This window comes from Gavia stellata, chromosome 9 (assembly GCF_030936135.1).
Source record: "Gavia stellata isolate bGavSte3 chromosome 9, bGavSte3.hap2, whole genome shotgun sequence".
NCBI classification, from domain to species: Eukaryota; Metazoa; Chordata; class Aves; order Gaviiformes; family Gaviidae; genus Gavia; species Gavia stellata.
The window spans coordinates 29712134-29999646 of NC_082602.1; the positions used below are offsets into that span (position 1 = coordinate 29712134).

The 287513-nt window shown below is 43.7% G+C and overlaps 4 protein-coding genes across 9 annotated transcripts; all 4 read left to right on the top strand.

Moving 5' to 3' along the window:
- The first annotated feature begins 47841 nt into the window (after positions 1-47841).
- DUSP5 (dual specificity phosphatase 5) lies at positions 47842-57201 on the top strand. Its single transcript, XM_059821116.1, has 4 exons — positions 47842-48235; positions 52539-52681; positions 54129-54348; positions 56520-57201. The coding sequence occupies exons 1-4, from the start codon at positions 47842-47844 to the stop codon at positions 56918-56920; spliced, it is 1158 nt and encodes a 385-aa protein (XP_059677099.1). The 3' UTR covers positions 56921-57201.
- A 14705-nt stretch (positions 57202-71906) lies between these two features.
- SMC3 (structural maintenance of chromosomes 3) lies at positions 71907-99129 on the top strand. Its single transcript, XM_059821556.1, has 29 exons — positions 71907-71921; positions 76127-76202; positions 77785-77823; positions 78654-78721; positions 79096-79167; positions 79354-79433; positions 80001-80079; positions 81449-81566; positions 82145-82320; positions 82506-82586; positions 82825-82989; positions 83532-83653; positions 84081-84294; positions 85916-86019; positions 86237-86336; positions 86764-86924; positions 88261-88402; positions 89657-89807; positions 90805-90957; positions 93348-93499; positions 93734-93892; positions 94611-94718; positions 95121-95229; positions 95877-96124; positions 96241-96453; positions 97174-97365; positions 97531-97708; positions 98281-98387; positions 98699-99129. Exons 1-29 carry the CDS (start codon positions 71907-71909, stop codon positions 98768-98770), a joined length of 3654 nt encoding a protein of 1217 aa, XP_059677539.1. The 3' UTR covers positions 98771-99129.
- Positions 99130-128547: 29418 nt separating this feature from the next.
- Positions 128548-237754, top strand: RBM20 (RNA binding motif protein 20). Of its 4 annotated transcripts, XM_059821025.1 has the most exons (15): positions 128548-128678; positions 209013-210210; positions 211868-211929; positions 212086-212177; positions 212522-212619; positions 216931-217074; positions 218448-218579; positions 220460-220539; positions 220697-220699; positions 221365-222049; positions 224009-224107; positions 225556-226225; positions 228668-228787; positions 229553-229674; positions 233682-237754. In XM_059821025.1, the coding sequence occupies exons 1-15, from the start codon at positions 128548-128550 to the stop codon at positions 233790-233792; spliced, it is 3747 nt and encodes a 1248-aa protein (XP_059677008.1). In that variant the 3' UTR covers positions 233793-237754. The 4 variants fall into 4 exon arrangements, with proteins under 4 accessions (XP_059677008.1, XP_059677009.1, XP_059677011.1 ...); XM_059821026.1 differs by lacking the exons at positions 128548-128678; positions 220697-220699 and adding an exon at positions 152874-152942; XM_059821028.1 differs by lacking the exons at positions 128548-128678; positions 220697-220699 and adding an exon at positions 152874-152942 and having other exon boundaries at positions 212522-212613.
- Positions 237755-248628: 10874 nt separating this feature from the next.
- On the top strand, positions 248629-268426 carry PDCD4 (programmed cell death 4). 3 transcript variants are annotated; one of them, XM_059821075.1, is made up of 12 exons: positions 248629-248666; positions 254378-254474; positions 257835-258131; positions 258691-258785; positions 260516-260629; positions 260901-261122; positions 261393-261490; positions 263013-263127; positions 263944-264051; positions 265123-265233; positions 266219-266358; positions 267700-268426. In XM_059821075.1, the coding sequence occupies exons 2-12, from the start codon at positions 254435-254437 to the stop codon at positions 267758-267760; spliced, it is 1401 nt and encodes a 466-aa protein (XP_059677058.1). In that variant the 5' UTR covers positions 248629-248666; positions 254378-254434; the 3' UTR covers positions 267761-268426. The 3 variants fall into 3 exon arrangements, with proteins under 3 accessions (XP_059677058.1, XP_009808695.1, XP_059677060.1); XM_009810393.2 differs by lacking the exon at positions 248629-248666 and adding an exon at positions 253065-253191; XM_059821077.1 differs by lacking the exon at positions 248629-248666 and adding an exon at positions 253065-253191 and having other exon boundaries at positions 257838-258131.
- Positions 268427-287513: the final 19087 nt, after the last annotated feature.

Below are 287513 nucleotides of genomic sequence, written 5' to 3' on the forward strand. Positions count from 1 at the left end.
TTCCAGCTTCTGTTTGAAAGTCTGGGTGACCTTTACCACTCCTGCTATGCCTGTGCAAGCAAAGCTCCCCACTCGGAACTTTCTTTGGTTCACACACCACTAGTAAGAGGGAAGATGTAGGTAAAGCATCAAGAAATGGGTGCAAAGGAGAAAGGGTCTGTGGCTCTGCCACCAAGTTCTTGTGCAATCTTGTGCAAATAATTTCTCACATCTGTGCATCCATTTCCAATCTGTGATGTGAAAATAGCAGTACTTCATCTCGCCCATGCATTGTTGTCCTAAATTATAAAATCTTCCAAGGAAAAACTGCCTATTCCCAGGTTAATATACAGAGCCTAACCCCATAGGGCACTTTTTCTCCTACCTGTTTCCTCATGTTGTGTCTGGGCTTTGCAATGACTGTCATGTAGGGTAAACCGTGACATCTTTGGGTTACGTGCATTTGTGTCCAGCCTCGAAACGTTATTTCATTCCCTGAGGTGTGTGCTGTTATCAGGCGAATGAAATGTCCCAGTCCCCTGGTAATTATTCATTAGGTAAGATTTAATGTGTGTGTGCGTGCAGGGCTGGCAGCTACAAGTGGATCCCACAGGAAAGGTCTGTGAACCAAGTTTATGTCAGCTTTAGGGTAGGGATGGGTGAGTGACTGGAGTAAAAATAAGAGAACAGTAAGATTGGTAGCAGTTTTTCCCAAAACTTAACACAAAACCTTTTCTTTTTATCCCGAGGCCAAACTTCCCATTCAGATCAGAAGGCTATGAGACTTGGGGTGGATTTGCACCCACATCTAGAACACATCACAGATCTGCACTGAGGCAAAGCAATGTTTGGGGCCCAAATCCAGCTGCCACCTGTGACTGTTCATTCTACCCATACTTCCCTGAGGTCTGAAAAATGTTTTTAGCTTCTTGTGTTTCTTACACACTTGTTCCCTGTTTGGTACCAGGATTATGGTTTTCCTGTTCAGAAGACTGCCTCTGCAATATTTCCTGGCTGAGTAAGGGTGGCAGCCTTGGTCACACCAGTTTTGACCAGAGAGCATGTGGAAGTCCAGGTGAGTATGGGCGCAAGCTAAGGAACAGCACGCAAACACATCGTGGACATTATACCAAAGAAATCAAATGAGTGGGAAGATATTATTTGGCTGACAGTTAAGAGTGGGGGATTGATGAGACACACAAATCTCAGACAAAACCCTGTTCCTCTGGGAGACCAGACCTAAGACTGGACTGGTTGATGTCCAGCTGTCCTAAGCTGGTTGATGTGTGAACTTGAAACTGGTGGGATAGGCTGGACTTCAAGGCTTATTTAAAATGAGTCAGATACAGTAGAGGTGTGGAAAAGAGCTGCTTGGGAGTTGTGGGGAGCAAACCTTTTCTTGGAGGCTCCAGCGGCAGGGACTTAACAAAGGGGAAGAGCACTGGTGACATTACGGCTCTCAGGGCTCTGGAAATTCTGCCTGTTTGGCTTTTCTTGGTTTCCACCATCTTCTGTTCTCTCTGTCTCTGTTGTTCACTCACATAATTACATAAGATATCACCAGCTAAAACTGCATCAGCCTCCTTAATAGATGGCTCATTATCTAGGGAGGGAAACAGAAAGGGCAAAAGCTTTTATGTGCCAACAGCACTGCTGAGATGTTCGTGTGCATTACAAGAGAAGGAAAGGGCGTAACCCGTCTGTCCTAATTTATAGCCAGATAGGCTGAAAGAGTCAAGGTGTAATGAAGGTCAGTGTGGCTGGGAATGGGGTGGAGGCAGTGCAAGGTTACTCTCTTGACATAAAAGCAATTAATTCTCCAACAAAGTCCCTCTCTCATGCAGCAGAACAGAGTGAGGCAGTTCTCTGTATTTAAAAGTACTCCCACGGCTTTGATCTTTTCCTCATTTCTGGAAATGTAAGCTTGCAAAGAGGGTCTGGCCTTGGCTGGTATGATATATCGGGCCATGTGGTGATGGCCTTGCAAAGTGGCGTAGGCAGGCCTGCTGTTCTCCATACTGCGTCATTCTGGAAAAGTCTCCTAATATTCTGGTTTGGTTACTGCAGTAATGGCAACACACTGCTGCATTGCTCAGGTACCCTGCCAGCTCGGAAATGCTGTCACATCACTCCTTCTCGTAACAATGGGGTTTTGTCCAGTTTCGGCTACACAGAGGATATTTAACTGTGACTGAAAATGAAAAAGCAAATGAGAGAGAACAAGGTCTCCTATCAAAACTCCACCTCCAAGGACCTTAAAATGTGGAAGTATGCAACCATACTAGCTTGAAAGCAGCCCTTTAGCCCTGCATACTCTTCAGTGTCAGATCTATCCTATTCTAATCAGTATATTGTGGTAACCAACTGTAGAGAGGTTTTTCTTTTATTGATATTTAAAATAAACACTTGTTTTGAACTCAGGACAGAGCTGTACTGGCACCAGGTATCAGGCCTGGTTTCAGTAGAGCTTGTGGCAGATATGTACTGATCTAGCCATATGGTGGTGGGTTTCGTGCTGCTGCCTATGCTGGCAGGAGACCAAAACGTTGCTGTGGGCTCCCCCAGCCATAAAAATCCATGAAGTTTTGCAGCTGTGGTTTCATTTCATTTCACTGTCTGACTAACCTTCTTCTTACTTGATTCTCTCTTATTTCCTCTATACATTTCCCGCACAGAAAGTCTAAGATTCCAAGTTGCATTTTGAGAAAGTTTTAAAATTAACTTCTCCATTTATGTGAGACGACCCTGGGTTTTGGTAATAAAATGTGCCGGGGGCAGGGGGAGAGGGAAAGAGAAGACTTATCAGTAGGGGCTGAGTGCTGATGACTTTAACAAAGTCACGGTGTAATATGCTGTTCTGCTGATGTCTGCCTTCTTTAATTACCTTCTGAATCCCAAGAAGCTGATCTGTGCCTCACCAGCTCATTATGTCCCCCAGGTTTGCTCTCCCCAACAAATAGGTGCTTTCCCTGCGGTCTCTGGAGGCTCTTTGTTGCTGCTCTGATACATTAGATGTGTTTGTTTTGCACATTGAAGTCTGTGTTTTCCGCACTGCTTGTGTTTTCCAATTCCTTGGAGCAGTGAGGATGCTGCTGAATTGTCAGAACCGAGGAAGGATGCTGACTTGAGGTTACTGTCAATGGCCTCATTATGTTAACAAGGGATATTTTAAGAAATACAAAAGATGTGGCATTTACTTTCTTGGGAGAGGGACGGGAGAGAGAGAGTATGTGTGTGGATGAATGGACTTACACTGCAGGTACCCCCCACTGTTCAGTTAGAAATGACTGACCGTGTCTCTCCACATCGTTGGCTAGCCAGAGCAATGATGGCTTCTGATTTGTATTCCCGGGCTGCTCACAGTGTGCTTGGCTCACCCATACACGCGAGGCAATGTGACCCTTCCTCCTGAAGAGCTCCTCATCTCTGTCCTGGGGCATCTGGGTACCTGAAACGGGCAGCCTTAACAGAGACAGCAATGGGACATGCAGCATCACAGCATCTTCACACAGATGTAAGTCAGCCCTGCTGTGGTCTTGTTCCCTCCTTTGAGCCAGCACTAGCACTGGTGTGGCCAGAAAGCAAGTCAGGTTGGGAAACTGAGCTGGGAGAGAAGTAATGCTATGAGAAAAAAGTAATTAATTTCCTATACACTTGCCTTCTGGAGGAACATGGCTGAGTGTGGCCAGGGCTAAGGAGAAGATGGCACCCTAGTCTTCTCTGCTCGGATGGGCTCTCTCCCTCCAGATATCCTTGAGGGAGGATATCAAAGAAGAGGATATTGCCTGCAAATCTTCTGTCTTAAATGAAATGGAGACCTGTGCACAGCCCACACCTCTGAATCAAAGGGAGCAAGTTCATTCCCTTCCTCCCTGTTGTCAGGCCGTTGGGAGGTAGTTGGCATATCCCTTATCAAAGGAAATGTGGTCCTTTCCTTAAGCTTGTCTGCTCAGTGATGTTGTGTAAATACAGATCAATAAGGTGACACAAATCCTATCCTATTACCAGTATTCAACAGCAAATGAAGCACCCTTAAGCTTAGCATATTATCATTTTATGCATTTACAATTAAAGACTTCGATAAGATTAATTACTTTCAAGGTGACTCTTTACAATTGTCTCCTTATAATGGAGTTTGTAACCAGTCCAGTGCGGCTTTGTCACTAGGAGAAATCGCAAGCAATTTAACAGTTGGATAGAAAACGTTTATTTAACAGGCCTTGTGCTTCTTCTGTTATATTTCCCTTAAGAGAAAAACAACTCCCTAGCAAAGAGCACAACCAACACTGACAGCGAACTTAATAGAGAACTGTCTACAACTGGGGTTTTTACTTTATTTTTGTTGCTCCAAGTATAAATATTTTAAGCACCCTGTTCTTCCAAAGCCCCTGAGTAGATGAAATGTGGCACTATTACAACAGAAAAGAGCCGTACATGATGGATGGAGTGACCAAATTCCAGTACCTACCTCGACAGCTTTTTTCCATACAAAATGCTGAGAGAAGGGGGAGGAAAGGACACTCTAAATTCTACCACAAAACATCAGCTGCATATTTATTTATTTATTTGTTACTCTGCCTTATGCCCAGCTGCAAGAGACCAACTGGGTCCAACAAAAGTGCTGGCCCCTCAACTGATGGAGGGACTGCAAAGCAAAACCCAGCATGCCAGAAAGAACAGGGTACAAAGTTGGGTGGGATTTCCCTGCGGGAGATGTCACTGCCTGAGAAAGAGCCCTGTGACTCCTGCTCAGGCAAAGTGCTGATGTTAGTATGAGAAGACGTGGATGTGCTCTCTGGTCTGTATATCACCTGTATACCTCAACCACAGCTTGGCCAGAATTGCTACCTGAGTTTTATGGCTGTGCCTGGCCTTACAATGTATGGACCAAGAAGCATTATGTTTAGAGGTACATGCTAATTTATCCTACATGGGACAATAGTTTCTGGTTTTCTTTCCCAAGGCAGCATGCAGGGAAGTTGATTAGTACTCACTGTAACACCACTCACTGTGCTTGGGGGTTAAAGCACACACAATAAAAAGCCCTTAGCTACACCCTCCAAAAACAACAACAAAAAGCTGAGATTTCAGGGTGGGTTGTTTTTGATGGGTGGCCTGTTTCTGAATTTTGAGGCTTCCTACTGGCCACATTTTTCAGTCCTGTGAACTAGAAACCTGTGCTTTTACTTTTGGTATTAACTCTTGAGGGTCTGACTCCCAAGTGGTGCTCTGACTCCCAAGAGGATGGGCTTCTCGGGAAAACACCTTATATCACAAGATCTGTGGTAGAAACCTTGTTTAAGCTACTGAATTGTAATGCAAAAAAACCACAGGAGTTAGGTGGGGAATGTGCAACGCCCCCACAATCCTTTCCCATTTTCTAGCGAGCTCTCGTTTGCTCCCTAGTTACAAGATCACGAAGCAGTTGTCTTCTCATTTCTGAAATATCAGCAAACCCTCCTCCAAAAAACTGAAAATGTTTTGAATAATAAAATGAAGGGTGAAATTTTTCAAGCTTGGCTGGGGGAGCAGAACAACTTATCCCCACTACGATGAAAAGTGGCTGGATCTCTACATAGCCTGGGCAGCCCTGCTTGGGACATCATAGCTGGGACTTTTCAGTCTGTCACATGCCAAGAAGTGACAGCAGCAGAGGACCTCTGCTGTGAACGCTGTCCATGCACAGGCAGAGAAGGATCTGTTTCAAAAACAAAGAGCTCCTGAGCTGGTCTTCTGTGGGTGTCTGACTGCAGTTTGTTCAGATGTAAGTCAATCACCTTAGTTAACAGCTCTACCCGAGAGGCAGCTGTAGGACTGATCCATAATAGGACTTCGTAATGCATTGGCAGCATTGTTTTACTGCAGGTTTTATTACACACGGAGTACTCACATCACATCGTCTTCCCATAGCATGAGGTGTTTGTCTCCTCGGTGAAGATTAGCACAACGCTGTACCACGAAGTCTAGTATAGCTGAGTAAGTGGTTTAGTGTAATTCTCCTGAGAAGGATTGCGGTCCTGAAGGGATTCCTGGGAAGGCTCTATGCTTGTACCAGGCTTTTAGATGACTTTCAATCATATTTTTGAGGGGGCTTTTTGGAGTTTGTGCAGCTTTTCTGTGATGCAGTCTGTCGCCATGACATCTGGGCAGTGGGTGGGTCAGCAAAGACGAATGTAGACCTTAAAGACAATTGGTATTGCCGTGTGAAGAAGACTCCACTGAGTCATCAGATGATGAAAGTATGACTGACAAGTGGGTACCCCAGTACAGAATTCAAACAGGGTCCTGCCTGGACAGTTGTGTTTGCTGTTGATGTCTGGCATATATAGATGTTGGTCCTCAACATAGTCTTGTTTTGCATTAAGGCACCTTCAGAACAGCAAATCACGTTCAGCATCGCTCCAGGCGTGCTCTGAAGTAGCAGGGTAAGAGTGCTGCCGCTGCACTGTCCAGGCACTTGGAAATCTGTTTCCTGGTCTTTAGAATAAAGAGCAAACGGGAGCTCCTCAAAGTCACAGAAATTTGAATCCTCTATCTTCTCTTCTTATTTTGTTATTAGCCACTTGGTGAAATTTTCTGGTCTGGGTTATGTAGGAAATTTGGTCCCAGTTCACACATCTCAAGTGCAGAAGAGACCTTTGAATTAAAGTTATTAAACAAAGTTTTCCAGGAAAAGAAAGAAAGCAGTATCACTCTGTCTTAGAGTGACGGTTCTAGACTAAGAAGGTCATACACAGTAACGAAACAGAAATGATGGTAGCTGCAATGGGAGCCTTGATGGTGAGGGAGATTTTAAGCAGTCCAGATATAAAGCATATCCTTGGGGCCCTGGCAAGGATGCAAACTTCTCTCCCACATAATCTCGGTCACTCTTGAAAAGCCAAGTTCTGGAATTTTAAAAGGCAAACATATTACAGCAACAGCAACAACAAACATGAAAATCAGATGTTAAATGATTACTAATGATCTTATCAATGTGTTGTATAATTGGGAGGGAGAGGAGGGAGAAAAAAGCACTCAACATTCTCCAGGTTTATTTTTTAATTATTCAACGATTATCGATGTGACTAAAGCAAATTAACACTAGGGTTTTGCAGAGAGGTTTCAACTTTATAATGGAGTAGGCATTGTGGTGTTTGGGGGAGGAGGGCAAATGGTCTCCTGCAGTACAAAATAAGCCAAAGTAAGAATCAAGTACCAAGATCTGTGGAAAGATAGGGTGTTTGCCTGGACAGCTAATTTTAGCATTTCCCCTCCTCTCGCCCACCCGTCCCACCCCGAACCCAAATGCCTGGAGGCACCTAAAGCAGATTGAAATGTGTATTGATGGGCATCCCAGCATGCTACCCGTGGGGTGGTCGCTCGCCCAGGCTGTCCCACTAGCAGTGCTCCACTGCAGGTGTGTCCTGTGTGCTCTGCCAGGGCAAGCAGGGATGTGACAACCATGTGAACGTGTTGCAGAGGCTGCATACGTTCAGCTCTCCAGTTCAGAAATAACCCAGAGAGGTGATCGATTGGGAGGCAGAATTGCTCTGGCAGCCCAGCTGAGCTACAGGGTATTTGTGGGCAGCAGAGCTGCAGCAGGGAAATGGGGGCAAGTTTGTGCTTCCCCGGTGCAAAACAGCTGGGGCACAAATCCCAGCTGTGTGTGTGCGGCACCCCTTTCGCTACTGGAGCAAGCTGTGAAAAACATTGGGCCTGGTCGGTTATTTAACTATCAGTCATGAACTTTATCCTTGTCCTTTCTGAAAAACTCTGTATTACTGTTGCATTGGGAACTGTGAAAAATGCAGGTCCCCTTTTCTCACAGCATTGCAAGTCTCCCTGTGGATCGTCTTGTCAGATTATTTAACCCTGCTCCCGAGTGTGAAGACTTTCAGGTCTTTTCCCCATTGACTCTGCTCTTTGGCAGTCTTAGAAGTGAAAAAGGGGTTCTTTTGTGGTGAAAATTTGAAGGTTGGCAAAGGTCCCTAAAGTCAAATAGCGAGAGAATCACTGACTTACAGGGAAAGCCACATGCAGCAACTAAATGCACGTGTTTAGGCAGCAATTTAAGTAGTTTTTTAGAAATCAGGTTGCTTTGCTATGTTGCCTGTGCTCTTCTAGGTCTGGCTGGTTTTCTTCTGTTAAGAACAAAACACACCTTGTTTACTGCAGAAAACAAAGGTTCGTTTGGGATCGTTACGGCTGGTGTTGTGTCCAGGCTGCTGTTTGCCACCGTTTCCTTTGGAGATGAAGCTGGTTTGAGAAGGGTCCCCCCACCCCAAGCCCTGCTCTCCTTCCTGCCCACCCGCTACTGCGTGCTGTCCCCCCCGCACAGGGCAGCCGTGGGTGGCCTGTCCTGCGACCCCAACCACTGAAATCACTGGAGAGGTTTTTTAGGAGGTTACAAAGAGTGGTTCACAGAGCATCCTGGTGAAAGAAATAACCTAGCAAGTCAAAACAGATCATTTTCTGCTGGATTAATGAGCTGAAGCACGTCTTAGGAGCCCCAAAGCCAACACAAAGGAAGCAATGGGAACTTATCCCTGGAGCAGGGATGGGGACAGGGATGAGCAGAGATTGGAGGAGGAAGAGCATTTCCCGCTTTCAGTCGCAGCAGCTCCACCATGACATGTCATTTCACCCTTTGTTGTGCTGTTGGGGTTGAAAATAGCCCTCCTGAAAAAAACAGGCTGTGGTTTGCTTAGGATGGATTTTTGTGTGTGTGAACCTGGGTTAGCTCCAGAGCACAGCCCCACCACTGCTTGCACTGGTCCCAGAAGAGGAAGTGATTTGGGGATGGGGGAAGCAAAGGGGGAGGGAGGGAGCTGGCAAGGGGGGCGCTGAGCCACTGGGAGAGGGAGGGGAATTCCTCAAACCCCCCGATCAGTCAATCGTGACATCAGCCGTGTCATACAGACCACTTTCCTGCCGCAGAAGTGTGCAGCCTGCCCTGCCCTGCTCTCGCCAGGGCCGTACGTGGTTTCTCTCCAAAGCCGCGCAGTCTGACACAGTCAGCGTGCTCTCTCGGACCAGTCATGCTGCTCTGGCCCCGCTGCAGGATGCTGTGATCGGGAGCCCTCTGCGCACGCCTGTCTGATGGTTCTCCCCTGCTGTTGCCGTGAAAAAAACAACGTAGGTGCTGATGTGAGCAGGGCTGCAAAACCCAGCGTAAGACTTCCTCTGGAAAGTGGAGGCAATCACCTCCTCCTCCACCTCCGGTGACAAGTGCAGTGACGTGAGCCAAGCCTCCTCCCCGCTCACACAAAGGGGGACTGACCTTTGGGACCAGTGGTAGGGTCTCCTTCAGCTGATTAAGCTGAGACTTTCTGGAGGTTGTGCTTTAGTCAGTCTCAAGTGGTAAAGCTTGAGAGGAAACATTGGGTGATGCGTTAAAGGATACACCTTACAGGAGGTCAGACTAAATGATCTGGTAGTCCACTGGCCTTCATCTGTAATGTGAGAGCAAGTTCAGTTTTCATTTCACTGCTAGTTCCCATAACAAACTGTCCCCAGAATGTTTCTATCACAGCCCTCATTGCAGTCCAGGCCTTGATGCAATTGAACTTTGAAGAGATTTGGCCCTGCTTGTAATGGGGCTTATTTTGCTATTAAAGTAATTTTAATTCCTAATTTGTGATTCTTGTTACTGCTGCCAGTCCCTGGTCTTCTGTACATCAATGCCATACCTGAACAGTGGCTAATCTGAATGTGTTTAGTTTTGCCTTGCACCTGTGAGATAGTGGAGTCCTTTTCACCCCATTTGATAGCTTGGGAAATGGAGGCACAGACAGAGCATTTTAGAAATAAATTGGGCATTTACTAGAGCCCTGGGTTTAGATCCCTGCTTGACCACGGACATGCTTTGTCACCTCGTTTATGTGCGTGTGTTTGGTTTTTAATTTGGTCTTGAGTGGCTACATACAGTTTAAGGTACTAGACTCTCACTGACTTAATCTAAGGACCTAGACAGTTTTTAGTGGTATATGGGCACTTTGGACAAAGCATCAGATACCTTTTTTGTTCTTAGGGGAAAAAAATGAGGTCAGAAACCAAACTTGCTCAGGAAATTTGTGGTCAAAGCAGGAGAGAGGGCCCAGGTTGCCTGACCTCTAACCATTTAACCTTTCTTCCCCTCCCCCAAACCTGTCTGAGAGAGCCTGCGTGGAAGGATGCCTGTTTAGATACAGTGCAGACCTTTAGTCTTCTCTCCTCACAGATGTAAACTTCTAGGAGCACCGTATACGTTTGACAGGAAAGTCACGTCATTTAACATACTCACTCTGTCGACGTAGAGAAAACGTCGGGACCAGGACTGAACGTGTGGGTATGGGAAGAGAAATCCCATCTGTGCAGTGGAGCAGGAGCTCGATTTTGGTTATGATTTCTCCCTACCAGATGGTCCGGGTAATTACATAACGTATCAAGCCAAGTAATCCCGCTTTGTGTAATATGTAAATTCATTTACAACCATCTCTTAAGGCAAAGAAGATACACACTGTGTGTCCTCCTTTAACCGTACTTCTTTTAAGAGTGCAATCAGCAAGCTGTTAATTAGCCAGTTAGCGTAACAGCCTTAGAGGAGGCTGTGCCGGTTTTCCTGCTCCCCAGACCATGCGTCCCACTCCTGGGAACCGCTGAGCTCTTATGTCAGGATGAGACAAGAAGGTAAGGTGAAAAAGAGTGAGGTCAACCAAGCTCCGCTTCCCTGCAAACAGACATCTTTTAAGTTATGAAGGCAAAACCCCGGGGAAGGGAGGACTCGACGAGAGAGGGGCAACAGGTGGAGGAAACATGAAACATATCCCAGCAAATCCATTATAGACAAGAATTAGCACTTCATCTGCAGCACATGACGTCGTATCTCTGTTCCAGCTGCTGAGGCTTTGAACCGTCTTGTGAAACTTGTTCAAAACCCTGGAGGAGGATTTAGCTCCGAAAGCTCTCCAACCTGTTTCAGCAGGGGTTTGTGGGCAGTTAACAGTTACTGGCGGGACAAGGCTGATGACCTAATGCCTGTGCTGGCGTGAAGGAGACAGGCTGAAGTTGTGATTTAGGCCTCTTTTTAGGAACTGTTAGCAAGGGGGAACCTGTTTGCCTTTTTCCATGTAAAATACAAAGCAACGATGCAAACCAACACACACATGCACACACGTGGGTGATTGACTTGTTTGGCTTTTGGTGCCTTATCCCGGGCACCTGCTTGCATAGCTGTGACATCCAGAGGTGCCTTTGGGATTTCACATACTGTGAAGAAATGTCATGTACTGTATGGCATCCTCGAAAATCCCTGTGCTAAGCAGAGCAAATGCAAAGCTAGAGAGCAGGTAGTGTTGGAAATGAAGAGGGGGGAGGGAAGGGAAGGGAAGGGAAGGGAAGGGAAGGGAAGGGAAGGGAAGGGAAGGGAAGGGAAGGGAAGGGAAGGGAAGGGAAGGGAAGGGAAGGGAAGGGAAGGGAAGGGAAGGGAAGGGAAGGGAAGGGAAGGGCTTTTGGATGCCACTCAAGATAAGATGGCTGGATAGAGACACCATGGGAGTATTTCAGAAGAGGGAGAGCAGAGCTGGTGAGAGCCCAGTAATGCTGTGTAAGGAAGCCAGTGCTGTTTGTGAGCTTGGGGAAGGAAGTATAAGGTGTAAGGTCTTGAGCCCAGTGTCTTTGCCTTGTGGAATAGAGTTTCCCTTCCTTAGTGGTACAATACCCTCCTTCCCACCCAGTCCCCAGCCTTTAGGTAGTGCCTGTGCAATTGAGTGATCTTTGCAGGGAGAATTATAGGTGGTCTCATCTGATACATGCAAAGCAAAGGCGAGGCATGTCCTAAAGATAAGGAGCTGTCTGGCCACGTTCAGGTTTGACATCTCCCATGAACCCAAACGCTTCATGTTGAAGTGAAATGGGAGCTCACAGGTAGGTTGCTGCGAGAGAGGAGAGAGAGGAAGCCCCAGTGACCAGCTCTGGGAGGGAAGGGTCCGGGTAAGCCTGCGAGCACCGTGCATGGATAATTAGCAGAGCGGTATGATGCTCCGTACCGCCTGCCGTGAAGTCAGAAAACCCCAGAGGATTGCCAGCTGCTGGGAAACATACTCGCAGTGACCCTGGAGTCAGCCAGCCTGCGAATAAAATCTCCAGCTAGTCATCCTTCACTGACAGAACTCGGTATGCATATCGTTGGAGGATTCCTGCTTTCATAGATCATCTCAGATCTCAGTTGCTTAATCATGTTTGATTTCCTGGGCTGAGGTGCAACTTAATTTCCTAGAATATGTGACCGGTAGCTATTCTTGATGTGTTTTGCTACCTCGGTTTCTTCTGATGGGATGCTTTAGAGTAGGGATAAAAAGAAACCAGATTCCATTCCATTGACATCTGCTTTTTTTTTAAACAGCAATAAATTTAATTGCAATATAATTTAAATTCGCTTGTTAGAGAATTATTTTTTTTTTAAATTGGGAGAATTAAATATTTTGTTTTAGTAACTGGAAACATGAAGAGATAAATCACTCACATTAAAAATACATCAATGCAGGACAAAAGTTTTAAAGCTAAGAGAAAATTAATCTAAATGAGAATGTTGAAACGTAACACTTACTTAAACTTCACTGATACTGACACAGTCTTTCTTTTGGGAATTTTTTTTTTCCCACAAAAAATAATTTGGCAGGTTTCAAAGTATGTATTCTCCCTTATTTAAGAAAATCAGGAAGGGGTGAGAAGAGTGGAGAAATGTTGAATCAACAGCAGTTCTTCATTCCAATTTCACTCTTGTCCCCTGCATCCCTACCCTGGATTGAACCAAAATCCCAATTATTTGTAGTGGAGATTCTTGTTGGAGGCAGATGAGGGTTTATCCTTCCCAGCAGCAACCTATTCCAAAATTACATTGAAACCTGAGCAGAGGAAACAATCTCTAGTTTCAGCAATGGTCTCCCTTTGCAGGGCAGAGAGAAGAGGTAATGAGCACGGCTCAGAAACAGGCTGGTGTAGGTGAGAGAAGGGCCCCTTTGTGTCTCAAATGGACTTGAGCTCCTCTGAAAATCTGTTTGCATCCTTCAGTGGGAGCTGCCAGCTGCTAAAGTAATTTTTGAAAAGCCATCCTAAGGTGCCAAAACTGCATTTTAACATCTCTAATAGAAGTGACTTCTTTTCACGTGTGCTGATTTTGCATGATGAACAAAGCCATGAATGGACATCACCTGGGCTTCTGTAGTGGTGAGGGGGTCCTTATATCAGCATGTTTGTCACAGGACAGAGCAGGGCGTAAGCAGTGAAGCTCCTCAGGGTCTGGGTAAAGAATAGCAGTCAAAGGGTTTGTCATGCCCTCTTTGATAGCCATTGCCTTGTCAGGGCCTGTGCGTCTGATGGAGACACAGGGTGACTGGCTAGGCTTAAAACCTAAGGAGACAGAACAGCCAAGGGGCAAGGGATGGCTTACCAACAAGTCTCCAAATGCCTCCAAAGAGGGAACATGTGTCCTCTCTCTCTCTCTGTCCAAGCAGGCTCCTTGCTTTAACAGCCCCATGCAGCGGCAGCTCAGCCAGAGCCACTCACCCTCAGAGAGGGTCCATCCTTGGCTGCTCAGGATGCTTCCAGGTCTGTGCAGACAAGAGACTGAGCAGTCTTGGTCCCCTCTGCAAGCTGTGCTCCAGGGGCAAGAGGGGAATCATGCCTTGGGCAGACAACCAAGCAGTACAGCCTGTGTCATGAAATGGACATCACTACTTGCTGGAGATTCGCAATGTGGTATTCCCTGGGGCTGGAGAGCAGCACAGGCGTTGGATCCATGACTCGTTCTCTGTGTTGTATCTTCTCTGCCTGTTGCACCTTCACTTGTCTCATTCTTTTCCTCCCCATCCATAAAGCTCAACCCTATACCTATGGGTGCCCCAACTTTGTCTACTGCCACAACAGTATGAGCATGGGGATCAAGCCAGAGCCTTCATGCTAGTACAAGGAGAAGCCCCATTCTTCTGGGTCTAGATGATTCAGCTGGTGATGTGTCCCCTAGCCGTGCAGAGCAGCAGATAGAGCAGCTAAGCCAGTCTCAGCTCCGGTGAGCTGAGATTGACTTAGCATACTCTGCCTCCTCATAGCAATATTGGAAAGAAAACATTTAATTGAAGAAAACGTCTACCATCTAAATAACAGCTCCTCTGGGCTAGTTTAATTTGTGTTGTAGCTGTGTGTTTATTTAACATGTGACTTAGTGCTACAGCATTCACTGCGCATGGGTATTGCCACAGCAACAGCAGTAGCACATGCCATGTTTTCTGCCTTTTGAAATGCAAAGCCTTGTCTCACAGAAGCTCAGACATGCCCTGGCTGATGGGAACTGCATCCTTTTGCATGATGGTTTAAAAATAACACTTGCACACACAGAGCAGGCTCAGCAGCAAGACACGCTTTCCCTTGTTTCTGCAGTTTCCCGAGAGCACAGCCAGATGTTTTTAGCCCATGTTAGGGATGTCCCAGGGAAGGGAGAGGTGGAAGGGGTAGCAGAGGTAGGGCTGATCGCAGGAGGTGGAGGGAGAAATGACTAAGCAGCTCTCAATTGTAGGAGGTGGCTCCAGTATCAATTTATTATTGCACATTTGATCGTCTGCCGCAGATTTCTGTATCATTCTGGTGCTGAGTGATTGTATCTCCACTCACTAAAAAAAGGCAGCAGGTGCTTATGCTGATTTGAAACCTGACTCAATGTTTTTAAAGCCTGTCCAAAGTCAGAAGAAACGAAAGATGGTTACCTGCATCTGAATCATGTATTGCCGTGTTTACAACAGGCAGGGCTCTTCTCTTGTGGGGGATGCCTAGGGCCATCTATAATTTCAGACACTGGTGACTTGATCTGACTCTTTCAGTCATGATGGTAGGAAATTGGTAGGTCATTTTAGAGCTTGACCTTCATGAGCATCACTATCAGAGACCTCATTTGCAGTCATCCTAGACAAACATGATCAGTATTCAGTGGTATATGTGGTAACACAGAATTTGCTGTGCACAGCCTTAGCAAAAACTGGTTTGAGAAGCATCGATCTACAGCATGTTCCCTCCTGCTTTGTGTGCCTGGTGCGAGACATTACTGGCCATGGTCCTCCCTTGACTTCCTTGGGGGGGTCTTTTCCACAGTTTACCGGATTTGAGAACACAAAAGGACAAAGAAGTATTTCTCCTGGTCTGTCTGCTCACCCTGTTCTATATTTAAGCTCAATTCTCTTGTAAGGGGCTTGTCAGGGCCATCCTGGCTTGTAGCACAACCAAAGGAGCCCTGGGGAGCCACTGTCATCTTGGGCCCAAGTCAATCCTGGAGCCATTTCTCACCTTGCTGCTGAGATATGCCACACAGCTCTTGGCTGTATGAAGGTTTTGGTGTGTCACTTGTTGGCTTATAGCAGAACTGGCAAAGGTAAGGAGAGTCCTCAGAGCAGCTTCTGTACAAAGGGCCAAGTAGGCAAGGTCCGGCCAGCTAGGTTGGGGCTCCAGGACCTGTCACATCTGGGGTGGCACAGGGACGACAATGAGGGAGCAGTCATTATACTAGGGAGAATCAGATGAAAATATCAGGTAGCAGTTTTCAGAACAATAAAAGATGCTTTTTCACACAATTTGTCTTGCACACAGTGGTGAATGAAAAATCCACTGAGAGCTATTAAATACAGAGATAGTATCTTTGGTCCAGGAAGTCTCTGGTATTTCTGGGGAAGTGTCACTACAGGCTTTCCTGGCAGTTATATCTTCCCTAGGCATCTGTTACGGTCCGCTGTCGGAGACAGGATGCCTGGCTACGATGACCAGACAGGTTGGCTGCCCTAGGAACAGCCCATTCCTGACACAGGTACAACACCCTGCTTCAAAAATTGGTCTTCCCATAGCTCATTTGCAGTTCCCTGCTGGGATGGAAGTTTTCAGTGCAGAATTTTGCTTGGTGGTGGCAAGGAAGCCCATCCCTCACTGAAATCTTCATGCTGTTGGAGTGGGATGGTTGGGGCTTGGGAAAATCTTGCTGGACCACAGTGTGGACTATTTCTGTGTGACCTGGTCCAGAGTAGGTACTAGCCAACTAGCCTGGCCCATCATGTGTGAATGGAGCAATGTTTTGCTAACGTGTCGCTTTTCATATGTTCACATAGCCCTGGAGTCTTCAGACAATGTAAGAAAAAGGCCCTGCCCGTTTTGTCAAGGGCTGCACAAGGTTCTCCAGGGCAGTGTTTGGAAATTTGCAAGATTTTCTAGCAAAACTTGTAGGTTGCTCAAAATGGCAACTCGTCACTTGTACCATCAGTGCTACATGTTACCAATACAGATTGGTTTTCAAAATGAGACTGGTGAAGGAATTCAGAGAACTTCAAATGGGTCATCTTAGCTGTCCTCCAACTTTTCTGCCCTTATGTTATGGAAAAGCGTGTACAGGAAGGAGGAGAAGGTGTAAGAGAAAACAATATGCCGGGTTTAATGGTTCTGCATATCAAACTTGTGTCCAAGATATGATGATACTCGTCAGCTGCTAGTGTCCATGTCTGGCACTCTCGAAGTGCTGCTGGATCAAGCTCCAGCCTTTCACCACCAACCTTCAGAGTCTGTTCTTTGGAAGCTGCAGGTTTTCTTGCTGATCAAGAAAATATTTCCTTTTTCATTAAAGGAACAGGTATTAGTGTGGCAGGAGGTTGTGATAGTGCCACAACAGAGTTAGAGGGGATTTCCCATGGGGACTTGTGTTCCCTGAAGAATCCTTGAAATTTATGGTAGTACCTGTGGGCTAAGGAACACGAAGTCTCCGGGGTCCGGCCCTCCTTGGTGTCTCGATGTAGGAGGTGTAAACAGCACGACTTGTGCAGAGATGCTGTGGAGCTCTCTCACCTGCGCAGGGCTTCATTTCTCTGCTGTGGCCGTGATCTCAGAGGCAAATCCTGACCAGTCGCACAAAAAATAACCAACTGCTTTGGGAATGTCTGGGGTGAACTCTCATTCTTGGGGGGAAAGTATTATTTCTACTCTCTCCCATCATACAGGCATCAGAGGTGAGTCAGCCTCACAGCAGATGAGTTGTGCAGCCATAAAAATGTAAGCAATATGGTTTTCATTACAGATGAATACTTTTCCCCAGGGAGCAACATTAGTGCTTTAAAGAACTGAGAACTCTTCTTGATGATACTTTATTTTGATTTCTGCTCCAGGCTCTCAAAGCTGCCGCTCAAGACTGTTCCTTACTTCATGAAAATTTTATTTCTGGAGCAGCAACAGGACAATAACTAATTCCACAGGTAATCTAGAAATAATTTCCCTTTTACAAGAGGACAAACGAGGAAAGAGTCAATTGCTTGGGAAACTGTGTGCCCTACAGTGTAAACCCAAACTCTCCTGCGCCATCATGGTTTTGGATTCAGAGGGGACAGTTTGGTGAACAGAAACACGAATTTGGCGCCTGTACCACATCCCTTCTAACAAGATCATTTCTCCTGGACTTCTCTGACATCTCTGTTCTTCACAGGCTCTCAAGATTGAGTTGACATCCCAAGCCTCCCTCACAAATCCCCTGCAGTTTGGGACTCCGAAACTATGGGCTTATGAAGAGGAAATGAGCTGCTTCACTGCCAACAGCAGCTTCTGGTGTTGCCCGAGGAGCAGCAGCAGGAGAAGAACTAGCACCGATGAACCGCCACTGATTTTAGACCAGCACCTACACAAGGTCCTGCATACATTACTCTGCCACTCACAAAACTGCAGTGGTGTCAGTAAAGCAGTGGATGTTTAAGACAGGTGACATGATAACCCGTGAACCAAGGCAGTATTCTGCTGCAAGTGACATCTGCTGACAGCCTTAACTGGCAGCCAGGCTGCATCTCAAGTCATTTAGATCTGATTTTCTGGCAGGGTGGAAAAGGTAAACTTTGTTTTCTTTAAAGCGAAAAGGGGTTTTTTCCTTTTTTTTTTTTAATATTTAATTTGACAAGGGAAAAATAAGCTCTACATAGCCAGTGGAAAACCTGCTTTAAATGTCAAAGCATCTCCAAACATGAAGTGAACACCTAAAAGCCAAAATGCGTGCTGATGCTCTTTTTCCAGTACACTTGGCCATCAAGCTGACCAGCATCAATTCATTGACATTCAGCACTCCCAGATATCTCAGAGCTGTTTACAAGTGCCCACGGACGTCCGTTTGATTGACTAGTGAACTGCAGCCAAGCCAGAGAAACTCTGTTGAGTACGAACTGTCCCTTTCTCCTGCTCAGGGCTCCTCCTAAGAGAATTAGTCTCTAAAATGTTGACTTTCTAAAAACAGAGGGGAGAGGGAGAGGGCTTTGGGGGGCAATGAATTAACAGGAAGCCAGTTTTGGTTGTTTCTGTGCAGCTTGATTTAACTTTTCACCATCATTGCTTACACAGGGCCATGGAGCAGATTTCCGGGTGAGCTGAGCATGGATGAGCTGATGGATCATTACTGACAAATGCCTTGTGTAAACATGATGGCTGATCAGCACAGGGACATGTGAATGAAGGAGGGAGCTGAGAGGGGGTTGCTTTGGGCAGTCGAGTCCTCCCTTCCCCCTAATTCCTGCAAGGGTTTAGGAAATGGGCAGAGTTAAGGTGAGTGTGGCATAGAGGGGTGGCATTGGCAGACGCGTGGGTTCGTGCTGGTGGTAGCAGCATAACCCAGACTGGTGAGTGGGGTGTTCATCCCTTTCCCTCAGCAAGCAGTGGGGCTGGTTCCTCTGACCAGTAAACCATGGTGGGCTGTCTGGGCACACACGCTGCAGCCAGTCCTATCATACCTGGCCTCCCTCCATCCACAGGTACCTGGTGTATCACAACAAGCCCCAGCCCTGTCCCTTCAAAGCCCAACTGGGTGGCTACGGAGGATAGAGAGGAGCAGGTCTCCTTCTCCTTCCCCCCATAAGTCAAACACTTTCTGAATGTGCCACTGAACAGGAAACCTGGCTTTGTCTTTGCAAATGCTGCTGTGCTAGATTATGCCTCTGAGCCCTCCTGCTGTCTGCTCCCCATGCCCTGAGTGCTCTGGGGTGGAAATGCAGGAGCAGCTCAAGCTGCAGCCACAAGCAGCCTGGTGAGACCTCAGCAAACTCCCCCTGATTATTTACAGGGCAAACAAGAGGCTCCTTAGGCCTCTATGCATAAGGTGAACGTAAAGTCATTTAATATACACCTGTTGCTGTGTTTAATGCTGCTTTAAGAGAGTCCTTATCCGCTGTGAAGATGGAAACGAGCATTTGCTCTCAGCTTGTCACAGCAGCTTCTGCGTGGAGTCAGCTCTTCTCCAGCACTGGGAATGCAGGCAGGGCATGGCGAGGAGCCACGCTGGCTTCCCGGCCAAGGATGGGGGGGGAGAAGGAGGACCAGGTGAGGAAGGGGTGAAGAAGGGCAGGCTCAGAGTCCTGCCAACACAGCAGGAGTCAGTCTGGTTGCCACAGGACTCGTGCTCACCAGGAAGATTTTGGCCTAACAGTGCACTTTTTGTTGCAGAAAGGTGATGGCTTTACTTTGCTGAGGAAAGAAACAGGTTTGCTCAGGTCCCTTCTGCCCCTGGCTCTCCCTCCTTCAGTGACACTGGAAAAGATGAAGCAGTTGGCTACTGAAGAGGCTACCAGGTAATTTCAGTCTCTGGCAGGTTGGCTCTCCCACATTGCGTAAGTTCCCTGGGAACGTCACGCATCAGGAATATCAGAGGAACAAAATACACAAAGCTGGTTAAAAATGCTGCTGCTGCGTGGGCAGCGGTCAAAGCCCACTGCTTTGGTCACAGCGATCTTCCCTGTGACTCCTTCCTGTGCTGCTTTCTTTACGACATCAAACACAGACTGCTCAGCCTTGTTTTTGAGGCACATCCCCACCCTCCCTCATCTCTCCCTCCTGCCTGGGCTGTCAGCTCCTACCTTCCTTGACTGGTGATCCCATTACTCAGTTGTTAAGTCCTTAAACTAGCAGTACATGACCTCTCGCCCAAGGTGCCTCTAATGCTCTGCAACTAGTCTAGCGATTCTTACTGCCTCCTGGTACTTCCTGGGGCATCTGTTTGTCTGTCTGTCTGCATCCATCTGTTGTCTTTTGTCCTAAATCGTAAGGTTACTGAGACAGGGGCTTTCTCTTTCTTCTGCACCTGGAAAGCCCTGAGGACAGAGGGTCCCCAGCTGGATTCAGGCCCTACGTCTGGTAACAGGTGATTTATATTTCATGGCATCAGAGTCAGTTGGCTTCTTGGGGAGGTCACCTCCCTGCAGTAAAGGCCAAGTCCTCGTTACCTCACAGCAAATAATCAGACAAGTAAACGAATCTGAAATTTCAGCTTCTAATCAGAGGATTTCTTGAGGGAGGATAGCCCTGGTTTCTCATGGCCAGAGGTTTTCTTCTCTCCTTCCTAAAAAAAGAGACAAAAATATTGTCTTAAAGGTAGATGGGTGATAACAACAGTGACAAAAAAAAAAATATCTTGTGCCTTATTTCTCCCATCTATATGGAGCAAAAAAAGGGAATCCCTTTGAAGGAGCCCAGGTGAAGAGCGAGGACAGCAGTCCCACGGAGACAGCAGTGCTACGCCATTGGTGTCAGTGGCTCAGGGAATCACCTAAACTCAGAGCACGAAGCTCAGCTCCACAGCGGGTCTTTCACTCCCACCAGGTGAGAGCAAGCTGAGCAATGTGGCTGCAGCATTGACCTCCTCTGCTCCCCCTTTTCATCTGCCCAGGCTGCTCCCCGCTAGCAAACACCCAACCAAAGGCCCAGCACCACAACTGCTGACGTTTACCTGCTCTCGACCTTCCACCATGTCAGCCCTTCTGCACGGCAGGCATGTCGGTGTGCCCAGCTCACGTGAGTCACCCCCATCACAGCTGTGATCTCAGGGTGCCCATGGGTCCCAGTGGGGAAAGCAGGCTGCTGTCTGCAGAGGTGACATTGCTAGAAGGGTGCTAGCCTGGTTTCAGTGTCCTGGTTTTATTTGTTTGTCCAGTGGTTCCACCCTGAGCCCCACCTCGATAGTGGTTAGCGTGGCATTAATTACTAACCATCCCGGTGGGGATTGCGTTAAGCCAAACGACTTACAGATTAGACCGGTGTGGGTCACTCTGCCAGGGCAAGTGAGCCGTGGTTAGTAGGACGCTGTGACACACTGCTCCAAGCAGCGGCCGGCAGGACTTGGTGTGGCTGCGGGTGCTGAGCTGTGCCAGGGCAGTGCTGGCAAAGCCGGGGCACGGCCGGAGAGCCTGGCTGAGCGCCGGGTACGTGTGCCACTCGCACGGGCTGCAGCAAGCAGTACCAGCACAGGCTGTTATAAAATAACTCCCTGGGATGTACTTGTTTAAACAAGCCTCAAGGGCATGGCTTTCCTAGAAGCTTCTAAACAAAACTGATCTCCCCTTGCCAAGACAGCCTAACTATGTAACGGTGATGTTTTTGAGGCTAAAGCCCAGGACGGGGGTTCACGCAATGTAGGTACCATCCCTGCCACTGCCGCTTTCTGCGCAACCTCAGGCAAACCCCTTAGCCTCTCCGTGCATCAGCCTCCACATGGACACCGTTGGGACTGGTTATGAGGGGGTCAGGAGGCTGGGGAGCCTCTGGGGTTCCCCGAGGGGAAGGTGCCCCATGTGTACTCAGAGGGGTAGCTAGTAGGTGGTCCTTATCTGTTTCCTGGCTCATTTTCTTCTTCGAAATACCAAATCCGTGTGCCCGGGTTGTTGCAGCTGGATGCAGCGCTGCCCATGTGTGAGCTGTGCATCCCTTTCTCGGGGCTTGCCAGCCCACAGCCCTTCCCCTGACGGGGAGATCACCGGTAAAGCCAAGAGAGTGGCTGACTTCACAGCCCAGCACAGGGCAACTGCAAAGCTCTTTCTGTTCTTTTGAAAGCTAATGTAAAAAATGATGATAAGCCAAATCTAGGTCTATGCAGCAATTATGTGGGATTCCAGACCGTGCACCTGTAGCGTAATACATAACAGAGCCAGATAACTACCTCGTCTAATGATTGCTCTGAACAGCGTACAAATCACATTACGTGGGGTGAGCTGAAAGCCATTTTTCAGTCAAAGCTGATGAGCTTGCAAAGACTTTCTTGCCCAGCTCTCTCTGACTGCAGGTTTGTCCTCTTCTCCTTGGAATCCTTCCTGTTATTTTTCTACCTTCCTGTCGCAGGATGCAACATTCATTACAATAATAGATCAAACTTTGAGTGGAAAAACTCTGCTTTACAGTTGTCTTCAAGATTTCCCAGTTTCATTCCTGTTTACTGATCTGCAGCCCTGACCTCTCAGCTCACCCTGCCAGGTACAACGTTGTAATAACATAGCAAAAACAAACCCAGCGGGCCTGTATGCATACCCATAATTAGCAGGTAGAGTGTTTTCACAGGATACTTTGACGGGCATAAGATGGAACATGAAGCTTTTAATCTACCCAGCAGTTTTAAATCATCTTGTGTCTAGGCCTTAACATAATTAGTTTTTTATACAGAGGGATATGAAATTATCTTATTCAGTGAGCTCATGGTCACTAAGAATAACCAAGGCAGACCCCCGCATGTCACGCTGGCCCGCTTGGGCAGACACAGGCGTTTTATGCAATGCGGGTGGTCAGACACCGGGACAGGGTCCTGGAGAGATTGTGCAATTGCCATCATTGAGGATACTCAAAACTTAACTGGAGAAGGCCCCAAAATGCAAAATTATCCCTGTTTTGAGAGGGGTATGAGACCTTGAGAGACCTTCTGAGATGCTGTGTGCTCTGTGAGAGCTCTCGTAGCATCACCAGAGTTTCCAGGAAGACTCCCTGCAGAAACCTTTCCCGGGGAAGACTTGCCACCCTGACAGTGACTGAGCTGGAGGGAAGCAGCTGAGTGCTGCATGAGGACGTATGCAAGGCATCGGGTATTCATGCAGTTTGCTGATACGCACACAGAGCAGAACTGGGGAGGGAACATTGCTCTTCTGCTTTCCGTCACTCTTTGCAGTCATAGTTAATACATATTTAGAGGACTATTTCCAAAAGCATCTTAAAAACAAAGTCCTGAAGTCCTCAGTACTTAAGATGCATCTAAAACACAAACGTGGCACCTAGTAATGAAATTTTTCTCACCCAGTATTAATCACCCAAACACGAGGTGTAAATTACTTGTATAATTCTTCCTACAGTTAAAGGAGAGAAGTGCCTGTAAAAGTCAGTTCCCCTTATCCTCTTAGCTGCCATCTTAAGATGGGATAAGTCATTCTCTGGAGGTACCTTTGCTTAGGGCCTTAGATAACTGGGAGAGACCAAACTCATAAATATCAAACAGGCACGGCCAGAAGAGGAATCCCACCCTAATGGTGTAGCTTCTCTGGGAACTTAACCCAAGCTTAAAATTTCTGTACCAATTTCTTAACCTGAAATAGTCAGGTGCTTTAGAAACCCTGACTAGGCAGCCTGCTCTGGCTCTCTGCACCTAAATGCTTTTGAACCTGGTCAGAGGTGGTCCCAGCAAGTGCTCCGGATTCTCTAGTGAGATACACGGGAGGAAGTTTTGAGGCAAAAAAGCAACATCAGTGCAAATTTGTTTGGAGAGGTTTTTGTTGACTGGATTTCTGTGTGGTTTTTACTTGTTTGCTTCCTGTTACTCTTATGTTATCAGCATGGAAATATTAAATTATGTGACCAATGTAGCCAGTGAGACTAGCCACAACTATTATATAACGTCTGGTTGCAGTAAACTTCTCAACGATTGTTTCTTTGATTGCAGTGCAAACATATCCTGTGTACAATATGTGGGTCACCGGGTAGAGTTATGTCATGACTCAGGATGAGCCAAGACCATAAGCAACTGTTAATGAGGGGTGAGATTTTCATTAGTTTCTCTGCATTGACCTCTTTCAGTTCCTACCGGTAGCGGTAGCGGCTGAAGAGAGAGGCCCTCGGGAAGGGAAATCTCAGATGCTTTATGGTTATCAGCACTCGCTCATGTCAGAAGGTGGGGTCAGGTGTGAGAGGGGTGTTTATCACAGCAGAGGCTGGGCAGCATCTCACGGGCGGGAGGGGTGGTCCTGCACTCGCACAAAAGGTTCGCCCTCGTGCTCTTGCCTCCCTGCATCCCGCATCGCACCAGCCCAGGGCCTGCAGGGATATAGGTGCAGGACAAAACCAAAAAATCTCTCAAGGGTGGTTAGATATAAGCACGGTGTCTCTGGCTCAGGAAACCCTTTGGCCACAGAAGGGGAGGGCGTGCTGGGGAAGCTTCACTGCCTCTTCAACCTCACACTTTTCCCTTAGGCATCTGCTGTGGGCAACCGCTGGAGACAGGATACGGGGTTAGAGGGATCTTTGGTCTCTCCCAGGGTGGTTGTTTTCATGTTGTATTCTGTTAGAGAGTCTGAGGCTCCTTTTGTATTAAAAATAAAAACCTAGAACTCACATATTTCCTTATGGAAAAAAATAGCTATCTTGGGATCCTGCTTATATAACTGGAAATACTTTTGTTCTCTACCCCACCAAAAGAAAAGCAAAAGGCTTTTATGTCGTATAAGATATTAATGAACAGGGTTTCCTCTGAACAGAGGATGTCTGGAGCACTGTTAAAATCTGTGCTGAGGAGAGGTTCGGTCCCTTGCTCTGGGGACGAGTGATCTTATGCAGTCTTTCTGAGCCATTACAAAACCACATCACTCTGATTTTAGTAACAACTTTTACCGACTTATCCGCTGGCTGTACCTATTGTATTTTTACAGAAAAAAGCACCCAGCTCTCAAAGGAGGAGAATTAAGAGACTTTACAACATTTTAAAGGGAGGGACATCAAATTGTGCTCCCAGTTCCACCTTTCATTTGAAAAGGGAAAGCAGCAGAGCCGTTTCCAGGAACCACAGCCCAGCCCCATTAGAGAGGAGGTAGCATGAGACAATTTAACCCATCTAAAAAGGAAAACTAGGCAAAAGTGACAGAAAAAGAGAGGTAAAAAGTGACTTGCTGACAGGGAGATAAAAATTATACCAAGTCACAAGCAGATTCAGGAGCAAAGCACTGGTCTCCTGATAGCCAGTCCACCCTCTCTGCAAATATTACTCATCAGGTAACAAAACTATTCTCATAAATCATTGCCTTGTAAGAAATTTTAGAAAGCTTACAGCGGTGATGGAGTGATTGACTGGATTTTGAGCTTGCCTGCTCAATCCTGGGAAGGCCCCATGCAACAGAAAGAGAGGGAATCAGTATCCAAACACCTGAAATGCCCTGCAAGTAAACAGAGTGTGAAAGGTGGACAGTGCACTGGTTCTGGGGTTTTTTTTTTAGAATCTAAGAGATTTTCAAGAGTTCCTCTGCAACTGAGAAACAGAAGTGGTTTGGATTTTCCTATTTTGAAGCCTTCCTGTCTATACTCTAATTTAGGATGTAAATAAGGGATTTTTAAAGAGAGCACACCAAAAAGAACCTAACAACAACCGATCTCTGGTGTGTCTAATGCTGGAACAACCCCAGATGATGCCGCAGATGAAATAGGAGCTTTCCATCTGTACGGTTTCACTGCCGTACATATGTATTTCTGGTAGGTAGCTGCCTGGTTTACCGGTGTGGCTCATGTACTGCTGGTGGGAACAGGAGCTGGCAGGGGCATGTAGGGCACATCTTTGTCCATCTGCTTTAGCGTGTGGGCCAAGAGGAGCTCGGGTCACTCTGCTCTGCTGTGCAGGGGATGGCTCCATATTTTCACTGCGCTGGGGCTGGGGGGAAGCAGCTAGCTGTTAAATCAGTGCAGCTGCAAAACTGCCCCTGAGGTGTCTGTCTCCTCCGTCAGCAGCCTCTTGGGTGGGAAGGACAGTCTGTGCTCAGCTCAGGGCTGGCTGGGGCCGTGGGAGGGCAGATCGCCTGGCTGAGCATGTTCTGCTAGAGGTGGATGTTAACCAGAGTTTACTGAAGGGTGAACTAGAGCTATTCCGAGTAGCCTGGGAATCCTGGAGTGCATAGCCCCATCTTGGGAAAGATGCTGGATCCGTCCTATGTAGGCATTACAAACTACCATTAGCTTTATCACCCCAAAATGCTTCACCATAGTATGCAAAGTTGACTTGGCAATAGCCCAGTATATTTTCCACATTCACGTGTAACTACTACACCTTCCCTTTGGATTGTCCACTGCTGCACATAAGATTCCTGTTGATTATCTTAGGGTATAGATGCCTTGAGACAGAAATGGTCTTTTGGGTCTGTGTTTATCCAGTATCTGGCTTCCTGCCAGTCTGGCCAAAGGCAAGAGTCCCTTAGTACCTCCACATCACAGAGAAAGATTAATCATAACAATCCTCAGCCCCTTGCATGTCTAGGTGATGAATCCTTCCCACACCTCTGTAGGACCAGTGCATACAGGAGACCCATCAGCAGGATATGACTTTACAGTGCCCCAGTACAAAAAATCTACAGACGTTTTTCATGCACATTAAGCATCAGGCATCATATGCCACTTTTGAAGTGCAGTAAGCTGACTCCTATGCTGTGCTGAAGCTTTCCAGAAGAAACACTTTGCCAATGTAGAGTGGTTTGTGCTCTGAGCATCACTGGCCCCTTTGTACAAATGGGGAAATGGAGATGCAGGGTGGGGAGAAGACTATAACCAGCAAGCAAGAGAGGAAAAAAAATTCACTGTTTGGGCCTTTATGCTCCATTCAGATCATGCTGGCCGCCCTGCAGCTCGCCATCATGGTATCCTAAGTCCTGGAAGCCTCCCAAGTATAGTTTTGCACGCTGCCTTGAGCTGGGTGTAATGCAACCCTCATCTGCTGCTGCAAGTGAGCTGGGTAGCAGGATGTGTCCTCCTGGAGGTGTCAGGACTGACTCCCCTGCAGCTGCATTGCCCCAGCTGATAAGACCATACTGGCAGCAGAGGTGTCAATGGAAAATTTGAGGACTCAAGGAAAGAGAGAGAAGGCTTGTTGTTGGAAAAGCCTCACACATGGACTGACTTTCTCGTAGGAGGGAGTCCTTGATGTGGGTGTTGCAGAGGAGCTGTGTCTGTTTTATGTTGCTTGAGTCACGAGGGATCAGTGCTTGCAGGAATAAACGTGCCAGTAGTAGCATGAGTGGGTGGGAGACAAAAAATATTTGGGGTTGGTGCCTTCCACCTCCTGCTCTGGCCCAGCCCCGTCGCCTCTCCCTGTTCTTCCCAACCACAGCAAAGGCTGCTTGGCTGCTGCCGAGGGGGAGCAGTTGGAGGCTTTACCTCAACACATTGCTCATGTGCAAATTAAGCAGCAGCATAAACAGGGAGGCGGCAGTAAATGTGCTTTATCTGCTGGGACAGAGTCCCACCAAACGGAGTGGGAGCCGGGTGATAAATGCTCGGTGCTTGAGTCGGCTCTCAGGCAACTCCTGCCAAGGGACTCAGCCTGGAATGTGCAACTTGCCAGTTTGGGTTAATGGAGTTGGTGTAATATCAGCCTTATGCCTGGTTATGGTCCTCCCGTTTACTATTTCCTACACCTTCTCCTGGGGTGTGTCTGGACCAAGACAAGCAGCACTGACCACCGTAAGGACTTAGCTTAGAGGGATGTTGATGCATGAAGCCTTTGGTCATCTTGCAGGTCCTTAGAGTGGCTTAATAAATTTCTGGGCCTATTTTTTTGCCATTTTGCTCCAGTTCACCTACAACCACTTCTCTCTTCCAGGATCTGGGGATTTCCTTAGCACAGGGAGCAGGACCCATCGGGGGAAGTCACCAGATGTTGTGTTACGGGATGTGGGTAGGAGCCGTGTCCAAATCAGTGCAGCTGCAGTAGCTCCCTGTCCACCCCAGTGAGGAGTGGCTTCTATCTTTGTATAAGGATGTGGGTGTCACTGGGAAATCAAAGGTCATCCCCTATTTTAGGAGGTGGAGGCTTGAATGGAGGAAGGAGAAGCTTACAGCCAACACCTGACTCTGCCTGTGTTTAATTATCTAATGTGTCAATGCACAAATATCAGCTCTGCTGACCTCAAACATGCAAAAATCCTGAGTCAACCCACTTCCCCTTGTCCCCCAGTGTGGCATTTCCATGCAAAGAGAATAGACTGGGGTTCTTGTTTCCTTCTTATGTCAAAGCCTTCAGGGGACATGGTTTGCATTCGTCTTTAATCAAAGCAGTTGACTTGAGGTAACCTGTAGGACCACAGGAGCTGGGCTTGGAGAGCACCTCACAAGCTAATCAAAAACTCCGGGTCAGGCCCTGCCAGCTGGGCCACTGGGATTTTGTGGTTAAATACAGGGTCCCGGAACCCCAGAGCAACAAGAGGACTGGGGGTAAAGCAGTTACCCTCTCATTGAGAGGGTTGGGCACGGGGGTTCAATATGGCTCTGAAGAACTCACTGGTAAGTCTGCAGCCTCTTCCACTTCATGGTCTGGTCGCTGCTTTCCTGAGGAGGATGGATGAGATAATACCCGTGGGTATGATGTCAGGAAGGCATCTGGATTTGGATGTGTTGGGGTTTTTTTCTAAGCAAGGATTCCTAGCACTTAGGAATGGCTGGTCCTGGTCAGAAACTTTTCTCAAATGATCCGAAGACCCCTTTGATAAATGACCAGCAGAAGTTGACTGTAATGTGGAACAATTCTCTATAAAGCAATCACCTTCACAGGGAGCACCTTAAATATTTAAAACAGATATCTTGTGCTTTACAGGGATTCCAGACAGGCAAGTGTTAGATGAGAGGTTATAGCATGTGTGGTGCTCCATTGCCCAGGTGGCAGAGGGACTTGGGTTTGCTCTGGGGTGTTGTCACAGACGCTGAGGGTTTCCACCCATACTCCACTGTGGGGATTTCTCTTACGAGTTTTTTGTAAGCATAACTTTATTTTTACATTTCCTTTTGTAGGATTGGTTAAACTCCATTTTTGCTCACACCAGTATTATCTGATGTGGCCCCATGGCAGTTAACATCTGCTCTTTGGGACTTTTAAAATAAATATTGCATTAATTTACCCCCCAGCCCCTCAATGTTTCCATGTATATTAGCACCTCCAGGCTGGTTTAACAACGTGTTTTACCTGCAAATTCCAGTTTAGTTTGAATTTTGCAGCTGACACTAAGCCATATTGCTTGTGATTTCAGAAAGAGCCCTGAGCAGTTTGAATGAGAGGGAAGCTGTCAAGATACAGCCTTTGTGCTCAGTGCTTTTACAGCTCTGCTCTGTGTTAACCTGTCTGCACTTGGACTGGGAGCCTCTTTTTATTTCCCGCACCCTTTCATTGTAGGATCCCTCGTAATGCTGACGGATCAATAGGGCCTTTGTACCCTTCCACCTTCCCCAGGTGCTCTCCTTTATTTAATGCCAGCTAAAATGTTTCAAACAAAGCACAGAGACTCTGGCTGCTTGCACTGGTTGGGTAGGTGCTATGAATTAGTTGTCAGGTTTTAATCCAGTAAAGCCTAGTTAACACTGTCCTTGTGCAGTAAGCTGATTATGATAAATAGGCATGCTGTGTCTTAACAGACGCCTGAAATCAGATCAACCAAATGCAGTTAGACTGGCCAGGCGACTTTTTTTTTTTCTTCCCCCCCCCCCCCCCCCCTTTTAACTCCCCCAGTGGTAACACTGCCTTGGCTTTGCAGCAAGGTCTGCTTAGGATGGCAATTGGCTGCTGTCCACCCGCCGAGGTCACCGAGATTAGAGGAGCTTCTGCAGGAATGCTGCGAGCTCACGTGAACCCTTGGCAGCTGCTGGCTCCCTCGCCCTTCGGCAGCAGGAGGCCGGGAGGAGGGTGGGGGACAGTGGCGTGAGGTGCATGAATCTGGGATGAGGTAGCTGCAGTGAACTCAGATTCATTCCTGCCGCCCCCATCGGCAATATGCCCTCTGCCCCTGTGCATGAGACAGGGGACAAGTGGTGTGCTTTGCCCTCCATCTTCCTGGTTTGCAAGTGTAGGGAAGCCTCTGGCTTCCTAGAAGGTAAAATGTCCTGGTGCACCAAGGGTCACGCTCTTGGGTTTCGCCACTGGCGCTGGGAATGTCTGCGTGCCACTGTCCCGTTGCACAGGGACGGGTCGGGACATGAAAGCTGCCCCCGTGAACAGGGAGACTCAGTGGGGTTTGGGAGTCCAGGCCTTGAGGGGGACCTCTGAATCCAGCAAGGAGCTTTCTGGTTTAGGGCATCCCGTTCCCCCTGGCCTTTGCAGCTCATCAGTGTGAGAGTGTTTTCCGCAGTTCCTCAGGGGTGATCCAGGACACCCCAGGCCTGCGGGGAAGGTTTCCAGTCCCGAGCAGGGCTCCTGAGTGAGTATTTCAGCATTTCATGTCTGAATACAGGCTCTGTTGAGCGGTGGAGAGAATAAAGCTCCCATTTAGAATATTGCTGCTGCCTAAGAGGCTTTAGGGATTGTTAAAACTCTTGTCTCTCAGGAAACAGTCTGGCTTCCTCTGTTGCCAATTAGAGCCACGGGGCAGTGCCGAGGCCCGGGGTGAGTGTCTGCAGCTCGCCAACCTCGCTGCCCACCTTCTGGGCCATGCATGGGGGTAACGCAGGAGCAGGGAAAGGGGTAAAGCCCCCGCCACAGGGAGAAGCTGCCAAAGCCCACCGGCGGCCGTGGAGCCATTGGGATGTGGAGGAAGGACCGGGCATCATTCAGCTCAGCACTGGCCTGAATTAAAGCTTCCCACGCACACACAAACGAGGGCTGAAACATCATCCCGCTTTTTAGATCTGTTTGCTTCAGGGGTATTAAACCAGCCTTGAAAGAGGAAACGGACATCGGCTGGCCAGGGGGAGAAAGCAGACCGTGTCCCTCCTGCAGTGCCCCGTCTGCGGGGGGGTCTGCCCCCGTGCACTCCTTCCATCAGCACCACGAAGAACGGGGCCCTTGGGGTGGTTTGGGCAGAAATGAGACCGACTCATGTTTGGGTTTTGGGCTGCTGGCAGTGCTGCGGTGAGAGGGTGGCCGTAACCTCTCAGCGTGAAAGAGCGCCGAGGACTCGCCAAACAGGAAACGTATAATAAATTCAATCTTCTGCGAGTCTCCAGGGGAAACCTCCTCTGAAGTGGTTGTAATCCTGCTCTGGGTTATTGCACAGCGTGTTGCTGGCTGTGCTCCTGCTGAGGGTGAGGAGGGAGCCAGGCGGCTGCGTGCTGCACGGCTGGCTGTGCGACTGCAGGACAGCTCCCGGAGCCAGAGCTGAGTGGAAAGCAGAATATCTTCAGGTGGTGGGCAGGGTTTGGGGGAGAACCACCGCTCCGTGTGCCCCATCCATCCTGCCCAGGCACCCTGGCATCACGTGCGCACGGAGGGGGCAGCGTGGGGTGCCCCTCCAAGCCCCGTGCTCGGCAGGCTGTGAGCTGCAGCTGTGGATTCACTTCCTCCCACTGTAAAGCAAATGGTGGGGTTCGGTTTCCGGAGCCTTTCGCTACCCAAACCCTGCGGTGTTTGCACAGCGCTAACCTAAATTAGCGTTCAGCTCTCCCAGAGTGCCTCTGAGCACATTATGAGTTTGTAGACCCAACTGCCTGGAAACCAGGTACCCTCAGGATCTTGTTGACTTTGCTTTGTTGTTCATTTTGGATGCCAAGTTTGAAAGGCAACCTGGGGCTTTGTACTTATTTCCAGCTTCTGCTGACCTACCACATTCCTCCAGTTCCAAGAGCCCGTGTTTCAGTCATCTCAATCTGCCAGTCTCCAGGTGACAGACTTGTCCCCTGCCAGACTGCCCCTCACTCTGCCAAGGCAGCCCTTCCTCTGCAGCCATCATATCTGCTTTCAGGGTCAAGTCCTCAGTTCACCTCCCCTGGGTCCTATTCGGCTAGTAAGTGTTGACTCATCTGTGGTTTCGCTCCCCTGATTTCATTCTTTACGAAATCAGGGCACGCAGAAGGCTAGACCACCCGGGAGATGGGCAGGCTGCCCTTACTGGTCCAAGTGCTGCCCTGGAGAGCTGTCAGTGCAATGCAAAGGGGCTCAAAACATCTCATTTCTGCACACAGCTTTGTGAAGGAGAGCTCCCTGGGGGGACATGGCTTTTATGGTGTACCATCTGCCCTGTCCTCTGTGCTTTAGTGAGGAGGGGGAAAGATAGGGAGAGATCCCACAGATCAGGGAAGGTCCTGAGGTGTCAAAGAGAGAGATGTGCATTAAACTTTGTAGCGCCTGAGCGATGGTCAACTGACAGCATAGCCTTGATGAGTTGGGGAAAGACAAGCAAGACGTTTCTCTGAGTTCCAACACCCTTGGGCAGGCTGGTCATAGGGCAGCAGAAGGGGGGTCCCGTGGGAGATACCTAATGCCAGACGCCAGGGCTCTGCCTTGTCTAGGGCTCCTGTGTATAAGGAACATCCTCTCACGCCATGAAGCTGGTGAAGTCCAGATGGGGCTTCACAAGGTCTTCAGTGGAAGAGGACTCAAAAAGCCCTCAGAGACAATCTGGCCTAAAGCAACATCACTTCTTGCCCTTGTTTTTAGGTACGTCCGTGGAGGATCAGTGGGCAGGGGAGGGAACCGACAGTGGAGAGTCACACGTGCAACTGAAAAACACAAGTCTCGGCAGAGCCTGATACAGGAATTACTGAAAGGGAACGTAAGGCCTACTTGGGTTTTGGGTTCCTCGGTGCTGTGTTTCTTTGGCTAATTAATTGCCCTAATGAGGGCGAGGCTTTTATCAGATCCAGGAGGGGGTCCATCTCGGGGAGAGTGGGAGAGAAAATGAACGATAGATTAACATATAAAGTGAGAGGTAAAGTTTCCTGTTGACCACAAGCGAATTCAATCAGACTATGTCCTTTCCTTGTCACTTTGATGTTGAGAGCTGTCTGCTTGCTGCAGAGCCGCTGGGAGCATTGCTGAAAGCCGGGGAGGGGACCAGCGTGGATGGCTCCAGCCCATGCTCACCGGGAATGCTGCATCTGCACCAGCGATGTTATCACATCTCTTCTCACTGGAAACAGGAGCAAAATCACAGGAGCTGAGGGGCTGGTGGTCCCCGCTAATAAACAGGCATGAGGAATATTTCTAGGCCTGAGCTGTGAAAGCAAAACTGGTGAGGCCCAGGCTCGTCTTCTGTGTGCGTGTGTCCTGTATGTGCACACAACCAGAGCCCGACCCCCCAGGTCACTTCCCGGCACGCGCTGTGACTCCCTGGCCAAGGGAGAGCAAGAACCAATTCTCCTTCTACCCTCAGAGTTATAAAGCCCAGTTATGAATGGTGACAGAAGATGCAAGCTCTTCCCTGTTTCTTATATAGCTTTTTTTAATAAAATGCTATCTGGCTGTCTGACTGCAGATCTGCATAGCGCCAAGAGATACAGCGGGGGGTGTCGAATGCTCCCAAACCTGCTGATGTTGTTGGTGCTGCAGGTGTGCTGCTCCTTAGTGGGTCGGGGCAGAAAATGTAGGTGGCCGGTGGGTGTATAATGAAACCCCTGCACCCTCGCGCCGCTGTGGGATTGCATCACGCTTGAAATCAGACAAACAAATTGTCGGGCCAGGGAGCCCAGCGGTTCTGCCTGCTGACTAATCTCCCCTCCCCACGCCTCTGGCTCCTGAGCCCTGCCGTGGGCTTTTGGCACGGATGAGCCCTGTGATTTGGTTTGGTAGGAACTCCCAGTGGCTTGAATGGCAGGGGGAAACCCAAAGCTGGGGACCCTTTGCCAAAGCTTTACGGCCACGGTGTTTCGAGCAGAGTGTAGCAGCAGCGAGCAACTCTCTAGAGCATGTGATGGTATAGAATAAAAGCGTGGGTGGCAGGGGATGTTAACGTGCTGGCAGTAATTCCCAGCTCTGTGACAATGAACCACTGATACCATCACACATGCTGGGCCAGATCCGGCATTCCTCCTCTTGCCTGAGACCCTGATGAAAGCAGTGGGAATTGCCATCTGAGATAATGATTGCAGGATCAGGCGCATTGATGACACCCTGCTTTTCTTATCTTGTTATCTCTGGCACTGCCACTCGCTCTCCATGTCTTTTTCCACTACTTGTGATGTTTCATTCTGTGCTCACAAAGTGTAAGGAGAGCCCACTGGAGAGCTCTAAAATGCACATGATCCCTGGAAACTCCCTGAGCTTATAGGGAAAAACACTCTTCTGCTTTGTTTCCAGCAATTAAATTGCATCAGAAGATGCCCAAATCCATGTAATATCTTGCTGCTGTTACCCTGGGCGAGCAATTGCTGGATGGTCTATAGTTAGGAGCAGCCAAGGAGGTGGGCTGTGCAGTAGTGCATAGGAAGGGCGTCCAGGGAAGCCTCTGCAGAGAGATGTGCTAGAGATCACCTTTGTTTGGAGACCACCTTTGTTAACGCCTTTGAACCGCGCCCATGGGACCCCACCAAGGACAGATCCTCCATTGTTCAGACATGCTGAGGCTGGAAACATTTTTCAAGTCTATTGGGTCAGCTGTGTGTGAGCCTCATCCTTTGAGGTGACAGTGGCCATACTGAGGTGGATCCTGACTGTGTGGTGGCTTCAGGGACCACCATTCCCACCATGAGGGTTGGGGAGGACGGCTCCCTCCTAGAAGAGGGCTAGAGGCACTGTCCCAGTTTGCCATCGGTGCAGACCCTGGCTGGGGGATCAGGAGCTGTGGGATCCCTGCTTCCAGCCCCACACATGATCACACCAGGCAGCTCCACTCCCCCTTCTCTCTCTGCAGGAGAGCATCTTTTTCCTTCTCTATTTCCCTTCTGTAAGCACTTTGATCTCTGTGTGGATTTAGTGCAAAAGCCGGGTGTTCCCGTACACCTTTTTTTTCACTTGCCGTTGCAAGTATCAGTTGCTTTGATGCCATGTTACGAGTTTGTCTTAAAAATATGGATTTAGTTTAGGGCTGGTGCTGCAAGCATGCAGGAAGATGTCCTTGTCAGGTTTTAAACACTTATAGCTGTAAAATAGCTGCTTTTGCAGGAGAGCACTCCCACTTACCCATTAAAGGATGCTCTCTCCTGCCTACTCATTTCACAGCGATAAAAGGGCCAGTCTGAACTATTAGAAACACGGCTTATTTGTAGCTACAATACAGGGAGTTGCTAAGAGGTTTCAACCAGTGTGTCTGAATATGGGGCAGCCATGTGATCCCTGTGTCTTCACATCACGTATGCGGTTTCATCGTTTTTCAGGCGTGACAATCTGATCCAGCGATTCCCGAGCCAAACCCCATAACTCCTGCTTGACTAGAGCATTTATTGATTTGAAGACATCAAGAGAGAGAAACTCCATCACTTCCTTTGGTAGTTTGTTCAAGTGGTTAATCATCCTCACTACTAAAAATATGAGTCTCATTTCTCACATGAACTTGGTTGACTTTTGCTTCCCGTCGCTGCCTTTTGGTGCCGGTCTCATTCACTGTGTCCAGCGGAAGCGGGCCAGATGACTGAGAGCATTTCAAGTTCAAATTCTAGTAATCCTGCAAAATTTTCTATAGGACTGCAACTTATTTTCTCCAGGGAAGAAGTGATGGACAAAATACTCTGCAGCAGCTGGTGAGAAATAACCCTTCTGACTTGAAAGAATTGACCTCCACACTCTCCTCCCTCTCTGCCTCCAATTCTGTCACAATTTTTTTTCTGCAGCTAATTAAAAGGGAATCCCCTGCTGGAAGAAAAAACAGAAATAGAAAAATCCCTTTTCAGGAATAGGCACTATGTAGCTCATCAAGCTGGGATTGCATTGTTAGGAGGAACCTTTCATAAATCAGGCCCGCAGCAACCCACAGCAAGAGTATCTTTTTTAGTTCTGCAGAATAAGCTGGCTGACAGCTTGCTGTGTAGATGCAATCCAGTCCTCATGCGTGATAGCGAAAGAAAATGCCTCAATATGAGTTTAATTACAGGGTTTTTAATAAATCCTTCGCGATGCACATTTCAGCCAAAACAACCTTGCAATTAATCACGTAGACAGAAGCCTGCTGTGACTGAAATCTGACATCAGATCTGTCTCTACTTCCATATCCTTTCTTGAACTCTGATCTAAAAAGAGAATTAAAAAGTTTAAGGAGCTGAAATAGAGAATTCCCATATCTGGATGTTTTTGCAGTGTGGTAATGAGGCTGAAGTTATGAGCTGGAGCTATTAGCATTTAACAGCAAGGAAATAGCAACACAATTGCTGCTTGCTGATGGGCTTCATCTCCCACTGACCTGTGCTCACTGGAGAATTAATGGGATGGTATTTGACATGACAGCAATGCACTCGTAATGTCTCGTAATCCCAAATGTCAGGGTCAAAACTCATGTCAGTCATTCCTCTGGTTTGTCTCTAATGTATCCAGCTGACATGGGTGCCTGAACTGCCTGGAAGGGAGGGAGGGAATCATTTGCAGCAAAGTATTTAATGAGTGGCCACCACAAGGCAGGGGTTATTTCTGGCTGTGTGACCACCTCCTCCTGCACTGAGCTCAGCATGTCACATCACCTCCTGCCTCCCCAGTCCATGTCTGCGTGGTAGCCAACGTGACAGACACTCACTGTAGGTTCTCCCAGGGTGTCCAAAATGACCCGATTTAGGCTGACAGCTACAATACACAGCAATAAATGTATTGTAATGATGCTGTCAGTCGTGACTGGACTGGCAAAATGCCTTCTACCCAAGTACTGAATGTGCAGACAAAGAATGGAAGCTGCATAAATGGATAAAATTGCCTGCTGTGAAGAATGGTGGGTGCTAAATCCCGGCCCCAATTAAGTGCTTTGGGGTTGGGGTTTGGGGTGGGGGGTTTTTTGTTTTGGTTGTGGGAGGTTTTTTGCATGTCTCTGTGCTTGTGTCTAGATACAGCAGCCTGGAGGATGTCGGGATCAACCTGCCCAAGTCATTATCTGGTGAGCTAGAAAACTGCCCCATTTACGGCTGGAGGAAGGCATTTTTCACCACAGTTTCAGGGCTCGCTCCAGGTCAGATGCCTGTGTGGTCCCCATCACTGCCTGCCCTGAGCTCTTCCCTCTCTAAGATGTACGAACTGATCTGTGGCTCCATGTTCCAACCTTCCCTCAGACAATGGCACAACTTTTCCTCTATCCTCTTAATTTCACCCCCCTTCAGCTTTTTTAACTCAGAGGTGGTGGAACAAGGGATCCTTTCCACCGTCCGGGAGGGCAGTCGAAGAGTCTTGCTGCTGTCACTGACTGGCGCAACTTGTCCTGGGAGAGACAGTCCTATGTTTGGTCACAGGTATCTGATGGCTTTGGACATGGGATCCCTCCTATCTCTCTGCAGGTCCTACCCTGTGTTCAGAGGGATGTTTGAATGTCCCCCGTAATTCCGTTCTTGGTTATCTTGCTGCACGGTGGGAGACAGGAGTTTCTGGACTCTTTTGGAGTGCAGAAACCATTTGGAAAGAACAACACACCGTACGTCGTCCTCTGAAACAGGCAGAGCATTGCCAGCATCAGAGGGCTGGAGGATCGCAGGTGGCTTTTCCAAATATCAGGCCCCATCACGTGCGTTAGGGTGGATGTGCAACGCAGGAGGCTTTAACTTAAATGTCAAGTGAAACACGAAATGAGTATGTTCACGTCTGGCTGCAGAGTATCTGGAGCGCTTCTCTTGTTGATTTATGCCATGGGAAACGGAGAGGATTGGAGCGATAAGGCCCCGATGTCTCCCACTTCCACGCTGTCCCAGAGTGCTTCCTGCTGAAGGCAGGCAGCCCCAAACCCCCTCCCTGATCACCCCATTGCATCAAAATCCAAAGTGTCTCAGACAAGGAGAGCAGGCTTTGGCTGCCTCCAGCCCCTTCCTGGTTTCCAGCTCTTTCACAGGGTAAATCGAGCCTTTGTCCTGCCCAGCATCATGAGGCCGGGCTTCCCACAGGCAGGGACAAAGCCCTCTTGTTAAGGAATAAGGCTGTGGGGAGGAGGCTGAGCCTGGCAACACCTTCCAGCACCAGCCCCTGGGGCCTGGTGCAAATGTGAGTGTTAATGAAGGAAGGATGCCTACCTGCTGCTCCTTCGGGGGAGTGGTTGCCCCCTGGTATAGGCACCATCTCTCTCTTGCAGGTTTCTGTCCCCGCAGCAAAAGCAGCAGAAGCAGACACATCTACCTCTCACCTGGCATTTTTTTTTTTTACAACCTGGGTATTATCTTAAAATAGAGCCACCTACGCCACGCCGGAGTGGATGGCCAGCACTCAGTAGACACACCGTTTCATCCCTCTGGGCTTAAAGCTGCAGCGTGGAAAGGGCAAAGAATGTCCAAAGTGTGAGATGGTCAAGTTGAGCCCTCTGGAAATTAAAGTCTAAGCTGTGTCAATCAGAGTAAAATCCCACAGTGAAACGTCTTTCGTGTCCCAAACTTACTGTAGGTCTGCCCTAGGCAGGGAGGACTCATACGTCTGCTCATGGCCCCTGCAAGGAGCTCTGTGCGGCTCCAGGCCACCTTGAGGAGAAGGCTTGGGCAGGCAGTGGGAAAGGGGAGCAGATACTTAACTGCCTCAGGGAACAACGTTGGGGTATTGCCAAAATGTGCAAATACTCTCCTGTGGTCTCCCTGCTGCAGTGAGGGTGGTTTCTCCCCTCTTTAAACACGTCAGTAGAAAATGCATGGGCAGTCTTGTCACGCTGACCTTGTGACAAGGTAGAGTCACCATATGGTTCCACCATATGCGAAATACATGCCGAGCTGTGACTCTCCAGGCCTGTCTCATCCTGCTGCTGCGTTTCTGTGGCTATGACTTTCCTCTCCCTTTGCCTTCCCACCACAAGAAGGGAGAGGATGGAGGGAACCCCTGGGAAGCTCCGTTCCTTCCACATCCCTGGCTGCCTTCCCTCCCTGCCTCTGGAGGTTTGTGTTCAGGGGCGTCACACCGTGCGTGTGCTTCTTGGTGGGACACCTGTATGATCTGATGGTATTTCTGGCTAGCTAGCAGCACACGATGCACGGAGGGTGCTGCTGCGATCCATGTGGTATAGGTATAGAAAAGAGAGTCCCTGTCATCATGTATCGTAGCTCATTGCAGTGCCAGGCACCGCCCCAGGAGCAGGCTAGCAATATCACAAATGTGTTTTTTCCCAGAAAAGCTTTAGTTTTTCTTCATGGGTAGTCAGTTCCTGGGGTTGTTAAGATAAGAAAAGGAGCAGCAGCTTCAGCAGCCTGTTGTCTGTAGGCTCAGGTGGTACAATGGGAACACCACCACCGCGCAGTGACCAGTTTCTCTCGGACTGACCTCCCTTGGTGGAACCCGCAAAGCTGTTTCATGTACCTCTAAGCCCCATGGGTTCAGGTGCCCAAGATCTTTCCAAATCACTCCAAATAAATATTTTTTCCCCTTCCCAGTAGAGAAGAGATGTATTGTAAACAACCGAAAACTGTCAGTGATTCAACCAGTGGAATATATGTCATATGTCCCGATTCCCAAAGTAGTACCGCTAAGGTTTGGGTGGTGGCGTGTCCCAGTGACCAGCCTTCCCAAATGGGAAGCTGCCCCTTGAACCACACTTCCCAGAGCGCTGCCTCTCGGGGGGGTCCCAAGAGGTCCCGAGGGTGCAGGAAAGGGAATGTGCCTGTCTGTACCACGCTCCTGGAGGAGGAGAGCGGTGGGAACGAGAACTGAGCATCAGTCATGGAAGGTCACTTCACCACCCCCTCCCAAACTGGGCTTCCAGTATCACCACGAGCAATGCTGAACAAATGTTCTGGGAAGTGACAAATTTTTTCCCAGCTCAGCCCCATTCCCTTCCCACCACTTTTTCCCTGTGAGTCGACTTCTGCTTACACAGATGCTTCCAGACCAGCCTGAATGCCCTCTGCGTTGCACGCTGATGGGATGGTGAGTTTGTGCTGATGAACACTTTCTTCCCCTGGATTTCTACATTTTCCTGCATGTAGGCAGAGAGCAGCATGATGCTGTGTGACTGAAGTCCCTTCTCACAGTTCATGAATAATAAAGACTGCCAAAGCTCACAGCCCGAAAACCATGTTTTGTAAGGCCTCCAGCACACATTCACACAGCAAACATCTGCAGTGGTGTGAAATGTGACGGCCCCGTGCTGATCTTCAGCCAGAGGTTACACTCCCCACCCCAGAGCTGGAGGAGGGCATGGTGCAGGATGGTCCAGCCCCTCCAGTGCAATGACCTCTGGCTCAGCTGGGACCTTTCTGCAGATAACCTAGCAAAGGAAAGCGAAGTGGAGCCCTCGGGGTGCAGGAGGGATGAAGTGAGCAGCAGTTTATAGGGTTAGTGTTTTCCTCCGGCTCTGGAGGACTGGCTGTTACTCGCTTTATCAGGACTGGAGGATGGGACTATCTGGTAGCCATAGGCTATAAGGTAGCCCCAGAGATCCTTCACTGTGAGCAGTCCCTGTCGGAAGGGGCATTTCCCAGGAGGAACTTGAGAAGGGCTAGAGGAAGGGCCTGGCTTTGAATTTTTTTTTCTTTTTAATTAAAAAAGACGGTCTTAATAAACCTGGAAATCCCCCTTTTAAATTTTATATACCAGCCTCTTCCAGGCCCCCAAGCCCTCGGGGAGGAAGTCATAGGAAGTGAGATTAAATGTACTTGAAGTTGAGGGACCAGGGAGATGGGGACCCAAGGCCTGTCTGCACTTGCGTAAGCCAAAGCATCAACTGAAGGAGCTCATTTGAAAGCAAGCCCGTATAGGAACAGCCTCTTTTTCAGAGGAGACCACCCTTTCCCAGGAACGTGAGCTAAATAAAAGACGACTTTGTCCGTACCTACAAGGACTTGCTGGGGGTGCAGCTTGCAAACCGAGCAGTGAGGCGGTTTCTGTTGCAAGAGTTCCTGTGCAACAGGCCGTTTGCCATATCTGCGGAGGAAATCAGCTATGTCGCCCCACGGGCTCTTTTCTGCCAGTCGGAAACTGTGGCAAAGACTCGTACTGTGAGCAGCAGCATTGTATTGGGAAGAGTTTTCTATACAAAGTTGGCTTAAGAGAAGCCAAGGTGCTGCACTGGTTCAGCTGTGTGTTTGATAATACCAGTACAAATCATCACTCAGGTCCTGCTGGTCTCAGATCATGCCCTTCCTACAGGACAAAGGTGAGGAAATGCATGGCAGGTATCATCCAATTTTTTTAACTCTCCTGTTTTTAAATGAACGGCATTTTTGTTAGTATTTACTTCCACATTTACTTCAGCTTAAATATAGCTATGTATTTTATGGGGTTAGCATATGATGCCCTCTCACTTTGCCTGTGAAATACAGGGGTGGAACATAGTCCTACTGGCACGGAACAGTTTGGTGCACAGTATGAAAACTCTAACGGGCTGAAAGTGATGGGGAAGTTTTATTTTATAAAGATGCTCAAGCAGGCTATGCCATCAAAAGGATACAAAGTCGAAGCCACATCCTGCCGACTTGGCTAATCCATAAAAGAGCTTTCAGTGTTTTCCCTTGGAGTAACAGCTTTAAATTTTAATAAGCTGTAGTGTACTTTCACCGGATGTCATAAGCTGATACAAAGTTTAAATGGGGTTAAGTAAGTAGGAGCCTAGGAGAAATGAACATAAAAGACGTGAATTATTTCCTCTCTTTTACAAGTTTATTTCACTAGGTTTATTTGGGGAGAAAAATATTTAATTCAAATTATTTTTTTCTTCTCTGGACAATTCAGATGTCAGGGGAGGGAGACAACACTTGAAGTAACCATAGAGCAACTTCAGCAGAAAGGACACTCAGTAAAAAGAAAGACATTAATCAAGTTATTAATTCAGGTTACTTACTTTGTCATTTCATAGATTTTAGAATAGTTACCAAGTCACAGACTTGTGTGCCTGAATGTGATCCACACAAGCTTATAAAACAAGGATTTATAGGAAGGCGCCTTGAAAGGTCATCCAGCCCACCCCTACCCCCGGGCAGGATCGACTCTGCGTAAGTCTTTCCAGACAGACTTTTGTTCAGCCTATTCTTGGAGCCCTCAGCGGTGGAGAACCGCAGCCTGCCGCGGCGAGCGACCCCAGCGCCAGCACTCTCTGCCGCCGAGAAGCTTCCCTCCACCTACAGCAGATGTGCCTTCCTTCACTTTAAGCCCATGACCCCTTGTGTTACCCCCAGTGAAAGAGGAGGTCTGGTTTATCTCCTTCCTCTTCGCAGCTCTGGGTGGCATGTTTGCAGGCTGCTGGCACCGCAGCCTCCCCCAGCCCGCCGGCTCCGGCTGTTTCCTCTTTCCCCACCAGCCAGCCCTGCAGCTGCCTTCTAGATACCCTGCAGCAGACCCAAGTACCATCCAGAAATACCATCTAGGGTGATATCCAGAGGGTAGACCGAAGCCTAGATCTATTTTTTGTCTGTTTTCTCTTTGCAAAGGTGTGATAAAGAGCTTTTCGGGCATGGGATGTGCAAAGCCGTGCTAGTACTGGAGTAAGAGAAGGAGTTTGTACTCTGCATCATGACCCACCGGTCGCCCTACCTGTGCTGTGCCTGGGGACACCAGAAAACAAGCAGGGGCTGTGGGGTGGGGTTTTTTTCTGCTACTGGCAATGCTATAGAAAACAGAGGTGTGATTTTTTTATTATTTTGTTTGCTTATATCTGTGTAGCCCGCTGAAATGGCTCCAAAACATTCTCAGCTAAAAGCATGAGCTGCTCCATTTTGAGCTTTAAAACTCATTTCTGTACCCAGGAGCTGTACTCATTCTCGGTGATGTGGTCATAGTAATACTCACTGTGCAGTGGATTATATTTATGTGATTATACCCTCTAGGGAACAACGTGGTGCTGAAGAAATGAGTCAGTCAGAAGGACCAAGCCAGAGGGAATCAGATTCAGCAATGATAAGGTTTGCTTCCAAAAGATCTGGGCCAAAGTAACCAGCATTTCTCCAAGATATGCTTGTCCTAATAGTCAATTAAACGGCATGTGTAAGAATATTTTATGATGTCATTTGATGGCTCCCAACAGCCTAAAGAAGCAGTAACCACACACAAGGACTAGGATTTGCAGCATGAGAGGCTGGTTGGGTACCGATGGGCAGGAATAGGCGGGAGACGTGAGTGAAAACCCAGCCAGGCTGACGATGGCTGTGTTAGTAGGGAGAGATCTGCTGGTGCGGAATAGGAGCAGGTTCCTGGGAAATACATCCGGAAAAAGGGAAGAGGCAGGACAAGAAGGCAAGAAATGCGTGTGGGGAAACAGCGGCAGGAAGAGGAAAGAACAAATGAGAACTGGCAAGTTGATAAAAGAACAAAAGGGCTTTGTCTCACATGAAAGGCAGCTAACTACACAAAACGTTTTCCCATGTAAACAATTGCTGCAGCTACCCCAGGGATAGTATGTGTTTGCAAATGGGAAGATGGGTTCTTTACATTCATAACCGGGTCTGGCAAGTGCTCCATCAATATGGCTCGTCATGCTCTGGGCCATGTCAGGCAAGCGGAGAAATTGAAATTTGATTGTGCAGATAGCTGGAATCCCTGTTTTAAAAATTGCCTGTCCATCTGTACGCGGGAGTAAGTAATCAGCTAGTGGAACAGAAAGAACAGCAGCTTCTAAAAGGAGACAGGAGGTTTGGTTTATTCCTCTTTCACTCCTGACAGCAGCTGTTGACAGCAGCTTGCAGCAGTCAGTGGAGTCACGTAGGCATGAGTCAGGTAAAAATCAGACGTAACTCTGAGGTTCCCTTTCAGCCCGATTTTCAGAAGTGCTGAGCGCAGGCAACTACCATTCAAGTCCACACACCATTTAGCTTAATCCTGTTTCACAGCAGCAGAGCTGGGAATATAAACCAGGTCTGAGAGGCACTGGGGCCACAGTAAACCAAAATTTGGTTGGTTCTTCCTAATTGTATAGGTTGTGGCATGCATTTTTTCCTAATTCTTTGGGAATAGTCACTTATGAATATGGATTTGTTACAGAAAGTAGATTTACAGTGAAAAATGTATGAACTCTTTTTTATCAAAAATGCCCAAGCAGTTACTAATCTCTTTATTAGTTTTCTGGGGGAAGAAAAAAGATTCCAGCTCAACATCAAATCACATTTATGGGGCCATAAAGTGAGGGGGGTGGTTGTCCTGCCGCAGAGTCTGTATCTGGTAGTGCTTTTCACCCTCTAGAATCAGCTTTTGGCAACAGGTTATTCTGCTGCGACTGAGAGAAATTCATAACGAGGCTAATGTTCATGACCTGATCTGTTTTGTTAGACTTTGTCTCAAGAGTGACCAAGTCATGACACTGATGAGGTCTCAGCTTGACAATCTCCTGTTGTCACTTCTGGGCTGTCCTTAGCCCTGGGTATAAATTTACCTGTCTTCCAGCTCTCCATTTACCAGCAAAAACTTACCTCACTGGCTTGTGCTGTAAGTGTTTTGACATCAGCCACTCCAAAATTAGAAACTGATGTTATGGAAAACCTAATAACATTAAAAAAATGTGAACCCATCTTCTCTCCTGTCTTGTGCTATGCTTTGTTCATCTGAGGAATTCCTTGCATTTCACAACCTACCGGAGGATGCGGGTTCAGGATTGTGCCCCAGCAGGGATACGACGTAGCTCAAGCCCCAGACTAGGACTCCACGGCATTTAAGTTACTCTCTATATACCACCTCCTTGACCCATCTCCTGTGTGACCCTTGATCTGCCTTCCCCTCCGTCTCCTCTCCAGCAGCCAGAGCTCGATGGCTTTCTCCCACCTTTGGTGTTGCTGAGGTTTGGGGTTAACTCTTTGGGGTGACAAGCACACATGTAGCACCCAGCACAAGGCACCCCTTGTCTCAGCTCAGGCAACTCCAGCCCTAGAAACTTGGCTGATGCCGTCTCTTTTGCTTCCGAAGAAATGGCGTTCATTTATTCACCTGAGTGCTTTTTTAAAGCTCCTTTTGAATTTTGTTCTCTCCAAAAGGCAGCATTTTGCTCTTTAGCAATGCCCTCTGGGTGCTACCCCAGGGATGCTACGCCCTGGGAGCTTTTACCTGGGGTGGGGGGTCCAGCTGTTGCCCCCAGGAGCTGGGGCCACCCCTCCCCAGCTGCAGCGAGAAAGTTTCCCTTTGCAGCACTGAGAACAGGCAGAAACAAAGAGCCCGGAGGAGGTGGGGAGGGGAGAAGGGAAGAATGAGCTAGGTTAGGGGAAATACAGCCTGGAAGAAAAGGAAAGGACCAGCTGATCTGAAAGCCCCGATAAAAGCCGGAGACAAAGGACGAAAGAGCCTGGGAGATTATCAAGGGGAAGCGGGAGGAGGAGCAGAAAGATGCAGCAGAACCTAAGTGGGAATGATGTAAAGTGCTGCGGGGAGGGGAGTTTCCTACCTACAGCAGAGGGTGGTTTAAGTTACTCAACCACCTCCATTTACAGGAATCCAGCCCCTTTCTCCCTTCTGGCTGGGACCATCTGACAAACGAAGGAGCTGCTCCAGCGGGGAAAAGTATCCATGTCCATCCCACAGCCCTAACAGCATCAGCCCCGATTGCTCATCTATTTCCAAGTACAACCGAGTCATTTCGCTGGTGGGCAGAGAAGTCAGGGACACGCTGCGTCCAGCACCCTGCAGCGGAGGAAGCATCAGTACTGCCGTTCTTAGCCTTGTTATTTTCTTCTAATAAAAAGGTAGTCATGACTCACTCCATTAAGAAACAAAAGCAAAGCTGTAATCTACTGAAAGGCAGTTGTTTGGATGCTCAGCATTAGGTGTGTAAAAGGAGGAAGGTCAGCTGCAGGTCAGGTCTGGTGATATACACACACCCTGCCGCCAGTACAGGCCAAACTTCAGGTATTCCCCAGAAAGTTTATTTTCTGGGCTGCTATGGTTTGCCCCCTCCTTCAGACTAGCACTGCAGCCAGGAGGGGGGGGGGGGGGGAAAGCTCTCTTTCCCACCCCTCCACACTTCACTTGGGTTTCCTGAGAGGAAATGATGCTCTCGTGTGACTGCGCTGGCCCCCTCCTTCCTCCCAGGAGGGAGCAGCACGCTAGCATCTGCTCGCAGCCCCTCTTCCCCTCCCTGTGCCACACTGGGACCAGTTCTCCAGCTGGGCTGTTACTGGGGGCCAAGCCCCGAGGGAGCCAGGCTGCTTCTCCGGGAGGAAGAAGCAGCTCCTGAAGCTGGGGGCTGGGAGGCAGGAAAGGCAGGTTGTGTTCAGGCAGTGCCGGAGGTTTCCTGTGTGAGGGGGAATAAGTTACTGCATCCCTGCCCGTGCTGGATTCCCCACCTAGTGAAAAACGAAGGGGAGGAATCGGTCTGCCTGTGGGATGATGTGAAGGTTTTCGGAATGGCTGTGGCGATGCTTCTCATGGTGGGGATCCGGTTCTGGCAGGGACCACGCTGGCACGTGGGGATGTGTAACCCAGCCATGCAGCTCCGGCCATGCAGCTCCGACCGGAGGCGATGCCCAGCTGCCTCCCAGGGTGGGTGCAGAAGAAGGGAAGGAGCCGGGCTGCCGTGACGGCAGTGGCCAGGTGAAGACAACACCCACGCTAAGACGCTCTATGAACATCTGCCCCTACCCACAAGCTATTTCTATTTTTGTCCTGTCTCATACCCAGACTGACTCAGAGGAGGGGAGCGAGGGGGGGTCAGGTTAGAAGGAGCCAACCCCAGGGGCTGCAGGGGGTTTGAAAGAGGAAGAGGAGGAGGAGGTGCTTCGAAACTAGGAGTTGCTGTTCTTTCAATCAGCTTGAACATTTTCCTCGCACAGCCTCTTTCATGCTTCTCTGTTTCAGCTGCAGGCAATTTGAGGCAGGGATGGCACTTCCTGCCTGCTATTGAGGTGAACATACTTCAGGGCACCATCAGATTAAATGACACCCTGCTCTTAGAGAGCTCCACTGTAATCTGCCCGGGCTGTAATGAGCTTGGCTGGAACTCATCCTTTTGCCTAACTTCTTCCAGGGATTTCCACTTGTCTTTTTGGTCGCTTTGCAAAACTTATCTACAAGGAAAGGGCAAGTGCCAAATTTCCTAATTCCTGTGCGTCTTAGTGTCGTGACTTCCGGACAGAGGCGCAGCCTGAGGTCTGTAGTATAAGTCTCGCAGCCTGGAAATTTGCCACAAGGAAAGGGACCCAAGACCCCCCAAACAGCCATGCCAGCAATTTTTCTGTTGCAGGTGGCCCTCCCATCCCCGACCCTGCCCTCCAGACCGTTCATTAATCCTGCAGAAGTGGCACATCTTGCTTTGTCCCAAGCTGTTACTCCGTGTTTCCTCCTTTGCTGCCAGGCTGTAAAGCTTGGGCCAGGTAACCACATCCTTGGGGATGTTCCCCAGGCAGTCCACGCTCATCGCTTGGCCACCCGCCGGAGCTGCCCCGATGCAAACCGCAGGCCAGGCAGGGACCCAGCTCTTTCCGAGGGGGTCTGGGAGCCGGCAGCTCCCATCCCCTGGGCAGCAGTACCCTCGCAGGCAGGTGCAGGCAGGCCTGCCTGTACTCAGGCTTTGCTGGGGGTGAGGACATGCACAGTGAGGGGACAATAAGGGGAACTGAAACCCCCGTTGCAGCCTGGTGTGAGAAACCTGCCCCAGCGCTGCGCTGCCCTTCCTCCTCCTCCTCCTCCTCCTCCTCCTCCTCCTCCTCCTCCTCCGGCACGCTTCCCCGCTCTCCTGGCTGACTGGGGAGGGGGAGCGGTGATGCTGGGATGAGCCTCAGGCTGATGACTGGAGAATTTTTGCGGCGTTTTTCAGCTTCCTCTGCCTCCGAGCCTGACTAACGCTGCCTGCGCGGCCGCGGCCCCCGCCCGCTGCCGGGGAGGGAGGGGATCCCCCGCCAGGGGGCGGCGCGCCGGGCGGCGCGGGGCGGGGGATGCCCATGTTTGGAAGGCGGGCGCGTCACTCCCCTTATTTGGGCAGTGTCGTCAGGGCCCGGCCTCCCATTCATATAAATGCCCGGTGGCGGCGGCCGGGATTCCCTGCCCGGGCTCGGCGCGGTGCCTCCCTCCCTCTCTCTCTCCCTCTCCTCCGGCCCGTCGCCGCTGGCCGAGCCCCTGCGGCCCCGCGCTGCTCCCGCGCTAGCGCCGGGACGTCCCAGCAGGCACCCTCCCGCCGCTCTCCCCGCTCCTGCCCCGGCTGCGGCGGGGCGCGACCCACGGCCGGCATGAAAGTCACGTCCCTCGACTGCCGGCAGCTGAGGAAGCTCCTGCGGAAGGAGCCCTCCCGCTGCCTGGTGCTGGACTGCCGGCCCTACCTGTCCTACTCGGCCTCCTGCCTCCGCGGCTCGCTCAACGTCAACCTCAACTCGGTGGTGATGCGGCGGGCCCGCGGCGGGGCCGTGCCGCTCCACTTCGTGGTGCCCGACGCGGCGGCCCGCGCCCGGCTGCTGCCGGGGGGCGAGGGGGCGGCGGGGACCGCCCGCCTGGCAGCCGTGGTGGTGCTGGACCAGGGCACGGGGCACTGGCAGAAGCTGAAGAAGGACAGCACGGCCCAGATCGTCCTCAACGCCCTGCTCTCCAGCCTGCCGGAGGCCGGGGCCAGGGTCTGCTTCCTGAAAGGTGAGGGGGGGGGGCGGGGAAAGGGGGGGCCGGGGCCGGGGGGAGCGGCGCGATCGACCCTTAAGGCCCCCCCGGGTGGCGGCGGCCCCGCGGTGCTCACTCCCCTCCCCTCTCCTCCGCCACCACCGCCCCGCGGGTAACCTGATTTTTGGTGGAGGGCAGGGAGGTAACGCCGGGATTTCCTTTCTTTTCCGCCCACTGGAAATAAATCCCAGACAGACTCTGCGGGCTGAGCCCAATTGCCTTTCCGCTCATCCCCGCCGCGGGTTTAAGAGGCTGATGAAAAGCAAAGAATCTTAGGGAAGAAGGGCGAAAGTTGCAGATTATCAAAGGGAGAGGGGGACGAGAGAGATCGGGACTGCGTGGAGAGTAAAATCAGGGGAGCCAAGGCCGCCGCTTCTCGCTCTCCGCCCGGTGCACGGGGCGGCCCGTGCTGGGCGCCCGAACCCGGGGATCGGTCCCGCTTCCTCCACCCGGGGCGGAGGGGTTTACCTCCCCGTCGGGCTGGCAGGGGAAACCCACAGCCGAAACTCCGGGGTTTGTCGGGGGACAGAAATACCTCCTCCCCCACGTGTATTATAGCCCTTTGATTGCGGTTCTTTGTTTTCCTTCCGTGTAACCCGGGGATAATAAAACGATAAAAAAATACCAGCCTGCCCTTTCTCTGCCCTCCCATCCCTGCTTCCCCTCCACTTCTCCTGGCAGCGCCTTTGTCCTTTTGCCCCCTCTGTTTTCTCAGCCCCCCGTGCCTCACCCCGGAGGGGGGTAGGACCCGCCCGTAGCACCGCACACCCGGCTGCGCGGCCGCGGGGCTCCCCGGAGCGGGGCCACGCCGAAGTAGGAGTTTCCAAACAACCCTCCTTGCCATATCCTGAGGCCATGGGGAGGTCATAAATGGAGGAGAAGACCGGGCGATGTTTCTTGAATAAACTCTCCTCCTGTGTCCTCACCGGCCGGGGTTATTCCACTTTTATTAAGCCTTTTATCACACTAGTTTTTTGTCCTGATGTGCCCAGTTTGTGCCTCCTATAACGAACAGGGCCCGGAGGGGATCCCCGCCGGGGTAGAGGCACCTCCAGCCTGGGTATTGCCCGCTAGCAGGGAGGAGGGAGACTCCCAGGGCGGTTCGCCACCACCCTGGCTCTGTGGGGGCACTGCCAGCCTGCCCTGGGGTCTGACAGGTGCCCCAGGAGCACCAACTCCGCTGCTGCAGGGCAGGGATACTTGCATTGTGCTGGTCCAGGCAAATCCTCAGGGACCCCATTAAACTAGAGATGAAGAAGCATCTCCAGGGTCACCCTGGGAAGTCTGTGGCAGACCAGGGGCTGAATTAAGCTCTGCTGACTCTCAGCCTGCTTGTTTAGCCACAAGATTGTCCTTCCCTCCTCATGTACCAGCCCCACGCTTTGAAGTGGTGACTGTGGCTGTGGGCAGTTTATCTGGGGTGGGGTTTTGATGTAGGCTCTGCTTTGTACCTTGTGTGTGTTGCAATGCCTTTCTTGAGAGCCTGTCGATTTCAGGCTGAAAGATTTCCCCCTTAGTGGATGAGAAAGCTTCCCCCTTCTCATGCTGCCGTCCCCCTTGGCTTTGCTGGAAGTGCTCTGGGTTGCAGGTTCTGGCCTGTGAAGGCTGCTGATCCCTTGCAGATCCGGTGTGGCCCGAGGAACCAGTGAGTCAGTGGGCAGCGCTGCTGATTCACCAGGGCCATGGACCCCCAGGAAGCTGTTGCGGTCCGGGGGAAGATCTCTAAGACAGTGGGGATGTAAATCATCCTGAAGCACTGGGCACTGCTCAGAAGAAAGGGTCCCTTGGGGGTCTGTAGTACCAACCTTGCAAATAATGGGCTGTAAAACCACCAGAAAAAAAACCTCCTTGAGGTTCCCCTCTTATACTCCTGTTCTCCCTAGGTGTGGGGGACCTGGGAGGAGGTGTTGGCTACTTAAGGGCTAAGGTGGTCTCATCTCAGAAGTCGCAGTGATGAGAACATATGAGCAGGTCACCCCTTCCAGGTCACCAAGCGTCCTGGGGATCTGGCCCGGGCAGGGCAGCTAGAGCAGAGCAACTGCAGGCCAAGTTGCCTGCCACCCCATTCCTTCCCTCACTTTCTGGCTTCTAGGGGTTGAGTGTGTCATATCTTTCGCCTGTGTAGGTGCAGTTTCATTCTGGGTGAGCTCAGCCCCAGCAGGGTGAGAGGGGTTCTGTGGTGGGGGAAAAAGAGCTTGCAGAAAGATAAAGTAACGGATCCTCCCTCAGTACTGGCAACGATTCTATTTATTGATTAAAACCGAAGCACAGCCCCGCTCCAGCTCGCTGTGATGAGCAATCTCTTATTTGCAGAAATGACCTCAGGGAAGCTAGGTTGAGTGGGGAGGGGGAAGAGAGAGATTGCTGGAGGGCGGGATGAGAAGATGACTCACTGTAAGAATGGCCTGCAAATATCCTGATCCCCAAGGCTTGTAATTAACCATTCAGCAGCTGCCATGTGTTAGCTGCCCCAGAGACACAAGACATGCGTGTCTGTTCGAACACACACGATCGGGTAGATTTCTGTGTTCATTCAAGAGTAAAAACAACACAGGGCATAAATGGGGATAATGGCTATTTATATAAACTGGACATATTCTTCCTATGCAATGGCAGTGATTGGGGGGCAAGGGGGAGATAAGGTCAACTATGTAAAACAAGAGAATTAAAGTCTACCCCATGAAGGGCAGTTGGAGATCAGAAGAGCAGAGGAGTCTGGAGAGCTGCTTCTGTTTGTTGGCTTTTCACACTGCAGGTTGTTAGGGATATCATTTTATTAACCCAGTTGTTGTGGGTATCATTTTATCACCCCCCCCTTTATGGTCTCCATGGTCACTTGGCTGTTTGACCCACTGCCTCGTGCTGTGAGCTCTGGGGTGAACTGGCTGAATGTGGCTGGGGCCCAGGGAGTAGGAGGAAAGGTGCAGGTGCTGCGTGCCAGTTGACTGCAAAGTCACCCTCCTGCCCTCCGTCATGGAAAACAGACTTTCATCACGTTCAGTAGGCTTTGGACTGTGCCGGCCGCTTGCAACACGAGGACCCCATGGCAGGACTGAGTGGGCGACATTAGTACGTCATGAATTTGAGCACACATCTGCTCAAACATTGCAAACAAATGAGACGACGGCTGAAATGTCAGAGGTAGCTGTACCGGGCAGCCCTGGCAGCGAGGGCGGCAGGAGCCCTGCAGCCGCTCAGATCTTCAGCGCTTCCTTTGTTTCGAAACCCTTCCTTGCGCAGGGACACCCACACCAGCACTGCTTGTCAGGGCGAAACGGTTGCAGGTGAATGAATGGCATGAGAGGGTTTGTTTTCTGAGCCTCGTTTACTTCGGTGCCACACTCTGAAGGATTATTGAACCTAGCTGTTTGAGGGCTTTTGCCGTTGATTTTTGCTCTGAAAAAGCACAGGTGGCAGACACGTGGCACACCACTGACATTTCCAGGCTGCTTCTGCTACCTGACTTATTCACATCCATTTTGGAGATTGTGTGCTTCCGTACAGCATATTCCCAGCCTGGAAACAGGCAATGATTTAGCTGACGACAAACTTCGAGTAACAATGTAATAATAGGATTAATTCCTTTTCATTAGCAGTGCACTGAATGAAACAAATGCAGTACTTAACCATGCAGAACAGCTCATGTGGGGCTATTCAGTTGTCAAATGCTGTCACAGGATTTCATTAAGTTTTATAGCTGTTATTTAATAGATTGGTTTCAGAGGGACTGTCTTCATTACCTCGCTGTCTTGTGCATTGTGGTGATTGATGATACAGTTGCAAGCATCCCCCTCTTGTGTTTATGTCCATTCAAAAATGCAAATAAAACATTTCTTACGTTGTCACAGCATATATAGTAATAGATTTACAGAGGATGACTCCTGAGTACAGAAATCTCCATCTCGAACGCTGGGAATAGTGCTCATATATAAAACCTGGGGGAGGGAGTTTAGTCCCTGCTGTACTTGAGTTAATGGTTGCTAGACTCAACACAATTACATTCGCTAACAGTTTTAATCTGGATTCACCGGCTTTTGGCAAGTTAATAATTGTCAGCGGTATCAGAGGTTTTTCTTCAGGTGCCTGAAGCCTTTTAAACAAACCCACTTCCCCAGGGGAGCACTATCCCTCATTAACCCCCCAGGGCCCATCACCGTGCACTATCCCACTGCATCGCAAGTGCCTGAGCTTCAATTCTCCTCCACTTTAATTAAGCCAGTTTTTGGAAACAAACATTTATGTTTCTTTTCTTTTTCTTTCCTTTTTTACTGTTCCCTAGGGGGATACGAAACTTTTAACTCGCAATATCCTGAGTGCTGCGTGGATGGAAAACTCATTTCCCCGGAGAGGACCGAGGCGGAGAGAAACCTCACCAGCCACTGTGAGAAGCAGAGTGCCAACCACAAACCCGCTTACGACCAGGTGTGTGTCATGGCTGCGGCGGGTGGCCTTCCCCTTGGGTCTTCTCCCTCCCGTCAGCGGGCTCTGTTGGGGGCTGGCTGAGTGCCGAGGGCCCTCATGGTGGCACGGGCTGTCAATAAGTTGTCGCAGCCCAGGCTGGCAGCCCGTGTGTCGAATAAGATGCTCTGCATGTGCTGCTGGTCAGCATCGCCTCTGCCTGGCTTCAAAATTTGGCAGCAGAAGGAGGAAAAAAAAACCTGTCTAGCCCCAAAACTGTATTTGCAACCTGTCTTTATCACACAGCATGAGCTGTGAGCAGCTCATGCCTCCCCAGGAGACTTAAAATGGGCAGGAGAGGCTGCCAGGAGTGTCATTTTTCTGGCAGAGGAAGGAGCACACTTTGGCCATGCCTCCTCTGAGACCCCAGAAGGGCTCTGGCACTGGCAGAGGAGGGCCGGGGCTGTGGGGCCGCTTCTGAGAAGAGGCAGTGGCTCTTGAGAGCCACTCTTGGCCAAGGGGGAGTGGGTTTTCTACGGGGAAGTCGTTGCACCCGCCCAGCCCGGGGAATACGTGTGCTCCGAGATGTCACCCTGCGGTCAGGCTGCTTCCGCTGGGGGATGCATTTCCTGGTGCTGGGGGAGCCCCCGGGGCACCTCCTGCCCCAGGCTCCGTCCCGTCACCCCAGGCAGGCGGTTCCGGCTGTCCCTGGTGCGTGGGACCTGCTGGGTGGGCAGCTCGGCGGGGTGGAAAGCCAGTTTCTCGCAGCTAGATGCCAGCAACAGCTCTTGTGCATCATGGAAAGTTACCTGCGATCTCCGAAACCCTTGTGTCAGGCGGTGGCTTTTTTCTTTCGCGGTCTCGTCGCCCAGACTTTGCTTGCGCTGAGGAAGGAGTAACCAAGATGACGTCTCGGGGCGGGTGACGTGGCAGGTGCTGTGCCCCAGAGGGGGACGGGGCTGCCCCTCCCCAAGCCCCACAGGGCTGTTGTGGACAGGGACCCTTGCTCACATTTTTTTGCTTTGCTTCACCTTTGGAGGTGTGAGCAGAGGGGGTGAGCCCTGGGCTGAACTAGAGCAGCCTCTTCCTCATTACTCTTCTTCCTCCCTGCTCGGACATGGCTCCCCACTTTGCCCGTGTTTCAATAAAAACCTCAGGGGGAACGGGTCTCACATACAAAAGCACTTCAGGTGCGTCCCAAGGGGCAGTGCTTTAAAGAAAGCCGGAAACATCCTGCATGCAAGTGGGCTGGATCTGACTTTGTACCTCGCAGATGTGGACAAGAAAATGAAAACCTTTTTCCTGCGTGGGCTTTGCCATCACAGTGATTCACTGGCCAGCAGCACTGTGGTCCAAAACCATCAGCGAGGGAGGGAGCGGGCACCCACGCAGGCTCCCTTGCCTTTCTCTCTCTGGTCTCAAGACTCAAATACCCTTGAAGAATTACACATTCCTGCTCCTTCTCTTCCAGGGCGGTCCAGTCGAAATCCTGCCTTTTCTCTACCTTGGTAGTGCCTACCACGCTTCCAAGTGTGAGTTTCTCGCCAACCTGCACATCACAGCCCTGCTCAATGTCTCCAGGAAAAGCTCAGAGTCCTTCAAAGACCAGTATTGCTACAAGTGGATCCCGGTGGAGGACAGTCACACAGCGGACATCAGCTCACACTTCCAGGAAGCCATCGACTTCATTGGTAGGTCCAAATTAACAGATTTCCAGATCTTCATATATTTTAAATTCATTTATTTTAACATGTTGGTGGGAAGGACACATCATTTTCTGTATGTTCCCAGATGTCACAGCAAAAGTTTAAGCTCCCTCCCTTCCTCAGCATCTGTCCTGGCAGAGGGATTTTGGTGAGGAGGGAAGGAAGGACATTCGGAGCAAGGCCTCTCTCCTTCCCTCCGGCTCTCCCGGCTGGGGGGCCGAGGAAGGGCAATGCCTCTTCTTGACTGCCATCAGGCAGACAGGCGAGTGAGCTGGTTAGCTTTGTTTTCTTTTCAAAGCAAGCGTAGGTGTAACTTCAGCATGACAGGAAGCAAAGAAGTATGGTTGAATAACACCAAAGTTTATTGATTTTTGTAAAGGAAAAACACATATTGGTTCCTTGGACTTGGATGCCAGACCCTGGAAAAGCCAGATAAAGCAGAATCAGCTTATGACCTTGCTGTGCTGGGATACCTCAAACCCAGGTCTTAGAAATCCAGCATCTCTCCTTATCACAGAGCTGTTTCCATTTCTCCTTTTGATCGTGTTGGTACTTCACCCTTTAATCGAATACCTCAATGCAAAAAAAGTGAGGAGGCCTTCAGAAAACTTTGGGCCGTCCCCTCCCAAATCTTCCTGCCTTAAGCTGGGTAGGTGAGCGGCGCAGCGTGGTGCTGTGCCAGGTAGCGCAAGGGAGAGGCTCCTCCCTGAGAGGCACAGGGTGGTTTAGTGGGGTGGAGCTGCCTCACAGCCTGGGTGGAGATGGTGTTGCAATCTGTGCTGTTGCTGTCCAGGAACATCCGAGAGAGAGACAGAATAAAACCCCAGTTACAGACTCGCTGGACTCATTGCTCAGTTGAGTTAGTCCTTTGACAGTGCAGGCAGAATTACAAAAACCTGATCTGAGGGTGCCTTCTCACCCCTTCCCCTTCCTGGTAAGGGACTTCTCACACCTTTCAGGGAAATGCTAATTCATGGCACTCTTCTGTCCCATCCCCAACCCCTTCTGATAGTTGTTGAGTCACTTGGAAATGTCCCAGATTTTGAGGATGACTTTAGTTTTCACTTTTAAAATTGGGCATGTGGTGCAGATGCTGGGGATGACTCAAATCCATGTCTTATTTTGTGCAGTAGTTAAATATAACTGGTTGTGGTGGCACCAGTCCCCCAGCAGACAATCGAAGACAGGCAAATGATAACTTGCTCAGCTCTGCGTTGTTTCAGTGCCATGCACTGAGCACTACACTCAGCACAGTTCTCCATAAATTGGAACTTGAACATATTGCTCAAGGCAACAGAGCAGAGAACGTCTATTTTTGAACTGTATTTTTGTGTTGAAAGTGCTTATTTTAAGCACATTCTCTTTAATCTAATAACAATAATTGTGTTGTGTGAGTAACCACAGTGGTTCCTGTTGTGTGAAATGGGTGCTTTGCATAAGCCTTTTATATCCTGACTTAAGTCCAAGCATCCTTTAACCAGGCTGTAATTAGCAACTGCCTACCAGTCCTTGTGCGCTTTTGTGGTGAGCCCCAGGGAGTGAGCTCAGCCTCTCCACCCAAGGGTACCCACCAAGGGCTCAGCTCCTGGTACCACTGCTTGCTGCTAATCGGCCAAGCAGGGAGTTAGCTTTTCTTTAAAGAAAAGTCCTGTTTTTCTAGCAAAGCTGGTGAGAGGAAGGCAGCCCTGCAGTCCTTGCCTTTGAGAGACCTGATGGTGGGAGGGCTAGCCAGGCTGGGCTTGGGTTGGCCCTTTGAGCTGCAAGCAGAGAAATGCAGGTACAGCAGACACAAGCATTGCCCAGATACCGGATCTCTGTCTCACAATGCTCTGCAAAGTGAATTGTTCCAAAAGAGAAATAGGCATGTGGGAAGGAGACAGGGAAGGACTTCCCTAAAAAAGGCAGGAAGAACCGAATCAGGATCCACAGATCCTGAAACAAAGTGTCATCTGCAGCTCAGCTCCACCTGAGGCTGCATTTTGTCCCCCTTCTCTTTTAATCTCCGTGTTACCCTTAGAACCCAACAGAAGAGCAAGCCTCTCCTTGCTGGTGGGCTGGCTGTGTGCCATGCTCCACCTCCACTGCTGGGTGTGTGTCACAGTGTCCTCTCCATCCCCAATGACAACTGACATCTGCAGTGACTTTTTTTCCCCTAGATTATGTCAGACGAACGGGGGGCAAGATCCTGGTGCACTGTGAAGCGGGGATTTCACGCTCTCCCACCATCTGCATGGCGTATCTCATGAAGACAAAGAAGCTCCGTCTGGAGGAAGCCTTCGATTATATCAAGCAGCGCCGGAGCCTGATCTCGCCAAACTTTGGTTTCATGGGCCAGTTGCTGCAATATGAGTCTGAGATCTTGTCTTCCACTCCCAGCACCCCCGTCGCCTCATGCAAAAGAGAAGCTGCATCTTTCTTTGCAGAAGAACTGACGTTAGGCAAAAACTTTGAAGGCTCATGTTTCGCCTTTCCTACCTCAGTGTTGAGTTCTGTGCCCATCCACTCTCCCGTCCACCAACTGAAACTCAGCCCGATGACGGCATCTTCGTCCTGCTGAACACACCGGGGAGACCGGAGCTGGCGTGGTCCTCTGATCTGGACTGTGACCCTAACAAGAACATTTCATGAACGTGCAATAGAGAAACCTCATTGACTTAGTCTGAGATGGAGTAGTTGTCGTGGGTCATACTTCCCGTATGCTGTGACTGTAAGATGCAAGTGCTCTAAGTGCAGCAGGTTTTCTGAACTTTTATTGTCCTTTTTTTTAAAAAAAGAAAAAGTGCTTTTTTAGGTTTTTATTCACAGAGTGTGCACCCACTACTGTATTTCCAGATTCTTGGGGAGCAATGAGAAATCCATTTAGTATGTTCTCAGTTCCCATCTCCTTCCCTTATTTTTGAAAAGACCCTTATTTAAAGTTTCAAGCAATAAACAGCAGCAGCGGGGAAGAAAGCAAAATGAAAAGCACCACCTTTGCAACAGCAGAGGTGGTGGGGGTGAATATTCGTTATGCTTTTTCTCTGGCTTTCCTCCTGCCCTCTCTTGTGTCGTGTTTCAGGGAGCAAAGGGCTGGGGCGTGGGAGTGAGCTGCTTTCCCAGGACATTGTTGCACAACCAGGCGAAAAATCCTCTCTCCTGCTCCAGCCTCTGAAGTGTCAGGTATTGACCACAGTGTAACTGGATACCAAACCAGTCCCTGGATCCATTCAGGTGTGGCATTTCCTGTACTTCTGCATTTGCCTTTGTACTGGATGTGCTTTAAACTAAAGCAGGGGGCTTAACCGAAGCTATCAGGCTACCCTGCTGAGCTATTATCCTCCCATCTGTTATTTAAGAACAGCCCTAGAATACTTGAATGTCTCAACAATCCTCATCCGAGTTACTTCCCATCAGATGACACTGTAACTGCTGGATTTTACACCAAAAAAACCTGACAAGCTGGGCTCCAAGCCACCTCTTCCTCCATCCCTCCCAAGTGTTCCCAGTGTGTATCGTGTGTGATCAAGTGGTCTTGTTCAGTGTTACGTGGCTTGCTTAGTGTGTGTGGTCACCTTCTAGCCAGCCTTCCTCTGTGAAAACTGGTCACATTGGTTTCTGTGTTTGCAGGGTGTTCAGAAGGAGCGGCTCTCTTTGTCTGTTGACCTTTTTATTTTTTTATATGTAATATGTATGGGAAATGGCAATAATTTCTAGAAGATCTCGTGAATGTGAAAGAAAACCTGCAATGGTTTTCATGGAGTATAAAAAATAATAAAGAAAAAAAAAATGCCAGGAAAAGAAAGCTGTTTGTTGTACTTGGAGCGAGCTGCAAAAGTGCTTTGGGAGAGCTTGGTGGCAGGAGAAGTCACCTGAGAAAAATGCCATGGCCCAAAAGTAGTATGAGGGAAGAAGGCTCTGTGCTGAAAGCCTCCAAGGTACATCTCTACAGAGGGGAGAAGGTGAGGGGGAGGATTGTTTTAAACAGAGTGACATGAGTCACAACGGCGTCACTTCCCAGCGGCCGGGCAGGCACTTCTGTTTTGATTCATGCGTGTTTTATATAAGATTTGCCATCTTGCTGAATATGAAAATCCGAAGTAGGCATGGCCCCCACTTCCTTCCCGAGCACACACCACAGGATGCTGCATGCCCTGGTGCCACAGGCCACCCGCGAGCCTCACGCCAGGGACCAGGGCATGTGGGTAATGCTCATCTTTTCACTTTTTAAATGAAAAAAAACCTAACTAGAAGTGCCAGCATCTCTGAGCCACTTCATCCCCCTTTTCAGCTAGAAGTCTTTAGGCTCTTTCTGGCTCATCACTGCAGCACGCTTATTTGCATTTCCAAGTTATTGAGTTGAAAAAATTCTGGTAGATGTCTGAGTTACAAAGCATCTATGCCCTGTGGGGTTCAGCCATTTGTAACTTCTTACCCCCAGGGAAGCAAATCTGACAGGTGATAAGCTATCATTGGAGATGAGCCTTTGATTTCCTCCCTGTGTCAGGGGGACATGGCAGCAGCCCTGCCAGGGCTCTGGGAAACCAGAATATGGGAACTAGCAGCTGGGGATGTCAGGCAGGTGATCTAATAAGAGCAGATCAATTAATTTTCCTAAGAGATCTACCTGCTCTGGAATGTGCTTTCTGAAAATGCATGGCCACTTGCAGTGAAAAAGCCTCTTGGCCCCCACAAGCTCCCCCGAGCAGAAAGGCTGGTAGGCTTAGCAAAAGGGGCTGCATCTTGACCATGGAAACCTACAACCTTGACAGAAACAGAGCAGCCAACAGCTCTCATCAAAGCAGCATAAAACCCCTTCTGGGGGAACAACCAGCTTTGTTTCTCAAGGATGAGGAAGCTGAAACCCTCTGCAGAGCTAATGATGTTTGCCATGGGAACCTGCAGAGCACGAGGCAGTGGGCTGAAGGGGTTAACGGAGGGACTGCTGGCCTTGGCAGATTTGACCACAGCAGCTGGAAAAAATCCCAAGCCAGGCGGAGGAGCCAGGTATTTAGCAGAAAGGGAAGGCAGCTGCTCTGGCTTTGGAGAGGGGCTCTGATCCTGGACACAGTGTGTTGGTGGACAGTGTTGGCAGGGGGAGATGCTGGGCTGGGATTCAGCAAGGATGGAGGGTCAGAGCACTGCAGGAGCCTGAAAAGCAGTTGTTGTCATGCCTGGGCACAGGAGCCTGAGGTTTGTGCTCCTGCCCAAGGCATCAGCACCGTTCCCCTCTGCCTGGCTGGTCCCAACCCACACCTCCTCCCTGCAGGCTGAAGGAAGCCCCAGCATCCAGGGCAAAGCAGGATGTAAATGCTGCCTCCCAGAGGGATGTGCTCCCATACTTGTGCTAGTGCCTGCTTTGCTGTTTCAGTGCCGATGTAAGACCTCTGCCCCCAGCTCAGCTCCTCCCTTGGCCAGCTTGGCAAATCCCACCTTTCTGAGGGGACACCACAGCCATCTGACTGCAGGGCTCTGGCTGGGGTGGGAGTAGGTGCTCTCCTCCCTCCCTGGCCATGCTGCTCCCATGGGCAGGGAGAAGCTGAGGACTCAAGCACCAATGTGTGAAGGTGAGTGTGACAAATCGGGATGGCACCTACTTGGGAGATGGGATGTGTGAGCTTGAGCCCGCGTGGGCAGGGCAGGAATCCTGGTTCTCTGCTTCCGGACACAAGCACACAACAGCTACCTCCATCCTTAGGGGAAGGAACAGCTCTGACAGTGTTTTGTGGCTTGTGTGCTGAGCAAATTCACCAGATTTGGTAGGATGGAAGATTTAGGGGGCTTTTATAGCCCAGATGGGTTTGGTTTTGTGTAGCTCACTCCTAGGGATGGAAGTTCAGATCAGGCAGGTGCGTGGATAATGTCAGAGCTGAAGGATGGGGGCTGATAGTGATGGGGGCTGAACTGGCTGGTTCGATGTGCCTGTGTCCATCTGCCAGCTAAACTTGGTGGAGGAGTAGGGATCTCAAAAACAAAGTTCTGATGGAAAGTAGAAACCTACGTAGCTGTAACAGCAAGGGGAAGGCTATAGCAGGGTGCTTTCAGACATCAGAAAATGCAAGTGAGGGAAAGATGCCAGGAATGCTGTACTCTTAGCCAAAACTCTGATTAGAGCTTATCCATTATGATACCTGAATCCAAAGAAGATGAGAGGAAATGTCACAGAAAAGAGGACTTTTCAAGTTCTGCTGCCCATGGAAGTGCTGGTTCAGGGCTGCCCTGGAGCATGAGCATCTCTCTTCATTGACGCTCCTGATGGTGTACCCTTATGTCCTGGACTCCTTGTCGTCACCTGGGAGCTGTTTCAGATCCTGGTGTGGGACTGATGAGGGCTTGTCCCACGTAGCTTTTGGTCCCTTGCTTTTAGGCTTACAAAGAGCAGTCATGTTGCATGTTGTGAGTGCTGTTGCTCAGCCCCTGTCTCTGCTTTGCACAGGCTGCCTTTCATTTCTGCCTCCAAGACAAAAAAACTCTTCCAAAAACTGCCACAAAAAAATACATGTCTTTACATGGTTGCAAATCAGACTGCGAAGAGATCTGGGGTGGGGGTGGATGGGTGGGTGTTGTCCTTAAGTGTCCCTATGTGTTCTTTTAGTCCATACATTTGCTGGTGTGATTTGCAGCCTATGCTGGTTACAAAGGCTTCATCCTGACCAGTAAAACCCAGGTAAAATTCACCTGCTCCATGGGGAGTTTATACTGAGGTGCCCACCCCTGGTCCCTGAGCAACACAAGGTAGGTAGCTCTTCTTAGCTTCTTGCCTGCTGGTGGCAAGCTTCTTTCTTCAGGAGACAAGCATGAATGAACAAAGTATTCCGCAGGCGTTGTTATTTATATGCTAAAAACAACACTTGCCTTGCTGGGAAGTCAAAGGACCAAATGTGCCTATAACATGGCAAAAGTAAGTGAGGTTCCAGGCATGGTGAATTTGACCCTCCATCTCCACTTTTCACGGCTTTATGCTAATTGGAGAGGATACACGCTGCCACCTAACTCTCTGGGGAGAAAAGGCAGGAACCAATTTGTAGAGCCACATAAATACGGAAGTAGGATTTTTTTTGGCGTGGGAGGTGTTACCAGTACCACACATTACGGTTCCTTGGCTTTATCACATCGTAGGCTTTTACCGAGACATGAGTAAGTTCTCTAAATAAGGACTATGAAAATAGCTTGTGAAATAGGTTGAGTCATCGGAGAAAATCAAATGAAGTTCTGACACCAGCGCCTCAGTTGTAAAGTCCTACTTTGTTTTACTGTTGCATTATAAACTATGGGGTCATTTCAATCTGTTTATTTCAGCTTCAAAATTCAAAATACTCTGACACCTAAGTAAGGCTTACCAAACGGGTTCATTTTTCTATTAGCAGCGGTGCTGCATCCCTACGCATCCTGCCCATGAACACTTGCAGAGAATGTAAAGGTTACCAAGAGAAATGGCTTCTGTGGTTATAGCTGAAATGCTCAGCACTTCTTCCACCTTTGGCTAGTTATTAAAGAGGATTTATGGCCCCTAGATATTCCTTTCAAGTACTAGCCTACCCCATGGAAGTTATTTGTAGCTCCTGGAAATCCTAGCAGGACCTGTTGTGCTAGGAGCTGTACAAATGCCAAACAAAACCAGAAAGCCAGTAACTCAAAACCAAGAGTGACCATGGTAGACAGAAAGGGAGAAAGAAGCACAAAGCCCCAAAGGGACAGCGTTGCCCTAGGACTCTCCTATTTCTGTCAGGGATTTTTTTCATACGCCAGAATAGGACCTATGCTAGGGACACCATGGGTGGAAAGCACCTCTAGGAGACAAGCACGCATGGGATCCATGGGACCCGTTGGACGTGCTGTATGTGAGCAGAAGTGGGAAACACCTGTAGTGTAAATCCTACAGCTACATGACACAGGGGTCCCCACCCCAGCCCAGGCTCGCTGCGGACACAACTAGGATTTCAGGACAGGCAGCACATAAAGCTGTCTGATCTGCTGGGACTGTTAGATGTTCAGAATTGGCAGGCAAACTGATAAAGACCTCAAACCCCTTTGGCATAACCATTTTTCCAGACTTGGTTTTACTGAGCTACTCACGTTAGTAAAGTTACTCATATGAGTAAGCATTCATTGGACCAGGCTTAGGTCTCCCAAGTGAAACAATAATGTATTTTTTCATGGTCTCTCTCCCGGTTGTTTTGTTTTTTTTTTTTTTTTTAAATGAATAGTGGTTTATTTCTGTCACACAGATACTCCATTTCTGAGACTCCTTTGTAAAGCAGACAGAGTTTGATAGTGAGTCATCTCTTGTTAGTAAATTGCCCATACATTGTGAGCTGCCTCCAGGCCCTGATCCAAAGCCTATTGCCTTCAGTGGGGAAGATGGCTCCTGAACACAATGGGCTTCAGATCAGGCCCTGGATGAATCTTTATGTTAAATCTTTATTTTAAGGAACCGCCTGTTCTAATTGGAACTAAACTTGTTGCTGTCTTGAAATGGAATATGAGGTCTACAGGACTCAAACTGGAACAACGGGTATATCCTCTCTGCTCTAATGCCTCCAATCATGTCAAGTAAAGTTAACTGGAAAATCAATTGACACGAATTCCAGCATGACCATTAACTGCCATCCGGCTGGGCCCCAAGAGGCTGGCCAAGATAAAGCAGATTTCTAACAGGGATGGAGCAGAACTGTGTGCATTCATCTCCTAGAGTTGCTTTCAACCCACGGTCTCCCTAGCAATGTCCACGTTGCCCTGAGAAATTACTGTGGTTAACTGAGAGCCCAAAGGGTCAGGCAGTCTGGGATCGATTGTGGGCTCTGCCCTTGGCTTTCCAGGGCAAGCAATGCAGCTGCCCTGTACGCTCCTGCTGGCACAGCCACATTTGTTAAAAGCATAAAGGAAGTGAGTGAGACCTGGACTGACCGAGCTGACCAGATGGATCCCTTGAGTATATACAAAAGGACTGTAGCAGCAAAAGTGTGTTTTCCGCAGCACAGCTCATTTCTCCTGCAGAGGATGTTTCTGCTCTGTTGGTACAAAGCAGAGCTTGGCTGATGTGGCTTTGCTCACACAAGAGGCATTTTGCTGCAGAGTGGACCTGAATTTCTCTCTAAATGTTTCTCACAGGCTTATCCCTATGACTCTGCATCCTGCCTTCTGTCAGGAACAATGTATCAATCTCAGTCTGAGAAAGGCATAAAGCTTTTTTCATATGTTTGCAATGCACGTTAGACCCATGGACAAAGGCTATCCTAAGCACAAACTCTCGTTACCATGATATATTTATTGTACTGTGCTTGTGAGGCCATATGTTCCATATTACAAGAGAGAGTTTGTTGGGGTTTTTTTTCGTTTCCACCCAGGGTATAAGGTTTTACTTAGTTAAAAACAAAACCAATTGGGCAGCACTTTCAGACAACCGCTGCCTGCCAGGAAGCAGGCAATGGGAGCCCTGGGTGGGTGGCAAAAAATCTGTGTGCTACCGAGAGCTAAAGCGTTGACATGGCTCAGTTTACTGAATCCAGCTGTGAGGAGCAGCTGGTTTTCTGGCAGTCAGCGTGACATACGCAGGCGGATATGCTCAAGAGAATTGATCAGGGGCCACCAGTGGGGAGAAGGAAGAAGGGGAGGGTATGTTGTTCCCTGTGCTACTAAGTGCTAAAGTGGCTCCTGGCAGTTCTGATTACCAAACCCAGCTGCGAGGAGCTTTTCTGGACTTGAATGTGACATCTGATGGGGTTACACCTTGGCTGTGTGTGGGGAGGAAGGGGGAAGCACAAGGCTTCTGCATAACCGGCTACTGCCCTGCTCGAGGCTCTGGCTTGTGGGATCCTGGGGAAAGGTCATCGGGACAAGTGGAGGATGTCTGCAGACAGCTGGAGAGGCTGCCAAGAGGCTTCGGAGAGTGTTCCCATCTCGGTTTCTTGGATTCTCTTCTCATTTCTTCCTCTTCAGCTCCCCTCCAGGAGGGAGCTGATGACACCAGGGGAGACAGAGGGCACAGCGGGTCAGGGCAAGGGGAGATCGTGAAAAGTAAAGAGAAAGATTCTTCATTGGAGGGCTGGAAAAGATAAAAAAGATGCCAATTATCTCGACCGAACTGTGAAAAGCTGCACCGGTGAAGCCTGACAGCTTGGGTGTGATAGGAGAAGGATGTCCTGCTGCCCCTGGGCTCAGCCCGGGAAGAGCCGAAGAAATGCTGAGCGCTAATGCTGAGCCCGAGGGAGGTCCTGGGGTAGTGGTTTTCATTTCCATGATAAAGCTGGAAGTTATCTTTGCCATCCTTTGATCTTCAAAGGACAGGAGGAAATTTCACACTTAGGGGAGGCCACCCCGGTGTCAGGTGAAGTTGCTGCAGCTTGTGAAAGTCGGTCAGACAGCATAAGGCCAGCAGCTTACCTGCCTTACTGTGAAAATGCCTTGCAGAAAGGAGTCTGCCTTTTCCTGGGGCTGGTTTTGGTGCCCTGCTTATAAAATCACATTTGTTTGTGGATACGGAGGCTGCAGACGGATGGCTCAAACGGGGAGTAAAATCTAGGCAATGTGATTGTGATGTGATTCTTCAGTTTGGATGAGTATTACCTTGTCGGATGGATGCAGTCAGCCAAAATCATGATTTTTATTCTAATCTAATTACAAATTCACCGCAGCCACCTCCTTCCAGGGTGCTAATGATGAGCAGAGGCAAGAGGAAAGGGATTTTTCAGTATTTGAGGATGCTCTGTGGAAGTCGGATGTCCAGTCTGGCATCTCTGTCAACGTAATTTTGTTTGTACTGGCCACAAAGACTGAAAAAGCTGCCCAGAAATGAGGCGGCACAGGTCGCAGACCCACGCAAGCTCTCTCTGCCCCTTGCCCCGCAGCCTGGCTCACCATGCATGCTGAGCACAGACATTCAGCCCCTTGTCTGCATCCACCCACCAATTCCCCCAGGGAGTCTCTGTGGCCCTCGGCTAGTCTGTGTCCTGGCACTGCTGGGAACCGGTTGCAAAATATCCCTTTGGTCAATGATATCATCCAACCAGCAACACCTCCGGGGCTGAGACAGGCACCACCGCTTCCCCTCCGTCCCTCACCCACTCTTTCATAACAGCAAATAATCAGTCTTTCTGCGGACGCAGCTTCAGAGCAAGCAGCCAGTCCCATAGATGGGATGCATACATTTATGTCTGCATGGGTCTCTTACTGCCAAGACTGCGTTTACTGCTTGCTTGAACACAAGGAGATTCTTTGGAAGTAAAATTGACTGTTGTTAATTCACCTCCAGATCTCCCAGGCTCGCACTGCTGTCTGAGCTGGCGATCTTTCACCTGGTGTTTGGGATTAGGCAGGTCTTCAGAGATCACCCTCACTTATGATTTATTTTGACGAGAACCAGTTGATCCTGTCCTCCCAGGGCTGTCCCCGAGCCCTGCTGGTGGATGGGCAGGTGCCCTCCCCCTCGAGAATGTCATGCAGCCCCCCAAAAGCAGCCACCCCCCAGCCCCGATGCTGGTGAGCTGGTGCTGACCCAGCCCCACTCCAGGGCAGCCCCCACCGAAGCCAAGGGGTGCTGTGGGCTACCACCCTCATTGCTGGGGCAGCCACCAAGTGCAGTGGCTCTGCGGGATCCAGTGTCCCTGATTTGCTTCTCCTTCACACCTGATCCACACAAGAACAGGTCTGGGGGTGCATCTGGGGATGCCCTCCAGCACGGCTGACCCCATAAACAGCCCACTGCGGGGCTCTTCCCTTGTCTGGGGATTAAAAAAAGAAAAAACGCAGAGCAATAGTTTCTTTCACAAAACTTCCAAATGCAACAAAGCTCTTTGTTGCATCAGAGCAAAGAAAAACATAGATGGTTTCCACCCTTGGGCAGGATGCGGCCCCTCTGCCAGCCCAGCCCGCGCCGCCTGCCGGCACAGCTCCCAGCACGGCCCTGCCGCAGCACCCGGCTGCGTAATTCGTTTCGTGTGTGTGTGTGTGGTGGCTTGCTTTATAAAATTAGCGAACCAAGTGAAATTAATTCAACCACAACCACATTTTATTCATAGAGAGGCTCGGTTGAAAGACAATGAGCAGAACAACTGCTTTCCCTTAATAAACCTGTAGCAGATTCATTCATAATAAAATACATCTTTTTTAAAAGGGACCTCCTTCTATTGTTCATTTTATGCCATTGTTTTACCCTGCCACTCTCTTCTTGACAAGCATGTTAGCTTTCTTAAAATATTGTTGGATTAATGGGTTTATGGATGAATACTTCACAGTCAACAATAATTATTTATAAATATTACCATTTTAATACCATATTTATAAATATTACCATTCAAAGGATCATAAAGATCAAGAGAAGCTTTCTTTTTATTTTTAAAAAGAAACTGCCTGACTGTTTTGAGTTGTTTAAAGTGAATAGAAACAGAGTCGGAAAAGAAAAAGCAAAAAAAGACTCCAGTGCTTTTCATGGTCAGCAAAGCACCCACCGTGAGGAAATATCGGGAGAGCTTGACAGGTCTTCTGGGGCCTGGCAGGACAGCTGCCCTTCCACCTCCAGCAGCTTATAAAACGCATGGCAGCCGCCCCGCAGAGAAGAGCTAGTGATCTGCACGCTGTGCCCGGCAATGGAGGCATACGGCTACCCGCTGCCCGGCTGCCTCCCGGGGCTGGGCTGGCAGGAGCGACTCAGCCACTACTGCTCTGCTCTCCTCCTCTGAAAGGAGCTTAGGCCAGCAGCGTTGCATTGCTTCCAAATCACACGAACAAGTGTCGTTACCACCACTGATCGCACTTTTGCACTTTGCATATAGGTGTATAGATGCCTTATGGCGTATCACCCCCCGACACCCACTGCGGTTGCGGGCAGGGAGCAGGGGTGTCTGCTGCCTGATGCAACATCGGCACCAGAGACAAAAAAGAGCAAGAAAAGGGTCTGCGCGTGGTGGGAACAGGGGCCTACCATTGCAACGCAGATACCACAGACTAACACTGTGCAGCCAGCATCTGAACCTGTAATTACATCCACCCCTTATCAAACAGCGATTTTAAGGGTCTTGCAGGCTTAGGGCTTCCTCTTCCGAGTTTTTTGACAGGCAGTTGCTCACCAGCAAAGATAGAGGCATTTCTGCAGGTTTTGGTGAGGGGTCAGACTCTTGACTTGCAAGGCACAGGGGCGACTACTGGGCTTGAGAGCAAAAGAGCTCGGTAACTTTGCTCAAGAGAAAAAAATTTCTTGGAAAGGAAGCCTATGTGTGGCTGGCTTGCCTGTTTTTCAGAATGAGTGCTCCTTGTTCCTCGAAAGCCTGGTGGGTTGAGCGCACTGAGACCGATGTGCATGCCCAGGTCTGTCGAAAAAGGGCTGGTTTCTCTCACTTCACCTGCTAGAATCTCCACTGAATTCAAAGGCGAGAGAAAGATGCGCTATGGCCTTGCTGGCTTAGGATTTGTGCTTGACCTGGGTAGTTTAGGAGGAGAGGTAGTCTTGGCTGTCCCACAGTTACCCTGCTTGACCTTGGGCATGATACTTTCTCACTGCCTTTGTTTTGCAAGCTGAAATTAGAATATCAGAATATCTGGCCGTGTGTTCAGAGTGCCAATTAAACACCGGTTTCTGCAGGGTCTAACCAAAGTGGCTAACCAAAGCCCAGGTCCCCGGTTTGCTCCTGAGATTCTGCTGCGACACCAACGTGAAGGAGAAGCGCCCCCAGCAGCGCTCTGCCTCCCCTGCCACTTGCTGCCGACTTGAAGTGATGAAGCACAAGTGATTGGTGCTGTGATGAGCCTCCTGATTTCTACAGTCATTTAAAGACGGCAGTAAACACCTCGGTGATTGCAGCCATTCATGAATGAAAGCAGTCTATACACATGTCGGTTCGCAACTGAAAGTGGTAATAGAAGAGGTTAAGAGTACACTTAAACCGCTTTTTTTTTTCCCCACAATACGTTTAACACGTTTATTCTAAGACAAATTTTACTATCTCAGAAAAAAAACCCTATAGACCTGAAATCCCATCTATATGTTCCCCTTAAGCTTCATGAAAGAAAAGCCTGGCGTATTTTTATGCCGATGAAGCCTAGATAAATTAGAACAGTGTTCCCACTTTCTCCTTTCTAATGCTACTGTTTAATTCTAGCATATTTATAGAAAAACACTACTTATAAAACAGGCCCATAGAAAAAAGCTCTGCAGCACCTACTGAAGCGAGGTGAACTCCACGAGTAGCAAGCGCTGATCAAATGTTTGCAGGTTCTGAATAAAGCGTGCTGTTTTACTAGCTGCCAGCTTTCTGCGCTCCTACAGCCACAGCAGCTTGACAGAATAAAAATGACACACGTCGCCCTTGGGCTGGGTGCATATTTTCAGCATGGACTACAAAACCAAAAGAGTAACAAAAAATATAACACCTACCCACCTACCCCACCCCTCCACTCCCTCAAATCCAAATCTCTAAAAACTATGTGACAAAACCTGTATGCAGGGACTTACAAATGTCTTTGAAACACTCTTCGAACTACACAATCATTTGTCACTTAATGAATATAGTTGTTATTTTTGCAAGCACGTCACACTGGTGGAGTGTTTTTTGATGAAATATCAGTGAGATACGATTTTATTCCTATGAATAAATATAACCTGGTGTCTGTGCACATCTGTACACACACATAAGTCACCTCCAAACTGCAGGAGTATGATGTATATCCAAAGTCCTCAAGAGAGAATGAACACCTGGGGATAAAAAAGATCCCAGGTCCTTATTTGTGCCTGTTCATAATACAGAGGGTGATGCACTTGTTGGTACACACCACAACAGCAAGCTGCCTGGGGCACCAGACATGGACCAGCAGGTTGTGGGATGTCGGCTCTTAGAGCTTTGACTCGAGTCAGGGTTTTCAAGAGAACTTGGTGCACTCAGGCACAATAATGTCAGTGCAGGAGTCAAGAGAAAAGGCAAAATTTTCCTCGGGTGATGGACACCCTGGTGACTCTGAACCCCCTCTTTAGGGGAGGAGGATAAATCCTTGCTCTGGGAGTCTATGACTAACTGAAAATAAGTTTCTGAACTACAAAGGAAAGCTTGAAAACATGACTCAAGGCATCCTGTATCTCTAAAAGCAGAAGATAAAGAGGAATGAACTTTAAAACCTGTCAATTTAAAAATGTTTCTATGCCTATTACTGCCCTGAGAAACAGCGATGAGTAACACACAGGGTGGTCCTTTTACCCTTGGTCTTTAGCAGGAGGAGAAGGCTGTTAGTGAGGAGATATCCCAGCTGCTTGTTGCAACAAAACCTTCGCTGACGTGTTTCAGCAGAGGTCAGACTGCACTGCCCGCTGTGCGGTGCCAATGGTGTCTCAAAAGCATAAAACATACCGCTAAAACATACTCCCACCTGAGTGCATCACGGGGTGATTTTGAAAATTACAAGTTTATCTCGAATATGTAAATCTGTGCAATTTATTTACATGTAAATATTAACACAAAAATAGATATAAATAATTCTTTTAACCAGGTATAGAGTTGGTTGAGTGTATTGTGAGGAAAAGTGGGGAATTCGACTTCCCTTTATTTTCTAAACTCTCTTCTCCCCGCTGCCAGTGAGTCCCCTTGGATGGGCCAGGCAGCTGGGACCCAAAGTACTGGCATCTATAATTCACTCTGCCCAGAGAAAATGAAGAGTAAATTCCACTACACGAACCAATCCCAGAAAGATGTTTTGAGACTCACGTAAGGGTTTAAAATTCCCCGAAATCCTAAAATGAAAGGGATTTTCGCAAATGGAGAAAATGCAAACGCAAATGGAGAAAATATTTTATCCCCCAAGTGCCATTGAACTGAGCTATTTAAAGTAAGAGCAGAACAGTCAGGCAGGACATTTTCATTCTGAATTTGTTTGTGGAACAATCATTAAATGCTTCAGTTTTTTAAAAAAACTTAAGCACTGCTTAAGCACTGTTTTCCGAAGAAACAATGACCCATTTCTGTAAAGATGCAGGTGAAATCTGTTATAATAGCCTCCTGATGGGCCTTTAGTAAAACTATTTCATTACAGGGCAGTTAAGAATGGTTGGGACTGGGGAGATTTTCCTGTTAAGCAAGGAAAGTAATTCATCCACCTATTATTCTAGGAGAGGCAGGAACTAGACCGTCTGTTTAAATCTAGTTTTTCTTAGTGTTAGGAGGATCAGTATAGGAATTCTATCGCGTGTATAGAAACGTTGGCTACAGCTGCATTTTTGGAGTGTTGTCAAATTGAAAATTGCATTTTCTCTGAAACGTCGTGCCCCTACTGTTGTCACAATAACACCTGAAATTACTGTAACTGAAAGAGATTATAAGAAAATTAATGTTTCTCTGCCTTAGTTTTGCTTATTTTGTGCGTTTGACAGCTCCTTCAAGGAGCTGAATAGTGGCTCTCTGGGAGATAAAGGCGTGGGTACAGACTCAAGCTAATCTTTCTGTTTTCCTGAGACTATTTCGCACCATTCCTGTTACTCAGCTCACCCTGGGCACGTACTTGGCTTCGCCCAGGCTTTTCGCGGCGGACGCAGAGCAGAGCTCGGCTCTCAGAGGCGCCGAGGCCTGCCAGGGCGCCTGGGCCCAGGGCTGCGGCACCTCGCACCTGCAGGCTGCTCCGCCCTGTCCGACGCGACTTGGTGAGGCCTCGCTGGCGGGACTGGAGTCGGCGTGGCGGGAACATAGAGCAAAACCGGACGTCAATCGGCTGAACATCGGAGAAGGGACTGACCCCCACGCCCGGCGGCCCTGTGCTCCCAGCCCTGCGCAGCCCCTGGGGCAGGCCGGGAGCCTCCGGCCTGGTGGGAGGGCTGGGCGAGGGGACATGCTGGGGCCCAGCCGCAGGCCCCGAAGCGGCTAATTCCTCTTTTTTTTTTAACCGTTGGTTTTTTTTTTTTTTTAAGATCCTCGAAGAAAAGACAGGATTTAAGATCAAAGTTTTATTTTGCGTTCTGGGTGAGCACTTTTACTGCCCCCCCCCCGGGCGGGCACGGCGTACACCGGGTTTCTCTCTGGGGTGAAACCTCCGCCGTGTCCCGCCCCCCGGCGCCCGGCAGCGCCCCCTGCAGGCACGCGGCGCCGCGCCCCCTCCCACCCCGCCACTTTCCCCCGCTCGGCTCACACTTGCCTTTGGCGCCCAACCCGCCCCTCAGGGGGAGAAACCACTTTTCCCAACTCTTTGGGGGGACCACAAGTGCGAGGGGAGGCAGTGTCAGCCTCCTTCTCTGCTTAAGAGCACCTTCAAAAAGGCCAGTGAGGCACTTTAGAAGCTGAAACAATGGGGAATCCCTACTGTCCCTTGCGATGTCCCTTCTCCGGCGGAGCAGGGGCGTGTTCTCTGCTCTGCTGCTCCCCCTCCACCGTGTGCTGAATGGTTCGCGCCGGGTCGGGTTGGGGGAGGCTCCGCCGCCATTTTGTTTGCGTGAGGGGTGAGTGGGGCGCGGTGCTGGGAAGTCTGGAGGGGCGGGAGGAGGCAGCGGGGACGGAGACCCGGGGGTCACGCCGAGCACTCGTGCCGGGAAGAGACGGTGAGCGCGGGCTGAGCGACGGCAGGAGGCTCCGGGACGGGCGCTTCCCCCATCCTTTGCAGACATGTACATCAAACAGGTAAGTCGGTGGGGTCCAAGCCGCCCGCCTTGTGCCGTGCGGCCTGGGCCTGGCTGGGTCGGTTTGGCCCGGCCTGCTCTGCCCTGCCCTGGCGCTGGGGGGTCTTCAGCCTCCGCGCTAGCGGCAGAGCTAGGTCCCGGCCCGCAGCAAGAGGCCCGCTGGCTGGTGGCGGGTCCGAAGGCCTTTGCTTAGTTCGCCGCTGTCCCGGGGGGGAGACCGCGGCCCTTGCTGAGGGGAGGGCGTTCCGGGTCCAGCCGTGGAGCAAGTCCGCCGTGTAGGCTGGTGGGTGCCTTTCCTCCCCCTGTTCCCGCGGCTGGTTTCATTCATTGCAGGTGAGAAGTGGCGTTGGGTGAAGGCCCTCTTGGACCCGGGACTTGCTCGCAGGCTGTATGTGGGGACCCTTTGGACGGGGCAGCCCTGATGTCCCGGCCCTCCAGGCGACGGCCGACCCAAGGCCGGGAGGCTCGTACCCACGCGGGGCTCGTACACAAACAAGGGGCTCTCCTCAGCTGTCAGGTGGCATCTTTCAGCTGTTAAAGTTGTGGGTTCTCTTATTTTTTACTTCTTTAAAAAATCCGCATGTGGTTTCAGTGGGGAAACGTGACTGTGTTTGGGGTTTCAATTCAAACTGGTTCTGTCTGCCCCTTTACCCGGAAAAAACAACAGTTACTGTTTGTGATGCTTTAGGCCCCCGGGCATGGACCATTTAACCTATTATACTTCATCCTTGACAAGCAATCTACAGCTAACGATCAGTTAAAAAGAAGGGCCTTGTATGGACCTTTTCCAAACAGTTTTTAAGATTGAGGTGATCATTGATGTTACTTCTGTAGTGTATCCCTGCAGTCATATTGCATAGTGTATTGCACAGTATGGTTGATTTTTTTTTTTTTTAATGGCTGCTTTTGTACCACTACCTATGCATGTTCATACAAACCCTACTAGGATTCTAATTTCTCAGTGGACTCAAAATTTACCTGGCTTTCTGACACCCTGTGGGTATTTTTATTAAGAATACTACTTTTATCATGTTTGACAGTGCATGTTCTACATAGAAATCAGGTTTTCATCAACTGTTTGGCTGACTAGGGAGTGTTTCAAATGCCTTTTGATCGTGTTTTAGTAAATCACTCTGTCATTGCAGGTGTGAGCATGGCTTTAAAGTCTTTGAATAAGAATTCTTCTCCAGATTTGAATTGCACAAAAGTAAACAGTAATGAAGATATATAGAATCAGAGTAAGAAGTCCAAATTGAGTCAGAACAGCAGAAATTGGTTTCATCTAGAAAAAAAAAAATTTAGGTGCTCAATAATCAATACTGTTCTAGGAGCTACAGAAGAGAGCATAACAAAGTGTGAACATGAGAATAAAACGGATAAGGGTGAATTTTGTTCCACCAATATCCCTTATTTTTTTGCTTCCCAGAAATCATTCTTGGAGTTTGAAGATTAAAATTATTTAAGTCTTAGTCCGAGGCTATACAAGGCAATAAAGAAGTTATGATGTTTCAGAATATGTAGGGTGGATGAAGTGAAAAGCCATCTAGGACAAAACTTTGAGAGTGGAGGAAAATGGTGTTTAGTCTGCCTGTATCATACTCTTGTAGTGTCGGTGGGTCTTAGGAGTTTGTGCTTCTATAGTAATACATAAGAAATAATGTTTGGTTGGTTTTACCTTTTTGTAGAGGCTTTGAGGTTCTTATCAGAATAAAGTAGATTAATTATTCTAATCTGTATGTTTTTAGATTATTACAGGTAAACTGCAAAAGTACTAGAGACCAAATTTTTTGCCCATTCTTTTCATTTTTTTCTTGAAATCTGGTGAATTGGGAAGCAGCATTGTTTGCCAAATGTGGGTTTGGGTTTTTTTTAATATTTATTTTTCAAAATAATAAAAGTGAATGTAGTTGCTGTGGCCTAGAGTTGATGGCAAGACCTGTGTAAGATTTGCTGTTCCTGGTTTTCCTTTGAAAGCCACTGATACTGAGGCAGAGCTTGCTATTACTGCGAAAGTTTCAATCTGGCAGATGAGGCAGACTTTTTTAGGGGAGGTGGGGGTCTGTGTTCACGGCCACAGTGACTGGGTAGTCTTCAGTTAATATGTTGTCTTAAACTTACTTTCTGTAGTTTGGTCCATTACATTCTGAAATCCTTAATTACTTCTGATACAGTTGCTTTGGATTTAGGTCTGAATACAGTGCAGGTACTTAATGAGAACTGTATCTTGCCCCAAGGAGAGAGAGCATAGACAGTTGCAATTCAAAAAAGGTTTAGATAGGCAAAGTATTGGAGGAAGTGGCACACTACTCATTTTCCAGAATAGCTGCTGTTGCTTAGATTTGATGTTTGATGGTCAAGGATTAGTAATTTTCTGCCTACCCATATTCTTAGCTTCAGATTCCAGTAATAAAATAATTTTGCAAAGAGGATTTGACAAGGAAGATGTAGTGCCTGGGAGGAGAATGACTGTGATTTCTGACTAAAAGTTCATTAATGCCTTTTAAAGTTTTATTTCATTTCCATTTTTATAAACTGGAGTGTTTGATTTGCTGTCTGGTGTGGCATTTTCATTCAGTATTAGTGAGATGATTTTAATCCATTAGTATAAACAGGTGATAAGAAGAGTTTTCTGTGGTAATCCTTGATAATAGACTGTCACATAGTGGGAGAAAGACTTCAGACCGAACTTGACATGAATAAATCAGGGCACTTTCTTCTCCCAGTCTTTTGTCTAGTAAATTTAATGGACAGGATTTTTTTCCCCACTGTTTGTATAGCGTGCTACCAGAATATTACAGAATATGAATGTGGATCTGAAGGTAATTGTTTCTTGAGTTGCTCAGGTGTACAGTTAATGTAGGCTTTTGTGGTAGGGGAAAACGCTTGCTTTAATGTTTACAGTACTATTTCTAGGCTTTTTGCTGCAGTTTTGTATGTGCTTCTTGGATATGAAGTATTATGCTCATATTCTGGAACATGGGCTATTTTAATACTTGAAGATGTGAGAGAAGTGACGACATGTTCAGAAAAATAGAAAATGGTGATGGGACCATAGATCTTACAAACAAAACAAAGTCTAAATAATTTCACATTCTAAACTTCAGCAGTAATAATATTGGGAAATATCTTGTAAGACATTTTGTTGTCTTCCTAACAAGTAATTCTTAGTTTATGATAGCTATCATCATGAAACATTGGCATTATTTTAACAATATCTTGCTTGCTGGGGAAGAGCTGGGTGAAGGACATAACGATTAAATGTCAGTGCTAGTCCTTTCGTAAGTGTTCTTGCTGAAAGATCTGCAAACATCAAAACTTTTCAGGTGGCTGCTGTCTTTCTGTTGTCTTACTGAGCAGAGCAAAGCTGCTGTATAGTCTTTCAGCACAGCTTTAATGTTTGGAAAAGGTGCTTAATGCTGGAATGTGCATGCTGGAAGTCGGATCAATTTTGCTGCTGCGCAGAACTGCTGAAGTATTGGGATATTGTCACTCTGTACCTTGTATGTTACTTGACCTGGCAAACCTCAAATCACTACTGAAATGGAATAGTTGAAATTTGACGTGCTGCTTCTAGATGATTGTTTGCTGTGTGGCTCCTGAAGTTAATGGTATAGGTTTGTATTTGTCTGTTTAGGAAGTGAATTCATTAGAACTAAGATAGCTTGCTTTTTCACTTTTCCCTTTAGGTTGCACAGTAAAACAAAATAAGAACGTAAAATAGGTAGAGTCTTGTGTAGTTTTTGCAGTCCGCAGTTGCTCTACTTGGAGAATTTGCAAATAGAATTGTTATGCTGTATGTGGATTGCATTATAAAAATTAAATATAAATCTGGCCCTACTAGGAGAAGCGTGTTTTATATTGGCTTTTCTTTCCTGTATGTAATAGTTGATGCAAATACGTATTTTTGTGTAGTTTGTTACAAAAAGACTCTCAGAACACTGTTGTTCACTGTGCTTTGGCCTAGATAAGTGCCAGCATCTCTTGTGATGTGGGAAGAAAAATCTCTCCCTAAAGTGATGCTTAGGTGAGGGGCAAGTTTTATGATGTAAGTTGCTGATCTTGAGCTAAAAGGTTGAAGTGTGTGTGGGAAAGGCAGGAGAAATCAAGTATAATATAATTGATGTAAATATTCTGTAAAATCTTATAGTTCAAAAGCTGCTGAAGAACAGAGAGAACTTTGCTAAAATAACTTACTCTTCTCATTAGGTAATCATTCAGGGCTTTCGAAGCTACAGGGACCAAACCATTGTGGACCCATTCAGCTCAAAACACAATGTCATTGGTAAGTTCTGATACTTGTCTTCTAACACTAACTAGAGTTGTGCTGTTATTTCAGATGATGTTCACATTAAAGTCCTTTATAGTTTTTAATATTCTGCCTAGATTTGATGACTATATTTTCTGGTTTGGAAACTTCTTTACAGTTGTCTGTAACATGTCACAAGGCGTATTCCACTTACAGCAAAGTAATACTAGCATTCAATTTTATTGTTACAATAGTATGTCTGAGTCTTCAGAAATTGAGTGAGGTTTGTAAACTCCTTCATATGTGCGGATCTCTGTATCAGCCAGACCCCCTTTAAAGGCTGTCCTTGCAGCAACAGAGAATTTGTATGGGATTCTTTTTCTTTTTTAATGCAAGTATGATCGTTTTTTATGAGTAAGCACACTAGCTACTATAAACTGCTGCAGAGGAGATGGTGCTTTTTCTTCCAGCTTTGGAGGAATGAATTTCTGGAATGTGGACTGTCAAAAAGTACAAGTTTCAAAGTGTAGTTTCACACAAACACCTTAGTCTAACAGCATGTTGTTAACCACCATTCTCGTACCTCTTCCTATCTTTGCCTGTGGATGCTTGGTCCTGCCTTTTCATTTGCATTGATTTTAGTGATTGTGCAGCAACTTTGAGACTGATGACCCAACAGAAGACAGTCAATTTTGGACATAAAAACTTAGTAGCCAGGATTTACTCTGAGACTGGAAAAAATGTGCATATCACTTGAATAGCATGTCCTATTATGTAATGTTACTTCATCGGGAGCTAAAACTGTCCAGGTATTACTGGTTTAAAAGGGAAAAAAAATCAATCCAGCTTCACTGTTTTTTGCCTTTTTAAAGACCTCATGGCAATCCCAAGTAGTTTTGGGGGTGAGGTGAATCTGGAGGGCATGTAGGCAGGAAGGGATGAAAAGCCTGGGATGCTCATTGCTGCTGGAAGTCAAGCAGTTTTGAAATTAATACAGTAGGTGCTGATCCTAAAGATAAGACACTGAGCTTTGCTGAAACACATCAGACTGAACAGTGGGATTACTGTGTGTTAGCATAGTGCAGTGTTCTTATACCTATATTTTTTTTTAAAAATAGAAATAGTACTTCTTCCAGCCTTTTTAAAACAAAATATTGCTGCAGTAGCAAGTGGAGTATTAAGAAGCTCATACTCTACCTGAAGTTCATACAGTCAACCTGAATGTACAGGCAAGTGTTTTACTTTGGTTAAATATAAAAAAAATTGATGCTGGGAACAGGGGAGTTTGATTTAGGTCTACTGTTTTTATCACACTAGGAGATCAGTATTAAAAAGAAAAGTATGGGAATAAATAGGATTGGTTTAACCATTATTCTCATTGTGGAATAGTGTTGGAGTTCCTAAGTCATTGTAATGTGTTTGAGTGGGGAAAGGGCTGCTCTCCTGTTCTCAGACAATGACTAAGTGATCCACCTACTAAGTTTGCCTCATTCCCTTGAGGTTTTGTTTGGCTGTGTTATATTTGGGTTCTGTTCTTGAATATTTATATGCAAAATTTCATGTACATTGCAATGTTAACTCATGCCAACTTGAGGTTATACTTTGTTTTAATTTTCAGTGGGAAGAAATGGATCTGGAAAAAGCAACTTTTTTTACGGTAAGCGTGGATTTCTTAATATAAAAGCATGGGGATGCTGGTGATACCAGGTTGGTTCATTTGTTTTTGCCAGAAGTTGGTCTACCGAATGTCCCTCCTCAACAAGGAGTGGCAGATTGGTCATTACTTGGCGATGATGAAAGGCAGATCTCAATGCACTTCTTTAATAGTTACCTTCAGGTTTTTCCCCAGTATTTGGCTTCTCTTACTAAGGGCTTTCTAAGATTTTTAAATGGCAGAAAAATATTTACAGGAGGAAACTGATTCTAAAAGTCACCCACCTTGAAAGTTGATTGTGATATTTGCAGTTACTTTAGACATTCTTAGTGGCTAAATTCTAAGCTGATTCCATAGGAGTATGGTACAGCTTATACAACCCTTTAGTGTATGGTTATGAGGGGGTTTTGTGGCGTGGGAGCATCAGTGGAGGAGCAAAGATGTTAGTCAAAGGAGTTAGTGGCCTTTGTGATGGTAGTCTTTATAAATTTCCAAGTGTTAAGTATTTTAGTGATATTTTTAACCTAGCCTGTGTGCTATGTATTTGTAGAGGAAAGCACATGAATTCTTACTCGTGCAGCATTGTTAATGCTTATGCAGTGAGCTAGTAAGGTGGTGACAGTGAGACTTTGTCAGGGAAATTCTAGTGTACAGCAGGCTGAGTGATAAAGATCCAGCAGATTACGTTTTTAATGAAGAGACATTGTAAGATATTAGCAGCAGCATGACTGTACTATACAACAGTAAAACAGTATGTTTTGAGTTAAAGAAACTGCTGCATATCTCCCTAAAGGAAAGAATAAATCTTCTGTTTCTTTACTGTTTTATTACAGCAATTCAGTTTGTCCTCAGTGATGAGTTTAGTCATCTTCGCCCAGAGCAGAGACTGGCTTTGTTGCATGTAAGTGAAGGTGTATAAGAACAAGACTAAAGAATAAACTAATGCATTTGAATGTTGCTGAAAAAAAGCTAAATTGCTGGTCTGTGGATATTTTAAGCCAATTATTTTGGAAGCATCCTTAAACATTTTTTGTTTCCCTTTGGGAAAAGGAAACTTACTACGAAGTAATACGTTGTGGTGATAATGCACATTGGTGAATGTGTATCCCAGATTTTCAGAAATAAAAATATATGTACTGGATCTTACATACATACTCTTGACTCTAAAATACTTGGAAGGAAAGGGGAAGTGGGATTGTCATGAAAAGAGCAGATGAATGAGCTCAAAATCCTGCTAAAGTGGGAATTACCTAACTAAAATATCTCCTTTCTTAGGAGGGTACAGGTCCTCGTGTTATTTCAGCGTTTGTGGAAATTATTTTTGACAATTCGGACAACAGGTTACCGGTAAGTTGAATATACTACTTCAGAAATAGATGATCACTTCAGACTCTAGTATCTCAGTATTATAGAAGTCTTCAGTATGGTAACTGCTTTTGAGTCAGTTCTGGTAAAAAGTGCCATAAAGAGTCTGGATTAGCTCTATATACCTCCTGCAAGCAGTTAAAATTTACTGGGTTTTGTTTTCTTAAGATTGATAAAGAGGAAGTCTCACTTCGCAGAGTCATTGGAGCCAAGAAGGACCAATATTTCTTAGACAAGAAAATGGTGACGTAGGTACTTCTTTTCCTTAGCTGAATGAGACTAGTAGTATTTCTGTAAAATTCACTAGTCACATCGAACACTTGCATCTCTAGCCTGAAATAAATTAATTCTCATGAGTTCCATGAGCAATACTAATTTAGTTGTGTAATACTGAGTACTGGTAGTTGGACAGCAAGGACATCAGTCCTTGTGTAATAGATAGCAGACTTTGAATTTACAGTTTAATCCATTAATTAATGTGATGTTTAACTGCTTATATAATGTTTCTTTCAGGGTTTTTTTAAATAGAAGAGTTACCAGACTTTAGGTTGTTTCACATCCTTCCTAGTGGTATCTTTACCTGTATTTGCCTCCTTTTTGCTTCAAAGTGCTTCTTTCTTTAATCTCTTTCCAATATTCATTCTCTCATTTCATTTTGGAATTAGCTAATATCAAATAAAGAAGCTTCTTCAAACAGAGCATGCATTGCGCACAGTGATTATAGTATGTGATGTATAGTTGTGATACTTCACTCAATTTTTACAGCTGTTGCCTTTACTGTAAGTGTTTTTAATAGATTCGCAATAACATTTCAGGAAAAATGATGTAATGAATCTTCTTGAAAGTGCTGGATTTTCTCGCAGTAATCCCTACTATATTGTCAAACAAGGAAAGGTAAGGTTTTCTTCCACTTTGAGAAAAAGATCACTAATCAAGAGTATCATGTTTCCTGGATGCCAAACTTAGTTCAGTTATTGCAGAACTAAACCAAAACCTAAATCCATTTTAATTTGAAACAGTTATTGTAGATGCTGCTTTTGCAAATACTACTATTTTAGTAGCTTATGTCGATTTTAAGAAAAAAGTTTTAGTGTCTGTAATGTTGATATTTAGAAAAGGTTTTTTTCATGGTAATCTTTTCAATCATGTGCTTTTCTGTATACTTAAATACAAAGCAAACTTAATTCCTATGACTGTTTCAGTGTAAAGTCATAGATTTCTGGGCCTTAAGATGAGGCAGTAAAGTAATTGTAGAGAATTTTAAGAGGCTAAAAATACTGTCAATGGAGGATGAATGGAAACATGTGGAAGCACCGAAAGTGAACACACAGCTGGGAAAGGGCTCACAGCATGGCCTGTATTAACTGATCTTCAAGACCCAAGCCTGCTTACCAGAGCTTTCAAAGGACACCCAGGTCTGGAGACAAAGGACAGGTTACTTGTAATGGCTCACAGGGTGGGACACCATGGAGACACTGATAACTGTCAGCTCCAAAAGATTACTGAAAGGCATACTTAAAAGGGGAATGCAGGATGCTTAAGGAGCACTTGAGGGCAGAAATGCCGACCCAGCAGTACAGTCTCAAATGTTTATCAGGATAAATTTTCCTATACAGCTGAATATGTGTATTTGGAAAAAAACAACTTCAGCTAGAAAGTCACTTGTGTATTGTAGTGGGGATTGGTGCATGTGACTCTTACAGCCAAAATACACATACTGGTTTTAATATAATACAAATTAGAAACAGTTACCTTCTTATAAAAGGATGGAACTGCTGAAGTTCTATTGAAGGAGAGTGAGTTTTATGTCGGATTTAATTGTATGACTGATTTAGTGTTGGATTAATGAGTGTTTCATGACCTGAATTATTCTAAGATTTATAACCCTTACATTTTGCTGTGGTTTTATGGAGGCGTTTAAACTCTTTGGTTGAGCATCAGGACTTAAAAGCCCAAGCTTGAGTTTCTCTAAACATAATTTTGAGCGGGGAATGATTTCTTCAGTTGACATAATACTAGTATCTTGAGTTTTAGCAATAACTGGTAGCATTTGAAAACCAACAAAATTAGTTACAAGCAGAATAGTTGCCATCCTAAAGTAATTGTCTCAAAAAGAAAGCAGTATGGTACATACTAGGTATCGGAATCTTCCTGCCAAAACCTCAGACAAGCAGGCATAGTAAGAAAAGTGCAATCTTTGATCTGTTGTGGTTAGCCATACATCCAGAGCAGGCTATTGAAATCATAGCTCTTGAATTTTCAGATCAACCAGATGGCCACAGCTCCTGACTCTCAAAGACTGAAGTTACTAAGAGAAGTAGCTGGTACCAGGGTGTACGATGAACGCAAAGAAGAGAGTATTTCACTAATGAAAGAAACAGGTAAAAATAGTTTAAGGAATTAATGGAATTATTGTGGCATAAAACATTAATTCTAAAGGTTTATGGCTTTTTCAGTAACACTAATTGCTAGATAGGTTTTTATTTGTGGTATGTTAAATGATGCAGAGAATGTCATGTATGTCATATTTCGTCCTTGAATTTTAAGTATCTCAAAAGATTTAATAAGTGACTTCAGGTGTGCTTTTAGTAATAAAACTTTTTAGCTAGGCTAATAGGGGTATTTGTACTGTTCAAAACACATAAGTGATGTCAGCTGGCAGTGATTCAAAAAATCAGGATACCTACTGCTATGGGAACATTAAAGTTTATGTAGTATAGTCTATAATTATTTCAAGTGTGTGAGCCAAGAGAGTACCTGCTTCTGTTGCCTTACATAACTAGTATCAACAGTTCTGCTGTTAGGATGGTTTTTTGGGGAACTTCTGGACATGGGTTCTCCTTTTCACATCTCATAACTGTTGACAAATAGTTAATCACTGGAGGAGATTCAGTATCTTTAAAGGTGTGGGAATGTATTAGTGTTTAACAGAACGTCAGTCTTGTCATCTTTTCTAAAGAGGGCAAGCGAGAGAAGATCAATGAGTTGTTGAAATACATTGAAGAGCGACTGCATACCCTAGAAGAAGAGAAAGAAGAGCTGGCACAATACCAGAAATGGGATAAAATGAGGAGAGCATTAGAATACACCATTTATAATCAGGAACTTAATGAAACCCGAGCTAAGCTTGATGAGGTAAAGTATCTTGGCTAATGCAAAATGTAACATGAACTATTGATTTACTTTTTGCCAACGTCTCCTTGTGTTCCTTGATAGAATCCTGTCAATGTTCTTCACTAATTTAACAAATTATTTTTTTTCTGGAACTACTACTAAAACAGAATCTTGCTACTTAAGCTATTGGTGATATCTCTGTACAGCTTTCTGCCAAACGAGAGACAAGTGGAGAGAAATCCAGGCAGCTGAGAGATGCACAGCAAGATGCTAGAGATAAAATGGAGGTAAAAATACTTTTAACAAGGGCTCTCCAGAGGTTGATTTGCTTTGTGGGTTTTTTGGCGGGGGGGAGGTCTAAAACAGTGTTAAATTCTATTTTATGCTTTCATCGTGTTTGGAAATGGGAGAAGTTTTTCACACTTTTAGTGTATCTTGATCTACATAATAATGATCTTGTGAGTTTTGATAGATACTGAAATGTGCATGCAGTGTTTAAGATACCACGTACTTAAATTTGCATAGGAAATAGAACGGCAAGTTCGAGAACTGAAGACAAAGATTTCGGCAATGAAAGAAGAGAAAGAACAACTTAGTGCTGAAAGACAGGAGCAGATTAAACAGAGGACTAAATTAGAGCTGAAGGCTAAAGACCTGCAGGATGAATTAGCTGGCAACAGTGAACAAAGGGTATGTAACAACGGTGAAGTCCTAAAATGTCGTTGGCACAAGGTAGTACACTGGTACCTTGAAGTTTTGGTTTTAGACTGCAGCATTTCATTATTTTCTAAGGTTTGCTGGACAGATATCTTAGTTTTTTGTGATGTCTTTAGTGTGCTTCTAGGGGATGTAAACAGAGACTCCTGTGTTATGATCCTTTATCATCCTGCATGTTGCAAAATCAAGCACCTATAATTGTCTTGATCCTAATTGCTGCAAGTATTGGGAAGGAGGGTTTTGTTTGTAGCGCTAATTTGAACTTGGTTGTTTGGCCCATACAGACCTTCCTTGCTTGCATAGTTTAGCTTCTTGAGAATGCTTCATTTCATCCCTCTTCGCTGTCCTGATTAGAACTGAATTCACTTCTATTAAGTGTTGAAACAGCATAGTATCAGATAAGCAATGACATCTTGCAATCTTACAATTAAATTATTCTTTAGAAGTGTGTATTTATATAATAATACAGTTCCTGATATCATCTAACTTCAAATATTGCTTTGTTTGACTTTCAGAAAAGACTGTTAAAAGAAAGGCAAAAGCTTCTTGAGAAAATTGAGGAGAAGCAGAAAGAATTAGCGGAAACGGAGCCGAAATTCAACAGTGTAAAAGAAAAAGAAGAGAGGGGAATTGCTAGGTCTGTGGCATTCTACAACGGGGAGTCAAAACATTTTAAAAAAACCCACCCAAGATACTATCAATGCTATCGATATGTTCAATTAACTTAGAGTTGTACTTGTTGCTTGAGAATGGGGTAGCTATATGTACTTACAGATGGTCTGTAAAAAGCCTCCTTTAATGTTGCGGGGGAACAGTATTTGGTGAAACTAATTTTTAAGCTTAACTACTTTTGTGGGCCATTGTTGACTCCTTGTTCTATGAAGTTGTCTGGGTGATTTTATGGTTTATAACATGATCCTTTTCATTTTGTTACTGATTTGGTGCTTTAATTTTAGAGCCTGGTTTGACACTTTTTGAAAATACTTATGGTAATTCTTAATGGTTGCTCTTAATAAATTAAAGATTTCTTTATAATACAGCATGTCTTTCCCTTCTCAAAATAGACTTGCACAGGCTACACAGGAAAGAACAGATCTTTATGCAAAACAAGGTCGAGGAAGCCAGTTTACTTCCAAAGAAGAAAGGGATAAGTGGATAAAGAAAGAACTGAAGTCTTTAGATCAAGCAATCAATGACAAGAAGCGGCAGATTGCAGCTATACACAAGGATTTAGAGGATACAGAGGCAAACAAGGAGAAAAATTTGGAACAGTACAGTGTAAGTTTGCAGCTTACTACTTCTCAGTATTTTTGAGAGAAGGGTTAAACTTGGTCTAATCTTGGACAATTAGACTTTAGTGCCTATTTATAAGGAAGGTAAGACTTTCTGGTTGGGTGCGGTCTTTTAAAAATGTATTATTGAAAACATCTGCAGATAAACTCTAAAATCCCTTTAGCACTGCATCTAACTTCGTTCTGTATGTTGACTTCCTTTCTGGTACTTTCCCCAAAGTGTTTGGCCTGAGTTTTCAGGAAGAGACTTAGATCTGCCTTGCTCTTATCTGTGTTGAACATGGCCATTTCATACAGATAAAAATTTGTTATGTTTTTATAGAGGTCTACGTTGGTTGTTTTAGCACTTCTCTTATTTTCCCTAAACAGAGGATCTTCTAAACTGTGCTGCAAGCACTGCACCTTTTGCACCACAATTGCAGCTGGTTAGAAGTTGCGTCCTTATCCATGTTAGAAGATTAACAGTATTATCTGCATAACTTTTAGATTTTAATTTCCATTCAAAAACAGCTCTTACACTGCAAATGCAACAGTACAATCCAAAAATATTGATCCTGTTCAGAGCTACAGGGGTGAAAACCCCTGCACTTATGGTGGGAGAGCATCCAGTGCCAATGCTGCTACTTTGCATGTGCTGATAGACAGTGTTCTTGATCTTTGTGTAATATATCGATGGAAATCGAGGATCAATCTGACAAAATCTAGCAACGTAGTTGTACAAAGACAACGGTGTTCTGCTAAAATACTGTTTGGATGGGGCCCGCATTAGCAATGTAATGATTCTCTGAGTTGGTGAATGAAAGAAATGGCATTTACTACTGACTGTAATAGTATTGTACTGCTTAGTAGGAATTCTGTAGAATTGAAGAGGTTAAATTTGAGGTGGCCTTTGATTCCTTTTATAAACATGTCTTTGTTTTCTTCTTACAGAAGGTCGAATTATGCTCAGGCTAAGAGTTGTATAGCTTTTTGTTGTTCAAAGGGGAGGTGTGTTGGATGAAAGTGATGGAGAACTTGCAAAGTTAGCTTGGAAAAACTTGGCTATGTTTTGAGAACACAGCTAGCCCTTGTGTACACAGATAACTATGAAAACATTATCTGAGTTCTTTGAAAATGGCAAATGTTAAATGAGCAAGGGAAGGATGCCTGTGCTTAAACAGTACGCTGTTGACAGAAGCTGTGGTAAAGTACTAGTACTGCTGGAGAGCAGGCTAAGATTTTTGACTAATAGCAGTATGGCATGGTACGAAAGACTAGTATGTATGTTCATATCACAAATGTTACTTCAGAGCATGATTACACATATTTATGTGTATGATAGTTATGGTTTTGATTCAGTTTCTTGTGACTTATTGAGCCATTTCACTGTAATACCCAGATGCACAGTTCAACTTGGTGCCTGTGTTGCAGTCTACTTGATAACTTCACCCTGTTACTGCTCCCTTACAAAGATGCATTTATTCTTAGTGCTTTTGCAGTTTGTTGCAAATTGGTTAAAACATTTGTAGGAATTGTTTCTGAATTTAAGTAGTAATTTAGTATTGAATAAAAGAAATTTTTTTAACATAGAGAGCTGTAGTTTCATACTGTTCTTTTATTTGTGTTAGAAACTGGACCAGGATCTTAATGAAGTGAAGGCTCGTGTTGAAGAACTGGACAGAAAATACTATGAAGTGAAAAATAAAAAGGATGAACTACAGAGCGAAAGAAAGTTAGTAATTAATTGAAATATGTCTGAATCTCACTTTATGTGAAGGACCCCAACTGTGTAGTTGTTAATATGGCATGTAGGTATGTTTTTAAATATAGCCATGTATGAAATCCTGCACTTCGCCTTCCCGTTAGATTAGCAGTCTTTGAGAATAATAATAGAAAAATCTTCAGACTTCATTCACACTTAAAATATTGTAATTATTTTTGCTCTGTAGTTACCTATGGAGAGAAGAGAATGCAGAACAACAAGCTCTTGCTGCAAAGCGGGAGGATTTAGAAAAGAAACAGCAGCTTCTCAGAGCAGCAACAGGAAAGGTAAGATACCTTGTATTTGGGAGTTCCTTGTGGAAGCTTTTCTTCTCATTCTTAAATGATAAGTCATAGTCATACCTGAAAGACAGTTATTTCTTTTGACAGTCTTACTGTCATAATTAAAATGGACAAATTGTATTTGTAAGCTGAATTTTTCAGATATTTATAGTTCAAGGTAATTGAGGAGAGGTAAGGAGACGAGGTAGAAACGGAATACTTCTAAAATATCTTCTGATATATTTTTGCTTTTTTCTTTTAAAAAGACCCTGAAAAGTGGTGGGCTCAAATATTGCGGTATCTTCCATTAGAGCTGTAGGTTAGCAGGAACTTGGTGAAAAAGAAGGTTATGACTTTCACAAAGTTAGAGGTAAAATGGATATGACTTCTACATCTTTTAATTGCTGTACAATAATGAGTTATATTTCAACAGGCCATTTTGAATGGTATAGACAGCATAAACAAAGTTTTGGAGCACTTCCGTCGAAAAGGCATAAACCAGCATGTTCTAAATGGCTATCATGGCATTGTAATGAATAACTTCGAATGTGAACCAGCTTTCTACACCTGTGTTGAAGTTACTGCAGGGAACAGGTAATTAGATGCTCTTTAGTGTTATTTAAAGCAGCCGCAGTGTTACAACGTAGTTGTTGGTGCCAGTTGCTACTGAAAGTTTTATTCTTTTGATCTTGAGCTTTCGTCCTTTTTCTTGTCAAAGTGCCTTCTATATAGTGTGATCAAACTGCTGCTCCTTTGAGAAAGAACTAAGATGAATTCTGCCTATTTAAAAAATAATGTTAGCTGCTCTTGATCTTGTCTAAAAAAACCTAAAACAAAACCACACAAAGACCCTAAAAAAGGTCCCAGACCCACAATTCTGACATTTATCAGAAGAATTGGTGGTGAGGCTGAGCTATATTGAATAAAGTGGACTGCCATCTTCCAGGGTACAGAATTCTACAGTAAGCAATGCTGATGTTTCAATGATAATAATAAGAATTATTTCACTTACACTAGAAAATCTTGTGGGTGAGGATGGTCTGTCTCTAAACCATCAAAAACTGCTATTCAAAAGCTATCTGAAAAGATAGTGTTAATGAGTCTGTGTAATATGTGTTATAGAAGTAGTAAGTGCCTCTTGGGTGATCCACCACTTCCTGCAGCATCTGACACTTCAAATTAATTTAAACTGTCTTTTTGTGTGATCGGTCCCCTCCCCTATTCCAATTCATGAGTAGTCATACAAATTCTTGTTCTAATGAAATGTAGATAGTGCCATAAGGGCAGGGAAGAGGATAGAGGTGACAAGATCTTGCAAACTATCCCATAGAAATGCTGATGCTACCGCAGTTTGAAATGCAGTCCCTCGTCTGAAACATCTGTGTCTGTGAACAAGACTGTCTCTTCAAAGTACTTCACAGTTCTTTCTGAATCCTATTGTACCCATAGTTTGGAAAAAGCAGTAACGAGCAAACTGTAGTTCAACTTGCAAAAGAAAGATCACTTATTTCAGTCCCTCTGATGCTAGTCCCAATCATGCATAGGGAGATAGATGTGGTCTCTGTTTCGGTTGATTGTGTACAGAGGCATAAGATGCAAAGAGGGCTGAATATTGTATATTGAAATGGTATGGAGGACAGAATTTTGCAGTTGAACAAAAAAAAGCTGTGTACGTAGTGACACTGTACACATATTGAGCTGCTCGTGTGACTGAAGGGTGGAATATAAAATTCTTGGCTGATCCCGTTTTAGTGAAAGTGAATAGAGTGTATCCACTTGCTTATTCTAAGGCACAGACTTGAAGAGAAAATGCAATGCAGCTTTATATTGATGTTATTTAATGGTGCCTGCATGCTTACTGTTCCCATGCAAGTATGTTAGTGCTTTTAGCACAGTAAAGTTTTTCTTGTTTCTTGGACTTGTTGATTAGGTTGTTTTATCACATTGTGGATTCTGACGAGGTCAGTACAAAGATCCTAATGGAATTTAACAAAATGAACCTTCCTGGAGAAGTTACTTTCCTCCCGCTGAACAAGCTGGATGTTAGAGATACTGCTTATCCTGAGACTAACGTGAGTTAGAGTTCCTTTTGAACCTTCCTCTACTTCATAATTACAGAGCCTCATATTCTGAATTGTTTGTGTATACTTGATTTGCTGTTGAATGTCTGCAATTAAATACTAGTTCTAAGGTATGCTTCTCAACATAAAAAACCTGTTACACGAAAATACTTACTTTCCTACCAAGTATTTGCTCTTTTAAGTTTAACTTCACCTTACAAGTAAATAGGCGATACTAAAAAGAAGTAGAATTTTATTGTAACCTGAAAATTGATAATTGCCTGAATTACCGAATTGTAATTCTTTAAGCTGAAATGCTGCCATGGGCAAAAGCTGAAGAGCCACGTTACAGCCGTGGACAATTTCTCAAAGTTACTGGAAATGAGTTGTGTTTTTATATTTAAAAATGCATGAATAAATCTTCAGTGACAACCATTTAAAAAATAGTTCTGAAATACTTTTTTGAAATGTATCTGCTTTTATTTGAAATTTTAGTAGTGAATTAATTGTGTAAATGTTAACTGCTTCCTACAATAATCAAGATAGAATAAGTTCTTTAAAAATAGATTTTTTTTTTTTCTTTTTTTCCTCAGATAAACATAGGAAAAAATAAATAGGAAACAATCTGACTTCTGGTGTGCTTATTTTGGGAGAGCTTTACTAGTAAAACTGTGTTAATGTTTGTGGCCTGCTCTCTACAGAAAGGAATAATTTTTTGGAGGGAAAAAAATCTTACTGCTAACTTATGATACTTACTCAACTTGTTTCAGTAGCAATTTAATACTCAGATGAGATTCCTGGCAGACTCTTAGTTGACTTAATGCTCAAGCCTAGCTGTTAAAAGCTAAAATTGCAAAATCTTGCACTTGATTTCCATAGAGTGTTTATGTGTTTGTCTTGGGAATGTTCAGTCAGTATGTCATCCTTCTACCAACTGACAGCTGTTTCTTTCCAAAGTATCATTCACAATATTGTGCTTTGAGTTCAGGGTTTGATGTCCTGTATGTAAATAATGATATACCCAGCTCTAGAAGTCTTCATTCTAGAAGGCTATTGATTATGAAGCCAATGCTAATATTCACTGAATTTGAGATATGCTAACCTTTTAGAAATCCTTGTTATATGGCTAGTGTGTATTCTATTTTTATGCTTGATGGTAGTTTCTTTCTTCCACGGCTCTCTTGAATTCTGTGTGTGAATTAGTTGCAATATACTTGCCATATTTGTATCTGTATGCTCTTCTCATTAAAATCACTGTCACTTCAGGATGCTATTCCTATGATCAGTAAACTGCGATACAATCCAAGGTTTGACAAAGCTTTCAAACATGTTTTTGGAAAGACTCTAATTTGTCGTAGTATGGAAGTGTCTACCCAGCTGGCCAGAGCTTTTACTATGGATTGTATTACTCTGGAAGGTAAACATTGCAATTTTATGAATTACTTATTATAAAAATGGGATCCCTGGTATGTGAGGCTCATTAAACATTGTCTGTTGACATTGTCAAAATAATCTTTTTTTTAAAATAATAGTATACTTGACTGAGATGGACAAGGTTGCTCTTGGTTAAGTACAGTGCTTAAAAATACAGAATTTCTTCACAAGCCCTTGAATTTTCTTAAGCTCTAAAATTTAGTAGCTAGCTATCTCCATCCTAAGAATTGTAAAGTAGATTGGGTTTGTATTTATCCAATTTAACAGGCATTTGTTTCTCTGGAGTACTTACGGAGTTTTCCACAAACTTAAACCAGTGTTTAGGGTGTGAAATGTATGGCCTTAATTACTGATAAGTGCGAGGTGAATTCTTCTGCATACCAGACACACTTACATGTTATATTTTCTGAAATAATCTGTATCTCTTGTTAATTGCCTGTTCTTGGCAGGCAGATTCCCTGCAGGCTTATTGAAGTCTTTTTTGTCTCTTAGTCAATATGAAAAAATTCCTAAGGATGTCTGTGGAAGAAATGATTAATTTTTCAGTAACAACATAATCTACAAGCCACAGATGCTGCTAATTACTCAGCCTTTCTTTTGTTTTCTTCTTCACAGAAGAACTGAGATTTTTTTTTTTTAAATGGTGGTGCTAGGGATTTGCATTTTTCCATTAACATAAGCATTTTTTCCTTCAAACTGCATGGTTTCAGAAGTTAAAAAAAACTAGCTAATGCTTAAAGGAGATCATAGCAGTCTGTGTTGGTCTTGAGAAAGGAAATGTACTTTAAATTGAATCCCGAAATAACCATTTCCCTAATTATTGTAAACATATGTACATCATTCCTGATACTGATGCAGCACTTCTGTAGGTTAGTTGAAATGTTCTAGTTCATCTGTGAAGTTGCATTATAGAAACTGCTCTGAACATTATGGAGAGCCTATAGCATGCAGTTTATAGTCTTATTCTGTTATGCTTTTAGGTGATCAAGTCAGCCATCGTGGTGCTTTGACTGGAGGTTATTATGACACAAGGAAGTCTCGGCTTGAATTGCAAAAAGATGTTAGAAAGGCAGAAGAAGAACTTGGTGAACTCGAAGCAAAACTCAATGAAAACTTACGCAGAAACATTGAAAATATCCTTTTGTTGTTCTTGGGTAAAGGTTGTGTCATGACAAAGCTTTTGTTTTTGTGATTACAGTAATAGATGAAAAACAGGAGACTTAACAATGTTAGAAATTAGCTGTGGCATTTCTTTTGACTGTTGCTTGTGCAGCGTGGTACTGTATGTTACTGTAGGGATTTTAGTAACAAATAAATCAATGGTAAAACAGGAACAAACAAAAACCCTGCATGTGAAAATCGATGTACAACCAGTGAAAATAACGGATTTTAAAACAATCCATTGTTTATGGGCCTGAATTGCATTCTTTTTTAAAAATCATTTTTAGATCAATGCAACTAGTTAAGAAACAGTTTCTATACTACTGCTGTTAATTTTTGTAAAACTTCTGTAGTATGGAAACTTGACTGAAAAATAGTAATTGAAGCACACCTTGTCCAAGGGTTTGCTTCAGAGTGGCTGGCACTGTCGGCTTGAGGAAAACGGAGCTTTAGTAATCTGTCCTTGTTAAAACTTGATCTTGATATTTAAAGCTTAGAGATGGGGTCAAAGCCTAAACATTGAGGCTTTCTATTCCTTCTAGAGTTTGTTGTAGTAACTACTATAACCAGATATTCTTGTTAGCTGTGTTAATCTTCACTGCCTCTTCTGACTCATGCTATATTTTTAGTACTTGTGTCCTGAATTGATGTGTTACATAGCCCACTTATGCTGTGGGGAGGGGGTGGAGAGCTTTATATTATAATTAAGTTCTGAGTTGCTTGACAGTCTAGGTCTTTTCAGTTTCTCTGTACGAAAAGTCAAGTAACAGTCACCTTTTTCTCTAACCTCTTTAATGCTACAGTGTCCTTTTGAGATCCAGTGTCTAGAATTCAGGGGCAGGAGAGGTTTATACAATTTTCATCTCCATTATCCAGGTCATTCTGTCCTTTGAACTGAACTCCTTTGTTTTTGACCTGCAGCAGTGCATTAGAGACATTTTTGGGGCAGCAGATAAGCAGAACGTTGAAGCCTATGCTTAGATCCACAGCTGATTAGCAAAACTTCAAAAGTATGTACCTATGTCTTGTTAAGTCAGTGGAAGAATGTCGAAATGGTCTGTTAAACGGGACTTGAATAGACTGAATTCGCCAACTGGCTTTACATGCACCAGCAATAATATGAATGTCTTTCACCCTTCTTCCTGTTACCTGTAAGCAATGTGGAGGACGCAATTTGTGTATCTACAATTAAATATTTAAGTGTGGCATTTTCTCCTTCCTTACATCTTTTTTAAACTACAAATATGTAGGCATATGGTTTAAAAGGATTTGTGCAGAAACTAATTTTGACACTAATGCCAGTGTGCATTGTACAGGTAGCTTGTATTTTGTAACTAGGAATGGGAGCTTGAATTCCTGCTGCTTGTAGTTAAATTCCCCAATTATCCGTTAGACCCTTTGGTTTCAGTATAACTTAACTTCTAACCAGGACTACTGTTTTGAAATTGAAAAATCTTTCTTGCTATCATTTAACTCAAAATCTTTAGGCCTGGGTTTCTTTTTGTGGAGGGATCTATAGGGGATGTAAGTAGAGTGCTCATCTAACTGATAGAAATTCTTATGTGGCATACCCTTCAGCTGTGGTGGTACATCAGTGACTGTAATAAGAACTGTTACTGCAGTTTGACAGTAACTTTTAGAGCATACCACAAACAGACCTCAGTCATTTTGAAAGTAAAATACCTGTTCCTACTAACTTTCTGTTCTGTAGCTCACTCAGTTTTCCCAGAATGTTTAAGTATGTGGTGAAGTGTTTTACTGTAACCTCTGCTTAGGGGAATTATTTAATTTTTAGGGCATTTAAGTTGATGTCATGTTAAAATACACATTGTAGTAGGAGTAACATGATGTTAGCAATTCAACATAAATTAAACCAGAATCCTCTGCAAGCTCTGCACCATGACTTAAGCCATTATATCAAAACTAGCGTGAACAAAGTACACTTTTTGCCTCATAATTGAGTAAGGGATAATTGTATTGTTCTAATATTTCATTTTAAATGTAGGCTTCTGCTCTTCTATATTTTGTAAGATCTGAGTTTTCGTTACAAGTTCAAACATACCCCTGTGTTCTTCTGAGTGTCACGTTGTAAAACTAACAGCTAAATGAAAGTTTCCTCATTTGTCCTTGGTGTTGATAAGGGTGCTCAAGTTACTTTTGTTGATGGTTCTTGATTTCTTCTGTACAACTGAGTATTTTGGTTGTGTGGTTTGGGGGGGGGGTTGTTAGTTTTTGGGTTGGTGGGGTGTTGGTTTTTTTTTGAATGGCAGCTGAGTATGCCAAGGGGAATAAAAGTTGAAGGTGCTAGTAGGTATAAAATACCTTTTAAAACAAGGACAGAGTTTTCCTTAGCCCACGGTATGGATTAATAATGAGATTGACCAGCTAATGAATCAAATGCAGCAAATTGAGACACAGCAGAGAAAGTTCAAAGCCTCTCGAGACAGTATTTTGTCAGAGATGAAAATGCTGAAGGAGAAGAGGCAGCAGTCTGAGAAGACATTTATGCCTAAGGTATAGTATGGGAATATTGAAAGCTGTTACTGGTTTTATATTAGTTACTTTGTTAATATTACTGATAAACTTGCCTTCCTTTCTGGTTAACATCATAATATGAAATAATAATATGAAACGTAAAAAGATGACTAGAGATGTCACAAAAATACGTTTATGTGGACAGAAAAGTGAAAGCTGTATAAATCTACGGATTGCTCTGAGGAATGATTCTTTCTAATATCTGTTATATAGCAACGCAGCTTGCAGAGCTTGGAGGCAAGTTTACATGCTATGGAGTCAACTAGAGAATCATTAAAAGCAGAACTGGGGACTGATTTGTTGTCTCAACTCAGTCTTGAAGATCAGAAACGTGTGGATGCTCTTAATGATGAAATTCGACAACTACAGCAAGTAAGGAAATGAAAATGTCTTGCCATTAGATGTGGTGCCTTTCTTCCCAATAAACTTACTTTTGTCCTTTTGTATGAAAAGTCACTTATGATGAATACAGTGTAATTGAAGTAATGTTTCATCAGTAGTAAGTAGGCGTGTTTGGAGTTTTCTCATCTGCAAAATGTATTCGCGTGTTTTTCTCGAATGCTGGGTGAATTTTACTAGCTGTATTGTGTGAGAATTATGGTTATTTGTGTTGGAATCATCAGTTTCCTTGCTCCTGCTCTTGGACTTTAAACCAATAAATACAAACAGATATAATCTGAAAGGAATGATGCACAGCGTGGGAAAATAAAACAATGCCTTTAAGCACGTGGTAGATGAGACAAAAACTAAGGTTTTCTTCTGACATCCGTGTTGTTTGGAAAAACTACTTAAGTATATTTTCTAAAGCTCTTCTGGGTTTAAGAATTAGATTCAGATGCTAATACAGTTTAAGAAACTTAATGATTTGTATGGTTGACTTTTACACTAAACAGCTGCAAAAATATTTACTGTTTGGTTCTTTCTACCTGTTAAAATTAGAGCAACAGTCCAAAGAATTGTGTGGTGTTTTAATACACAGAAATTGTGTGAAGAGTGGGGGTTTTTTTGTTTGTCTTGATTTATTTTTTTTTTAACCAAGAAAAAAGTGTTTAGGAGTCAGTTAAGGAAATTAATATACTTTTTTTTTCAGGAAAACAGACAGCTTTTGAATGAGAGGATTAAACTAGAAGGCATTATCACAAGAGTTGAAACATATCTCAATGAGAATCTGAGAAAACGCTTAGACCAAGTGGAACAAGTAAGGATTTTCTCTTAAATGTACTTTTGCAATCTCCTTTTGGTTTATTTCCAGGGCTTTAATGTATTAATCATTTGATAAATACTCATTCATTACTTTGTATTATCTGTGGCGGGTTTTGCTTCCCTATATCCAAGCTGAGTTAAGTGTTTTACTTAAATTTGGGTGCAGTATTTTAGGGATGTGAATTTTTTACAGAAATCCTACTCTAAATACACAGCCTATATATAAATACGGCCATCATAATGGCAGATGTGTTTGAAAACCTAACTATTCTCTAAAAACTTTACTAAAATACTTAATACAGTTACATGCAAAGTAGCAGACAATAACTTGCTTGTCTGGCTTATACTTGTGTTCCCCTCCATGCTGAAGCTTGGTGGCATTTACTTTGTCCTATAGGAACTGAATGAGCTACGAGAAACAGAAGGTGGCACAGTTCTTACTGCCACAACATCGGAACTTGAGGCTATCAACAAACGAGTGAAAGATACATTGGCACGGTCAGATGGTTGGTAGCATCATTTTTTCAAAGAAAAATCTCCAGGGTTTTGAAAGTTCACACATACCATATTTTGGTTTAGAAATAGATTATAATATGAGAACAAATAATTGATTTCAAATATGCTGTAGTAGTTACATAGTGTATAACAGATTTTTGGAACTTACTCCAAAAGATAAGTGAAACAAGATTTTGTGCATGTCGTACATAAATAAGTGTCCACAATTGCACACTGTAATACCGGTAGGTATGTGTTGGTGATAACAGACTTCTGGCTTCAGGGCATAGTACTTTTGAAGAAACCTTCATGCAAGCATGATCTTGTATAGTTCTTGAATTTTGTCTAACCTGTCTAAAACTAAGTTGCTGTCAAATAGGAAATAGCATCTATATGGCTCAAGCTTTTTTTTTTTGCTTTCTAGACTTTAACAATATGACCTTAGTATGTTTGTTAGGGTTTTTTAAGCCATATACTCACGGGGAAGAGAGGGTTTTTCAGCCTTTTCTCTTAAAATTAACTTCCTACTCTTTAATAAATAGATCTTTTTTTAAAATATCTTTTTGTTTCATAAATATTTGACTGGATAATTGCTGAATTTATGCAGGCATCTAAGAATTACCACTTTGGGTTTTGTGCTCTTCCCCCAATATCTCAGATCTGGATAATTCCATTGACAAAACAGAAGCAGGAATTAAAGAGCTTCAAAAGAGCATGGAACGCTGGAAGAATATGGAAAAGGAGCATATGGATGCCATTAACCACGATACAAAAGAACTTGAAAAAATGACTAATAGGCAAGGCATGCTCCTCAAGAAGAAAGAGGAATGCATGAAGAAAATCAGAGAGTTGGGTTCCCTTCCACAGGAGGCTTTTGAAAAGTATCAGACTTTAAGTTTAAAGCAGGTAATAAGTGTGCTTGGTTTCACGACCTGAAATACTGTTGTCACGTACATCTTTGAGTGTCAAATGTGGCTACAATTGCAAGTCACTTTGATACGTTAATGTGTTCCCTTTTACAGTTATTCCGCAAACTGGAGCAGTGCAATACAGAACTGAAGAAATACAGTCATGTTAATAAAAAAGCTTTAGATCAGTTTGTGAATTTCTCGGAGCAGAAGGAAAAATTGATAAAAAGACAAGAGGAACTGGACAGGGGCTACAAATCCATTATGGAGCTGATGAATGTCCTTGAGCTCAGGAAATACGAGGCTATTCAGCTGACTTTCAAACAGGTAACAAAACAGCAAAAATTGTAAAGACACTGGTGCTGAAATCAAATTGTCCCATTATGTAGCAGCTATATGAGAAGAAGCAGATATTAAGTATATCTATTCTAAAATAATAGAAGGCAATATGTAAGTTGATGTTTGTCGGGTTTTTAGATACTGAAAAAGAAATAGGCTAGCATTTTAAATAGGTGCTCATCTTGGCTGTATTGTAACTCTAGCTTTGCTGTAAACATCTTAAATACTTCTGTTCTGGTGAATCTCTTTGTACTACATACAACCCCTCCTGGGGAATGTCTGGTAAAAAAACTGCACCAAATCCGTTCTCCAGATTTAGTGAAAGTAATTCCTAATGTTAACAAAGGTTCTTAACTACGAAGTGTGTGAAGTCTTCTCTTAATGTCATTTGCTTGACTGAGAACTCATCTGAAATTTATTGAAATAAATCATACTTGCTTTTGCTGCTGTTTTATGTTCTAATTCTACCATTTTCTTGAAAAAAACCTGAAAATTCTCATACTACAAGAACAGTTGGCTTAAATGTTTTTAAACCAAGTTCTGTATAGCATTTGGTTTTTCACTTCTGCTTAAGAGTGAATGTGGATCTCTGCTTTGAAGCAGATACTTAGTGTGATCATGTAAAAACAGCTGTTGTCTGTATTTGATTTCACTGTGTTTAAAAAAAAAAAAAAAAAAGAGCTGGCGTATTGATTGTTTCTTTTTCAGGTGTCAAAAAATTTCAGTGAAGTATTCCAGAAGTTAGTTCCTGGCGGCAAGGCCACGTTAGTGATGAAGAAAGGAGATGTGGAGGGCAACCAGTCCCAGGATGAAGGTGAAGGCAGCACTGAGAGTGAAAGGGGATCTGGATCTCAGAGCAGTGTTCCATCTGTAGACCAGTTCACGGGAGTTGGCATAAGGGTAAGGAAAAATATTTGTTTCAGTACTCTGAATATTTGTTTATATTGCCTTTCAACTATATTTTTAAAAGGCAAGGTTTAATTGGCCCTGTTTGTTTACTATAATAGCAAGTGATGTTATGGTTTAATATTTTGAAATCATCTTGCTGTTGCATTGTTTTCTTAGGTATCGTTCACGGGGAAGCAGGGTGAAATGAGAGAAATGCAGCAACTTTCAGGTGGACAGAAATCCTTAGTGGCCCTAGCCCTGATATTCGCTATCCAGAAATGTGATCCAGCTCCATTTTACTTGTTTGATGAAATCGATCAAGCCTTGGATGCTCAGCACAGAAAAGCTGTTTCAGGTAACTGTCTACTTTTATTCAGCTTCATTGTGGTTGAAGTTGATAGTCTGTCTTCTCATCCCTTATGTTTAAGATAAAAGCTTTTAATCATAAGGGTACATTTTTGAATATCCCAACGTGTGTTAGAATTTAACTTTGTGCCTTCTGAAGCTTTCATGAACTTGGTTTTAGGTAGAAGCTTTGTGTTGTCTGCTGCGTCTAAAAACTGTCCTTACTACACGTGAGTGTGGTGGAAATAGTCCTGTTTTGAAGTGTAGTTTGATTTCAAAGTGAACTTTGAGCTCATTGCATTGTTAGAAAAGTGCTTTCTCTGTTTTTCATCATAGAAGTTTAATACCCCACTGATTTTGCTGAGTGGCTGGATTTGTCAGAGTTGATATTGGAATTAATGATAATACTTAAACCTAGTGTGGATCCTTTCTTGATTTGTGGGGTTTTTTGTTCTTCTGTTTTATTAACCAAAACCTCATTTTGAATAAGGAATAGCAAACTCTTTGCCTGTCTTATATTAAGACCTGTCCTGCTTTATTGAAAAGATTACATTAATAAAGAATTTTTGTGTTCTTTTTTAGATATGATTATGGAACTAGCTGAACATGCTCAATTTATTACAACAACTTTTAGGCCTGAACTGCTTGAGTCAGCTGACAAGTTCTATGGTGTAAAATTCAGAAACAAGGTAAATAATGTTTTAGTTATGGCATTACTGAGAACCTTATCACGTTGTGCATATGAGACTTGACTTAACAAAAGTTCAAAGTGAATCAGTCTTATTTCAGTGATGGATTTTTAATTATATCACAGTCTTGTGTAAAAGTTCTCTCCTTCCTGAAAAAGAATTTAAATATCTACAGATGTCCCTTGTCATGTTCTTTAAAGGAAATTAGAAATTGATTATAGGCCTGTTGCTGAGTCCTGAAGCCTTCAGATAAGTCTGTCTTATTCTGAGGAGATACTGTAATAACTATATACTCCTTTTTGTTCCACCAGGTTAGTCATATTGATGTGATCACAGCAGAAATGGCCAAAGACTTTGTAGAAGATGACACCACGCATGGTTAAACAAAATTGTACTTACTGCTTGTTTGGAAAATGTGTATAGTGCTATGTTTATGCCAGGGACCTGTAAATTTAAAATATGAAGTATTTAGTCCTTGTTAAAAATAGTTTTTGAACATACATTTTAACCAAGACCCCAGAAGGCTTAGTTTCAAAGGAGCTTGAGTATCCATTTTGTCTCTGTTGCTGTATTTTATAAGATAATTGTTAATGTTACCTTTATACAGTACCTGTAGTTTGGAAATTTTATTCTCTTCCTTCAAATCTTTTGTAAAGTGTTTGTTGCTGTTTTAAAGCTTTTCAGAAAGTGCTAGCTATTCCTTCTTAAGTATAATTTTATCATTTATATTGCCTCACATGGTTTTTTTAATGGCTTCAATTAAAACGATTGGTTTTATCGCTGTAACTTGTGTACATTAAATTTTTGATTTATATTGTCTTTCTTTAGAGGATTCCACTGAGATGGAGTAAATACTATTTGGTCATACTGCAGCTGCATATTTCAGAGTATGAGACAAAGCAATTCTTTCAAGCCATTCTTACTTCCCTTTTTCATCTTTTTTGCACGTTGCCAATGCCAGCAGAAGACTGCCCCAAATCTGTGCTTGTCCAATTTCATAGTGTTCTGGTTATTGAACTGAAAAAAATCTAAATATCAGAAGATAGTGAGAAGTCTGAACAGACCCTAGACCCTAGTCCCCTCTTTTTTCCTGGAACCCTGGCCAGTGTAACAATTCCTCCATCATATCCCTTCAGCCTGAGACACCAGCATAACTTGAGCCAAGCAACAGTCACCAGTCAAAATGTGAATCTCTTCCTACTGTCTAGGCTTTTGGCAAAGGGGTATTGAATAATTTCATGTGTTATTCTGGGTAACTTAAGGTTTTACCATAAACCATATATTTCTTAAATAGCAAAGCAGTTGTAAAAAAACCAAAATCAGTTGGTGTTGCAATAGTATATATATAAAAATAAAATAACCTTAAATAGTACCTTATGTAACTTTAAATAGTACAGTGAGAAACAGTGAATTTGTATATTGCATTTACTCTGTAGGGCACTTTCAATGAAGGAGAAGAATAAAGCTGTCTGATAGGTTTTCATCTGCAAGCACCCTTGCTCCCCACTGAGAACTTCAGGAAGTGCAGGAAAGGAGAGCGTGAACTGATTGCAAGTCTCCTGAGCTGAGTGCTTATACTTGCCATGCAAGGCAGGGTAAGAGAAGAATAAGTTGGTATGGAGTAACTTCCCCAGGGAATGATAATCATGTAGGAAATTACTACCTGCAGTAAGTCTAAGCCAGAAGGAGGAGGACATTGTATGTGACTTCAAGCTTTCTATAGTTCTAGGGAGTCACTAGCTACGTAGTAGACTTCTCTGTGAAGAGAGGGTAGGGTACAAAACATGAAACAAACTCTTGAAGCTGAAGGTAACCCCAATGCCTCCAAAATTTTTAGCATGTGAATAGACTTTCTGGAGAACCCTGAAGAATTTGAAATTTGTCCTCTGCATACAGAGTTCTGAATATGCATTTAGGGTGGCTACAGAGCACAGCATTCCTGAATTACTCACAGGTGAAACAAGAGAGTTCAAAGTTCAGAGACAGAACTAGAGAACCTAGCCACGAATTCATATGTAAGGTTACTGATTTCATGCCGTTTGATCCGGGGCATGTAAGGACAAACTGGAAGTGTCTGTAATCTATGACCATCAGATAGAGAACTTGGCTGTGGTAATAGCAGGTTGCACTCTCAGCTAACTTACTAGGCTTGCCAGTGCTAGGGCTTGACAGTTGTTAGTTTGAATTTTGGAAGAGATAAGCAGTTCATAGGCCATGAAGCTAATTACTGTGCTTAGTAAGAACTGTCATACTAAATCCATCTAAGACTGATCATGAATTTTACCAAATAATCTCATTAAAGTGGGAGTAGATTAGTAGAGCAGAGGTTTGGGGTTTTTTTTATGCAGTGCTCAGCATAATAGAGCCTAAATGCAGCTGAATAACTTGAGTTATTTCAGCTGTGTTAGGAATTGTCCTCTGGGTTGAGTCTAGCATTAAGTTTGTTATTAAGCACAGTAGGAGAATGGGTAACTCTAGCAAGCTGGTGGAAACACAACTGAACACTGGGCTGATACTATGCAGGGTAAGAATAGACAAGCTTTTAGCTATCGCTTCAATTTCTTGTCCGCTAGAGACCAAGGTTTAGAACTACTTGCACAAAACTTGGGAGACTTATCAAGACTTTCAGAATCATTTTCAAGGTAAGTTTTTTGGGGGGGGGGGGGTGTTATATTTTTGTTTAAACCTAAATGACTACTAAACTTCAGTCTGTCCTTTAAAAGTGACATTTCTAGAGAGGCTACTTTCTAAGTTGACACCTTGTTTTCTTGTGAGCATATCCGTTCCCACATGCTTGTTTTCGGTGCTGTGATGCCTCTGCTATTCAGCCACATAATGCAAGAGTGAAAATACTTAATGGCATCAGTTCCTTCATCTGGTTCTCTGAGTGCGTTACCAGTGATGCTGGCATGCATGGGACTGGAATGGGAAAGGCTGAAGTAACTTACACAGCACCCCCTCCAGATGTCAAAGCACAGCTTTTGTGTGGTGCTGCAGATGCCCTCCAGCGAGCTTGGGTTGCTAAGTTAGAATTGAAGAGGCCCTCAAACAGGGGTGGAGTAAGGTAGATTATTTAGCAAAATGCATACCACCTTACTACAGTAGAAAATAAATTGCATGAGAGAGAACTGTGTGAAAGTAGGAAAACCAGAACCTCATCACTTTCTGTATGCTTTAAGGAAAGCTCTTGTACAAAGGAGGAAGAATTGTCTTGGAAAAAATGCCAGTACATACAACCTAAAGGAGGATTTTGGTTTTCCCAGCCTGGTTTTGGCCATGGTTAAGGTCAGGAGTGGCAGCAAAGTTTTCTTTGCTGTTTGCCCCCTATTGGTTTGCTTCAGATTGCTGCATAAATCTGAAGATGTGACAGAGCCATTGCAAAACGCAGTGATTGAAGTGATGGGTTTCCAAGGTGTACATGTTGTGTTCTGTTTGTGATGGTTCTTAGCTGGTCCACTCAACATCTTAGTTTACAAGTTGTCTTTTCTGTCTGCCAGTGCTTTAAATTCTTCCTTAATTTTAAGCTTTGTTGAGAGTTATTGTGTCTCTGAGTTTCTTCACAGATGTCCTGTTTTTTCCACCTGGAAGTTTAAGGCAGAATTCAGTGAAACTATACATTTGCTTTGAACTGTAGGACATTCCAGAAATTGTAGAAATCCTGGGTGCCCCATGGTGCGCCTGCTCTTTATGCCCAGGGAGCCTGGGCTTAGATGACTTGACTGGGCTTGACTGCAGGATCTACATAGTGGATCTAGTAGATGCTTCTGAGAAACACGGCAACACAGGGCTGGCGGTTGTATTTTGGGTCAGTATCAGGCGTACAGTTTCTGTTGCCCTAGTGTACTGGGAAAAAATCACTGGTGGTATGATCCAGAAACATGCAACCTGAGAATGTTACCATTTTGTTTTCATTTTTCTGGTTATACTTGTCCTTCCAGTAAAACTCAACTTGTTTTCTGGATGTCCAACTGGGGCTGCATTTCCTCCTGCAAGCTTGAAAGTCACCTGGGAAATACGGATGCAATGTAACTGCTGAATGTCTCCAATATAGGTGTTCAATTGTTTGTTTTCTTAATTATCAATATGTGAAGCTTACCAGCTGAATAGCTGATCATTTCTGGTATCTTAAGATAGTTTTAATCTCTAGCAAACATTCTTCAAATACTTTGTAAGATTAACATCTTTGAGTTTCGTATTTTCAATCTTATGTAAATGTTTCAAGATGTAGTTTGTAACTTTGGGCAGGAGATGGAGCCAAACTGGATTAAAGGCAAAAATGAAATTTGCTTTATCGTTAAAGTTGAGGGTAAAATCAAAGCTTTTCTATGAGGTTTTTGGAATTCCAGAGACTCTTACAGTGGTCATGAGGATCCTGAACTAACAGAGAAATACAAATTATAAATAGTTTTACATGGACAAAAATGTAACTAAATGGGAATAAATCACACTTTTTATTTCAAAAATTTATAAAAGCCTTTAAGATTTTAATAATTTGCTAAAATGTTGTTATTGGGTAGAACTGTGCTTTTCCAGAAGAATGTATGCATAAATTTATGTAAAAACAAACACTGTGCAGGTAAAGTGGAAAATCTGAAAAATTTTCACAAAAGTATAAGAATCTGGTTCCTCTATGAGAAATTACTAATGATTCTTTTCTAGTGAATGAAGTTGTTGTTCTCTCCTTGGAGCTGAACCTGTGGGTATGGGAGGTGATGATTCCCAAGGCAGGGATGAACAGAGGGGACGAGCTGCTTCTGTTAAAATTCTTCCTTCAAATTGGAGGTATGAAGTGAGTTACCCTGACTGCTGAAGTTGGCAACTGCTCAGATCCTCTCAGCTGCTCCCATCTGAGTGTATTTATCCATAGGCACATGAGCACTTCTGATGAACAGCTGCTCTGCTTTTGGAGCACCAGGTTCTAATAGAAAACAGCTCTTCACCTGGGGGAGGAATGGCAATTTTTTATTGACTCTTAGTGGAGTCCTGCTGATTTTACAAGCTGAGAGTCTTCAGATACTGTTTCAAAATATTTTCCTAGGGAAAGGTAACCTTAGACCCTGGAAGGTCTTTATTTCCTGCATCTGCTTTCATTCCTCATTAGACGCAATGGATGCTTTTACTATCTCCCTAATAGTCAATAAAAGCATTCCCAGTAACAAAATCTAAATCTTTTTACATGTGCACTTAAGTTCATTTCACTAGTGATACTGTCTTATTTTTTTAAAGAGGGTTATAAAAGAGTGGGTTTGGTTTTACAGAAAAGCAAATACATAACATTTCCTTTTAGTGCGATTGTAAGCATATTTGGGGATTATTTTAATTGGAGGCATTTTTCACCTCGGTCCTGGCATGATGTCTCTCTTCTCCCTCTTCCAGTCAGCTGAAGTGCAGAGAGTAGCCAGTTAGGCCAAGATCCTTATTTCTAGTTATTCTGCCTTGCTCTCCCTTTAGTGTAGTTTTTACTATTTCCTTCTGTCTTCAGTTTGCTACCTGTGACTGTAACCACAAGGGGGCATCTCTTGTTTTTGTTAACCTCGATTGCCTCAAGTTCAGCACTTTAATTTTGGTTTTCTGCCTATTTATTTTGTCTCATACAAACATTTCTTATATAATGCAGCGACAGTGATGGACAAAATAATTGTTCAGTAGCCCTTGGATTCCTCTGTTGCTGCAGCTTGAGCTAAGTGTTAACTGTGTTCAAAGAGGATACATTTAGCTGAAGAATTTTTCTAACAGTGCTGAGCCCAGCATCAGTTTTCAGTGCTACTGAATCAGCAGCCACTTCACATTGCACTTCACTTCTAGGAGAATTACGTTATTCTTCTGAAATACCTCCAAACTTCTATCTGCTAAGGCAAAGAAGAACTTGTAATTTCGTACTATAGTCATGACTTGCATTTGGGATAGCTTTATTCCTCTTTGTGGAAATGTAAAGATGAGAAATGACATGCATGTTCTCAGGTTCTGATGCCTGAGAGTTCCCACCATTCTAGAAATGAGATTTACATCGTGTAGGATCAGCATTTAGAATCCACTTCTGCAACTCTGCCTGAGAGGATGTATCAGTAAGATGTTTGTTGGGTTACAGGACCTCAGTGATCTGCACATACTGTGCTTTAAATAGGAGGCATTCCAGACAGAGCATGTATGTGAGTCAGAAGTACAACATCTAATTGCTGTTGATATCACTAAAGGTTGTAGGCAGATGCTGCTGGAGCTTTAAGCACAATGAAAATCTGTCTCTGTCTCCAGAAGAGCTCAAGTTTTTCTATTTAGTGTAAAGATAAAAATGCATCCCTGACCTTCAGCGTTCAGATCATCCGAACAGCATCTAGCCAGCTGGATGCAGGCCGTCATAGTGCAGGGGAAAACACCTCACCCCCTTGCTTAAACTGAGGGGAAGTCCGAGCTTGTAAATTAATTTCTGGTCAGTTTTAGAATTCAAACTTGTAAATATGGAGTAGCTGGAATTTCTCGAGTACAGCTTTAGTTCGCAACACTGGCTACTTGGGAATAAATTGCATTCCCACTGTTTTGTGGTTACCTACAGACTGACAGATACTGCAGAAACCAAAACTGTACTAGGATTCCTCTGTAGCTGTCATAACAGCTAGGAGGGAATTACAAATTTTAGAATATATATGTATATTACATATAATATTATATGTTACAATGTATTATTGAAACAGTATAATTTTTATATAGACATAGAACTTGTATGAAAATTTTAAATATATATATTTTCTAAATATTTTATTTAGAATATATAAAGGCATATATTAAGGAAAGATTCTTTTCCACTTTAGCCTAGTTTAGACAACCTATTTTGTCTGATGGTTTTTGCTTGCTTAGATGATAAAAGCACTGTAATATAGAGGAGGTAATTACGCACAGTTCTTAGAATGCACGGTGGTGGTATCTTAATACCTATTTTAAACACCTGTTTTAAAATTTTGATTTTTTTTTTAAAGGCTTGCAAAACATGGGCCAGGACAGTTCTGGAGTCCTAACATTTTTCTTCCCAGTTGCACTTGCCTACAACTTTATCATGTAGAATTGTCACTAGGTAACAGCTTTGGGGTATTTGATGGGTTACGGTGTTGATTATTTATCTTGAAAAGATACCAAGTCACCCATCACTGTTTGTTACAGCCCCTTTCAAAAAAAACAGTCTGTTGCCAAGCCTCTTTGTTTTAGGCATGAAAATTCTTGGACCATTTTTCAGTCAGTGCCCCAGTATTTTTGGCCCCAAGGATTTTCTGTGGACCTTTCTGGAGGTGACGCAGACTGAAGATGAGATTCAAGCTGATAGTCCTTGATTGGTGCTGGATCCTGGGCATTATTAGGTTTGTTCCCTGGTTCATTCAGAGAACAAATTTCCAACAGAATAATGCTCTGGTGGACCAGGCAGTGCTCCTGAGCCCTAGTTTTAAATCACTCGGCCTCTGCCTTCATGAATCCTCTCTTACCCCACAAAGATAATTATGCTGAAGCTTGTAAGATGGCTCTGATGCTAAAGAATGAGATTCAGATGGGTACCTAGGTAGGTAGATGGATGCACAACTCGGAAGCATGGCAACATTCAAATCTCTTCTTCAATAAGGGACACTCTAAAAGGTGTGTTCACAACTGTACTTAGAATATATGTAAAAGCTTTCATGCACAATGATCTGTGTATCTAGATTAAGGCTGTAAAAGGTCTCTTGCAAATTTCAGGGTAAATAAGAGAAGGGAACCCACCGAGTTGTGTTCCTTCAAAAGAGGTGGGGAAGTAAAATAACGGGTTGTACTAGTGTGAGTCACCTGAATCCCTAATGATCATTTGGAGTTGTCTCCTGGGGGAGACATCTCCATCTGCTACATAAGACGTCAAGGGTCCAAGCTGTAAGAGAATCACACCTAAATTAGATGCTCAAGGTAGGTCATAAATATTCCCTCCAGTGTAAAGGTAAAGCAGGGAGACCGCAAACTGGATGGAGGAGGATGACTTTGTTTTCATGAACAGTCTGGTGGGTGGCTGGAGTAAGCAGAAGACACTGGAGAATGCTTGTTTGCTTTCTGCTTTTTAGTTCCTCCTCTTCTCCCCCTTCCTCAGGAGGTTGGGGCACTCTCTGTGTGTAGAGTAGTTCAAACAGTGAGTAAAATGTTCCCTGTCAGAATGGGAATCAGAATGGGGATCAGCTAGCAATATTCACACAGTACACTTCTTCTTTGTTGTCTAATTGCTCCTTGTTTTTGAGTTGCTGAGTGAGGCGGCTTTGGCTGATTTCTGGAATGTGCAGCGAGACAAGAGGAAAGCATGGATGGATACAGCTGTCGCGATAAAACTGGAGAGGAGGTTCCCAGGACAACCAGGCTTTCAGGATGTTGTTTTTATCTCGACTATGTGAGAGTTATAGAGAAGTGACTTCACTGTGGGAGTCCATGGGGGCTCTGAGGTAGCAGAAGGGTATGTTGTGCTGGTTCTCTGACATACCACCAGCTTCTAAGAGAGCAATGCAGAATCACGAACTTGGAGACTGGCAGTCAGATAAGGACATTTGGATTGTTAAGTGTATTTGCTTATTGAACCTGCTTGCACAGAACAAGTCCCATCTCTTGTCTGATCCTTCCGAGGTCACAGAACCACTAAGGTTGGAAAAGACCTATAAGATCATCAAGTCCAACCATCAACTAACACCACCATGCCCATTAAACCATGTCCCACAATGCCTCGTCCACATGTTCCTTGAACACTGCTTGGTGGGTTGCAGTTTCAGATCGGTGACAAGAATTTGCAGACTTATTCATACCATGCACTCCTAAGGAATCCCTGAATGGAGCCCTAGGATCTACATGTGGGTTTTTACACTGGCTGATTGTGGAGGTTGTATTAATAACTCTTTGTTGTGTAAGTGCATAGATGTTGGCCTGTATAGAAAGAGAGCTAAAGGGCTGGACAAAGGCCGTGATCAAGCTCTCTGGCACTTGCTTTTTGACATTCAGCAAGTCAATGGCTGCTGTTGTCTTTGTCTGTAGGGAAGTTGTGCTCACAAAACCACTTGGAGCACTCAGCCTGTGCTACAAACAGCATTACTGATGCCACTGTTTCCTTGCTCTCTGTGAATTTCTAGGTGCCAAAAAATCTGAGGCAGGATTCAGGATGCTCCTTCATTCTCTTTGCAGAGAAACCAAAGAACATGGTCTGGGGAAACCTCCGTTTGGTCTGCATGCCATCCCTCCTGAGCAGCGTCACCAGCATTGCTAGTTCCTATGAGGTACTCTGCTTGGTGACTAGAGAACTTTTTATTTAGCAGGGCACAAAACCAACCAGCGCCAATTGGGAAACTATTAACAGCAAAATAAAGAAAAATGGTGTTGAAAGAAGCTAATTAGGTACATAATATCTGGAATCGCATCCATGCATAACTTAGTTCTGCATTGCATGAATGCATTGTTTATTCATAAACTGTAATATCCTGTCAGTCCCTAACTTCTACATGTTTTTTGTTCCACCGGGGCTTGGGTAATCATTTTATGAACCAATTTCCTGAGACCTGAGCACCCTTTATGCTTTGTAGTTTCTCCTGACTTCACCTTTCAGGAGCTATATGCAGTGACTGCAGTATGGGTGTGTGTATAATGGCTTGGCAGGTCTCCACAGTTGTGGAATTTACAATCGTTGCTCTGTATGTAATGCTTGGAACAGCTTTTTTTTTATTTCTGGTGGATGATGAATGAGGCCATCTGTCTCCAATGTCTGCTGACCCTTCCCCCCACTCTCCTCTTTCCTGGTATGTTGGCACTGTCGCACAGTCAGCCAAGGTCAAGGTCTGGAGCCCGGGTCTGTGACTTTCACTGCTGAGACCATGATGGCTCAGTCCTCAATTTCCTAGGGTAATTCTCCAGTATGTTATGCACCCACAGGTCTGAGATGCCATGCAAGGAGGAGGGATCCATTTACAGTAACATTAAGAATGCGATAATAGGAACTTCCTTCACACATGTAGCTAATACTTGAAGAGTACTTTATTTAGGCCTGAAGTTAACGAGTGGGCTAGTTTTTCAAAACATAAATGGGATGCTTCCTGATTTGCACCAAAAATGGCAGAGGACACTTGAAATCAAATGGATTGAACATAGGTCTGAAAATGTTAAATGCAGACTCACTTTGACATCCCTGAGACAGAGAAAAGCTTTGACAAAAACAGAAATAGAAAGCCAAGTAAACTTGTCTTGGCTCATTCCATTTTGCCCCTTGCCTGAAATAAAAATATATGTTAGTGACATAAGTATCAGCAGCCAAACAGATATGAAGGTTTACCCCTATAAACCAAGGTAGTATTAGTAACTGTAGGGCTTGATCCAAAGCTTTCTAAGATTAATGGGAATTTTTCTCCTGAGTTTATTGGGCTTTGGATTAAGCGCATAGATACAAAAGACTTCACGTAATAGCTTACAGTGGTAAAGATCTCTGCAAGCACTTGGGGAATCTGGGAAGCTTTTCTGTAAACAGCTAGATCTTTAGCATGAGTGTAAGACTGGAAGGCTAATTTACTGCTGTTGGCAGTCATCATAGGGATATACGAGCGCCTGTGCAGCTCTGGAGGGAAGGGACTTCTGCACTATTGCCAGTGGTGTTACAAAATGATGAGTCAAGTACATATAAAAAAAAAAAGTGAGACTGTATGGAAATCATTGGGCTTTGTTTGTTTTTAAATAGAGGGCAGTAGGTCCTTTTTGTTGGATGCTTCCCTCTTGGCCTTTTAAAGGTGCATGCAAACCATACTTCAAAGCAGTTGTGTGTACCCAGGAAGGCCAGGAACTTCTTTTTAATTGAAACCTGAAATTCCCATGCAGTCATATGATTCCATCACATACGGCTAAAAGATGGTACAGAGTATCATGAGATTTGCATTAACCTCATTGGAAGAGGTGATACTGAGCTAGCGGAGGTAATGATAGAATGAGATTTAATGGAGTTGACCAGCTGAGGAAGAAGGGGAAATTCCTACACATAGAAAGCAATCAAAACACAACATTTGATGACAGAGCAGATGTCAGATGCCTGGAAAAGAGTAACTCTCTTGTGATTCCAGATCAGGATTACCTCTGACAAGGAAAAATTGGGAGTCATGCTACACAAATTCTAGGCACAATATTATTTAGCCCAACAACTCTGAGGGGTTGTTAGTTTTCAGCTCTTTTTCACTTGGCTAATTTCAAGTACATGTTTTTGCACTTGTTTTGGCTGCAGTGTTCAGAGGTTTGACTTGTGGGTCCAAGCAGTCCTGTCTGGAGGTGAAGCAGCTGAAGAGGTTGATGCTGAAGGATGATAACTGCAAATAGAAATAGCTGCTCTCACCCCTTGAGAACAGTCCAGCCTTTTTTAAAGATCAGAGCCTGCCTAGACTCAACTGTGGTTGTCTATGGACAGATGAGATTGCTGCTCTGAGATGAGGCCTTGCCTATGCTGCACCAAAACCTTGGTCTTAGAGCAGTCAAGGGTATGTGAGTCCCGTGCTTGCCCGCCTTGGCACACAAAGAGGCTGCACTGAGTTGGGTGCTGTGCTACCCCCTCACACATCCAGGGCGTACGTTCACAGACACTTGCAGGACCACAGTATAGAGAATGAGTAGGTCTGCCATGAGAGAGCCTTGGCCCTCCAATTGGGGGCAGGACAAACATAGCCTTAGTTTTTCATGCTGGGATTTAGAATCATAGAATCATTTATGTTGGAAAAGACCTTTAAGAACATCGAGTCCAACCGTAAACCTAACACTTCCAAGGCTGCCACTAAGAAACTCTTAAGCCTCTCTCTTTGTGACTTTACTGGAACTTCTTATTATGGAGTGACCTAGAGGAAGAGAAAATAAATAGTCTGCATGTAAACACAGTGGGAGGAAAAGGGGGTGTTGGTTGTGGGGTGACAAACATTTAATGTGACTGTTTTCCTGATACTTTTATTAGTCTTGAAGTGTTAATGAGCCTTTGAGTTTAGGCAACTTTTGGTCAGTTGTCGGTGTATACCACTGCATGAGGGATCTCTGTTTCAAGAACAGAGATGGGCTTGTGAGTTGATATGAAAATCAAACATTCCCTTCATTGTTGTTATAATAGTTCCTCTGTCTTAATGATCCCTCAAAGACCAAAGCAGAAAATGGTTTGCTCCTTGTAGGGAAGAAAAGTTTGGAACCATAAAATTGAGATTACTTTGAGACTTCGGTCTCTCTGACTTTACCAACTGGGGCTTATTTGATTTTGAAATTTATTGGAAATTGTCACATGCGGTTGTAATGCTAACAGCTGCTTTCATGTCACTTTACCACAAAAGAAAGCGGCATTGTGCCTGGATAAGGGTATAAAAGCTGAAGCTGTGGACTGTGTTAGAGACGTAAGTTGCACTTTCTGGGATACACAATCAGTTAATTCTGCTGTCTGTACTACATGTGTTAAAGGCTCAAAAGTGCAGGAGTTTAATTTTTTGTTTTTAACAGTAGTACTGTTACAATGAATTAAAATAAATAATTTTACTTTAAAACCATTCAGATGAGATATGCAAATAACAATCCTGTCCTAACAAAGGGTTGGAAAAAGACCTATTTTTCATGCTTTTTTTTAAATAAGACCTTGAAAAAACCTCTGCTCAATTTGAGCTTTCTCTGTACAAACTTGGTATTTAGGAAAAATGCAACCCTTTTTTGAGAACAGAAGTGGGAAAGACAATTCTTCAGGTGCTCATTCAGGAATGAGAGACCTAATGGCAAGTTGGGTGAGAGATTGCTAAAACATACCCGTTTCCAAAGACCTTTGTAATGGCGGGTTCACTCTGCTGCATGAGCTAATCCCTCAGCTTGTCTCATCTTTCAGTCAGATTGATGTGTAAAGAGTGGTGATAGGTGGCTTTTGTAAGAAATGGAAATGTTTTATAGCAGTCAATTTTGAGTTAAATTCTTCAGGATATTTAGCTGTAACTTTCCAGTTTAAGTTCACACTAGTGTGAGGACTTGAATGACAACTTTTACTGTATTTGTCATATCAATTACATATCCTTTTCAGATTTGATCTACAGTTGCTATTGATCTCTGGAAAAATGGTATGGCAATATTTTAGCAGTTACAAAAAAAATTTAAGAAGGTAAAAGAAATACTTTCCACAGAATCAGGAATGGACACAAGGTGAAGGAGCACACAATAAACATTGTGGAAATGTCTAAATGCTCCATGGAAAGCTCAACCCTTCTGTAATTTCTGCATATTGATCTGGGTCATGGGTTTTTAGGAAAGGAACCCCAAAGAAGGCAAGTAGTTGCAGTAAAAAATCAGCTGCAGGCAAACACGCACGAGTTTTGCCAATACAGTCTACTTCAGTCTGGTTTATTGGTCCTCCACCACCTGTGATTTTGAGTGGCTTACCACACAACTACTGGATGCCTTGAAAGGTTTTTGGAAAGCAGACTGAGAAAGTATGCCTCTAATGAAGCAACAAGATTCAATGCACAGCCTATTTCTGAAGGATTATCAGAGGCCTTGGGCATGCAGTGAGATACGAGGCTGTAGGCCAAGTGCTTTCAACCCCTATCAGTGTAATAATCCATACAAAATGGACCGTCTTACCCATCTAATTGTAGAATTTGCAGAGAAAGAGAACAAGAAATCAAAACCGAAACTGTGTAGGGTGTATCAATAACTAGTCTGAAAGGCTAAATTATTTCCAAATTTTGCTATATACTCTGTGACCTAAAAGACCAGCTCCTTAAAATAATGCTTTTAAAGCCAAATAAAACTCGTGAGGGTTAACAGTTCTCTACAGTAAGACTTTAACAGTATCCATGGTCCATAAATCATGTTCATTGGTGGGATCCCTGTTGGAGTATATCTGAGTTGGCTTATGGGTTTGGGACTTGGGTGTTTTGTTTGTTTTAACCTTCTTTCAACCAAAATTGACATTGTTGTAACAGCACCAGAAACTGTGTCCTAATGAAAAATCTTATCATAGATGATTCAAAAAAGTTTTAAGACTAGTCATTTATTGTTCATTTAAAGGAGTCCCGTTTATAGCAGCAAAAGTCTTGTCTTTAGTCGTTGAGCTGGGATGGTGACAGAGGAAAAGATCACTCACCTGCTGCCTAGCCTGTCAGGAAAACTGTCTGGGAGGTGGGAGGGCAAATACGGGTTGAGAACAGCCTGGGGGAAGAATTCCAGCTGGACAGTGTGGTTTTTCATGAAGTTGTAGGCCTGCCCATCCCTTGCCTTTGTGCACAGGATATTGTTACTACAGTTTCCACTGAAATTCTTCTGGAATATTCAGTGAAGATGCTGAAAAACCAGCTTCCCCGCGTGTATTATGCAATCTATTATGTGGAATCAGAGCTGAAACAGCTTGTCCAGTGGGAATGTGTGTGTTTTGTGTTATCCTTCCAGCAGGGGTTTATCCATGTGTGCTGGAAATTACAATATTAAATGCTCCAGCATGGAAATTTTGCGTGAGGATTATCGGACTTAAGTTTTCTCAGTGCATTGCAGCCCGGGCCTCCTGCTGGCACAGGAGTCCTCTGGAGCTTCCACTGCAAAGGTTTTGAAACACTAATGCCTGAAATTAGGAAATCTGAACTCTGCTGAGGAATAGCAGAAGAGAATGTTTTTTCCGTTTCACTCCTCCTGCGTGACAACGCCTGTTAAAAACCTTTGCTCTTCCCTCAAGCAATTTGTTTTAAGCTTCCCAGCTGAAACAGAGCTGTAGCATTGTTCCAGCTTGGTAGAACTGATCAGTTTTCTTAAATGGCCAGACATAAACCTTGGATACCAAAAAGTTATATTTCCATTGCTTCCCCCCCTCCAGATTTATGTGTAAAAAATATGTGTTCACAGAAGACTGAGGTGTTTCAGAAACTGAGTGTATTAGCACCCTCTCCTGAGCTGGGTCAAGGATGGTTGTCTGCAAAAGAAGCAGAGGCAGCTTCACTGCTGCTGCTTCCTTGAAGTAGAGCTTCAGTTGCTTGCTGTTGCCACCTGTCTTTTGCGGGATACAGCTCCGCGCACTCCAGGTCAGTCTTTCTCATTCTCACAGTGCACGTGCGTGGCTATGTGCGCTCGCATCTGATTCCTTGGGACTGAATCCTCACTCTAGTGCTGAGACCTGTCCGGGGGGTGGTACACCTCTATTCTTAAAATAGTTCCACCAGATGTTTAGTATCTGAGTGCAGTGTGAGCATTTAGTCAAGATTCTATTTTCTCGGGTTTTATACAGCAGTGCGATTGTGCTGTATTATTAATTCTGTGGTCATTTCAATGAGTGCACCCAGTGCTACAGTGGTGGAAGGCAGTTGTTTTTGAATCCATGTGATGTATCATTGCCACGTGCTTGCTGCCTTGCTACTGGCCTGATCCTGTGAGGTGTTCATCACAGTCCAAAAATAAAACTTGCTCACAATGTGATGTATGGAATAGTCTTACAGGGGAAGGGAGAGCTTTATTGCTTGTATCACTTGACACTGGGACTGCATGAAAACTGGAAAATATTACGCCATAGTAGTAGCCTTTCAGATCACTGCTGGGTTTGCCAGCAGCAATTACAAAGCTTTATAATCCATTATAAAGCTTTTTTTTCATCCTTCCTTTAGCTTTTGTTTGGAGAACTGCTTTCTTCCAGTGAATGTCAGGTAGTCCTGAAGGGTAAAGGGACTGTTTCTGAAAAACAGTTGCTCACAGTTCTGTCTGATTCTCATGGTCTGTAAAAAGGTTAATTAATAAACAAATGATTGTTATAAACAAATGGAATTCCATCACTTGGCTACACAGACCTAGCATTTCACTGTGATCAGTTCAAGCTACAGCTCTGCCTCTTCAGCCTTCCTCTGCTGAGGCTGCAATGCTCACGCAATAAAACAATTGGTCACACCTCATTATTGAGGTTATTTGCAATAGTGTACAAAGGACCAAGTAACAGATGTTTTGAAATGGCTAATCAATTGTTATAGATTTAATTAAGTTGATGCCTGCACATCTTTCCAATGTGCTTTTTTTTACTAAAGCTGCGGAAAGGATCTTAGTTACAAATTCAGTCAAGCCTGTGTGAGGCTCAAGCTTCAACTTTAGAACATAAATATTGCTTGTATGCAATTATAATATTCTATTTTTGCCACTTCGACAGGAGTTTTGTGCCTCTGAACTTCACTCCTGGAAAGTTACATTTGGACTAAGATGTATGACGTTTGTCGTTTGGAGTGACACACACAAATCCCCATACACCAGAACGAAAATTCAGCTCTAATCATCAAAGGGAAGTGAGGACTAAATGAATGTGTGTCATGCGTATCCAATTTCTCCACTGATCATCCAGAGAAAATAAATCACAGCGGAGTCCTTCCATTTCTTCTTTGTTTAAAATGGCTGGAAGGAGCTGTATGTTAAAAAATAGATTAATATTGGCTGATTAAATGTTTTGACCCATATTAGAGCCCCTGGAAAATGATAGGCCTAGTTTGTCATGGCAGCACTCCAGTTTTTTTGCATACTACTGGAATCAGGATAGAAGTGGAGGAGCACATCTCAGCTAAACTAATACCCAATTTCATTCACTTTTAATAAATCCTTTTTCTGGAACTGTACTCTCTGAGACAGAATTCTTGTGCATCAGTCTCTCAGTGATGTCTAGTGTCCAGCTGTGCTAGGATCTCCTGTCATCTTCCCATCATGCATCAAAAAAGACAGCAAAAGTGATCCACAGAAAAGAGATAAAAATGGGGAAAGGCATTGCAGACGGGTCTGGCTTGATTAAGGGGAAAATTTAAAATGGCACAAATTTGAGATAAGTATCCAAGTCACATCGATTTTTCAATGAGAATAGGATAGCTTACAGTCCCTCATCTCTCTGAAATGTTCCCTTACACCCTAAGGCAATTTAATTTGGAAAGAATTGTTGGAAGAAATCTGATAGGTGTATAAAATGAGCGGTATAAAAAGCATGCTGTCACAGCAAGGGCAGTGCCCTGAGACTCAACCTGCTCAAAAGTTAATTGAGATCAATTGGAAAGACTTCTGTTGACTTATAAGCTCTGGATGAGCCCTTGGGAGAGCTAGTTTCAATACCCAGGTTTTCCACAAATTTCTTGAATGGCTCAGGGCCATATCCAGAATGGAGGCCAGATACTGTAATGGGGTTGCTCAAAGGGCGGAGAGGGTGAAAGGCTCTCCATGCAGCCTCCCACTTCAGGGGTCTTTTCAGAGGTAGGTTATGAGCTGCTAATATAAAGCAAATAGTAACTTCTGTTTAACCTGTGGGGCTTACAGTTGTAGGATGCTGTCAAGACAATTTAAAAACATTTTGGAAATGAGGATTAGGCACTTGTGATTACAAGAACAGCATCTGTAGTCAGACTAGCTTGGATAAAATGTCAAGGGCCACCAATCCTCAAGTTTCAGAGCACAAACTCACCACTAGCTGGAATAATGAAGCAGATACCTCCGTGGAACAATACGTTACTGTTAAGCAATTTATGGTATCATTTACTACATGCTGTCATCCAGCCATACCTTTATGTGGATGCTCCCCTGGGAAGAGGGTCTGTTCTCACTGACAGGGGAATGGCAGAGCTGTCTGTAACTTGTGTAACTGGGGCCATTTCCTTGAGGTGATGGAGGTTCCTGGTGAGTGCTGCACCCTCAGACCCACTGGGCTGGGTCCTTCTCGCTGCCCTAATCTCTCTTAAGCTCCAGCAGTGTTCTTAGTGCTGTTAAGAGACTCTGCAAGCTACGGGAGCTAGGCAGTGCCTTGTGGGATGGAGTCTTAGCCATCTGTCCTGGTTTAAAAAACATATAGGTATATATACACATTCCTATGTCTCTTTGAGGTCCTTCACTAGAATTGCCTGTTTGTGCTGAATCCCAGATCCAGGGTGGTGCTTCTGCTGCAGTGCTTCATCACTGCTCAGGCAGGGGCCTTGGAGGCGAATGCTGCTCAAGGTTCTGAAGAGCTGATGTTCCCTACCTGCAAGTTAGTTGGTGGGTTGCTACTGCTTTGCCAAGAGGTACCCAGGAGACCCCACCCTGGAAGTCCAGCCCATCCTTGGCTCCCTCCATGCTTTATCTCCTAACTCTGTCCTTTCTTAGCCATTGCTGCCTCCCCTCTGGCTCCCAGTCCTACTTTCCTCCTTCAGCACTCCAGGCAATAAGGTGCAAAAGCTGCACCTTTCCACCGCCTCTCCCCATCCTGGCGCAGCACTCCTTCCCTTCAGAGGGCCCGACAGGAAGGCTGCTCCTGTCAGCAGGAGATGGGCTCACAGCCCCTGTGCCTTCTGTTGCCTTAACCAGCAGCAACAGTTGCGGTTTGGGAAGCCAGGATGAGCGTTAGCAGCTCTTGGCTGAACACACTCAGCTAAGTCACTGATGGCTCAGCCAAGTCCTATGTGAAAAAAGCAAGAGATTGTTCAGGTGACTCAGAAAAACTTTTTTACATAGCACTAATAAGGCAGAAGAATTACCAGGAAAAAAAGATGGAATTTAAGGAAATGAAACACAGAGATTGCAATTTTTTCCAAGCTTTTAGTCACAGAGGACAGGGAAAAGGAGCCACCAATATCTGAAAATTGTTGGATCTGCTCTTTAGAGAGGGTTCTGTTGCTAGATAGAAGTTTACTGACATTTTCCTGGGTTGCCTGAGGCAACTTAGAGAGGCTGGTGCCAGCTTACTTTAACATACCTAACATCTGTTGTCTTCCAGGCTGTGATAATGGCTGCAAGCCCTACATATTTAAGTTAATGAAAGTTCAGTCAGAAGTTAATTAGGGCTTTTGGCTTTTCCTGCCTACACCAAGAACAGAGCAGAAGAGATTTATTTCTTGGAAAACATGGTTGACAAGGAGGAGATAAATGTGTGTTATCAGACTGTAATGTTTAATAGACAGTTTGAGCATCGTGATCTGTGCTAGTGAAGCAGAATTTCTAGGGAGTTCATTGCCTAACTCTGACATGCCTCTGGTGTTGACTCCACTGAACCTCAGATTGCTGGGCCAGGAAAAAGATTAAGAGTGATTATATCTCCTTATCTCATTCCCAGCTCCCCGGGATAGAAGATGTCTGCAGCTTTGTGTGCTGCAGCCAGTGTGAGATGAGCAGCCTTAGTTCCTGCTGCCTACAGATCCCATATGCCTTTTGCACTTGGGACCTTCTAGGAAGGGTCCGTGGCTGACTTGTCTGCTTGGTATTGATGCCGAGCCAGACAGGGTGTATAATATAAGCCATGCTGAGCAAACTCCTGTCACCCATTTGTACTGAAGAGGGCTGCATGCTTGGTTCCATACTGACAAACTTTTTTTTCCCCTATTGCTTCTGCCACTCCACAATATGCCCTGGAAAAGCAAATATAAGAAGAGCAGCTGGATCTCCTGCATTCTTCATGTCTCTTCTCCACAGTGTGGAGCTGCCACATTTCTTGATGAAAAGTTTGGGAAGTTGTTTTTCACAATGCGAACTAACTAATATATTGTCCTATAATCGTGTCCTAGAAAAGGACAGAGGTTTTAGCTGGTGACCTTCAAAAAGGTCAGCTGGAAGCAAATTCTGCAGCCAAAGAGCTGCTTCTGGTCATTGGCCAAACTCCATTTTGTCTCCGCTTGACCCAAAAAAACAACTTTTATGAGAATATTTTGAGAGCTGAAGGAAGGTGCTTTACCCTTAGATATTTATTGCAAAGCAAAGAGAAAGAAAAATAACCTTTGATCTTGTGGAAGCTTCACCAGAAGTCAGACCTAGGGAGAGGTGACATGCATATGAATTGAATTCCTGCTGCTTTGCCTTTTGCGTGTTTATATTAGCTAAAGCAGCTTCAATACAAAAAAGAGACCAGTCCTAGAAACACAGCCTTAAGGTATCTTTGGAGAGGTGGGAACCTGCAGTTCAAATTCATGCTCTAAAAAGGCAGAGGAGTTTGAACTTCTCTGACATTTCTCTTTACTAGGAACCTATTTTTAGTTACTTACAATTTTATCAAACTGGAACTATTCAGGATTAAATTTTTCCTCCGAGGTCTGTTTTACCTTCCCTCTGTCTGTCCTTATCACTGGGCTTTTGTTTATATCACAGGGGTCCTGAGAAGTTTCCTTGCTTCTCTCGAGCATGTGGCCTCACTTGTAATGCCTGTGGCGCTGCTTAAAGTTTTAGTGTCTCTTTTGAAACTGAGAGGGTAAGGACACAACTGTGACTGTAAGAAAAATGAAGGTGAATGGTATCATTCTTTCAGGAGTGTTACCTTTCTCATGGTTCAACATGAGCTGATTGCTAAGTTTGACTGAGACTGCATTTTTTTCGGCAATTGATCTGCTTACTGGAAAAAACTGTGTGAAATGTCAAGTTCTCTATGTAAAAACAAGTGGAAGGGGGGGAAAAAAAGACATGTATGATTTTAAAAGCTGCTTTTTCTTTTTAACAGCTTTTCGTCCTGCAGGTGCCCAATTAAAGAAAGAAAAATGGAAAAGTCTGTATATTGTAACTACCACCTAATTAATTTCCTTGTAAACTACCAAAGCTAAGGGAGCTTTCAGTGCCTAAAATGGATTGTGTGTTGTTTGGTTCAAGGAGACTACTGTGAGTTTTCCCAGTTTTATAACTGAGCATTTCTGGAAATCAGAATTAATGTCATACGTGATTTCAGGTAAGGACTTTCCCTGACTGAAGGGTGTTTGTTTTTTTTCCTTGAATCCTGATACTGAACTAATCCAATGGCTTTGCTTCACTCTGTTTATGGACTGTATGGTAGTTCTTGCATTCCAGATTGTACGTGTGTAATGTTTGGAAGATTAGTAATGATGTGTTATCACAGCCAAAGGCAGTCCAAGTAAAAGCTTTGTGGACTGTGACTGATGGGTGGGTTTCATGCCAATTCTTTCACCCTGGGATTACTAGCCACATTCTCATCACACATCTTTTTTTAACAGTAGAGGGGAAAGGGGCTGGGTTTATGAGTGGATTAAAGCATCTGACTTTGTTCAGCCACGATTCTTTTTAAGTGCAAGTATCCTGACATGACAGTATTTGTTTCATACTTTGTATGTGGAGACATGGCTTCTTCAGGGCTCTTGCTTAAACAGATACTGCCTGTTAGCCAAAATATTTAATAATTTGGACTTAAACAGTCGTCAGTTAAACTAAGCTTTCCTTAGGCTCTGTTTCAGGGCTTCCTGAATGGAGCTGAATTTAAGACATATTCCATGGGTGAAATCTTGCTGTCTGTTAGGGCCTGTGCCTGCAATGGCTTCTGTGTCCGGGAGAGGGATGCACTTAGAGGCACTCTGTGACTTACCTTCTCACTAGGTACAAATAAAAATATCTAAAATGTTTGTGCGATCTCTGCTTCTGCCTCTCTCCCTAATGAAATGGCCTTTTCTTCTTCCCTGCTTTGACTGCATCTATTCTTCAAGACTTCCATCTTCTCCACCCTGGGTATCAAAAACAATTTATTCCATTCTTCTTTAAAGGTTATTTTCTGCCTTCAGTATTCTCCTTTCTAGACTGAAGAATGCCCTTTCCGTGATCCTTTTTTTGTGGCTCTTCTTTTGTAAGCTTTTGATTAGTCCTTATCCTTTCTTCTGAATTGCTCAATCCACTTCCTACTTAAAGTGCAACTGCCAGACTGGATGTAGTGTTCTCACTGAGGCCTTATCACCACCAAAAAAAATAAGGGAATTACGTCAGACAAAACTCCTATTTGCACAGCTCAGGTTGATGGATGCCTTCTTTGCGACAGCATGATATTGTTGACTCATGTTCAGCTCTGATCCTCTGTAATACTCCCCAAGTCCTATTCAGAACAACTGTTATCCATCTAGTCATTCCCCATCCTGTACTTTCCCACACAACATTTTCCCTTCCTAAGTACAGGACTTAGCACCTGTCTTTGCTCAGCTGAACCCTGTGTTTTTCTGACTGTTTCTCTGATCTCTCCAAATCATTCTGAAAACTCTTTCTCTGCTCCAGTTTGCCTACAGCACCTTACCCCATGTGCAGATTTCAAATGTGTGATCTGTTCTGTTACCCAGACTGTCGAATAACAATATAGGAAAAGGACTTAACCCTTACAGATTCCCAAATGAGATGCCTTTCTAGTCTGACAGCAAACTACTCATACCAGCTGTGAGTAGAGTTTTCCAAGAAGCTGTGCATCCATCTTCTTGTAGCTTCATGTACAGTGTGTCACTAATTTTCTTTTAAGGTTATTTTCTGAGACAGTGAAGCTTTTGCTGTGTTACCTGTGACGATGAGTTATTGCTCTTCAATTCACGTTTCTTTTTATCCAAATATTTGTCCTCGCTGTTCCTTTTCTATGCCCTTTCTCACAAGATGCTGATAAAGAAAGAGGTAAACTTGCTGCCTACATGGGAAGTAACAAAGGAGTAGCCCTCCAGAGTTCAAGTCAAAGTTTTTTATTCTTATTATTTCCCTATCCTAGATGTCATATGTTTCAATAAACTAATCTATCATCACAGATAATAATGTTTACTTTTTTCCTTCATGGTTACAGTAATGGGTTTTTTCCCTCCGTAGTTGTCTATCTCTCAAGACTGCTTTGTAATTTTTCAGTCCCTGTGATAATTATTTCCAAAATCTATTTCTACAATCCAATGGAGATTCTTCAGATTCCCAGCAGGAATACGACTTTAAAAACCCTTTTAGATTTTCTAAAGAGGAAGGACCTGGCAAAAGGTTAGCAGCTGTGGTAGTTCAGTGAAACAAGCAAGAACTGTAAGTTCTGAACTGAAAGACTAATGTTAGAAGATGACCTCAATAGGTGAGCAGATCATTTCAGGTAACTCCAGAGTCCTTTGCTTCTCTGCATTAAATGTCAATGTGAATTTGTTGACTCTTACGCTGAATATATAGGTTGCAGGATCTGAGTTAGATTACAGGTCAGCAAGATCATGTTTTCTACTGGAAGCATTCCAGAGGATGATAAACACAATCAAATCATTTCAGGCTCACCACAAATGTTGGTGAAAGCATACCTCAGACTTCAGGGACATATAGTCTCACCTACCTTATCTAAATGCCTTGCAAGTTGTTTCAAATCAGTGTAGTATGTATGCAGCAAATGGTGCATGGATTTAGCACATTTTTGCAAGACATCTCTTTCAGCTGTAGAGCTGGCCTCGCCGCAGTAGGCTGCCTCTTGCTACACGGCTGCGAGTCAGAACGTCAGTGGATTCCCCACTCTTCTTGTTCACTCAGGGTCCACAAGTTCCCTCAAGAAGGTTGTCTCCGTGTAATGGCTCAGCACCACTGTCTGGCATGCAGAACATTCCTGGTTTGTCTCTGGAGATCCGCAATGCAAGTGCTGACATGTAACACCACAGCTGTGCAATTTGTCAGCAGACAAGGGGGAAGGAGCTCTCCCTCGGCCCGTCGGGCGGCAGTGCCGCTCTGGCGTTCGCTCTGCCGGAGCTTTGCACCTTCCCGGAGTCAGAGCACCTAGGCAGGTCACGCCAGCAGATGGGCCTTGGACAAGTGGCCTGTCAAAAACTCAGTCCTGCAGAACATCTTTCGCAAGTGAGAGGTCCCAGGAATAGATCTGTTTGCCATAGACCAGATCAGTGTGTCAGTCATTTTAGTCCAGACCAGCCTTCCTGAGAGTGATAGGTCTCTCATCCCTGGCTACTTTCAGTGATATTTATCTTTCCCTGTCGCCCATCAGATGCTGGGCTCTAAGGACACCAAAGCAGAACTCAGGTATTATAATTCCATCGGTCGCCAGATGTTTCCAATATGTGTATCCGAGAAAATTTTCATCAGAAAAAAATAATTAAAAAACAAATCTGATTTTGTGTTGGAGACAGCATGCCAAGCACAAAACCCCCATGGGCTGTACTTCTTAAAGAAATACAAGGTTTTCTTGATAGCTACCCACTCTTCTTTCTTGTTTTAAAACCCAGATGCTTTAAGTGCTCAACTTAGCCCCTGCTGATGTTCAGCATCAGTAGCAGTGTACAAGAACTATCAATAATCAAGTGCATCTCTAAGTGAAGAGGGGTTTCGTTTGATACTAAAATGACTTGCAGCAAAATTCATGCGGACTCTTACAATGAAATAAATATTTTGCTTGGTTAATAAGGGCCCAAGTCCACAAGATGATAAAATCACCATGGCCAAATACCAGTTATAGGCGCGTAAGATGTGCAGTGTTTGGTACTGAACTGCTTAGGCATCCTTTTAGAAATCAGTTGTCTTCATATAAAATTTAAAAGTACCCTACTTTGCGTTCTAAATTATGTTCAGTTTGTCCTTGAGTGTCAGTAGTATTAATCTCTATCAAATAGTACTCAGCAGTTTTGCAAAAATCAGTGGTTTTCCATGGGGAAAGAAACCATTAAAGTTTAGACTTTGCCTCCAGCTATACATACATCCATAGAGCTTGCATGCACATAAGGAAGAATTAGTATTTAAAGGCTTGAAAAATTAAGCTTTTAAAGGTATGGATATTATTAATAATATAGTATGCTTAGAATTTAAAAATTACTGAAGTAAAATCTGTACTAAATGTATTAATTATGGCTGAATTCACTAATAGAGAAGGGGTACTAATTATTATCTACAGCTTTGGGGACGAGAGGAAAAAGTTCCCAATATAAGCACACATGCAGTAGAAAGGGGTGGGGTAAACAAATAAATAAGCAATTATTGTAAATTCTCTTGTGCTTCTGGGGTCATGAAGGATGAGAACCAGAAGTGAGGATGACTGGAAACAGACCAGTTATGTCATGATACGAACTGAAGTATGTAATAGTGAAGGTATGGAAAGATAAGTTGAGTTATTAACGTGCATGTTTTGGTTATCTCAAGAGCCGAAAGTAACATCAAGGATTTTAAAAGCACAGTTGTTCCTCAAAGAAATTTAGCATTCATTTTTTACTGTGCCCATTATGCTTTCTTTGCTTCCTTTTTGCTTTTCTTTAAGCAGTTGGCTAACATAGTTAAAATGGTAAATATTTGCCATTTCTGAAGCTAGAAAGGAGCATGACACAAGCCATTAATGACATAAGCCAGTATTTTGGGATCGAACAGCATGTGTAAACATCCTAGGTATGATCAGATGCACATTCCAATCTTTTCTAAATTTACAATATGTGAATTGAGGATTACACTGTCACCAGCTTGAGGTGCTGAGGAGGTGTACAGCTTTTCACAGTAAATGCAAGAGGACAACATTAATTTATTCCACATTGTTCTGCATCAGGACTAAAATTCTGCAATATTTGCCTTTCATTAGCTGGCTGTCCCCGTATGTTTGAAAGTCTCAGCTATCCATGGTTGAGTGTCTGTTAGCTTGTCTCCGAAGGTTATCCTTTTGCATCTTGATCTGCTTGAATTTTGAAGGCACGTGATCATCACTGCAGCAGTCAGTCCAGCTCCTGAGTTTTGCCTTTTTCCTTTCACAGATGTGGAACAAGGCTGTCTTTCTCAGCGTGTCATTCATGAAGCTTCATTTTCTGATTGTTCATGGGGTGATTATTCTGTTTCCAACCTAATGTGTTTAGTCAAATTCTTCAGGTGATGCTGTTCCCCTATAAATACATCAGCTCTATAGCCAAATACTTTTAAAGCACTAGATCTCCTCTGTGTTTTCCTTTCAAACCATTAGGAAACTTTCTGGTACTTTCAAATATCAGACAATTTTTTTTGTTTGTTTGCTTATAGAGCAGCCTGTGACCCTGAGCTGAATTTTACCTGGTCCTTTGTAAATGTACCCTGAGTATTTCTGAACATCACCATTCCACTGACATGCAGTCATGGGCAGCAGAGCCCGCACAGATGCAGGAAAAAGCAAAGCACGAGTAAGTGCAGAAGAACCTACCGGTTGTTGCCACCTGTTTCCATTCACATCCAGTGAAAAGAAAATCACCAAAAAGGAACAAGTGAAAAGTGGTGCTGACTGAAATACTTTTCAGGAGAAGCTGATAGCAAAAGCTCACAGAAGCAAATAGAGACTTACCCAGAAGGCACATTTCACATGTCCAAGCACTGGAAATTTCTGCTTCAGTCTTCAGCTTCTCTATCCAAAGAACGATCGGAGAGAAAAACAAGCAAACATGTGCAGCAAGCTGCAGAAACAGGGTTCAGTGTAACCTGGGAAAAGCTAATGTGTTAATAATCATAATCTGCCAGGCCTGAAGTGTTTTTTCATCCTTTTTCTGGAATTCGTAGGTATTTTCCTTCATTAGTTTTGGAAGTTGAGTAAGAGAGTGCTTTCCTGCCTCCCTCCACAGTGCATTAAGGAGTACGATGTTGCCATTCTTCCTAGATGAAGTCTTTTATTCCTGCAACGGGATACTTAAGTTACTTCAATCCTATTTAAGAGCTGACATCTTATTCTTCATGAAATAATTTTTGTATTTTAATGACTATTTTATTGCTGCTTGCAGAGCCATCACAACACTATCTAGATCACTCTCTAGATCCCACTTTATAAACATGAATTATAATTCCTGTGCACTGTAGTAACAGTAAAAACCAGACTTTATTCTCCCTTATTTCTGGGTGCCGTACCCAGTTTGGGAATAAGCCATGTTACACGCATGGTGGTACCTAAACTGGTTCTGCACGTTGCAGCTTAACCCAGCAGGATGTTTATGCTAGGGCACAACGCTTGCGAACAGGCCAACCCTGGCCCAGAAGTATTATCTAGCTTTTCCATCTTTCAGTTTTTTTCAACCCCCTGCTTCCCCTGATAATGGCGGGTTGATTATATATTAATTTCACAGAGGATTACATTTAGGGTATTGAATTCACAGAAGATTAAATTTCAGGTCACAGAGAAACAGACAGGTTCAGGCACGAACCAAAGAAAGGTCTTAGTCGGACTAAGAGGCATATGGACTTGATACAATCTTTTATTCTTAGATGTGTTTCCTTGCTGCTGTGTAACTCCATGGTTAATTGAGCTCTTAAAGCAATGAAGTTATAGCTATTTTTGTTATTTGACGCTGAACTATTTGGGGACATGGTATCCTGTGTGTGCCTGGCTCCATCACTTTTCTACTTCATGGTCCCTTTCTTTTTCCTGGGTTCTGCCTGTGCCTTTGTTAATCTACCCTCCTAAAAATTAAATATTCTGGCTGTGAGTTCATGTATACCAGAGAGCTGCTTCTGATTTATACTCATGCAAATTAGAACAGCAGTTAGATCAGGATTTCAGTTTTAGCATGCAGACTCCTACAACTGGAAAACCAAAAAAGGCATTGTAAAAGGTGGGGGTTGTTTTTAATCATATTTGGAGATGCAGTAAGCATATTGATCTCAGCTGAAATTATTAGGTAGGAGTGTTTTTTACATGAGTGCTCACTAACACCCACGGCATAGATACTTCGAAAAAATGAACCGTTTTATCTAAAATCATAGACATGTAGTAAATTGGACATCAGCAATAGGGAAGTCAGCGTTTTGCCAAAGTCATTGCTAAAATCACCATTGGCTGACAGTTAATCTAACAGAATGTGACTCTAGCCGAGGGAAAAAACCTACAGATATGATTTCTCCACGTGTATAAGTAACCACATTCCACAGTAGGAGAATAGGAACTTGTATAGCAGTTTGCTCTTTTTCAGTTCTACTGCAAAATCCAGACCCTCAAACTATGTTGTTTGGCCCAGCTACTGTTCTACTTCTCCTATGGCAGCGCTCCAGAAATACTGGAAGGCTTGGACAGAAAACTGTTTATGTTGATTTCTTGAAGAAGAGAGTCCATGAACCTTAGTCAGTCTGTGCTGGTTCACAAGCAGTAAGACACCCACCCATTTATTTCCAAGTAGGACAACCAGTGAACCACCTCGGCATCCGAGGGAGCCTTGTGCTAGTGCGTCCTGGTAAGGCAGGGACTAGCTGGGGGTGAGCGGGCAGTGCTCCTCCTGCCACACCGGATCATGCCAAGCCAAACCCTGTGGTATGACAGAAAAAGAGAAAAATCCTTGACAAAAAGCAGACCTGGGGATGAGGACTGTGGCTTTAGAGAGAGTGAATGGAGAAACCTTTGTAGAGTTTTAAGACCCCCTGCTGCGTCTGAATGCCAAGTTGACAGTGTATGTATTAAATGCAGAAATAGTAGAGCCTAGTAAAACACACTTGATCCATTTTTACAAGTGATGTAATATAACTGTCTGTGCGAAGTAACACGTTCTTGTGACTATCCACCTTCTAATCCAAGGCCATGCATTAGTGTCATAGCTGTGCTCCTGCTGCCCTCCGAGCCATGAGTCACCATCTTTCACTTCCTCAGATGATCACAGGCAGCGAAAGTGGATGTCCCTTGGTCTCTCAAGGGCTTTCTCTGCTGCTGTACCAAGAGGGAAGTTCACACAAAGCCACCTTTTCTGTGGATGATCAGTGGACACCTGAGACTCGTTTTAAACCTCAGGCAAAGACAGCACTACCCGCTAAACTTTTTGTTTCCATGCGTTGCCTCACCTGTCTGCCACATCTCACCTTTCCTTTGCTGGAAGATCAGCCATCTATTAGCTACGCAGCGCTGACCGCCCCTTGGCCCTCGCTGAATCAGAAAACAAATAATATTGCAAAATTTTCTTCCTTGGGGGAAAGGAGTTGAAGCTCTGTTGTTGGTATTCCTCGGGATATAGTGTGTGTAAGTCGATGTGTCTAAAGAAGTACTGATTGCCATTCATTTTTAGAAGGTGCATTTGGTATGACGTTACTACTGAGTAACTGTGCAACTGAAATACAGCCTGATTCTCCACTGCCCTGCACCTGGTTAGCGCTCTCCAACTGCAAAGTATGTGATAAATGTAAATAACTTAAAATTTTCCAGTCACTGGTGGTAGTATTTTGTACCCATTTATAAGGCTACATACTTGTAAATGACTATGCCAGGTGCGGAGGGGAGGAGAACCTGACTCCCTCCAAAATTAATCTTTCCTCTGAATTAGGATTAATTTTTCAAAGAAGCCAGGATGTTTCTGCTTTCCTTGGTGCGTGTGTAAGTGAGTGGGTGCGTGTGTTGGGGGGAGGGTGCATGGCATACAGAGGCAGGGCAGGAGCAAATATTGAAACCGTATTTGACTCAGCCCCCTCTCTTAGACAGAGCACGTTACAAAGGAAGCAAGAAGACCTGGAAAGAACGTTTTTTGTGTTACTTATTTGGTATGAGCAGTACAATTTCTGCTCCATCGGTCATCTGAAATGTCCTCTCAAAATAGGTGCAGGTAAAACCTTTTTGTCACACTGTATCATTGTGTGGCAATTCCAATCCTCAATCCTGTGTTATTACAGCAGCAGGCAAAGCCTTGCCGGGTAGGTCCTGATCCCCCTCATGCGTGTATTTGGAAGAGGGAGCTCAAGAGTGACGATCCTTTATTAAAAGCAGGTTCTTTGGTTGGGCCCGGACTGGGGATTTGCTTTAGGGATGACTCCGTCACTCCAGAAGGTTTGTATTGTTGGCTGGGTGTACTCTCCTCTCCCGTTTTGTATCAGCTGACAGAGCCTATGTCTGATAAATGACTAATAACATTTCTGCAGAGGTGTTACTGGTGAGGGATTAAAATAATATGCACACTTTTTCCCCCTGCCCTTGGGAAGGGGAAAGGTTTCATGTTTGTAAATCACTGCCGGAGCGTGAACAGGCCCGCGCCGCTCGCTCTTTGCCACACTGCCCGTTCTCTTACGAGCGCAGCCCCCGGGGCGAGCCCCCGGCACGGCCACGTACCCCCCGCCCCGGCCGGGACGCGGGGCAACACTGCCCGTGCCGGCCGCCGGGCTGCCCCGGGGCTGGGGTCCCTCCCGCCGGGCAGGTGCCGGCGAGGGAGGGAGGGAGGGAGGGAGGGAGCGGGCCCGGCGCCCAGGTGGGGCCGGCGGGAGCGGGCGCGGCCCGCGGGGGGGGGCCGGGCCGGGGGCGCCGCCCGCCCCTCCGGCCCCGCCAGCGCCGCTGAGGCTCCCGTGCGGCGCCGGCCGCCCCCGGCCGGTAGCGGCAGCCCTCCCGCAGGGCGGGCTCAGCCGCGGTGGCAGCCGCAGCGGGCTGCCTGTCCCGCCGTCGCCAGCCCGGCCGCAGACCGGCGGGGGGGGCGGCGGGGGAAGCGCGGTTGCCTGCAGGACCGGTCCTCTGCCCCCTCCCGCCCGCCCTCCCTCCCGCCGCCGCTACGGCGGAGGGCTGCGCGGCCATCCGCGCCTCCCGTCGCAGGGGCCTCCCCGCATGGTCCCCGCCGCTGCCATGAGCCAGGCCCCGGCCTCCCGCGGCGCTGACCCGCCGGAGAGCGATGCCCGCAGCGGGGCCCCCGGCCGAGGGATGCCGCCGCCGCCCAGCCTGCCCCAGCTCCTCCACAAGTAAGAGCCGCCCCGCGTTCCGCCGGGCCGGGAGGGCGGGCGGGCAGGCGCGGGTCGCTCTCCCTCCCGGCGGCGGTGCCCCCCTTCCCTCCCCCGCGCCCAGACTGACAGCCGGGCGGGCGGAGGGTCGGCCCGGCCCCGGCCCCGGCCCCGGCCCCGCGCTGCCCCGCGGGGCTGAGCCTGGCCTCCGGCGCAGCGGCCGGCGGCGGGGCCGTCCCCGCTGATGCGGGGCACGTATCCCCCTAAGGACCGGCACCGCTCCCGCTTCCCGGCAGAAGTTTTCTGCCCGAAGAGCCGCTCGTGTCGGTTTTCCGAGGGCTCGCCCCGGCGCCGCGTCTCCTCCGGGCAGGGGTCCGCGCCGCCCGGGAGCTCGGTCGGGAAAGTTTCCTTCGCCCTCCCGTGTTGGCGGCCGTGGGCCGTGGGCCGTGGGCCGTGTCCCGCAGCCGCTCCTCTGCCTGCGGGCCGAGGCGCCTCCGCGTCAGGCCGGGAGCGAGGGGCTCGTGTTGTGCCAGAAGCCATCGCATCTCTGCGAGACTGTCACGGAAAATGTCACCTGGGTACGCGTGGAAGGCTTAGAAATGAGGGCAACGATGCTAACAGCACTTTGCTGTTCCGTTTTCCATGGGGAAAGAGAGGGAAAAGTACTTTTCCCACACAACGCGGTGGTGTGAGCGATACTTTCCTGGGTTAAACGAGAAGCTTGAAGACAAACCGACTGCCCCGTAGTTAGTACGTGAAGCGCAAGTAACACACAAGTTGATCTGTGCTGATTCAAGATGGTTGCACGCGCTGTGTCTGATTTTTCCAGAGTCGTAACGTGTTAAAAGAGAGAGGGGCTTTTAGCAGAGCAGTAAGTTTACTAACGAGCGCCCAGTTACGGAGCCGTTGGAATTGCCTTCTATTACTTTAAGATTTGCTGCTTGAGCTGACGAGCAGGACGCTGGGCGCTGCGCAGCGGCGTAGGTTGAGAAACGCTTTTGACATTGTGTCCCAGGCCACCAACTGGACTGAGCCCGTGTTCGGCCGTCAGGCGAAGCGCGAGTGTGACAAAGCACGGTCGAGCTGCGGCTGGGCTTGCGCCGCTTTCCTGCAAGAGCCCCTTTATGAAAGGCGCTGGCTTAGGCATCGCCTTTATGTTTGTCAACAAAACCCAACAATGTAACTAACGGAGGAGATGCTTTCAATTCTCTCACTGCTATTTTCAAAATACACACCTACGTGTATATAAATATATATGAGCGCATATGCTTTAACTTTACAGCAAACATAGAGTATAAATGTTATTTTAAGTTGGGAAGCATGTTATCTTTTATAAATATTTTGAAATAGGACTTCTAAGGTAGCTGTGGAGTGTGCTTGGTTGATGCTTGGCTTTCTTCTTGTCTTTTTGCTTTTAAATTGTGTTTTGTAACTTCATCGTGAAAACGTTAACAGTTCTTGTTACCCACATTTTTATTCCTAATTGGAAATACCGACTTGCGAGTTTGCATTGAAAAGGAAACGTTAATGGTGACTTCCTAAATCCACTGGGCAGCTGCAGTGCTACGTATGAATTATTGTGCAACCAGAAGGTAATTTACACTTACTCAAAATCAGTCTTAAATGTTAAACTACAGTTTCTAAAGATGGCCCTTACTTTTTCAAGTTTATCAAGACTTTATGTGGATGTGTATTGCAAGTCAAATAGGTGAAGCTGTCGAGACTGCTTCATGATTGTATTTCTAATGCGGCGCATGTTCCGTACAAAGGCATCGCATTTTTGCCAGTCGTGCCTTCTAACAAATTATAGGTAGGAAAACTTGAAATGGTTTCCTTTCGAGCCTGTCTTTAATGGAAAGGTTTGAGAGAGGTGCCATGTTCTGACTGTTCTTTGTCATGGTAATGTGACGCAGAATGGCAAATGTCGAACGTCTCCATCTAAGGTCCTGCAACTTGATCACGCGGTTTTGTAACCGTGTGGTATAATTTGGTGTGCGCCTCTGTGTTTACCTGATAATTAATCTCCACCCGCTGTTTAACTGGAAACGCAGACAAATTATGTTTTTCTTTACTGATAATAACTTGGTGTTTTATAATCTGAGTTGGCTATTCAGTGATTGTCAGGAAGTGAAATGTTAGGGAATGTCTTAAATTGCTGTTACGAATTTATTTCTAATATGCTAGAACAGGTATGACTGGCAAAATAGGATGGAAAGGAAAGCAGTGATTTTTCTACAAAATGAAGTTGCAGTTTCATTACTAGGAAAGAAAACATTGACCTCTTTTCCTGAGCATTTTGATTTTCTTGACTTTTTTTTTTTAACGATTTCTGTCTTTTTGCTTTGCGAGCTGCAGTAAACAAGCGTGCAGTTGCAGAATGCTAATTCAGAGCAGTGTAGGTCAGAATATTGTGTGGTGTTTAACTGGATCTCCCTGTTCCAACGCTTCTATTTTTCCTTATACCATTTAAACTTAAAAAGCTCTCCGGATTCCTTCTTTCTTCCCCCCAGTACTTGTGTTAGAAATTTTTACAGATCTTAGGTGAAGACCAGTGTAATTTTAAAAAATGACTTCCTACGTGGGCAGCTGGTAAACTTTCACTGTGAATGATGAGCATTGAACAAGGATTAAAATTCAGCGAAACGGGAGATCTGAAATGTTTTTGGTAGCAGCTACATTGGCTGAAGTCGTGCAATGCAGGTAGCATGTACCATATTCTTTAAATGTCTCTCTGCTTTAGTATTTATAATGTAATTTTAATATTAAAATATAACCGAATCCCTAGTTTGAAATTCCTTGCTGGTAGTACCCGAATACAATAAGATTTAAATTGAAATACGCTGTCTACATGTTGTATTTTTCCCCGCAAGTGACAACGTCATTTCAGTTGATAATAAAGGTCCAATCGTAAGATTTACAGAGCAGTTAAAGCCTTCTGTCTGCGCAGGTGGTTGTGACGTTTGATGGGAAAATACTTCTTATTTTCCGAAAGTAAAAGTCTTACTGCAGTCAAAGCCCTTAGTTTGTAGAGCTGAGAATGAAAAGCTGGTGGGGAAGGGAGACCTGAATTTACGCACTACGGAGGTCGACTTGCAAAACCACACGCTTGCATATGAAATAAAGCAGAAGAGTGAGAAGAAGGAGGACAGTTGTGATGCTGTTTGCTGGTTAGTGTTCATAACTGGTTTCTGCCACGGTTGCGGGGAAGGAGTGGAAACGCTGGGTAGGGCCTGTAGCACCAGCAAGTGAAACAGGTATGGGAAATCTCTGAAAAGACCCCGGATACCTGTTCTGCACAGAAAGGTTTTAATACGTTTCTGTAACCGCTGTTTTATTGTTTGGGGTTTTTTTTTCCCTGCTTCTTTATGTAAGTCTGCCCTTTTGAGAAGATTTTTGTTTACAATTTGGAGGCGGTATTGCAAAACGTAATTTTTAGATGCCAGCTCAGTGTGTGACAAATGGTAGCACCTGCTGTTAGATTGACTGGAGTGCCTAAGCAGCATGAGGGAGTGGAGACTCCTATTAATAATTCCAGGTGTGTGATTCATTGCAGTCTGATGGAGCAACTAGCTGGAAATAACTGAGAGAAAGGACCGAGTGGTGGCTGTGGGCTAACTATAAAGATGTTGCGTGAAGAGTGCTTTCTGCGAAAGTTCTCGCTTAAAACATGCCGCAAGTCAACTCCATAATTATAGGAGACCTAATTGTATTGAAATGCAATCTCTTTGTATGTTTTAATGGCTGGTTGCATGCTTTCAGTTCTACTGATTTGTCATGGATAATATCTGGCCAGTGGAAATGGAGCAGTTTTTAACTCCCTGTATTGATATAGGAGCATACGTTTGTTTTACAAATTGAGTAAAGTCGTCTTAACACAATGGGGGGAAAACCAAAGTTAATATTTTTTTTTCTAAGGGGTCGTGCCCTGGAGATTTTGAGCTCCTCTGGAAGGAAGATGGAATTTCCAACATCTGCGCCCGAGTCGTCATCAGTTTGTGCCAGTTCTGGGGGCAGACAGGAGTAAGCAGGCTGGTGCTGAATGCTTTGAGTCCTTCATTTCCTATAGCAGCGAGCAGGAAACTTGGTGGGAAAAATAACCTCCAACTTATTTTTTTTAAAAACTTAAACCCATTATGTTTAAGCATGTGCTTTTTGATTTGCTTCCTCGTGTGTTTGTTTTGTGTAAAGTGTGGGGGGTTCTTTTTCTTTTTTCTTCCCTTTTTTTCCCCAACTCAAGGTCTCTCAAGAGAGACAAAATACGAAATGTACTCCCGTTATATACATTAGTCATGGCAAATAGTTTGGCATATATGGCAAAGGCTAAACTGATACTTAACAAGGGGACATTAGGAGAAACACTGGTTTTACTGTTTCTCTTCTTACTGTTACTGATCCAGGCTCTCCACATTTATTTGCCTTTTAAAGTACACCTCCAAAATCCGAGTTGCTTTCCTACCCAACAGAGCCCTGAAAACTCAGCGAGTTTGTGTTGTAACAACTGTAATGGCCCTGAATGGAGATAAAAACAAAACAAAAAGTGCTGTAGCTGTCTTCGCTGAGAAGCTTTACCAAAACGAGGGACAGGAGCTAAAAAGCAGACTGCATGGTGTGGGACTCGCCAGAGAATGTGGGAACTAAACCCGCGTTATTAAATGCCTCCTTGTGTTTCCCGTTCATTGTCTCTGTGTGTTGTGAAACACGCAGCGGGGGAACCTCAGTTTTCTTGGAATTGTCTGGCTTCTTGCTGTGTAATTATTGAGACTCTTCTTAGACCTCACCTGACATGAAAATCAGGACTTAAAATGTGTGTACCAAATGTGTGTGTGCATGGGGAGGGCAGGGGCAGGGACACCTGGGGCGTGCCTCACTTTTAAAAGTTTAGTTGCCTACAAAAAGTAGCATCAGCGATGATAATCACTTTCAGGTCAGGTAATTAAAATTTCTCTTTTCTCTTAACATTTCCTTTCTTAACATTTCTCATTTTAAATACTTTTGTTTCTTTATTTTATTTTTTATGGAGACCAGTGACCTTTCCTGTATGTCAGGTGTGATCCAAAGCTTAAAGATGAATTAATCACGTGGGTGTTCTCTGCTTTAAACAAAAATGACTGAAAATGTGGGTTTCTTTGTCTTGAAATCTTTTGTGTTTGTTTGGGTTTTTTTCTGTTTGTTTTGGTTTTAAACTCTCATTTAAAACCCAACAGCATATTGGGAGAAAAGCACAATAAAATTGAATTTAAGGCTTGAAGAGAGCACAGAGGTACAAAGTGGAAGAAAGGGGTCAGAAAAAAGAATTTAGAAGGAATGCCTTGCATGCAAACATCTCCATGTAATCTGGCTTGTATTACCAGTTATCAATCAATTATTAGTTGCCCAGAAATGTCAAAATTCTTTCACATATTTTAGTGGAGATAACAGCAGTGATATCCACTTTAGTAAAAAGTTAAATAATAAGTACTTCATAAGAAGCAATGTAACAAGTCATTTTTAGACCACAACACATGGCAATGGAGTTCTCTTTACTGTAACTAAGTTGCTTGCATGTTGCTCTTTTATTGGAAATTTAATACTACTGTTCCCATCAATGAGAAGACTGGGAAATGTGTTCTTTTGGTTTTCCTCTTAATTGAGCCTACCTTTCAGTTCTGATCCTTCCTGGGGGCTGTCGAAATGGGAGGAACTAGATCTTCAAAGGTGTATTTGTGCTTCATAGAGGACTGCAGAAATTTGTTTAGGAGGGTAAAAATTGGATTGTTTGCATGAAATAATAATTTTAGTGACTTTAAAATACTCCTTCAAATAGAATCTGCTTTTTCCGAAGAGTAAACTGTCTTGATTTTTTTTTTAATTTAAACAAACTCCTTTGATCTGATTTGCAGCTAGACACTTTATCAGACTGACTTTATTCCCCTGAATATACTTCCCCCTTTTTTCCCCCCTCTTCATCCTTTGTAACATTTTATAGTTGATTTAAGGATGTAATCGCTCTGTTAGCCTCTGCCCCTCTATGTTCAGCTGCTTTCTCTTTGTCACACTAATGACCCGTCACAGTGAAGCTGTCACTTGACACACTGGGTGAAACCAGAAAACCTGCCCCTTTGGGTTTTAGAAACGTTTAATATCTGTCCTGTTCTGACAACTCAAGCCTAGCCCATTTTACAAATGCCTCTTGCCTATTTAGAAAATATGCCTAATAAAAGCATTGGGTATTCCGTTGCAGGAATGGGGCAAGGGCTTGTTTTTGTAAATGATCAGTATTTGTGAGTGCACAGAGGCAATTATTTTGTTGCTGGCTTACTGCATTTTTTGTGTGTGTGTGTATGTAACGTTGTCAAACGTGAGTTTAACTGATATTAATTGTACCACAAGCTGCGTATTTATCTCGTGCCATCTGAGCAACTACAAGGAAGATGGATTTGTTGTTAGTTTTCTGCATGTCCGTGTTGGGAGACGAGCTGAACGGGCCGTGAGCCGGGACCAGGGTGGAGTTGCGCTGTGTGGCTGTTGCACTAAATGATGCTGTTCAGATTTGTTCTCCATCATCTCCGTTGTTTCAAGACATGCGGGTGTCTCAGCAGCCTTTGTAGAATGCCCCAAAGATGCCATTAGCCCTGCCTGACTCTGAGGTGATACGAATCTGTAGCTATACTGGTTATGTAGTCCATCTCCTGCATGGTTTTCACTCTAGAGCCTGTGTTACGTGAAATGTTAATGATGGTGACTGCTTTATGAGGAATGGGAGAATATTCTGCTTCATCACTTCAGGATGTACTTCTTACTAGGAAAAGACAGGGACAGGATAAGGAAGTGTTTAACTCCTGTTCCCTTGAGTTATGTCTTCTGCTGGCCAGGATGGACAGAGAAAGTGGTGTTGTGAGCAGGTTATGAACAAGTTCCTTGGCTGATTTCTGATCACCTGGTCCCTTCCCTGACTTACTGGCTTTTGAGACACCAAAAGCATCTGATGTTATCTAGCCTTAGCTTTCCTCAACTTGCCATAAATGTGATTTTTCTCTACAGTAGGCTGCAGAATATTAGAATTCAGGCAATGTAAAATGTCTTGACTTTGGTAGTGTCAAAAGCTACAGTTTTACGCCTCGTGGCTTTTTTCCTGGAGGGGGGAGAGGTGTGAGTTGATGGTGTCTGTGAGCTAGGGCCACTTCTTTGGAAATGTGCAGGACTTGCTCTTGCATTTTTAATTACATTTGAATCTTTGTTTTGAGAAACAGACTTTAAGTACTTCTGCAACAAGTGGATTGATGGCTGATGTTTCCTTTACTGAGATAACAAACATTCATCTGTGGGCTTTTGCATATTCTGTAGTTGAAAAGAAGCAGTAAATTGACCACAGCCTGTTTCTGCAGAAAGAACTATTATTTCTGTCTCTGCTGATAAACGTGTTCTCCTCTTAGGGGAAGATGCGCTAAGTAATTTTATTAGGTTGATGACACATACAGTTCGTTACACTGACCGACTTTTATTGTTCTCTTTTTGGTCTCAGTTTTTTAAAATACTGTAAAATAAAATTACAAAATGCTTATTGAGACCAAAATGCCATATAATGCTTTAGTAAAGTCTTTTTCACCCTGCTTTCTGCTCTGCCTGGAACTAGAGCGAGAGCAGATTAACTTCTGGTCCAGAGAAGTTCGCTCTAGTCCCTGCAGAGCTGTGCATAGCTATGTGTGTTTGCGCTGTCTGCAGTCTGGATGCCACTCCAGAGATTGTCAGAGATTTCCTCTGCCCCCCCACCCTCAAATTCTTTGTCAGAGATGATGCACAATTCAGACTGAGGACAGGATTTCGAGAAAAGATGACTCTTGTCTCCTAAAACTGTAGAGAGAAATATTAGCAAACCAGGGTGGGATTTTTTTTCAGCCCTCTGCTCCTCTTATCTTCCAAACTCTTCCATTAACACATCTTAACATTCACACCCCTGCTACCCATGTGCTCTGCGCCATCCATTTGTGCCCCACTCATGGCACATTCTTGTAAGGTCACCTACAGCTTTCCACCATCCTGCCAACTGACAACCAAACATTGGGCTCTCTTCTTCACAGCTTCATTCAAGGTCACTATTCTATCCTATAGCAACACCTTCTCCTCATGGTACAGGCAGGGCTTACCCTTTTGCTGGCATCTTCCTGTTGACTCTTTGAGATGGCCCAAGAGGTTTGCCTCAGGTTACTCTGACGTGCATTACGCTTAGGAAAGCGTCATTGACGTGTCTAGAGGTGAACATGTTTTTAACTAATACGGAAGAATAGTGATATAGATTTTATAGGTATGTCTGTTGGCAGCATGGGCAAACAGGTTCGTAGGTAAAGTGGTGTAATCAAAAGAATAAAAGTTCTGTGGTGCTTGAATCCAAGTCAACTCTTGCATTTTCTGCAGTTTTGGATATTATTTGAACATACCTTCTCTTTTCCAGTTCCGGAGAAGTAAAAAGTGCTAACTAACTGCTTCAAATTTGACAATAAAATTTAAGTTAGTCACATAATCACTGTATCTTTGGTATCTACTTCTACTAGAAGATCAGACTTCTAAAAGACAAGGGATCATTACTGTTCAACCTAGGTTTTGTAGGTTTTCTGCATTGCAAAGTATTAAAGGATTGAATTTCCTTAACAAAAAAAAGAGGTAAAATAGAAATTTGTAAGGGCTAGAAGTGATTTAGTATTTTTGTTTAGATGGTTGAAGTATATGGGTGCAGAGTAAATCAACACGCCTTATATATTACATAAATACGTTAGGTGGCCAAGCCAGTTTGCTTGTCAGTGTTAAATAAGACTTAAATTCCTATTTGGATATAGCGTATATACAATGAGACTGATCTTGCAAAGCCTTATTCATACACATGAGGATTATTTATGTGGGTAAGGCTTTAGAGGATCAGATCCTATCATCTATCATCTAAGTCTGCAAGGCTGCATGACTATTTACTACTATTTTTTTTTTTTCCACGTCACTAGGAATCCTGCACAGAAATGTTAAGAGCGGTAATTGCTGATAGGCAAGACCTAATACAGTAGAAGCCAAAGAAAATAATAGAAAGCTACTTTGTGTTCCAGCATTGGAACTTCTCGTTTAAAAGAGAGCCTAGAGCTGTGCAGGGAGGAGTATGTATCCATGCTCCTTTGTGCTTCTTAAAAGCATATTAATGGCCTGATGTGTTTTAAGACCAATACTCTGGAGTGTTAAAGCCTCACTAGCTATAGGGATTTGTAGAGTCAGAGGTAGAGAGGGTACAAAGAGCTCATCAGCTCCCCTGCACAGCGCTGCACTTACAGGTGGCCATCACTGCTGTCTTCCAATTTGTGCTGAGCATTTGGGAGAATAAAGGCACTGTCTTACATTGCTCATCTAAGTGGGCTACTTGCTTTGTTTGCTGTTTAAGTTCTCAGGATTTTTTTTTTGTTACATATGCTGCAGTTTTTTTAATGTAATAACATGAAAATAACAGATACAATTTTGTGGTATTTCCCCCTATATTCAAAGGAGCTTTTATAAATTTTATGAAGATCCCATTTTATCCTAATCCATATGGCAAGGACATAAAATATCAGCAACTGAGATTACTTTCTGGATTGCTGGCATAATTTACAGGGGGAATCTGCTCTAAACTGCGAGACAGCCATTTGTAGCCCTTTCTGTACAACATACTGTCTCTTACTGTGCATTTGCATTTTGGCAGTACTTGGCACTGCTGTATGTGTATTCTCCTCCCGCTCTGTAGAATATAAGACCGTTTTACACAAAGATACAAACACACAGAAGAGAGACTCCCCACACATTTCTATTGATCTGATAGATTTTTCTTTTGTGTGTCCTTCTTTGAAGCATTAAAACCTACTGTTTTGCTTTGGCGCTTCTATAATTTCAAGCTGTATTATGTGGAAGTTGGTAGCAGTGTTCCAAAGCCGAGGACTTGATTGGCAAGTTTTAGCTGTGAGTAAATTTTCACAGCTGATCCATAAATCCCCGACAGACCATTAGGAGCTTCAGAGCGGCTCTGGCAAGCTCCCCTACAATAATTGTAGTTTTAAGTTTGTTATATTTAGTTTTCTCACCTCTTAGCTGGATGCCGGGGAACCTCACTAGAAGCGAACCGCTGTATCAGCTCTGTATCTACTTTTTCATCCAAGTCGGCAGTTTGTACAAATAGCGCCGCGTGGGAGGAGGGCTCTGGTTGACTCCCCGTGGCAAGGCAGAGACCGTCCGAGGGTATGACTTGTGACAAATGGACCCCAGATCTGGGGTTAGACATTTCAGTAATTCGAGGAGACTTGGAGTGCATCGCTTCTCGCCCCCCACCTCCAGAAATAACAGAATCATCAAGGGAGGCAGAAAAAATGCTTCTTCAAGCTTAAACATGACAGAGTTGTTTATAACTCCGTGAGACAGAGAGGCAGCTCTTAATTTAAATTCCCTGAGGTAATTGTACTTATTTATCTGTAGCAAAGCTGACAGAGTGACCAGCTTTTAGCAGTGACCACTACTCTAAGAACAGAACTGCATGGGTGGCAGCGGTGAGAGCAGCAGGCGTTTCTTTTGGGTGCCAGGGGTTGATGATAATGATGTTGCTGGAGCAGCTGGAAGCCTGGCTTTGAGACCACATCCCCTTTAGGCTCATTGCTCTATACACAAACAGTAAAAACAGTGCTATAGTGACTATATTGCATCATTGATAAGCACTGGAGAATGGGCTTATCTTATATACTGGGGCCCCACTGGGCAGCCTAATAAAGCCAGAGTGGAGGTTTCTATCGCTCCCCTGGATTTGGATCCTGCTGGATGGGCTCTGGAAGCAAACTCAGGCTTGGCTGCTTGTTTGAGCAATTAATGAATGTTTTCTGCGTTTCCTTCTGAAATCTGAACTGCTTTGCCATGGATGTACTTGCCACTTTGTGGAGTCTGGTGTATTACCTTGCTGAAGAGACAAGGGGACTGTGTAGAAAAGGAAGGGCTGTGTCTGCATGGTAAACTCTTCCAAAGGGATATTTTTTCCCTTTCTACAAGAGGGAAAGTTAAATTGAATTATCTTTATCCTCTGCTACATAAAACCAGGTCTCATACCTATAACCCGTGAATGATTTCTCTACATGGGAGGGGGATAGAGAAGCATTATCTGAACTATTTATGAAAAGGAAAGGAAGAATTGGTGGTGGTCTTTTAATTGAGTTTTCAAGTATTATTTTTTTTTTTTTTAGAGCAAGAAAAGCAGAAATTTCATTCATATTAAAAACACCTTAAAAAAAAAAATTCCTTCACGTTAAAATTTTAATTTAGGAGGATCAGAAGCTTTGTTGATAAGGGCCTTGTTAGGATAAGGATAGAGTAGGTAACTATAAATAGTAATACAGTGAGTGATGATCTCGCCCTACAAACTTTGTGTTGAACTTAAGCAGGAGAAGGTAAAAATATCAGCTGACAACCTTCTTGCAAGGAGGCATCTCTGATTAGAGTAGAGGGATCTTCAGTAAAAGAAATAGAATTGGTCATCTCTTCAGTCCTTAGTTTCAAGTGCTTTAACTTCATTTGATGCAAGAAGTCAAGTGGAAGATGTCATTCCTGTGGTGGGAATAGAGTGCTGTTGATGTCTGGGCCGGTTTTGGTATCTGACACTTAAACTAGAAATGCTGGGAGTGATAAGAGTAAATGAGCTAATTACATGTATACAAATGAAATGCAGAGCATGCTTCAGCTGGAAGAGAAAATGCTGCCCTACATCTGTGTATCATGATGGAAAAAAAGTTTTCAGAACAATATGGAACTTATAACATGAATTGGGATTGGGGTAGGATTGCGGGAAAAAATACAGTACTTAAAAATGCAGAACAGTGTTAAGATTAAAAACAAAAGATATCAGGTATATGGGTGTAAGCAAACTACATACATCTTCCAAGGTTCACCTGCATAATGTGCTCTGCTTTATTTCCTCAAGAACTGAGTGGGTGGGAAGCAGGTCGTTAAGAGGACAGTATGGACCTCTTACGCTTTTGGGCAAACAGTTCACTAAGATAAGAATGGCAGGGCATCCTCAGCTAGTAGCTGCTGACCAGCAGGATGTTAATGCAAACTTCCACTAACTCGCATTTCATCTCCCTGGCAAATAAAATTTGCAAATACTTATTCACAGAAGTAGCTGGAGTGAATCAGTGACCAGTATTCACAGAATCACTAAGGTTGGAAAAGACCTGTAAGATCATCAAGTCCAACCATCAACCCAACACCACCATGGCCACTAAATGATGTCCGCAATGCCATGTCCACTCGTTCCTTGAACACCTCCAGTGATGGTGACTCCATCACCTCCCTGGGCAGCCTGTTCCAATGCTTCACCGCTCTCTCAGTAAAGAAATTTTTCCTAATATCCAATCTAAACCTCCCCTGGTGCAACTTGAGGCCATTTCCTCTTGTCCTGTCGCTCGTCACTTGGGAGAAGAAACTAACACCCACCTCTCTGCAACCCCCTTTCAGGTAATTGTAGAGAGCGATGAGGTCTCCCCTCAGCCTCCTCTTCTCCAGACTGAACAACCCCATCTCTCTCAGCCACTCCTCCTAAGACCTGTGCTCCAGACCCCTCACCAGCTTCGTCGCCCTTCTCTGGACACGCTCCAGCACCTCAATGTCCTTCTTGTAGTGAGGGGCCCAAAACTGAACACAGTATTCGAGGTGCGGCCTCACCAGAGCCGAGTACAGGGGCACAATCCCCTCCCTACTCCTGCTGGCCACACTATTTCTGATAGAGGCCAGGATGCCGTTGGCCTTCTTGGCCACCTGGGCACACTGATGGCTCATCTTCAGCCGGCTGTCAACCAACACCGCCAGGTCCTTTTCTGCAGGGCAGCTTTACACATGTAAGAAGTTTACAGGTGGAGCCTAAGACGAATTCATAATTAAAGGCTAAACATAAGAGGGGGTGGATGAATCATAGAAAAGAATCATAGAATTATTTAAGGTTGGAAAAGACCCTTGAGATCATCGAGTCCAACTGTAAACCTAACACTGCCAAGTCCACAACTAAACCATGTCCCTAAGCACCACGTCTATGCATTGACTATATGCGTCTAGAGTCTTACTGCTGATTGTTGCTCTAAAATACAAGCAAGGGAATGCAACTGTGGAAGCTGAGGGGAGAGTTTAGCAGGCTTGTTTTCACTGCAGGGTTAACTCAGACTGCTGCCTAGGTTTTAACCATTACCATCTATCAAGTCTTAGTTCAAAAGGTGCTTTTGAGACAGTTGAGGATTTTGGGGAGAATCTTACCTTTACTTGGACAGCTGTCACTTGGGAAGAGTATGTTGGAAAAATAATCTGCGTGCTGGTTATCCTCCGTTTCCACCGTTCCTTGAAGGACAGAAAAGTTCTCCGTGTGATGCTATTGACCAGGAAGGGTTTCAGCCCTGCCCCGCTGCAAGAATTTGCCAGACTGAAACAGTGTTGGATGGGCTGGGACCTGCTGTGGGGAAGCTTGTGCTTGGGTTAGGTTAATCAGAGATACGGCAGGAAGGTGAAGCGTGTGAGGGAGCCGTACCCAGAAGAAGAATCAATCTTTCTTTATGTGGGGAAAAGCCTATGTACTTCTCCCCAGCTTCTTTGGGAGAGCCCAGGCGTTATGCCTGCATTAACGCAAACAACTATTCTCCCCCTCCCCGCCCCTTCTGCAATGTAGTCTTGGTCTAGCTTGTATCAACATTTTCTTTTTCAGCTATTAATTAAAATGAGAATGAAGTTAAACTTATCTTAGGGTCCAAAATCAGTCGTTTGCTTTTCCTTCCTCATGAGAGAAAAAGTGGCATACTTACAGCTTTAGTAATTGCAAAATGTGACTGATGGGAAAACTAAATAAGTGTCTTTTCTTGTGTGGATGTTATTTACCTGTGAAGTGGCCGGGGCAGTCGTGAGGTTCTCCAACTTGTGTCTATGTCTTTGAGAGTACAAGTGATTTGCAGAAACAAACCAGAACTTTTTCCTGATTGAAAGGGTGCCTAGACTTATCTAGGACTACAGCAGGATATTAATAGAACATACTGCATTTCCTTCACATAAAAATACGAAGGGCACTTTGCTGAGAAAAAATCCTGCTGTGCCTTTCTGTCTTTGGGACCAGCTCATCACCCAGCTAAAATTAACAGGTGAAGTCAGGCAGTTCTTGCTCTCTATTTTTAAACTGCTTCAGCATATGTATGTGAGTGTGAAATCTTTCTTTAGGCCTCTCTTAACTTAATTACCTACTTATTCAAAATATTCTCTTCTCAAATTGCTGAGCTATAATTATATTCATCTTTTCTGTGGACACACTTTAGCTACTCAATGTTTGTTTAATTAGTTTTATGCTTAATTTGTAGTTTGGTAGTTATTTACAGTGATGGAAGCCTCATGGTAAGTGTTTAAAATCTATTTTGATCTGTTAAAAAATTAGCAAGTAGATGATGTTTTTGTATATCTGATCCATGATTTTCGTCTGGAAAATATCACGAGGAAGCCCACTTAAAAAAAGCCCAAACAACAAAAAACAGTAAAAAGAATTCAAATCAATAATTTTCATTTGACCATATTAATAGAATATTATGTAATAACTGAAAATGTTTTGTTACACTTTCATTTCTTCAAATCTTTTGTTCTGTGCAAGCTTTATTTTGTTTATATGCCTTTTCTTTCGTTTGGGTGGAAGGGGTGATGTGGCCCCAGCACCAGCAGTGCAGTGGAACTGCTTCTAAACCACAGATTTGTCCCTTCTTTCTGCTGATTTGGATCTACTGAATTCTTCTTCCTGCATTTCAGTGAATCTATGCAAAATCCCTGTCAACCACCTTTGAAATGAAATTGAGTCCTCTTTGCTTGCAGAGAGGACTGATGTTTTCCAGTCCCCGGGTGTCAGCCTGCAGAGGGTGTGCTTTCCTCCTTCAAACCCTCATCTCCCAGCGCAGCGCCGTAACACACCGTCCCGTTAACACTGCGCTGAGAACCCAGCCTTGCACCCAGAGCTCCAAAGGGAAAAGGGCATCTGCCCGTCTCCATCCCCTGTGACATCTGTCCCTCGATTTCTTTGACTATCAGCTGTTTGAAGCACAGGCTGTGGGACCTCTTCCCAGCTGACCCCTTCCACAGTGAAAAGGACACTCCTGAGAGCACACAGCGTTTCTTTGCATCCTCTTTCAGGACTGGCTATTGATCCTAAACGTGATGGAGAGACGTGCTCTTTCCTTCTCAGTGTTTTCCCGGTTCCTTTGCTTTTGTCAGTGGGAGCAGCTGTGGTGTCAGAGATCTTGGGAGAGTCTTCCCTGCAGTTTCCCGTGTCTGGTCAAACAGTGATCAGGCTCCACTGTGGTGGGTCATTTGTGTTTTGTCAGATACCCGAAGCTGGGTGAGGTGGTACGTTTTGAAAGGCACTGCCTTCAGCATCCACATACTCCTGGAGCGTGCGTATGCGAGTCTGTACGTAGTCCTACCTTTGACAGCTAAATGAGTAAACAGCCTGCTGCAAACCGTCTTTAGGGTAGCTGGTACGGCAGTACGTGTGGTTACCTCTCCCCAGGCAAATCCCACGTGCTGTTGATCTGACTGGTATACTTCCACATGCCTCCCTCTCCCGCTTACCAGAAATACTGGAGATTTCATAGGCTTGGGTGTTAGATGACGGCGCATTTGTGTTGCTGGTGAGAAACATGTTGCTATTCACGGTGTTTGGTGGCACTATAGTTAGATAGCTAGACAGGGATGTTAAGTAACACAAACTTGGAGCCACAGTCTTTTGGACACATCTTCTCATGCCAGTCTTGGTGCTTGGAACAGTTTGCCCATTAATTTGTTCCAAGCTTCCACCCCTCCCTGCCCTCTCCAGAAAACCCTTGGCAAACCATCTCTTCTGTAAATCTTCCGGCCTCGGCTGGCCACTGCCCCTCTGTTCATGCTGTCCTGTCCTGTTGCCCGTTTTTGACTTCAGATCGAAAATTTGTCAGTGCAGAGATTTATGTGAGCATTTTACATCTCATAAAGATATACACAGACCCCCTATTCTTTCAGAAATGAAAAGTTGCTTTTTAAGACTTAAATATGGACACGATGTTCACCTAGATAATGTTTTTTTTAATAAGGCTCATTATATTCATAGATGTTCTTTTCTCCAACTGGAGACCGTAGTCCAATATCAGAAATACTACACTAACAGTACCCGCAGAACTTCTGCTGCCGTCATCTTTGTCTGCATCTTATGCTGCTGTTTAGCTTTCAAAACTGATTGGTTTTGTACGTTTGGTTTTTTAAATGAACATAGTTATTGTGCATTAGTGAAACACATGCTTGACAAAAGCATCTTGACAAAATCAGTGGGTTTTAACGGTGTTCACATACTTCCATGCTTGAAATAGAGGTGAAGAATTTGTCCTCTGGAATCTTACATTATGTTTTGGCCATTGGAAATGAAGCACCTGACAGCATTAAGCTATCAGAAGTATTTCCAGTCACGGGTAAGCAGCCATTATGTATATGTTAATCCACAGTAGGAGATTTGGACAGCTTTTGATTTACTAGCGCTCATCTGTTCAATATAAACTGGAGATCAGCACAGCAGTTACCTTTAAAATGGATTGAAGAGTACTGAAAGGGAAAGGAGAATTTTATGGGTGTGATGCAAATCTAGTAGAATTGCTAATTGTACTTCTAGATAATCTTAAAAGTGCATTTCTCAAGGTGGCCAAAGGAGCTATTTTGTAATTGCTACTCCTGTTTAAAAGTATCTCACCAGCTTTGTCTCATTTTAAAGCAGATACTAAATTCTCTAATGTCCTTTTCAGTAGATTGGATTAAATAACTGGAGAACTAGAAACTGTATCTGATTTTTCTCAGCTTGAGCATTTATACATTTGTTTGAATGCTGCAGAGTTTACATGAACAGATTTATTAGCTGAGCTAATCACATAGTTTTAAAACTAGACTATAAAAATTCTTATGTTTTCTTCATATTGTGGCTTTAAATAGTTTTAATAGTAGACTTTATTGGAAGAATTTGAAGCATCCCCATTTTTATTTCCAAAAACGGTACATGAAATGTATTTATTTAAGTGGGTAATAAAACTAAAGAGCCAGGTCATAAAGCGGTGTTCACTAAAACGTATGAAAATAATACAAAGATTCCTGTCATGTCATCTGATAACGAAACCAGAGGAAATAACTTTCTTGTGTAGCATATCACGCAGGTGGAATAGAAAACATCTATCTCAACATTAGTAGTAAAGATGTATGTAATGTATCAACATTTTTATGTGCGTGTGTGTTTTTTGGTATGTGTGTGTATTTGTGTACTTACATACAGGAGTTACTTAAGGAACTCCTATTTTAGAGGTCATTTCACAATTTTAGCTATTCATATTGCTAACCGTTCCCAACATGTACTCTGTTGTGGTCTCCCACACAGCTGTTGTGTCCTTTGAAAAGACCTGTGCTCCTTTAACCAGGGAATTGTGTAAAAACAGTATTAGGATGGTGATGTATATGATAAACTATATTGTTCAAGAGGTCCATTGGTTTCTTACCACATTTCTGGGGCAGTCTGGGTCAAAGCATTGATATGATGGAAACTGTCTTTGTATTTTCAGGGTGTGATTTTAAAAACAAACAGACCTGAACTGTTCCAAATCCCCCCTAATGCTTTGGCTTTTCTGTCAGTTGAGGTTTCAGATTATTGCATGTCCCATGGCACAACCTAACTTTTACAGCAACTTTGGTAAGGTACTCCTTCTGCAGGTTTTACCACATTTGTAATAAATTTGTGATGAGGTTAGCCTGACCTGATTGTTTGGAGGGTTGGGGATTGTGGAAGAGTTGAGAATGTTGTATGAGAATGGCTTTGTATAGAGAGCGCGTGTGTATGTATGTGTACGTATGTATGAAATATTGTACACATACATAAATATGTTTTCTTGAGCTGTGGATAATAACCCTGTTGCATATCTCCTTAGGAATATTGAAGTCTTGAAAGTAAAATGGGAATGGTTACCTGGGAAAGCCAGTCCAGAGGTTTCATTTGCTGAGCTCTCCGCCGGTTGCCCTGTCAAGAGTTTGGCTTTGCCTTCCTGGAAAAAAATATCTCAAGGAGCACGGTGGGATGTGTCAGCCCAGAGCTATCTGTAAAGGGGATCCACTATGAAACTAAACTGCTGCGTGTTCTTGACCCTTGTTGGCTTTCAGCCACGGAGCAAGTTTCACAGAAATGGATCTAAGTGCCGTTGTATAAACCTTGCTTCCCATGTCAGAAGTGGTGCTAGCCCCTTGCTGGCAAGGAGCGTGCCCGGCTTCTCTTCCAGCGAGAGCGAGCCCTGCAGCACGTGCATCATGGGCCAGAAATAACATGGGATGCTGGGCATTCCTGATGGGAAGAGTGGGCGATACTAAAAGCAACTGTGACTATACAAAACACAATGTTTGGATGCTGAGTTGCTCTCTGGTGCATTCTTTGGGCAGCATTTCTCTTCAGCAGCTGACCACGAGCAGTTTTTTCTGCCCCTACCAGCACAAGAATAACGTATAGCACAGGAATAACCTATAGCCCCCGTGAGCGCAGTGGCTCTGTCCGCTGCCAGCCTCTCCCACCCACTGACTGAGCTGTTTGGGGCAGCGACCTTAAATTTCTGTGTTGCTGTCAAATGCCATCACACTTTTGAATCTCACTGCGTACCTAACAGAAGTTGCTAACCAGTCACTGAGGAATCTTCAAATCACCTTGCTGGTCCTGGAGAGCTATATCCCAGTGTGGTTTCTCTGAGCTAACTAATCCACCTCGAGAATGGATTTAGCAAGACAATTTATCAGTGGAGATTTGCATTGGTATATAATTGGTTAAGGATATAAGCTGAAATTCAAATTTGTACTTAGATACGGTTTTTATTTAAAACAATATCCTACTTAGGATTTCAGTAACATATTTTACAAATCACTCCTCAGATGCTTTTTCTGGAGCTCAAATGGTTACGTTATAAATGAAGAACGGATTCAGGAGGCTTCACAGTATTAGTGAATATCTTGTAATGTTTTCCAGATGGCAGAACATGATGTAATCCGTACTGCCCAGTTTGTTTCACTGCACTGGATACTCTGTCATACCCAATAAGTAATCAAGAGACTTGAAGAAGCTCATCAGGCTGTTATGACGATAGCTGGTTAATCCAAATGTTCTTTATTATGTTATGAAAACTGCAGATTAACAAATCACTTGTTGGTGAATGCAGGAAGATTGATTGCTATTCAAAGCTCTGCGAGAACTAGATACGCAACTCGGATTAGTTTAGCTCAAGCTACACTTCAGTGAATGAATTCCATTTTCCTCAGGGCTATGAAGTAGTTTGCAACTGTTCAATTGTAGATTTCTCTAGCAGCACTGGGTAATTTTGACTCCTCTTCTTTGGAGAGGTGGTGGGAATGTTTATTTGTTGTTGCTTGCGTTGATCTGAAATAAAACCACAGCACTAGCATCACTGGTTGTGTGGGCATGGTGGCTAAGGTCAAATTAATTGCAGCTTGCAGTTGCTCGTAATTCTGCCAGTGTTCGTGCCATAATGTTGTTTACTAACCGGTGCTTTTATGAGGCTGACAGACCATCATTTGGATGGCAAACCCATCAAATTCAAGCAGGCACTTAGCTCAGGATTTTCTCAGCATTAATTGAAGGCGCCAGAGGTACTGCGTTGGGACGGCGCAGTCTTGCTGTGCAGAGGCAGGATTTGACGAGTACACGGGGAACGAAAGCTCCCTGTGCATCCTGACATCCAGCTGTGTAGGGTTTCTCACTTGAACCCACATCCAGGAAGTTTTCAAGGGAGATGAGGGCTGGGGTAGGAGATTTCAATCTACTGGCAGTTATCCTGTAGAGTGGGTTTTGTAGGCACTACTTTAGGCTATCCTACCCTTTGGTTAAGCCCAAAAAAATGGGATGGAGAGAATAACAGAAGAGACATAAATACATGGTATTAACTAGCTTCTGGAAAGGAGGAGAAAATTTCCTGAAGTGGGTTTAGTGTCTTGTGATTGTCTCATCATCCATGGAGCAGCTGCCCCTAGGTTGCCATTGGTAGGACACGGATTGCTGGGCTGGTTGATCTGATCCAGCATGGCACTTTCTACTTTGTCTTTGTGTGTTCAGGCAAGAAGGGTTGGAACAGGAGCCGAGAAACACTGGAAAGAGCAGTTTCCAAGACAGTTGTTGTTTTGAGGGTTGTACCATGTTTGCTTGTGTTGCTGTTTTACCCAGTGACTTCCTCATCTGGTTTTTGTCATGCATGGCATTGCTTGGCTGGTAGCTGTTTTTATTTCTCCTTTATCATGTCTCTGGGGAATTCCACAGTTCAGTGTCAAAACATCCCCTCGTAGGGGAGGCGGGAAAGAGGGGAGGTTTACATGATGCACGTCTCATTTTACAGTTTCCTGATGATCTTCACTTTGGCTGCTTGTAAGCAGCACTTGTTGTTCATAGTCACTCATTCCGGGCTCGTTTATTGACTCAAGCTGTCTTTGCTCACTGCGGTATTGCTGGTGATTAATGTGCTTTGCCGTTCTGATTTCTATGGCTTGTCCTGTGCAACAAAATTAATGACAGTGCCTTTTGGAAATTGAAGAGTAGCGGAGAGCTAACTACATTTTTCATTCCTCCGAGTCCAGGGGAAGGGCTGTGATGCTCAGTTTTACACAGCCTCTTTGCCTCTTTCTCTGCATCTTTTGCAAAGAGTATGTGGAAAATGGGCTCACCAGTGAAATAAGGGCTGGGAGAGGGGACAGAGAAGGGGGAAGGATGGTGTTTTCATGCCCTTCTTCCACAGCCCTTCTCCCTTTCCTCTCCTACTCCTCAACAACTTTTCCTTCAGGTTTTCTCCCATACAAAATCTTTCTAGTCCTCCTGATGCCCTGTCATGTCCTGATCTGCCAGATCCCTTGTTTCTCCTCTACCAACCCTTCTTTGGTTTTAACTTTTTTGTGTAAGAATTGACTGCTTCTTCCTCAACAGCTAAACCTTGTGTATAAAGCACAAAGAAGAAATATCCATTGCTTTTTCCTGTTGGCAAGAAATGCCGTAGAGAATCACAGCAGATTTGACACCTGGAAAGGTTTTTGCTCAGAAATCCAGTCCACTGACTTGGTTTAAGATGGTGGGAATGAAAATTCAGCATTTGTTTGCCTGAGAGAGGCCAGAGATTTTCAGAGCTGATAGAAAGATAAAACTTTATATTCTGGAAATGTAACATTTATCAAAGGCTTGAAAATGCTCTATTAACAGCGGCTTTCTGGCACTATAGGGTCTCTACTCCAAAAAACTTGGACTTTGTTGATGAAGGAGGGAGCAACTGTAAAAGACATTACCTTCCTGGGGAGGAGTAGGGAGCCCTTTCCTGTATTTTAAAGAGACTATAAAACAAGTCGAAATCCTGCCTCAAAGGATTTTTGGCGGGCAGAGCGCTGCTGTAAGCGTAGATTTTGTGTTGGCTCAGCGCACAGACGGCAGGTCTCGTAGCCGTAAGCGCAAAAGGTCAGGATTGCATTTAGCCCATAACTATCAACTCTGTGATACACTATTAGTCATAGAAACTTGAGAAATTTGTTAAGATATTCTGAGTTTGATTTTGATATATTGGGACAGCTTTTAAAATTCCATCACTGTTTAAAGTGGTACTGCCAGTAGGAAAGTCAGTTGATCAAAATACAGTGTTTTTAAAAAATTTTACTCCTCTTATGCTTGTTTGTGAATTTACAGTCATCTTCTAATTTTAAGAGAAAAAAATGATCTGTAAGTGCAAAAGCTGTCTGTCTAGAAGTAAATTCTTTATGCATAATATGGTTAAAATACTTCAATGTGACTTTTCAGTTGCAGGAGTAGTACAAGGTCATTTTAGCAGCAATAGGTTAAAAAATTATTCAGATACAAGTAAGATTTTTTTTTTAATGTTGCAAATGTTCCTTTAAATGTCTTAATTACATTTTTCTTTCCACCTCAGCCCTCAATTTCTAATTAATCCCAATTAGGTAATTTTTATTCATCAGTAGTGCAGTACCATATTTTGTCATTGTTTCCTAGGAGCTGTGTTTATCTAAATCAGCTGTGTCAAACCATAACTTTCATAGGAAAGCTACGAACCACTTCTCCTTGCATAAATCACTTATTTTAGTCTTTAAATGTCAGGTTGTACATATTACCTTTGCCCTTTTTCTTTAAAGGTGGAGGATTTTATGAAGCAGTCATGTGACATAGTCTGTTCAGTCTTCTGTTCTACTTACAGAAAAAATTATTTTTGCAGAAATCATAGAGCAGGATATCCAACCGTATTGCTCATTTTTTCCCCATTGATAATAGGTAAGATCAAACTGATAACCATCCAGAAGTCTTGTTCTATGCAGAGACTCTTGAGTAGGTTAGGGGGGGGAGTGATGAGACACTGCAATGTGGATGGGACAAGCAAAATGGATAATCACTCATGTTTATCCATCAGTCAACAATAACATACTGTGGCACGTCAGACAATTTTACTGTAATTAAATATTTTCTATTTAGATACGTTAAACAAAATAGTGTCTCACATTTGTTCATATTGTTGCTCATTCTTGCTTACCATGTCAGTGTATTTCTGCTCTCGAAGGCAGTTGCAAAAATGTCTAATTTTTGTGCTTATTCTAGATAAGTTGAGCACAGAAATTTAAATTATTAGCTCAAGAAGCTATTACTTTCCGAGAGATACTGGCTTACTCTTATTTCAAATTGTTTCACATTCTTGTATATCTATGTAATGCAGAAGGAAAATACATGTTTTCATCTGTATGCCATCAAAAGGATTGTGTGCCATTAAAAAAAACCCTCTTCCAAAAGCAAGAGGTTTTTTTCTGGCAAAGGAAGTCCCTTTGGGATTAGAGTCCCAGATTGGAGACTGGCAGGTCAAATTCTTTGTCACTTCTAAACTAAACATATATAATGTGAAAGCTATTTAGCCATGTCTGAATCTCCATGGTGCTATTTTGAATTATTTTTCGGAGCGCATATAGGAAAAACCTTGAAAATTTTTTACTTTAAATAATTTTTATTTTTTTAAAATCAGACTTGGAAATAACTAATTTATTTAAATTTGTGAATACAAAGCTTTTAAATAAGAGGGAACGCACATTAAGGAACAAATTGCATGGAATAGTGCTGATTTCATCTGGTTTAGTAGGGATTTTTTTCCTATTCTATACGCCGATACTTTTGTCAAATGTGACTAGTTAAGTACTACCGAATAATACCTGTCCTTTCAGTTACTATGTATAGGTAATTTTCCCCCTTGATTTAATGAAATTTTTGTTCTCTCTGCAACTGTTCAAGATCTTAGAATCCCATTGTACCCGAAGGTTTTGAAAATCAAATATTAATTATTTTCTAAAGCTTTCTGATAAGTATCAAGGTTATTGGTAGAATTTTCTTTTAGTAAAAATACTGAGTAAAATGCAAATGGAAGATTTTTCCTTGTACAATTTTAAAAATCATCCTTCAATGCTTCTTATAGTGAAAATGTCTTTATGCAACAATGTGATCTAGTCACGATGCAGAATTCCTAAACTATTACAACTTTGGAAGGTGTTTTTAAAACTTCATTTCTGATCTTGAATTTAAAAAACATAGAAATTTATGTTATTGTGTAGTCTTGAAAAATTCTATATACCATTTTTAAATAAAAGCAAAGATTTTCCTTAAAAAAAGAAAAAAGATTTCTTACCCAAGACAGCCTTGCCATGGAAAAAGCTTTGTTCTGCTGTTTTGCAAAGAAATCTGCATGTCTCAGCTAAAAAGAACACCACCTTTTTATTAATTAAATTGCATATCTCAGAAACTGGTTTATTTAATTCTGTTATGAAATTATAAAACTCTGCGATGGAGAAGGTGTGGGTCCACTGCCTGCCCATTTGAAACAGATCAAATTAATTGGTTAGTAATTGGTAACATCTAGTGGAACCTGGCAGATGATTTTGTTGTCAATGCATTTACTCGATCGTTACTCTGCAAACTATGACATAACATAACATTAACTTACAGACTGTCCTGGCCTTAAGTTCTGTTTCAAGCACCCTGTTCCCTTTCAAAAGATAAACTTGCCATAGGCCAGTGCTTATCTGCCTGGCTTCCCTCCTGACTGAGATTTAAGCTATACTGGCTTGGACAACGCACGCAGTTGAACCTTGCTAATTTACGTGAGTGCTCAGCAAGAACATGGGGAATTACTGAATTTTTATCAGTAAGAGGAAAAGCTCAAAAGCAAAGATAATGAATCAGAAAAGGTAGCGTATTCGTTTAACTTGATGATACTGGTTTGTTATAATTACTTAGGCTAACATTTAATAGTTAATGATATTTCTTTTCTAGGTCAGTAAAAAGGAAGAGAACATAGGGTATCTTACTGCTGTGTGTGGCTGTTCAATCTTTTGTTAGAAACATTTGTGCCTCCAGTGTGTAATATTACTGTGTTGATTAGCAAAGGCAGATGAAGGTCTATACGTTTTGGTTTTAATCCTTATTGTGAATGGGATGGTGGTGGCGTTTGTAGAGAAGACATCTACTTCTATTGAAAGCATAATGTACAGACACAGGAGAAAGGACCTCAAGGTAGGATTTATTTTTCTTAATTGTTCCTATTGCCCTTGACAAACATGCTTTTTCTCAAACATGACTCAGAGTTGTTGTTCCCAAATGAGTTACAGCAGATACGGATGCCATTCTATGAAGTGCTTAATGTGGTTTGCAAAACAACTAACAGTGAGATAACTGTGGAAATGTTCTCTGCTGCTTTCAGATGCAGACAGTCTATTTTTGACCTGGAGACCAATATCAAGCCCTGGATTTTGTCAGGTCAGGGAGTGGGCACCGAAGACCTTATCTCTTTTTTTTCCTTTGTTGACAACATATCCTTATCCTTCCTGGGTCCTGGGGTGACTGCTTGATAGTGCTGGTATTTAAAACACCTAGATAGGGGAAGTCATGGACTTCTTTTTCTATTTTTAAGGATGCTCATTAAAGTTGCTAGCAAGGCTCAGTGAGCCGCAGAGGTGCGGGACGAGGCTGGGGGAGAACGCTGCTAGTGAGACACACTGCTAGGGAAGCCACAGAAAAGCCTGCCGCCTTCAGCAGTGCTTTGTTAAACAGAGACGTATTAAAAGCATAGATTAGTGTTACATAAGCATAAACGATTTGCAAGTATTAAATATTTTATACATGTCTTCATTTATTTATTTATAGTTTTTATTTAATAGGTGTACTTTCAGGAAAAGTGTCTTTTTCTGGTGCATTTGGGAAATTTTTAATTAAACAGTTAAATTTTTTTGTTTGTTTTTAAGTAGGGCCAATGCAATTACATAGTGTTATATTTAAGGAAAAGTTATTTATATGCTTTTTTTTTTTTAAGATGTACTGTTAGATAAGCAGCAAAACCTCAATTATATGCCTTCATAAAGGTAAGGAATTGAAGGAAGCTTCAAAATAGCGAATAGAAGGAGCACATCAAATTCTTGGCAAACCATTAGAACGCATAAAGGAGTGTTGGTCTGTGTTGGAGTCTGGTAGTAGCCAGATTCACTCATGTTATGTTAAATGAATTTTTTTGTTTAACCATTTAGTGTCTTGGCTCGACATTGCTCCCCTGCCCCAAATTCTACAGTGTTGAAAGAGCAAAGCAGTTTAACTGCAGAGTTACTACTCTGCCTCTGTTTGTGGGTTAATAATAAAGAATTACATAACTAAGAAACTGAATGTTTTAATTGGCTTTATTTATGTTGGGATTTCAAACTAGAACAAAATAATACAATCAACTGTAACTCTGTGAAAATTTAAGAAATCTGCAGCTATAAATAATGCACAGTTTTCCAGAAGAAATGATGAGTATCGACTCAAAAGAAAAAAATCTCGTAAGAGGTTGTGCATAGCTTCTTATTGTTACAGTATCACTACGGATAAATATTGGTGGTTTTGGCAAAATGGTAGTTTTTCCTCTGTTTTCAGTCTATTTCATATCATAATAGCTCTTCCTTTACTGGAGGGGAGGGGGCAAAGGGAAAGAGAAGAAACAATTTATTCAATATAGGCATTTAACTGGTAAATGGTTCCCTATCTAAAGACACATTTGCAAAACAAGCAGGACTTTGAAGGAGGAAGTGAAAATGCATGAACTTAGGTGTTAACACAAAAATGAATGCTCTTTAGTGTATTCAGACTGTATAAAAATTAATTATTAATAATTGTTAAGTTGCCCCTGTCTCTTCAACTTAATCATATGATGGAAAATATATTACAGGAATATTTTCCTCATGGAAAATATGGAATTTTCTTTTTGTTCAGTGGTTACTGAGGTTTTTTTATGCCATTCGTTGGCATGCCTACCGACATCAACCATCATTGTGTCATCAGCAATAGCCGTGAATTATACCTGAAAACCAAAATGAAGATGACAAATAATACGTATTTGAACTTGCGTTAGTGAAGCCTGGCAGAAGCTAGCATTTAACACCTGCATCTATATAACCTCATTAGGCAATGGATGCAAATCTCTGTATGAGGAGGAAATACTACTTTGAACAGGGGAAAACTGAAATTCTTTCATCTTTCAATGTAAGTTTTTAATCGGAGAAAATGTGGTCATCACAGTGGCAGTTCACACAGTCCAGTAGCTCATTTATGAGGTCTTCCCTGGACGTCTCCAATGTGCAAACTGCTCTATGTCTAAATTTTTGTTATCGGCAATATTAGTCTCATGGGGTTTTGTATGAACTGGTTTAAAATGGCTGGAAACCGTTTTATGAAATCTGACTAATGGTAATCTGACTCAGGGTATTTATGTAGCAAATGAAAGTAAGTGCTACATGTTGGTATTGAGTAAGATTAAAAAGCAGTTAGAAGAGCTGAACAGGTATTCCTTGATATTATACTTCTTATTTATACCAGTATAGATAATTTCTCAGTTACAGTCTCAGGTGGAAACCAGGAATTAAATTAAAACCACAGAATAAATCGTAGCTGTTGTCCACAGAGTAAATCGTATGCCCCTGTTTTTCCTGTACTGACAAAGATCTTCATATCCTTTAGGAAAATGTTGACAGTGTGTCTTATTAATTACTATTATGATAAATTATTTCTGTTGCAGTCATCCCCATGAGTCCCACTCCTGTATTAACTAACTATGGTCGTAGTTGTTGTGTTAACTAAAAAATCCAAATCACACAACTCAGTCATTCCTTCTCCTGGGAGTTTGTAATTCTGGCTACATAGATTTGTTAAATACTCTTATAAAAATTATAAATTTAGCAGCATAGACTGTTCTGAAGCACTCTCTAATCCTGGGGATTTTAAGTGTAGATTAATCCCCAGTGACTCCCAGGACTAGACGAGTAGATACAAAAATGTTTACCTGTTAAGAAGCGTACAATCTGTTTTTCAGTGGATTGTACGTTTTTTCTGGTTAGAGATCTGTAGAGTTGCTATATGGAAGTGTTTATCTTTTTTAGTGTCATTCCCCTGTCTTGAAACTGTCACAAGAAAAGGAAAAAAACTTGGAGGGAAAAAAAGAAGAAAAAAGAACTATAGTAAAGAATGAGCTGCTTTGGTCCCAGCCAGATCCTCTCTACCTCTCCAGTCAGAGTTGGGATTTCTTCTTTAAGCCACCTGTCTTCAAGGATTTAAACAGCCAAAATGTTCTATGTGGGTAGTAGAAATGGCTTAACATCCGCAACATACTGGTATTTTCTATGTTAAAATTTGTTGTGGTGACTTTTTAAATTTCCCAAACCCCAGCTTTCAGGCTCCTCATGTATCAAACAGGTAATGCAGGTCAGCACAGTATTAGAACTGTGCTGAACGTAATAGATTCCTTCAGTGGTATTCAGTGCTGTCCTTTCACTCGGAGTTTGTTTTCTAAAGCAATGACCCGTGTTTTTCTACTTTTGTTTTAGCTGGAGTGAAAGCTATAAAGTCTCTTTTTAGCAGATTTTACCGCTGATCTTCAATATTGTTTGAATACAATGTTTCCCAGTAAATGGAGTAGCAAAGAAGATCTAATAATCTCATTGCTGATGCAGCGTTGTATGTCCAAAGACTGGAGTTGCTAAACTATGAGCTAAACTTCCCAGTGCTGGCAGCGACCTGCTGCAGACAGCACTGTCAGCAAAACCTGCGAAGGAGTTTAAGCTGCAAATTACTAATTTGCACAATATATCAAATATCACCTTGAGGTTTATTTATATTTTAAAAATACTCTGAAGCCGTTGTTAAGGTACACTAATAAAATGAGGAAGGAATTCTATTCCTTAGGAATAATTAGCTCTGGAACAGTTCTTTACATGTACCTTTTTACTCAGTGTGTATATATTATAGGCATATAACTAAGCAAATTTTGCAGTTTTAGAAATCCTATTATACCAATAAATATATTCCATCTTATTCCCCCCAAAGAGCAGCAGGGAGCATGAATTCTTCCTTTCCAGGAACATGCGAACACATTTATATTCCTTTCTGTCTCTTCATGGTATATCACAGTGAGCTTGTACCAAAATTGGTATTTTAGAGACTCGTTTCAACTCTCTCAGAATTGAACTCGCATGCAAAGTTGCCAAAGGCAGTTCGTTTGGGGTTTTCTGTTTGTTATCTGTTAGTCCTGCTGGAGCTTGAAAATTTCCTTTTTAGAATTAGCAGTTCTTTTTCTGAATCTTTGCTTGAGGAAACATGCCAGGGAATCCTCCACGTGTTCTCTGGTATCTAAGCAAAATAGATGTTAATGTCCAGTATTAAGCTTTGTTAAACAGCCCACAGCATGAATAAATACTGAATTTCTCAATAAAATGACTAAAGAAAGAATGGGGATCTTAGCTTTGTTGAGCAGGAAAATAATTTGTGTTCAGTAAGTGATTTGAAATACTCCTTTATGAATAACTGACGTGGGACAATTTGAAGCCCAAGCCCAATTAATTCTTATTGATGGATCTTAAATCTTAGAGCTGTTACATTCATTTGTTCACTTACATTTTTGTGTTTGGGAGAAAACCAGAACAAAATTGACCTTAAGATAAACCAACTGATGAACCTGTGGAGGTGTTGGTAACCTTGGCCACTCTCATCAAAAAGTGCCCCCTAAAGAGCCCGTGGAATTAGTCATTTTTTTCCTTCGTAGTGCAACTGGGACACAAAAAAACCCCTTTTCTTTAGCAAGATATGCTTGGACGCCCTCCAGTCGAGTGGGAACAAAGGGTTGTCTGTCAGGGTCCCTGGAGCCCCCACATCTGCTTTATAAAACAGGATGTGGGGAAGGGTAAAAATCCTCTCCATCTGTGACACTGACACGGCTGTGAGAACACCTGGAATTACTAGACCCAGCATTTGAAGCTTATCGCTGGAGCTGATTTCTGATAGACTAAATGCCTTTAGGGGCCGAGTTTCCATGTTGTGTGGGAGCTTAGTGTTAGGGCAGATTCTCCACTGGAGGATCTGGACCCTAAAATCTGAACCCAGTCCTCCTTTGGAAAATTAGAAAATAATTTCAACAAACAACTTCTGGGAGACCGTTTAGCCTGTTATTAGCTTTTATTAAAAAACAAAAATAACAACAGCAAAAAATTCCTTTGTGTAATTTTTAGCGCATTTCACTATCCACTTAGAATTTCGTAAGCAAACGCATCAAATTTATGCCTTTATTTTTGTTAATTACTTTAAGTTGATTGCACTTGTGTGAATGTCCAGCAAAGCAGAGAACATCAATCACACAACCAGGTTATTTAAGGGAAGTTCCTTCTGTGCTCGAAAGAGTATTAAAAAATACCTGTGCATTTTCAGTAGAGTGAAAGTGTTTCCTCTGATCAATGTGCAGTGAAAATGGCCCAAGTACGTCATACTATCCGTCAGATTTTAACAGAATGTAATTCAACAGTTACTCAGATAATTGGCTAGCTAATAAAAAGAAGAAGAAATATTTTGGTGGACGACTTGAGAAAGGAAAATTGTTTCTAGACTTCTTCATACTAATTATTCATCTGTCTCTGTTTTCAACTAAAGATGCTGTTGGTGAATTCTGTCAACAGTTTCAAATAACTAGTGATGTTTAATTTGTTTAAAACTGTCTTATGTCTTTGTGTATCATGTAAAAATATTTCTTGGGTTTCTATTATTTTATTTGTTTCATTTGCAATGGGGAAACAATAATGGGCTACCTCTAATACTTCTAGATTTCAGGAATAGCAATAATAAAACTTGTCTGGGCAACTTATAAAAGGTCTGCTTTCTATTTCAAAGATTGTTTGTTTAAATCAGTGGCCTAGTTAGCTGCATATTAATAACTGTAGAATTTCTTAATATAAAAATAAAGAATCTGGTTCAGAATACGTGTTACAATATATTTTAGAAAGTAGTCATAATAAAAAAATGTGGTTGCAGTCATCTTTATTTCTGGAATTTTAAAGTTTGCAGGAAAACTCTGAAATGGAAAGGTTGACAGCCATAATTGTAATTACGTGTTCTTGAAACTAGTAGGTGAGTATGTTAATGACTGCTTTTTGTATTCACTACTTATCAGTTATGATAGCACATAATGTTAAAAGTTCATCAACTTGTTTTTGATGTTTTTAATATTGAAAAAAACCCTGCCTAGTGAGGAGGATACGCAGTACGGATTGAGAGGCAACTGAGTGCGTGAATTCTTGTTGTTTCATTTTTATGGCAAATCCCAAATGTTAAGGATGCTCACGGCTTTTTCAGTCAGCTAAGTTTCTGCTGTTTTTCTTGAGTACAAGTCTGAATGATGTGCTCAGAGTTTTAAAATTTGATTGTTTTGGAAGTCAGCGTCGGCTACTAAGAATGAGCATTCAGTCTCATCTCTTCTATAATTGTCTTCTTAAAAGAAAATCTTTAAATTGCCACTAACAATAGAGTTAGTGTGTCAGCTGGGTTGATTACATCCTTCTTAACAGAGAAGTCTGCGAAATACTGAAACTATACCACTGGACGTATTTACTTCATAAGTTCAAATAAAGGTAACGATAAGATTGTTTGAAGGATTACTTTTAAATTTAAGAAATAGAGAATATTTTAAATGGAAAAAACCTATGAAATTAGGTGGTGGGAGGAAAATCCTGGTGACAGAGCATTTGTGTTCATATGGCTCACAATTTGCCTTCACTCGTTCTTCTGACAGTCTTAACGCTGTGTAATCCTCCGTAATCTAAAACTGGGTATGCAGTGCTTTTTCTGTGAAATGAAATATCAGCTAGAGGGGGGAAAAAAAAAAGGAAGAGTAACAGTTAAAACAAAAAAAAAACCCTGTATGTAACAGAGGTTTTTCTAATTACTTGGGAGAAAGTATCATAGTTGCTGTAACTTTTAGAATAATTTTCTGTTACTGTACTGCTGGCAATCTATTCAACATTTAAGAAATTTGTATTTCTGTATTGCTGTTCTGAGAGGTTTGAGTTGCACATACAGCTAGAAGCTGCTACGCTGTTGGCTTGTTGGAAAAGAGTACAACGAAGATTTCCCTAGACATGGGCTGTTATAGTAGAAACATTTTATTTAAAAGCCATCTCATTCTTTGTGAATGTTCTAAAAGTAAATTGTTTATGTTAGAAAGTTTTTTTTTTCAAAATAGTACACCTGGCTTGAATTGGCACTATTTATCCTTTTCAGTCAAATATTTTCAAAGTATTTTTGTTAGTAATTTTAAAGTATATTTCTGTATATTTCTAAGAGGCACAGTATAACGAAGTATAACAAAGATGAAGGACCATTGAATGGTGGTAAGGAAAAACAATCTCTTGAAAATGGCTTTTCATCAATATGTGAGATTAGTTAAAATGTTACATAATTTCTGTTTCTTTGAAGTTAATATATTCATATTAATGCTGGCAATGAAGTAGATTTTCTTGAAATCCTCACTGAGCTCAGTAAGTAGTGTTCTGTGCTGTCCAGAGGGTACAGGGAATGAATGCAAAGGAGTTTTGATATTACAATTAAATGTCAGTATACTACAACAGTTGAACAATATTAGCTTTTCATGTCAGTCAGACAATGCATTGAAGTGTTTGGCATTAGATTTTGGGGGGATATATAGAAGGTATATAACATAAATATTGTTAATTACCATTAATTCACATATTATAATACAGAGGTCACCTAATGATTATGTTTAACTATTACAGTGTTTTTACTGTTGCATTGTAAAATCGTAAAGGATAGAAACTTTGTTTTCCTTTGCATGCATTTAAATATCTTGAAAGGAGTTAATTTTCTTTCAGTTGTATAGCTGTACTTTTCCTTTATGGAGCCAGTTTTTTTCTTCTAGCTTAGGGGAAAGCATTCGCCATACAAAAATACCATAGTGTATTACCTGTACCCTTTAAAATGGAACGGAAATACAGAGCCATTTCATATATCATAAATTCCCTGTCTAGACACACACATATATCGTGCAATCTCTTCTTTCTTCCGTATATGGTGATTTTTTTTTTTTTTTTTGGTAGATGAGCTTAGGAGGCTGGAACCTAGCTAGCTTTTTTGAAAAATAGAGTTTGTATTAGATTCCTTTTGATTTTTATACCCAAACTGATTATCAATGCTTTCTTCTCAAGTACTTTTAAGGGCTATGTAAAACAAAAATACATGGGAAATACCTGGTAACTCCTGTAAGATCTGTGAAGAGTAATGACTGGACTAGAGAGAGGATGAAATTACAGACAATGCAATACTCTACCGTTATACTGCAATAACTAATTAAAAACGTAATAACTAAGTAAAAGCCTGAGGATATTATCTTTCGCACAGTCTGTCAGTGCTAGGAGAAGAGTGGGCAGTTGCAGTAAACCTGCTGTATTACCCACCTGGCCATAGGCGTGTGGCGGGGGACCCCAGGCGTAAGGACTGCTCGCCCCTCGCTCTGCGGTGGCATCACTCGTGAGGCAGCGTCGGGGCGGGCAGGCGTCCCGCGGCGCGCGGGGCTGCGTCGACAGCCTCATAGCCAGAGCTCTCGCCCCCGGTGTGGCTACGGCTTAGATTGCATGGGGGCTGAGAGGTCTCGGTGCCCTTCCCATAGGCGCTGTGCACATCTAACAGGAGTGGTTGCCTCTACCTCAAAGACTTTGTTAAGGATTAGAGGGCTTTAGCAAGGATTGTGTGGTTTCATTGCTCTGAGCGTTGGAAAATGCAGTTGTGGCTTACGCGGGTAGAGGTTACAGTCCGGTTTGAAAGATGAGCTACAGAGGTTCCCATAATACCGTGAATTAAATAACGCGAGTTGAAGCACGACAGAGAAGATAATAAACATGAAGAGAAGAAAGGAGAGGAATAACACCGACAAGTGAACTGGGCACACAGACTAGTTCTGGGAGTACTTGGGTTGCCTTGAGACAATAGTAAACGATTTAATAGTAATTTGCCAATATGTATTTGGCTACTGATAAGACTCTACAATATCTTCCATCCTTTTTCCTTTACATACTGATTAAAAATAGAACATATTACTCTCTCTCATGTGAATGAACTGGGATACTCCCTGAGTGCAGTTTAAAAGATCATCATTATAATTTAAACCATAGAAAACACAGGTGCAGAGAACATAAATAAGATTGCACATGCTTTAGCCATTCCATATCATGAACTGCTTAATTATCCTTCTTTGCTTGTAACTGAATATAGCCAAATCAGGCTTGTGTTTATGAACAGCAATGGGTGATATTTCTTCTGAGATTCCTTGATGAGCTTGCCGTATTATCTGACACTCTTGACCAAAAGTAATTTCTTACCTCCTAGCCTGTCAAGAGCAGTAGACGGGTTTTTTTTTTACAGCTTGATGACAGATGAGACTAGTGTGCTGCACATGGGAATCTTCTTTGTGCTAAGATGTAAATGAATGAGTTTTATAGCAGGGAGTTAAGAAGGCTTGTGCCTTTTTATTTTAGTGAGCATGAAGGGCATTGATGTGGGTCGTAAATGGTAACAGTCAACTCTAAGGAAAAGGCACCTGCCTAGATGCTTCATGGCGATGCGGAAAGGCTGTCTGTGTTCAGGCCACAGTTCTGAGTGTAAAGCCCTGTTGGTAATATCTGAAGGTGGTTGTTTTTGGTAACTCCTGCACAGCAAACTGATAGGTCTGATTTAAATTGCTAGTGAATAAGCATCTGTATCACAAAGCCTGGTTATTGGTCTCAGCAGAGGGAGACCGCATTACTTTAACATCTGGAAGGAGTCAACATTCTCCATTGTGTGGGAGCTGCTTGAGTTTACTTTATCCCTTCCTAGCTGTGTTGCTGCTATTTGGTGCATCAGTAGGATCCTGGTGGCCAGGCTAGCTGTATTTCCCAGTGTACGGAGGACCTCTCTATTTCACTCTTTCTAGACAACCAGGATTTACATGTGGGTTTCAGTGGCCTTCTCAAGATGCCAAAATGGCTGCGTTTTGTTCTGAGATGCTGCCCATCTCAGCCAGTCGCAATTGGGCTTTCTCCATAACTCCTGTAGAAAGTGTTAGAGAGACAGGAAACATGAAAGAGGGATGAAAGTCCTGTTGAAACCAGTGGACTTCTGAAGTCAGTGTCAGAATTGCAGTCAACTTGCTTATTAGTAATTAAGAGTGACATTTGAGAAATACCCCCCCCCCCCCCCCCAAAAGCAGACCTGCCATCCCAAACAAGAAGAGAAACATCACCTTTTCTGGAAGTTCACTATGAGGAAACAACTTACAGGCTTTTACATACTTTTTTCAATTTGGGGAGGCCAGCGGTAGGCTGGAGAGAGGTTTGCGAAGGGGTCACCAGGCTGGTGGGAGAATTACTGTGACATCGCTTGCAGTTAGTGGGTTTGTCACTTTGGGGCACTGGAGTGACAATGTGGCTGGTTGATCTCTTCCAGAAACCTCTGTACTCCAAGAATAAAGGTGATTATAGTATGTCCTATCATTTGCATAACTTATCTTTCAGCAACACTTCACATATTGTCAAATGTGGGTGTGTTTATATATATGCCTGCTGAAAGGGTCGGGTTCAAAGGATAAACTCTGACAGTGATGTGGACTCAATTTGACCTTGTAAAGAGGTAAATACCTCCTCCTGGGTTGTACTGCTTTTCATAAAAGAAAAAAGCAAACACCTACATAATCCATTTCTTCTTCCACTACACAGGCTATGTAGGACTTGTAAGAAAAAGGAGCGAATCTGATTATAGCCCTTGACTTAAGCTTTTGACAACAATCTGGTTTGGTTTTTGTTCGTAAGCATTTTCTGTTGTTAAAGACCTGACTCACAATTGGGATAAACAGCTGGAATAATAAGGATCTGGGTCACTGTTGATAGTCAGCAATGTCCATAAGTGTGGCTTTTCACCAGGCTTCATGCCATATTAATCCCAAAGTTTGAGAGCAGTGGTGGGACCCGTCTCATCGCTGTCAGTCCCCGCAGCCTGTGCGCTGGATGCGTCAGCACAATGCCACTGGCAGATGGGAGAGTTGCAGTAAATATGCACAGTTATGGTTTAAGTGAAAAAGCTGTGGGAAAGGAAATACATTAATCCATTGCGGCTGTTTTTTCTTTTAAGTAAGCCTCTGTAATAAATTGTGAGTTTTTCCTGGACTTACCCTTTATATTTCTAGATTCCTTTCTTGAGCAGGGGAGGGAGTGGAACAGAAATTGAACTGAAGCATAAAAAAATATTAAAATACAGAAGCAACTGAAAATTAAATTAGGTTGTGCATGTGGAAAGAAATCCTCTCCCATATGGTCTCTTCCGTGAACACGCTTCAGGAAATCCTGGTCTAGCAGATCATAAAATATGCACTATGCATACAAGTGCATCATTCGTTCAGGTGATGCTGTAGAGACGACGTTTAGGAAGTGCTTTAAAGCCAGAAAAAATCAGATGCCTGAATCTGGGAAGAGCTAAACTTGATGAGCGATTGAGTACAAGCTTGCTCTTTGAAAGTACACTAAACATTTGGTCTTTTAACTCTTTGGGTTTTAGATACTTTCTTCCTACATAATCAGGAATTTCATGTCTGATCCTCCTTATTTGTTTTTTGCCGTTTTAAGAACATGTAGCATATATTTACCCTGGCCAAAAAGGAGAGGATGTTGAATATTTTACAAAACATTTTTTTTTTAAATTCAAAACTATTAGTATGATTTTGAAAATCCTTTTGTTTCCCAGATGCCTAATTTTCATTTTGATTCCTCTGTCATCATTTTGCTATTTTGCCAGTTGTTACAATTTTTATATCCCAGAAGGACCAGGTATCCTAAGAAGGCAATTTCCTGTGCCATACAGATGTGGAGAAGAAGAATGTATTTTTCTCCCCCATTTCCCCTTCTCCCTTAGTTGCAAATCACCTTTGAGGTGCATGAAAACTTTATTCCTTACCTTTAAAAATACTGTGACCGCTGCTCAGGGTGGCAGCCATGCAGGATGCGTGCTGTTCTAGTGCAGGGTCTCCATACAGCTCTGTAGTGTCTCCATAGGGTTACGAGGGAGGGGTTTAGGCTTCTGCTCTCTGCGGATGCCACAGCTGCTGCTGCGGTATGTGGCACAGCTAATTTGCTTGTTTGATGTTGATGTGGGTGTTGCTGCAAGGGCTGGTGACAAGTGGCTCTGCACTGAGGACACGGGTAGCAGGAGTCTAAACTTTCTCTGCAGAAGGGCTGTTAAAATTGAATAAAATGCCTGCTCAAAGATGGGGCAGGAGCGACAGAGCCTGCACACAAAGCTGAGCTCAGAGGTGGGCACTGATCCAAGCCTAACGTATCTGCAAGCTGTGCTAGTTGCTTTTGGTCCTTGTGAAGCCATGGCAGAGCTCTGTGTCGTTCCATCTAGACCCATTTCTTGTGCTCAAGCCAGTTTATTTTAAGCTAGCTTGAAATACTTCTGTGCTGCACCATAGTGGGCAATGTATGCAAAGTCATGTATTTCAGTGGTATCGGTTGCAAATTTCTCTTCTGTCACATGGAAACCTTACAGGGGATGAAAGATAAATAGAAGTAAATAGTGTAAAACTCTAACTAAACTGTTGCTGACTTTTCAATATTGGTCTCTTGCTTTCCAGAAATTTTGTGGAAGCTGGAAATACTCCAGGAAAAGGTGGCCAGCTAAGGACACTTGGCTGAATTAAGTCATGGCTTGTGTGGGTTCTGTTGTGTCAGTAATTTCATATCCTCCTAAGAGCTTGTTGATCTTCTTACAAGGGTTTGATGTGCACAAAGTCGGGGCAGAAGCTGATGCAAAATATGTATTACACAGCCAAGTCATGCACAGCGAAATGGGTAAACCCACAAGTATTTGTCCTGCGGGCGCCTGCTCATTGGTTAAATGTTATTTTTGTCCAGTCTGTCGTGGTACTTATATGCATGATCGGTTTTGTTCACCTTCTGGTGGCTCTCCGCCATTGAAAATACATGGAAAAAGCGCAAATATTGCCTGATTTTTTTTCTCTTTTTTCTTTTTTATTTTTCTTTCTTTGTTGTTTTTTATTTTTTATTTTAATGTCACTGAAGTACATTGTGAGCAGAATAGCTTCAAGTTCAACTCTCAAAGCAGCTTTTGTCCTTAGAGAAAAATGCCTTCCAGAGGAAAACTGCGCGCTGGCTGGTGCTAGCTCTAATGCGGATGGGGCACCTAATTCCCTCATGAAGGAGAAATTGAGCCATGTAAACAGGAGGAAATGCAGATGTTTTCCTTGTTCAGATCCACTGCTCAGATAGTGCTGTACTGTGCACCATGTGTGCCCCGTGCCATGTGGATCCTGCAGTTCTCAGAGGGGCTTTCTTTAAAAATACGCCGCAGCATTCCAGAGCTGTGGCAACATGGATGCTCATCACAACCTCTCTCCTTCATGCGTCTTTTCTGGTGCTTTACCCGTGCCAGATACATAAGTATTTTAGGAATGAAGCTTTTACAGACTAATTTCCCCTGCTGCTTATTTTCTCATGTGGATTTTATTCCTTTTTCCTGCGTGAGTTGTATTTGTTCGTTGTTAGATAAGAGGTGCAATTTCTTGTCAGCAACCAAGGGACTGCAAGCTGAAGTTTCATTAAGGTTTGTTCAACTTTCTGCCCCTGTGCATTATTGAGATACAAAACGTGAAGCTCTTCTACTCCACAAACTGATGGGTTACTTTTCTTCTGAAGTGTGACGTTGTTCTGTTGCTCATCGAAGTGAGAAAGCCCAGGTGTCTCCCCCCTACCAGAGTAGGGGAGAAGTTTCCTTGACCTCAAGAAAACAGACTCCTGTTTCTCTCAAGAAAAAGCCTAATGTTTCGGTGGGGCAGTAAACCTGGATTCTGGCCTTCTGGCAGAGTGCTTTGTGAGCAGCGTACCTTATGGAAATGTCTGCTGGCATACATGGAGATTGAGAGGAAAGATAATACTATATTTCTGAGGCTGTTTTAGCATAAAGGGATCAACTTCATCAGCTGGGGGAAAGAAATCCTCATTCTGTTGAATTTTGGAAAATTAGCTTCAACTTAATTACTTTAAAACATTTTTAAAGTACCTTTTGTTGCATCAGGGGAAGAGAATATAGCAATCTTCTATCAGTTGTCTTTTTGATAAGTGTCCTTACATAGACCAGCAGAGCCTGTGATGTTCTTCTTACCCCCTCTTGATAATCTGAAAATCTTCTGCACTGGAGCATCTGATCCAGGGCGGTAACGTAGGAACGCCAGATAAATTCTGTGTTTCATTCCCTGGTGGATAAGTTAGCCAGCGAGTTATACAACAAGGCTGTGTGGGAAAAAGGGGTTACACCAAAACCTAATGGGATACCTTCCCTAGGAATCAGAAAATTAGGAATTGATGTCTAGAAGAAATGGGACTGACTCATGACATGATTACATTATCTAAGAAGGAAATCTTATACTAATCTTCAGAAAGAGTATTGCTTAATCCCTGTATATTGTATCAGAGCCCTAGCTCTGCTGCCGTTGAGCTGGAGTACTCCAGTCTGCTGGGTGTTCAGTTTTCTGAGGACTCTGAAATCAGTAGCTTTTCTTGGGCTGTCCTGAAATCTGGGGCCTCATTGCAATGAGAGGATTAACCCTTCTAAGTTTGGGGATCTTATGCTGTTGCGTTTCCTAAAATACAGCATCCCACCACCAGAGAAGCTTTTATTTCAGCAGATTTTACTGCTTTTTTTATATGAACATGTGGGAATAGCACTATCATTCTGATCACACCCCAAAAGCAGCAGGAGCTCTGCATGTTCACCTGCATAGTGCAGGACTCCCTTCATCTTTACCAGAGCAAAACTGAAAGCTTGAAAATGAGTTTGGGGGACAACAGGGGCAGGAATCTGATATACAGGAGATACAGATTACCCTACACGTGCAAAGATCATACTGCCAAAAGGGCTTTTAGTCTTTCAGATATCATGAGAGCTGGATAGTCCAAGGAGACGTATAGCAGCCAGTTGAACATCATTTTTAACCAGCCAATTTCAGTTCTTTACTATTGGCTTTGTTGATGTGTTTTATCATGTTCCTCAGAGGGCTGTGAAGCTTTTAGCCTTCCTCTGAAGAACGGACCACTGTTGACAAATATGACAGAAGGTTTGTTCATCAGTAAGTGAATGTTTGTTGTAATGAATGAAATTCATTATGCTGATGAAGTAGTAGTTGCACCGATCAGTAAGTTCTAACAAAATTAGCACAAAGTGCTCTATTTTTTCCCTTGATGAAACTGATCTCTGAAAGCCTGTTAGCACTCAATCTCTTTCTTATGAGTTACCTCTGCTTTTTTGTAAAGACATACCTCAAGGCATCAGTGACATCTTGTCCTTGTTCACCTCTCCTGTGCTCTGTTAGTGTTCAGAAGCTCTCCAGAGCCCGTGGCATTGCTCTTCAGCTGGTTGTTCAAGTGTGCTGGAATGCAAAGTGACCTTCACTCTTAACTAATGCTATGGAGATCAGTGGAAATGCAGCAGCATATCCCAGCAGTAAATCTGGCATCCTTAATTTCAATTACTTGTATTTTTCTAAATCACTTGTGCAACCATGCTGAAGTTTGGGATCCGTGTGGCTCAATAGTGTAAGTTAATTCCAGAATTATGAACAAATATTATTTTTCAAAGTTTCCTTTAGTTCAAGCTGGGTTGACAGGAACACGGATTTTGAAGATACTTAACTGTATCAATAAGCCCACATGCCCAATGCCACAGCCCAAAACTTAATTAACTTAAAAGATTTTTTAACAAGCTTGAGACCTGGCACAAGACCTCCATAGCACAAAAGCATGTGAGAATGATGCATAATCATGTTGTTGCACAATCCAAAGTTCTTGCCAAGAAGCAGAGAGCTATAATCTTCATAGAAGAGGGAGACAACCAGCTGTTAAAGTATTTATTGTCCCAGCTACTAATATGTGCAAACATCAGATTATTTTGAGAGGTACATCTGTATATGAATGTATGTAATAAATAATTTGTCCCACGTTCCATTCCAGGACAAGTTTATTATAATATGCTGGATTTGGCACAGAACATGAAATCATTTAGAAGACAAAGGCGGTGCACAATGTGTCAGCTTGCTTTTTTAAGCAGTGTCCCGTTATGAAAAAACACAGCCTATATTGTGCCATCTGAGCTAATGGGCTTTTTGCTTGCAAGCATTTCAGATATAAAATTTCTGACCGGTCATTTTTTCCTCTCAAACGATCCAAGGGGGAGCTCCCTTCTTGAAAGAGGCACTGCCTCTGCATCCAGCGCTGCGCTGCAGCCGAGAGCTTAGAGTTGCTTTGGCCTTTTTGCTCAGGAGGCTGAGGGTGGAGGAGCTCTCTGCAGAGAAGCTGCAGTTCCCGATGGCTTCAGCAGCACGTGCCGGGGTTCCCAGGGCATCCAGCCTCCAGCTGCAGAGCCAGGAGCCGAGCCGGTGCTTCAGGTTCCTGCCTCCACAAATGCAAGACTCGGTCATTCGTTGCCCAGCCCTTTGCTGAAGACCAGCCCCGACAGCCCTACCTGCAGCCAGCTCTCCCAGCGCTCGCCAGATTTGCTGCTTGGTGGTAGAGAACCAGAAGCCTAACCTTGGAGACTGAAGACTAGAGTAGTCCGGCAGGAAACCCTGGGAGACCTGCCGCCTTGTCACGCCCAGTACTTTTGCACAGAATACTATGATTGCAAATGAAGTAAGGATTCAGAGGTCACAGACAACACTTTTAAAGGCATGAGTGTCTGATTAAAAGACTTGATTATTCTCCATGGAAATAAAGAGAAATCCTTCTCTTGGCTTCAGCAAGTTTTGGAATAACGTCAGGGTAGCTGGTTTTAATTGCCCTGAGTATCCTAAGGAATCAAGTTGAGGAGGTTATGGTAATTATTTACACAGTAGATATTTATTCACTGTGTAAAATTATTTACATTAGTATTTGTCTAAGCATAATAAGTGATACAGGCTAAGCTTGGGTTCTCTGGACATTAATTGCTGAAGAATTGTGTCCACCCAAATAGCAAATGAGAAGTCATCAAGAATAATTTATATGGTGAACTGGAGTTGGTGAGGAACAAGGTGATCATTCTGTTTTGGAAGTCAGATTTCAGATTTGTTTTCTGTGCTTGGAGAATGGATTCCTGGTGAGGCTGTGTACCTGGTTTAGACACAAGATGATCTATGCTTTCTTTAACATGATTTCATTATGAAGAGAAGAAAAACAGGAATCTAACTGGTTTGTCTTCAGAAGCTCAAATTCTGTTCTTTAGGCTTATAAAGAAAAGACCAAACTTGTTTCTACTTCTTGTGGTAATTAGTCATAGGGAAATGTTACATTGTTCCCAATGTAGGCAATCTAAAATCCAAATTATAACCTTCATGTATCTTTATTTGTTGACCATCAACTTTATCGATTGACTATAAAGGAAACCAAGGGTGACTACAAATCTAGGCTTATCATATTCATAGTATGGTGGGCAATATAATAATGCAGTATTTCCAGGGAGAATTACCTTGATTTGAAAAAACATACAATTGCTTCCTTCATCCTTTGTATTAGTACTAGATTGAACCGTAGAGCAGCTCTTCTGGGCTGAAACGCAGGCACTGTTTGATAGAGGAGAAAAGACACACCATTAGACCAATTTAGCCCTGATTCTGTAAATCACTACCTAGAATCAAATTTCTTACGTTTGCCCAAACCTGTTGAATTAAGGTCTTGTTGCCCTTTACAGCTTCCCTCAGCCTCCTACCCAAAGCAGTCAGCAAGGGAGAGGTGGGCCAGGAGACTTCTTTAGGAAGTTCTTTGTGAGTTTGCAGTCGGGATGCTGGGAGATGGTGACAGACAGCAGGAAACTAGTACAAACATAATGGGTAATAAACACAGCAGAGGAAAATACTGTGCAAAATAAATGGCTTTGCATTTCATATCTGAATATTTCACAGGGTTTTAAAATTATCTGCAGAGTTAATCTGAAGTGAAATAATACTGAAATTGATAAAACATGAAGTGGTGGATATTCAGTAATGTATTCAGTTCTCAGGTCTGGGTTCTGGACTTCTTTCCACTATCTCTGCGGATGGGCTTGCTTTGTTTTCTGAATAATTTATCTGCTGGAGGTTTCTTTAACATGATTTCCTTATGAAGAGAAGAGGTTTCTGGGAGGTTTCCTGGGGGTTTTGGCTCTGTGTGTCTAATTGGCACTTCCCACTTGAAGACCTGAGCAGCATGGAAAGCTTGGAAATCTGAGGTCGGTGATTCCCCTATATGTTTCTGTAGGCACAAGGATTAAAAGACATACTTGAGAGACACCACAAAGGTCACTGCTGTAGTGTTCGCTCAGGAGCTTTATGACTGGTAGAGAAGGGTTACATTTATTTGCCTTTTGGAGAGTAATAAACAGTTGTCACTGATAATAAATTATCTAAACTGCAGGTGGTCTTAGGTAATGACAAATGCAGACTTTATGACCTATGTTCAAGCTAGTAAACACTTCAGTGCATCTCTGTGCTAGCTGGGCTAAAAATAGCCCCTAACCCCAGTGAAATCTACTTTAAGGATTTCTGTGCTTAAGTAACATTTGTGTTTTACTGTCTGCACTGCAAGAGTGAATGAGTAAGAGGGGATGATCAAAATAGATCAAAAATCATTATGGAAAATAAGAAAAGTCTAGGAGAGGAGCGATTGCAGCAGCCGTCTGTGAAGGCTGATGGGTAACACTATGAAGATTTGTTTATATTTGTATCTTAAAATTATGGCAGTGCTAGAATCAAGAAAGCAATTTCCCTGTAACATCTGTAAAATCTCAGTCAGCAAGAATGCCATTTGCTTTAAATTGTTTCTCAGTGTTTAGATTATTTTTATGCTGCAGGATAATTATTTTTATGTGATCATGATTCCAATTAACTATTAGAAATCTTAGAACCTCTGCATATGGTTATTAATTGTAACTGCAAGACAAAGAAATGCAACAAGCCTTAGAATACGCAAGCAGTCGTCATTTCCTGCGACATTTCTAGAAGTTGCAGTTATCTGCCTTCTGCACTGTTTCAATCCGTATCTAGACAACCTTGAACGAGCAATGAACACCTTTGCTTCAGAGCACTATTTATTTAAGTTGTAGAAGGCTTACTGAAGTCAAGTAGGTATACCTCCCGCTAGTGAAGCATGCGTGCTAACCCGATTTGTTTAAGAAAATGCCAGTGTCGTGGTCCTACTTATGGTGGATTCACTTGATTTCTGTGCCTTCCCTCTCTTTCCTCACCTCTAAAGAGTACATTACACTCAATAGTCGACAATCCAAAACTGTAAAACATAATTAAGCAAAATTACTAAAGCACCTTGGAGTTCTTGAATAAAAAAAGACTTTGCAGACAATTGAAACACCAAAGGTTAATTTTGGGGAGGCAAGACCAGCAATACGGATCTTTAATGTGGGAAATCCAGATTGAAGTGGTTACTCAACCTCTTATGATGTTGCAAGACAGAGAGCAGCGGGACAGCAAGAAGTTAGTTCTGTGTATGTTTGCACAGTACCTACCAAAACCTCTCCGTCTTGCCGTGGCTGCTAGGCACTAAGGGAGGATGAAGTATTCTGCCTGGAATCTGTTTTATTATTTCACTGGAAAGTACTATCCCCAGGCAAACAAGGATGTTTGCGGAAGGGGTAGGATTCGGTTGCCTCTTTCTTCAGCACCACTGTTGCTCATCCCCTGGTGGGTGTGGGAAGGAAGAAGGAAAGTTTCTAAAACTCAGTGTGGGGAAGTGCTGAGAGTATTTCCAAACAGTGTTTTTGTTTCATTTGCATTCTCTATTATGAATTAAGATTTACTGAAGTGTTTGGCCTAACAGACAGGTTTGCCTACTCGCAGCTCCTTATTCTGAAGACTCTCTAGCTGCTAGATTGACACTGTGCTCGTGCCAGTGCCCAGGAGAAGTGTGTCCATGCTGTCCCTTTTAATGAACGGTATAGGATGCCAATAGTTGTTGACAGGTATGTGGTCCAATGCCCTGTGGATCTCAGTAATCCATGCCTGCCTTTATCCACAGAGCTAAGTCATTATATTATAAAAGCAAAAGACACAATAAATGTTAGTTTGTATAAAGTTAATTTAATTTAATTTAATTTGGGTGAGATAAGCTTCACTATGCCCCGTTCTGAAAGCATGTATGCCCATCTGCTCCAACAAGGACCTGTAAGACAGGTTCTGGGAATAAAATTATTCCTGTGCTTTTATCTCTGCAGGATCAGGCTCTAGGTGTTGAACTACTCACAAATGGGTTTAAAATAACCCAAAGAGAAGACGGGAGGTGTACTGTTTCTATTGTAAGGTTGGCTACAGAGACTTTTTTATAAGGGTTGCTTATACTAAATTATAGCGCTCAGAATAATTGCTCTTCCTGTAACTACTTTGAATAGGGGAATGGAGAGAAAGAAAAGGTTCCTTACATTCTTTCTTGGATTTATGCTTTTTCAGTGTACCGAATCAACTTCTTTGCTATGCTTTGCAGCTTGTATCAGTCACCTGCTGCCCTTCTTGTGGGAATGTGCAATCCAGTTCTGCTAGGTCTGTCTTAACTTCTGGGAAGCTAAAAACAGCTTGCCCATCCACACGTAAATGTTACACGCTGTGAATTGCCCAGGGGCAAGTGAATCCCTTTTTGCATCTGTTTCTGTTAAAGGTTTGATGTTCCAGGTTATTTATATCCTGCAGTTATTGCCAAATATATGATGTAATTTCCTAACTTGCGGCCTCATGACTACTTGCTGATGTTATTCCATTTCACAAATAGCATGAATGAAATACAAACTTCATACACCTAAAAGAAAACTTGTCTCGTCTGCTTCTCCCACCTGTTGTCTCTCTGTACCCATAGACGATGCTGCTGCCATTGCTGGCTTTAGAGATCATGTGGAGAACCGCTCCTCCAAGGACAGTTCTTGTATATATCAGGCTGTAAGAAATACAAAATACCTTTTCTATTTTCTGTTTATATATGTTGTAGGTTCAGGGTTTGGTTACATCCCAAGACGCTGGTGCACATCATTTTATCTGTTTCCATATGTATTTCTCTTTGTCTTGCATTTCTTGAATTGGCGGGGTCGGGCAATTTTAAATCCACTGCCCTTGTAAAAACAATAATTTTATGGTTTATAGCTGTGTGGCGTGTGCACAGTAGGCTAAGCTGATTGGTAACACCAGGGTTTCCCGTGAAGCTGGTGGGATTGACAGCCACAGCTTGATGATGAAGACAGATGGAAATCTGCTGTGTCTGCAGGCGGTCATGCCCAGCAGGTTTTAAGGCTGCAGCTATGTGAACAGCAGTCACACAGCGAAGTCAAGGCCCCAAACCCCTGGTCCCTGGAACTGGTGGGATATGGAGGAATGAAAACAGCTTTCCCTAAATGCCTTTTATTGTTAGGCTTCTTGGCTTGCTGCTCTGGAGAGCTAATGCAAAGATGCTGATAGTAAGACAAGCTGCAATTAGTGCAGCGATCACATTGAGGTGAAGAGTGACATCTAGATATATTTATCCTTCTTTCCCCAGTGACGATCTAACCTATGTCTACTTCACTTCTGTTGTTGACTCATTTGGGAGAACCCATCGGGAAAAAAGGCTGTCACTTGACATTGCTTGTCTGGGACAACTCTTACCTCCTCCTGTGAGCTGGGCTGGGGCAGGCGGCAGCCGGGGTTAGTCAGCGGTTGTATTTGGTGGTGTATCGTGGTTGTCTCTTCTGCGGCACCGGGACCTGAATGCCAGTTTTAATCAACATGAAGAAAGTTTCCCTTATTCCTCGGTATCTTTTAAGACAGATAACCAGAAGCAACACTTTTTTTCCAGCCAAGAACAGGAAAAATTTTTTTTCATACCCATATCTCATCTGCAAGAACATTTAAAAAAAAGACATTATTCTCATTTTCCTTTACATTTCACATATTTTGTTCCATTTTTTCCTTTCCACCAATTTTAAATCAAAATATGGGCCATGTCAACAGGAAAATGTATGTTTAATTTCTTTATATTTGCCCCCTTTTTTTAACATACAGATGCAGTCACTCTAAGTATGTGACAGTGTGATAGAATTAAGTTATTTATCTTTACACATTAAGATCCATCCCTTAGTTCCGGTTGCTGGCTTTAGTCTCTCCATCATCATCTAATTTTAGGTTTGCAGATTGGGCCTTCTTACCTTTCTACTCCTATCTACACAAGATGTCTGTATGTGTAGCTAAGAAAAAATCTGGTTGTTCTTCTTGGTTCTGATCTATAACTAAAAGTTAATTGTGAGGAGAAAGGAAGAAAAATACACAGCAGCTTATCAACTGTTTCTTTATAAGCCAAAAAAATTCATCCTGATAGTAGAGCTCAAGTAGAACTTTGGGCCACGTTCCAGGGAGATGCAGAGCTCTCTGCATGCGGCAGCCTGTACTTCAGAAACTGAAAGGCAAAGCCTGTCTGGACATTATAAAAAGCAAATATGATTTAACATATAATTTACAAGATTGTGTGCTATGGCTATGTCAAACATACAAACTGAGCTCAGCTGGTGGTGAACAAGCTGATCCCCTGTTACAAAATATGTGACAGAGAAATTGCTCACACGGCACTGATGGGCTGCGGAAGGAACTGGTACTCTCAGTGATATTAAGAAATATGTATTGTTGAAACCTTGGGAAACTTCGTGTGACTAGGGTCGTAGAACTCATGGGATACTTCAACAGTTGAACCAGTGTCAAGTCAGGTTATCTTGACTGAACAGTGGCACTGAGCACTAGATACAACTCTTGCAAGGAAGCTTAGCCAGCCCCGATGGAAGCAAATTTACACCTGCCTAAGCTAGGGCTCTGTCATCATGCTTTCTGGTCCTTGCCTTACTGTATGGTGCCCATTCATTTCTCATACTTTGAATTGCGGTGCTTGTTTATGTGCGTCTGGTGCGATGCAGTTTGCTATGAGGTATACTCTGTAACTTCCCTCTCTGCTCTACTCTTAGAAAGGACGAGCATAAAAAGAGAAATGATTCTATATGTTATAGTATTAAAGAATTAATGAGTAACTCGTATCCACTGAGTTTTGACTGCATAAGGATTAATTTGATAACCAAGTTCTGGAAAAGAATCCATTAAATAAAACCAGAGACCGGTGGGAACTAGTCTGTTGTATGGCAGTGTGTGGGAGGAGAAGGAAAAAGGATATGGAATGTTTAAAAATGGGCCATTCAATATACTGGAGATCTGATGCAGCCAATAGTAGCACAATTAGCATTGCTAAAAACAGATAATAATCTTTTAATACAAAAACCATAGCACACAATACCAGCTGAATCCGTTTTAGACGTCACAACCAGGGATGCAGATAAATTGATCTCAAGGGAGTGAGATTTGGCGGTTGCCTAGGGACCAGTGAACATGACCTACTTCCCGTCGAAGAGGCATATGCTGGTTTGTACGGATAACACGCTGATTTGGTGTTTCGGAAAGGTTGAATTTCATCACTCTGGGGAAAATCTTAGAGCAAAGTTGATCGAGAAGAAAAAATTAGAACTGTATAAATTAAATTGGGATTTTGTTAAGAAGCACTTGCAAAATATCTACGGCACTCCTCCCACTCCACAACCGAAAACCCAACAGGGGTGTTCCGGCTGTGAAGTTAAAAATAAAAGAATAAAAACCGTGGTTGATTGAAGAATTTGTATGTTTCAGGAGAATGACGCTAGAAGGGAGGGAGACCCAGTACCAGATAAAGATGGTAAAGGGGCTAGAATTGACGCAAAAAAAAGGCAGAACTGTTCAATAAATACCTCACTTTCTAATAAATACTTCATTTTCTATTTGGAAAGGAGCAGGATAACCTAGCTGTATTGAATGAGGCTGATATAGTACTCTGAAGTCAATATTTAATGAGGATATGGTAATGTTTATCCTAGTAGAACTGCACTAAAAATCAATCAATCTGAGTGGTTAGCTGCACCGGAGAATCCAAAGAGTTGGATCCTGAAGTTCCCTGAGATTTTTGTCCTGAGAGTTTAAAAAATCATGGAATATGGGAGTAAAACCAGACTGGTGAAGAAGGGCTAACCATTGAAAAATGATGGCTGGGGTGGTCTGTGTAGCTGTAGTGAGGTTTGTCTGATACAAGTAAGGAACATAATTACAGGAATTTTTAAGGTGAATACAATGGACAAAGGCTAAAACAGCAAAAGCTTAGAGGGTAGAAATACAATTATTTCAGTCAGCGTAATCTTCTGTTAAAAGGAGTTTGCTGAATATTTTTTTCTTTAAGATTTTTAGTTTTGTTTGATAAAGGTAGTTAAATAGATAGTAAGATTTCATGTTTGCAAGGTATTTTGCTTCATACCTCCCAGTCTTTTGATTTTTAGGAAAAAATCACATTATCAGTACAGCAGCTCCTAATTGGATTAAAAAAACCCAAAACTTAAAGAAATGTCTGAGAACCATTGGCAGTAGTGAAGTTCCTTCAAATAGGGATCTTTTCATTGTGACTTGGAAACAGTCTTATTCAGCATTTTTACCAACTGTTTGGAGTAAACCTAGATGCTGTTCACCAGAGGCATAAAGATTACTGCAGGTTTAAATAACAATAGGACTGTAACCTCAGTTTGTGCAAGCTGGGTCCTTGTTAACACAACACGTTTTAATGCCAAATCCAAAGTAGTAAGTTCAGAAATGGATATTTAAATTGGAATAAAATTCCATTTTAATGGTAAGGGTAATTAGCCATTGCAACATATGACAAGGAGAGAAACCAAATCAATTCTGCCTCTCTGGACTAACTCAGATCAAGACTGTGGTGTTTTGCAGGAAGCCTTGCTTTCAGGCAGAGGCATGTTACCGGGATAGCTGGGTGAAGCAGCCCGGGCTGTGGCACACGGGTGGGTGCGGTGCAGGGTGACCCAGTGGCGTGTCCAGCCTTCGACTTTACAAGACTGTGATTTTGTGCAGTATTACGAGAGGAGGAGTGGAAAAGGCAGACGAGGCAGAGGGTCAGGATTGAACCAAAGCTTGCAAAAGGAGGAAGAGCTTGAACAAGCAGTTTCCAGGCAGAGACAGGAAACCTGAATTGCATTTATCCAGCAGGGAGGCAGTGAAAAGATTAGAAAGGGAGAAGTGATAAAAAGCGGTATAAATCTGTCACCATCTCCAACTGCTTTGCTCCCTTCCTCTACTTTGATTTCTGGCTCATAAGCAAAGATTTTCGCTAAAATCCTGTTTCTGTTCCTTTTAGAGCCATGGGAACAGCTTGATCACAGTAGTCAGCACTGAGTACTGGCTCCTCATGCCATGGCATCGTATCCTTTTGTGTTGCCCGTACCTGTGTCAGAACTAAAACCAGGACAGGTTGGGGGTGACCCTGATTTGTCTGTCTTGCTAGAGCAAAACAAGCACCGGGTGAGGAATGCTGAGATATTTGATGGTTCAGGTATGCCAGTTTCCAGGCTCTCAGACAGGGGCTAACTTGCAGTGATTTGTTGTTGCCGTAAATAGGGTTGTCCACACGCTAGTGAGCTGCCCACGATGGGGTGTAATTACTAAGGTCACAACTCTGTGAGTCTGTCTGGATCTTGTGTGTTCGCTGTCGCAGTATCGGAGACTTGTCTATAGTTCCTTCTCGGGCCGAAGATCTTTACGTTCTGCTAAGGGCGTTTGTATTGGACAAGTGGACGTCACACAAATACTGTATACGACTCAGCCGTCATATGTTGTCTTTGATATGGGGGAGACTCATAACTCAATGGAGTGCTTATCTAGCTCATTTTGCTCATACTGAAAGATTAGCTCCTCTAAAGTGAGAGTATGTACGTGTCACCGCTAGGATTTTTGCTTTCTTTTCCTGAACACTTTATCCTACAGTAAGGGTGGAGCAAATGCTGCTCTGAGTAAATGTGTAAATATAATACCATAGTCCAGCGCTTCATTGACTTGTAGTGACCGGGGCCTAAATCCACCAAAGAATTTCAGTATTGCTTATACGGAAGTGGTTCTTTGAGTTATTCCACTGGCTTAAACCCTTCAGTAGCCCACTGAACATTAAACACATGTTTCAGTGGCCTGGAAGAATTAGTGGGTAAGCAAATAACCACGACTTTTAATTTTTTTTAATTCAAGTGTATTACAGCTTTTTCTTTGGCAAGTTTTCAGCTCTAACCATGGGTGGTAATGCCACTTTGAAGATACTGGAATGTCTTGTGAGGGGATTTTATAAAAATTTGACAATGAATTCTTAAGTCTGTGGGCCTATTAGGGTGTTCAATTCAGCCTTTGGGAAGGGAGATATGTGTTCATAAGCTGTGAAACATCAGATCACAATTAGCAAGGTTCCTCTGTGCTTCACCTAAAGCAAGTTACATTCAGCTAAATGGGAGTCTTGGGCTGAAATTGCTCCAGTGGTGTAGAGGAGCCTGTGCTTTTGTTGGGGCTGTAGATGTTGTGAAGCAGTGTGAAGCTAGTGGGCTTTGCCCAGGGGCCGGGAGGTGACACATTTGCTACTGGTAGACCAAACAGGTAAGTTTTAATTCAGAGCTCGGAGGCTTTTCACAGGTACAACCTCCATATTCTTGTTAGGCTTCTTGAAAACTTTGAGACCTTTTGCACACCCCATTTCTTAATAAATACTTACTTTCTAGGCTTCAAGCAAGCTCTTCCTCTTTCTTCTTTTGACAATGCTATGAACATCTAAAGGAAGAAAAGAAGGCATGGGTATTTACCACCGTGGTAGTGAGTGGCTTAGACCATAAGTTGGGCAGGCTTAGATGGTGACGGTGCAAGTCCCCTGACCTTCAGAGAACATCACAATTTTACAAAGCATTGCCCCTCAAAATGGGTAAAACTATCTAGGAGGACCAAGGTAGCCGCTGCTATGCGCTCTGCAGCTACACTAAGTCATAAAAATAATTTTGAGAATGTAGTCTTCTTAATGTATTTTGTGTATGTGTCTCTTCGCGTGTGTATTATATCTGTAGTTGTTCATATTTACATAAAGACATCCATGTGTATGTGCGTATTTCATCATGGGGACTTTTAATTTCTATTCCATTTCTACAGTTTCTACAACGTATTTTTACTAATTTCAGTTGCTCATTTTTGTGTACGTTGAAAGGTATTAAGAAAAAAACCCTCTCTTAAAATAACTTCCAGTATTTAAAAATTTGTCTATATAGAATATTTCTAGAGTTCACTTTATCTGCATGCATACTACTGATAGCAACTTTAAGCGGCCCTTTCAAAACTCCAAAGATAGACTTCTTGTTACAAGAACTTCAGCAGTTGTTGCCCTGGCTGCTATCAGGTGGGTTGTCAAAACGTACAGTTTTTCCCTGTCACTTAATAATATCCTCTTAACTTTTTTCCTGGGTTCAAGCAAATCAAACTTGACTAGATACTACATTGCATCCAGCCCATCTGCATGGCAGCTAATATTCTAGTGTTAATAGATAGCTTTTCCTTTCCCTTCTGTTTCTGAAGTAAATGGCTGCTAGGCCTCCCTGATGGGTCTTTTAAAAAGTAGAAAAGGTCAAATATGTGTAGAGTACTTCAAAATTACAAGAAAATGAATCTACAACATTATTCAGTTGAAGAGAAGTTGTATTGTTTGTAAGCACTGTCACTCACTGCATGCAAGTCCCACGCTGGAACAGGGAGGGCACAAGGGCAGTATCGTTTGGGAGTCCTGGTGTACATCTCTGTCCTTGCTGCCCCAACACCTTGGAGCAATGCAGAGGCAATGGCAATCCTGCAGGCAAATTGCTTTTTGCAAGCAATTCAACTGCTGCTCACGAGAAATGGAACTGCAGTAGCAGTTTGACTGACTTTCGTATAAATGAAGTGTGGTCAGAAGACATTTCTGGTGGGGTTTTGAGTCCTGATGATTTCACCCTTCTGTACTGCCCTGTGCAGATGCCAGGGTACTGATCTTGAATGCTAGCCCAAAATTCCCAGACGGCCAGTGCTCAAGTGCTGGATGCAAGTTATGAGACTTCTACAGATGGCTGCAAGGTGGTTTTTAAGGCACTTTTGGGAGTGTGAGAGCTGGCACCAAAATTATTTTGGAATGCACTCTGTCAGAAAGATGTGATATAAAACAGATTTCTGTGTGCTGTTACAAGTTAGTACAATATTAATCTGGTTTAATTAGTATCATCCAATGTAAAGAGAGATTGTTTTGTGGTTTCTCACTGCTTTTTATGAAAGTTTCTGAAACACAACAGGGCATAACAGTACGTTTGGAGATGAGCTTCATTCGTAGGCTGGATAGTGTGTGAAGAGAAGGCACTTAAAGGGCTGCTTTCCTCACTGGCCTGAATGGTAGAATTTCACTGGAATTATGGCCACTTAACTGACAGTAAACGTGATCAAAAAGCTGGTCTAGACAACCTTCATTCATTTTGGGCCTGATCCAGGGACCAGGCAGGGAACTGGAAATACTTCTACCAATCGGTGTTCTGGGTCAAACCCTCTATGAAAACCATTTTCGCAGCTCAATTTTCATGGCTTCATGTGTCCTGTAAATTACTAGGAGCTGACATCCGTAGGTGTCAAATGATTTATCAAATATACCTTTTGAGAACTGGGACATGGAGTGTCTTAAAGTTTGAAACGGCATCCTTGGTAGAAGAGGTTAAATGATGAGCATTTGAGAACTTCAGTTTGAGATTCAGAGCTTTGCAAAGGCTTGGCAGGAAGAGGATGTTTTTCTGTGGCAGAAAATCTAAATCGAGATAAAATTCTGTGTCCCCAAGTGTCGGCCAAATCACATGCTGCAGCTTGCTTCTCTTTCTGGTAATGCTATTTGACATACTGTCAGCAACACCGAGTATGTTTTTTCCCTTCCTCACCCTGTATGTGTCAACACATTTACAGCTGTGATTAAGAATCCTCTGTTTTACGTTTCATACATTTTTGGATTATATTACACTGAAATAAGCTAGCCTTCGTCTGATAGCGCTAAACTGCCTGTGCGTCCCGTTGGTTTTCCATAATAAAAGAGCTCTGAGAATGAACCGTATGTGAAATAATAGAATCATATATGTGCACACCTAGGGAAAAGGTTGATGAGAAAGCTGAAGACGAGTGTAGCTGAGCTGGAGTTTACTCCTACGTGATGCTGAAAAATGCCATAAATGTATTCACAAATTCCTTCAATTCTGGAGGGAGACCGGAGGGTCTCTGACGTGACAAGTGAAGATTTACTGCCATCTACCGTGCAGCTGCACGCTGGTTATGCATAACGCATTTTAAAAAAATAAATAAATCGGGTTAGTGTATGTTGTTTTGAAGGGGGATATGGGTTAGGGTTTAAGTTATTATCCCAAACAGACAGTGGGGTTTGAAGTTCTGCTTCAGCAATGGCAGGGCGATGGCGCAGGGTAGAAGCCGGTGCATTAACTTTCGGACTGTTTGCACGACCCAGCGGCTGGGTACAGCCCTGGTCTCTCCCACGCGGGGTTACAGCTACAGATGCCAGGGGTTTCTTTAAAGATGTCGTGCTTCAAGCGCTGGAAGAACCCGCAGCTGTTTGTCATGGATCTGACTTTTACTATCCTCATAAGGTAGGTGATTAATCTTAAAAAAACCACTGCAGGTGGTATCTCTTAGCAGATTTGTTACTAAATAGATTCTTTCCCAGAGGTAGGGATTCCTTAAAAATTCTGCATGTTTGTTAAGGTAAAAGGCAAAAAACAGTGAGTGGGAAATAGTTAAGAAGTGTCTCAATGCCATGGCAGGGAGGGGAAACCTAGAAAGTAGATTCTTGTTAGTTACTGCCCTCCTACGTGTAACGAGGAGCCTTTTGAACTTCTCTCACGCACATTTTGCCATGATATGTGACTTGTTACTGCAACATAAATCTCTACTTAGTACATAACGGAACGAGCTTCTGAGCACTTCCATCCTCCAACTGGGGCCGCAGGTCCCTTCACGCGAGCCAGGAACACAGCCCTTCGGATTACTGAATTCCTGTGCCCCTCCCAGGCCAGCTGCCTCCCTCCTTAAACCTGCTTCAGGCTCTGCCCTGCCTCCTGTCAATGCAGGCTTGTTCCAAAATTTGGAAGATGCGGCGGCCGGTGAGGGTGCCAACTGCTGACTCGAGAGCAGCTTGCTGCAGTGGCCGGCCGGCGGGGTGAATGAAGCAAGCGGGTGTTCGGATGCGGGTGCTGCCATTCACTTTCCTTTTGGGATCTTTATTGTGCTGCTAGACAGGTCTTTGTACTCTAAGAAAGAGATGAAGTGGTCCTCCAGTACTAATGCATCTTTTCTTTACATCAAACCCATGCATTTCTTTTAAGGATTAATTAAGCCTAGAATTGGCTTTAAGGCAATTTAAAGCCAGTTCTAGGCAAGGGGGAAGTTGCAGTGAAATAATCAAGGAACTCTACCTGTTGTGAAATCCTTTTCTCTCCTAAGCACAGAAGCTCCCAGTCATCTTGTCATATGTCTTCACCTATTTAGGTGCAATGTTATTGGGGATCAAAACTTAAAACCTATTTTAATATATATATAAAAAACCCCATAGGTTTATATTCTTGCAGTGGAAAGGCAAGAATAATTTAGGGAAGAATCAGGAAGGGTTCTTCTACCTTTTGCTTCTTTCAAGATTGTAATTTCTTCTGAAAAATTCTTATACATTGGCTTGCAAATGGTACAGTGCCTTGCAGCATTTTGGCAGAGTGAAGAGTTTTAATTTTCTGCTGTTTAATATTCTGCTGCTGTATAGGATCTGTGGTGTTGGTCTTATTACAACTGCAACTACAGCTCTATTGCACCTAGTTTTATGTCTTTTACTGTAAAGGTGCAGTAAATCCTGATAGTAATAATGCTAATTATATCAGGAAGGAAAACGAACCATGCCAGCATTAGAGAGGAGTCCTTTTTCACAGTTCCAAGACACCATTACAGAGAGGTGAAATTTCTTATTAAATTGTCTGAAAAAAATTGCATCTCTCTCCTTTTACCCTTTCTACCATGCTGTGTAATCATCTATTTATCATCATTTATCTAGCAGTTTGTTACAGCTAGAGAAGATTTCCACAAGGATAAAAATGTCTGGTTTCTAACTGAGGCTCTTCCCATCTTCTGTAGAGTTCCCTATGACATGGATGTGCTCTTTGTAATCCGGGAAAAATCACTCACTGAAACTCTGATGGATACTCGTGTGTACATGTCAGTTGTTAGTTTAATTTCTCCTAATTCATTATCAAATTTCTTGATAGATCACTCCTGAGGCCTGTACATAAAGCATGTTAAAAAAAATCCCACTGTTTCTAGAAGACAGATCCTGGGAGACTAATGAAGTATTCAGATCGTCACGAATCGTGTGGAAAGATAGATTTTCTGGCTTGCTTTTAAGAGTTCTGCCCAGTTTTATCATACTTAAGGATTTTTGCTGTGGTATTGAAGTTCAGTGTGAAATTCTACAGTAACTATTATGTTATTAATACAGTTTGCCTCTAGTCTCTCAAAGGAACATCTCAGGGTGCCTACTGTAAATGAGTTCCGAAGAAAATAGTGGGGCTCGTGCATTTTCAGGTTATAAGCGAACAAGATGTCCTAGAAATCCGACTGTAATTTTTGCTGGACTACTTAAAATTGTGCTGCTTAAAATAGTGCTACTTAAAATTAACGGCTATTTTTAATGGCATTTTGGGTTTTCACATTCAAAACATGGTAGCGTGGAATTCATTCATTTGGGGCATCTCCTCAGCTCTTCTCCCTAGCTGTGCACCCTGCTGCTCTAAAACCTGCGGTTCCCTGGAGCATATTGGGGTTGCAAGATCCAGATGTAGAAGAGGGACAAGGATTCTTTCCCCAGTGGAATCTGGCTTTTTGGCAGGCGCTATAGGCAGACAGGTGTGGGCAACTTTAGAGCTGGCTTTAGGTCTGTCACTCGATAGGGCTGCTAATGAGCTGTTTTATGCTTCCTTGCTGTAGTGGATGATGTTGTAATTCCAAGGATGGTCTCGGGTTTCCTTTTGGGAGTATTGTCCACAGCTCCTCAAGAGATCTCTGCACAGGATCTTTCATGGAGCTGTAGTTAAAGTCTTTTCTGATGCTCACATATAGTTATTCTTTTAATAAATCGGAGTGCCCACCCAGATACTGGTATGCTCAAGCATAATGCGCTGAATTATTTTCTTCATGCCTGATGGGAGGGAATTCCACAGCTTAATTGGCTGCACAGAGCACTGAGCAGGACCAGAGCGCGGGGCAACGCCGTGCCTTGCAAATGGCGAAACGCCCCTTTACAGTCGGATGCACAGTGTGTGAGTGTTCGCAATGAGCCTGTCCGAAGGTTTCCCAGTGTGGATGTATGGAAGTTTTAGAATTGCAGCCAGCGCCTGTAGTTGAAAAGAAGCTAGGGGAGCGATTGAAGGCATCCTGACTGGATCTTGATCAGTTTATACAGTGACCTTGTCTTGCAGTTTATTTTGAAAATGTGTTTGAGAAGCAGATTAAAATGAGGTCTTCCTTTATGTAAATACATTTTAATCATATTGAAAAATTTTGTTCTATCACTGTGGTGTGACATGTTGATGTGCAAATTTTGGACTAAATCTTGTATTGTAAGTGCACTGAGGGTCTCATGTGAACATTGACAGCATCTTCTCAGATCTCAAACATGTTACAGCCAATTCCCAGTGGAGGCTGAGTCTGTACTCCTGAGATCAATACATATTTTATCTTTGGCCGAGATGAACGGTATATCAAGAATACAGTCTGCAGTGCTTTCTGTATTTACCTTTGCTTTCCAGTGAGTTGAAAGCCATGACAAAACATATTGGACATTTAACTGTTTCTTTTTTCTGTTTTCTCAGAGTTTGAAAACTTGACCAAATATGTGTCATCTCTGAAATGCAACTTTAGAAATAAATCCAAGATTTTGCACATTAAGTTGAGGGAAACTTTTTTTATAACCATTTTTCTTAGTTTTTTACCATTTTTCACTCTTACACAACACTATTTTAAAAGGAGACGCCCAGCTACTTTCAAAGCAATAAACAGTGGTGTTTTGTGTGTAATCTTTTACCTTGGGACAAAGAAAAACAATCAATGAAAAGTTTAAAAGATTTGATGTCTTTTTTAGTGTGTACATGTATCGGTTAGAAAGTTTCTATGTGAGTAAATAGTTTTCAGCTGGAAAAAAAGGAAGATCCAGTTTATTTGAAATACCCCCAAATTGGTCTGTATTTCCAACAGGGTTCCCCAGGTGTCTTCTGTGGGTTTGTTCTTAAGCGTACGAAAAGCTGTTGTGAACTTCTCACATGCTCTTTCAAAGAAAGTAATTATGTTCAGATATGTATCATTCCTGCATATGATTTGTCTGCATCTATGGGAAGGTGTAATCAATTCTCTTGCAATTACAAGCTAAGACCAACAATATGTAAAGGTGAGAACGCAGAAGGAGTCTGACTTCGGTGTGCATCCTTCTCTTGACATATACTAGAATTTTTAAACGACATGTGAAATATTCTAAGTATCTCTGAGTAGTTCCCCACTGCTCTACTCCTTTGTGATTATTTGGCCACTTGCTTTTAGGCATGGGGGAGAAGGGAGATAGTAGAAGAGGGGATTTGAAGATGGAGGGAAAAGGGGCCTTAGATTTCAGTGCAGAGGGCATTGCACTCATGAGGAGGAAGAGGGACAAGTGAGCAAGTGGGCCCCAAAGCTGATAAAGTGGGAAGGAAAAGAGCATTGCCAGTGCTGTGAAGAGTTTGAAGGTGAGGACTAAGAACACAGCCTTCCTGCCCCAGGACCTACAGAACCATGTGAAGAGGGGGAACATGCGCAGGAGCTCTGTCATGCGTTAAAGGGGTGGGGGCTATGCAAATGTTACGAAGGGGTGGGTATGCCATGAATTGAGACAGGAGATGCATGTTGAAGTTCTAGCTGTAACTTGAAAAGAAAAAGACATGGATGAAGAAGCAGCAAAATTTGACCACCAGATGCTGGAGAGGAGAGGACCCGTAAGGTTAGCAGGGTGGATAAGAGAACAACCAGACAAGAGGAGGACCAAGAGCAAGTGAAGCCACAAGAGATAACCTTGTCAGAGAAGAGAGATGGTCAGAAGTGTGAGAACCTGCCAGGAGGTCAGGGGAGATGCATCAGCAGTTTGGTCTTGTCTGGATATTTGTTGAAACTATTTTCAGGTCAGTTTGGGAACACGCACGTTGACCTGATAACGTTTTCTACCTGTTTTCTCATGTGCTGTTTATCTATCCCTTGCACAATATGAATCAATTAGTCTTTCACTCAATCCAGAGAAAGACAAGGAGAAGGCAAGTGCATGGGCTTTTTCCTCTTCTTCCTCTTCCTCCTCTTTCTTTTTCCTCTTCTTCCTCTTTCTTTTTCCTCTTCTTCCTCTTTCTTTTTCCTCTTCTTCCTCTTTCTTTTTCCTCTTCTTCCTCTTTCCTCTTCTTCCTCTTTCTTTTTCCTCTTCTTCCTCTTTCCTCTTCTTCCTCTTTCTTTTTCCTCTTCTTCCTCTTTCTTTTTCCTCTTTTCCCTCTTTCTTTTTCCTCTTTTCCCTCTTTCTTTTTCCTTTTCTCCCTCTTTCTTTTTCCTCTTTTCCCTCTTTCTTTTTCCTCTTTTCCCTCTTTCTTTTTCCTCTTTTCCCTCTTTCTTTTTCCTCTTTTCCCTCTTTCCTCTTCTTCCTCTTTATTTTTCCTCTTCTTCCTCTTTCTTTTTCTTCTTCTTCCTCTTTCTTTTTCCTCTTTTCCCTCTTTCTTTTTCCTCTTTTCCCTCTTTCTTTTTCCTCTTCTTCCTCTTTCTTTTTCCTCTTCTTCCTCTTTCCTTCTTTTTCTTAGTACTCTGAAAAAGCTTTATCGCAGAGGGTGACTGAGGCTCCTCTTGGGTTTGTTACATCCTGAAGCCAGACATCCCCATCTAGTGGTTGTTCCACCTTCACTCACCGAGTACCAGTTTGGGGAGAAGGATGATGCCTTGGACACACGCACAGCAGTAAGACCAGTTGTAGCCCCCCTGTTATCTCAGTGTTTTCCTTGTGGATGTCTTAAACTGCTGTGAGTATAGAATAAAGTACTTACAAATTTTTTTCCAAAAGGAAAATTTTTTTACTACTTATAATTTGCATGTGGAAAATAATTTGCTGCTATATTGAAGGGAATTATTTTACTTCTGACATAGCAAATGCACATGAAAATGTTTCTCATCGTAACTGTATGTAGAGTGAGAAAGCAGGATCAGGTTGGTTTGTTAACAACAAAATGACAAAAATAATTGGTTACTAGACAGTATAGTGCTTTGTGAATTACTACATTAAAGTAAAATCATAGGGTCTTTGTAGCATGTGTAATAATGCAGAATCATATTTCTGCTGCATGTAACCCTTTGTGGCCTTTTGGAGAAAACCATAATCACTTCTTTTTCTTGTTGGAGTCCTGCTCCCTACAGGTTTCACCAAAACTCTCTGGGTTTTGTCCCACGTTGCCGATGGGCGTTTGTGTTTGGCTGTGAGTCAGGAGCAGTTCAAGGCTGGTGTTTGTCTGAGATTTGTCCTGGTGAGGGCCGTCATGCAGCCGTACGGCCCTCCCTGGCTGAGAGGGAAATAGTGCCGACAAACGCGGCCAGGCTGTCACGAGCTAAGATGGGGAAACATTTTTAGGACCACTTGGGACTGGAGAGGGAAGCAAGAAGGGGACACCCCCCCATGTTACACAGAGGCAAACGGAAGGCGCGCGCCAGGTTGGCGATGACAAACCCCCGGCTCCTTCCTTGCAGGAAGCTTTATGGTGCTTTCTCCACCCTGGGGTCCCCTCCACCCGTGGGCAAAGAAATCTCTCGTGGGCTTGACTGCAGGAATGAAGCCAGAGTTTTCTATTTCTCCTCAGTCTTGGCCTTTTTTTGCTTCTCTTCTTGAAGGCCCTTTTGCTTTCTCTACATAGATATATATTCAGAGATCACAAGATAACTTGTTGGATCCTTCTCCCTCCCCTGAATTAAAAACTCTTGAGGGCCAGTCAGTATGTGCTTTATGTCAGGTAGGGCTAAAGTGTAGCCAGGCTTACAGCTGCCTGCAGAGTTTTCAGGGGGTACTATCTACACAGTTTCCCCCGTCCCATACCCAGCGCCTGTCACAGCACCTAGGAATAAGTATTTTCTTGCTTTGTAAACTGAGTGCTGAGCTTCTCCCTCTGAAAATCTGGGTTGGTTCTTAAATGTCTGGGGAAAAAATTGCCCGGAGGCAGCTCCTGTTACTGATGAGGGACTGGGGTGCAAGGGGAAGGAGAAAGCGGCTGTTTATCCCCTCTTCTGCAGTGGGGGAACATCTTCAGAAGTGCCTGGCTGAGTACTGGGTGCAGGAGCTGGTGTCCACACGAGCTGAATCACTCACCCGTGTTTGTTGCTGGAGATGACAGTAAGAATATTCAGCTGAAATTCTGAGAACTTGCTCCATTTCCACCTTCCTCAAATGAGTATTTTTAATGTGCATTTTTTATAGTCATTTTTCATAAGATGTCTTTAGTGGAAGAGTCCTACCCAGGCACTTTCTGTTCCCATAGCAGAAGCAGAACTGGTTCCACATTACATCTGCTTTTTTTTTTTTTTTTTTTTTTTTTAAAAGCTGTTAATGACTAAAAAGCCATTGGGTGGCGGTATCAGCCAGCGAGCATCTCCATCTCCATTAGTTGCTAAGCTAAATGCTAAATTCTAGGTAGGAAATATTAGAAATGACAAGTTTCTTTAGATGGAAAAAATGCATCGGTTTGTATTTGAAGAGTCTGTGTTTAACGCCACACCATATATGTTTTGAAAATCTTTTAAAAAACAATTATAATTAATGAAAAGATATAATGCATTACAAAAGGTTTGTAGTTGCAGGTAAGGCTTTTGAACCTGAAGTTCTTCTTTTCTGTGCATAAGTTCAACCAGAAAGCAAGAGGGCTCCCTCTGATTTTATGGTCCAAATACAGTGAAACGTCAAAAAGAACCACCCAAACAAAACCCCCACCAATAAGAAAATAACAAACTTTCTGATTATATCAGATTTAGGAAGGTAGTTACTACCTTTGCAATTGCTACCAGGACAGGTGAGTTTTTTTGAAGGACTTGGCAACAAAGAGTCAGACGGTGTCATTGCTTTCTTGTTGTTAAAGGAATTATTCTGACACCCAGGCTCAGACCTGGCCTTCTGTTTTTAACCAGGGTGGTGACCTTTTTGTTCTAATTTCTTCAAAAGCAGAAGTCTTAGTTTGTAATCTCAAGAATTTTTAAGAAAAATTTTTTTTTAAGTCCCTATGAATGTAGAACAAAATTAATCACGTGCTAAGGAGAGAGAAACTGCCATGCAGGAGCTCTGGGCGGTGTACGGTGTGCTTGCACAGGGACTGGGGTGCTGTTTGAGCTTGGTGCTCCTGAGCTGTGCACACACATCAGGGTAACAGCATCTGCGCTTTACATCATACATTTATTTTCATTTTCCTTTTATTCACTTTCCAGTTAATACAAAGCTCATTTATGTATCCAGTTTCATGATTAGAAAATAGTATTTGTGATGACCCACTATTTAATTCTACGTTTGGAAGCAGCAGACTTTAAATACCAGTGTATTTGTAATGGTGTAAAACTTGCAAAACTGACTAAGAGTGCCCACTTTAGGCTCTATTTCTAGATAAGGTTGTGTTTTCTGTAGTAGGAATTGTAGTTATTTTTGTCGTGGTATATGGTGTCAGCTCAGTTATAGGCATTTTCACAGAACTACTGTTCTTTACATTCATGTTGTTAACTCTCAGCACTCTCTTCTGAGTTCAGGCTGGCAAGACTATGAAAGCCACAGGCAAATTTTACTTGTTCATAATATCCTTCACTTCACAAACCCCATCCAAATGGGAACATTTTGTGTGATACCAAAAAAAGCCCCACGATCATGTTGTTCACATCTTGCTTTCAAATGCACCAGATAATGCCACTTGTTTAAGCTTAGTCACGTCTGGGGGAATGTCAGAAGTCTGCATCACATGAGCTGCTCCTCAGATTTCCCAGCCTGTATCAGCATGCTTTCCTGGGGAGAAGCAGAGTGGAAATGTTATTAAAATGGCTCATCCTATGTGTTAGTACTGATAGTTAAATCTCAGGCTTATTCCTGTGATTTCCATGCAGCATTTCACATTTACCTTCAGCTGCTTTATGTGAAAATACTTTAGTAGCTTTCTTTTCTTAAGGTGTATGTATCAGATGGAAGACCATACCTTCTAGCTAACCACCCTGCTTGTGTTCTTGTTGACATTTTCATTTTCTGCTCAGGCCCCACCACCTTAGGGCAGCTTTGAGCCTGCCTTTAGCTTAATTTTAAACACTTCTGTCCTCTCCGCTGCATGAGCTGTTTCTAGACCTGGTGTTGCTTGTCCCCCTTCCCTCCTTGGAGATCAGGAGGCCAAGAGGGCCATTGGCACATCCTTCCTCGTGTTCTGGGCCAGCAGCCTTCTCCAGAGCAAACGTAGAGTGCGATGGACAGGGGAAGCGCCCAATACAAACTATCTTTCTTCCCTACTGTCTCCTGCCTTTGTGGTGCTGGTGATAAATGCGCCACATACAGAATCTGGAGATGCTCCAAACTGGGCAGATCGTTGAGCCTTTCCTCCTCAGCATCACTTTTGGATGCTGAAGTGCCACTGTACTCACCACACCTGCTGTGCAAACCCTAGAGAGAATGAGGGGTGAGGAACCAAAAGGCTGGCAGCACTGAAGCACTGGGCTGTCCTACACGTTGCTATCAGGAGACTTTTATTCAGGACAAAATCTGCTCAGCGTGTCCATCTCTGCCCCAGGGAAAGGTGCTGGCTCTGTTCCCAGGGACTCTGATCCTGTTTCAAGAGTCAGAAATTGCTTGGTGTTGCTTTCCAAGACCTTGAGCGTGTGCTTTGTCTGTCCCATCCTCCCAGTCCCTCCCCCGTGGTGCGTATGGAGTTGGATGCCCCACATATGCCCGTATAGGGATGGGTGTAACTATCTTGTTGACATCAGCTAATCCAGCCAGGCATGCACAGGGGCAGCAGAGTGTGATGCTCAAATGCAGTGTGGCAGATGGCACTTGGGACTGGCTGTCTCCATCACACCCCCCAAGACTGACATACAAGACAGGGAAAGAGCTTTTTTGTGTACCTCTGCACACTCCTGACAAAGCTACTGAAGAGCTGGGCTGTGCTAGCCCCATGTATTGAGCCACACTCATTCCTAGAGGAGAAAATTAATGAATTTTTCCTGTGCTGCAAATTAATGGCAGCTCTGCAATACTTCTAATTTGTACAAAATCTGTGCATTGTGTTAGGTGAAAATAGCTGAGCAGGACAAGAAGTCTTGCAGTAAACACCATCCTGTATTGGTGAAAGCCTAGCTGACCGTGTCCTTCTTTTCCAGATGTATGGCCAAATGGGACAAAACCCAACTAAATGCTGAGTTTTCATCAATGACATCTAGGTAGCCCTCTTTAAGTTATCCATATGCTAACACTGGATTGGGCAGCAGAGCTCATTGTATGTATTATTCTCTTTAAAACTCCAATGTTGAGCGGAGGCTTTGCCTTCAGTAGGAAAATCAGGGGGCAAAACCATCTGAAAGGATTACTGACAGAGAGACCACAGACCGGATCACAGCCAGAAGACCTGACTGAAAGCTTGCTAAATCTGATGAGAGAGAGACACTTCAAGACTGATCTGTTGCGCTGGAGACTTTTAGGTAATCCAATTAGGTAATTCAAAAACAAGGCACCTGTGGAAACGGCTCAAGATCTCTTTATAATTGTGCTTAATGCTTACACTATCTTCAGCTGCTGTCCCATCCACCAGATTGTTTCCCTGTGTGGCAATGAACCACTGCATTCACTGTGGACTACAACACAAAACCCAATAGGAATGATGGAAAAGTAGGAAAAAACATCATTAAAGCAGGTAACTGTCCTCTGCCTGTAGATGGGAACCAGCCGGCAGTACTGCGGAAGGCCAGTGTTTCTCTGCAGTGAAAGGTCTTCAGCCCACGTTGGACAACTGGGGATTTACTGGTCCTGTTTAAAACCTAACTATTTTCTCCGCTAAATCATATTTTCTACAGAGCTAAAATACTTGGGTTAAAGTATTTGATTAGCACAGTAGTTGAACCAGCTACAGAACAAGCGTGGATAGTGGACACATGAGCAAATCCTGCATGCTTCCTTCTGGGCATTCAGAGGTTCGCTCTTCCTTGTCACCTCAGCTTGGTAGAGGTTTTCTTGACTAGAAAGGGCCATTAAACAATTGAGTCTGACCTTAGGTGTAACATAGATGTCTTATCCCGTGACACTCAGAGGGTGCTTTGACCTTGCCAAAACCAGGTTTTACAGCTCATCCCAGCAGGTGTGATGCCAGGGAGCAGGAGTGACCCTGACCCCGGCAGCAGCACTACACTGTAGTCTGGATAGTTTATATCGGCAGTTAGATTCGATGCTGCCAATCTCTGAAGCCTTACTCTCTACAGACACTTGAGCAACTAAAAAAAAAGTTAGAAATGCTGATTTGCACCTGTTTTAATATCTAACAGCAGTTGCACCCATAATCCTAGAAGAAGGTTTGTCACTGTTCCTTGATGTCATGTTAAAAAGTATTTATGAACTTTGAATGGGTTTGCCCTCCAAAAGGTCAATCTCCAGGCACCCAAAAATTTTGGAATCACAGTTCTGTGGAGTATTTCTGGTCTTTAATTTATTAGTTGAGGTATAGACATGTAAGACAAATGTTCAGTTTTCCTGTCTCCCATAAAGAAGCTGTAGATGAAGTTGTCTGATTCCAGTCCCAGTAAGGAAGCTGGTTTGCTGTCCTGGACAAAGCTCTAATGCTGGCTGCAAAAAGAATTGTAGCTGGATTTTTTTCAATCATTTGTTTGAATATTACTATACAGAGCAGGATGAGAGCTCAGGAGGAGCTGTGAGTAAAAACAGAAAAAATACATGTGAAGTTTTCTGCGTGAACTGTGAAGACAGCTTCTTTATCTCTTCTTTCTTGAGGGAAGAAAACACTGCTCTGTTTTACTGCCTATGTCATTATAAAAGTTGAGGTGGATGTAGCAAACTCCTTTAAAAGAACTTACTTGATTGTTATAGAAATACAGAAATTCTTACAGCAGATCCAACCACAATTCTGTCTGTCTGCCAGCATCTCATTTCTTAGGGTATTATAGAAAGCACAACTATAAAGCTCATTTTTGTGGAACATGGAGATAAACTTGTTCCAGCCCCCACCCTGTAGATGGTGGTTTATGCCAGGAGACGTTCAGGCTCGTGTTCCATCCAGACATCAGGATGTGTCATTTACTCAATAATCTTCTCTGAGTGGGGATGCTCCCATATCTGGAGACCTCTGTCCTTTTTTTTTTTTTAATTCTGCTGTTTAAATATCCAAAGTGATCCGTTACATCCCTGCTTGGCTTGCATGGATGCATCTGACTTTTCAGGATGTTTTCCAAATGACATACTGATGTTTTTTTGTAATGGTAATGCTATGATCCAGAAGCTCTGCAGATAGGGGCAGAATCTGAATTTTTTTGTGCTTGCCATAATAAAAGATATTTTTAAATGCGTTAAGAGATATCAGAGTCCAGAGATTAAGCTAAGCAATTTATATGAAAAGATTGACCTCTGAATTAGAAAGTCATTCCTAAACAATCCCCAAGTAGAGTGTTAGAGAGCAAAATTTCCTGAAAAGCTGCACCACCGGACTTATAGCTCCTCATCAGATATATCATTGCCTTTGACTCAATGATTTCTCGCCATGTATGCCAACTGCTCAGTTAAAATTTGTTCTCAGCTGTGTTACTTCAGCTTTGGGGTTTTTTTTCCCCATGATACAATTGGTCTGGATGATTTTTTTTTTTTTTCCTTACTCCCACTAATACTCAAAGACTGCCAGTGAGCCTTTCTAGTCTCACCAGCCCCTGGAAGCATCATATTACCTTAGCAGAGGGCGTCAGGCAGTGGGGAGACCTTGCGTATGCCTACAAGGTGGGTACTGAGACTAGCACATTGTTCCTATCTGAAAACAACGAAGAGGCTCCCAGCTGGAATTTAACCAGTTGAGAGGCTTCACCGTCTCTCTCTGAAGTGGTTTCACTTTGAAAAGTAACATTTATTCTTGATCACTTTTAATTAAGGTAGCAAGAAAGACTGGAAAGGCGCATTATAGTGAACGTTAACTGATTTATTCTAAATGGCAGGTCTTTCCTTGGTGGTGGGGGATGGGGGAAGGACTAGCTGCTTGTTTCTTTCTTTTTTTTTTGTTTTTTTTTTTTTTCCCCAGCTCAGCAGATAGATGAGGCAAGGACATGCCACAGGGATGAGATTTGCTAGATTGCCTGGAACGCTGTCGTTTTGGGGCAAGTTCTTTCCCTGGGTGTGAAGCGAAACATGAGTATCTGATGACAGATGAAAATGCAGGTTAGGGAAAATGGTAGAGCTGAGAGAGTGAATCTTTTCCCTCTCCAGAGAGATGAGCGAGCATGCAGCCTGCGTGCTAGGTAGCGTTTTCTGAAATCAAATCACCCGTGTTACTCACCTCGCTTTCCTTCGTCGTTGGCCGGCTCCGACTCAGTGGAAAAAATGCCAGTCCATCTGCTGACACAGTCCAGTTGGCCGGCCCTGCCCGTGCCGCCGGTTGGGCCGGCAGCTGCAGACAGGGAGGGACCTGCAGCGCCCAGTCACAAGCCATATGCGGGCAGCGGTGAGGATTAGCTCTGCTCCTGGCCGGAAAGGTCCCAATGCAGTTCCCAGGCTGAACCCGCCATGTGTGTTTCACGTGATTGTCCTGAGGGTGACATGAAATGGAGAGTTCAGATTCAAGTGCAAGTTGGTTTGTGTTTCTTCATCCTGTTTAATGTAATGCAGATGCAGAGGAGAGCGTGGGGGCATCTGTGCCGGGGGGAGATGCGACAGGCTGTAGAAAAGCCCCGTAGGTTTTACTAATTCCTCTACTTCCCCAGAATTTTCCGCTGTTTCCTGATGGGAGTTGCATGTGTGAAGGAACACCCTTGGACCACCTGTTAGGCGCCTTTCCCCTTTCAGTCACAGTCTTTGCCATCTCTTAAAGATAGGGCTTTTTTATTTGGAGAAAAGCCAGAAACTTGAACAGTAGTTTTCTCCTTTGGAGAGGTGGGGAGAGTGCTCTGACGTGGCACGGGAAGAAAGAAGGCAAGAAAGAAAATCAGAAAACGTGGATGGAGACCCCTCCGGGCTCCACTTTGAGCAGGTGTGAAGTATTGCAGAATCGCAATTCTTTTTTTTTAAAGGTAAGAGGTGCATATTGACAGGCCGATTTAGTCTATGGTTTGCCTTAGGGCAAAGTAATTTTGGAAACAGCATCTTCCATAGAAGGATCATGTCATGTATAGAATGCCACTCCTACTGCAAAAGGTTTCCAGACTAATGCTGTTAATTGGAAAAAGAAAGTTTAATAAGCTCTTGCTCTGTCCCAGGAGGTTAGTAGAGTGCCCAGCTAAACAGCTGTAAGGAGAGTGGTCTGATGGGCTGAAGGGGCTAATGTACCCTAGGCAAAAATAGGACTATTTGGCTTATTTTGATCTTTGGGTATGGAATAACAGCTGATTCATTTCTTAAATGACGTGTACACTGTGGTATGTTAGAAGCAGGGACAGGAAAATAGCATTTTTTGTGTCTATGTTAATTTTTGAGTAACGTGACATATGGGAAAGGTCAATAATTTTGACATCCAGACGTAAAGCATAAAATACTTTGGTTTAGGAAGGTGCGAAACTCGGTCTTGAAAAGCTTTGGTTTAACGGGGATGGATCATCAACCAGGGGAGACCTGCAGAGATAACTCATCAAAATGCCGCATTGAGGATGAGCAGGTTTTGCATTGCCTCTTGCCCTTGCTTTAGAGTCCCTGTGGCACAGGTCAGCGCTCATGTGCATTTGGGGCAGTGGATTAGCGCTGGACGATGAATTTCCTGTTGACCGTTTCTGAGAAGGCAGATAGCTGACTTTAGCAGTAATATTAGCCCAAATAATAACAGCGTCTTTCCTTAAAACCTCAACTGTCCTTGGGAGGCAGCAAGTCTGAACGCAGGCAAATTGCTCAGGGGTTAAAACACGATGTATCTGAGTGTGCGTTTTAAGAAATTGTTAAAATTTTAGCTGGGTAATGCTTGTTTCCTTCCAGAGCAAGGGCTCGCCCTGTAAAAGTCAGTCCCTCTCAGTCTTCATTAGTGTGCCGTATTTTTTCCACAGTTCACCTAATTAGACTGTGACCCTCTCCCCGCTAGGATCCCATGGTGTTACACTCTGCAGAAACAGGATTTTGGTGCTGATACGTGAAGAGACCAAGAACATATGGCATAAACATCCACCGATATTGTTTGCCATCCACACTTGCTGCGTGTAATGCAACAAGACCGGCTCCCGGTGGCCACGTGACCCGCCTTCCAGTCCTCCATTTGGGGTGGGGTGGGTTTTTTTCATTCCTAAAGTTGTGACTTTCTGGAAGGAAGCTTGTAAATAGTCGGGGTGCAGAGAGCAGGTAGAATGTCAGCGGGATGTTACTGGGCGGCATGTGCGCAACGCTGACATCGGCTCCTGGCCGCGCTTCCTCCGCACCAGCGCGCTGCTCCCACCAGCCCTATATGTTGCAAGAAGGTAGGATCGCGTCGTGCCACCCACGTCCTCCCACCGCTGCGCCAAAACGCCTGTCTCCCCCGTCTCCAGCAAGGAGGGACGCTAATCTGCCAAGCAGAGTATCTTAGCAATCTTTACATTTTAATTTGAAGTACAGCTCTTTCCGTAGCGAAGGGAAAAGGCAGGCGTGCGCAGCTCTGGCGGTAACAGCTAACTGGGATTTCAAATTAACGATACGATCTGGTTTGTGAAGTAGCTTCTTATAGTGCTTAGCTTTTTTGTAATACCAGGGCTTTTATACTTTAAAAGACATTCCATACCGAATTGTATCCTATTGATTTGCCATGGTTAACCACCCTGTAATAAGCCTCATAGTCTGTGTGAGTAGACACAAAGCAGAATTATATTAATGTCGTTTACAACCAGTGGGCACGGAATTATTTGCAAAATGTGAAAGAAGTCAAAATACTTCAAAGGCAGTTGAATTTGGAAATACTTTCATTAGACTATAAATAGAGTTCCTTGGAACAAAAAAAGAAAGAATCAGAGCAAATTATTAGGGGTTGGGGTTTTTTTTGGTCTTTTTTTGTTTGTTTTTTTTTTAATAACTGATACTTTATACTTCAGGACAGCTTTTTATTTTGAGAAGTAAAGCCTGGGAAATAAATAAGATAATTTTAAAGAAAATAATTCTATATTTTTTTAAAGAAGCAATAGCGATCACAACTTTCTTAGACATATTTTCATGCAGAAAACTGAATCTGAGTCCCAGAGTGTTTTGAGGTTAAAAGTTACGTCAGTAGCACGAGGTGTAACATCTACTATGCAGGCCAGCGGAATGAATTACAACCTATTTTTCCTTAGTCGTATAAGCTACTTAGACATCTAGACTACAGCTACTGAGCAGAGCGTGTGCGTTATAGTAAAAATGGACAAAACCAGCAAGCCAAAATTAAGAGGACGTAATGCACTGCTTAACCAAAAGGCAGTGGCCGGCCGTCTGCATTGACGGTTTTGTCAGCAGGACTGGGCAAATGCCCAGCTGAGTGTCGTGTATGGGTTAATATCTTCACACTTTTTCCTTCCTCGCAGCTGCCACATGCAGTGCTCTGAAACCTGATATTTTTCATCAAAAACTGATTCTTATTTTCCATCTTAGTATACTAATCAATTTTACCGTGCAGAGCTCGGAGCATATTAACTGTCAGTTACTCCTAATTAATACTGAATGCAGACAAAAAGGGAGAATAAAATAATTGACATTATTTAATATAAAATGCCTCTCCAATTTTGTTTCCTTTGTGGAAAACTCTTTTGGTCCCTGTTCAAGATTTAAGCACCAGCCTGTTTTATGTTTTGTTTCACAAGGTTGATTGAATGGCAGTTTATTATTCAAGACAATAAATTAAACTTCTCAAAGCCAAAGAGTTCCAGCAGTTCTGGCACAGGCTGTTTGCTGCCAGAAGGAACACGCTCAGGTCTGATTCATACCAACTGTTGCCCTTTAACATAAGAAAAATAAATAAAACCTCCTATATATCTTTCAAGATTCACATTAAAATTTCTTTAGCATAGAAATGGGGATGCGTTAAAGAAAAAAGTGAGGAACATTCGTTGCAAAATAGATAATGAAAGGTTCTAGGCCAAAATATACTGCGTATTACTTCCATGTAACAGTACCAATATTATGGCCTAGTATTAAAAGCTGATTTCAAAGAGATCATGAAAAGAGAGCAATCTTCTTTGATGTTTTATGTTTAAATTAAATATAACTGAAAAGGGATACAGGAGCATTGCTCTTGCTACAGTGAAATCAGGAAAGGCTTTGCAGCACGCTTCAGTAACAGCTGAATTAGATCTGGACTTCATAAGATTCATGTATAAATTATGTATACAAGTAATGCGTGTGGGTATGTAAACAATAGGAATTTATAACATTTATGTGCTTTTAAAATATACATAAAAGGAAAACTGAAAAATAGGCCCAGGTATATAGTTATGTAATATATATCGTAGGAAATCCACAGAAGTTCTGGTTTTCTAATCAGAAATCTGATTAAAAAATAAGTGAAGCTTCCTTTTTTTTTTTTTTTTTTAATTTATTGCTTTAAATCGCCTACTTTTAAATATTAGCCGTAAAGAGAAAGCAAATCATATTGGCCACTTTAGTAGGAGCTATGCCAACGTTTCTCGTGCACCCTTGTGCTACGGTGGTTGGTAACACATAGCATTTAAACAACTTTTAGAGGAGGTGGTGATACTACATTAATTATGAAATGATTGCGATGCTCCTGGGTGACGTTTAGTCACAAGCTGTCGCTTTTTGGCTGACCTAGGGTACAAACAGAAGAGCTCAGGTTTGTGCACGATTAATGTAGCCTGTGCCATTACCATTATGAATGCTGACTAGTGTTCTCCTAGAGACTTAATTTACTAATATGCTTTTTCATTAAACTTTTCAAATATATAATTGGGAGTAATATTTTAAAATAAAAGGACGAAAAGGTGAGTTTAATATTTTTGGGTTTTTCCACAAATGGCAATCCTTCTTTGAGCACAAATGAAGCTACTTAGAAATAAAAATCCTTCTTAGTACTTTACCCTTTCCACAGTTATATGTCATTTTCCTGTCTACAAACTGAAGATTTTACCTTTGAAAAAGGGCTTTTATATTGTCTTATAGTACTGTGATATAGAAATGGTTTATTCAAATGAGGAATTATCTGCCTACCACATTACGCTTCCTACTTTCAACACGCAAATGAAAACGGCTGTGCCTCCAGGCAGTGCGAGATATTGATACACTCAAACTTATTCTTTTTGTAGTGGTTAACAATACCATGTGGAAAACACATTAGCAGAAGGTGCAGTGAGATATCACTGTAATATCTTTTCTAGTAAGTACTATATGGCAAGGATTATTTTTCAGTTGGACATTTGTCTATGTGCTCCTGTAAAAAGCCTTTGAAGTGTTTCTGACTTTTTTTTTTTTTTTTTTTTTTTGTTAAAAGGCTGCATTTTCTTTTTTTTCCTTAAGTTATAATAAGCTTTTCAGGTAATTTCTCCCCAGATTCCTTTTATTTTCGAGCAGAGGCTGGGAGCAGCGCTGTGCGGCAGGGCACAGCAGACAACCTCCCTGAAGCAGGGGTGCGTTTGCTGGAGCCGCTCGCCCCGTTCCCACCGGGCTTACCTAGCTCTGCCAACGCTAATCCCTGTCCCGGCCTTTTCGCTCACCCTATGGACTTACATTACCGTACACACCGCCTTTTCCCCAGCTCTTCCCCTCCCAAAAGGCTTCCTGTCCCCTCTGCCTCTGGGCGAGCCCCTGGGGCTGTGCCCTTGGCCGCCTGGGGCAGGAGCAGGAGGGGGCTTCGGGCACAGCATCCCTGTCGCCTGCATGGGGTCCGCGGCTGTCGGGGCGATGAGGTTCTTGGGCACCCCCAGCGCCCCTTCTTACAGGAGCCCTGCTGGCATGCCGGTTGGCAGGGGTAATCTGGCCTGGGGGTTTTGCACCGTGAAGGGTATTTGAAGCCCAGATGATAAGAGCTGTTGCAGGAAGGGTGCTGGGGAGGCAGGCGCGAGCAGCGTGGCACTGCCAGACCGTCGCGGTGTGCCCTGAGAGCTCCGTAAAACTGTGACACGGTTTCTGTGCTAATTTAGACCTTTGCAACCTGTTACGGAGGGCGCTGATCTGGTGCTAGAGCTATTTCTGACAGTTTTTAGCATACATTTAAAATACAGTTTTCTAAATACATTTCTTTAACTTCAGTAAATAAAGAATTATGTTTCCTTGGGAAGCAGTTGCAGATAGATGGTTGCAGTATAGCTAAAGGAATTTATATGGCTGCCTATTGAAATTTAAAATGCAGACCAGTGTTTCTGCGTGCACACTAATCCTCAGAGACATCCTTGACATATTGTGGCACATGGTCAAAACCAAACAACATTTAAATGTCACAGAACAAAACAATAACTTCCCCAACTTCTGAAAATCATTACCTATAACCTTGGTTTGGGTGGCATGTTTGCTAGACTACGTCCCTTACTTGAAAGGAGTTGAACTTCACCTAATTAAATATTTATGGAGAGATGCGTTGCATGAGGGAAAGCAGAAATAAGCCTAGTACACAATCTGGAGTTCCATGCAATATAAGAAATGTATTTCCAGGGTGAAACGTATACTGAATAACAGGGGGAGGAAGTGTGATGGCCAGTGCAGACTTTGGGGGTACCTGGTTTTGTTGTTCTTGAGCTGTAAATGCAGATTGTTGTCTATGGCACTGGATTCAGCATTTGAAAGCAGCTAAATCAAATAGAAGCAAATGTTGCTGTAAAGAAACCAGAACATAAAGTTGATTTTAAACAACAGTCCAGAACAACTCACCCAGAACTATAGCGCAAGAGTTGTTAGTAAGAAATCAGTGTCACCAGAGATGATCCATCCTTTTATTCTTGCAACTGCAAATAGCTGCTTTTTTTTAGCAGAAGTGACTGTCAGGGAGGAAAGAGCATGATCTCTTCAGCACACAAAGCAGAGCTGCATTGTGGATAAGATATCCTTGAATTACTGGTGTTTGGAGAGAAAATGGGAAGGGGCATCACGGTTCCCTTCCTGGGAACAGTCTTCAGTCTGTTTGACAGTTTCATTGATGACTTGGGTGAACAAAGCATCCATTAAATCTGCAGCTAGTGCCAAGAGGAGAGGATTTACAAGTGCTCCGGAGGCAGCACGGGAATCTAGAGTAATCCTGACAAACCGGATCTGACATAACCTGGATGCAATATTGATGAGGACAGTATGAAATGGTGATACGAGAAATCCATTGGGCAGTCAGAAGGAGAAAGGACTGAGCTAGCTTTTCCTGCGTGGGAAGTCAGGCCAGCGGAGCTCCAGAGATCCCTCCCAACCACCGTCTCTGGGCAATAGCTCTTCAGGAAAGGGGCTGGGTTAACAGGGGAGCACGGGGCTGTGCTGTTATGAAGAAAAGCAATCATACTGGGCATTACGAACAAATGCAAGACACAAAATGTGCAGAGAAAGGAGCTGGGATGGTTGTAGAGAAGACTTGATAGCAGCTGCAGAAAGGTAAGAGAAGCCCTTCTCAATGTGCATGGGAAGACTGGTTTATGCTGTCAGCAGAGAGCCACCATAGGCTTTAAGAGCAGCTTTATAAGCCTAAGCGGGGTTGAGCAATTAATTGTCCCTGGAGGTCATGAAATCTCCACCAAAGAAGGTTCCTAAGAGCAGGTTAAATAAATATGTCAAGAGTGGTTGAGTTCAGCTTGATCCCACCTCAGGAACTGGTCGAACCATCCTCCTAAGATCACTTCCAATTTTATTTCTGTGATCACAACCCTTATCCAAGATGTAGTCAATGTGTTTGCCCCTTTATCTCGTCCCTTGCCCAGCGGCATTGTCTGACTTCTCTGCATATAAACCAAGTCAGAGAACATTTTGGCTGAAAGTTTCAAACGAGCAAAAAGGACTTTCGGTAGGAGGCAGGCACTTAACTCCTATCAGCTTTGTAAACCTCGAGTTTAGCAGCTCTGTGATAACATTTTACATTTCATCTTCCAGCTAACTGTTAGGTTGGATGATTGTCCAGATAATAGAGTTTACCATTGCCAAACATGTGCAAAACTCACTTGGCAAAGCACGTGTGTACATTGGCTGATGTTTTATTTTACTCCCTCAATAGTATAATGGAGGGCTTTAGAAATCGTTATTTGGGATAAGAAGGGTTTTACTTGCAGCTTATAAAAATATTAAAGTAGCTTAAGGTTTTTAGTGCTCCTCATCATTAGCTGAACTTACTGTGAAACGTGATTTCTTTTTTTTATCATTTCTAATCAGAACTCAGAAAAAAAAAAAGTTCGGTGGCTTTAATTTTTGTTTATAAGTTTATAATTTTCACAAATTATAAAGGTGGAGGGTTTTTCTCCTTTCAGCAGACTTTCCAAGCTTTTTTGACCAAGAAAGTAATTTTACTAAAACCCAAAGAAAATACTTCTTGTGGTGCTGAAGAGAAAGAAAACAGTCATTTAGTATCAGCCAGATGCAGTCTGGAAAAAGTATAGGAAAAAGTTCCTGTGTCCATTTTTTAACCAGTGCTCCAGTCTTTATTAACGTAAGTGCTGGGTTTATTCAAGAAGCGAAAATGTAAACCCCGTATTCTTAATGGGATCAGCAACAGAGCGTAACATAAAATATTGTTGTAATAATTAAATATTATAATAATTAATATATGTTGTTGAGATTGCTGAACTTCGTCTTTACTTCTACCAGTGTTTGAAATATGGCTTTGCAGTTCCCTTAAATTCAAGAGGCTGAATTCTGTCCTCACATACAAACATGTAATCTCGCTGAAGTACTGTCAGATGGTGCATTTTTATTTGAAGACTAGGTTTACCCCTAATATTTATCAACTTCATCTATAATAACAATTGATTTGTTTATTTTAAAGGGGGTTTTATTTGCTCTTTTAGTACAGTGGCAATTGGTTTAGATGAGTTTAGAGAAGGCAGCCCCATGTGTTTTGAATAAATGATACATTACAGGGAAGGGATGTTCACACTTTGCATAACAGAATATAATTGATTTTGTGCTTGGATAATTAGGAAGTGGTTCTCTTTGATGTCCTCAAGAGTCCTGAATTAAAAATTTAAAGTTTGCTAACTGTTAGAAAAATTGATTCAGAAACAGATTTAGTGGATTAAAAAACAGCATGCTATTGCAAATATCATCTCACATCTAATACTGTGCTAATGCAGACTAGTCTCGTACAGCTAGGATACTTGGGTGTCTTAATATCCTTGGCCATTTTAATTCTGAAATCAACACATTAATACAGACAGCTTGGAAAAAAGGGCACATTTTGGAACAAAAAATATTAAAAGAATATCTTTCAAAGATTTTGACAGGTAGATGTAAGTACATGTAAAGGCAAATGTGTCATGGGGGAGGGAATGCAAAAATCTTAGAAGACATGCAAGATTCATGGAAAATGCGAGAAAACAAATTCTGCACTGCTATGAATTAGCCTTTTTTTTTTTTAAGTATTCAAATTCACACAAATGTTTGTGAGTATAAATGCTTCCTAAATAAACAGTTGCAGCTAAGATCATAATTTTATTAGTTCAGACTTTTAAATTTATTTCTTAATTTTGAAAGGTGCTGGGCAGCACTTTAAATCCTTAATTTTGGCATTCGAAAATCAGGCTCCAGGTTGTCGGTCTGTTCTAATAGACTTGTTTTTGTGTTCAGACTTTTCATCGCTCTTGTAGACAGGATTACTCAAATAATCCAGCCATCTAGATACTTTACCTCCGACACCGTGTGTTGCTCACTGTTCTTGGATGCTAAAAGCATAATAAGGATTACAGGGGCAGCAGGTGGGCTGATTTATAGCAATACAGCCTTGCCAGCGTTTGCAATCTCATTGTGAGTATTGCGATAGTGGATGCATGTCTTCAACTCCTGTCTTTCAGAGCTGTGTGAAAACTTGCCTGGTTTATGGCTTTCTTCATGGAAACTACGGCAGCGCTCCTGCCCATCCTTATTTTGGTAAAGAAAGACCATTTCTGGCTTTCCTAGTTGTGCAAAGAGACTGCTGGTGTAGCCCAGCTGTACAACTAATGTTAAATAAATAAACGAAGAGGACAACTTCTGTTTACTTTTTACATTGCTGACCTTATAATCGGGAATGTTTTGTGCAGGATAGAGCTAACTTTGGCCAACGCAGGCTAATTCCCTGGGCGCTCAATGGAGAATGAGAGCTTCATTCGTCCGCTTTGAATCATCTTGCGGCAGAGACCCCCCACGAGCAGGCAGGGGCTGCGTTTTGGTAACCTGAGGACGAGCTGGGGTGGGAGGTGTGTGTGTACGAGTGGTGAACAGCCCCCACAAAATGCCTTAGCTGAGTGCTGTCTTCACTTCATGTTTGCAGCTTCCAGTAGTTTAGTGAATCTGTAGTAGGATTATTTACAAAATTATGTTATCAAATACATAAATATTATGATTGTAGAACAGAAAGAGGGAAAGAAATTTTCAAAGCTGTGCACGCTGGTCCCATGTGTCTCGTATGTCCTGTATTTCATAACAGAACAGAAATCCTTAGATTTGGGTGTTGCTCTAAAAGATGCTTTATACGCAGCTCTTCTCCCAACTTCCCATCCGCATTATCTGCTTTTCCCACTGACCCAGGAACATGCCCTTCCTTCTTTGCCTTGATTAGATGATAAAATACTCCGTTTCTGCTGTGGGAGGATAAAGCGTGCAACCCGAAACACCCTGAAATCTGGAAATTCATACCAGACAGCTGGATTGTGAAGCTGTGGCCATTCCCAAACCTATTGGTGCACGGGAGCAACCCTCCTCACTAATTCTGTCCCTCTGCGAGTGGCTTGGCGGCTGCAGCTTCTCCTTACAGCATTCGTTTTTCTGCAGGTAAGGCTCCCTGCAGCCCCCCAGCCCTCCCCACTGCTGGCTTGCAGCCCAGGGATGAAGGCGGCAGGCGCAGGGAGCAGAGTGCTGCCCCGCTCTGCAGCAGGGCCTGAAAGCTGTTGGCCTGAGCTGGCTGGAGGCAGCCCACCATGCAGCTGTGCAGGGCACACATGCCCTTGCCTTCCCCGTGTCCAGCTGCAGAGCCCAGAAAGGACTGCAGAGCCGGGGAGCAGCAGGTGCCCCGGGCATGCCCAGCCCGGCCGGGGGGTGCTCTGGCAGGCCACTACTTACGTACAAGGGGGGGTTTCTTAGAGACAGTGCTCCAAAGTTGGTCAAAATATGAGGAGGCTGAGGGAGCTTCAGGGCTTGCGGCAGCGTCAAGTGAGATGGTTTCACTGGAGAGCGGGAGCCCGTGCCCGCGTCCAGCAGGTAGCTGCCAGAGTTGGGAAGCGGCTGCAGCTGTCAGGATGTGCACGCTGCTGTGTAGGCTTGCAGCACAGTGGAATTAGATTGCTGGGAACAGGAGTCATCTGTGGCTCCTGAGGCTGAAAACATCATATGCTGGGTGCTGTCTTGTCTTTTTATTTGAAGACCACCAGGCAGTTTTTATTTGCATGCTCTATAAAACATTTTAAAAGAGTTTTACGGCTTGCCTAATGTACAAAAGGTATAACCAGCTACAAAATGAAGCACTTGTCATGACTGTGGCAAGTCTCATTCAGCACATCATAAACCAGGGCGCTCCAGATGGTAGTGGCACAGTACAGCCCAGGTACAGGGTCGTGCCATGTTCCCCGGCAGTGATGACTGTGTGCGTGCCAGTGTGGGATCCTCTGCTCGCTGAGCCCCTTGCACCCCCTGGGGCTCCTCAATAGTTTTTGTGGGTCCTCAGGATCTCACAGGCGCCTCTGTGTTGTTTTGACTGTACTTGCACCCTGACTCTCATCCGTAATCAAATTTATAGCAAACTGCGCTATAAGTGCAAGTCAGAGAGTAAGCGATGGAAACCACACGGGAAAACAAAAGGCACCTCAGCTCTGAAGCGTGCTGGTGTTAGCTTGTGCTGGCAGGGAGTCTCGTCATTACATAATGATGCACTTATCCAAACAGCGTTTTGTGTTTTGGGAGACAGATGTGCCTTGCAGTTGCTAGTGGAAGTTAAACGTTAAATATGAAACCCATTCATTTTCTCTTAGTCATACTTTGGATTTAAGCAGATGTTTTCCTAATTTGTGGTTTTCAAATGTAGCATGCTGACAAGACATTTATCATTAACTACAACTTCATCCATGCAGTTTAGCAAATTGGCCAATTATTAACAGTGAGGGTTGCGTGGCGGTTGATGCATAGCTCCTGCTGCTTTGAAAGGCCTAAACTGAAACTCAATACATTTTTACAATATAAATTAATTGAGCTTTGGACCGCATCCCTGTTATTTGAGTGCTCTCTGCTCTCATTTTCAGAATGAACAGCCATTTGTAATGCGCTGAGTAGCTGTGCCGTCTGTGAGCAGAGGCTCCTGGTGATGGAAAAAGTGATGGCTAACATTTTTCTGGTAGGGGCATGAAAATGGCTGATAGTATCCAAGCGTAGGCAGCATGACATATGGAGGGAGCATGGCCGCGGGGCGGTGTACATACATGTGGTCCAGGCTTGCTCTGCCACAGATGATACAGGAGGCATCCTGGAAGGGTGCATGGGGGAGCAGTAAAAGCAGGGTGGGTGCAGCTGCCTGGAAGCTAGTGCTGCCTAATATTTTCTATTATAACAATACTCCTGGTCTTAACTTTGCTAGACTTTACCCATTTTCTTTTTTTTTTTTTCCTGTTTTATGTTTCCAGGGTTTGATGGGGTGGGGGGAGGAAGGGTTGGTGGTGGTGCTGTGAACTGGTGATATGTCCCAAAGGTGCTTCCCAAAGCCAGGAGCCACCATATGCCTGAAAATATCATCTCCTATTTTCCCAACTCTGGAATTCAAGCAGGCAATTTAGTCATCATTTATTCACACCATGTACGAGACTTGAAGGAGAACACTCAATGCCCCTCTAATTTCTAGAAAGTATAAAGGCCTTGATTTTCACCAGCTGGCGCTGCAGAAATTTGCCTTACATTCCAGCTGGACTGGGAAGACTCTTCAGGACGGTTTGTTCGTAGTTGCTCCAGCTTCTGGCAAGTTTTTCGGTTTTTTTCCTCCTCTATATTTGCATCTGCACAACAGGGAAACTATATGCTTTGTTACAGAACTGGTTGCCATGTAGATTAATTAAATGAGAACTGCAAACAATTAAAAAAACCCAACACATGTGATGTATTTCATCTTGCTTTCTGCAGCCAGATGTGCTAGGTGTGAAGTGCCTATGGGGCTGGCTTTACAGTCCTATTTGATATCCTTTCCTTTCCATCACCCTGCTCTGTGAGAAAAGGGTAGTGTCACAAAATCAGTCAGGAGTGGTGATGTCTCAATAGAAAGGCTGAAGGTTGCATAAAATGGAGAAAACAGGGAAAAATCATAGATTTGGGGCTTGTGTTGCCACTGTTTCTGGCCTGCATTAGAGGTGTGACTCCTAGGGGTACTTAAAATGAGCTGAAGGCCTGATCCGGAGTGATGCAATGGGTGTTTTAAAAAGAAGTCTTTGGCATAATTGTCTCCCCTAGTAACTTTTTGATTGAAAGAGATGTGGCAGAGGATGATGAAGGGAAGATGATGGGTTATGGTTGCATTGCCAATCACCACCTTGCTTTCCCTGGGTTTAGATAAGCTAAATCTCCAGAAGCGGCTGTGTATCCTATGCCAAGCTTCAGCAGGAGGCAAGCGCAGGTAGACATCAGGCGAATTTGGCTAACGCAGATCCTGATCCTTTGCAGCGCTGCCAAGCTCCTGGAGAAGAACCCGTTCTCCGTCGGCGCCCCGAGCCCCCTGCTCCCCTCGCCGGCGAGCCTGCAGCTGGCACAGCTCCAGGCACAGCTCACGCTCCACAGGCTGAAGTTGGCTCAGACCGCTGTCACCAACAACCCAGCCGCCGCCACCGTCCTCAACCAGGTGCTCTCCAAAGTGGCCATGTCCCAGCCGCTGTTCAACCAGCTGAGGCACCCCGCCGTGATGAACGCCCCGCAGGGCCACGCCGCGGGGCCGCCGCAGGGGCCCGGCATCACTGGCGCGAGGTTCCCCTCCAGCGGCATTGCCTTTCCCGCCCAGAGCCCGGCCTTAGCCGCGCCAGGGGGTGGCTTGGGGCCTGTCCAGGCCCAGACCCCCAACGCCATTGTCATGAGTCCCTTCGGAGGTGTCATGGCTCCCACCTCCAGCCAGCAACCCGTGGTGGTGGGTCTCAACAAGGCAGGTGCCTCCACCTCTGCCGCTGCTGCTGCCGCCGTGGGGGGCTTTTACGAGTACAACAAGCAAAACGCCACCACTGCTGCTTCTCAGGCCTACGCTTCAGAGGAGAACCAGCCCAGCCAGCATGGCTTCCTCGCCGGCGGGGCCCACACAGCCTCCTCCTCAGCGGGGCCGCGCTACGAGGGTCCCTTTGGGGCTCCCAGCCAGCTGCAGCACGAGGCGGCAGCGGCCTTTCCCAAGGAGGCCTATGGGGCGGCGGCTGCGGCACAGCACGGGGCAGCACGGCCTTTCCCCAGTGACCCGCACGCGGGCTCCCATCCGAAAGGAGACCCTGGTCCCATCTTGCATGGCAGCAGTACAAGCAACCAGTGGGAAAATATCCCTAATTTCCCCAGCCAAAACAAGCCTGACCTCATGCCCGGCGACAGCCTGTGGCCGTCAGCGAGTCAGCAGCAGTATGAAATAAGAAACGAGCTCTACAACCCCGAAGAGCCAACACCTGACACAAAGTTCAGCGGGGCCGCCCCCCCCGCCTTCGGCCGCCTCAACCACAGCAAGCAGAGCTTCGGCAGCCCTCGCATGAGGCAGAAGGAGGAGCGGAGCGGTGGCGCGCCCGACCTGCCCGCACGCTCCCTGCCGCCACACCAGCTGGGTGACCTCCATGGCGCGGTCCCCCTCCAGTTCCCCCACGTCTGTGCCCTGTGTGACAAGAAGATCTTCGATCTGAAGGTGAGTGGTTTTAAGGCACCCCCGAGGCACAGTTTGGACCCTTGAACCAGCTGCCTGGTGATTGATCTGGCCGCCGGCTCTTGCCACCCCTTGCCGCCAGCGTCCATTGCCACGGAGGTGCCCTGAGAGAAGCGGAAACAAAGGGCCATAGTTTCACTTAGCGTCTTGTACATCTGTTTCATGGCAATTACTGGCGTTTCAAGATCTGGTTTTGTTTCACATCTCGCTGTGAAAGGCGGTGAGATTACGGCACTGGCGTGAGAAACGCGAGGTCCGGGCTGGGGTCGCAGCTCATCTCATGGGCTCAAAGCGAGGGGAGGAGGAGCTTGAAGCTGATCCCCTGCTTCTCAAGCTGGTATTGTAACCGCACGTCTGCGGTTTCATCTGCCTCTCCCTTTCTCTTTGCATTTCTGATCCCAAAGGCTTCCCCCTAGCAGCCTTGTGGAAGCAGCTTGCTTAAACAAAACAGCACATTTTGATAAAATGATTTTAACAATTCCTCTGTTGGGATCTCTTCCTCCTTCTAGTAGCTTTAAGGAAAATTTAGGACTCGGGGTCCCCAGCGACTTTGGCCTGGAAGCAAGAAGCTGCTCAGCACGTGTGGTGCAGACCACACTCCCACTTCTCTGTTCATGCTGCCAAGGGAGCTCCAAATTCAACCTCACCCTCGAGAAGCAGCTTCTCAGTTGCCCAGAGAGCCTGTGTGCTAGGTCATGTTATATAGGTCAGGTCTGGAGAAGGCCACTTACGTGGCCCTCTGAGCCCCACAGCCATTCATGGGCTCAGGCTGGGGTTGTTCTGGCCGCCTGGTGAGCCCTGCTCGACACGTCCTCACGACCTTTTCCATCGCATCGCAGGACTGGCACCTAACCGCAAAGGCATGTGTTTTCACGCTGATGGTGGCCTGACAAAAACATGATAACAGCATGTATATAGGAAGGAAGATGGCCAGCAAATGAAATAGTACCTGATACTTACACACCCTGGGGCTTTGGGATATTTGCATATATTTGCTCGTTCATGTTTCCCTTTTACTCTTTGAGCCGCTGCTTGCAAAAGGGTTTGCTGTGGTTAATGCAGCTACAGGGCTGGTCTGAAGTAGCCCCCATCTAGGGCATGCTGGGCATTTCTTTTTTTCATTGAACATTTAAAAAGGGCAGGGGAAATGTCATTACAGTGAGTTTCGGTTGATCTGTTTGTTGGTGTTTAATACACTGCCTCGTTTGGATCATAGAAGTGTAAATAGCTAAATGTACTTTGACAAATTTTGCCAATCTTTTGAAATGAGTAAGCGCTGTCCTGGCTGCCCTGTGTGCTGAGCACCTTCATTATGGACATTGCAGGAGTGGAGGCTGCTCAGCGCCTTGCAGGATGAGCTCTTCAGCCAGAGTGAAGTAACTGAATTAATAGAAATATACTGGATTTAAAAACTAATACAGAGAAGCTCTCCTTTTGTAAAGTAACTGATAATTTAATGTACAAATAACGAATCAGTAAATGCATTGGATGAAGGTGCGCTGGGCTCTAGCACCACACAATTTGATTGTCAGCATCTCAGTATTGGTTTTAGAATAAGGTAAACTGAATGGAGAAGCAATCTCTTGTAAATTTGTCTCAGGATTTTTCCTGTGCTCATCATCTCTTTGTTTCAACGTAGGACTGGGATCAGCACATTAAGGGAAGTCTTCACATCCAAAAATGTATGGCTTTTTCAGATAAGTAAGTATTATTTTAGAGACACTCTTCCAACTGAATTTCTAACAGAGCATCCCTTACTTCAGTGGCTTTACACTGGGAATTTACTGTCTAATAATTATGCTTTGATATTTATGGCACATTATGCATGCTCCTAAAGTTCTTTTCTTTCTTTTCCAGTACTGGTATCCGGTGTGTGTTAAGCTCAGCAGATGGAACATTGCATTTATCACCAAATAATGCAGCAGTTTTCAATCCATCTAGTATCGAAGGTGAATGGTTGTATGTGCAATAGTTAAAACCACTTTTTTTTAACTGAAAGGGAAGTCAGTCTCTGGGGAAAAGTGGACATTTTAAATGAAATGTGATACAAGTTTCCAAGGAAAACGTTTTAGAGGTTGCGCCCAGAAAGGCTAAAAGCCAATACTGTGCCTTTCAAAGTATGAATTTATTTTTCTTTCAGACAATGACTTGTTTTCACAGTACAATGAAACAGTGTATAATGTAGTGTAGAGACTATGAAATTATTATGTAAATGCGGCATTGCTTACTGAGCACGCTAATGCAATTAATTTGAGTCAAGATTTTTACGAAATGTGTGTAATCCATTATTTAGATTATCCACCAAATGTCGGCTCATCTTTTGTCACTACGTCAGCAAGATCCTTTGGCCAGCCAGGTCCTACATTTTCTTCTCCTCCGTCAGGGGTAAGAGTGAGTACCTAAGCAAATTGATGTTCGTGTTGAGATTCTTGTAGAAGCCACTTCTACTTACTAGAACTAAAACCACGAAGGCTTCCTTTCAGACAATAATCTGAATATTCAGTCTGTTATTTCAACTTCCCTGCAGCTTTTCTATGCTTTTCATTTTGGCCAAATCAGAACTTGATTGTAGGGTTTTTTCCAGTGCTAAAAGTTGTTTGCTTGTTGGAGAGATTTGGGGAGGGGGAAAAATGGCTTTCTGTGTATCCCATTGACTTTTCCCCCCCATTTTCTGAGTCTTTTTCACCCAGAAAGGTCAGCTTCAGCTTGGAATGAAGATTTGGATTAGTTTTTACTTACTCTGAGTATCAATCCCAGCAAACAGCCTTCCATCCCTCCAGTTACTTATTTGTAGCAATTGCTCTCTGCCTCTCCCGTGCTGGGGTCCTTCTCCTAGGTAGCAATAGTGGCAAAGAGAGTGGCTGCAGCTTTGCTAACTGTTACTCACCTGGAGGTCCCAGATCAATTCATTATACTGGACTAACTTTTTCTTAGTTTATTTTAGTGTACTGTTTATATCATCTGCTGCCACTGGTAGAACTTCCAGCAAATTTGCTTTGGTGTACAGCCTTCCACGGTTTAGATTTATTATGCCCCCGCTCCTGCATTCAACATAGGTCCCCAGTTATATTGCTCTAAGCGCACTTGAATTCCTAGCCAAATAATCAAAAAATGCCAGAAAAAAAAAGGATAACATTAAAAGTGGTTCTTACACTGACAAAGCAGAAAGATTTTAAAAGGGAAAAAAAAAAAAACAGGGAAAAAAAGGCAAATAAAAGCAAATCAGATACATAATGGAAATAAAAAGGTGTTAAGGTTAAAATGAAGCTCAACATATATCGGAAAGCTGCGATTAAAGCTGGAGACATCAAGGACTTATGTTAGGGCATTCACGGAATAGCAGCAGTAATCCAGGGGTTCAAGTTTTCACCTTGTTAGCTTTTGTGTATATATCCTGATGTAGTCTCAAACACCCTGGAAAGCCAGGCTGAGTGGTGTCCCTGCATCACTCCAGTTCACATCAGGCATTGCTTACAGAAATGTCACACAGATTTGTTTAATCCAACCAATTTCCTACTGTGTGGTTTTGCTGTGCAAGAGGTTATTTGAAGGGGTTTTAGCTTCTATCTGTCACAGACACTGTGTGTGCAGGGGAGCAAAGAGCAGAGCTGTTCATGACAGCTGCCTCCAAGGTCAGAGGTGGAGTAGCAGCGGGTGCAGAGGAATGTTCCTTTTCATCATGTCTGTCAACCTCGCAACAAATGAAATTACTGCTAATACCAGTATCATTTCTCCTTAGAATCTGTCACTATTTATCATTTAAGCTGCCTGCAGAACTCCTCCTTCTGAATGACCTACAGTACTATGAGAGATGAAAGAAACAGTAAATTTGATTTTCCTGGACACTGTAAATCCTCTTTCTCTTCAGAAGCTCATCAAGTGGACAGGGAGCTCTATTAGAGGTGTTAAGATTGAGTTCGCCAGCTGTCATTCACTCCGCAACCCAGGTGGCTTATAATTTATTACACCTTTGCACAGTAGTATTCACTTTCAGCTAAGCTGCTGCCATTTAACCGAGCAGTGGGAGATTATACTTGACCCTGCATGTAATCATAAACAAAGTGTTCAGATTTCTGGAAGAGCTTGCTCTGTGCTATCCATCTGCAAATGACTCTGTCCCTCTTCAAAAGGCAAATACAGTGCTACAATTCTTCACTTGGGCATGGAGAGCCATTAGCACTGGAGAGATGGGACTGTCGGTTTCTTACTATCCTTAGAAAAAATTCATGTGAAACTCAAAAAAGGGGTAAGGAATTTGAAAAGCAAGAAACAAAGAAAAAAAAGCTGTAATAAAAAATAACCAAATTGGATTGTTGCAATAATATGGCAAACGGTATGAGGTGCATTTCACTGCTGTGCATCAAATTACTTTAGTAGTAGTTATGCAACTGCATTGGGAAACCCCTGTAGACATCAGTTGCAAAGGAAGTTAACTTAGAGTCTTATTGAAAATTACATTCAACACGTGACACACAACAGCTCCTCTAACTTCCAGACTGTGGATATGGAAGGTGTATATTCCTTTTCTGGCTGTGATTTACAGCTCTATTTAATAAATGGATCCAATTTAACTTCAATCAGCTGACAAGATTATTGCCTGGTACAGCCAATTGACTTCTGGTATGAGTATGTGACCACTTCTTAATCATGAATTACAGCAGATTTACGGCGTATCATTTTAATTTAAGCCATTGCCAATTGTGGGGAGGTGGTAACATCTTACAGTCGTTTGATTTAATGTACTGCTGAGCGCGTGTCCGAACACAGGCTCTGGAGCCTACGCAGGGAACAGCTAAGTCTTTCTAGTCTCATAGGCTCTTAACATACCATCTCGTAACAGTTCTAACAAAATAAACAGAAGATGCCAGGTGACCTGGGGTGTTCCTACACTGGGACTGCATTTGCTGTCAGGCAAGTTTCCTTTTCCTCTGCTAACTGTAGTGCACTATTCTTCTGTTGTGTGCTACATGCTGCCTTGCCAGATGGACGCAGCCATCACTTCCTTTTCTAATCAAGTGGAGTTGGGTTGCTTCATCTTTTTCAGGATCAGGTCTTTGTTATTTTTCTGCTGGAGAAAATACCTTACTTCTGGACTTTTGCACTTCTTTGATTTACTTTATGCACTTGGGCAGGCTCTGTAAGATGCAAACTAAACAGTAGACCACTGTATAATACAAGATCTTGCTGCAGCAAAAATACACAAATGGTTAAGTGGTGAAGCCTGGAGGGAAGGTAATGGGATGAAGGTGTAAATAAGATAACATTAGCTCTGTAACTTGTGAACCTGCTGACAAGCCAAACATTTGTGATGGCTCTGGTGAACTTGATCCCACAAGATTACGTGATTTGCATCTTCCCTTGAATGGCACAATTTTAACTGAAGGTAGAGTTACTTCTTGAGTAAAATCCTAACAGCAGAGGTCATAAACAGGGAAGTAGTGTGTGAAGACTTAATCCTGTGTGAACCATGTTTTGCATGTCATTAGCTGGGGTAAATTATGTTTCTCTCTGAGTATACCCTGATGCCTCTTTGTACAAGGAGTGTAGAGCCTGCTTTCCACGTCAGGGAGACGGGCAGCTCTGTGGGAACTGCCCCAGCGGTCCAAAATAGACTTCCACCCTTGGGAAGCGATTACCGCACTGGCGGCCGTGTGCCTGTGCCAGCCCAGTTTGGAAGCTCAGCCTCTCTGCGTGTCCAGGGGTCACTATGCCCCCAGGGGAAAAGTCCTTCCTACTGTGTGTTGTTGCAATGAGAGGGGAAAGTAGCAGGTTTTCCAACCTGAGGTACAGCTCTGTGTCCTCTCACAAGTTAAATGGGGTCACTTTTACCCCCAGCTCAGTCTGTTCCACCGGGGCAGAAGGAGGATTTAAATTCAGCCCCTTCTATCCTGTATTCACCTAAACTGATTTCTGACATCCATAAATTCAGCAGGGACTGCAGTAAGCATCTGTTTCTGTCTCCAGGCACCACCAGCACCACATAAATGGGCATTTATGGAATACCTGAAAACACAAAGTTTTTGTGCATTGCTTGCAAATTGTCTGCTAAGGACTTTTTACTCAGCAACAGTGTGTGGTGCCTTCATGTGCAGGGAAGGCACAGAGCACCCAGTGGGACAGACAGATGCAGGCGGGCTGGGGAAGGCTGTCGGACGTGGCAGAGGAACCTTAGGGGTTGTGCTGGCATAGCAGATGGTACCAGCCCCGCAGGAAGCTCGTCAGGAGGGGCTGAGACCTCCCCATGGCAGAGGCACCCTCGTCTCCAAACACTGAGGAGCCTCTGAACTCTCACTGGTGCTGGGTACAGGCCAGTGACCTGTCCCTAATGCAGCCCAGCCCTCTGCTGTGACATGCCAGGGACGTGAAGCCCTGGAGTCCATGAGGTTTGAGGTGACAAGTTAGCTTTTGCAGCAATATCATTAAACTTGTTCGAACAAGAGCACCTCTTCTAGAAATCCTCCCTGGACTTTGTAATGTCCAGGGATGGAGACTTCATTGCAAGCTGCACTGCAATTAAACATTTCCCTTCCCATTTGTATTTCTAAACCAGGATGTTAAAATACAAGGTTTTAAAGAAGAATATTTGTCCTTAATAACAGGTGCACAGAACAGAACATTTCATTTTTTGCAGAAATATAAGGTCTTATCCAGTGGCTGGAATATCTAAGATAAAACATCGTTTTGAGTTGTTTTTTCCCCCAGTTTCCCCAAAGGAAATCTACACTGGGTCGAGTTGTTCACATCTGCAACCTCCCCGAGGGAAGCTGCACAGAGAATGATGTCATTAACCTGGGCCTCCCATTTGGGAAGGTCACCAACTATATCCTCATGAAATCCACTAATCAGGTACTGTGCATTTGGGGTCACCGGTATTGACATATATTGACATAAAGACATATTGACATAAAGACAGAGTCTTTGGGGAAAATAGTTTTTTTTATAATAGAAACTGAAATACATGAAGCCTGCTCTTAAAGTAAAAAGGTTGGTGTTCGCAGAATGAGATGATGGCATAAACATGACCACTGCCTCATAGTTCTTGTTAAAAAGCCCCAGAAATCTCAATGAAGAAGTGGTGTAAAACTGTACTTTTAAAAATAATAATAATTTTTAAAAAGTTAATAACTTGGCTGTCTTCTCTTAGCCGTTTGTTAGGGTTACTTTCAGACTTCTCTGGTTCTGTTTGGGAGGTTTTTATTGCTTTCTTACCCATACTCGTAGAGCTGAACTGGGCATTGAAGAATGACTTGCACTCTAGTCCAGTTTGGCTGTCCTACACTGTTTGCTGAACTGTTGTTACAGCAGAGGCGGATTCCACAATGGTGTAATTACAGTCACGGGCTGGTCACAGAGACCCCAGGCCATGGCTGCGCTGGGTGATCTGGCGCACACACGCTGAAGGAAGGCTGTGCCCTTACAGGGGGCACTAACACTTCACTCACTCCCTCTTAATCTGCACTGGCTTGTAATAGAGCTCTTTCTTCAAGGTAGCTTAAGTCTAGTTTAAGTAGCTTAAGTCTACCTGTGGTGGTAGACTTCTTCGCGTACCTGCAGCAGACGTACAGATGGATGTAGAATCCACGCCAGTGGGCAATGTTTGAGATTGTAAAGCTTCAAAATGTAGTCATTACACAGCTGTGAGTATATTCCTTGACCAGTTAAATGGCAGTCTCATCAAATGCAATTTTCATGTAAATAAAAGTGCTGGTTAACATCATTCAGGTTTTTTAAACTCTTTTTTGGCTTTGTTCTGGCTGCTCATGCTCTGATGTTCTGCTTTTCTCCGGATCCCTTGCAATTCTGCAAGACACAGCTGACAATCTCGGGAGCAGTGCATGCTGCAGCATTGCAGTTCTGTACCCTGTCAGCAGCTGACCATGGTATAGAAGCATCAGTAAGGAAACGAGGGAAGGGTGATGTTTTCATATATCAAGAAAGATTAGATTCCAGCCATTTAGTTTTTAACTGAACTGGCTTCTAAAGTTGCATATCGGCTTTAATAGCTGGGTTGAAACCATTATTTGCAGTTAAAAGGAAGCTGAGCAATGGACTAAGTGTTACTATTTCAGCTCCAGGGCTGGAAAGCTACCCAGTTCTTTACTATGAAGACATTTTGCATGAGAAGAATCCAAACGAAAATCATTGTGCTGCCTTTTCTCTCTTATGCTTTCTATTTTTAATTATGTAGTAGATTTTAAAGCTCTCCCCATTTGTGCTAGGCCTTTCTGGAAATGGCTTACAGTGAAGCAGCACAAGCTATGGTGCAGTACTACAAAGAAAAACCTGCTATGATAAATGATGACAAGTTACTTATTAGGATGTCTAAAAGATACAAGGAATTGCAGCTGAAGGTAAGATAGTCATTCCTGATCAGATTTCCTGAGTTTCCATGGCATGTCCTGGAGAATACATCTAAAAATCTTTGCTGATTACTGATTTCTAATTAATGCTTTAATATTATGGAAAAAGAAATTAAGAAAGATAAATTAATGAATGTGTGTTAATGATCTTTTGTACTTAGCTGCTTGCTCTTGTTCTAAATTGGGAAGAGATCCCCTGGAATGGGATCTCTTGGAAGAGATCCCATTTTCTCTTGTCCTCTCATACCATTATTTCAAAAATCCCTTCTGAGCTTACTTCTGGGCTCCCCACTTTGCTTGGTCTGACAAAGGTCTAAAACAAAGCCATGTGTAAGATACAACATGTCAGCAAAAATAAGACGGTCCTATCCTTCTAGTTGGGCATTAAGCCAGAAACAATGCTTTTCACTGCTTGCAGGCTTGAGCCATAATACAGTCTCTATACAAAGTAGTGAAGGCAGGGCTAAACATCACACTGATTTCTTTTTCTTTCTTTCTTGTGAATGATGTCAATTAAAAAGCAAGATTTTTTTTTTTTTAGTTTTTACATAGGGTCAGAACAGAGCAATAGTCTTCGGACTTTCTGTAGAGTGTGTGGCCCTTCTGATGTGGACACCTGAATGATGTCCAAAAATCAGTGCTCTTGTGAGCATATTTATGGAAGCTTATGTGTTGCCACATATAATGCTAAGAGAGTATTTTTTTTCATGGAGACTTGGACTGGAACTGGCAATGCAGAGCTGAAAAGCTTCATATTATATTATCTAACAAAGCACAAAGTTATTTTATAAAGTAACTCTGTAATGTTCCAAGTTAAGAGGTTAAGGGGCATTTTATGAGCCTTATGGAAAAACAATTAACTCAAGTGGTTTGGTTTGACCTTTGGAAAAATCTCTTTCTCTCCTATATGTGTATAATGGTTTAAGGAGACTTAAAGGAGTTGCCAAAAGTCCATAAACCAGGGCAGTCTTTCTTAGTGTGGTACGGTGAGGGGTTCAGATGTAAGGTGGTGGAGGCTGTGGAGCTTAACATAGAGGCGGAACAGGAATTACCCAGAAGAGTGTGGGAGTTTCCCTAGATTTCAGGAAGATTTTCAGCTTTTCCAATGGCAATTTTTTATGTCATGGAATTATTTTTCTCTGCATGAGCCCTTTCTCTTTGTTAAAAAAGAACAAACAGAAGTGCAACATAGAAGGGGGAATATGCATCAGCTATTTACCACTACAAACTGCTCTGAGTTCCTGCATGGTTATGTTGCTCGGCTGTGCATGCTCCAGGTGTTTGATGAACTGTGTGCACTCCAGCCTAGAGTAGTGCATCTTTTGTAAATTATCTTGAATCTCAAGTAATCAACACTTCTGTACGCATCTTTCTTGCACTTAGCTCTTCTGAAGCTCTTATGTCTAAACATAGCCTTTTGGAGCTATACTCCAGAATGAGCTAAACTCTGAGATGAAGAGAAGGCAGTTCATTCCTAGAGAATCAGAGATAGGCTGCTATACATATTTAATTCAGATATTAGAAAAATCATCTGGTTTGTTTCCTCTTACATACAATTCCTAGAAAAGACTCTGTAGTGAGTGTGTCAGGGAAGGACAAGCTAGTTTTCAAAGCCTGTTACAGCAGCCAAGTATGAGGAGACAGTGCTACAGTGTAATGGAGCAAATTTTCCATTTGTATCATTTTACTGCTTTCATCGTGCTACTGAGATACTAGCTGCAGAAAAGACTGCATCCACAACACTGAAACCAAATATTTCTCAGTAGTGGTATAAGTGAATGATGCATGGATGCTGTTTCTTGAAGGACAAATCACCTATATTAGCTTGGAGAGTAGTGCAGCATGCTAAACAGTGTCTTCGTCTTATTTAGAAACCAGGTAAGAACGTGGCTGCTATCATCCAGGACATTCACTCGCAGAGGGAGAGGGACCTGCTGCGTGAAGTGGACAGGTAAAGCTTCTTCATAGTTTGGAATTGGGACCTGGATAAGTCTTTAAACCTGCAGGTGGAAAAAGCATTATCTGTGTGCTTCCCTGTCTTACCTCATTCAGTTTCTTAACTTGGATTTCACTTCAAATCACTGTAAAAATTGAAGTGGGTACAATAGTAGGTGCAGGGCCTATATAATGAGATCAGACTGAAACCGTGCATGTTATGAAAATAAATGAACTCTTTCCTACTGCTGATGATGACACAGAAAATATGTCTGGCATGTGAAGAACACCTAAATTAAGCCGTTCCCCTCTCCTCCCCCTTGAGTGAAAAGTGTAAAGGCTGGGGGTGCTGCAAGACCTAGAGGGAAGAAGCTGGTTCACATTATAATGTATTTGGGTATATTTCTGATCTGCCCGGCTTCTGGACCTTCCAGCAAAAATGGAGAGGAATCACAGTCCTAAAACATCTCTTTTAAACAGGTGATCTTTGTCACTTTTGTCTCAGAGATGCCCTAGATGAATGAGTATTAAGGGTACAGACATTAGGGTCATTGTAAAGGTATTAGCATAATTTAAGCTTTTAATGCTAAACCCCTGTGAGATGCTTTTAAGAATGAATGAATATATTCTTGACACATCTGTGGGGATTTAGTTAAGCTCTGTGGATGACATTGCCTTGTCTCCTGTTCACTGTGGCTGCAGCTGTGCAGTGCATGTCTGTGAAAGGCCTGGGGTCTCAGGTTCACAGGCACCAGGCAGTCCCCATGCATTTCCAGTGTACAAGAACTTGGTAGACCGCAGTGGGTCAGCCGGTTACAGCTGCCTTTTCCCTCTGCAACAGGTATGGCACAGAGAGGCCCCGCTCTCGCAGCCCCATAAGCCGCTCCCTGTCACCCCGCTCCCACACTCCCAGCTTTACTTCCTGCAGTTCACCCCACAGCCCGATGGGGACCAGCAGGACCGACTGGGGAAATGGGAGAGAGTCATGGGATCAGTCCCCGTATTCTCGACGGGAAGAGGAAAGAGACGGCAGAGAATGGCGAGAGAATGGGGATGAGAAGAGGGACAGGACTGACACGTGGGTACACGAAAGGAAACATTATTCCCGACAGCTGGACAAGTTTGATTTGGATGAACGGATTGAAGGAGGCAGAGGGCACAGAGAAAAATATTTAAGGAGTGGTTCCCCTGGCTCCCTTCACCCTTTATCTGGCTACAAGAGCAGAGAAGATGACTATTACCGAAAAACCTCTAAGTCAAAATCTGACAAGTTTCAGAGGCAGCTGCAGGATTTACCTGGGAGATCTAAGAGAAAGGAAGAGGCAAAGTTAAAGGAACACAGGCATTCTTACAGCGAGGACTCTGCCAGGGAGGAGGCGGCTGAACAGAAGCACAGCAAAGCATCTGAGGGCTCCAAGCAAAAACAAAGTGATAAGAATAAGGGGAAGAAAGCTGAAAAAGACCAAGAGCAAGATGCTGCTGCTGAAGGCGGTGATGTGAAGGAAACCAAACCGCCCGAGAATGAGGTAAATAGAGATCTCAAACTGTATGTAAGAAGAAGTAAATGCTGAAGTAATATATTTTCGGAAATATTTTAGATCAGTTGTTGCGGGTGCGGTGCTGGTGACATGCAATGTTTTGCCATGATAAAATCAGGGAATACAGTCCTAGAAGAGATCTTGGGAGGTCATCTTGTCTATGTCTTTGCCCAGATCACGCAGATTTATTACACCGTTGCTGTCTTGGGTATGTGGACATTGTCTTTCTGTGTCAAGCACAGAACCTCTGGGTAACCAGTGAGGGGAAGGGGACAGACAACTCACAACAAAACCAAGTGACAATCTGCTGTTTGCATGCAGGTTGTGTGTGCAGGGGCAATTACCCTGTTGCTCTCTCTTCTAAGTCTGTGCAGAATACCCCATAGCTGCTTTCTGTGCATCCATCACCTCCTTCCACTGCCTGTGATGTGGACTGAGTTATCTGGGAATTAAGTGGCATTTTATAGGGATGCACAATATTTGTAGGACAATACAGGGAACTGGTTGTTATACTGCTAAAATGGGGAATGAACTTTTAATGAGGAACATTTTCTTTTTGGTCAACTCAGCAGAGCAATTGGTTTCTATTAATCCCATGTCCCTAGCCTTAGCTGTGGCAGGGATAATTCACACCGCTCCCCTCAATGTGCTGGTAGGAATTTCTTCCAATGGCAGAACCACTGAATCAGCTCACCTATAAAATTATGGGATCTCTGAAGAAATACTCCCAGTTGGTAAAGTGGCAGTGTTTGTGGGTTTGATTCCTCACTGGGAAAAAGTGGAGAGGGAACAGATCAAGGTGCCTCATTTGCTCAGTCCCAGTACAGCCCAGCTCATATCCCCACCCTATGGGGATCTTGTTACAGGCTCTTGGCCACCTTGCCTGCCTCCCCCGCCCTGTCCCGCTCCCCCCTCCCTATCCCTCTCCGTGTCCCTGTCCCCTGCCCCCTGCCCTGGTCCCCTGTGATACACTGCCACCATCCACCCCGGGCGGTGCTGGCACAGGAGGCTGCAGAACTACTTTCCTGACCAGGGGTCCATCTCTAACTTGTGACTTTGTGCTGCCAGGGCCATCTTCAGTTGTTTTTAGTTGACCTTGTGTTCATTCTTCTCATGTGGGGCAAGGTTGGTGGAAATCTCTAGGTCTTGTAACTCAGCTGGTCTCTGTAACAGGCAGCAGCACTATCTCATGCCATAGATATGTGTGTCTGTACCACCTTTTGTCATCTTTCTCCTTTGGCTGGTATTTCACTGTGATGGATGGTTCCTTGGGAGGAGATGTCAGAGAGAAATGTCAGACAGCATCCTAAATCACCAGTGTTGCATACTCTTCTGCATGTTTTTCAAGTTATTTTAAAGTTGCTTTGTTAAAGGCATACCTCTCCAGGGACTACTGCTAATAATTTATTTTAAAAGCAAGAAATAGGTTTTAATGTCTTGAACTCAAACTTTTGCTTCACCCTTCTTTTACCACGTGCCAGGTAGTACTGTGGTTTTGTTCTTCCAAAGTATGAACTGTGCAAGCGGTTGCATTCTCAACTGATCCTACATCAATAAAACAGTTGAGGTCTTCTGCAGAGTTTTAACAGTGCTGCTCTCCTTACCATGTCTGAGCCAACATAACAGATGTGGGTAGAGAACAGAGGAGTGGAGGCTGGAAATTTTAACGAATTCACATTCTCCCCCACCTGTCTTCTAGCCAGTTCTATGATGTAAATTACATCTCCCTTAATTTTGTTTAAATTTCTTTTTATTAATTCTTATTTTTGCAGCTTTGCTAATGGAATCCAATTCTTGGGACTTTTCCCACAGCCCAGTTGACTTGCATAAACTTTAGAAATAACAAATGTGACCTTGTGGTGACTTTGCTTCCCTAAACCCAGAATAGAAACAATAATAAAGTACCACTGTGTGTTGCCATACGTGTATATGTTGTATTTATTTTAGCTTGGAAAAGAGGAGCAAGTTCCAGAAAGGAGCTCACCTTCAGCTAATAAACACGGAAAAGAATCTGGAGAGATTCTGGAAAACACAAGAAAAGAGAAGGTTGGTGACACGTTGTTGGTGCAGCTTCTGCAACAAAATGATGAAAACCCAGGTTTGGTAGCACATTCTCCCAACTGAAATATTAAACCCCCACAGAAAGGCTTGTAAAGGGGTTATAGAAGGGGGTTGTCTAAATTAACTTGCCTTATCTCAACCTCTGCTTTAAGGGATAGCTTTTCCTGAAGTCTCCAGAACTCTTTTTTTAGTTGCTCTTTGCCCATGTACATTGCTTCACATGCATAGCCCTTGGCACTGACAACTGTAAGTAACGTATGCCCAAGTGAAATGTGTAACTTTGTGAACCGTGCCCAAAAATAGGAGATGGGGTCAGTTGGTGGAGGAGACTAATGATGAAAACTTTTCAGAACATGGGCCTTAGATGGACTATGGATAGTAGCCTCTTCTGATTGTTTCTGGTTTTAATTAAATAATGTCTTTACAGCACCCCTACTGCAGCATTGCAGTTGGGGACAGCAATGTCCTTGGAATTCCTCCAGCTTCATATCTGTAGGGTCATGGGTTGATGGTCAGATATGGAAGCTATTGATATCTGTTGCTGTAGAAAACTGATCTCCTGGCAAGAACAGTGTCAACTCCCAGAGTTTTCGTGCTGTTTTAGGATTCTAGGAGGGGAAGTGTGGGAATGGCCAAACAGGAGGAGAATACAGATTATTAATAGATTTTGTGTACATGATGAGTCTGGGAGTTGAAATCTAAGCTGCAAGTGTGTCTTAAAAGTAACATAGAATTCTAATACTTCTGAAGTCCAATATTTGTGTCTGAGTCCTGTAAGTCTATAACTGCATGTATGAGGTATTTCAGATTATGTAGCTTAGAGTATAACTGTAAAACTGATTTTTCTTGAGGTCTAGGCCAATCTCTACCAACACAGTCCCTGGCAGAGGGCTCTTGCTGGTGGAAGGAAATGACTACAGAAGGTAGCCACGTTTTCTCAGTCACCGTAGGAATCTAAAGGACCTACTCCAGCAAAGTGAAAGCCACAGTAGCTAGACTGGGGTTCAGTATATTCTCATTGTGCTGCCTATTTCTCACCACCCTGGGATGAAGGTAGAAGAAGGGGAGAGGTTCATTTCCTTGGGGATCACACAGTAGAGTCAGTTGCATAATAAAGTATAACAGGTTGTGCCTTGTTCCACTGCTTACAGAAAAGTAAGGAGCAGGAGACTGGAGGGAGTGTAATCACCAGGGCAGTTACAGGATCTCCACAAAGAGAAGTTTATGTAATAATTAAAAAGAGATTGCCTGTCCTTGTGCGTAAGGTTTAAAATCACAACACCAAGGCATATCGTTCTTTGAAACTGAAATACAAGACGGGGTGGGCATAGCCAGATCAAAGTTCTTCCTGGTTGCTGATGTTCAAAGCCCACTTTTTAACAGTGATGATCTATAATCACTAATCTCTCAAATGTTTTACATCTTTGTGACAGGACCGAGACTGGGAGAGCGGAAGTGAGATAGAAGGTGAGACCTGGTATCCTGCTAACATGGAGGAATTAGTGACAGTGGATGAAGTGGGAGAAGATGATTTAATTATGGAGCCTGATATAACTGAGCTTGAAGAAATAGTACCAGTTGATCAAAAAAATAAAACTGCTTCAGAAATGTGTCCCTGTATGTCAACCATGTTAGAACTGAAAAACGATCACAGCCACTTAACCAGGAGTGAAGACAAATTTGCCCATAAAGCTTTAGAAACAAACTTCAGGTCAGCAAAGGGCAGTGTAGCTTCTAGCGGCTGTCAGAATGATGATGAGGATGATGATAATGATGATGCTGTAACTGAAGCATCAAGCCTAAATCTGGACCCTGAGCAGAAGCCAGAGGAATTGCAGGAAGACCAATCTGCTAAGGAGTTTGATCCCCAGCAGAAGGAAGGAAGAATTGATAAGAGCTCTGACACTCGTTTAGAGCCTGAAGATCAGCATATACCTTCTGTTCATCTGAAAGAAGAGACTCTCCAGCTCTCTGATACATTTATAGATGATTACAAACAGATGGGATCACAAGGAGCTGAGAGCAGAGAAGTTATGGAAATGCTTGTTAAAAACACTAGTGAAGAAGCAAGACATGGAAGCCAAGAGTGTCCAGAGGCCAAGGGTAACTACTGTTTTTTTTTCCTTTCAGCCCGCAAAGAGCCTTGCATGTTTTCTCTGTCAGTAGACTGAAATTTATGGCTAACAAGAATAAATGTTGCTAATAGTATCAAGACTTGTCCTTGGAGCGGCTCAGTAAAAGAACCCCAGTGCCTTTTGCCAAGCTAAACCATTAGAGGCTCTTAGCTGAATAGTGTAAAGGAAATATGATACGCAGCTTGCAAGCTTTCTGAAAGGCATAAGCTGCTATAATTGTCATGTCAAGGTTCACATGAGTTTAGCTGAACTCTTTCAGTGCCCTGCTAAATTTATTTTGAATTGTCAATGAAATGAGTGACAGCCTCTGAAGGTCAACGGAAAAGTATCTGTAATGTCTGGCTGGCTCCTGGACAAGGTAGGTATTCTTACACGCTGTACTGAAGTATTGGTAACATGGAAATCATCTGTAGATTGTTACTTCTCAGTCCCTGTTCATGCAAATACGTGCCTTTTGTCAGGACTTGCCTTATCACCTCCTGTTATCTACCGCATGCTGCCTTTAATATAAGTGATAGGACATGCTGTGAGATAGTGCCAATACATGTAATCATAGCTGCCTATTAATATTTTAGCTGCCAGGAAAAAAAAGATCTTGAGTGTCTGAAAGTGAGTTCAGTTCCTCGTCATACTTTCAAATGAAACTTGAGCGAATGGGCTGTGTATAATGAGGGGAATTGGAAAGCAACATAGACCATGTTGGCCAGGAATGCTCTTTTTTGTTGCTACTGGAGTCCGTGTGATGGAGAAGGGTTTGTGAACAGAAGTTGATGGAAGATTTTTGAGGGTGCAATTTTCCACCAGAAAATGCTGGAACATTTAATGTGAATGTCTGATTTTGGACTAACTTCTTCCTCCAGGACAGATTTGAAACTCGCTCAGTTTTCAATACTTACCTGTTTGGCCTGAAGACACCTTGCCAGGCTTTGCATATTTGGAGATAACACTGCCATGCAAACTCCCTGGGATGGGGGATGGCTCCCCTGGGCTGTCCATTTCACGGGCAGCCAGCTGATGAAAGAGTTGGGTATCCCAAGAGCATAGTTACTTCAGTGTTTTCAGCATCTCAGCTTCCAACTTGCCAGCAGGGAGCCTGGAAGCTCCAGGGGAGCTTGTGCTTCCCAGGTTTCTGCCATGGACTTGATATCTGGGATCTGTAGTGCAAGGCTCTAGGCTCTCTGCAAATGCAGCTGCCAGCTCAGAAGGCCTGAAATCAATTTAAGTGGGACTTAAGTGGACACAAAGGCCCTGGGTCTCCTAAGAACAGCCCAGTGAAGCTTGCGGCTTTTCCAGGTTCTCTGCTGCAGATTTGGAAACATGGGATGGTCTTAAAGTTAACTTGAAAGCCGACCAGTCAGGATTTTATATTATTTTCTTTTAAATCAGGTAATAGCCATATTTAAAACAATGAAGAAAAATTCATTCTCATAGCCAGAAATTGCAGATCTTTGAACTACAGACTTGAAAGGCAGGAAGGGTTTGTTTTGGGCAAAAATATATTTGCTTTATGAGAAAATATAACCCTAATCTAGGTGAAATTTGCAATGCAGTAGAAATTTTGTCAGGGTAAGGGAACTAGTTCTTTGATGTAAGAACTAAAGAATAGGAATCAGACCAGTTTATCTGTAATTCTGTTGCTCTGTGATAACAAATTTCTCTTTTTTTTTTTGAATAAAAACAATTCACATGTTGGGAAGGGAGAGCATCTTTTAACTGGCTTTACCTGCCTCAACAAATAAATCCACTGTTTTCCACACCTTGAATCCCCTGCCTGTGTCCATTAATGTCGGTCAGCAGGCACCAACCATCCCATCCCTACTGGCCAGGAACCAAAATCTTCAAGTGGCCAAGAGCCATAAAGCAGAAACTATCCCTTGGAGAGCTGAGGATGGGAGAAGAGTGGCTCCAGAGAGAAGATGACAAAGATGCTGCAGGGATCCTACCAGAGGAAGGTTTGCTCTGCCCATGCAGCTCCTTAGGCAGATTGGGGATTTGCTCTCAGCAGGTCCTGCTGGTCCCCTCTTTCTCAGCAGCCCCTGTGTTAGACCAGCTCCATCACTGGTCATCCAGTCCCATACACGGTTATGCAGCTGCAGTCTGACCATGCTTGTGCCAGAGGCACGTATAATATTGTAGATCTATTTAGAGTTTAAAATATGAAAAGAAAAAGCATAATGAACATTAAATTAGAAATAGAAAAATGATCTGCTGGGAGAAATAGGGATGACTGCACAGTGTAGTACAGCTGTTGGAGTTGCATTGAGTTGGCCTCTTGATTTGAATGGAAAAACATTTTTTCCAGATTTTACTTCATTTATAGATCCACCCGGAAAGTGTACCCAAGAAGTTTACAAACATCTCTTTAAACTAATAAACTGTTTTCATTCAATACATTTATTCATTTGTTAAGCAAATTCTAGGTACCTGGAAATGAGATCTCTGGAATACCCGGAGGTAGAGTCTAAAAGAAGGCACTCTCCGCCAGGCTGGGAGCAAGAGGACGTCTTCACTGAGCTCAGCATTCCCCTGGGTACGTTCGGACGCCCAGGCTGCCCTTGGCCTGCAATGCCGCCCACTGCAATACCTAGAGCTTACAACAAGATGTCACTTTAAGGCTACTTGCTATATTTATTTTTCAGAACAAATGTGAGGAGAGTGAAGGAACAGGGTATATGACAGAGGGGTAGCTGTTGAAAGAAACGAGCTTTTGGTTATAGATCATTGCTAATTTCATTCCAGATGAATGGGAAAAGGTAGCTGTTAATGTCGCTGATGAAATGAAGTAAGTTCCCTTGGACTATATATTAAATATATGAGAAAAATACTTAGTAATTTAAAAGTCTCTGTCATACAAGTATTGATTATACTTTCAGTATAAGCAAAAGTATTGGTTTTACTGTGTAAACACTGGTCATGAGTAAAACACCTGGAAGAAGTACATCCTAAAGAGCAATCTATGTAACTTAAGCGTGAATTTACTGCTAATAAGTACCATTGCTATTCTAGCCCTTGAGGTTACACAGTGAAGTTTCCAGTCAATATTATGCACGAGAAGGTACATTTTTAAATATGTGTAATATCTAAGAGAGAATTGGAAGGTGTATTTGCAATGCATAGGATTTTAAACTGCAGCTCAGTATTGCAAAATTAAGGAAATCAGAGAAGTGAATCCAGGATTCAGTCTTCATATCTATGTCATTTAACTAAAGAGCAACTTTTTTCTTTGAAAACAAGTTTATTGTGGAGGGGAAGGGTTTCAACTGACATTTTAATGTAATTCAGAATTTCTTAATAGGTGTGGAATTTGTGGTGCCTAGAACGGGGTTTTACTGCAAGCTCTGTGGACTCTTCTACACAAATGAAGAGACAGCAAAGACAAGTCACTGCAGAAGTACTGTTCACTACAAAAATCTTCAGGTAAAAACACACTTGAAGATAGCTAATAACTAGCTTATGGGGTGGATTGTGCATAAGATATATCATGCTACAAAAAATCAGTTTTTATTCTGTGGACAGAATTCAGATGAAGTGAAATTTAGATGAGCAAAACTTTTCAGTAGTTCCAAATGTTAGCACACTAATGTCTCACTCCCAGATCCTTGAAATCAACTTCTGGATCATAAATAAAATGGGGCCAGGTGATAATTTGATCTTTTCATCTACATTTGGTCCTTGTCAGTAGCACAGCATGCAACTCAGATCTTTAATTCTCTGTTCTTGAGGGTCCCAGATGATTCTATCACCCCGAGTGAGCCCAGCAGCAGCCTTTCTTAATTCTTAATTTCAGGAGCATTAAACATGCCACTTGTTTAATAATGTTGCCAGACTTATTTTGCATTAGTGTGAATTTCTGCAGCATGTTTCAGCACGCAGTACTTTGTGACGCACAGGCTCTCCGAGGCATTTCCCCTGACCCACTGAAATCACTTCCCTGTGCTACAGAACAGCACGGTGGTTCAGCCACGCAGAACACCACTACTGAATAATTTCTGTAAGGATATGCAGGAGCATGTAATTATTCTTATGGTTTCCATAAGAATATACCATAAGCATATCAGCACTTGATAACAGCACACAGAGACCACATGTGCTTGCAGTTCAGTCAAAAGACCCTAACCTTTATCACTTTCCAGATGCACAGTTGATAGTATCAGTCATGACAGCATGAGCATTAACTGTCCTGTGCGGAGGACTCCTCAGAGGAGGTGCCCTTGCCTCTCGTCCCCTTGAGTCCCTGCCTGTGTGCAGGGTGTGTACACTGCAGAAGACACTTCTGTTGGCATTCCCATACTCTTAGCAAAAGTCATGAAAGAGCAAAGCAAAGCTGCTCCTTCTTTCTTTGTTCCTTTCCTCTGCCCATAGTAAACGCTGGAGCTCTGCTTCTCTTGAAGTAATAGCTATCTTTCCCTAGCTGGCTAGTAGGCATTGGCTTTTCTAGTGACGCTCAGAGTCGAATAATTTCTCTGGGAGAATTTTCTTCTTGACTTTCTTGAATTTAAAAAGCTGTAATCGTACAAAGGCCTCTGGGTTTCAAAGACTGTGCCTGCAGAGCTGGGATGCTCGCTAATAATGGATCCTTCAAGTGTAAGCTTGAAAAACAGGTGCCCAGTTTGCATGCTTTTTTTGGCTTCATACGAAAAAATCCAGAGGCATTCACCAGAGATGGCACCACTCAGTGCAGGCTGTGTATCCTATGCAAGTCTGTCCCAAAGAAACTTGTGCTAAAGCAGAGATTGCAACTCCAGCCCCTGCCCCCGGCAACTGGTCCCATGGGAAGAAGAGGAATTTTTTTCATTTTCTATGTTATTTTGTTAAAGTCATAGAAAAAAAGGTCCAACTAAAACTGAGTCAGTGTGAAAAAACCCTCTTTTTCTCCCTGTTAAGACATTTCCCATGAGCACTGTGGTAAATAACTAACACTGACTTGAGATAAGAGAACAAAGACCACAAAAGCTGTTAAAATGAAATCTGTCAAATATGGTAATGAAAACAGACTGTTCTGTTGAGCCGTACCTCTTATCTTACTAAATGGAGGAAGTAAATGTCTCATCCAACTTTTGCCCCCTCAAGTGGAAACTCAGCAAATTTTAAATAATTGTTCTGTGTTACTAGAACCTTTTTAGTTGCAGTAATGCTTGTTTATGCACAGTCTTCTCCTATGATGATGTAATTTAATGAGTGTGTCCACCAACATAAGAACTATGGACTCTAACTTTTACTGTATGTGAAGCTATGGGACTGCTGCTGCAGACTGTCTTTCTGTTGTCTTGCCTACATGACAAATACCATTGTCCAATGACAACAACATTGTCCCAAATGCTGTCACGGCTATGAGTCTTTTATAGTTGATTTGCTATTTGTTGTCTTTCACGTGATCTCCTTGGAACCACATCCAAAATATATGTTCAGTGTTTGGATCTGAACACAAAACTAAACAGTTTGTTTACCAGTTTTCTTCCAAAAGCCTTACTTAGATGATGATGATTTTTGTCTTGAAGTAAAATAGTCAACTTCATCTGAGTATGGTGCCCCTTGAAGAACAGCAATCACTGAAAAATAATTCAACTGTTTCTTTGTCAGCCTTGCAGACTTTTTGTAATTTCCCATTCTCTTCAGCTTAATAAATTATTTTCCCAGGTGGTATTTATATTTACAGATCCACTGTATTTTCCATGTCGAAAAAAAAACATCATTTGGCCATCCCTCCCAGCACTACCACAAAAAGATGTCAGATTCATCTGGTGTAAGCTACCTTGGCAACTCAGTGCAGCATTTTATCCTGTTTTCCACTGGCTTTGTGCAGGATTCATCAAAACTTGTATTTAAATGAAAAAATATTTTTTCCTTGACTGTCATTTTGCTATAAATTAATCTAAATGTCTGGTGTGTGAACTTCAGAACTGGTGTTTGTGGTACTCATGATAGCTGACAACATTAGGTAAAGGTGGTGGATAAACCTCAGTCTTATTTTGGTGGGTAATCATTAAAAAACAAAAATGCATGGGTTATCTGATCCAATGACAAGCGTTAGTGATTAATTACAGTTCATGGTGTATGGATCACTTCTCCCAGCCTTTATGGATCCTATATCTCTGTATACTACTGTAACATTTACTCTGGCTTTGTGCCACATGGAGTTTTGTACCCAGGGATCAAGATTGAGAGTTGTGTAATTTCCATAGCCAAATCTCTATATTCAGAGTAACAGGGGTGCAATCGTCATTTTGTCACAGGTATGCTTGTTCATTACCATTACTGAGTCCCTTTCAGATGTACTGCTTACATCCAAAACTTGTATTTACATGAGACAACCTCTCAGTCCTAACACAGCCCTTAGTTTTTTTACATCTATTTTTCATTTCACCTCTTCCCCGTGGTGCCAAAGAGTAAACTATACTCCGGAGGAATCTTGCAAGTAGAGGAAATTTTGCAGTGACATGAGATGGTCTTCTCAAAACAAATCAGAATGAATAATCAGCTAAAAAAGAGTTTTATGATCCTAATAATGTACAGGTCAGTTATTCTTGCATGTGTTGTATGTCTAGGTCATTAATAAGAACACCTCTACATTATTATGTGGGAATTTCCCATGTGTCTCTCTAGACTAGCTGCTGCTGAAGGGGCTTCTTTCCATCCATTTCTAGGTCTGTTGACCTTGAATAAATACTCTGAGCACCATTTTCACACCCACACCAGCTCATCTTCCATTTTGTGTGCAGCTTTGCCAACTCAGAGCACTGCCAGAAGGCTGAAAGCCTCACTGGCCATGTCTCGATTTTTAAATCACACTGAGTACTTAAAGCACTGAAAGGCTTTATCTTAAAGAAACACAATAAACACAATAAACACAATCTTAAAGAAACACAATAAATGTAAATACTGTAGCTAGAGTGCTAAATTGTGTTAATTATTACTGAGTTTGATTATTCCTTTGAAACAAATGTGCTTGTGCAAAAGATAGATCTCTGAACTGGACATGCTGAAAATACAATGTAGATGCTTTAAATTGTGACTCAGAAACTGCATCTATTTTCTGACACACCAGTGTTATACTAGCATAATTCAGGTGACTCAATGGAGTTAGTTCCTGCCATATAGCATATGGGAGTAGAGAGTTTGCAGGGAGAAAAGGTGAGGTCCAATTACACAGACTGGTGGGGAGTCATGGTCCTTCTGGTTCTGTCACCAGTTCCCCTTGTGACACAGAGTAAATCACTGAACTTCTGAGGCTTTCCATGTATTAAGGTAGTTTGCCTGACACAGCTATATTTCCTGGCTTGAATTTTCACCAAAATGGGACTTCTATGTGTTTTCTTCCCTTTTGAGATGCTGGGAGAGTGTAAGAGCTATGAAAAGGTGTAAAGCATCACATGTTGAATATTTTCAGTTTTGGTAACGATGCTTTGTTTTTGATGTGATTGCAGAAGTATCTATCCCAGCTTGCAGAAGAGAGTCTGAAAATGAAGGAAGAAGGCAGCCATCTGCCTCAGGATGACACTGGCATTGTTCCTCACTTTGCAAAGAAAAAACTATGATGTGGATGAATTGGAAGAGCTATAATGAGTGAATGCTGATACTTTATTTTTTTTATTTGTATGATATAACTGTCAATTTGCACTGTACAGAGGAGGGGAAATAAAGAGCATGTTCCATGCATCTATGCCCAGAGTGCCATTATAAACCAAAATGCCTGAAACTGTTTCCCACGGTGAAGCAATGCTGGCATATCTAAGAAGTGGAGCAATTCTTTCTCACACTCTGCGTGCTGGGAGTGGTTTCCTAGATTAAATCAGAATTCTCAGGGATTCTTAAAGTTTTAATTCTGATGTGACACATCAGGTCAGGCGGAGTATTTAGAAGCACTCAGCATCCTCCAGTGGACACTGGAAGGAAAGGAGATGTGACTATAAATAGGCTTTAATGTTGCTTAAAATATCTTCAGCCATTTCACTCATTGCCCCAGTGAGAAATAGGATTTGCACAGGACATCTAAAGCCATTGTGCTAAAACTAGTCAGTAGATGGCATAATATAAACCCCATCAGCATCCACCTCCATGTGTCTTAGAGCTTGGTGAAATGATAAAATGTTTGTGTTGTTAAGCACTGACTGTACACTGACTGCGTTGCACGAATGCAGAGGGAGCCACAGTCTGTCCCAGGGACCTTATAGCCTGAACCCAGCACAGCCAGAGCAATTCAAATACACGTGCTGACAGCTAACCTGCTCTGGTTTTCAGCATTTTCCATGGTGTGATCAGGATGATATCCAGCTACCATTGTGTTTGAAACTCTTCTTTTTGATAATTCTAAAGGGTGCCAACTTTGAGTCTTACAGACTTGAAACTCTCATGAGAGTCTTTTTAAAGTGAAGTGCCACACGTTCGGACCATGTCGCTTTTAGACATTTTCTTCAAGATCCTTCCTTTTGGGGTCTTTTTGTTTTCTTTCAAGCTTGCTTTTCCTCAGCTTGGCAATGTTGAATTTTCCTGGTTTTCATGGAAAGATGCCAGACTTTTAATATTGTTTTTGTATTTTATTTCCCTGAATTTTTTAAGGCGAATACAACAACTGATGGCTCACAGAGTGCTGCACTGAGAACACAGGATGCACCAGCAGCTCTGGCATTATTATGAGCTATTGTTTCTGCACAGTTGTTGCTTAGTGTTTTGCAGAGTCCCTTTGAAATGCACTGTACAAGTTTCTGGTTCATTTCAATAGGGCTTTGTGTAGTAAAGTGAATACGTACGCAAACCACTGCCAGAATTGATCCCAGAGTTATGCTTTTATAAAATGCCCCACACAATCTAGACAGATGGGGATTTGCAGATGTATTTCCATTCTTTGCCTGACTCTAATATTCATCACAGTATGTTCTCTAAAAATTGCTGTTGCTGGACGTCCTGTTTAGATGTTGTGCAGAGGAAATAGTTTCCCAGAAGGTTCTAGCCATCCCTAAGAACGACATGGATGTCACAAATTATTGCAGAGTGGCTAAATTGCCAAAACTGCTTCCACCAAAGTATTCGTTCCATTATTTCTTGTGCCAGCAGCGATGCTTGTTCTCTGAAGTACCCCATAGCCAGGCAGTGTGTCTCAGAGGTGCCTGGTGTTGCCTGAAGCCCTGTTCCATTTCATGGCCTGTGCTTTCCATTCAATTTTACTAGAGGTGGGTTCAGATTTCATATTTGGTATTCCTGCTTCTCCCAAGTTAAGGGATTCTTTTCATCCCAGATTCAGATGTGGCCTATCCAAAAGACAAGGGGAAATGAAAAACATTACAGCCTAAATCCTCCTTTGTCCAGACTTGAAGTATGTTAAGACTTGGGTCCATCTGTCATTTAAACCAGCTTTTTTTTGGTTTTCCCTATGGAAAAAAAAAAAATAATGCAAACCAGGTATTTTTCCTTGAAGGGTTGGGTTTTTCTTTGACTCTTTGTTTTTCACATTGCAGTGAAATTTGACCACAGGGCTGTTAGGGTGAGAGCTTGTATTGCAGGCTGTAAGATTACGAAAATGGCAGTAAAGATTGTGCAACTGTCTTCTAAAGCACAGCTCTCAAGCTGGTCACGTATCATCTGAATATGAAGTTCCCTTCATGCCCTTCAGCACAATCTGAGCACAAGGGAAGGAAATCACTACAAATGCAAGCATCAAATCTTTGAAGCTAACCCTGCTATCAAACTGGGGCTCTCACCAGCCTAATGGGAGCTTGTTAGACCATGTGGTTAGGCTTAATTGGATGTGAGACATAGCTGACTGTATATCAAAGTCATGTGCCTCCAGCAACTTTATCCCCAGGTAACCTCAAATGAGAAAAGTATCACTGTTATTATTCTTTATTTGTATTGCAGTAGAAGCTACGGGTCCACTGCCTTTATTATAGGCACGGCACAAATCCACAACAAAGACTTTCCCAGGCCAAAGAGCTTTAAATCAGACTTTCCGAAAACAGACAACAGGTGGATACAGGCAGGCAGGGAAAGCACTAGGTAACCATGAGATTTTTGACTGGCAGGAGAAGAATAATTAAAATGAGTGTTTACCCAGGGGCTTATTTTTGGATTTACGGGAGATGATTCAAACTACTTTCCCCCTCCTCTGATTCTGAACCAGGTTCACTCCCATTATTCACAGCTTGCATATTTAACCTCCTTTGTTTTCCTGGCCAGCTGCATTAGACGTGCAAAATCCCTTCTTGAAAGAGTGGGCCTTGGTATCCTTCAGTCCCCGATTGCTTAAGTTTCAGTCTCCATCCAGGGCTCCAAAAGCTGGAGTCTTGACCGAGGCTCACCAGGAACTGTCCTGGCTCCAGATACCTTGTTTGGGTCATGGGTGCAGGCCCTTGCTTGTCACCGAGGAAGGAGGAGGCTCCAGATGGCATCTCTGCCCTATGTAGTTTCCTCTTCTGGAGGTAGATGACTCAGGTGAGTGATGCAGGTGCAGTGCCCAGCCCCGCAGACGTGATCAGACCCAGACATTTGTAGCGGTGGTTTGGACACCCCGTCCCTTTGGGCTCTGTCCTGACACAACAGCAATCTGCAAAACCCTGGGTCTGGCCAAATGGGCAATTCCCCTGCTGAGAAGGTCCTTTCTCCCCCCAAAACTCAACATTTGAAAGCAGTTAAAAGCAATCCCAAGTCTCAACTAGCTCCTAACAATCCCTATGATCAGTTTTCAGCCTGATGCATTTTGAGAACTCATAGATAATCTCCTTCCCTCTCTAACAAGCCATCATACAATGCTGACAGGTACTCAACTCCTCAACTTCTCTCTACTACCTATTCTGCTGAGGAAGAAGGTCCCTGTAGGCAGCCGCTTAACTTTCTCAGCTTGTGTAAAAATGTGTTGTTTCTTTTGGTTTGTTGTATTTAAAATCTTGACTTTTAGTTGGCATAATCCATCATCACTATAATCCACGCTGTTTACTAATACATTTATATTTATATATATAGCACAAAGCAGGCTCAGGTCTAGCCAAACAAATACTGATATTTAAAAAGGAGCTTCCTTAATATATACAAACCATTTCAACACATCTCAACCAAAGATTGCACTTTTTTAATAGGGACTATGTTTTTCATCTTTACGAAATCTGTTTTGATCTCAAATAGTCTTTAATGTCAATCTGTAACTTACTTTCTTTGAAGTAAAAAATAAAAGAATTAAATATTTGCCCCATAAGATTAGACAAAGTTTCATATTGGCTTTAACACTAAATTAGTGTTAGGCTGGTTATATTCAGGGTTTTTCTATTCTCTAAGGATTAAGGCTGTGATTTGTTGAATTATACTTGAACTGGACCAGATTACTATTTATTGAGCTTATATAATCTTGTTAATTTAAGTTTTGGCTTGTAAACAGTTGGAATTTGTTAGTATTTGTTTAATTATGTAGGAACTGTCACCAGTATTAACTGATCTCTGTAACTGATTGCAAAGGGTTTCAATTTGTGTTTCTTAAAAAGAAAGATTTTAATAAAGAGAATTATAAAGCATATACATTGGTGGGCAATTGTCCCAGCAACAACATGCTTCTAGCTTCCCAGAGGATCTATTAAAAATCAAAATTAATAAAAGATAGTTTGGGGGGGAAAGAAGGAACCAGGAGGCCAAAATGCTTGCTTTCAAATGTAATTTCTTGAAGTTGTGATTCTTACCAGGTAGCTCCTGCCATACAGTTCGCAAGTGATTGCTGCCGTCCAGTGCTGAAGTTGAAGTGAACACATCTCAGCAGTTCACTCTGTAATTATTATTAATTGTTATTACCTACTCCTGTCCTTCTAGATATGTCCTGACTTTCCTTTTTCTCTATTTCTGAATGAACTGGGCAAGTTGTCTGTCCCCACTGGCTTTTCTCTGTCTCCATCCAGGTTGTCTTCTCATCCTTCTGAAAGCACCATATGAAATCATCCCCAGCCAAGCACCTTTTCCACCTCATCTCAACCTAAGTCCCCGTTTGCCCGTTTACCCTGTTTCCCTTGTGCTCTCCCTCTGCCTTTGCTGATTTTTCTTCTTTTCAGCAGACTGTCCTCCTCGGTGCCCTCCCAGCTCCACAGGGACCTTTCCCACTCCCTGTCCTTCTCCCTGGCTTACCTCCTTCACCAGCAACCAGAGCTCCTGGGAGGAAATACCCAACCTTAGTCAGGGTGATGTAAAGACCTGCTTGTACTAAATATTTAAAGAATGCAATGAGGACAAAAGCAGAGGGGAAACTTCACCTCCAGCTTTGATGAATTCACTCAGCGGAAAACACTAGGAGGAAAACTGAGACAAGGCAATGTCCAGTCCATGTGCAAGGCAGGACATGGGGCACCATCAAAGCACGAGCTATGCCTCCCACCACCTGCTGAGGGAGGGAAATGGGTCTGTCTGCCCCACTGAATGGCCAGGGAAATGGGTCATGGGCAAAAAGACTGGCACTCAGGTTTTCTGACTCCCCAGTTCATTAAATCGGTGCTTTAGCGTCTTTTAAGTAACTGTTTTACAGCTGAGGCACACATGTAATGTATTTTAAGCAAAAATGGTTTCAGTTCTTCTGTCCTGGATGTACTGAAACCTTCATACATGTGATTTTGATACATCTCATCGCAGCTACGACTCTGTCTCGCTCTAGAAATCAGGCAAATCAATTTTGTAAGTGTTAACTTGGCATCATATATCCATAACAAAAAAAATCCAAACTGTGGTGTTCAAAACATAATGTGTTTCCAGTCCAGATTTTGTCACACTTAATTTTCTTGATGGAAAGGGGAACTCAGGTGTGAAAGACTTCACAAGTGAACACCAGCCCGCACCCAAATACCAGCTTGGCCTTTTGACACAAGGCTGTGACCAGTCTCACTTGGAGAGCCAGGCTGTAACCCAGCCATCCTGCCTGACCTGCAGAGCAGACCAGGTCAAGGCTGTCTGAAAAAACAGGCCCTCCCTGGGAAGTTGACCGGGAGAGAGGACAGGGGTGTGCAGGGAGCCGGGAACGGTGCTGCCTGCTCTGGATCAGGCCACCGTGGGGCTCAGCCGGTGGACGCACTGCCCTGACGCGAGCAGGGCTGGGCTGATCGGCCGCTTGCTGCAGCACGCACCGGCATCACACGAAGCAGCCTCCCTCCGCCTGATGCATCCTGGGACTCTGCCGTGTTTGTGCAGGTGGCAGCGAGGGCAGCCCGAGAGAACAGGTTTGCCTTTGCTTACTTTTCTACATCCGACTCCACCAGTCTCCACTTATCTATGTCAATACGTTGAGCACTCCACATGTGCTTGACTTGCCTGATGCAATGCCGCAATGTGAAGCCACAGGAGTATGCGGTACGTATTCCCAGAGGAAAAGTTCCCCCCGTTGGGGAGAAGAGGGGGACTGGACAGGGACCAGGGATTCTCCCTACAACGTCTTAGTGGGACTGGGTAATGCAGCGGTGAAACTAAAAAACTATCCTTTTCCCTTGCACAAAACAAATATCCATAAGGGATCAGCCTTCTCATCGCAGGGCCCGAGCTGACCTTACTGACCCAGTGGCCAGGAATCCCCTCTACCTCCCCTGGCATGTCACACCTCCCCTTTGCTTGCCTTCAGCGGAGCTACGGTACGTTACAGCACTGGCAATCTGGCCCCAATCTTCATGGAACACACTGTCTTGTACTAACCTAATATATTCACAGCACCATGGAAACACGACTCCCCTGATGCTGAAGTGAAAGAAGCAGAGGTACTTCCCATCTCCTCCTTCCTAGCTGTTCCCTTTTACAGCCAACACGAGGCTCAGAGGGCCCTGCTTGGCATCCTGGGGGCTTGGGAATGGGCAGGGCAACGTTGAGGCCACCAGGATCCATCTTCCATGCTGTGAAGATGGTTTTCTTAGGGCTCATCTGCACACAATTGCATCAGCCTGCTGCAGGGTGAGATTTCTAATCAGATACCCAAGGTGATTAAAGCCAGTGAGCTCTCTCTTTCCAGTTCACATTGGGCTTATTCTGGTTAAACGGCCATCTGTTGGGAGCAGCTACCTGAAGTAGCTTCATTTAAACTGAAATAGGATCATACGTCAATTTTTAATTAACTGGGCCAGATCTGAATGAGTGGGCATGTCCAAAAGCTTTTTGTGAACTAGAAAGCTGCATAGGGCAGGCTGAATCCAGCCTATTAAATGTTTAAATAATTGCCAGGCAGAGTCTTGGCCAATATTCCTCAAGGTAAGACAGTAAGTATCAGCAGCACAGCCCTGGGTTGGGAGCCAACGCTTCCAGCCGGATTTCTTCCCGGTGCCTTAGAAACAAAGGTTCCTGTTTATAAGCTGTCCTCCCCTTATTCCGGAGCCTTGTTTGAGGACATGCATATTAGTTCCACCTTCCTTAAACACCGTCTTGGTGTCTTTAGAGGACACAGGAAGCCTGTTTTGTTTGTGGGTTTCTTCTCTGCTGGGCTGTGTTTGCATTGCAGCTGGTTTATCTTTGGCAGATAGCAACGTGTTCTTGGCAGCAAACTTTCACCTTGAGCTCAGGGGGTGTAACCACACTGTGTTTTGCACACCTGTGGTGGGGAACTAGGAAAAATTTGCCTGTTTGTATCACTGCTGAGCTGTTACAACCAGTTTCACAGGAGTGCTTAGTAGTGCTTTGCAGAGGTCCCAGCTCCAAAGATGTGGGCACGTTGGAGGGTAGGGTGCGTGTGTCTATGTCTGTGCAAGAGCAAGATTTGTGATGCCTTGCATGGACTTTAGCATTAAGCAGCTGGCACTCAGACGTACTTTGCCAACATTACAATCACAAGTAATATTGTTTTGATGTGTGCCCAAGTTGAGTTTCTACCTTCCTTATTTACCCTGTTCGCTATTACTTCCCATAACACTCTCTCTGTAGGTATGAGCCGTGGTGGCAAGCTGGCTGAGCCAATGGCTGCACTGAGACATACATGGCGACTGGTATCGGTGTTCCCCGAGGTGCCCTTGCCGCAAAGCGCAGGGTCTCTGGAAACAAGGCAGACCTTAAACAGGCGTGCTCATAGAAGATTTGGCTGAGTAAAAAGAAAGTACACTGAGGTCAAGAGGAAGAGCAGCCCAGGTCTGTCCTGATGCTAATAGGGATCAGCACCGCTCTGGCTGGGCTATTCCAGTGCCTATTTCCATCTGGTTGCAGTTGGGAAAGATTAACTCAGTTAAGCAGGATATGCTAGATATTAGTCTGCCAACAAATCAGCAAGATAGCCAGGATGCTGTAAATGATCCCAGAAGCCTTCTCTTTCCTTTTCTCTCACAAATTAGCCTGGTTGGGGGTGAAGGGTGGGGACAAAGGGTATTTTAGTGAGGCAGGGTCGGGATTTGCCATAGGACATTCCCCTATGGCACAGAAGGAAGCCCAGCTGCCACAGGGGTGCATGGAGACCTGGCAGTGCCTTGTGTGACTGATGCCAGGCCGTGTATGAATTGGACCCAAGAGGTCTGAAATAAATTGGTAGGACTGCGTTCATGGGTATTTCACACCAGCAAGCTGATGTCCCTGTAACTGCTCATTTGTAGGCCATGTGTTACCTCCTCCTCTGCTCCTCTGCTTTTCTTTTCCTGCAAAGGCAGATGCTGATTCACAAGCTGCTGCTGTTCAGCCATCATGTCTCTTCCCAAACCCCCTCCATGAGGTCTGATCCCAAAACCAGCGGTGAGAGTCTGGTTGAATCGAGGGCTACTTGAGCCTTCAGGTAAGTTAAGTACCTGTTTAAAACAGCATCAGATGCAAGCAGTGCCTAGCAGTGTGAGAAAGCACTGGGCTCTGCCAGCCCAGTGAAATGAGAAAAAAAACTAAGTGAAAGAAACCCATCAGAAATACGGTTTGGGTACATTCACCCTAGGAACCGCTCCAGCTCTTTGCACTCAGGGCATGTCCACACCATGGCAAGGAAAGGCATGGACTCACTTTCATGAATTACTCTTGTCAGCCAAGCAAAGATTACATTTGCTTAAACCAGCATGCAGGTGGTCTAAGCGAGTGGAGCTTAGCTCAAAAGAGCAGGGGAGGTGTGCGCGCCGGGAGTTAGTGTGGGTCAGCTGATACACTATAACTAGCGCTGCTGTGGTATCTTGATTGCTTGTGATTGTGTGAACATCCCTGCAGATGCAGACGGTATAAAGCAGAATGGTGCTTATGAGGTGTTTGAAGCTCACATCTGCACTTACTTGGTCCTGGAGGCCTTCAGCAAAGACCACCCACTGAAACGAAGAAGAATCATTTTCCTGAAATGCAAGGGACCAAGACATGTATTCAACCTTGTTCAATGCCCTTCTATGATCTTGTGGAGCCTCTGAATTCCTTTTTACCTACAAGAGGTTTACTGCAGTGCAAAATGACCTCCTGGAGCAAAAAGACGCTCCTTTCTAAGGGGATACGGATTGTTGAGGCTCCAGGTCTTCCGTCTTTAAAGATTAATGCTTCAAGGTGAGTTGTCATAGGTTTCTAAAATAATCTTTTCCCACCGCTTTCCTCATGTCAGCATTTCTAGAGCTCCAGTGCGTTGCGGCTGCTGTTGTTATGAATGGCTGCAAAGTTCAAAGGCATATTGGCAACCCCAAGTCCCGAAAAGCCAGGAGTCAGCCCAAGCTCTGCCCCGCTTCCCAAGAAGTTGTTTGCCAACTATTTCTTTTCCCAACTTTTTTTTATTATTAGCCAGCAAACTTTAGGATCTCTTTATTCACCTCCCAGTATTTTGAGCATTTAGGTTGCACTAGTTTCATGCTTTCAAATCTTTCATCCACAACCTTGAGGGCTAGGGACATACTTTGTTTATAAATGAAAGCTACAATTCCCTTGTTTCAAGGAGCTGGGATTTTAGGATATGTTCCCCAAAGCATTAAAGTTGTGATAAAATCACAGGAATTGCCAGCAGTGCACAGAGTCTCCTCTGTTTGGAAGAGGAGGCGTTGGACTGCAGCGAGCTGCAGGCATCCCTAGCTACTGTCGTGTTAGTGAGTCAAATAAAAATAACACTGTGGTTAAACATGAGCTCTGCAGGCCTAACTAAAGAAGATAACCTCATCTCTTTCTAGCTGCAGTGCTTCACAAAAGCACTGCCTTTGTAATCCTCCGGATTATTGTTCACACTCAAGCTCTCTTCCCCAGAAGGCCCCTGCACCCTGGCAGGCTGCACTTAAAAGTATAAAGCCCTCCCTGGGATGCAGAGGAGGCTGGTGCCAGCCAGGCATCTCCTGGGACACGCGGCGGCGACTGCTTCCAAACCGGGAGCATTTCAGCCCAAGTGATCTTCCTCTCTTCCCTCTTGTTCCTCTTCACTGTTGCTTTAACTTCAGCTTCATGCCACCTTTCACAGAGCCCCCCTCAGCTTGAATCAGATCCCTATTGTCTGTGTTGTCAACACAGCTGTTTAAATCCCTTCCCCCAAATACCCCTGCTTTCCAAAAAGCTCCTGCCTGCAAGGGCCAGGCGCTATTCTGAGTTTGTGGCTTTTTGTCAGGTCCTGAGCTGAGCTCAGATTCCTGTTTGGACCAGCATGAGGTCAAAATGGAGACAAACTCAGGAAAATCCTCCACTTCAGCAAAGCCTGATGCTCACTGGCAGCATGCTGGTGGCTGCTGCAGCGCTCCAGCCTGAGACTGATGGGCAAAGCCGAGCAAAGCCAATGATTAGCATTATTAAAAATGCTTTGCAATTATACAGCGCCTTTTCATCTGAAGATTTCAAAGCTTCGTAGCACTCACACAAAGTTACTTATTATCCCTGGCGTTTAGCAGAGTCAGGAAATGAAGGAAAGCAGCTAAGTGACTCGCCTTAGGTCATGCAGTAAGTCGGCGTCAGAGGTGGGAACTCGGCCCCAAAGTGCTGACTCCACGGCTCATGCCCCAGTGCGAGGACACACCTCGCCCTCCCCTGTGCCAGGCCAGCTCCTTGGGGGTGCAGAGAGGGGGGAAGCGCTTGGCCCACCCTGAGGGTCAGCACAGCCCGGGCAGTGCTCAGGAGGTGCCTGGCTGGGAGCAGCATCCACGGCTCCTAAGCCCTGCTCCTTCCCCCAGGAGCCCCAGGCACACCGCCGAGGGGCTGTTGTGGGATCTGTTGTGCCTGAGGCTGCAGTCCAGCTGGCCACGGCACAGTGCCACCGAGTCCGCAGCAGCCAGTGACCTGGAGGGCAAGGTGTGGAGCGGTGTGCGCCTGGGCTGAGCATCGCCGCTGCAGCCCCCTTCTCCAGCGCGTTCTCTCCAGCCTGTGGGCCGTATGCACACGGGAAGACTACAAGGACCTTCCTTGACAGGGGACATCTCAGGAGACACTTCGACCTTGATACCCCAGAACACGCTATGCAGGAACTGGTGAGGACCAGGGGTGTTTTTGCTTATATCGAGCCAGGCTGCTACTCTCCCACTAGCCAAGCCCTGGCTACAGTGAAGGTGCAGCAGCACTGACTCCCTCCAGACCAGGTGGTCCAAGCCTGCCAAGGAGCCTAGATAGAGGTGCAGACACCTGTCAGGAGATCAGAAATACATATCTAAGATGTTATGCTCTATGGCTGGCTCAGCCGGCTGTGCTGCGGCATGCACCAGGTACCAAACCTCTGTGCCTTGCAGCAAGAGAGCTGAAAATGTCGAGCCCTTGTACACCATTTCTTCTCTGACTTCAGTCCGGTGCTGGGACTTTGGGACAGTGTGTCAGCAGGGAGGAAAGCCAGAAGGAGGGACTGGAGAGGAAGAGTGAGAGGAGAGAGACAGAGAAAAAAGCAGATTGGAAACCGGGTGAAGAGAGGCAGGTAGACCTCTAGACCTCACTGGCCAGGAGAAGGCCTTGGCTGAGTCTCCTGGCCCCACTGAGGTAAAACACCTTTTCGGTGTTTATCACAAAAGTTGACTTGTACAGTTATATTTTATATATATATAAAAAAAAAATCTAAAAAAAGCAACTAATCTACTTCTGCTCTTCTACTGTGTTGCTTATTTTTACCCTAGAAATAACAGGAAAATCCACTTTGGTCAAGTTTTTTCTGGGAGACTTGAGATGCTTCAGGTTTTTTAATGATAAACAGTACCCCACTTAAAATGTTACATCCCTGTGATCAAGGCAGGCATGACTGATACAGCTTCAGACTTCCAAGGGGTATATTTAAATAAGTAACAGGAACTAATCCATATAGTCAGCTTTCCTTAGGAGCTCAGGGATTTACATGTCTAAACTTTACCGGGATGAGACTCCAGGACTGAGGATAAAACTCTGGCTAATTAAGCAATGGGGATAAAACCCAGGAAAGGGCAAAAACTTGAAGACAGAGACTGCAGCTGAATGAATTTCAACCTCAAAAATGATACTGAGAATAAGCAGTTGTTACAAGGAATCATTTTAAAAAACAAAATAACAGATTGGTTACAAAACCTATGTCTCAAAAGTGAGCCAGATTTTTGTCTTTTACAGGATATTAATAAAAATGGGAAAATGTTTTTCCCGGTTGCATACAGCTGAAGAAAACAGGGAAGGAGAAGGAGAGATTACATAGAATAGAGGTTAATGTACAGTAGGTATGTGCAAAACCCAAACTCATACTTTGCCTTAATTTTCACTGAGGATGAGGATGTTAATCATGTGGCTGCAGATGAGAAGGATAATGGGATGGGGGTATGGAAATGTTCACGGCCAGGATAGAAGCAAATCTCAGCACTCCTTCCTGCACTGAAGGCAGAGGAACGGGCTAATCCGCATGCCAGAGCTCTGGAAGAACTGGCCCGATGTCTTTAACAGGTCCCTCAGTCAGGGACAGGAGCACAGTGAGCCTGTACAGAAGCAGTGAACTGATCTGGACAAGAACAGGCATGAAGGTTTCAGCTTAACAGTATATGGAAAGCTTCAGAGCAAATGGTGAAGGAAAGGCTAGCAAAAGAGAGGGAGGTAAATGGCATGAGATTAAATAGGTTTATCAAACCCATTTATCTTTCTTGGGTAAGGTAAGCTGCAAGCCATTTGCTTAGTGAAGGAAATGGGGTGGATCTCACCTATCTGGACTTAAATTGCATGTTTCATATAGTGCCATGTGGAAAGTTCTTAAGAAAAGGGAGAAATTATTTAGCACAAGGTATAAACCCCGTAAAGACCTGCTGTGAGAGCAGCACAGGGCTGTCAGGCTGTAGGGCAGTTAACAGGGGAGTGTTAAACATCACTCATGGAGATCTGGCAAAGTGCTTTTGTAAACAAGCTTGGCACTAATGTTAGTGGAGAACTGGTGAAATTGCTGGTGACAGAAAATATGAAGCAACCTCAGGAGAAAGGAGACTTGAGATATTACACAGAAAAAAGTAGTCAGCAGCAGAAAGTGGCGATCATAGGCATAAATGACCAAAGCCTTTCCTACAAGCTAGCTGGCAGCTCACACTTCGATCACCAAATAACTGACTTGCCAACGCAGTGGAAACATGAAGTAAGAAATGCAACCCTGCAAGGCAGCAGGAAAGGTGCAGCCCAAGCTTCAGCGAAGTCTTCAGCTAGAGGAGAGGCTATCTTGCTTCGTTTTGCAAAGCGAATGCTGAGAGCAAGAGGATTTCTCTGCGTAAATACTGCCAGGAAGGGAGAGGGAAGAGCTGATGGTGCTGAGGGCCTGTGCTGGTACAGAACAAATGATCAAAAAGAGGCATCAGACATTTTGGTTAGAAGATTGTTACTAACCATTTAACAACGTGGTTCTGAAACAGCCTCCCCATTGCAGTCGTGCATGCAAAATCTTAAATTGCTTTGAGGACAGAACTTGGTAAGTTTATGAAAAGGATTATATCACATGGTGCCTGCCATAGGAGAGCGTGGTAGCACAGAAGTTCCTGCCAGTCCTATGCACAAAGGTAAATGTTCTGTAACCCTCTGTCAATATAAATATGGAGCATGTGATTATACACACACACAAAAAGCAGGCACATGATTTATTAATCACAGGACCTCAGCTTGTCAAATAATAATTACACGGCAATAACACACCTTGTTTTAATAAATAGCTCCCTAAGATTTTTCTCCCACAGTAAACCAGTAAAAAAGGACAATTATTCTGAGGTAAAGGCGGTATTTTGTGTTTCTGGTTGTTAGCTTTTAAATGAACTCACTGTCTGGAACTCTTAAATCAAGTACTCCCATTTTTCTGCACATTTCACAAGTTCAGCCCTTTCCAGTAAAGCGTCTTTTCAGATGCATGATTGTCTTTTAAGGCAAGAATGAACAGATGACAACTGCAGCACAGAGGAGACATGCCTGGAACAGTTTTACAAAGCAAACCCAGTTCTAACGCTTCTGCCAGAAGGGCGTACTCTGAAATGTGAAGAGGGAAGGCTTTTTTGTGCAATGTGAGGGGCAAGTCCTGGAAAGTCATGACAGAGACAGGCAAGCTGTGGTTCGGCAAAGTCTTTATCCAAAGCCATCGCAGTGGGTGACACTTCAGTTTCCGTGCTCAGGCAAACGTGAGCCGATCCCCCTCCACTTGCCAAGGGTGCCCAGCCTGGACAGGCGCTGCACACGCAGGTCTGCAGCACAGCCCCGTTCCCAGCTCACGGACGGAGCTGCAGGAGGATGTTCAAAAGCAACCCTAATTACTGAGCATTAAAAAAAAGCGAAGGCCTGTTTTAGTATCCTTTCAACCCGGAGCTGACGCTGCCTGATGAGAATGGGATTGCTGTGCTTGCAGTTCATTTTATGAAGGCACCTTTGCAGAAGATGCAAAAATAGAAGTAGGCTGAAGGAAAAGAAAGCAGAAGGCCAAGAGACAGGCAACTGAACAGAGCAGATTGATTTAACAGATATGATACATTTTTGCTGCCTGCATTATGTGTGGAAATTTATATTCCAAGTGACACAGTAACAGACTTGACTGTAATCAAACAGCACTGCTGAGGTGTCAGGAGCACAGATGCTGCCTTTTGAAAATATTTAAAACAGAAAGTAAAACTTTGAAAAATCTGCAGTGGGGAGCACAACAAAAACGCTCTGTGATGTTTCTAACCCAATGCAGCTTCTCTCTGCTTTTCATTGCTCTCTCTGGTGCTGGAGGTCGGGAGATCTACGTGAGTCACCCAAGCTACAGCTCAGATAAACCTTGATGAAAAGCAAAGGCCGGCAGCAAACTGGCCAGGGCAGCGGGGAGACACGCAGGGTCTATTGTGCACTAGACATCGGACGGGGGGAAGGGCTGCTCCACGCGTTTTGGGGAACTTCAGCCAATGGATTCCTCCCCTGGGTGTTACGGGAGGGCTTGGCCAGCATGTGAGAAAGGGAGGGGAGAGTTTGAAAACAACCCAGCAGGCTCTAAGGAAGGAAGGCGGCTAGAAAGTGGCCTGCTCGCCTCCGTGCAAACATTTTGCTCCAGGTGATCTGCGGCGTTAGGGGTGGAAGTGCAAGAGGGGCCTGTTAGCTGCCAGTGGGTCCCCACTTGGCGCGGGTCGGCGTGGCGGAGGTCCTGGGCGCAGGTAACCCCGGGAGGCAGGTGTCGGGGAGCGGGCGTTGAGCTGCGCAGCTCGCAGAGGTTGTCTGGAGCTGCAAACTGGCCAGAAATAGTCGAAAGAGGGTTGGTTTTTTTCTATGGGGGGAAGAATTCTGCTCTTTCATTTTGATGGGGATTTTGGTGGTATGTTCGCTATTAATACGTCTGGGGGAAGGAGGCCGGGAGGGAGCGAGCAGGTCTCTGCAGCTCGGAGATTAGCATGTCATCAGCTGGCTTTTAAATATTGCAGCGGGTTTTGAGATTAGAAAGGCAAAAAGAGGCAATATCCTTTAGCAGACCAGTTGATACAATGGAAAAATACAAATAATCTTTCATGCACATCAGCCCTTTTTCAGGTCACAGTGTTTTAGAAATCAGAAAGTATGTGCAGTCAAATCTAGACAAGATTTTTCAGCAATTGATAACCCAGCTGCTAATAGAGACATTCAGCAGAAGAAAGAAAAAACACACCATTTTCTTGTCTGGAGGTATGCTGGATGGTTCAGGGGTTTTTGTCTTCTTTTGATTACTGACCCAGCTTTTGGGCCTCTTGGAAGTGATCCAGTCCTGAATTTTACCAGAAAATCCTCTAGCAATTTTCCACGGTGCTTTAAAATGTGTAATTGGCATGATGCACTGATGCGGTATTTTGTGGCATCTTCTCTTGCGTAGGTTCTGGTTACTGTTTCAGTCTGGTTTCTCTGCCACCTCTTTCCTCCCCACTGCCAAATCTCTTTAAAGCCCCTCTTCTCTCTTGCAGAGGAAGTTGAATTCCATGATCTGTGTTAGTAGCCAGGATTTATTTTCCAAATCTCGGTGATGACACTGTAGTGGTTTGCCTGGTACGTGCTAGTCAGCGGAGGTGCAAAGAGCAAACTAGAAATTATTTTTTGATTGATGGGGAAACAACATCTTTTGAGGCTTCCTCTAGGTTGCATGTGAAAAAAGTCTTGTGTGAGCATGCTGAACTGTCCTGACTTGAAAATGTCTGCAACTTAGTGTCTTCATGAACAAGAAAGACTTTCTTTCTGTCATTTGTCTGATGGAGAAAGTATATATCATTAAAAATACAGCAATCGTGCTGCACAGTCTTTTAACAGAACACTGTTGTTTTAATTCTTAAACTTATTTTTGATGATTCATGCAGAGCTGAGCCAGTAAATTAATTTAGAGGCTCTTATACAAAGAAAGTTTGGCTTTTACTTCAGTCAAAAGTACACTGATTCGGAGTAGAATTATACTGGAAAAATATGTAAAAATATTGCAAAAGTCAAGTCATAATCTATCAACTGAGGAGGATTCTCTTGCTGGCAGCTGAAAAATCCTGCAATGCAAAAGTACTAAAGCAGAAGGGATCTGTATTTTCTTCCCTCACAGCACTGGACTGCAACTGCTTGGGCTCTCCGGAGTGACAAATTACAGAGAGAAAACAAAGGGTTAGCTGAGTTTTTAGGAGAGACTGAATGGAGGCAAAATACATGACAATGAAAGGAGACTATCATCTCTAATTAGGTGTCTGGCCTCAGGCAGTGGGTATAGAATAAACAGGGTAAATGTAAACTAAAATAAGGTAGAAAGTTTGGAAGGTTGTGGATGGATATGATGTCAATCCTAAACGTGCAGTGTTAAGGGTTTCAGCACAGAAGGTGGCTGCAGCACTTTTTACCTGTCAGATTGCCTGAACAGCAGGAATGCTGTCTGCCAACTCGGAGGCAGTTGTGGTGTTTCCCAGTCCTCCTGTCCTGTGACACCCAGTGCTGAAGAGAAGGTAGAGGAGGGCTCTTGGGTGAAGAGGGAGCAAAAGGTCCAAAATCCCCATGTTAGCCGAGAGCAGCACAAAGAAGAGGCAAAATATGTTATTTTTCTGATGGCTTTGCTTCAGGGGGGAAAAAAAAAAAAGGAATTTTAATTAAAGGAGAAGGACATGATGTTGAAGAGGAGCCAGACACAGCTGTCAAGGTTTCCACGCCTGCCTGTGCTGCTAGTCCATGCAGGGCTCTGTCTTCCCAGTCAGGTTCTGTCGCTGGACCTGCGAACACCCATCCCTCCCCGCACGGGGTCTCTGGGTGCAACCCTTCTCCCACATCCCCGGGGTCTGTCGTTTCAGAGCTGACCTAAAACCTGTCAAAAGGTATTGCTACTTGATGCTAATGATCCTCCTAAACGTTAAGAAGTCAGGAGATAATGGCATGGTGCACTTTTGAGTGGACTGTTAGATGGGGAAATGGAAGTTGCTGGCCTGTTATGTGTGTGATAGCCCCAAAGGACACCTCTTCATGCACTGCACAGACAGCATAAACCAACTTTATTTGAACCACCAGGCCAGACATACCAAGAGGGCCGGTACGGGCCCTGCAGGACAGGGCCTGAGCAGGAGGGAGCCAAGCCACTGCGGCGGCAGCAGCACGCAGCACTGCGTGGAGGAGTCTCTCTGACTCTCTCACGCACGGAGGCATTTCCTTCACACCCCCCGTAAACGCTGCGCGGGTCGCTGTGCGCGGCCGGCCGGGCCCCGGCCAGCAGCCGCCGCACAACCGGACGCCTCCTCACGGGCCGCACCGCCCAGAGCCGCCTCCGCCCCTCCCCACACGAATGGCTCCTTCCCGCTCCCTCCCCGCCGACGCCCCCGAGATAGTTTCGCCCTCCCCCTCCCCCCCCCCGCCTTTTCCTGAGGGCTGAACACCCTCCTGTCCCCACCCACTGGCATCCCCGCCTGCCGATTGGCTGCGACGGCGGGCGGGAGCCAGCCAATCCGCGGCGCCGCTTGCGGCCGTGTCGCTGGGGGGAAGAAAACAAAAACAAGGAGGCAGAGGCGCGCGCGCGGCCGAGGGGGCGGGGCCGAGCGGCGGCAGTGGCGCGGAGCGGGGAGGAGCGGCGGGGCTCGCGGGCCGCTGCTGACGCCGGTAACGGTCCCGGGGGCGGCGTGTGAGGGGGAGACGACGCGGAGCGGGCCGCCCTGCCTCCTCCCTGCGGGCGCGGCGGGGCGAGGCGGCCCTGCAGGGTGCGTGGGGTGCGGCCGTGCCGCGGGGCGGTCGCTGAGGGACGGTGGGCGCCGGGAGGAGCTGCTCCCCCTGAGTGACCCCCGGCCCCGCTGGCCAGCCCGCCCCGCTGCGCCGCCGCGTCCGGTCCCTCGACTGTGGCAGCCGGGCTTGGCTGCGCAGCGAGCCCCGCGTCGCCGCCTCCGGGGGTGGCAGCGTTGCTGAGGGCACATCCCGTGAGGTGCGGCTGCTCCTAGGCCGCAGCCGGACCGGGCCAACGGCTGCCGGGCTCGTGCCGCCGTGCGCGCGTGTGACGGTAGGGCCCTGCGCCAGCCGTGCTCCCACCGGCCCTCAGCCCGCAGTCACGCCTTCTCTTACGGGCCGAAGTTCTTCGCCATTGATTTCTTCCAGCGGCACGGGTTTTGTAGGGGGTAGCTAAATCCTACCTGACTACTCCTACGTGTGGCTGTGGAATGACAGCTGGTGTTTGCAGGTCTCCAAAGCCTTGATGGTGGGGGGAGCCTTTGCTTAAAGTTAGAGAGAAGAGGAAAACCGTGTAAGCTGTGTGGAAGTTCGTCAGGGATGTTTTGCGTAGACGTAAGGTCTTGAGAAGTTTTGGAAGCTTTCTTTTGCAGTGTGTGTTGTTCCTAAACGTTAACTTGCTGCTATTTACCTACTGGGGCAGAATTGCTTATTTAGATAGAGTACGTGCAGTGGTGGTGAGTACAGACAGCTGAGCATATTTTATTGGTGGTTTTCAGTGACTTAGGAAATGCCCTCATCTGCTGAACTGCTTTAAAAGTACTATTTGTATCACTGATTAATCTTAAGATTTCTCACAGCATTCTTGTTTTGCAGTGCTTAAATTTGCTGCTATCCATTTTGTTCCTGTTACCTCTCCTAAAAGAAGATTTTGGGGTTTTTTATTCTGATGTTTTTAATGTAGGTTTTCAAGTTGTGTTCCATAGTTGATTGGTAGTACCAGTGTACAGAGTTATAACTCTGCAAAATATAAAGTGATCTTTTTTTTTTGATACAGTGATAAATACCAGCATCCTGAAGGTCCAGCAGACCTGTTGGCTTGAGTTAATGAGAGGGTGCATTGCTAAATTGAGAGTATGTCTTCTGATCAGCATGACAACATGAACTGTAAAGCTCAGTTATTCCATAGTCCTAGTTACAAACAAAGCAGGGTGCTGAATCTCAAAAAGACAGCATATGAAAGTTGTGTTGTTATTTATTACGTTGCCATAGGTGGAGAATTTCAACTAGGGTCCTATATGGAAAAAGTATTTCTCCGCTTGAAATTTAGGACTTAATCACAAATGATGAAAGTCATGATTGTTATTTAATACAGGTTTTGTCCTTTGTCTTCTTTTTCAAAGAGGTGCACAACTGATGGAACATTCCCCTAGGAAGGATAAAACTGTTCTTACAAGGTAGTTTGCTCAGGTTAGACCGAGATCCATACAAAAAAATCTCTCAACCAACAGTGACTGGGAACACTTGAGAACTCCTGAATGATTGATTGAGGTAACTCAGAAAAAACGTTTATCTAAAAAAAATGGTGTGGGGCAGGGAGGACTTCTTACTACACAAAGCTGTTAACTGTTTGGGTTGACGTTAGGAAATGCAAGATCATGACAGCTCGATACCGTGCCCTAAACCAGAGTTTCTTTATTGCCAACAGTCTGTGATGAATCATTTGCAGTTAATAGGTCTGTGGCAGGCAAGTGAGCATAAGAGGGGAAAACAAGGAAAGAGAAGAAAAGGGAAGGGAGTGCGGTTGTTCGGTGTCACAATCTTGCTACTCAATGGTAAGCTGTTTTCAGGGCAGCAAAGGATGAGAAGGTGGGAAAAAGAGCCACTGAATTCTTACGGGGCAGACACAAATAGCAGTAATATTCGCAGGACTACAAAGTGATTTGTGAAAATCTTGCAGGTGAAAAAGTGTATGGGGAATTCTGGAGCTGCTTAATTTTTTTGTGTACGTGAAGGAAAGATGCACGATGCCATCTCTTTCACAGTGACATGGGGTGGTTTGTAGAATAGTAGCTGGTAGGAAGAGGGAGGAGGAGAGAGTAACAGAAAAAGAGAATTGTTCAACTTTATCCCTTGCAGATTAAATGGTGGTTGTAAGGAGTGTTTGAAGGGTGCAGAAGCACAGATGTGAAAGCTTGACAGCTGTATGTACACATACAATAAAACATAAAGACTATGCCTCTGAGGGGAGGAACAAAAAATAGCTTGTCTTCTAAGGGCTGGTCTGAACTTGATAAATTGGTACCATTTTATCAGCATAGTTCACCTGAGGAACATGTCTCTTGTGGATGCAATTATAACATTGATACTGTATGCCTGTGTAGATAACCACTTTGCAGAATAGGACAGTCTAAGTTGATCAAGGTGGCTTTTATCAACTAAAAGCTGCATACAGAGAGCTTTTACCCTTAAAATAACGGCTTTTTTCCTGGTGCCTCCTTTATAAGCAACAGAACTGACAGCTGCTAAGACATCAAGGCTTAGATGTGTTTGAGGGTGGTGCTGTCTCATGTTACACCATTTACCTTCCCAGGAACTTTTCAGTGGTTACTGATAGTTAATTATAACTTAAACCTGGTTTTGCACTGTGTTTTGTGAGTGAAGCCTTTGCAGCTTTTTACTTCTTGAAGATTTGGTCTAGTGCTTTTCTTCCCTGAGCTTCTCCATTTCTGTTTAGGCCTCGGAAAGAAAACGTTAAGACTTTACATTTCACAGTCAGTTGTGTTAAGCAGCTATGGAAATAGAAAAGGAGCACATTTATATTACCCCAACAGGTAAGTAATATATTCAGTATTTTATTACTTAAAATTGCTTAGCTGACCTGAAGTGTTCTCTGTGGAAAAATTGTATTACCTGTTTTTTTTAAAAAACATATGGTTTAAAAAAAAATCTTAATAAAAAGTTTACAGAATAGTTCTTTCAGTTATATATCATAGTAACCTGCTTGATTAAATTTATTTCGAAATTTGTTAAAATAATAAAATTAACATTTCTTTAACTTACTAAATGTAATAGTGACTCTGGACTCCTTATCGTCTGACTTCCAGTAGTGCTGGTGTGAAGAAAAGAATAATCTCAAAAGTAGAATGTGTAGGTGCATTTGAGAAGTACAAATTCTGCTTTTATGTAGCTGTTTAGCTTAAAATTAGGGGAAACAAATGATGAAAGGCTTGACTGAAGTGGGCTGGCATGGGAAAAATTTACTGAATATATGTTAGAGACTGCACTGAAATTGACTGTTTTGTCCATATCACAAAGGGTTTTATGATGCTTAGTCAAGTTAACACAGTTTCATGTTGTTTTGTGTGTCTTTCAAAGGTTGTGATGGTCTGCACTGACCTTTTTATTCCAAAGGGGTTTTGTAGGTTTCAAATGTTTTTCAGAAAAAAATCGTATATATGTTAAGATGGTCTGTAATGCAGTTGAAGTGGCAACATGCTCCATGACCTCTTATTTTAAACCGTAATTAGTTTAATGTAGAAGATACATTGCTTCTCAGCATTTTAGAGTTATATTTGGATAATAGGTGGGAAACTGCTAGATATCTAAATTGACCTAATTTGGTCAAATGAAATTTGTGTGTAGGTAAGTACTTGCTGAATGCTTGGTTAATTAAGGTAGCACCATGAAAGCACAGATTTTAAGTGTGCCTGCTAGGCTTAATAGCAGGATGATAAGATAAATTTGGATAACTTTTTAATATGTAGTAAGCAAAGTCTTAAAGTTTATAGAACACTGTTACTGCTTATATATGTGTATATTTATGTTATACGATGTAAAAATGAGAAGCTGAAAGGAAGATCTGCATAATTTTTTATGTACTTTTTATAAAATTATTTTATATACTAGTTTTCAACAATTTTCTCTGTTTAACCTATTTTTTCAGCCTAACTAGATAACTAATAGTGGAGGTCCAGTTGGTTATAGCATTATGGAGAAAGAGATTGCAGCTGGAAGCGATAGTGTTATATAAAAAAATAGTTTAGTAATTCAGTGAGAAATATTAAGTCTTATGGGTTGGATGTTTCCTGTGGAAGACTTCCTTTAGTCTCGAACCTGAGATCAGGATTGTGTAAGGAGGTTGGACTGTAGCTTCCCCTTTTATCCTTATTAGTCAGATTCAGGACTGACTTGTGTTAATTGTTGGCCATTTTCTTTGGAAACTGAGAAGTAAGTAGTCATTGAAGAGTGTAGTGCCTGGACAGCCAGATTGCAAGTCTAGACTGAAGAAATTCATGGGAGAGTGGACATGAAGAATTTAAATTCATTTGTCTGAGATGAGCTGGTTGTGCTGATGGGGTCTCCTTGGGGAATAAGAGGAAGGAAACCTGTTCTCTTTGGTTATGCTTTTTTCTCCCTCTGCTAGCTTTATGCAAATCTCTCATTGTTTTATTAAAATGTTAGACAAACTGAGAAAGCTTATTGTGGGGAATCTTTTCCTGGATGTGATACATGCTTTTCTTTTTAGCTTGCTGCAAGCATAAAAGGAATACTTTTGTGGGAGTAATGAGTGGCAAGATGAAGCTTAGACTGGAATGGCTGCATTATTGTTCAGCTAGAGCATTCACATCTGTGAACACTAGTATCTAAATGCTATTTCTTTGATCACGAAGGAGGCAGTTGAATCAAACTCTCTTCATTTTGTAGGCTACTGTCCTCTTTGATATGGGTAAATACTTTGAGGTTGGAAATGTTTTATTAGTGCACTTTGCTTTCAAAACAATTTTTCATAAACCTGTTTTGAATTGAAAAAAATATTCTGAGAAGTATTGCCAAATGAATGTTGCTAATTAGAATTTGTTGGAATGGTGAAGTAATACATTCAGCTAGATTCAAATACAAATTTAAAATACTCTTCATATTCTGGGTTTATGGCAGTGAACTTTTCTGTAAAGCAGGGGTGGCACAGCTGGAAAAGCAGCTTCTTCTGTGTGCTGCCTCATTGCACTTCCTAGGGTTGGTGCTATAGGTTCTATCTTTGAGACTCTACTGAATCCTCAAGAAAAGGCGGCCTGTGTATCAGAGAGCTGAGGCTGTTCCCTTTGTGTGTGTGTTTTCCAATTTGCAAGCACTCCCAGGGTAATAACTGGAATGTAAATAGGTTCCCAGGTGCTTTTTTAATCTTGATGGGTTAAGAAGGGGAAGAAGAACTTACGAAGGCTTTTGCTCATAATGCTCTCAGTAGGACATTCGGCTGAACCATACAGCTCAGGTGGGGGACATCCTAACTTTGTGAAATAAAAGACCTTAGATCCAAATTTTAAATGTGCATTAACTTCCTGAAAGCGTGAAACTATTGCACTTCTCAGTGCTCTGAGACATTTACAGATGCTTAAGTTATGAGAGAGTTTTTTGTTGGGTATGAAACAAAACTAGTACCTATTATATATGATGGTGCTGGCGAATAAACCATGGCCATTTTAGAAACAGTCTTGATAGAAGCTACAGTAAGGGGCAATCCATAGAGAAGAGAGATTACACAGTTTCAAAAGACTTTATTTATTGTGAGTCTTCGTTACTGAACTCCCCAGGCTTTGTATTAAACAGCATTTTTTTCCATAACTTTAAAAACAAAAAATTAGTGATGTTTTTGTATTCTTGTAAGTCTAAATCATTGCTTTTCCAGTTGGTGAGCTGTTTGAAATTCCATGAATGAGGGGAATGTTGGTTGATGATTTAGGAAATTAATTTCACTTTGGTGACTGCTTTGTTAACATCAGTGAATTCTTACTGAGTCTACTGTATTAGCAGTTCTGTTTGTTTCTAAGTCAAGAGGTGAGCGGGTGGAGTGAGAACTAGGCACTTAGATCTCATGCACTGAGGAGTTCTGATAGTTTTTAACAAGGGTGGGGTTTTCTGTGGTTTACTTGTTTATAAATGGTTTATTCATTTGCTTTCCAACTCTTGACATATGCTCTGTTTAGATTGTGGATAGTTCGTGCAGGGGAGTAAGGAACTCCTGACTACTGTGATGTGTAGACACATTTTAAAACCAACGTAATTTGCCTTAACACTGTTGGAAGCAAGAGTTCTATTTAATGTTGTAATTCTTTTTAAATGCAATGTGTTTTAGTATTCTAACATAAACCTGTTTAAAACTATAACAGATTATTTTGCTCTGTCTCCTTTTTAAGAAGTTGAGAATCTAAGTGATGCTCCATTTTCCGGTGATGAAGAAAATGGTGGGTCTGAGGAACGAAAGACTGAAATCAATGGAAACTGGATTCCTGCAACTTCAATTACTGAAGCCAAAATAAATGCTAAAGCGAAGAGACGTTTGAGGAAAAATTCTTCTAGAGATTCTGGGAGAGGAGACTCTGTTAGTGACAATGGAGAGACACTGAAGATTGGAGTTGTACCAACGAGCCCAAAGGGGAAACTCCTGGACAGGCGATCCCGATCTGGAAAGGGAAGAGGTCTACCGAAGAAAGGTTGGTAGCTTAGTGAAGAGAGTACCATGATAAAGATTCTGTCCAAAACATAGTTTTTTTTTTTCCATTGGGGATAATTTTCATAAACCACAGTCTTTCTGCAGGCATTTGGTTCTTCATGTTAGATAGTAGGTGGCAATAGGAGGTAATAGTAGGTGGCATTCTTACCAGAAAATTCTATGTGTATCATGAATTAACTTCTGTCTTTAAGTACCATTTCTTAGCAGATTTAATACACAAATTTGAACTGTTGGTGGTTCACAGGACTGTTATTAATGCAAACTTATAGCATGGTTGTATTTGAAAGTACAGTTTCAACCTTCAGTAACTCTTCTGTGGTTTCACACTGCTTCTAGTCTTTTACTGGAAAGTGATGAAAAGACTGGTTGCTAAAGTGGGAACACGTCATACAAACACACCCTTTTCAGCATATATTATTGGAGTCAGGAGGTGGGCACAAGCAGTGATACATCACTCTTAAGTAAAAGAATCTTGGGTTGAACTCAGAAGTATTCTTTGTAAACTGGTGGTCCTTGCTTACTGTCCTGTATTTTGCCAGGTGGAGCAGGTGGTAAAGGAGTTTGGGGAACACCAGGTCAAGTGTATGATGTGGAAGAAGTAGATATTAAGGATCCTAATTATGATGATGACCAGGTAGGCAAATAATTTCTTTGTGTTGGTTTTTATTTCCTTTATTGATTTCAATTGCTGTGATGCTTATATTAATGGAAGTTTGACCTTGTGAGTTAGCTGAATGTCAGCCTGGCTGTACTAAATGCTCATTTTTATGTTCAAGAATGGGTTATTGGTTAGTTGAAGACATCTGGTGTAGAAGTGTCACGGTGTAATACTCTCAAATCTTACCCACGAGCCCTATTCCTGTGCCTGACTAGGTAGCACGCTTTTCCCAGGTATGTTCTTTACTGCTGGTTCCCATGGACGTGAATGTTTTAGTGCTGCTCTATATTGCAAACAGGCACCATGTTAAAAATGCAACACAGACTTTCTCAAGTCAGGAGTTTAGTCTGACACAGTATACTTTATGGATTTTTCTCTTCCCTGTATTCCCAATCCTCCCAATGTCTTGTATCTACTTGGTATAAACACTTCAAACTAGTGCAAAGTTGATAGCCTGGATATTTTTTTTACATATATTTGTCTAGAATAGGTTGTGGAAGATTGTACCTTACAGCCGTATTATCAGGGGGAAAAAAAAGTAAAGCTCATTGGGCAAAGGGTGCTTTGTAAAATTAAATCACCAAGGAAAGGAAACACTGATTATAAACACAAATTACTAAAGTCTCCGAGATCAATACCATTGTGAGACAGTAAGTAAATTCTCTATAACATAAGCAGAGCGATGGTGGTGTCCTTTTAGCAGCGGCTGATTGCGGTAACCATAGCTGCTGAGAGGATGGTATGTGAGAATATCAAAACCTTCTTCCAGTATCAGTTTTTTCCCTGCAATTCAATGCTTTACATTAACAGAGACAGCTACTAAAAATGAAGCTGATGAGTGCATAAAAAAGTTTAATGAAGAATGAATATTCTCTGGAACTTCTGTATGCTTAGCTTTTTTTAAGATTGTAAACAGAGACTGATGTGATGGAAGGATAGGCTTTTGGACTTCTGCTATACTTCTTGATCATGGAAAGCTTCTTTCCAATAAGCATTAGTTGGAAAACTTCTTTGTTCAGATTTCTGTGATGTGAATGTTACTTCTGTAGTCTGTGAGGAGTAGGGAACTGAATTACGGTCGGGAGATCTGGTCATGGTGGAACTCTGCAGGACCAGGTTATTCAGGAGGCAGTTGCTGTGTGATTTCCGCTCCCCCCCCCCCACTTAGGGGATGTCTTCGCTCACAAATATTCTGAAAATGCCTTTTCTCTGATTTGTACATGCTATCGCCTGTCTGGTCATGCAGTCACTAAGGAAGAGGGAAGACAGGCAGGCTTGCTGTCAGGTACTGGAGTGCCACTTGCAGGGAAAGGTGCTGAAAGTTACATCTTGTGCTGTGATACAGTGAACTGCTGGGCTGGGACAGGAGTTTCTGTCCTTCTCCCTTCAGTACATAGGTGGCACTTGATCTCTGTGTTCATATGGTGTCAGCAGAATCCTAGGAACAGAGTTTGGAAGGTTTACCAACATTTAACAGTAAATTCAGCGTAAATACCAAATATAAGCAGCATGACATTTAGCCAGCATTGACCACACTTTAAGGGTAGAGACATAATCTGATGTTTTCTGGCAGAATACTGACTACCAAGACCTAAAGCATTAAGGATTTAGAAGATGTATTTTGATGCTATTAGCACTGCATAAGATGTAAGAAGAGCCAGTACTGTTTGCAAAAGGGTATATGCTTTTGTTGTCTTTTAAAATAGGAGAACTGTGTTTATGAAACAGTAGTTTTACCTCTGGATGAAAGAGCATTTGAAAAAACTTTAACACCAATCATACAGGAGTATTTTGAACATGGAGATACTAACGAAGTTTCGGTATGTCGCATGCCTTTTTACTACTTTATTTTAGGGGGCAAACCTGTAGCATACAAGGGAATCCAACTGCTAGCTATACATCAGTGTATAGAGATGTTGGCAAGAAATGTGCAATAAGAATACTTAAGCAGTTATATTTATTATGTGAGCAGAAGCATATATGTAAATATATATATATAAGCATATAAATATGTATTTGTAATGTATTTAAATATTTATATAATAAAAATTATGGAATCTTAATCTGTTTTGTTTTTCAAATCTTATTTAGGAGATGCTGAAGGATTTAAACCTTGGTGAAATGAAATACAGTGTGCCAGTGCTGGCTGTTTCCTTGGCGTTGGAGGGGAAGGCTAGTCACAGGGAAATGACATCTAAGCTTATATCCGACCTTTGCGGAACAGTAGTAACCAAAACTGATGTGGAAAAATCATTTGATAGACTACTTAAAGAACTACCTGAATTGGTGTTGGATTCTCCCAAGGCACCGCAGGTATATTTGTAAAGTTTTATGCTAGTAGACAGAAGCTTTTTCTTTTAAATTGTGGCTAAAAACGATCAAGTAAACTGAGATAGACTGCATCCTGAAAAATGTCTATGGATTGTCTTACTGTCTGTAATTCACTATCAATTTCCCAGGCTGTCTTTTTACTTTAAGATGGCTCATTTAAATAAAATCTGAAAACCAAGCACATTATAATTGTCTACTTAGAACTACTTTGAAATTCAACATTTAATTAAAAATGCTTCTGTTTTGTTGCAGTTGGTGGGCCAGTTTATTGCTAGAGCTGTTGGAGATGGGATTCTAAGCAGTACCTACGTAGATGGCTACAAAGGCACTGTGGATTGCGTCCAAGCTCGGTAACTTTCTTGTTTTCTCTATATAGCTACAGTTTTCTGTTCCAAATGTCAAAGATGATGATCAGGAATTTAGGACTTTAGGATAAATCATGTGGTTCTCTTAACTTCTTTTTTAATTTAAAATGATAAAGAAACCCACAAAGTCTGCAACAACAACAAAAAATCTAGAATGACCCAGGTCAGAGAAGAAATGCTGGAAGTGCCTGAAAAACGTATTAATACATTTGAGTTCAGTTTGTCAGGTTTGTTGTCCGGCTTATGTTTTGAGGCTGGAAAAAATAAGCTGAAACAAGAAGCGATTATAGAAGGTTTTGTCTTTAGGAAAAGCTTTAATGTGATTAATGTGTAAATATAGCATCAGGACAGCTGCTGTAAATATGTGGCAAAACACACAAGGGCTTAACTGTTTTGCCTTCTAAAGGTTTGAAGCTTGTGCAGTGCTTTCCCAGACTTGCTCTGTAATACTTCATTCATCAAGAAGTATAATCGTTTTCCATGTCAGGGTGAGAAGTTTGAAGGAGCAATCTCTGACAAAGAGGGACATTTTAATAACTAGCCATGTTTTATTATTTTCCCTCCGTAAGTGTGTGTGTGTGTCAGGCTTGATACAGAGGTGCTAGAATCTTGAAGCTTCTAAAGGCTCCATTTGTAATTACTATAGTTAGGTAGTTTTAGAAGGAAGGGAAATAATTAGCTGCCTAACTTGAGGGTTCAAATTGTGAAAATTGTCTGCCAGCTATACAAATGTCTCCTGTGATTTGAAGGATTGTAGCCTGCATACTGCACATCTGGGATGCTCTGCTGCCTTTGCTATTTCTTGGCCAGTCTTTTCTACTTGTTAAATTTTGGTGAACAGAGTTACTGTTATTGGCTAGCCCCCAGTATGAGGACTGGGATAACTGTTCCTTCTCTAGCTGGATAGAGCTTACCTGGATCTGAGATTCCTTTTTCCCCACCTTACTTCCTTTTTCAGTCTTTTCTCAATGAACTGGCAAGCTTCCTTAATTCACACCTTTTTTTTGCAACTACATATTTGCCTCCTGAAGTGCTGTTTTGGCTTGAATTCTCAAGGTTTCATAATTCTTTAGAACCAAACAGAAAATAATTATTTCAGTACAAAAGCTGTTCTTCAGTGTGGAAGCAACTCAGGCCTCTTTTGAGATATACATGCCAAGCTGCATTCTTGGAGGAGCCTAGATACAATCCATCTCTGCATAAGAAAATATTATTTCTTTTGAGGATGTTGCAGGTTCTGCATTGATGATTCAGATCTGCTACCATCACAGGATTGTTATCTGTCCTTAGCATGGTATAACCAAAAGTTCAAAGGTGGCAGAAAGAGAATGTGGGCATCTAGCTTGCTGGCTTCTTGATCCAGATGTCCCCATGGAGTTGCTAACCTTGACCTCGTCCCAGGGATCTAGTCGCTTTGCCCGAAGAGGAGTGGCAGTGGGGGAATTTACAGATGCCTTTCAATAAAGTTCTGTTAATAACTTTTTAAGATGCCAACTTTGCTTTCTAGAGCTGCGCTGGACCGAGCTACTGTGTTGCTGAGCATGACAAAGGGTGGAAAGCGTATAGACAACGTGTGGGGGTCAGGAGGTGGCCAGCAGTCTGTGAAACACCTTGTTAAAGAGGTAGCTGATTTCTACAAAACTCTTCTCCCTAGAGTTTACTGTTTGTCTAAGCTTATCTTGTTTGGTATGGGGCGAAGAGATACATACATCCTGTAGCAAAATGATGTCTTGAGTGTTTAGGCTTTTTAAAAATTTATTTATACAAAGTAGTTTTTAAAAACTGATGTAGATAATTTTATCGATCTTGTAGTATTTGTCAGGGGTGGGAACATGCTAATACATATTCTTTATTGCAAGTATACGTTTATTTTTTCCTTTAAGCAAAACTTTAAGCACTTAGCTTTTTAAGAGCTTACAATATAAAATGGTGAAGTAATTAGAAGAGCCAAGATGAAACTGGCTAAATTACATAAACTATTATTATTTTTTGGCATCACTGATTAAAAGCACAGTAGTAACTCAAAAAAGAGAGAGGAAGAAACAGGAATGTTTAGAGCACCATGCTATGAAGTAGGCAGGTTTATAGGAAGAGGTCATGTTACAATTTCTAAGTTGTGAGCGTAACATGATAGGAGTAGTTCAGGGGAGAAGATAAACTTAATCATAACCGTATTAACCTTTTATGGTGATACACATCTTATAAAGCAATGTTTTTGGTGCTTGTGTGTCTGTATTAACACTATGGATAGGTATTTGGCTTACACTGTGTTTCAGGTTGCTGATAACGTCTCAATTTAATTGCATGTATAAAAACATAGCAAGTTTCAGGAACTAACTTGCTGCTGGGTTGATTGCAGATTATCAAAACAGTTGACAGCTTTTAAATTTTATATCTAATTAGTGTTGGGCTTTTTGTTTGTTTCTAAAATTCAATAGATTGATATGTTGCTGAAAGAGTATTTGCTTTCCGGAGATGTACTGGAAGCTGAACGTTGCCTTCAGGAACTGGAAGTACCCCATTTTCACCATGAACTTGTATATGAAGTAAGGAGAAATCAGTCCCTTTAATTGTCAGTAACACCAACAGGTTTGGTTTTGTTTTGATGTGGGGATGCAAATAATATAACTGGAATCCGAAGCTCAGGTTGCGAGTTCTGATGTTATTTGAATAACTAAATTGTTTCATGTAAAGTTAATGGTTTGTGTGCTCGCTTGTGTGCACACTGTGCAACAAGTAAGCTGCTGCTAACTCTGGAAGATCCAGAATTAATTTTTGTTTGTTGGGTAAATAGCTGAATTCAGATTATTATAGATTCCTGAAAAAGAGCTCAGTTTATTTTCTGCTGAGGAATTGCAGCAAAAAGCCATGCTTTGTTTTGGTGTTTATTTCCTTTTAGTTTCAGATATCTGGGTATTCTAATGGGTGTTGCCTGTTTTTGTTAAGTTATGGAGCTTCCTTTTTAGGGTGGAATTGTTTCATCTAGCACATTTGTAAAAGCTCTGAGGTATTTCAGAGACTATATGAGAGAAAGATCATCTTTGCTGTACCTGGGAGACTGTTCCCATTTGTACTCTTTTTATCTACCAAATTGGAAAATGGTTGTTCACCAATAAAGCTGAACACCCACAATCTACAAAATTTTCTTTTTGGTAAATGGACTCCTTTTAGAAAATTCCCTCACAATAGAAAAACAGAATCCTTTTAGTTGATGGGGGTTGTGCAGATTTGTAGGTTTTAAACTTTAAAGTTCTTCTAAAATCATGATACAAAACAATCATAATACAAAATTAATTTGACAAAATTAATTAATTGCCATCTGTACTGCAGCAACCATACAGATAGTCATGTATCTCTCAAACCTGAGCCAGAAAGGCAGTGCTTCTCACTTTGTCTAGTCCATTCTGGCTTTCCATACCTTTTAACTTTATCCATATAACTTTTCATCAGTTCTTCTTTTCAAATAATACACTGAAATTGTAAGTGCATGTAACAAATGGACTTGTCTCCCCGGAAAATGCGTAATAATGCATTTGCTCCTTTTTGCACCTCACATACAACATGTACTTGAACCACTGTTTTCTTCTTAGTTAACACACTTGCATGATTTGTTTTAGGCTGTTGTAATGGTTTTGGAGTCAACTGGAGATGAGACCTTTAAAATGATACTGGATTTGTTGAAATCTCTCTGGAAGTCTTCTGTCATTACTGTGGACCAAATGAAAAGAGTAAGTGTGGCATTTAGAGAATTTTGGGTAAGGTCTTCCAAATTTGTGTAGTTTTTAACTTATTTTAAGTACTATTTGTAGTCTATTGCTGACTGCTACTTTTTTAAATTCTCCATGGTCGTTCTGTATCCCATACAAATAATCTGTCACTGATATATGTACAATATTTTTCATGTCCTGGAAGAAGTACAAACGAATTCCGAGCAGTAGTTATCTGTAGAACTGCAAGGTACAGAGTATTTGAATCTTCAGTCAAAGATTTCCAACTGCTTTTATGCAATTAAGTGGTTAAAACTAAGCATTTAAAATGGTGCACTTTAGCTTCATTTTTCTTAAATGGTTTTCTTTTTAGTTCTTCATAATTAAAGTAGTACAATAAGGACCCACTTAATTAAAAATGTCAATTAAAACAGTTAATATTTTACACAGTTGGAATCATCCATGGCTTTGCTTCTAGATTTGAATATAGGACAGCTGTTCTGTCCCAGGGCAAACTAGGTACCACACAAAGACTTGTGTCAAAATTTACCCAGCTATACTGCTGGTGGGAAGTGAAGAAGTCATCTCTATTTGTAACCAGTGTTTCCCTTACTGCATGAACTGTTGTGGTGGAGATTTGTGGCCACATTTTGTTCATTTACATGGAAGAAAAATTAACTTTTCTTTCCTTGGGTTACTACCCATGCGATAGCAGCCAGGCTAACATACGCATTCTGTACTGTCTGGATTTCTGGCTTCTAAAGAAGTTAAAAATCCAGCTGGAGCTTTTATGCAGATATGTATTTGTGTAATACCATGGTGTTGGCTGGTATTACACCTTGCTTTTCCACTGACTTGCAGCTGCTTTGCTTTAGGTTTCTTGAAACTGTCCATACTATATATGAAACTACTGAAAAATAAATTCTCTGAGTGCAAAAGGGTATTTAAAAAATTTGTAATAAAATCATAGAATAACCAGAACATTATTTGAATTCTTATATTGCAGGGCTATGAACGAGTTTACTGTGAAATCCCAGATATTAACCTGGATGTGCCACACTCCTATTCCGTGCTTGAGCGGTTTGTAGAGGAATGCTTTCAGGCTGGAATAATCTCCAAACCACTGAGAGACCTCTGTCCTTCAAGGTACTTGTTTTATTGTAGATAGGTGAAGGCACTGCTTTTTGTCCCCATCGTAGTTAACAGAAAGCAGGATCTTATGACCAAAGTAGGTTGGAACTGGAAACTATGGAGGATGGAGAAACAGAGGGCTGGACTCATAAAAAGTTCATTAAGAAGCTGCACTGATGTGAAACCTGTTATGTGGAGGCTGGGATAAATACTTGAGGAAACTAAGCCTCTGGTGAGTCCCAGGCAGCATGCCTGTGTGCTCTCCAGAGGATGAAGCCCTGCCTCTCCTCTGTTTCGCTGATTTGCTTGGTAGAGATCAGTGCAGTACTGAGATGGAAGATTCAGGTGTCAATGATCCATGCAGGTGACAGTAGAGAACTGTCAGCTACAGCCGAAAAAACCTGAAGAAAACATTTGCTTTTAAGCAATGGTTTAAACATACCAAATGGCATGAATAGAATTCTGAGATGAGACCACCAATCCTATGTCAAAAGGAAGATGACATTCATGTGGAATAAGCTCTATACACCTGATGCCTTTGTATCTGTCTGTCATGTGGTTTGTATAGTGCTTTTTGGTTTGTTAGTGTTTACTTATTCATAGCATAAATAATGCTGTTTGAATTGTATCAGAAGAGAATCACTATTCTGTCCTTACTGGTCACAGTTCAATTCGTAAGTTCTATTTCCTGTGGGGAATATGTGTGAATTTTTAAATTTAATGTTAAAACTATTAATCACAATTTACACATAGGGAATACTGTTTGTTAGACAGATCTCTTCCACTTTGGGTGTTTTGTTAGGCTTCTTAAACTGTCTTCTGATAGCTTGCGATAAATTCAGGTTTTGAAATGTCAGTGTCTTTATCAAAAACAGCCTCTTATTTGTGGACTTTAGACTTAAAATTGAGTTTGTTTTTTATCTTGGTATCAAATGTTTTGCAGGTTTGGGGTGTGAGAGAGTTGAAAGTCATTGGTGCAACAAAAGCTTGATTATACTTCAGTTGATACATTGAGAGGCATTTTTGGCTTATGTACTTCAGTTTTGAGCAGATAAAGACCATTCCTAGGCTTTCAAACTAGAATCTTTTAAAAGTATGAACATTAAAAAATGAGCAAAGTAGAAAGCACTTGACAACGCAAATTTTGAGAAGCCTCTTGCAAATAAACCTAGATGTGAGATTCAGCTGCATTTTAAGCAATTTACCAGTGATCAAGAACATCAGCTAATCTTGCTGAACTTGCACACCTTACATTTGACTCCCAAGACCAAGAGAAGATTCTTGTCAGTGATCGGTAAGAAACCGCAAGCAATGCTACTTTGAATTACTGAAAAGATATGTTCTGCTTTCTTACAGGGGCAGAAAGCGTTTTGTGAGTGAAGGAGATGGAGGTCGTCTTAAGCTGGAAAGCTACTGAATGTGAGAACCAACTCCTGAAGCCTTAAAAGTTTAAAGGGAAAATAGATATCTATATATATATACAAACACGCATGCTTTTTTGGTGTGTGTATGTATATATGTATACACATATATAATACAGCAAAATTTTAAGAGTTGCTTAGCACAGTTCATATTTTTTTAAAAGCACATGTTTTGGGTACAGATAATTTTTTTAAAAAAGTTTTATAAATTTCAGAAAGAAAACTTCTTTCTTTGGGCATATAGTAGAACAACTGTCCACTCTGCTATGGTGGTGCCTTCAAATAAGCTATCTTTTTAAGTGCCATATGTTTATGACCTGATCATTCCATGTTTGCATTGATGCCTGACTGCTGCTCTTTCTTTCAAGGACAGTGTTGTCATCATAAAATCACTGGTTTGTACAAAGCTTTATAGAAGGGTCAAGTTAAGCTGCTGTGATCCCATTTCCATTGCTGCTGAAGAAATACTGTGCTTTGGGAGGAAAAATAGCTGTTTCTTTTTTTTTTAAAGAGCCCAAGAAAATGGGAGTTGGGTCATGAGATTAATTCATCTGTTCCAGGGGAGAACACCGGTTGGTTTTAGCCCCCATGTACCAAACTTGTCTTTTTTCTATGTAACTGGAAAAGTGAAAAGTTCCGGTAAAGCATATTAAAAATATTTTTTTGTGAAGCTGTCCTTTCTTCCTCATTTTTTTTAAAACAGAAGGAATTTAGCTGTGTTCAAACCTCTGAAATGCGTGCAATTAAGCTGTATATCTAACACTGCCCTTTTTTGTATTACAATATACAGAAGAGCATTGAGTAATTAAGCTCATGGTACATACTTACCAAATATGTTTTTGAAAACAAGTGACTTGCATACTAGTGTCCAGGCTGGCAGGGAGAGCTGTACAGTGCAGCTTTGCCACGGCCTTTCTCAAGAACAAGATGGAGCCAGGGAAGACTCCCATAGGCTTCCCAGTTTTGTGTCAAGGTTTCAGGTGTTCAGAAACGCGGGCAATAGCCGTTACAGGGCCGGGAACACGCTGTGCCCCAGGTGACAAGCGCTGCAGCACTTGGGCGAGCCCCGTAAGCTGTTACTAGACCAGCGGGGTTGTGTAACTTGCCTCCTCCCGTTGTCTGCCGCGGCCTCCTGCCCCTAGAGCAGCGTCTGTTGCCTGTCGGACTTGGCAAGCCCAAAGACACACCTAAAACGCTGCCTTGCGCGTGGAACTTGTACAGAAAAACGCCCGAAAAGGAGCCTCCCGCCTCCCCGATCCAGCAGCACCTCCTGCGTTCTCGGCTAGCCTTTAATCCGCAACCTCCGTTACAAAGCCGGTACCTCCCCGTGGCGGGTGCCGCCCCCGCAGAGCGCGGTCCCCACTCTCCCCTCCTCAGGGCCGGGACGGCGGTGCCTCCTCGGGCGGCCGCGCCGCCTCCAGCGCCGCCCGCTGCAGCTTCTCGAGCTTCTCCAGCGACACCGACTTGAGGGGCAGCACCTTGGGCTTGCACAGCACCATGGCGGCCGCGTCCTCCACCGACAGCTGACCTGAAAGGGGAGAGAAGCGCCGTGCGTCAGCGCCGGGGCCGGGGCGGGCCGGCTGCCGGGGCGCGCCCGCCGCCGGTACCTTGCTTGGGCAGCACCTCCCGGAACGCGGTCTTCCCCTCCGGCATGGCGGCTCCCGCACGGCGGCGCGCAAGCGCGGTGCCCTGGCACCGCCCGCAGGAGCATGCGCGATGCTGAGGGGGAAGGCGCACCTTCCGCGAAGAAAACTACAGTTCCCTGCCTGCACTGCGCGGCGCCTCGCCCACACGCCCGGCGCTCAGGCCGGCTCCGGTACCCTGATGCATGCTGGGAACTGTAGTCCTTCGGGAGGGGTGAAGAGAGCTGGGAGGCCAAATCCACCGTGGGAACGGCAGTCCTGTCCGTGGCGCGGAGCACGCCGGGAACTGTAGTTGCTGTGTTGGGCAGCCCCACGGCTGCGCCCCGGGCGGGGCGGGAGCGGTTCCCCCCGCGCTGCCCCAGTAGTGGGCCCGGGCTGCCGGCTCCCCGCCTGCCGCCGCGGGGACGGGCGGCGCGGCGTCCTGTGCGGGCAGCGGACAAAAGCCCGGTTGCCACGAGGCCGGCGGGTCGGTGGGGCGGCCGCGGCCCGTCTCGCTCCGGTAGGAGCGCGCAGAGGCGAGGCGAGCCAGGCCGGCCCCGGGCCCCCGCGGCTGCTCCCCGCCTCCCGCCGCGCCGGGGCTCTTCGGTGGGGCGGCGCCGCACAACCTGCGTGGGCCTGCCCGGCCCCGCGGCCTGCCGCTGCCTGCCCTCCCGCGCCGGCTGCCGGGGCTCGCCGCGTCGCCCCCGCCCCGCCGCGCCTGCGCTCCTCCTCGCCGCGAAACTCGGGCTTTGGGGCTTTTGTGTGTTTGTTTTTTGGTGTTTTAAATAAAACCCCAGCAGACACCGTCCAACAGACGGGCTTGGCCAGGGCGTACACGTTCCGATTTTCCTTTTCAGGCAGCGCCTCGGGATTCGCGATGTGAATCATGCTACTGTTTAAAATGTAAGCCGTAGTGAAAGCCGGTGTCTTTCTAAACGCTGAGGGCTTAAATGTCGCCAAACCTGATCCGTCAGCGCGCCCGAGGTCCCCCCCGCCCAGGTTCGCGTTTTGGAGGATCCTTTGCCACCTCGTAGCAGGTTCCCTCAGACACCCCTGCCGTGAAGCCGCGCTGTGAGCCGGGGTGGACCTGGCTGTCCCTGTGTCTGTGCGATGCCCCAGTTCCGTGACGTGTTGTAATTTTAGGTTTTGCTAATGAGCTTGCCTGTGTGCCCTGCACACATGGTCTGCCTCAGCCTTTGCGTGGGGACTGACAGTCAAGGCTCGTGATCCGGCTAACCTAGCCCCAGCAGGCCGTGACGATTCCTTTAATTGTTCTGAGATTGAGAACTTGCTTCTTACTACTGCACAGGGACTGGCCGTGGATGAATAAAAGGAGGGAGAAAATTATTTTTGTTCATCATTCTTTCCCATTCTGCCTTGATGCACCTGGCCACATGCTTCCCTCTGCTAGCTCAGGCACCACGCTGTCAGCTGTGGGATCCAAGGCTTAGGTTTGCTGGGAGACCTGTGATAAAACTTCTAACTTCCAGTAAGCAGCACCTCTCTGATAGTTATTTAAAGCCTCTGTCTGCATTGTTCAAGAACTATTTCCTTTTTCCTCTAAGGCAACCTAGAATAGGAAACTGAAGGTCCCTCAGGTAGCCCGCTTCCACCTCACTTGAAGTCTCGCTGGCTCATTAGGTTGGAGGCCAGCAGAGAACCTGCACAGGGTGAGCACGGGTCTCCTACTTCCTGCCTTTTGTGGAGTCGGCCAAAGATAACACTTCTGGTTTGGTCTGGGGCAGCACAGAAGTGGGCCTGTTTCTGTTGTGATTCACATATTCCACTTTCAGGTCAGAAGATTGGCATTGATGAGGCTATAAAATGGACGTGCTTGCTTAGGACATCCTTCTCTACCCTTTGAAGTGCACAGAAGTGTTCCCACTGATTTCCATGGGAAAAGCTGCCTCTTTGTCTGGTGTGCTAGTCTGTGTGCCAATTGGTATTTCGTACTGATTGAAAGGAAAAAGGACTAGGGACTGACTTGCGAAGACTGTGGATGTTTGTAGACCAGGGCATTTTAAACAGTACATGCAATTTGCAGATCAGTAATTTGGTAGTTGGTTGGTTGCTTGTTTGTTTGTTAAAAAAAAAACACAAAACAAACCTGATCCAGTTAGCATCTTAGCTATGGCTAAAATGGAATGTAAAAGACAGCCAGCTACGACTGCAAATCTTGCACTGTGAAACCAACAGTTATTCCTGTGGTAACAAATATGGCCTGCAGAGCAACAGAAGATGAACTGAAAGCAAGACACTGAAATCAAATTGCAGGCTAGGTTTTTTTGACAGTGTCCTTCACAGTGCCGATGACCACCTGGAGTCCAGCACTATGTGAGAGTTGGCATTTGTAGCAACCAGAGCCCATCTCAGTCATGTAGGGAATCACTTTCCAAATGCAGTTTTCCTGCCAACGGGGTTTGTTTGCTTGGTGATAAGAAACAATGGCCAACTCAGTCTGTTACTTGAGCATTTTAGTGATTGAGAAGTGGAATCTGGCATCATGTGCTAAATCCATTTTCTTAGCTAATCAAATGCCAACTTGGCAGCCTATCCAGAAAGCTGATAGCACCGGGGCAGGCATGATTGTGGGGATTGTTTTCAACATTCTCTAGTAAGTCTGCTTTTAAGACACCTCTTTCTGTTGGGGAAAAAACACAATTACCACCTTCAGGACTGGAAGGACTGGATGAGAGAGAGGAGAGAGGCATGGGTATTGTCTGAAGCTTAATATTGTACTTTTCAAAGTGCCTTAAAAACAGGAATGGGTTTAGCTTTGAGTAAGCTGGTATTTATTCGCTAGAGTGATGTTAGCCATAGTTGAGAGGAGGGGAAAATGTGGCTCAGAGGACCTAATTCCCCTTGGTTTGTTGGAAGAGGAACAAGAGAAGATGTGACTTTTCCAAATATAGATGAGGGACCCAATGTTTTCTTCTGCTAAAGAAAGCATAGTTATACCCCATTTTTTGCCATTTGCTGCCTCTGGGGTCGACATGTGCTCTGACATATACTTATTTCTCTCATGGGCCTTTCCAGTTGCAAGAAATAGCTAAAAAGCTGAAATACTTCGCCAAAATCCTTCGATCTGGGAAAAGCACCATGCACTTGCAGCCGGACCATACTGAGTCAGTGCATTGTCTTGGTGCTACCCAAAGTGGCTGGAGAAGTCGGAACAAGGCTGTCCTCATGCATGGTGTAATGATGCCCAGGTCTCGAGTTGTGCCTCCGTGGCATGGAGCTTCCTAAAGTCCTGAGACTTGACCTTCGGATGAAACACAGTGTTACTCAACAAAGCGTGAGAGTGGTATCCACAGAGAGGACAGTGTGCTTTAGGTTGCATATCCTTATTTTCCTGATGTCACAAACAAGTTATTCTTGTACACCGCAGAAAGCCTCAAAACCACAAAACCAGCAATAATTTTATAAAGGATAAGCTTGTTTTCCTCCTCCTCTTCCCAGATACTCCCAGTGCAGCAGACAGCAGAGATGTGCATTGCTGGAATCCAGAGAGTTTTGTAACGTGGCAGCTGCTTGCTGAAAGCCCTGCAGATACAAAACAACACTTATTTTAAGTCTTGAGAAACTTCTTCTACTAAGTAGAAGAAAAAAGCATTTAGGTGAAGCAATGTTGCCAGTCCCATTTGTTTATGAGGCTTGGTTTTTGTCTTTATACATTTTAAATGCTTTCTATTTTCATTCTGCCTTTTGAGCCTTTCAAGTTCATGTTTTCCATTTTTTCCATAGGACAAGAAAGTCTGGAATCAAGTCCTTACTTTAAAAACAAAAATCTGGTTGAGAGTCCCATATAATCATGTAGCTCCAGACATGGGTGTTTAAAAATAAAGTCACTTTCATGAGAATTACCCGTCTTGAAGGTGATTTTCTGTTCTGACTTCAAGTAAATACTTTGTTGACAGTTAAAGAAGCTTTTAACAACACCTGATCTGTGTTTGCTTTCCAAGCAGATCTCCCTCTCTTTTCTTCTTCTTCTTTTCTAAAAATCTAGAGCTTGTTTCACCTCTATATGTGCTGACAAGGTCAGCGATGTAGTGTTATCAGCATAATTGTGACGTGCGTTGAATAACGCAGACCAATGCTTTCAAAAATACATGTGCAGTTTTCATGCAATTGTCCCTTTAAGCTGCTGAGTAGTACCATGGGATACGGAGCCCATCTTCTTCAGAGACAGGAGGAGGAAGGTGGTTTGGGTTTACTGGGTGGGGTAAGGCAGGGAACAGAAAGCATCCTGTGACTCCCTGAGGGAATCACAAATGCCTTCAGAGCCTGAAGCTTGATAACTTGATGTTTAACCCAGTCCTTGGTTTTTGGAAGGGAGTTGACAGATGAGTGATTTCTTTTAGCTGAGCTTTCTGAATATACTTATTTTAAATCTGTCGTTGTTTGATGTAGTGGTATCCTCAAGCTGTACGTGTAAGGCAAGAAGGAGATGTCCTTATTCAGTGCGAAGATTTGTCTTTCACTGCTACATATGTAAAAGTGCCTGGAAATGTATTATCCAAGGGACACAGAAAAAGCTTATTGACAGGCTGCTCTTTCTGCTTTGTCTCTAGCAGTAACGTCCCGTAAATGCAGCAACCTGACTGCCTGTCTTATTGCTACGTATAAGCCCCATTCTGGGCTCCCAAGCCAGATGCTCTAAACTGGCATTTCTAGCAGGTTACTGCTCTACTTGTGTGGTTTGAATCGCTTAAGTCTTTGGCCTTGTGCCTTAAAGTGCCAGCAGAGGCATGCTGTAATTGCCCGTAAATGCACCGTCTGTCATATTATTGTTTAATTATTCCAGCTTCTCACCACCACGCACTGCTCAGTGTCTCTCTTGCTATCTTTATTTAATTGAGTGGAAAAAATCTGAGACTTGTGCTTCACTTACGTCACTTTGTATTTACCCAGCATTGCTGGATCCTACTATGAAGTCCCAGCTTTTGTATGCAGAAGTCAGTCTTCTATATAAAAAACATAATGTCAATATCTAAAGCTTATGTTAGGAAGAGAATCAATATTTTAACACATGGTAAATTCAGGTCATAAATCTTTTAACACAGTCAAATGATTGTATTATTATCCCTTGAAACACCGCTCCTCCCCCTGAGAAACAAGAGGGGGAAAGAAAACTCTTGAATAACCAAGCCTTGTTCTCACAATGCACGACTGTTCTTAGCCCGTTGCTCTCTCTCTGCCGCTTCTTTCTTTTCTGTCTACTAACTCTCTTTTTTCTTGTGTGTCAAACGCCTTCCTCCTCAAGACCTGTCTCCCTAGCCCATCCCTGTTCATCTGTTTCAGAGTATTACTGGGATGCCAGTTCTTTCCCGCGATCAGCTTGTGATGACCAGTTCCACTGCCTACTTGTTACCGTTTCAAACATCTCTACGCATTTTCTCAACCTCTTGTTAATGTGTGTTGAAAAAATAATCTTTCAGAACTCTCTCCAACACTCCCCTTGTCCGTATGGCCTATAAAAAAACTTGGCAGCACGCTGACTGCTTTTCTTTCCTCATGCTCCCTGCGTCTGTGACAAATGCGTGTCATTTTTCTGGTCTTACAGTTAGCTTTCAATCTCCGAATCAGAACACTGCTTTTGTACAGCACCCCCCACACTAGATTAAGATCAAGACTCCTGTGCACTACCCCAATAATAATAAATATTAGGGTTGCTCGCACTCATTCTGCTCTAGTTTTCATGTCTCTGGGCAGAAGGAGTTTCATGATGTCCTTTTGGAAGATCATTCTATACCTGAATAGATCTAGTTTTCAGGGCGGTTTTGGGGGTGTTCCCCCCGCCCCGAAATCCTCAACTGAAATTTTCCTATACAGGTGTACTCTCTATAATGCCTGACTCCCTGACTGAGCCAGCATCGTTGTTGTGATTGTTCTTTTCACTTCCCATAACTGAACTGTAAGATTACTCATTTCATACTATTTTCTGATTTGTTTTATTTTTCATCCATCTCTTTCCTGCAGGAAAGAGAAATTTATATAATGATTTCACTGTGGAATTGACTTCAGGCTTTACTGCTATTTGTCACCATTCAGGAAATCCATCCCTGGCTCCAGGAAAACACTCAATCCCTGCTGACAGTCTGGAGGAGAGAGAAAATAGATAGCAGAGCTGCAGCTATTAAGACCAACAGGCAAATATTTTATTCCAACTCAATTTTCCCTTCCCAAATTACTTTTAAAGAATTTTTTTCTCTTTGTGAGAATGTGAATGAGGGTGGTTTGTTTGTTTGTTTTTTGTTTTCCTGGGGACTCTCCGGTTCAGCTGATCTTCATCTTCTTCCACATTTCAGGCAGCGGAGGTTGCAGCAGTGACAAGATGTAATCCCGAGTAAAACTGCTTCTGCCTGTGGCCTTGGTTAACCTGCTGGCAATGATACTTGCCTGGGCATGGGGAAGCTGGCTTTTTTACACAGCTCAGCATGGATGTGCTGCCACTCCCAGTCACTTTTAGGACACAGTTGAGTTGTTTACAGTAATCTTAAGAAAAACTTGTAATAAAATTGTTCTGCCTTCCTGGGGCCACCACTCCCAGAGACCTTTCCCCTTTCTTGGCTACTGCGGGAGACTCTTTCCTTCGGCTTCACACCTTTATCAGCTAAGAGGGATAACAGTACAGAACTGGTTGTCTTCAGGCTCTTCTCTTTGAAGGACGGCTACACTGCTACCCTGTTGTGGCTGTTGAGGACTGGAAGATCAGAGAGGACAACGGCGAAGTGGAAGCCTGCCTCCTCTTTTATGCAGAACAGAGGCAGGACATGCCCTTGTATGAAGTTCAGCAGAGAAAAACTTGGGCTGCTTTCACACTTGCATACCTACATACCGTGCCATACCAGTCAGCCTGGTACTAATCTTCACGGACCTTTGAAGGCATGAAACGACACGCAATGTAAACGAAATCTAAGCCACACCATACCAGATTATTGGTGCCAGCCAGTTTTAGAAGGCTGACATGAGAGCCAAGGGAAACAGGTACAATGGTAGGAGATGTCTTGTACCACCTGCAGGCACGCAGATCTACAGTGCTTACGCAGCATTGGAGTCCAACAGCAATGTATGGCATGTAAAAAGCTGGCGAACCCATGGCCACTTAGGCTTGAATGCACTTTCCTGGGGAGGAAGTGGCTTTTCCCTTGGAAAGCTCAACTCCCCAGGGTCTGCATGAGGTCAATGGAAAAAGTGATTTCTTCAGAATATGATTCAGAGTGCCTAAGTACAGGCTTATCTTATTGACCACAATGGAAGCGTAACCTCTGTAGATTTAAAGTAGCTTTTGTGAATATCCATCCCCTCTTGCCCCTTAGATTTGGCAGTTATGCTAGTCCTGGACATGGTTAGTCCTTGGTAGGCACACTGCCTACCCAAATTCAGGTGCTGCAGACCTGTCCACCAGAGCACAGAATATCCGGTTGGATCCTGCTTTGTCCTTTCGAGTTGCCCTGGGATGTCAGAAATGGATTTGAAAGTACCAGAAGAACGAAATGAAGTGAAGAAAGGTTGGTTTTTTTTAGGGATGGCCTGACTGGAGCTGGAATAATCAGCATCTGTTTCAGTTTAACTGAGTTTTTCATTCTAGCCTTTCTCCCCTTTCAAAGTACAGAGAAATGAAGCCTTTAATTTGCCTTCTCTTTCACTGTAGAGAAAAGCAGGAGTTTCTAACAGTTGATAGTGGCTGGAAAGCTCCCCCGCAGAAAAGGACCTGGGGGTCTTGATTGACAGCTGGCTGAAGATGAGCCAGCAGTGTGCCCAGGTGGCCAAGAAGGCCAACGGCATCCTGGCCTGTGTCAGAAATAGTGTGGCCAGCAGGAGTAGGGAGGTGATAGTGCCCCTGTACTCGGCGCTGTTGAGGCTGCACCTCGAATGCTGTGTTCAGTTTTGGGCCCCTCACTACAAGAAGGACATTGAGGTGCTGGAGCGTGTCCAGAGAAGGGCGACGAAGCTGGTGAGGGGTCTGGAGCACAAGTCTTATGAGGAGCGGTTGAGGGAGCTGGGGTTGTTCAGTCTGGAGAAGAGGAGGCTGAGGGGAGACCTCATTGCTCTCTACAACTACCTGAAAGGAGGTTGCAGAGAGGTGGGTGTTGGTCTCTTCTCCCAAGTGACAAGCGACAGGACAAGAGGAAATGGCCTCAAGTTGCGCCAGGGGAGGTTTAGGGTGGATATTAGGAAAAATTTCTTTACTGAGAGAGTGGTGAAACACTGGAACAGTCTGCCCAGGGAGGTGGTGGAGTCACCATCACTGGAGGTGTTCAAGGAACGTGTGGACGTGGCATTGTGGGACATGGTTTAATGGGCATGGTGGTGTTAGTTGATGGTTGGACTTGATGATCTTACAGGTCTTTTCCAACCTTAGTGATTCTGTGATACTATCCTGTCTAGAATATCTACGCTAAAAAAATACAGTTTATTGTCTGTTGTGAATGAAAAAGCTCTTGCTTGTTTCTCTTGTTTGCAGTGTTGACTTTGAAAGACGAATTGTTTGAACTGGTTGACTCTCCATTTGTATAACTGGAGATTAGCTTGCTTGATAGCCTGCTGGGTTTGCAGTTTTCCCTTGCACTAAATAACCTGAAGAACTGCTGGCCCTGGGGCAGGTAGGACACAGCGCGTACTTGAAAAAGTTTGTGTGTATACAAGTAAGAGAAAACAATTTCATGCATGGAATTCTGGATGTGCTGTTTCAGTGTCGGTACATCCTGTCTTTCCACCTGGAAGAGCTCCTGTGAGACCTAGGAAGTCTGTTCAAAAAATTGCTAACAGCCTGACAGACGTAGATAGGTGGCTAACAAGTTGAGAGTTGAAGCTGGCAGGACCAGAATTGTTTTACAACACAAAATCATGCTGCTTGGTTTTGAGTACATAGATACCTTAATCAAACTCTGTCCTTTTGTCATACATTTGCTTTGGAGAACCAACTGGAGGAAAAAACAAAAATAATTTCTTGTCACTCAAGTAAGCAGACCTGACTCCGAACACATAAAAGGAACAGACAGTAAAAATAGCAACATCTTACTGTACTGTAGTCCTCCAACAGAGAACCACATTTTGAGGTTCCCCTTCTTTGTATTCTTCTTTGTATTGCAACAGCATCTCGCACCAAGCAGAAGCTTTTGCTCTGGTGGGGCAGTCTCTGTTTTCAATGGGACGGATCTTGTTGTCAGCCACTCCGTTGCAGTATTAGCTTCTAGACATTTACAAGGGCTCTGAACATCTGTGTGCATCCTCCAGGTGTGGTTTCTGTGCCTAGCACCGTTCCTCTCTCCCCTTCAGCTCCTGAGTTGTGCCAACTATTCCAGCCTTCCCAGTTTTTGTGTATTCATAATAAAGGCAGTGGAGCCAAGGTGATGTTCAAGGGGAAGATAGAAAAGAAATTACAAAGGTATACACTATTTTCGTGATTGGTATGATGCTCACAAAATGAAATGGGTTTTGTCGTGCCATCAGCCTTTAAAGCAGGCTTCTCTCCCCCAGAACAACTAAACTCATTGCAACCCTTGGCTAAGAGACTGAAGCCAAACTTCTGGTAAACTGATGATTCAAGAAAAGGGGAAGGAACAGGACAGGGCAGGAAGGTCTGGGTAGACAGAGGTGCAGATGAGAGGAAGATAAAACCTAGGAGTGGGAATTTGGAGGTTTGAGATATGATAGAGGGAGATTGAGATTCACAAAGAAAGTGAAAATGGGAATTAGAGGAGTTAAAACTCAGCATAAATGCTGAAACTGGCTGGCAAGGAACTGCCAGCAGGGGAGGGACAGAAGACACAGCAGAATTCAGTTTGCCAGTCCAAGGAGATGAGAAGGAAGAGACAGGAATGTCAGGGGGATAGGCAGTGAGATGAAGAACCAGAGAAGAGACTGAACTAGGACCTGGCACGGGGAACCGAAGTTGGAGGCCCTGTTGGAGGTTAAGAAAGGAGAGACAGCCTGGGGAAGGAACAGGTGATGGAAGTCTGAAAGTGGAGGTCAGGCACAAGCAGAGGGGAAGGGAATGGAGTTCCAGGGGAGAGCTGCAGGAGGCAGCCCCGCAGAGGGCAGAGCAGAGGGGCATGCGGGTGGAAAGGGGCACAGTGGGCTGGGCACAGCGGGCTGTGCTCGCTGGGACATCCTGACTTCCAGAGCTGTAAGTGGAGCAGAGCTTCCCTGAGGCCAGCCTTCATGTTGGCTCAGCCGGCCAAGAATTTGCCTCTTGTGCTGTCTGCCCCAGCCCGCAGTGCAGAAACAACTAGAATTGAGTGTCCTTGGACGAGGCGGCGGCAGCTGCCTGCCTGGGGGAGGAGAGCGGGCTTTCTTCTAGCTAAATGACAAAAATTTTACAGTTGGGAGGAGGTAGTGAAAAGGCCACATGACCAAGAGAGAAAGGGTCAATTCATTAGTCTGGCAGCCAATAAATTAAGAAAAGGCAAGTGGGGCTATTATATCAGAGGTATCTGAATTCAGTCAAAGATGATTCTGAAGTTGCTGGATTGATCTTGTGGTCAGCTTAAGCAAGCTTAACTAATTCATTGCTTTATTTTAGTTCATTGTGTAAGAGCTAGCTCCTAATAAATCACATTGCTTTGTAGAAACATGCTTGAAACAACTGTGTAAATACTAAATAGCCTTAGGAATGGTCTTATGAATCCACTGAATAATCCAAATTCCAACACTCATCCCCCTCTGCTGCTGGTCTAGATGGATGATAGCAGTCTGCTGTTGCTATCTGTTTCGCTTTGAATAAAAGGGGCAGAGGTCTGTGTTGGGCATATAAAGGTACCAGCATGGCTGATGACCCATGGAGGTGCTGTGATGCTGCGTGGTCCTGCACCAACAGTTGTCCTTTTCAGGAACACAGGAAATGCGACAGGTGTTAAAGGAACATTATGAAGGTTGCAAAGCCAAGCGTTTAAAAGTTAGGCAATGTCCAAATGAAATTGCCAGTGAAACCTTAATTCAGAACCTGTATGCAAGTAGGTTATGAAATGCTCATTAGTTACATTTCCGCTGCTGTTCACTTCAGTATGAATGGCAATAATTCAAGACTGTTGCAGAGTTCTATGGGTTTTTCTGGGGCAACAGAGACTGAGGAACCTCTGACTTACTGTCTGTGGATCTATCTTAAGGAGAGGTACTCAGTTGCAATACCACAAGGTTCAAAATATGAGCTTGTTAGTGTAGTGTCCTGATGCTGAGGCCCTTAACTAATACTTCTAAGGACTGTGACTCTCATACCTTCTACACTGGGCCAGGTCTGTGTCTATGAAGATTTGGGGACAAACAGTGCTGATGGAGGCTGGGAGTAGGTTGGAGCTGAGCTCTCCAGCATCCAGTAGGAGGGTATAAAATTAACTACTCCATTTGTGCAGATTAAAAACAAATCTTCCGTGTATGAATTCTGCCTTTGAGAAAATGTCTGTTAGTTCTGATTGCTGGCACAAGTATTACCATGGTATTGGTCTAATCTCATAAGACATATTTAAGGAATTGCAGCAGAAGCGTGGAGTTATCAGTGTAAATTTCTTGGCTGATTCCTTGTCTAGTGACAATTGTCCTGCTCTGCTTTATATCAGCTTTTCAGTTTTATGTTTCATCATGGAAAGAGCAAACCAATTTTTTTTTAGTATAAAGTAACATTTTTCTAGATTTCAAATAATATTTTTGAAACAGAAATAAGTAGAAACAGAAGTAACATCTCTAACAGAACCAGAGTACACGTAGCATATATCCTTTGTACATACTTCTCCAGTGTTAAAGCAACTGGGCAGTGGCACTTTGCACACCAAGAACCTGAAAAATGTAAAGGTACAGTACACAGTCAATAAAACATTCAGATCCTCCCTATGTGTGGTGAATACACACTGTGATCTTTAATACAGAAGATGTAGTTATATGTGAACATCTGTGTGTGTTCAAATAAGCTACACAGGAAAAAATTCTTTCAGACTCCAAGATTTTCAGGGAGTATTTCCATGTCTTGTAGGGGATTGGTGCACTGTCCACACTGAATGTTTTACTGAGTACGAACAACAAATAAACATCCAGTCATTGGAAGAAATATTGTCACTAGGAAATTATAGCTTGTTTCTACCCTGTGACCCGTTACGCCGAAAAGCCAATTCTGCTTTTAACGCCATCCAGCATTTATTATTAAAAAAGCGTGTAACTTCCATTGAACTGTGTGGTTTGCCAAAGAATCACACAAAGGAAACTGGCAGAACCCAGATAATCAAATATGAATAGCCTTCTTTCACTGAAACGAGCCTTGATGATCGCCAAAAGTTGTAATAAACTGATGGAAATAGCACATACTTAGGTATGACTATCTGATGTGGGAAACGGCTCCCAAATTTACCCGTGGTTTTGATTCTGCTGAGGTGGCTGCTGTTCCTTTCGAACGTGAGCCAGTGGTACCAGTCCAGACCAGCAAGCACTGTGATCAGTTAGTTGCCTCTCACTAGCTTTAATGTGTTTTAGAAATTAGAAAGTTGAGCTGCTACTGTGGTGCAGAATCCATCTAGGCTTGAAAGGGGAACTGATTGCAATTGCCTGATAATTTAGCATTAAAAAGCTAAACGTTTCTCAGCAAAATACTGAAAGATCTGGTGTAACAAGGCATCAGAAAACTTGCTTTTAAATCTCATCTAAAATGAAATTATGGCTGATCACAAATGACCTGTCACACTTCAGTGTCTTTGGCTACGCAGAGGTACGGTTGCCACCTTCCGAATGGCTACCACTGTTTCTTGCAGCTCCCACGTATTCCTTGCAAGGGCAGCTTGATTGCACTTAGCTTGTGATATCTCCTACAGAAAGAACAGTCAGCACGTGGGTGCGAGGTTATAGTAGGTGCTAACTGGGGATGGTCCCAATTTTGTAGAAAAAGGAAACACGGGAACGTTGCAGTCCCCTGGTCCATCTCTTTTGTAATGTCTCAGTAGCTAAGGGTGACCCACAGCAAGAGTGGGGTAGCTGTGCGATGCACGTACAGCACTGGGAAGAGATACTTCATACGAACTCCTTATGTTAGAATTTCTGATCCTGTCTGTCCTGCGGGGGGAAACTCTCCAGTTAAACAGCGGGACTGGGGGGAAAATAGTTCCTGTTTCCTGTAATACTTCAATGAGCTGCAGTCAGTAACCGACGGAGCTATGGGCTGTCCTCCTCACTCAGGGAAATCCTGACCGAAGTTTCTCCCCGGTGTCACAGCGGTGGGACGACGGAAGGTTTCACCGCGATGTGCGGCCACGGGGGCTCCGGTGTGAGGCAGCGCAGGGCCGGCCACCTGTTCAGGCTGCCCGACAGCCACAGCGGTGGGCGCTGAGGGGCGGCTGCGGGGCGGCCCGGGCCGCGGCCAGGCCCCGCGGGGCTTGCGGGACCCCGAGACAAGCGGCAAAGACAGCGGGGAGCCCTGCCCGAGGGCGCCTTGCTACCGCTCCCGCTCCCGCTCCCGCCCCGGGAGGCCGCCGTGCAGCCCGCACAGCCCCCGCGCCGCTCGCACTGCCCCCGCGCCCGCGCCGCCTCGTCGTCGCCAGGGGCAACCGGGCCACTTCCGCCCGCTGCCAAGATGGCGGCGGCGCCGTAACCTGGAAGCGGTCGGTCGCCCCGCGCCTCGGCGGGCCCGCCCCCGTGGTGCGGCGGGAGGTCTGTGGGCGGGGAGTCCCGTGACGGCTCGGTGCGCAGAGACGGTGGCCGGCAGGGGCGGGCGGGGAGGGGGGGGCCGAGCGCGCCTCGGGAGGATGGCGGAGCCGCACGGTACGGGGCGGCCGGGCGCGGGGCCGCGGCGGGCTGGGGGGCGGTGGCGGGGCTCGTCGCCGCCGGGGGCGTCGGGGCGCGCTGAGGCGGCGGCTGACAGCGGGCGGGGTGGGCCGGGGGCGGCGGCGGGGGAGGCGGGAGGCCGCGGGCACAAAGGCGGGGAGGGCCTGGGCGGCAGGTAACCGGGCGGGGGGCGCGCCCCGTCCCGCCCCAGCGCGGGGGGCCGGCGGCGGGGCAGTCCGCCCGGGCAGCCCGCCCGGGCTCCGCGCACCGGCACCCGGCGAGTGTGTGCGTGCGTGCCCCGGCGGGGTGCAGCCCCGCCCGGCAGCCGCGGGGCCCGGGGCAGGTGGGGCGGGCCGGGGGCCGCCCGGCCGCTGCGTGCGGCGGGGCGGGAGCGGCCGATCGCTCCGCTGGGCTCGGCGGCAGGGCTGCCCCGCTCCTCCGTGCTGCCGGGCGATGGCATCGACCAGCCACCGCCACAACAACAACAACAACAACAAAAGAAAGAAAGGAGGAAGCTCCGTTTGATAGTCTCACCTCTCCTCCGCCCCTCCAGCCCCCGGTACCGAGAGCTGGCGAAGAGAAATTTAAGAGACTTCGCGTGTGTGTAGTGGCACTGACGCTCAGGGTAATGATTACCGGCGCTCAGGATAATGATTACATCTGCTCCCGTGTGTGTGAGTGCTGTCCCCCACCCTCTCGTATAGGCGTGAGGCTCTTTTCCTGTTTCACGCGATGTATTTATTGTGGCAGTTCTGATGGAGCCGGAGAGGCAGAATCTCGTTTCAAAAGTCGTCGCCTTCCTGTCTAGCCAGGTGATTTTCCCGGTATTTAAAACGGAGAGGTGTCACAGAGAAAGCGGTGTGACAGCTTCCCGCGTGTACTGGTGACTGTAGAAGGTGTTTTCACAGAGTTGTACGTATCTTTCTCTAGGAAACGGTTAAAAAGCTGTAGTAACCTTAGGTAAGGTGAACGGCCATGTGTGTTGACTAAAATTGCGACTGGGCGTGAGCTATACAGAAATTCAGCAGAACTGAAGTTTGGTGAAACTGTTTTGCTGCTTGATTTTTACGGGCTTGCTTAGGAGCAGGTATGTACGCGGAATAAAAAGTCGCGATGCATGAGAAAACAATTACAAAGTACTGAAATAGTACTAGTAATTTTTAACACACATATTTGAGATGGGACTACAGAAACGTACATTTTATTCAGTTCTGCACATGTGCAGATGCTTTTGAGGCAGAATATTCGTGATCAAGGAGTTGTAATTGTGTGTATTGTCATTGCTGAGGTACTTGGTCAGGATTTTTTTGGACTATCAAAATAGAAATTGAGATGGTTTTAGTAATTACTTTCAGGGTCTTAGTTTTCTACTGTTTCTTGTTTGCATGTTTGACTTTCTACTTATTGTTTCTTCTTTTTACCTTCTAAACTGTGGGTTTCTTTTTTTATTAATCACCAGTCATTACTGGATGGTTCTATTTATAAAATCAAGGGCTTAAAGTAGGTGGTGGTCAAATTAAGTCACACTTATTTACAGCCATATTTCAGGCATATGTTCTATGGTGATCTTGATATAATCCTAGCCTGATTTTGGAAAAGATTTGCTGTATCCTATGAATTTGTTATTACACTGTTGTGCATACATTTTAATTTTAGTAACACCCTTATCCTCTTATTTCCTGTTGAATGATTTGGGTTTGACTATTTTGGTTTTCTATATGATTGTTCTTTGCTCTGGATGAGTAAAATGGGAGATTATTTTACTAATTTGAAGCTGCATCCCTTTTAATTTAGGCTAATGTTTGTCAGCCATCAGGATTTCTGTACGTGTGGCAAGGCAGAACATGTACATCAGGCAAAACTAATTTTATATGTAATCTTGTAATATAGAAAGATGATTCCAGACAAAGCTCTCCTTGTGTCTACAGCCTTCCTTTGAGGAATACCGAGGAATCCTCAAAGAGGATGCTGTCTTCTGCCACATCGCTCTGTTCTGCTGTTTCTAGAAATGTTAAACAATCCCCAACATTTTTTCTTAGGGGTGACAGCAAGGGTAGGGTCGATAAACAGTGCTGATTGCAAATAGCTGCTGTTCCCAGTCTAGTTTTTCCTTTCCAGCGTGACATATCTGTAAGGCAGGAGGTGCTGGGAGGGGCGTTCCTTTGTTATGTTGACACTCAAATCACACCGATGGGTGTATTCTCTCCTCCAGAAATTTTGTGTGATTGAAGGGATTCCTTCAGACGACGAATATTTTCTCCAGCTCTCTCCCTGTACTCTTAGCCTATGTACAAAAATTAATTGCTCGGAAGATCGCTGTGCATGTGCCTTTTAGGAAACCCTTGGATTGATTGTTACTTGGCTGTGGCTTTCTAGAAAAGAATGTTTCTGCTGAAGTGGGGGGTGTGTGTGTGTGGCGGTCCTGGCTTGTCACTGCGTGAGCCGGCTGCTGCCCACCTGTGTACAGCACCCATGAAACAGGTGGATGTATGTGCTTGCATGCGTGCATGCTGCTCATGCATGTTAATTGAATTAAGGCTGTAAAAGTATCTTCTGTTCGTTATGAACAAGAAGGATCACATTTTGTGATCCCTTCTTGGCAAGGCTGAGGAAGCCCTGCGAATAACGCGAGCTCCCTTTTGGGAGGGTTTAGTATGATGATAAGGAAATTAAGAGATCATTAAGACATCTCAGATGTTTCCAAAATACTCTTGCGGAGAATCTGGGTGGGTGCTAAAAAGGAGCCCTTTCTCTCTAGCAGCAGGTTTTCCTTCCTGTCTGAAGAAAGAGGAAAACTTGTGTGTGTGGAGGGAGGGGAAGGCAGCACTCGCCCATTCCCCTCGCCCGTGCAGCCCCCGGGATGGCTCACCCCCGATGCCCACCGTGTCCCTGCCCTCCTCAGCGGGTGGCTTTTGGGTGGCTCTGTGCTTTGCCTGGGTGCAGGGTAGCTCCCGGCCCGCAGCCGGTAATGTGTACCAGCGTCCAGCCTGCCGTGCCCTCTCGCTCAGCTTGGCTAGCAGCAATTCCCACCCAAAATGCTTCGAGGCTCGTTGCTTTTTATTTTATTTTCTTGTGCAGCAGCCTTGTGGATGCTCTTTTAATTGAAGCAAGGCTTGCTTTCCTTTCTGTCGTTGTAATACCTCGTATTTATTTTTACTGCATGCGGTTGCATCTCAGAGGAGATATTTCTGTCTCTCTTTCTGGTGGGTTTGTGTGTGTGTGTGTGAGAGAGGGCTGGGGAGGACACAGTAGTGAAGATTAAACAGCCAGTTGTAACTAGATTGTACAGATAAAAAGAACCCTTGTTTACATTAAAATTGTACTGGCTGACATAGTCTAGTCTGTTTGACAGTAGTATTGCTATGTTACAAAATGTACCGGGATAAAATGTAACAGGTTGTATAATAAGCAGGTAATGTTTGCGGTGTCAGCCATTGACCTTAATTTGCTTGGTTTTTGCAGCATTGCTTGGGCTTGACTGTGTTGTGAAACACGCATAACGTACTATTAATTCTGGGCATTCTCTGACACCAAATTTGATTCAGTAGAGGCATTTTCAGTATAGCAAAACAATGGTCTCTGGGTAAAAAGGGAATTTTAATTACTAAGAATTTTTCCATCATTAACCTCTAGGTAATGGATATGCTTTGTACAGAAATTATGCAGTGTTTACAATTTCTTTTTAAAAAGTAATTTTTTATCCCGTAGTTAATGTTAGACTGTTTTAAGATCGTTGCAGTTTAAGAAGTACGTTAATCTGTATTGCTCCACACGAGAAATACATATGAGAACAGAGCCTATCGTATAATTGTAGACATGCTGATTAGCGTGAGAATATGTTAAGAGGCTGTGAATTGGTGTAGATAAATACTAGGATGCACAGTCAAAGAACTTCTTAAAACGATCTGGCATGCCTATATACTTGGTTCTTTTAGCATTGTTTTACTGTTAAGGTGGACATGTAAAAAAATAGGAAAGACTTGAACGTATTTGTTTGCTTTTTGGTTTCTCAACAAAAGCGTAGTCTGTGTTGTCAGAGTGGATGTACATAAGATCCTAATTTGCACGCCAGCCTCCCTTCTTGTTACAAAAAGTGCTGGGGAGTATTTTTTGCCACAGGAAAGTATGTAGCTGTTTTTTTACTTATTTTTTTAGCATAGTTGAAAGTTTGCCACTTGTCTGTTAGTGGTGTTGGGGTTTTGCAGAAAGGAGCAGCCCTGGGGAGGCGAGCTGTGCTCCAGCCCAGTTGTTCATCTTGAGGAATACACGACTAGTGCTCGAAGTAAATTGGTTGTAGCTTGCTCTTACCTTTGCCATGCTAATCGTCTACATGCTTTTGTGTCTTAAAATGCTTCGTATTCTAGGTATGAGCAAGATGTATGGA

What these genes read in the sequence shown, in the direction of transcription:
- DUSP5 (XM_059821116.1), top strand. Translation starts at nt 47,842, where the DNA reads ATGAAAGTCACGTCCCTCGACTGCCGGCAGCTGAGGAAGCTCCTGCGG. An exon ending in CAGGGTCTGCTTCCTGAAAG is followed by an intron (nt 48,236 to 52,538) that starts GTGAGGGGGGGG and finishes ACTGTTCCCTAG; the next exon opens with GGGGATACGAAACTTTTAAC. An exon ending in ACAAACCCGCTTACGACCAG is followed by an intron (nt 52,682 to 54,128) that starts GTGTGTGTCATG and finishes CTTCTCTTCCAG; the next exon opens with GGCGGTCCAGTCGAAATCCT.
- SMC3 (XM_059821556.1), top strand. An exon ending in GCTTAGACCAAGTGGAACAA is followed by an intron (nt 94,719 to 95,120) that starts GTAAGGATTTTC and finishes TTTGTCCTATAG; the next exon opens with GAACTGAATGAGCTACGAGA. An exon ending in GTGTAAAATTCAGAAACAAG is followed by an intron (nt 98,388 to 98,698) that starts GTAAATAATGTT and finishes TTGTTCCACCAG; the next exon opens with GTTAGTCATATTGATGTGAT.
- RBM20 (XM_059821025.1), top strand. Translation starts at nt 128,548, where the DNA reads ATGGTCCCCGCCGCTGCCATGAGCCAGGCCCCGGCCTCCCGCGGCGCT. An exon ending in CAATCCATCTAGTATCGAAG is followed by an intron (nt 212,178 to 212,521) that starts GTGAATGGTTGT and finishes TCCATTATTTAG; the next exon opens with ATTATCCACCAAATGTCGGC. An exon ending in TGAGCTCAGCATTCCCCTGG is followed by an intron (nt 228,788 to 229,552) that starts GTACGTTCGGAC and finishes ATTTCTTAATAG; the next exon opens with GTGTGGAATTTGTGGTGCCT.
- PDCD4 (XM_059821075.1), top strand. Translation starts at nt 254,435, where the DNA reads ATGGAAATAGAAAAGGAGCACATTTATATTACCCCAACAG. An exon ending in GAGATACTAACGAAGTTTCG is followed by an intron (nt 260,630 to 260,900) that starts GTATGTCGCATG and finishes AATCTTATTTAG; the next exon opens with GAGATGCTGAAGGATTTAAA. An exon ending in ATTCTCCCAAGGCACCGCAG is followed by an intron (nt 261,123 to 261,392) that starts GTATATTTGTAA and finishes GTTTTGTTGCAG; the next exon opens with TTGGTGGGCCAGTTTATTGC.